The sequence below is a fragment of the Mobula birostris genome, chromosome 14, assembly GCF_030028105.1.
Source record: "Mobula birostris isolate sMobBir1 chromosome 14, sMobBir1.hap1, whole genome shotgun sequence".
Taxonomy (NCBI): Eukaryota; Metazoa; Chordata; class Chondrichthyes; order Myliobatiformes; family Myliobatidae; genus Mobula; species Mobula birostris.
Genome location: NC_092383.1, coordinates 88,621,236 through 88,909,593, shown reverse-complemented (window position 1 = coordinate 88,909,593; position 288,358 = coordinate 88,621,236). Strand labels below are relative to the sequence as shown.

Below are 288,358 nucleotides of genomic sequence, written 5' to 3'. Positions count from 1 at the left end.
ACTGTTAAGTATTACGCTAACCACTGCACTACCATCCTGCCTTGAGTTTATTCTGCTATGCTCCAATGAATAAAGTCCCAGACCACACAAACTCAGCCTCTTAAGTCCTGATAGCATCACCATAAATCTTCTTTGCACTCTTTTCAGCTTTATGTTATTTTTCCTACAACAGACTGTCCAGACCTGAACACATTATTCCAAGTATGGCCTCACCATCATCTTGTGCAGCTTCACATTGGCTGCACAGCAGTGGAAACCGGGAGCGGTTTCAAGCTGCAGGAAATGGACTCCTCACGCAACCTCTCATGGTCCCAGAACACATTCTGCACAATCAGGAAAGCTCACCAATGCTTCTACTTTCTGAGCAGGCCGAAGAGAACTGGACTAAGCACATCTATACTCCCGAACTTTTACAGGGCTGCGGTACTGTACTATGGCGTTTCACTGTATGGTCCAGTAATGGCCACTGCGTTGGACAGGAGGGCTCTACGACGGGTATCAAAAACAGCCCACCACACCACTGGCACTAGCCTACCCACCATCAAAGACTTACCATATACAGAAAGGTGGCGGAAAAGGGCTAGTGTCAACTCGAAGGACCTCACCCTCCCTGCTCATGGACTGTTTGTCCCAATCCCATCAGGGAGGAGGCGACGTAGAATCCACTCAGGACCACCAGACTGAAAAACAGTTACTTTCCCCAAGCAGTAAGGCTGATCAACTCCTCCACCCACTAACCCACCCCTCCACATCCCCAACCATCATTTATTATTTCCTGTCAGTCACCTTATGTACAGATATTCCTGTACCAAGCATCACTTTATGTACATATAATCAATCTGTGCATATATATGTATAATTTATCTTATGTATTTATACTTATTGTGATTAATTACGTTCTTTATCTTATTGTGTTTATTTTGTGCTGCATTGGACCGAGAATAACTATTATTTTGCTCCCCTTTACAATTGTGGACTGGAAATGAAATTAAGCAGTCTTGAATCTTGAACTTAATACTCCCGCTGCTAGACTGACTGCCCTGATTGGTGAAGACCAGTCTGCCAAACCTGTCGACCTGCAACACCACATTTAGGGAACCTACACCTGCATTGTACTTCTGGGTTCCTCTGTTGTTCGACACTCCCCAGGGCTCTAGTATTCACTGCGAAAATCGTAAGTTGTGGGCATGCGATATTGGCACTGGTAGCATGGTGACACCTGTACGGTGAACATCCTCGGAGTGTGTTGGTCGTTGACGCTGTTCCTTTCAATGTTTCAATGTACATGTGACAATAAAAAAACTAATGTATCTCTTTAGAATGAAGGGTGGTCATGATGCCCGCTGGCAACATCAGAGCCTAAGTGCAGAGGAACAACAGACTCTGATGTAGAGACAGTGACAAGGTTTATTCGTAATCATTCCCAAAGAACATTGGTGGCCTGACTGAGTGACACCGCGAGAAGTAACATTCTCAAAACTAGGACCCTGCGATCAGCACTAATCAGGCATCCACTTAAATAATACAAATAACACTATGAGTCCCTGAGCCTATCAAAATAAACTTAGCAAACTTAAATAGAAGGCACCGGGAGACAGATCCCTGAAAGTTGCCTCACAGGTAGATAGGGTAGTTAAGAAAGCTTATAGGGTGTTAGCTTTCATAAATTGAGGGATAGAGTTTAAGAGTCGCAAGGTAATGATGCAGCTCTATAAAACTCTGGTTAGGCCACACTTGGAGTACTGTGTCCAGTTCTGCCTCACTATTGGAAGGATGTGGAAGCATTGGAAAGGGTACAGAGGAGATTTACCAGGATGCTGCCTGGTTTAGAGAGTATGGATTATAATCAGAGATTAAGGGAGCTAGGGCTTTACTCTTTGGAGAGAAGGAGGATGAGAGGAGACATGATAGAGGTGTACAAGATATTAAGAGGAATAGATAGAGTGGATAGCCAGAGCCTCTTCCCCAGGGCACCACTGCTCAATACAAGAGGACATGGCTTTAAGGTAAGGGGTGGGAAGTTCAAGGGGGATATTAGAGGAAGTTTTTTTTTACTCAGAGAGTGGTTGGTGCGTGGAATGCACTGCCTGAGTCAGTGGTGGAGGCAGATACACTAGTGAAATTTAAGAGACTACGAGACAGGTATATGGAGGAATTTAAGGTGGGGGGTTATATGGGAGGCAGGGTCTGAGGATCGGCACAACATTGTGGGCCAAAGGGCTATTCTATGTTCTATGTTCTATGTCTATCACAAAGAGTGTGTTGCTTGAGAGCAACACAAGGAACTCTAAAGGATTAACGACTGTCATCGAACAACAATAAACCATTTCAGGTGCTCTAAAAAACTGGAGCCCAACCTTCTCTGGTGCCTTGCACAGGCCCGGAGAACTCATTACAAGGGTAATTTGAGGAAGACCTATTTGTCTTGCTGAAATGCAACAACCTGCGCTTAACTGAATTAAATGCTTCACTTGTGGAACATTTTTCTATAAGTCCACCCACACTCTGTCCTCCTTTTTCACCTTTCTCTTTAATTTTATTTATTTAAAGGTACAGAGTGAAACAGGCCCTTCTAGCCCAACAAGCTGTGCCACCAGAAACGCAGCTATTTTTAGATTATGAGGACACGCAGTCCTCTTTTATTGTCGTTTAGTAATGCATGCATTAAGAAATGATACAATATTCCTCCGGTGTGATATCACAGAAACACAGGACAGACCAAGACTGAAAAACTAACAAAAACCACATAATTATAACATATAGTTACAACAGCGCAACAATACCATAACTTGATGAAGAACAGGCCATGGCACAGTAAAAAAGTTCAAAGTCTCTTGAAAGTCCCACATCTCACGCGGACGGGAGAAGGAAGAAAACTCTCCCTGCCATGCCCGACCACAGTCCGACTCTGAGTCGTCCGAAAACTTCGAGCTCCAATCAGCCCTCCGACACTAAGTACTGAGCACCATCTCTGCCGAATGCTTCGACCTCAGCCTCAGTCGCCAGCAGCAGGCAAAGCCGGGGATTTTGGGGCCTTCCGTCCGGAGATTCTCGATCACACAGTAGCAGCGGCAGCGAACCGGGCACTTCAGAAATTTCTCCAGATGTTCCTCTGTGCCTTCTCACGTCTGTCTCCATCACATCAGAATTGTCACGTCCCCTATTTAACAAATACCATATCATTTCACCAGAGAGCTGCGCGCGCTGCGTCACGCCGCCATCTTCTCCTCCCGCCGGAGGAGAAACTAGCCTAATCACAGGACAATTTACAATAACCAATTAACCGACTATCGGGTATGTCTTTGAAATGTGGAAGGAAGCCAGTGCACCTGGAGGTGCATTCAGTCATGGGGAGAATATACACATTCTTTACAGATAGCATCAGAATTCAAAGTAAATTTATTATCAAAGTACATACATGTCACTATATACCACCCTGAGATTCCTTTCCTTGCAGGCATACTCAATAAATTCATAATCAAATTAATGAAAGACTGCACCAACTTTGGCGTTCAATCAGTGTGTAAAAGATAACAAACTGTGCAAATACAAAAAGAAATAAATAATAATAGTAATAATAATATGTAAACAAACAATAAATATTGAGAAAATGATATTGATATTGAGTCCATAGGTTGTGGGAACATTTCAATGATGGGGCGAGTGAAGTTGAGTGAAGTCATACTCTTTGGATCAAGTGCCTGATGGCTGAGGGGTAATAACTGTTCCTGAATCTGGTGTTGTGAGTCATGAGGCTCCTGTACCTTCTCCCTGATGAAAGCAGTGAGAAGAGAGCATGACCTGGGCGGTGGGGATCCCTGATGATGGATGCAACAACCCGTCTCTGAATGTGAACAAAACAAAAAAGATAGTTGTTGACTTCAGGAGGACACGGAACAATCACTCTCCGCTGAACATCGACGACTCCTCCGCAGGGATCGTTAAGAGCACCAAATTTCTTGGTGTTCACCTGGCGGAGGATCTCACCTGGTCCCTCAACACCAGCTCCATAGCAAAGAAAGCCCAGCAGTGTCTCTACTTTCTGCCAAGGCTGAGAAAAGTCCATCCCCCATCCCCCATCCTCACCACATTCTATAGAGGTTGTATTGAGAGCATCCTGAGCAGCTGCATCACCGCCTGGTTGGGAAATTGCACCGTCTCGGATCGCAAGACCCTGCAGCAGACAGTGAGGTCAGCTGAGAAGATCATCGGGGTCTCTCTTCCTGCCATTACAGACATTTACACCACACGCTGAATCCATAAAGCAAACAGCATTATGAAGGACCCCACGCACCCCTCATACAAACTCTTCTCCCTCCTGCCATCTGGAAAAAGGCATCGAAGCATTCAGGCTTTCACGACCAGACTATGTAACAGTTTCTTCCCCCAAGCCATCAGACTCCTCAATACCCAGAGCCTGGACTGACACCAGCCTACTGCCCTCTACTGTGCCTATTGTCTTGCTTATTATCTATTGTAATGCCTGCACTGTTTTGTGCACTTCATGCAGTCCTGGGTAGGTCTGTAGTCTAGTGTAGTTTTTCTGTTGTTTTATGTAGTTCAGTGTAGTTTTTGTATAGTTCGTGTAGCACCATGGTCCTGAAAAACGTTGTCTCGTGTTTACTGTGTACTGTACCAGCAATTATAGTCAAAATGACAATAAAAAGCAACTTAACTTGACTTACTTTCCTGCGACAACACATTATGCAGATGTGCTTAATGGTGGGGAGGGCTTCACCCATGATGGACTGAGCCATATCTACAACTTTTTGTAGGATGTTCTGTTCAAGGGCATTGGTGTTTCCATCCAGTCAATATACTTTCCACTGCACATCTATAGAAGTTTGTCAAAGTTTTAGATGTCATGCTGAATCTTGGTAAACTGCTGAGGAAGTCGAGGCGCTGCTGTGCTTTCTTCATAATGGCACACGTGCTGGGCCCAGGACAGGTCATCTGTAATGAACTTAGACTTGAACTCTGAACTCCAACCCCCCCTGCCTTGTAATGGCATTGCACTAACCGCTACACTACCATGCTTCGCTTTGGCGGGGCAGTTTATCATGCTCTTTGGCTCTGTGAATTTTAGCATCTTACGATGTTAAAGGTCTTGTAAAAATGGGAATGTAAATGCCTCTTTGTTATTCAGATGACTCATTGAAACTGGGATTCCTACTTGACAGCCAGATCTCCTCTCCGTTGGCTATATTTCCTTGTAAATACTTTAGAACTTGAAGGTGTATTTGAGATTTTGTTTTCACATTCACTCAAACGGATGTTCATGGGGAAAATATATTTGGAAAATTGCTCCGAACTCAGTGAGAACGCTTTCCACTGCAGCTTTTAAACAATTCAAAGATCAGAAATGAAAAGTGGAATGAAAACACATACTGGATTTAAGGAAGGATCTCATGCACCACATCTGATGTTGTGTGTGTGTGTGTGTGTGTGTGTGTGTGTGTGTGTGTGTGTGTGTGTGTGCGTGTGTGTGTGTGTGTGTGTGTGTGTGTGTGTGTGTGTGTGTATACGTATGTCCTTTTGTTCTCCAAAGACTTAACTTTTAACTTTTGCCAAATATTAATGCGGAAAGTTTTAAAATTAAAGTGGAGCATCTGAATTAAATAAAACTGCAAATTGTAGAAGACTGTTAATAATTTCATAGCCGTTATGATTACTGAATAATGTGTTTGCCATAATTCCATGGAATCAGATTTCTGAAATAAAAATGCTAATGTCTTCCATGCTTTTTCCTGTCCCATTAATTGCAGCTTTAATATTACTTGGGTTCTGACCTTTACTTAGCTCAGCTGCTAGTGAAATCTGCAAGCATGCCTCTGTAGCCTCTACTTGTCAGTGATGGCTTCCTGGATGGAATTCCATTGCCTGCCTGCTTGAGAACATGCAAAGTTTGCCTGCATTAGTGCTGATTCCTATAGAGTCCCATTCACTCCAACTTCACCCACTTTAACACTGAACTGATTCCATAACCTATGGGTTCACTTTCAACGAGTCTGCAACCAATGTTCCCTCTAATTTGTACTGACCAGTGGGCGCAAAAATCTTGTGCTAAGCAGTTTTTTGCCTAGTGACAACAATATGTGCACACTGAGTTTTTAAGTGGAAGCAAACCTGAAGCTATTAAACTTCCAAGTCCAGTTTGTTGCTCATTATTAAAAAGAAATAAAATAATACACATCAATAAGTCTTATTTCTCGAATAGTATACGGCAACATGTAATAATGGCAAGGAACTTGACATAGTGAATCAATAATTTCTTCAATAAGAGACCGGAAAAGACCGAAAAAGGAAATGCGATTGTGTACGATTGTGAAATATACTTAACATGCCAACACGGTAGAGGGTGATAACCTTTCGTATGCAGTTTAAATCCCTTTGTGCACTAGTAGCAAAAGATGTGTGCCAGTGCACACACACGCGCACTCTTTAGAGGGAACATTGTCGACAACTCATGTCCTCTATATTATTTATTTACTCTTGTTATTATTTATGTGCTCTTTTTGGATTTATACAGTTTGTCTTCTTTTGCACATTGGTTGATTGCCTTTGTGTGCAGTCTTTCAATGATTCTATTATGTTTCTTTGTATTTACAGTGAATGTCCGCAAGAAAATCATATGGTGACAAATAAGTACTTAGGTAATAAATTTAATTTGAACCTTCAACTTTGAAGTAACATACCTTTGTACCCTCTATCCACGCCTTTGTAGACTCTATACTTGTAGATGATGTCATCCTAGATAGACCATCACTTCCTATTGCCTCGATACCCGATATTATCCAAAGATTCCCTGCATTGGTGCAGAGTCTATGTTTCCTATGTTTGTATGAGTCCCATTCTCTTCAATTTACACTGTCTCCCTTTAAACAACTTGAAAAGGCGTTCCTCCGTGTTTCCAAGCAGGCGTACAGGAGCGAGACAGATCAGCTGGTGGAGTGGTGTCACAACAGCAACATTGCACTCAATGTCAGTAAGACCAAGGATTTGATTGAGGACTTCAGGACTGTGCAGAGATGTGAGATCGTCCCTACAGTACTGGGAAAAGTCATTAATGCTGAGTGATCTGCGGACGATATAATTTCAGAAGAGTGATGCAGGATTTGAACCTGAAATGCTAACCGTTCCTTCCCGCGCGCCCCCCCCCCCCACCCCAACACACAGCTGCCGCTCGACCTGTCATTCCTCCAGCAGATAGTGTGCCAGCTCTAACTTCCAGTCTCTTGTGTTTCCAGGGGCCGCTGGGTTGATCTCAGCCAGCAGCTTTCCAGGGTGACAAACGATCAGCTTCATTTGTATCAAAACATACAGTGAAATGTGTCAATTTGCGTCAAATCAGAATCAGAATCAGCAAAGATTGTACTGGGCAGCCCACAAGTATTGCCGTGCTTCCAGTGCCAACATGGCAAGCTCACATTTCACTAACCTTAACCAAGCAGCTAAGGCTGTATGAACCTGCTCCTCATCGGTGTAATCTGATAACACACACCCAATAATTTACAAACAACTTCTTCCCCTCCACCGTCAGATTTCTGAATGGACAATGAACCAGCCCCTGCCCATAGGGTGCCTAAGACGTTTGCACAGTACTGTATTTGTCAGCGTGGAGCGGAAAGCAAGTTTGTAAATCTGGTGGGATCAAAGGATGTTGGGAATGGCGAGGGTGGAGTGCCATGGGACAGGTTACAGAGGAGTGCCAGGGTTGGTGGTGGTGTGGGTGCGGACACAGCCTGTCCTGAGATACCAGGCAAGCTCCTTTGATTCCAAACAATTGGTTTATTGATCATTACAGAATGTCTCTTGGTGCTTCCTGCTCCCTCCCCTCTCCCTTTCCCTTTTTCCAACTATGAATCCCCTCACCCTACCCCCTTCCCACTCTCTGATCACAGTGAATGGTGGTGCTGGCTTGAAGGGCCGAATGGCCTACTCTTGCACCTATTGTCTATTGTCTATTGTCTATTTCAGAATCAGGTTTATCATCGCTCACATGTGTCATGATTGTTTTTGTGGCAGCAGTACAGCACAATACATAAAATTACTACAGTTCTGTGCAAAACTCTTATGCACCCTTGTTTTATATATGTGCCCAAGACTTTTTGCACGGTAGTGTGAGTGTGTGTGTGTGTGTGTGTGTGTGTTTGTAATTGTAATTTATACTCTTATTTTATGTATTGCACTGTACTGCTGCCAATAAACAAGTTCCATAACACATGTCAGTTATAATGAACCTGACTCAGATTTATATTAAAATTACAGTACATGTATGCAAAATAAACAATAAAGCAAACATAACATGGGTGTAAGACTTTGAAGGAGAAAAATACATAGTTTGAAAAGTAAAGAGAAAAGATATATATAGATCTAATATTAATCCATGCTGGGTAGTTCTGCAGTTTAAAAACACATTCACAAAGAAGTATTTCTATTGTAGAACAGTGGGAGAAACTCTCTCCCAGATCCATTGTCTTCTAATGAGAAAGATCATAAATCACTTTCTCAACCTCCTGACTACCAAGAGCCTTTAATTTTCAAAGCATTAAGAACATTATTAGTCTTTCCCAGTGTGAACCTCGATGCAAGATAAGAAATAAAAACTAAGAATGCTTTAAATTATTTAATCATGGCACAGGTTTTTAATCTGCTGACAAAATAAGAGACAAAAATCCCTCAAAATAGAAATGCTTATCATCTTGAACTAATTTACAGTCAAAAAAAGTCATCTCTCTGCCAAGATGAACAGAAAAGGAAGTTTCTAAGCAGCTTCAAAAACAGTGCGAGAACAGATCGTTGGCTCAAAGACAGAAGGGGGTGATGGACAATCGGCGCTTTGCTGTCTACGGACTGTTTGTGCTGGACTGCTAGGCCTATAGCAATGCTTGACCTATTTTCATGGAGTCATAGGACACGACAGTAGAGGAACAGGACATAGTCCCATTGACCTGGACCTGGACCATAGCTCTCCATATCCCTGCAATCTGTGGACATATCCAAATTTTTCTTAAATATTGAAATTGAACTTGCATCTACCACTTGCACTGGAAGTTTGTTCCACACTCACACCACCCTCTGAGTGAAGAGGTTCCCCCTCATGTCCCCTAAACATTTCACCTTTCACCCTTAACCCATTACCTTTAGTTCTAGTCTAACGTAACCTCAGAGGAGAAACACACACAAAAAATGCTGGTGGAACGCAGCAGGCCAGGCAGCATCTATAGGAAGAGGTACAGTCGACGTTTCGGGCCGAGACCCTTCGTCAGGACTAACTGAAAGAAGAGCTAGTAGGAGATTTGAAAGTGGGAGGGGGAGGAAGAGATCCAAAATGATAGGAGAAGAAAGGAGGGGGAGGGATGGAGCTAAGAGCTGGACAGGTGATTGGCAAAAGCGGTATGAGAGGATCATAGGATGGGAAGCCCAGGGAGAAAGAAAGGGGAAAGGGAGCCCAGAGGATGGGCAAGGAGTTATAGTGAGAGGGACAGAGGGAGGAAAAACGTGAGAGAGAGAGAGAGAAAGTAAATAAATAAATAATGGGGTACGAAGGGGAGGTGGGACATTAATGGAAGTTAGAGAAGTCAATGTTCACGCCATCAGGTTGGAGGCTACCCAGACGGAATATAAGGTGTTGTTCCTCCAACCTGAGTGTGGCTTCGTCTTTACAGTAGAGAAGGCCATGGAAAAACATATCAGAATGGGAATGGGATGTGAAATTAAAATGTGTGGCCACTGGGAGATCCTGCTTTCTCTGGCGGACAGAGCGTAAGTGTTCAGCGAAACAATCTCCCAGTCTGCGTCGGGTCTCGCCAATGTATAGAAGGCCACATCGGGAGCACCGGACACAGTATATCACCCCAGCCGACTCACAGGTGAAGTGTCATCTCACCTGGAAGGACTGTCTGGGGCTCTGAATGGTGGTGAGGGAGGAAGTGTAAGGGCATGTGTAGCACTTCACTCCATCCCTCCCCCTCCTGTCTTCTCCTATCATTTCGGATCTCCCCCTCCCCCTCCCACTTTCAGATCCCTTACTATCTCTTCTTTCAGTTAGTCCTGACGAAGGCTCTCCGCGCGAAACGTCGACTGTACCTCTTCCAATAGATGCTGCCTGGCCTGCTGCATTCACCGGCATTTTTTATGTGTTACTTGAGTTTGCAGCATCTGCAGAATTCCTTGTGTTTGCGCACAGTAGAGAAAGCCTGCTCACATTTACTCGATCTGTACTCCTTCAGATCTCATGCCTTCTCTTATTTCCTTACAACATGAAACTCTGCTGCTCTCGGAGACAAAAGACATGTTAGTTTTGCCGCTACACACACAAAATGCTGGAAGGGCCCAGCAGGACAGGCAGCACCTATGGAAAGAAGTACAGTCGACATTTCGGGCCGAGACCCTTCGGCAGGACTGGACAAAAAATGCTGAGGAGTAGGTTTAGAAGGTGAGGGGAGAGGAGAGAGAAACACAAGGTGATAGGGGAAAACGGGAGTGGGGGATGAAGTAAAGAGCTGGGAAGTTGATTAGTGAAAGAGATACAGGGCTGGGGAACGGGGAGTCTGATTGGTGGGGATAGAAGGCCATGGAAGAAAGAAAAGGGGGGAGAAGCACCAGAAGGAGGCAATGGTTCAGGCAAGGAGATAAGGTGGGCGAGGGAAGAGGGGATGGGCACTGGTGAAGGAGAGAGCAGGGGGGCCATTATCGGAAGTTTGAGAAATGCTGCTGTTGTGTTTGTCCTGGCTGCGCGTTGTGCTGCTGAATATTGTGGGCATGTCCTTTGGGACTAGCAGCTTGACGACATTTGTGGGGGGGCCACCAACACATCCTCAGGTAGTGTTGGCTGTTAACAGAAACGGCACATTTCACTGTATGTTTCGACTTACATCTGACTAATATATCTAATCTGCGTCAGGTGGAGTCAAGTCAGGTTTGATTAATATTTCTGGAATTAAGAATGCACTAACTACCCCTAGTAAATGTTTCTCTGTCTTTGCCACATTAGGTCAAGTGCACAAGAGCCAACACTACCTGAGGATGTGTTGGTGGCACCCCACAAATGTCATCTTAAAGCTTCCTCATCACCACTGTTACGTTTTGTAGCTCCATAAATGAATCGAAAGAAAAACACAGGAGCAAGAATGGTGCTTAGTTAGTTTTTTATAGTGAGACGCTCACATATGACAAAATGATGTATGCCATTCACGTACTTCTTATATATAACCCATAATAAATTATGTAAACAATGTTTAATCAAATATTACTGAAATATCTAATCATGTACACACCATAATTAAAATTTTGTTTCTAATGGAACTGGGCAACCACTGACAGAATGTGAATGGTGAATACTCACAAGGGTAGCCCTCAGTGCATCAAAGAAAAGCCTATTTTCCAGCTTCTAATTACAAACCAGTGGGACCATTCCAGTCTGGACTCCTACACGGGTAAGCACCAGGAGATCCGATGGGAGGTCTGGACAGAGTCCATAATGGGGTGGTAGGGCTACTCCTGTTGGTGGAAGGTCGAGGACATGAAGTCACAATTATAGAACAAAGGGGAAAAGAATTAAGAGCGATATGTCAAATATGTTCTTGCTTAGCTGGTAAGTACATTTACATAGAGCACTGCCACAAGAGAGCAGTACACAACATCAAAGCTCTCCACTCTTCCAGGCCACGTCGTCTTCTCACTACCACCATCGGGTAGGAGGTACAGCAGTCTTGGGTCCCACACCGCCAGGTTCAGGAACAGTCATTACCCTACAGCCATCAAGCTTCTGAATGAGCGTGGATAAATTCATTCACCACTACTCTGAAATGATTCCTCAACTGACTTTCAAAGACTCTGTACAACTCATGTTCACAATATTACATTTACTTGAAGTTTGTCTTCTTTTGCACATTTTTTTGTCCTTTTCTTCTGTTTATGTATAGTTTTTTTGTAAAGTTCTATTGTAGTTCTTTTTTTTCTTGTAAATGCCTGCAAGAAAATTAAGGCAGTTCATGGTTGCATATGTACTTTGATAATAAATTTACTTTGAAATTTGAACTTTGAGTGGTTCTGGTAGGAGCAGGCATGGACACAACAGGCACAGCAGAGGGTAAAAGCCATTTTTATTAGGCTTAGCACCAAATGCTGGAGGAATCAATGTTTCAAGCTGAGACCCTTCAGAGTCCTGCCGAAGGGTCTCAGCACAAAACGTCGACTGTATTCTTTTTCCATGGATGCTGCCTGGCCTGCTGAGTTCCTTCAGCATTTTGTGTGTGTTGCTTTGACTTCCAGCATCTACAGATTTTCTCTCGTTCGTTATTAGGCACGGGAATGTTTTAATCTAGTTCATTTCAGCAATTGTGTTAGTTACTGTCAGAATCAGAATCAGGTTTAATATCATCAGCACATCATGAAATTTTTAGATTAGATTAGATTATGAAGACACGCAGTCCTCGTTTATTGTCATTTAGTAATGCATGCATTAAGAAATGATACAATGTTCCTCCAGTAGATATCACAGAAACACAAGACAGACCAAGACTAAAAAAACTGACAAAAACCACATAATTATAACATATAGTTACAACAGTGCAAAACAGTACTGTAATTTGATAAAGAACAGACCATGGGCACAGTAAAAAAAAGTGTCAAAGTCTCAAAAGTCCCATCATCTCACGCAGACAGTAGAAGGAAGAAAACTCTCCCTGCCATTAACCTCCAGCGCTGCAAACTTGCCGATGCAGCACCCTGGAAGCACCCGACCACAGCCGACTCTTGAGTCCGTCTGAAAACTTTGAGCCTCTGACCAGCCCTCCGACACCGAGCACCGAGCACCATCTCTGCCAAGCACTTCGACCTTGGCCCCGGCCTCCAGCAATAGGCAAGGCCGAGGATTCGGGGCCTTCCCTCCGGAGATTCTCGATCACACAGTAGCAGCAGCAGCAAAGCGGGCATTTCAGAAGTTTCTCCAGATGTTCCTCCGTGCTTCTCACGTCTGTCTCCATCAAATCAGGATTGTGCATGGTACCCTACTTGACGGATACCGATATCATTCACTGGAGAGGCCACGCGCACTGCCAATTTTGTTGCCTTTGTGGCAGCAGTACAATGCAATACATAATAGTAGAGAAAAAAATTGAATTATGGTAAGTACAAAAATAAAAATAAAAATAAGTGCAAAAATAAAAATTAAAAAGTAGTGAAGTGTTCATGGATTCAGTGTCCATTCAGAAATTGGATGTTAGAAGAAAAGTAGCTGTTCCTGAATTGCTGAGTGTGTGCCTTCAAGTTCCAGTACCTGCTTCCTGATGGTAGCAATGAGAACAAGGTGCGTCCTGGGCGGTGGGGCTCCTTGATGATGGTTGCCACCTCGCTTTTTGAAAGTGTCCTCGATGCTACGGAGGCTAGTGCCCATGATGGAGCTGACTAATTTTACAAGTGTCTGTAGCCTCCTTCGATCCTGTGCAGTAACCCACCCCCCGTCCCAGACGGTGATGCTGCTAATTGGAATGCTCTCCACAATACATCAGCAGAAGTCTGCCAGTGACGCTGCATTCGTTGTGCTTTTGCAGAATGCATTTTTGTTTAAAAAATAGAAATTCACGGTCACAAAATGTCATTGATTGTCATGAGTAATTAGTTAGACTCTTAAGACTGTTATTGCATTTTTGTAGTGCAAATATTACTTGCCACATCAGCTTTGTGTTGTCTGGCTCTTGATGCAGGAAGTCGACTGAGACTGTATTTAGAGAGAGACAAACTGATGCTGGAAGATGCCAAAAAAAAGACTGATATCAAATAAGCAAATGTGACTAATACAAACACTAATGAAAACAAAATCTTAATGGGAAAGAACGCTTGGAACTGATACAACTTTATAAGGGAAAGAAAGGGGAGATCCAACCAACAGGAACATTGGGAACCGCAAAGAACACCAGATATGGAGAATAATGTATTCACTGGGAGGAAATGGCTTGTTTCAGGAAACAAGTTTATTTCTTTAAAAAATGCTTTCTGTTTGAAGTTTGCATTATGAAAACATTCTGGTTAGGTTAAACAAAATGTCGAAATCAGACAATTCCAGCTTTTGTTCTGTGCATTGTTCGGCTGTTAACAGGTAAGCAAAGCCACAAATGATGCAAAACTATACCAGTTGATGAGGAGAACGGCAAGAATGCATGGATGAGAGGCGTGTGGAAGGTTATTGTCCAGGTTTGGATCAATGGGACTAGGCAGAATAACACTTCAGCACAGATTGGATGGGCTGAAGGGCCTGTTTCTGCACTGTATTGCTCTGTGACTCTAATAGAACTGAACAATAGATCAGATACAGATGGGGATGCCGAGTATATGGATTGGCAAAGGGGTCCCACACAAATAACTCTGTAACTCTAATGAATAAACTCCTCTCGGGCCACCAGCCGGGTACAGGTATCAATTTTAACCGACGTTTCGATAACAAACTCTGCCACCTTCACCAGGGATCTGCATCATCTCCATCATCCCGGATGGCAGAGTTTGCCATTGAAACATCGGTTAAAATCGATACCTGTACCCAGCTGGTAGCCCGAGAAGAGCTTATTCATCAAATACCCTGAGAAAGCACTAGATCCTCTGTAACTCTAATGCTATACTCTGCCACCCCACCAGCGCCCGCGTCCAGCACATAATTCTCCGTAACTTCCACCACTTCCAGCAGGATCCCACCAAGAAGCACGTCTTTCCCGACACGACCCTCTTGTCCATTCATCCTTCCCCACTGATCTCCCTCCTGCCACTTATCCTTGCAAGCGGAACAAGTGCTGCACCTGCCCCTACACCTCCTCCCTCACTACTATTCAGGGCCTCAAACAGTCTGTCCAGGTGAGACAACACTTCACCTGTGAGACTGTTGGGAGCATCTACTGTATCTGGTGCTCCCGGTGTGGTCTCCTGTATGTCTGTGAGACCCGACATAGAATGGGAGACTGCTTCGCCGAGCACTTATGTTCCACCCAACAGAAAACGCGGGATCTCCCAGTGGCCACCCATTTTAATTCCACTTCCCATTCCCATTCCGACATGTCAGTTCAAGGCCTCCTCTAATGCTGCGATTAGGCCAGCAACACCTTATGTTCCCTCTGAGGAGCCTCCAACCTGATGGCATGAACACTGATATCTCGAACTTCTGGTAATGCTCCATTCCCCCCACCTCTCCTTCACCAGTCCCCATCCCCATTTCCCCCCCTCACCTTATCACCTCCCTCTGGTTCTCCTCCCCCTTTTCTTCCTTCCATGGCCTTCTGTCCTCTCCTATCAAATTCCCCCTTTTCTATCCCTGTATCTCTTACACCAACCAACTTTCCAGCTCTGTACTTCACCCCTTCCCCTCCCAGTTTCACCTATGACCTTATGTTTCTCCCTCCCCTCCCCCCACCTTCTTACTCTTACTCCTCATCTTTATTTCTTCAGTCTTACCGAAGGACCTCAGTCCAAAACATCAATGGTACTAATTTCCATAGATGCTGCCTGGCCTGCTGAGTTCCTCCAGCATTTTGTGTGTGTTACTATATTCTGCATTCTGTTTTCCATTTGTACTCTCCCGATGTACTTGTGTATGGAATGATCTGTCTGGGTGGCACACAGGCAAATGCTTTTCACTGTATTAGTGAAGCCTCCGTCAGTCAGAGTCAGCCATGGACGTTGTGTCCTAGCTGTCTAGATACACAAGCCTGGACAGTACAATATGGAGAGCAAGCTGTTGCCCATGTAGCAAGCTGCTCCTCTCTACCCATCTGATGAACCCAAAGGAACTGCAGAGACTGATAGAGTTGGGCACCAATAGTATGACAGGAGTTGCCAGTTGACGTAGTGGGACTTCAACTCCAGATTTCTCCCTCTGGAATTACTCCTGAAGCCTTCTCCATGAGTGGGTATGGCCACAAGACAGCAAAAGGTTCAAGATCAGAGTTTTCCTTCTCTTAGATGAGATGCCAACCACAGCTGACGAGCCTCATCTGCCCGAGGGGACTGTGTTTAGGGTGCCAGTTACCCACCTTTGCCCCTTCTCCTGTCATTAGAAATGGTTCTGCTGGGCTTAGTAACTAAGAAGGTCAGGAGCTGGACTTGGTTGTCAGAGGCTATTTGAGATGCACACCATTGGGTGCATTTAATAGACAGTGGGAGCCTATCCTCATTACCACCCTCTGGCCAGAACAACCTTGGGGAACCTCTATCTCAGTACTTCTTCTTCTTCTTCATCATGTGCCTTACGCATTACACGCTTGGGTGATCATGGCTCTTCACATCAAACGATCCCTCGCAGTATCAATGATATCTTGCACACTTAGATCTGTTAGTTCTTTCACAGTGTCCATATATTTTCTTCTTTGCCTTCCTCTACCGCGTTTCCCAGACATATGGCCTTGTAATGTTAGGCATTCTATTTCTCCCTTTCTGATGACATGACCCAGGAACTTAAGTTTCCTCTCATTTAATGTTCACATTAAAGACCTTTTTGTTGGGCACGTTGGAGTACTGTCTCATTAGTTACCCTATCTCTATATGCTATTTTCAACATTCTTCTAAGAAACCACATTTCTGTTGCTTCTAAGTTTCTTTGGAGCTCTGGTGTTATAGTCCATGTTTCGGAAGCATACAGCAAGATTGACCAGATGTAATATTTTAGTAGCCTAAGCCTTGTTGTCATAGAAATGTGTCTGTTGGTAAAAATGGGTTTCATTTTTTGGAAGTTGGTTTTGGCAATGACAATTCCTCTTTTTATTTCTACTTTACTGCTAGCATCTTGTGATATAAAGCTACCAAGGTAACTAAAGCTGGTCTTTTGTTCAATCTCTTGGTTACCGACGTACAATTGGCTGTTAGGAGTATCCTGCTGTTTTGATATTACCATACATTTGGTTTTTTTACAGTTGATGGTTAGACCAAAATCTGCACTTGCTTGTACTACTTTGTCTAGGAGGATTTGTAGGTCTTTTGCCGCACTTGCTAGTAGGGTGGTATCGTCTGCATATCTTATATTGTTGATGTCAACACCTCCAATTTTTATCCCATCTAGGTCTTCTATTTCTCTGAGAATCATTTCACTATAGATATTAAATAATTCTGGTGAGGCAATGCATCCCTGTCTAACATAGAATAGCCCTTTGGCCCACAATGTTGTGCCGATCCTCAAACCCTGCCTCCCATATAACCCCCCCACCTTAAATTCCTCCATATACCTGTCTCGTAGTCTCTTAAGTTTCACTAGTGTATCTGCCTCCACCACTGACTCAGGCAGTGCATTCCACGCACCAACCACTCTCTGAGTAAAAAAAACCTTCCTCTAATATCCCCCTTGAACTTCCCACCCCTTACCTTAAAGCCATGTCCTCTTGTATTGAGCAGTGGTGCCCTGCGGAAGAGGCGCTGGCTATCCACTCTATCTATTCCTCTTAATATCTTGTACACCTCTATCATGTCTCCTCTCAACCTCCTTCTCTCCAAAGAGTAAAGCCCTAGCTCCCTTAATCTCTGATTATAATCCATACTCTCTAAACCAGGCAGCATCCTGGTAAATCTCCTCTGTACCCTTTCCAATGCTTCCACATCCTTCCAATAGTGAGGCAGAACTGGACACAGTACTCCAAGTGTGGCCTAACCAGAGTTTTATAGAGCTGCATCATTACCTTGCGACTCTTAAACTCTATCCCTCAATTTATGAAAGCTAACACCCTATAAGCTTTCTTAACTACCCTATCTACCTGTGAGGCAACTTTCAGGGATCTGTCTCCCGGTGCCTTCTATTTAAGTTTGCTAAGTTTATTTTGATAGGCTCAGGGACTCATAGTGTTATTTGTATTATTTAAGTGGATGCCTGATTAGTGCTGATCGCAGGGTCCTAGTTTTGAGAATGTTACTTCTCGCGGTGTCACTCAGCCAGGCCACCAATGTTCTTTGGGAATGATTACGAATAAACCTTGTCACTATCTCTACATCAGAGTCTGTTGTTCCTCTGCACTTAGGCTCTGATGTTGCCAGCGGGCATCATGACCACCCTTCATTCTAAAGAGATACATTAGTTTTTTTATTGTCACATGTACATTGAAACATTGAAAGGAACAGCGTCAACGACCAACACACTCCGAGGATGTTCACCGTACAGGTGTCACCATGCTACCAGTGCCAATATCGCATGCCCACAACTTACGATTTTCGCAGTGAATACTAGAGCCCTGGGGAGTGTCGAACAACAGAGGAACCCAGAAGTACAATGCAGGTGTAGGTTCCCTAAATGTGGTGTTGCAGGTCGACAGGTTTGGCAGACTGGTCTTCACCAATCAGGGCAGTCAGTCTAGCAGCGGGAGTATTAAGTTCAAGATTCAAGACTGCTTAATTTCATTTCCAGTCCACAATTGTAAAGGGGAGCAAAATAATAGTTATTCTCGGTCCAATGCAGCACAAAATAAACACAATAAGATAAAGAACGTAATTAATCACAATAAGTATAAATACATAAGATAAATTATACATATATATGTACAGATTGATTATATGTACATAAAGTGATGCTTGGTACAGGAATATCTGTACATAAGGTGACTGACAGGAAATAATAAATGATGGTTGGGGATGTGGAGGGGTGGGTTAGTGGGTGGAGGAGTTGATCAGCCTTACTGCTTGGGGAAAGTAACTGTTTTTCAGTCTGGTGGTCCTGAGTGGATTCTACGTCGCCTCCTCCCTGATGGGATTGGGACAAACAGTCCATGAGCAGGGAGGGTGAGGTCCTTCGAGTTGATACTAGCCCTTTTCCGCCACCTTTCTGTATATGGTAAGTCTTTGATGGTGGGTAGGCTTGTGCCAGTGATGTGGTGGGCAGTTTTTGATACTCGTCGTAGAGCCCTCCTGTCCAACGCAGTGGCCATTACTGGACCATACAGTGAAACGCCATAGTACAGTACCGCAGCCCTGTAAAAGTTCGGGAGTATAGATGTGCTTAGTCCAGTTCTCTTCGGCCTGCTCAGAAAGTAGAAGCATTGGTGAGCTTTCCTGATTGTGCAGAATGTGTTCTGGGACCATGAGAGGTTGCGTGAGGAGTCCATTTCCTGCAGCTTGAAACCGCTTCCGGTTTCCACTGCTGTGCAGCCAATGTGAAGCTGCACAAGATGATGGTGAGGCCATACTTGGAATAGTGTGTTCAGGTCTGGACAGTCTGTTATAGGAAAAATAACATAAAGCTGAAAAGAGTGCAAAGAAGATTTATGGTGATGCTATCAGGACTTAAGAGGCTGAGTTTGTGTGGTCTGGGACTTTATTCATTGGAGCATAGCAGAATAAACTCAAGGCAGGATGGTAGTGCAGTGGTTAGCGTAATACTTAACAGTGCCAGCGACCGGGGTTCATTTCCTTCCACTGTCTGTACATTCTTCCCCTGACCATGGGGGTCTCTGGGTGCTCCAGTTTCCTACCACATTCCAAAGAAGTACAGAGGGTGTTTTCGTTAGTGGGTCAATTTGAGAGGAAAGTCCCTTTATTGTGAGGCGATGTCCTCTGGTCTTAGACTCACCCACTAATTCAGTAAATTTCAGTCAGTTCTTCCTCCTCCCCGACCCCAAATCCCTCTGCAACCATTTTATTTATTTATTTATGGAGATACAGAATGGAATAGGCTCTTCTGGCCCGTTGACTGCGCCGCACAGCAATTTTCCGACTTAACCCCAGGACAATTTACAATGACCCATTAACCTAGCATTAACCTACGTCTTTGGATTGTGGGGGGGATCCTGAGCACCCGGAGGAAACCCACGCGGTCACGGGGAGAACGTACAAACCCCTTACAGGCAGTAGTGGGAAATGAACTCCAGCCGCTAGGGTTGCCAACTGTCGCGTATTAGCCGGGACATCCCGTATATTGGGCTAAATTGGTTAGTCACATACGGGACCGCCCTTGTCCCGTATTTCCCCCGCTAAGGTAGAGCGTTCCTATGAAACCTTTCGTGCCGAAATGGTGTAAAGCGAAGAAGCAATTACCATTATTACCAGATGGGAAAAATTTTTGAGCATTCCCAGACCCAAAAAATAACCTACCACATCATACCAATTAACACATAAAATCTAAAATAACACTAACATATAGTAAAAGCAGGAATGATATGATAAATACACAGCCTATATAAAGTAGAAATAATGTATGTACAGTGTAGTCGGGAAGATTAGGCCAAAACCGACTTGTAGAAAAAAATGGGCATGTACACGCATGAGCAATGCGCACGTCACGCATGCGCACACAGGTGCCCGCGCAAGGCTTCATGGTCATGGTAGTCTTTCTCGGGGTAAACACAAGTGTCCTGTATTTGACTGTTACTTTTGTCCCTTATTTAGGAGTGAGAAAGTTGGCAACCCTAACAGTTGCTGGCATGGTAAAGCATAGTGCTAACCACAATGCTACCGTGCCACCCCAGTACAAGTTCAGCGACATCAAAAACACTCTTGATATGTTACGCCTCCATTCCCGTGATCATTCTTGTGAACCTCCCTTGGACCCTCTCCAGGGCCAGCACATCCTTTCTTAGATACAAGGCCCAAAAGCAGAGCCAGGGCAAGTCAACGATGGACCTGTGGGTCCTGACTCGTGTTTATAAGTTCCATTAGTGCATCATTTCATGTAGCACATAAGCATTTGCCGTTCAGGAGTGGCGGAGATATACATCATCAACATTATGTGTCGTATGACATCATCATTATGTGTCATATGACATCATCATTATGTGTCTCATCATATGACGTGGGCGATCGTGGTCTTCCATCCATGACCATGATTGATCTTGGCAAATTTTTCTACAGAAAGTGGTTTGCCATTGCCTTCTTCTGGGCAGCGTCTTTACAAGACGGGTGACCCCGGCCATTATCAATTCTCTTCAGAGCTTGTCTGCTTGGCATCGATGGTTACATCACCAGCTGCTCATACGACCATCCACCACTTGCTCCCATGACCTTACATATATATTTTTCAGAGATACAGAGCAGTAACAGTCCCTTCTGGGCCAATGAGCCTGTTCTGCCCAAGTACACCCTTGTGTCCAATTAATCCATACATCTGAGGCTACTGAGATAACTTTAAACTAGAATGGTTGGGGGGTGGGAATCAAATTAAAGAGGCTAGGCGTGAGGAGGTTAGTTCATTACAGGGGGATGGGAACCAGTGCAGAGAGGCAGAGGGGTGTAAAGTGAGGGTAGAAACTAAAAGTACTATGGAGAAAAGTAAAAGTGGCAGGCCGACAAATCCAGGGCAAGCATTAAAAAGGGCCACTTTTCAGCATAATTGTATAAGGGCTAAGAGAGTTGTAAAAGAGCACCTGAAGGCTTTGTGTGTCAATGCAAGGAACATTCGTAATAAGGTGGATGAATTGAAAGTGCAGATTGTTATTAATGATTATGATATAGTTGGAATCACAGAGTCATGGCTCCAGGGTGACCAGGGATGGGAGCTCAACGTTCAGGGATATTCAATATTCAGGAGGGATAGACATGAAGGAAGGGGAGGTGGGGTGGCGTTGCTGGTTAAAGAAGAGATTAACGCAATAGAAAGGAAGGACATAAGCCGAGAAGATGTGGAATCGATATGGGTAGAGCTGCGTAACACTAAGGGGCAGAAGACGCTGGTGGGAGTTGTGTACAGGCCACCTAACAGTAGTAGTGAGGTCGGAGATGGTATTAAACAGGAAATTAGAAATGTGTGCAATAAAGGAACAGCAGTTATAATGGGTGACTGCAATTTACATGTAGATTGGGTGAACCAAATTGGTAAAGGTGCTGAGGAAGAGGATTTCTTGGAATGTATGCGGGATGGTTTTTTGAACCAACATGTCGAGGAACCAACTAGAGAGCAGGCTATTCTGGACTGGGTTTTGAGCAATGAGGAAGGGTTAATTAGCAATCTTGTCGTGAGAGGCCCCTTGGGTAAGAGTAACCATAATATGGTGGAATTCTTCATTAAGATGGAGAGTGACATAGTTAATTCAGAAACAAAGGTTCTGAACTTAAACAGGGTAACTTTGAAGGTATGAGACGTGAATTAGCTAAGATAGACTGGCAAATGACACTTAAAGGATTGACGGTGGATATGCAATGGCAAGCATTTAAAGGTTGCATGGATGAACTGCAACAAATGTTCATCCCAGTTTGGCAAAAGAATAAATCAAGGAAGGTAGTGCACCCATGGCTGACGAGAGAAATTAGGGATAGTATCAATTCCAAAGAAGAAGCATACAAATTAGCCAGAGAAAGTGGCTCACCTGAGGACTGGGAGAAATTCAGAGTTCAGCAGAGGAGGACAAAGGGCTTAATTAGGAAGGGGAAAAAAGATTATGAGAGAAAACTGGCAGGAAACATAAAAACGGACTGTAAAAGCTTTTATAGATATGTAAAAAGGAAAAGACTGGTAAAGACAAATGTAGGTCCCCTGCAGACAGAAACAGGTGAATTGATTATGGGGAGCAAGGATATGGCAGACCAATTGAATAATTACTTTGGTTCTGTCTTCACTAAGGAGGACATAAATAATCTTCCAGAAATAGTAGGGGACAGAGGGTCCAGTGAGATGGAGGAACTGAGCGAAATACATGTTAGTCGGGAAGTGGTGTTAGGTAAATTGAAGGGATTGAAGGCAGATAAATCCCCAGGGCCAGATGGTCTGCATCCCAGGGTGCTTAAGGAAGTAGCCCAAGAAATAGTGGATGCATTAGTGATAATTTTTCAAAACTCGTTAGATTCTGGACTAATTCCTGAGGATTAGAGGGTGGCTAATGTAACTCCACTTTTTAAAAAAGGAGGGAGAGAGAAACCGGGGAATTATAGACCGGTTAGCCTAACGTCGGTGGTGGGGAAACTGCTGGAGTCAGTTATCAAGCACATTTGGAAAGCGATGAAATGATCGGACAAAGTCAGCATGGATTTGTGAAAGGAAAATCATGTCTGACGAATCTCATAGAATTTTTTGAGGATGTAACTAGTAGAGTGGATAGGGGAGAACCAGTGGATGTGGTATATTTGGATTTTCAGAAGGCTTTTGACAAGGTCCCACACAGGAGATTAGTGTGCAAACTTAAAGCACACGGTATTGGGGGTAAGGTATTGGTGTGGGTGGAGAGTTGGTTAGCAGACAGGAAGCAAAGAGTGGGAATAAACGGGACCTTTTCAGAATGGCAGGCGGTGACTAGTGGGGTACCGCAAGGCTCAGTGCTGGGAGCCCAGTTGTTTACAATATATATTAATGACTTGGATGAGGGAATTAAATGCAGCATCTCCAAGTTTGCGGATGACACGAAGCTGGGTGGCAGTGTTAGCTGTGAGGAGGATGCTAAGAGGATGCAAGGTGACTTGGATAGGTTGGGTGAGTGGGCAAATTCATGGCAGATGCAATTTAATGTGGATAAATGTGAAGTTATCCACTTTGGTGGCAAAAATAGGAAAACAGATTATTATCTGAATGGTGGCCGATTAGGAAAAGGGGAGGTGCAACGAGACCTGGGTGTCATTATACACCAATCATTGAAAGTGGGCATGCAGGTATAGCAGGTGGTGAAAAAGGCGAATGGTACGTTGGCATTTATAGCGAGAGGATTCAAGTACAGGAGCAGGGAGGTACTACTGCAGTTGTACAAGGCCTTGGTGAGACCACACCTGGAGTATTGTGTGCAGTTTTGGTCCCCTAATCTGAGGAAAGACATCCTTGCCATAGAGGGAGTACAAAGAAGGTTCACCAGATTGATTCCTGGGATGGCAGGACTTTCATATGAAGAAAGACTGGATGAACTGGGCTTGTACTCGTTGGAATTTAGAAGATTGAGGGGGCATCTGATTGAAACATATAAGATCCTAAAGGGATTGGACAGGCTAGATGCAGGAAGATTGTTCCCGATGTTGGGGAAGTCCAGAACGAGGGGTCACAGTTTGAGGATAGAGGGGAAGCCTTTTAGGACCGAGATTAGGAAAAACTTCTTCACACAGAGAGTGGTGAATCTGTGGAATTCTCTGCCACAGGAAACAGTTGAGGCCAGTTCATTGGCTTTTTTTAAGAGGGAGTTAGATATGGCCCTTGTGGCTACAGGGGTCAGGGGGTATGGAAGGAAGGCTGGGGCGGTGTTCTGAGTTGGATGATCAGCCATGATCATAATAAATGGCGGTGCAGGCTCGAAGGGCCGAATGGCCTACTCCTGCACCTATTTTCTATGTTTCTATGTTTCTATGTTTCCTCTGCTGGTGATTGTGACTTACACTCACCGTGGTCACGTGCGCTGGGTTCCCCCTTGCAAGAGGAACAGCAACAGAAGAAGGCAATGGCAAACCACTTCTGTGGAAAAATTTATTAAGAACAATCATGATCGTAGACTATGATCGCCCACGTCATATGACACGGCACGTAACGAATGAGATCGAAGCATTAAAATATATCGTGAAAAGCGTCCTTTTGTGTTAACGACCAACACAGCCTGAGGATTGTGCTGGAGGCAGCCCACAAGCGTTGACACGCTTCCAACAGCAACGTAACATGCCCACACCTCACTAACCCTAAGAAGTTTGGTATGGGCCCCCAAATTCTAAGAACATTCTACAGGGGCACAATTGAGAGCATCCTGACTGGCTGCATCACTGCCTGGTATGGGAACTGTACTTCTCTCAATCGCAGGACTCTGCAGAGAGTGGTGCGGACAGCCCGGTGCATCTGTAGATGTGAACTTACCGCTATTCAGGATATTTACAAAGACAGGTGTGTAAAAAAGGCCCGAAGGATCATTGGAGACCCAAGTCACCCCAGCCACAAACTGCTCCAGCTGCTACTATCTGAGAAACAATATAGCAGCATAAAAGCCAGGACCAACAGGCTCCAGGACAGCTTCTTCCACCGGGCCATCAACTAATTAATTCATGCTGATGTGACTATATTCCTTTGCCATATTGACTATCCTGTTGTACATAATACATATTATAAGTTATTATAATTGCACATTGCACATTTAGACAGAGACGTAATGTAAAGATTTTTACTCCTCGTGTATATAAGACCATAAGACAAAGGAGCAAAAGTCGGCCATTTGGTCCATCGAGTCCGCTCCGCCATTTTATCATGAGCTGATCCATTCTCCCATTTAGTTCCACTCCCCCGCCTTCTCACCATAACCTTTGATGCCCTGGCTACTCAGATACCTATCAATCTCTGCCTTAAATACACCCAGTGACTTGGCCTCCACTGCCGCCCGTGGCAACAAATTCCACAGATTCACCACCCTCTGACTAAAAAAATTTCTTCGCATTTCTGTTCTGAATGGACTCCCTTCAATCCTTAAGTCATGCCCTCTCGTACTAGACTCCCCCATCATGGGAAACAACTTTGCCACATTCACTCTGTCCATGCCTGTCAATAATTCGAAATGTTTCTATGAGGTCTCCCCTCATTCTTCTAAACTCCAAGGAATACAGTCCAAGAGCAGACAAACGTTCCACATATATTAACCCTCTCATTCCCGGAATCATTCTAGTGAATCTTCTCTGTACCCTCTCCAATGTCAGCACATCCTTTCTCAAATAAGGAGACCAAAGCTGCCCACACTACTCCAAGTGAGGTCTCACCAGCGCCTTATAGAGCCTCAACATCAGATCCCTGCTCCTATACTCTATTCCTCCAGAAATGAATGCCAACATTGCATTCGCCTTCTTCACCACCGACTCAACCTGGAGGTTAACCTTAAGGGTATATGAAGGATGTAAGTAATAAAGTCAATTCAATTCTTATGTCTTTGGAAAGTGGGAGGAAACTGGAGAGGCCAGAGGAAACCCACACAGTCACCGGGAGATGCAATCCCATCCACTGAGACAGTGACGCAGGAGGTAGATGAATTAGAATTGATTTATTATTGTCACATGTACAGAGGTACAGTGAAAATGGAACTACGTCACTCTCAAGCTCAGTGGTCATTCTTTCCATTCTAAGTCCTGGTGCAGAATTTCGACCTGAGACGCCGACAGTTTCTTCCCGCACTGAGTTGCTCCAGCAGTCCTTTTTTTTGTCGCTCCAGATTCCACCATCATAGTCCTTTGTATCTCTGCTTTCCTGAAATTTCTTTTACAATGGGATTGTATCTTTATCTTTTCTTATTGCACAAATATGGATTTAAAATAGTCTTTCTTTTCATTTGTTTATCAAGGTCTAGAAAACTAACTTAGACATTTTCCATGAATTCATCTGCCACCTTATTGCTACCAGAATAATGGTGTTATAGAGACTGAAAATGGGTTCTTAACCCCACATCATCTGTGATGACCAAATCATCCACTTGAGCTAGTCCTATTTCCCTACATTTGATCCATATCCCTCTAAACTGCTCCTATCCGTTTATCTGGCCAAATATCTTGTAAACTTTGTGATTTTTCCCATCTCTATCCCTTCCGTTGGCAGCTCATTCAATACAGTCACCAGCCTTTGTATGAAAAGCTTGCCCCACAGATTCCTTCTAAGTCTTTCCCTCTCACTTGAAACCTATGCCCTCTACTTTTAGATGGTCCTATCCTGGAGAGAGACCAAGACCATTCACCTTATCGATGCTCTTCATTATTTTATCATAGCACATGTCCTCCAATCCAGGTCATTCTTGAGAAATCTCCTCTGCACCCTTTCGAAGACCTCAACATCCTTCCTAGGATAGCTGACCTGAACTGAACACAGTACTCTACTTGTGGTCTAACCAGAGTTTTATAAGCCAATTATGATGAGCCTCTTTCTTGAGCCACTGCTGTCCTGGAGTGAAAGTACGGCCACAGAGCTCTTTGGGCAAAAAAGTCAAGGATTTGGATCTCGCGATGATGAGGAGCTGATTAGTGAATATTCAAGACATGAGGACAGTGGTCCCAGCACCTGTTTTAATTCTACTTCCCATTCCCATTCCAACATGTCAAGGCCAAGTCATTGGGTATATTTAAAGTGGAGGTTGACTGGTTCTTGATTAGTAAGGGTCAAAGGTTATGGAGAGCAGGCAGGAGACTGGGGTTGAGAGAGATAATAAACCAGCCATGATGGAAAGCTGGAGCAGACTCGATGGGCTGAATAGTCTAATTTTGCTCCTATGTCTTGTGGTCTTATGTTGGTCCATCATCTCCTCTGCCACGATGAGGCCACACTCAGGTTGGAGGAGCAACACCTCATATTCCATCTGGATAGTCACCTGATGGCATGAACATTGATTTCTTTAACTTCCAGTAGTTTCTTCCACTCCTCCTCTCTTTTCCAATCCCCAGTCCTTCTCCTCACTCGGCCCATCACCTCCTCTGGTTCCCTCCTCTTTCCCTTTCTCCTAAGGTCCAATCTCTTCTCCTATCAGATTCCTTCTTCCTCAGCCCTTTACTTTTTCTACCTGTCACCGCCCAGCTTCTCACTTCATTCCACCCTCCCCCCATCCACCCACACGTCCTCTTACCTGGCTTCACCTATCATTTTCTAGCATGTACTCCTTCCTCGTCCCCCACCTTCTTATTCTGGCTTCTGCTCTCCTTCATTTCCAGTCCTGATGGAGGGTCTCAGCCTGAAACATTGACGGTTTATTCTCCCCCACAGATGCTGCCTGATCTGTTGACCACCTCCAGCATTTTGTGTGTTACAATGGTCAGAATTGTGTTTTTTTTTGTTTTGTATCAATGGCCATAACTGAATGGGTTCATTCACTTTTATTGCAAAATCACTTGTTCAAACATCTGGCTCTTAAAAGCAGAGGAAAGAAAATCCAGAGCAATTTTACAAAAGGAAGTAAATAATTATTTAGAACAGAAAAACATAAACAGCATTAAAGATTGAATAGTGTTCCACCAATAGTGGAGGGGCTCGATGCCCTTTAAAGAAGCATTATCTATTTTTGGCATCTCATTCGCCACCCTTAACATTCACTCCCTGTATGGTTGCATTGTTTGTCACAGTTATGGCTCTGTATCAGGACCAGGCACTTGGAAATGTTAACCCCTGCAAGTTTACCTCCAAGTCACATACCTTCCTGGCCTTGGGAAATACACACTCTGTGCCAACATAGCTGAGACAGGAGTGGAACCCAGCGTGGCATTCTGTTTGCTGTGCTCACCCACTTCGACGTTCGACTTGTGCTGTTGGAGACGATCTTCTGCACGTCACTGTTGTAATAGATGGTTATCTGAGTTAATGTCAGCTTGAACCAGTCTGGCAACTCTCCTCTGACCTCTCCACATAGCAACAGATTTCACGACATATGCCAGCGATACTAAACCCGATTCTGATTCTCGCAGCTTCCTGTCAGCTTGAAACAGTCTGGCCATTCTCCTCTGACCCCTCTCATTAATAAGGCATTTTCACTCACAGAACTGCTGCTGACTGGAATTTTTTTTTGTTTTTCACACCATTCTCTGTAACTCTAGAGACTGTTGTGCATGAAAATCCCAGGAAATCAGCTGTTTCTGAGATACTTAAACCACCCTGTCTGGCATCAACAATCATTCCATGGTAAAAGTCACTTAGGTCATGTTTCTGGAACCCATCAGTCCCTTCCCCTTTCCCTGCAGCCCTGCAACTAATTCCCTTTCACATGCCCTTCAAATCCCCTTAGATTCTCTTTACCTCCATTAAGGAGCCATTTTTGGGGTTTGAGAGAAGTTCCTACACCATCAGGCACAACCCTTCCCGCCACCGAAGACGCTTTTAAAAAGTGGTCCCTCAAAACAACAGCATCCATCTCTAAGCACTCTCACCGCCCGGGATGTGCCCACTTCTCATTAATACCATCAGGGATGAGGTACAGGAGCCCAAAGACTATGTTCAACAATCCTGGAATAGCTTAATATTCAGGAAAAGCTTTCTCTAGCTTCAGGTAATTTCTCCTCTCTCGCACTTCACTCGTTTTTCAGTCCCCCCCCCCCCACATCCACTCTGTTTGCCTCTCATCTAGCTTCACCCATCACTTGCCAGCTTGTACTCCTTCCACTCTTCCCACTCTATTATCCTGGCTTCTTCTCCCTTCCTTTCCAGTCCGGAAAGAGGGTCTCAGCCTGAAATGTCGACTGTTGATTCCTCTCCATAGATACTGACTGACCTGCCGAGGTTTTTACGTCTTTTGTGCTGCAAAACAACCAATTTTCACATGATAAAAGTCAGTGATATATGCAAGAATCCGATATGTTGGATACTATTTTAAATATGAATCCTTTAGTGAGAGGTTCCATTGGTAGAATTTATAATTTATTTTTACTACAAAAAGATAACCTCTCACTAAAGATTAAACAAGATTGGGAGAGAGAATTTAATATGACCATTGTTAATGAAGATTGGTTGCGAGTTTTGAAAATGATCAATTCTTCTTCAATATGTGCCAATCACTGTTTAATTCAATTTAAAATTGTTCACTGTTATTATTTAACAAAGGAGAGACTATCCAAAATATTTCCTAACATAGATAATTATTGTGATAGGTGTAAAACTGAAGTAGCCACTTTGTCATACATGTTCTGGTCATGTTCTTCATTAAAATCTTTTTTGAAATCTTTATTTTCTACAATTTCTAAAGCTCTGAAAATTAATTTACAACCTAATACAATGACTGTCTTATTTGGAATAATTCCACATCATATCCAGGGTACTTCATCTTCAGATCAACATGTAATTGCATTTGTCACATTGTTGGCAAGAAGGGCTATTTTATTGAAGTGGAAAGATGCCTCTGTCCCTACATTAATTCAATGGTTTTCTCAAGTAATGTTATGTCTTAGCTTCTAAAAAATCAGAAGTAGAACTTTTGATCCTCGATTCGATTTTGAGAGAAGATGGGTCTTTTTTGCCAAATATTATCATTTAATTTGAATTAATTTATATGGTTTCCTTCCAATCTTATTTTATGTAAATGTGAATTGGCGGTTGCTGATTTTTCTTCTTTATATATATATAGATGATTGTAAGAGGTATTGCTCCGGGAGTTGATTCCTAATGTTTTTTTTCTCTTTTTTTTCTTTTTTCTTTTTCTTTCTCTTGTAGTTACTGGGTTTTTTTTTCTTTTAGTAGTTGGGGTTCTCTTTTTCCTTCTTTTCTTTATAAAAAATATTTTTTTTCATTATCTTTTTTTTGATAAGTTTTTTTTCTTCAGCTTTATTAACTGTATATATATCAATTTGCTGAAATCTTGTACCATTTTAAAGCTGTAGAAGATTATACATCAATAAAAAGATTTTAAAAATGAAAAAAAAGTCAGTGATGATAAATCTGATTCTAGTTCTCAATTGCAAACACGACGCAGATAGCACCCAAGGTCACAACTGAACCTGTCTCCTTGGGGCTTTGAAGCAGCCATATTAACTTCTGAATAACACTGGACTACTGCAGCCTTTATCATGGACTAACGTAATGATTTATTGTAAACGATTGACTCACCAGAGCAATAAACAGTCAACCACATATGTATAAGGTGTGATTCTACCAGGACACAGACTTATGATGCAGAGGAGGAATCTATGACTGTAATAAACAGTGCCACAGAATTACAGACCGAGTTAGATAACTTAATTTAAACACACACTTAGTGGCCACTTTGTTCGGCATCTCCCGCACCTACTAAATTGGTCACTGAGTGTATGTTTGTGACCTTCTGCTGCTGCATGTTCGACATGTGTGTTCAGAGATACTCTCTGCACACCACCGTTGTAACGTGTAGTATATGAGTTACTGTCACCTTCCTGTCAGATCGAACCAGTTTGGCCATTCTCCTTTGACCTCTCTTATTGAGAAGGCATTTTCGCCCACAGATCTGCCGCTCACTAGAGATTTTTATTTTGCTTTTTGCACCACCTTCTGTAAACTCAAGAGGCTGCTGTGCATGAAAATCCCAGAGGATCAGCAGTTTTTGAGATACTCAAACCACCCTGTCTGGCAGCAGCAATCACTTTATGTCACTTATATCAGATTCTTTCCCCATTCTAATATTTGTTCTGAACAACAACTGGACCTCTTGACCAGGTCAGCATGCTTTGATGCATGGAGTTGCTGCCACGTGATTGGCTGATTATACATTTGCATTAACGAGCAGGTGTATAAGTGTACCTAATAACGTTGCCACTGGAACAGGAACAGAATGCTGGTTTCATGACGTTTGAGCTGACCAACTTAAGCTGCACTTTACCCTGCATGCGTTATATACCCTTCCTTCCCTGCCTATCCAAATGTTTATTAAATGTTGGCAGTACGTTCCAGGCAGTTCCCAGTTTCTATTTGTAAAAGCATGCCTTGCACATTTCCTTTAAACTTACCCCTGTCACCTTATAACTACAGTCTGCTCTCTAGTATTTGTCATTTCCTCCCTGTGAAAAAGACTCTGATCTTCTACCTTATTATTCCTCTCAAAATGTTTGATGTATTTATTTATTTAGAGAAACAGCAACAAGCCCTGTTGCCTAGCAACCCAGTAATTTAACCCTAGCCTAATCACAGGGCAATTTACAATGACCAATTAACCTACTAACCGGTGCATCTTTGGACTGTGGGAGGAAACTGGAGCACCGGAAGGAAACTATATTACTTCAATCTGGTCACCCCCTCAGCCTCCAATGCTACAGAGAAAATAATCCAAGTTTGTCCAACCTCGCCTTATAGCTAACACTATAATCCTGATGAGCCTCATCCATACCCTCACTTAAAGCTTCTATTACCTCCCTGTTGTAATAACTCCTTTGGGTCTGTGTGGGGTGCCAGAGAGCATTGGGCTCCAAGGCATTTGAGCACCTGAATTAGTTACAAACAAGAGGAAGTCTGCAGATGCTGGGAATCTGAGCAACACACACAAAATGCTGGAGGAACTCACCGGGCCAGGCAGCATCAAGGAAAAGAGTACAGTGGACATTTTAGGCCGAGACTCTTTGGCAGACAGGACCTGAATTAGTTATTTGTTGTTTAACGACAGTCATTAACCATTTAGAGTTTACGTGTGTTTTTCTCAAGCGGCTCGCTCTTTGTAATGTGGTCTCCTGGTGCCTTCCGGTTAAGTTCGTCAAGTTTACTTTGATAGGCTTGGAGATTCCGTGTCACTTGTATTATTTAAGTGGATGCTCAAATAACACTAATCGCAGGGTCCTAGTTTTGAGAACGTTTCTTCTCGGGGTGTCGCTCGGCCACACCACCGATGTTTCTTTGGAATGATTATGAATAAACTCTCACTGCTGTCTCAACTTTGGAGTCTGTCGTTCCTCCACACTTGGATTCTGATATTTTGAGCACCTATTATGGTTCCTATAATGGGGTGACCAGAATAGCACACAGCTCTCCAAATGTGGTCTAACCAAAGTTTTAAACAGAAATTTAACTTCCCAACTACTGTGGGCTAATTAAAATTCCCTTTTGTTCAGCCTTCTGGATTACTAGACGATTAACTGCAATACTGCTCAATGGTTAGGCAAATGTCTATATTCTCCACATTCCTGAACTTTGCTATCCTTTGCTTTTGTAAAATAAGATTTGTTACATAGAATCGTGAAATGTGTCACTTGCATCAACCACCAACACAGTCCGAGGATGTGCTGGGGGCCATACTTCTGATACCAACATAGCATGCCCACAACTTACTAATTGGCACGGTATTTACTAGGGCAGCATGGTAGTATAGTGGTTCGCACAATGCTTTACAATGCAGGTGGAAGAGGGTTCAATTCGTACCACTGCCTGTAAGGAGTATGTATGTTTTCCACGTGAATACACGGGTTTCCTCTGGGTGCTCCAGTTTCCTCACACAGTCCAAACACGTACCGGTTAGTAGGTTAATTGATCTTTGTAAATTGTCCTGTGATTGGGCTAGGGGGTTGCTAGGCAGCCCGGCTCAAAGGGCCGGAAGGGCCTATTCCACGCCGTATCTCAATAATGGGCCGGCTGGTGGCGCAGTGACATCAGCGCCGGACTCCGGAGCAAAGGTTCCTGAGTTCGAACCCAGTCGGGCCGCTCCCGGGCACGCTTTCCATCCGTGCCGGGTTGAGTGTCGAGCTCGCAACTCGGCCTCGTAAAAAAAAAGACTGTGCTGTGAGAAGGACGTGGGGGACCACTCACAGAATCTTTCCTCCAAGAAAAACACTTAAAAAGAGGTCGCCGAGGCTCTGGCAGGGTATGGCACATACACAGAGAAAAAAAAATCTCAATAAATAAATAATTCTTATTAATCATAAATCTTTGGAATATGGGAGGAAATTGGAGCACCTGGAGGAAATCCATGCTGTTATAAAAGAGAATGTACAAGCTTCTTATAGGCAGTGGCAGGAATTGAACCTAGACTCTAGGTGTTCTGCTACAGATCTACCCACTCCTTCAGCCTCACAATCTTGACTTGTGAGGACCTGATCTGGCGTGGGACTAGTTGACTATCCTGGGTCCAGAGGTCCATGCAAGGTATCTGAGTAAGAGAATAAGAAGAGAAATTGAGAGAAAAATATGCAATATAAGAAACTGAAGTTATTCTTTCCGTTAATTGTATTAGTTTCGGGATTTACTGGCATGGTGTTGAGTATGTTATTGCATCATACAAAATTAGAGCAAAGGAAAAAACTGTTCAGTTCATTGCATCTGTGCAGGCCAGAGGTGAATTTCATGTCGGCACAGTTAGCACAGTGATTAGCGCAATGCTATTGCAGTATCGGCTGTACGATCGGGGTTTGATTTCTGCCACTGCCTGTAAGGAAGTTGTCAGTTCTCCCTGTGACTACGAGGGGTTTCTCCAGACCTTCCTCCCACAATCCAAAGACGTACAGGTACGGGCTAGGGAGCTGTGGGCGTGCTACATTGGTGCCAGAAGCATGGCGACACTTGCGGGCTGTCCAGCACAATGTTCACTGATTGGATTTGACACAATGGCACACTTCAAAGATTCAAAGCACCTTTATTATCAAAGTATGTCTACAGAATACAACTCTGGGATTTGTCCTCCCAGGAAGCAAACAAACAGCATGGAACCTGTTCATGGTGGTGGCATCTGTTAGTCTCGCGAGACCATGGATCTGCGCCTGGAAAGTCTTGCTTCAGTCTGTGTTAGAGTAGTGTCTGTTGTGGCTGTAGAGGCCCACACGGGAGTAACAGTCTTGGCTGCAGCGACTGCACTTGAAGGCGCTGTCCTCCAGTGTTCGCTTGGTGCTGTTTTTCCGAAGAGTGCACTTTTCTTCAGCAGCAAGCCTCAGCTTCTCTTTTCCTCTTTTTAGACCTCTGCGTAGTTCCAGCCTCCAGTGAGAGCGATCGCTTGCGATGCCCTCCCACCTCTCGACGATCATTTTCAGTAACTTCATGTCTCTCTAGCAAACGTCTTTGAAATGAAGATGGGGCCATCCTTGTGCTCTCTTGCCGGAGGCCAGTTCCCCGTACAGCAGGTCTTTCGAGATCCTCCCATCTGACATTCGGTGTACGTGGCCCAGCCAGCGGAGACGGCGTTGTTGGAGCAGGGTGAAGAGGCTGGGTATCTGAGCGTGGGCCAGGACCTCATTGTTGGTGACTCAGTCAGTCCACATGATGTCCAGGATGCGTCTCAGGCTGCGAAGGTGGAAGGCGTCGAGACGCCACTCTTGTCTGTAGTAGAGGCTCCAGGTCTTGCTGCCTGTTCAAGGAAACATCAAACACCCAGTGCATGAAAAAGGAACAAATTGCACAAATGGCAAGAGGCGAGTGAACAACACATGGAGTATCGATGAGCAAACTAGGAAACCAGCAGTGTTCATTTCAGTTCTGTGGAGAGCCACGCCACTAGCCCACTACAAGCCGCAGATCCATTCTTCACTGAAGCGCCCCAGTCCACATCGACCGCCCCGATCAAACCACTCAAACAGAGAGTGACCAGAATCCAGAAACACATGCCACATGAACCCCAAAATGAGTCCCCAGCCTCGACAATCAATCCATGTGAAACACCCTGGGAAAGTCTTCACTGCTAACGTAATGGTCTTTCTGTAGAAGCAGTGTTTGGGTTATGGTTAGAGATAACGGGTGCATTGGAATGTGAACCGTCCGGTTAGGGAAGCAGGTTTTTGTGTTGTGTGCCTGACACCGGTGTGTGCTGGGGCCCTTTGTTCAGTGGGAGATAGAGTAGATGCTGGAGAGAACCGGTCATAGGATTTGACCCGGTGGGGGACCGTTATCCGATGGTGCAGGGTGCTGGGGTCTACTGAGCATCGGTGAATATGCCTTTTGGAAGAGTTGAGCTCCAGCTTATGCACATTTGACTGTTTAATTACAATGGGCCCTTTTTGTTTATTATTTCTTTCCTTTACTAACCCTTTAGTTAAGATTCATAAATATAATTCCTTTAGTCGTTTGCAGTGTGCTGCCTGTTATTTCTTGGCACTGAGTTGTAGCGAGGTTGCAAATCACACAGCGTCCACACAAACCAGGGTTTGGGGTGGGAGAGCCGTCTGAATCTCATGGGTTTGTTGGGACTGGAGTGTGAATTCCCTAGACTTACGCAACCAGTGAAGCCAGGGAGGGCTTCACACACAATGTGGATCCCAAGACTCCTGCACTTTCTTCTGACAGCAGCTAGAGAGAGGGAGAGGAAAGCCAGTCAAACGCAGGCAGACGGCATCGAACAACCGCCCATCCTCTGCTCTCATCCTCATTGACTTCAACCTCAAGGCTGATTTATACTTGTGCGTCAAATGTACACCGTAGGTACAGCGTAGCGACGTACCTACGCCGTAGCCGAACGCACACCTCTCCCAAAATGTAACTATGTGTCGTGGCAACGCAGACCTCAACAAGTGTGATTGGTCCACTTGGTAGCATCGCATTTCCTGCTACGCTGCAATAGCTTGCCATTGGGCAACTGAAGGGCAGGGAAGGAACTCTGGCTGCAATGCTTTCCATGAAGCTTTACAGACCTCCGAAATTATGGAGGACCCTGTGCTTAACGCCAGTTTGTAGCTAGCTGCTACAGCCTGTTGACTTTCACCTGAAGCTAAAACTCGAATGGTGATTGCCAGTCTCTGAGTATACTGTGCGTACACTGATGCGAAATAAATGGTTGGAGACGATGAACCAAATTGTCAAATCTACCTGCCGACATCCGAAAATATTTGAAATGCAGTTCCTCGTCCATGTCTCTCAGTGGCCGGGCAAGCACAGAAAATTCACCCTTCTTCAGTTTCAGTCGCCATTGTTTGAAGTTTGAGTTTCTTCGTGTTGAGTTTCAGCGTGAAGAAACTCAACACAGTGGCATAGAAACCCCACCGCCAACTAGCGTTTTGGCAGTGAATTGCAGAGCGACGCAGACCCACCAACGCACAAGTATAAATGCTCGCAACGGCGTAGCCCACTTGCGTAAGCTAGTACGCACAAGTATAAGTCAGCCTTTACTTGACGCCTCAGTCGGAGAGAAGCAATGGAGTCAATCATGTCTCCAGGCTCCTGGTCACACACTTCGCTCTAAACTCTTCTGAACTCCCTCAGAGACAGTGAAATGTCAGATTGCTCAATCAGCCCATCAAAATGTAAATCATAGGCTCCAATCGCATGCAGCTTAGTAGTATAATCATATTTTAAAGAAGTAAAAGAAGTAGTTTTGTGAACTGTCTACAGGACGTTGCCGTTGTCCGCGATGTTTGCGTTGTTTGCTGGCGCCATCTCGAAACCCTGTAGGTTTCGATGTTTCGATGTAGATGTAACAAAAATCCCTGTGTTGATTCCATATTTTTGCTTTTCATTATCTTGTCTAGATGTTGTTAAAAATGTGATGGCTTCTGCCTCGAGTATTCTTTCACGCAATGAGTTTGATTCCCTCAGCCCTTGTTGAGTGAAATTTTGTCTTCAATTCCCTTCTTATCCTTCCGCCAATTAATTTGAGCCTTTGCAACCAAGCTGCCAATGTCTCTGCCAAAGGAAATAATTTCTTCTCTGTTTACCCTGCATGTGGCAGCAGGAATGATAAAGCTGAAATAATATATTGCCGCAGGGTTAACAACATTGTCGGACATCACATAGCTCAATTAAGATAAGCAGCCTGCAGCTCTTGATAATATTTGTAGTGTTGCCCAGAAACGAGTCCATCAGTCTATAAGTAAATGGAGTGGGACTACTGAACAGATTCAATTATCGGAAAATCTTCATGGGCTTTGCTAATCAGATCAGCACTGTTCAAATATCACTGAGCGAGTGTTTGGAAAGAGAGTGTTGGAGTTGTCAGAGTATAACAACCTCCCCAGTCAATAACGACTTGGCTGCAGTCCCTCGTAAATAATTCTTGGAATGAAATCTTCCCGTTATGTTAAACTTCCATTGAACCTTGGTCAAACTGCCCTTATGCTTTGTAAACATTTCTAGAATTAAAAAAAAGAGCACAGAGGTGCAGGAGAAGATGCAGAAAGGTCTTAGAGAATGAAATCTAGAACTGTTGCCTAGTTGCAAACATTGGCTGCAAACTAGTTTGTTCTTTTAAAGTTATTGCTTTTTATGGTCTAGAGCACAGAACAGCATAGCACAGGCCCTTCAGCCCAAAACTTTGTGCCCTTCGATCCAACATGTCCAGATTGGACATTTGCCTATATTAGCTCTGTATCTTTCTCTATCTTGCCTATTTAAAAAATGTTCAAAGGTTCATTTATTATCAAAGTAGGTACATAGTATACAACTCCAAGATCTGTCTTCTCCAGATAGCCACGAAACAAAGAAAACCATGAAAGTCAGTTCAAAGAGAAACAGCAAACCCACTATCCTCTCTGCACAAAAAAAGAATGGTAGCACGATCAGAAAACCCCAAAGCCCCCAAATTTCCCTCCCCCGCACAAAAAAACTAACAAAACACAACAAGAACGTCGATCCACAAATCCGCATCCCCCACACAAAATGCAACAAGAACATCGACCTCCCCAAACCCCCCTTCCCCACACAAAATGCAACAACATTGACCCCCCCAAACCCCCTCCCCCACACAAAACAAACAAGAACATCGACTCACAAACCCCCCCTCTGCATAGAACGCAACAAGAACATCGAACTTCCCTAAGCACCCCTCCCCTGCACAAAATGCAATAAGAATATTGACCCCAAACACCCCTCCCATGCACAAAAAACTAACAAAATGCAACAAGAACATCAACCCGCATATCCCCTTTCCCTGCACAAAATGCAACAAAAACATTGATCCCCAAATGCCCCTCCCCCGCACAAAAAATAAGAAAGAATGGGTGAAAATACAGAATATAAGAAGCATAAGACTGAAAAAGTCCATAGTCCCAACCCATAAACACAGACCTCGGCAAAATCCTCCAGCACCATCAAAAGAGAGACACACCACTTGAACACAGAAGTGATGGGCTACAGGTTTCAGAAATGAAATAATAATCTCAGGCAATGAATCACAAATATCAAATGCTTTTCGTATTTAAAAAAACTTCCCCTGTAAAAGTCTCTTTGGCTTTCCACTATGTGGTGAGAAATCTGCGCAGGATTACAAAACTTAACAGGAAATGCACCAAAATGCAGTATTTTTGATAAGCTATTATCTAACAAGGATCTTGGGATCAAAGTCTGGAAGTGGCCGCGTAAGTTGACAGGGTGGTAAAGGAGGCATATGGCATGACAGCCTTTATCAGTCAAAGCACTGAGTTCAAGAGTCAGGAAATTTTGTTGCAGCTTCAGAAAACTCTGGTTAGCTCACATCTAGAGTATTGCTTTCAATTCTGGTTGGCCCATCACAGAAAGGATGTGGAGGCTTTGGAGATGGTGCAAAAGAGGTTTACTAGGACGCTTGACAGAGACAGAAAAGATTCTGCAGATGCTGGAGGTCTTGAGCAACACACACAAACTGCCTCCTGCTCCTTCCTCTCCAGTCTCGATAAAGGGTCTCGACCTAAAATGCTGACCATTCATTTCCCTCCATAGATTCTGCCTGACCTGCTGAGTTCCTCCACCATTTTGCGTGTGGGCTACCAGGATGCAGGGTGAATTAGAGGACATGTGCTGTAAGGAGAAGCAGGACAAACTGAAGCTGTTTACTCTAGAGCAGAGGAGGCTGCGGAGAAGTACATAAAATAAAGAAAGGCACAAAGCTATTTATTTATTTATTGCGGTACAACGTGGAGTAGCCTCTTTCAGCACCTCTAACTGTGCTGCCCAGCAATGCCCTAATTTTAACCCTAGCCTAATCATGGGACAAGGTACAATGACCAATTAACCTACCAACTGCTATGTCTTTGGACTGTGGGAGGAAACTGGAGAACTAAAGGAAACCCATGCGGTCACGGGAAGAACATACAAACTCCTTACAGACAGCGGCAGGAATTGAACCCGGGTCACCCGTACTGTAAAGCGTTGTGCTAACCACTACTCTACTGTGTCCCCCATATAGAGTAAATAGTGTATACAGCTGGCATCTGCTTCCCTGGGTCAAAATGTCTACTACTAGAGGGCCTAAGAAGTAAGGGGAGCATTTCAAAGGAGATGATCAGGTCAAGATTTTAACACAGATTGTGGTAGGATCTTGGAATGTGCTGCCAGGTTTTTTGGTGGAGACAGAAATGACAGAAGCAGCTAAGAGGGTCTTAGAGAGGCACGTGAAGATTCAGAGAATGGTGTGGTTATGGACAGTGTACAGGCAGAACTGATTAGTTCAATTAAGCATCGTTACCTAAATTAGTTCAGAACCACACTGTGGACAAGGGCCTGTTGCTAAGTGGTACTGTTGTATGTTCTATGCAATAAGGACTTTTTAAGGAACTTTAATACAACAAAGCCGTCCTGAAGAAAGTGTTAAAGACTGCCTTGATAGGATGGGATTGAGGCAGAGAGGGGGTGAGGAAATTTTGGAGCGTAGGGTCTCAGTAGAAAAAGGTACAGCCCAAATTAATCCAAAACCTGTAAACAGGAGGATGATAAAGAGTCTAGAATTTGAGAATTTGTGGTAGCACAGTTGTGCGACTCCTGTAAGAGGACCATAACCTTACTGTGGTCTTGTAGGCTTTGTTACGTACCCCGTAACTGGGTTGCCAAACCAGCAGAAATGGATCACTCAGTTGGAGTCTGGATTACTAGAACTAAGGAAGTTTTATTAAAGAAACAAGCAACACAGTACTCTAATCAAAAGGATAATAAATGCAACAGTTCAGCAATGATAAACACACATGTACACAGAATTAAGATAACAGGATCAATCAAGCTCTATCGTTGTCTAGGGGTAAATGACCAGTTTCAAAGTGACGCAAAGTTCAGTTCAATTTAGTTCACTTCAGTTCGCAGTAATCGCTACCGTGGCGATGGACAGTGGGGGGAAGGAGAGAGAGAGCAAAACGAATGAATATTCAAAACGGCTTCCACACAGACCTTCGCAATCAGCTTTCGGGCGAGCCCTTTGTAATGTCATCTGAGGTCACTGACCGTGACCCCTCCGTTTCCCGATACGATCATTTCTCTGCGGCGAACCTGGCACCCAGGCAAGGGTGGACACACACCAGGTTCCTGCCGATCGTGCCTTTCCACCCTGTGCGTCTATGCCCTGGTCCCGCGACTGGCCTTCCAAAATTTCCCACCGACTTGTGAGAGACGCACCGCTTCCAGGGTCTCGTTACCTCGGGTGTCGTGTGTGTGTCGCCTTAGCAAACCTGTCCCTTTTTATCCCTCTGCTGGGGTATCACCTGTCCATCACTTCAAACAGTTCAGGGTTCAAAGGGGGAGCCGATCTTGACAGCTCTCCTTCCGTTACTCTCTCCCGTCCCTTCATTAACATCTCCAAATGCTGCTCTATTGTTTTCCTTATCTCTCTCTCTCCTGAAGATAGGTGGCAGACCAACTGCTGATCCCACTGGTGCCAGCACAGGACAGCTAACATCTTAATCTATGTGTATTCTCGTCGCAGCTTGCATGCCTCAATGACCCAGAGAGCTCTGTTGGCTGGAGTCAATGGCTTGTGCTTTGAACCCTAATGCATGGGTCAACCATACCAACAGGTCAAAGGGTAGGAGCCATACTAAGAGTGGTCCACTAATCCTCCAGGTTTGGGAGTTCAGCTCAGGGCTAACAATCTTGACTAGTCAAAAAAAAATTATGGAAACAGCAACGAAGAATCCTTCTATATCTGTGTGCAACTGTGTTCCTAAGTCTCCACCCAGGACTTGCATTGCTGACACTAGTGAAAATGGAGAGGAAGCTACAGGCATAATGAAGGAAGCCCTGAACACCATAAGACCATTAGATACAGGTGCAGAATTTGGCCCATTGAGTCTGCTCCACCATTTCATCATGGCTGATCCAATCTTCCTCTCAGCCCCAAACTCCTGTCTTCTCCCTGTATCCCTTCATGCTCTGACCAATCAAGAACCTGTCAAGTTCTGCCTTAAGTATATATACAGACTTCACCTCCACAGCTGTCAGTGACAAAGAATTCCACAGATTCTCCACTTTCTGGCTAAATTCCTCCTTATCTCCATTCTAAAAGGACGCCCCTCTATTCTGAGGTTGTGTCCTCTGGCCTTAGACTCTCCGACCACAGGAAACATCCTCTCCACATCCACTCTATCAAGGCCTTTCACCTTTCCATAGGTTTCAATGAGGTCACCCCTCATTCTTCCGAATTCCAATGAATACAGGCCCAGAGCTGTAAAACGATCTTCATATGACAAATCATTCAATCCTGGAATTATTTTTGTGAAGCTCCTTTGAATCTTCTCCAGTTTCAGCACATTCTTTATAAGATAGGGGGCCCAAACTATTCACAATACTCCAAGTGAGGTCTCACTATTGCTTTATAAAGGTTCAACATTACATTCTTGCTTTCATATTTTAGTCCATTGTATTTGCCTTTCTCACCACAGACTCAACCTACAAGTTAACCTTTAAAGAATCCTGCACAAGGACTTCTAAATCTCCTTTCACCTCAGGTTTTTGCATTTCCTCTCCATTTAGAAAATAGTCATCATTTTAATTTCTTCTACCAAAGTGCATGACCATACACTTGCCAACACTGTATTTCATCTGCCATTTCTTTGTCCATTCTCCTAATCTCTCTAAGTCCTTCGGTAGCCTCTCTACTTCCTCAAAACTACCTGCCCTCCACCTATCTTCATATTGTTGTGAAACTTTGCAACAAAATCATCAATCCCATCATCTAAATCATTGACATATAACTTAAAAAGGATCAGTCCCAACACAGACTACTGTGGAACACTACTAGTCACTGGCAGCGAGCCAGAAAAGGCTCCCTTTATTCCGACTCTTTGCCTTCTGCCAATCAGACACTGCTTATCCATGCTAGAATCTTCCCTGTAATACCATGGGCTCATAGCTTGTTGAGAAACCTCATGCGTGGCACCTTGTCCATAGACCATAAGACATAGCAGCAGAATTAGGTCATTCAGCCCATCAAGTCTGCTCCAACATTCTATCATGGCTGATCCCAGATCCCACTCAACCCCATACACCTGCCTTCTCGCCATATCCTTTGATGCCCTGACTGATCAGGAAGTGATCAACTTCCGCCTCAAATATACGCACGGAATGGCCTCCACCGCGGTATGTGGCAGAGCGTTCCACAGATTCACCACTCTCTGGCTAAAAAAAAATCCTCCTTACCTCTGTTCTAAAGGGTCACCCCTCAATTTTGAGGCCGTGCCCTCTAGTTCTGGACACCTCCTCCACTGGAAATATCCTCTCCACATTCACCCTATCTAGTCCTTTCAACTTTTGCTAAGTTTCAATGAGATCCCTACCCCCTCATTCCTTTAAATTCCAGTGAGTACAGGCCCAAAGCTGCCAAACATTCCTCATATGTTAACCCCTTCATTCCTGGAATCAAAAGCCTTCCCAAAATAAAGGCCTTCCAAGTACACAACATCAGCCGATTCTCCATTGTCAATTTTGCTTGTTATTCCTTCAAAACTGCAAAGACCAAAATAAGAAGAGAGGCCAGCTCCATAATCAAGACAGAACTTCACTGGACCCTAAGGGGTGAAGGAAATGCAGGAGACCAAAGGCAACTTGGCATTGGACCGTCGAGGCAGAAATGAGAACCCGGAACCACACCTGGGGCACAATAAAGAAGATGGCCAAGGACAGACAGAGATGCAAGTTCTTCATTGCTGCCCTAAACGCCAGCAGCATAACGGTCGGTAAGAAGTGGGGCAGCTGGTAGGGCTGACTTACAGTACCAGAGACCTGGTTTCAATCTTGATCGTGAGCGTTGTCTACGTGGAGTTGGCACGTTCTCCCTGCAATCACATGGGTTTCCCCGAGGTGCTCTGGTTTCCACTCGCATTCCAAAGGCATATGGGTTAGGGTTAGGAAGTCGTGCGCATGCTATATTGGTGCCAGAAGCATAGCGACACCTGCGGCTACTTCCCCCAAGCATCCTCGGACACTGTTGGGCGTTGACGCGAGTGACACGTTCCTCTGTATGTACCTATGTACATGTGACAAGTTAGCCGGCTGGTGGTGTAGTAGTATCCGCCCTGGAATTCGAGGCAGGCGCTCCCGGTTTTGAAACTGGCTGCCTCCTTGCATGCTTTCCATCTGTGCTGGGTTGAGCGTCGAGCTGGCAGCTCGGCCTCATGAAAAACAGACAAATGCCAAAGGAATGGCAAGGTCGCTGCCCGACGTGCTACGAGAAGTGGGGAGGAGCAAGAAACAAGATTTTAAAATCTTTAAATGGCAGAAAGAGAAGACACTTTGAGCAGTTGGTAGGTTAATTGGCCATTGGAGTTGGTCCACAGGGTGAAGCTTTACTGGTAGAATCCAGGCGGCAAATTGAAGAGACTGTGCAGAGAGGAAAAAATGTGACCAGTGTAGGATCAGAGTAAATGTGTGCTTGATGGTCAGTTCAAACTCAATGGGCTGAAGGGCCTGTTTCTCTGCTGTTCCTCTCTATGAGTTTCTGGCTCTAAAGGCCTAGCATGGATTATTTTCCTGCACAGTTCTTAGTAAAAGTCAGTGGACTATTCATTCACTTCAGTGTCTCTCCTACAGATGTGCCTTAACCCTCACTTGAGTCACTCGGGTTGTGTGAGTGGTTAACACAAGCAATGCATTTCGCTGTATATCTCAATGTACATGTGATAAGTAAATAATCTGAATCTGAGTAAGTAGATCTGATTTGTTAAATACAGTAAATCTAGAGGACCTTGTCATGTAATGCCCAAATCTGCTTCCTCCTCCAATTTCTCTCCTGCTTTCCTCCATTGGTGAATTCATATTGGGCATCTACTGTGCTGCAAAACCATGCACACACGACATCTAAAGCTTTGACAAACTTCTATAGATGTCTAGTGCAGAAAATATTGATTGGCTGCATCACAGCCTGGTGTGGAAACACCAATGCCTTGAATGGAAAATCCTACAAAAAGTAGTGGATATGGCCCAGTCCATCACAGGTAAAGCCCTCCCAAATAGTGAGTGCATCTACATGAAGAACTATCGCAGGAAAGCAGCATCCATCGTCAGGGACTCCTACCACCCAGGACATGCTCTCTTCTTGCTGCTGCTATCAGGAAGGAGGTACAAGAGCCTCAGGATTCACACCACCAGGTTCAGGAACAATCAACCATCAGGCTCTTGAACCAAAGGGGACAACTTCACTCAACTTCACTTGCTCCATCATTGAAATGTCCCCACAACTAATGGACTCTTTATCTCATGTTTTCAATTTTTATTGCTTATTTATTTATTATTATTGTTGTTTCTTTGTGTGTATGCACAATTTGTTGCCTTCTGCTGTCTGGTTAAACGCCCTAGTTGGATGGTCTTTCATTGATTTTGTTATGGCAATTATTCTATGGATTTATTGAGTATGCCCACAAGAAAATAAGTCTCAGAGTTGTATCTGGTGACATATACGTAGTTTGGTAATAAAAACTTACTTTACTTACTTTACTTTCCACAGATAAAGTTTTTGCCCCATCGTATTCATTCCTGCCAAAAACAAACCATTTGAATTAATCCCGCTTCCCAGTTCATCCACTCTCTCCGAACTGAATTATCCCAATCAGACACCATTTGTCACTCATGAATCCAGTCACTCAGCACCTTAATCGCTACTTGAGGCCATTGAGTCATCGTGGTGATATGGCCATCATGGTTTCCATAGCACCAGGACCCTTAGCTACGAATTTTCACCAGAAACTCAAAACAAAATCCCACAGAAGACTCCCAGAGGGAAGGTTTTACTTTGGATTCTTTGCCAAGTCGCTATTTCCCTTCAGTTAAGCAACTATTTTTATTTATTGCTGAAGCGTTTCAAGTGGTTTTTGAAGGACTTTGATACCATGGAGTTATCATGAGCATCTTGTGGGACATCGTCTTCAGCACGAGGTCAGCCAGCAAACATGTTCAGTTTGCAGTGGAATATTACAGCAAAGAAACAGACCATTCAGTCTATTCGGCCTGTTCAAGTCCACAGGCGTCAGCTCGTTTAATCCTCCTCTTCAGCCCATCCCAAATGTTCCCTTTCGGAGAGCATTCCTAATCCCTTTGAAGACACCTTATAAACTCTGTTAAGCAATGACATATGACTTAATATCTGGGAAATGCTTCTGTACGAGTGTGGGTGTAACTTTACTCAGAGAAAGTGTAGACTCTTTGAATATAGAACAAACAGCACAATACACACCCTTCGGCCCAGGACCTTGTGCCAACCTTTTAAACTGCTCTAAGATCAATCTAATCCCTCTCTCTCACATCGTCTTCCATTTTTCCACCATCCATGTGTCTATTTAAGAACCTGTTAAGTGTCCCTAATGTATCTGTTTCTAACACCACCCCTGGCAGTGCATTTCATAATGAATTTATAATGAATTGATCTGATTGAACAGATCGGAATCAGGTTTAATATCGCTGGCATAGGTTGTGAAGTTTGTTAACTTATCAGCAGCAGTGCAATGCAATACATGATAAATATAGAAAAAATAAGTAAATCAGATACAGTAAGTACATTTATGTATATTAAATAGTTAAAAAAAAGTGCAAAAACAGAAATAATAAAGTGAGATCATGTTCATGCGTTCAATGTCCATTTAGGAATCTGATGGCAGTGGGGAAGCTTCAATCGCTGACTTTAGGCATCTGTACCTCTTTACCGACGGTAACAATGAGAAGAGGGCCTGCCCTGAATGATGGGGGTCCTTAATGATGGATGCCGCCTCCCTGAGGCACCGGTCCTTGAGGATGTCTTGGATACTCCGGAGGCTAGTACCTGGAGCTGACTAATTTTACAAACTCCAGGAGCTTCTTTCGATCCTGTGCAGTAGCCCTCCCATTCCAGACGTACTCAATGCCGTACTGTATCTCAGTATATGTGAGAATAATCAATTAATTTGACAATTTATATGTTGGACACTTTGTTACTGCTGCCAATTAAGCTATTTTAAGTGCTTATATTTAATGAATTTAAAAAAATATATTCTTGTGTTTTTACTGTGTGTTTTTTTGTGCTGCGTTGGATCCAGAATGACAATTATTTCATTTTCCTTTACACTGGAAATGACATTAAGCAATCTTGAATTTTGAGAACATGGAACAGTTCTATACAGTACAAGCCCTTTGGTCCACACTGTTGTGTCAATCCTTTAACATACCCTGAGATCAACCTAACTATTACCTCCTCCATAGCCCTCCATTCTTCTTTCATCCAGGTGCCTACCTAGACATAGACATAGACCTACTTCATTGATCCCGAGGGAAATTGAGTTTCATTACAGCTGCATCAACCAAGAATAGAGCATAAATATAGAAATACAAAAACCACAAACAATCAAACAACAATATGCAAACTATGCCATCTAAGAGTACCTGTTACAACCGTGGACACTGCCGCAGAGTTTGGGTGCTCATGCAGACGGGCAGCTGAAAGAAGTCAGCAATCACGCACGTGAGAATGCACGCCAGCCGGTCACTGGGGGTTTCTTCTGTAATAGTATGTAACTCTCTTCCTTTTGGTTCAGTTTTTCCAAGTCGTAATCAAAGCACAGTGATGACACCACTTCCTGTTGATCTTAATCCACATTTCAAGGAGGAAGATTAGTGACTTAGATAGATGCCGTTAAGGGAGCAGAGTTAATTTAGAAACTGCTTTTGAGCTACAGTGACGCTGTTACTTTTTAGTTAGTCTGAGAGTTTTTAATTAGCAGCCCAGTTGGTCTAGTGTTTATTATTTTCCTTTGTTCTGTATAGGTCTTATTGAAACTCAGTGAACTGTTCGGTCTGTGCTGTGTATCTCCCTCTGCAATTGAGACATCTCTGACCTCCCGTCAGTTTGTTAAATTTCCCTAAGGTATCTGCCTCTATCACTACCCCGGCAGAGCGTTCCACACACTCACCACTCTCTGTAAAAAATCACACTCCGACACCTTCCCTTACTTTCCTCCAAGCGCCTTAAAATTATGTCCCCTCATGATAGCCATTATGGACATAACAAAATACTTGACTTTGACTTGGATAGGCAGAATCTTTTCCCCATGGTAGGTGCATTGAAAACAAAAGGGGCATTGGTTTGAAGTAAAGGAAGTGGTCGGAGGGAGAAGGCAGGGGAATGGGGTTAAGAGGAAATCAGCCATGATTGAATGGTGGAGCAGATTTGATGGGCCAAATGGCCTCATTCTTTTCCTATGCTTGCAAAGAGAATTTTTAAGAATAGGAGAAAGCGACTTCAGCACCAATTCATGACACCATCTCCCGCATTTGGGTCAGGGGAACCCTCCAGAGACTTCAGAGCTGCAGTAATCTTGAGCATCTTCTGCAAAGGGGCCAAGTCTTAGGTGAAGTATTCCAAACTTAATATTTAAGCATTGTTCAATTGTAACACTTAGAGAGGTTGGGGTAGGCCGAAGGGGTATGGAGGGCTATGGTCCAGGTGCAGGGAAATGGGACAAGGTGGAAAAACAGGTTGATACAGACTAGTTGGGCCTATTTCTGTGCAGTAGTGCTCTGTGACTCCAGGCACACTTGCGATAATTACAGAGGGACTTCCAGATGCACTTCCTATCATGGAGTACAACTACAAGGAGTGTAGCCTCGAGAAAGCAACATCCATCATCAAAGACCCCCACCGTCCAGTCTATGCACTCTGCTCGCTGCTGCCATCAGGAAGGAGGTACAGGAGCCTTAGGTTCCATACCACCTGTAATGAGTTCTTCAAGTCTGCGTGGTGTTTTAGAGCACCTGATTGGTTAATTTTTGTTTAACGACAGTCATTAATCATTTAGAGTTCCTGTGTTTCTCTCGAGCGACTCACTCTTTGTGGTGCGGTCCCTGGTGCCTCCTGTTTAAGCTTGTTAAGTTTATTTTGACAGGCTCCAGGATTCATTGTTACCTGTATTATTGAAGTGGGTGCCTGATTAGTGCCAATCGCAGGGTCCAAGTTTTGAAAACGTTACTTCTCACGGTGTTGCTCGACTGCACCACTGTTGTTCTTTCGGAATTACTATGAATAAACTCTCGACACCGTCCCTACATCAGAGTCTGTTGATCCTCTGCACTTGGGTTCCAATATTGCCAGCGCACATCGTGACATCACCAGACTCAGGAACAGTTATTATCCTACAACCATCAGGCTCCTGAATCAGTGTGGTAACTTCACTCACCTCAACTCTGAACTGAGTCTAAGACCTACAGGCTCACTTTCAAGGACTCAACAACTCATCTCCCCAGTATTATTTATTTACTTTTTTATTTATTCATCATTATTATCAAAGTTCAAAGCAAAATTTATTATCAGTGCACATACACGTTACCACATACAACCCTGAGATTCTTTTTCTGCAGGAATACTTAGCAAATCTATAGGACAGCAACCGTAGATTGTGAACATCAGGAACTGTAAACTGTTAAACAAACTGTGCAAGTGCAGAGGTAAATAAATAGCAATAAATAACGAGCATGAAATAACAATATAACATCCATCAATATGATGGAGTCCTTAAATGAGCGTAGCTATCCTCTTTTGCTCAAGAGCCTGATGGTTGAGGGGTAGTAAATGTTCTTGAACCTGGTGGTGCGAGTCCTGAGGCTCATCTACCTGATGGGTGGTGAAGATCTTTGATGATGGAGCTGCTTTTCTATGACAACGTTTCGTGTAGATGTGCTCAATGGTTGGGAAGGTTTTACCTGTGATGTACTGGGCCGAATCCACTGCCTTTTGTAGGATCTTCCGCTCAAAGGCACCGGTGTTCCGATACCAGGCGGTAATGCAGCCAGTCAGCACACTTTCCACCACACATCTATCGAAGTCTGCCAAGGTTTTCGATGACGTGCCAAACCTCCTCAGACTCCTGAGGAAGTTGAGGCACTGCTGTACTTTCTTCACAATAATATTTATACGACAGGTCCTCTGAGAGAGTGGCACCCAGGAATTTAAAGTTATTGACCCTCTTCACCTCTGACCCTCTGATGATGACTAGCTTATGGGCCTTTGGTTTCCCTCCCCTGAAGTCTACAATCAGTTCCTTGGTCTTATTGACATTGAGCGAGAGGTTATGTTTTAACAGCACTCAGCCAAGTTTTGAATCTCCCTCCCCTATGCTGATTCATCACCACCTTTAATACAGCCCATAACATTACTATTATTATTGTTATTAATTTGTATTTGCACATTGCTTGCTTATCAGTCTTTGTGTTTAGTTTTTCATTGATTCCATTGTACTTCTTTGCTCTACTGTGAATGCCTGCAGGAAAATGAATCTCAGGACAGTGAGTGATGACATACATGTACTTTGATAATAAATTTACTTTGAGCTTTCAGTTTTGAGGAAGTAATCTCAAGAAAACTCCTCCCAAAGTCCAGAAAGTTTTGCCCACAGTTTCTGACCAACACAAGGCATCATTGCACAAGCTTAATTTTGTCTTACGTTGTCTTCACAAAGTCTTACTTTATTTCTGCCTGCTTAGTTTTAACTTCATCAAAATACATATTAATGCATGATAGAAAAATGAAGATGGGAAGGGGCAGATTGATCTTAAAGTAGGTTAGAAGGTCAGGACAACATCATGAGCTGAAGAGCCTATATTGTGCTGTAAAGTTCTATGTTTGAATTTGATTAAGTGTGTTGCAGGTTTCTGTTGTCCTGGCGTTGTCCAAAACCTTGCATGTTAAAGTGGAAATTATATTGCAAGGTGGTTTGACGAGGAGGAGAATGAGAAGAAAGAGGCGAGAGAATTAAGACAGATAATGGTATGAATGTTGAGAGAGAAGACGAATAGATTATTTATTAGATAAGCTAAAAGTCACAGCAAGCAAACCGTCAAGGGTGTTGAATATGTCAGCAAGACTCACTAGGTCCACACCTTCCTCTCTGAAGGTTTGTGGTTCAAGATCCTTTCTCAGCACATAATCTAAACTGACACTTCTAGACTGAGAGCTTCTTGAACTGTGCAGCCTTTTGGATGAGGTGTTAATTTGAGGGGCTGACACCGTGGATATTAAAGATTCTATGGTTTGGTTGGAAGAGATAGTACTGATATCAGGCAAACACGTTAAATGATCACTCTCACAGTTGGTCCCTACAAACATGTTTTTGTACTAACTGGCAGCTGCACTTAACTACATGACAACAGCTCAAAGTACAGAGTCATCACACTCTAAGGATGTAAAAGAATAGCGCACCAGCTTGGGCTTTTTTCTTAAATCGCTTCACAATTGAGGGGCACATTGCGTGATTCTTTACTGTTTGCTGACCTCAAAAAAAACACCAACTTCCACTTTTATTTGTATTTCTATAACAGAAAGTAGGCTTTAAAAAATCCACACTACAAATGCAATGCTCTATTTCTTTTATTTCTGTAGGGCATTAATCTAACAAAGGACTCCTGGCTCGTTCAATGATTCTGATATTCGTCAACCTTTCGTGATATCACTGTTAATATTAACTGACGGAGGAAGAAAGGTCAAGGATCAAAGGTCAACTTTATTCACCATATACATTTACATGAGTTAGGAATTTGCTGTGCTGGTGTTAGTCAGGGCACGACATACAACAGACAACAACATTCAAAAATTATAAAGAATAAAAAATTACAAAAGAATGAAATCATAGGTATGAAACAAAATGTGCATAAATAAATAAATACCAGCACGTATGTGCAATGCAGCCAGCATTATAATAAGTGTTTTAAAGTGTTTAAAGTGCAGTACAGTGTCTGAGGTAATAGAGGGGATTGGGGATGGCCAACTAGAGTGGTTGATCAGATAACTGCCTGGGGGAAGAAACTTTTAGGATGGCGTGTACTTTATGTTTTAATAGCCCTACAGCGCTTTCTTGAAGGGAGCTTTTGGAAAAGGCAGTTTGCAGGGTGGGTAGTGTCTGCAATGATTTTTCCTGCCCACTTCTTTGTCCTGGACCTTTGCAAGTCCAGCAGTGATGATAGACTGCAGTCAATGAAGAATTAGGTTTCACAAAAATAACTTAATCTGCTTTGGAAAATTCATTGACCCAGAAGTTCCAGTGAGTTGGAAATTCCCTCTGAAGAAAGAGACCAAATATTAGTTAGGCTCTTGTTCTATAAAACCTTGTTTCTCAGACCCAGTCATGAGGCAGCTCCTCCACCACCACTTAAACCTGAGGGTTAGATTTTGTCTTTGTTTATGTACAATATGTCTGCAAATGCGGCTTTAAAAGGGTTGGCTTGTTCTACACTGAAAGCAGAAACCTAGTCATTCAATTTAGTGGTTCACTGATTGAAGTAATTGAACATTTATTTAAGTTGCATCGTGAAATCGAGCCAAAAGCCAAAGAAAATATATAATTACAGCTATGATGAATACCTTTCCACGTCTCCATTTTTGTGCCTGGATTATACAGAGTGAATTGAGGTCAATTTTAGGGCAGGCATCTCTATTACTGGAAATGCTTTAGATAATTCATCACCTATTTTGGTAACATAACTTGGAGATAAATATTTTTCTGAAAAAAACACTGATCCAAGAAATAACTGCTTAAGGCTCCTGCAATTTGCCCATCTGGTTTCAGCTCGCTGAGTTATCAGGGAGCCTTTTGCTGAAAAGGTTCAGGCCATGGTGAGTTCTGTGCATGTCACCCTGCACTACTGGGGAACATAGTAGTCACTGAAAACGGAAATGAACAAGGGGAACTATCAGTTCATCTATTTACTTATCAGCTAGATACAAAGTGCTGGGGGAACTCAACAGGTCAGGCAGCATCGCTGGAGGGAAATGGACAGTTGACATTCTGAGTCAAGACCCTGCAGATAAAGGGTCTTGATCCAAAATATCAACTGCCTACTGTCCTCCATAGCTTCTCCACCATTTTTTGCATTACTCCAGATTCCAGAAGGGTTTCACCCTAAAACATTGACTGTTTATTCATTTCCACAGATGCTGCCTGACCTGCTGAGTTCCTTCTGCCTTTTGTGTGTGTTGCTCTGGATTTTCCAGCCTCTGCAGGATCTCTTGTGTTTGCGAACAGCAGTCACTTGTGTCTCCTATACACTTTCCAGCTTCGTGTTTGTTCTTTTGTGCACACAGATATACTGCATCGTACATTGGCATGCACCAGGTTTTGGTTTACTGCAGTTAAAGCCTGTGTGGTTTCTTCCATAGCCCACTTGAATTCACTTCTGGAGCACACTTGTAATCACATATACCTTTGATATATGGCCACTTTATTAGGTGCACCTGTACATTTGTTAATTAATGCAAATATCTAATCAGCCAATCATATGACAGCAACTCAATGCATAAAAGCATGTGGACACGGACAAAAGGTTCACTGGTTGTTCAGACGAAACATCAGAATGAGGGAAGAAATGTGATTCATGTGACTTTGAGCATGGAATGATTGTTGGTGCCAGACAGGATGACTTCAGTATCTCTGAACCTGCTGTTCTCCTAGGACTTTCACACACAGCCGTCTCTAGAATTTACAGAGAATGATGTGAAAAGCAAAAAACATTCAATAAGCAGTAGTTCTGTGGGCAAAAATGCCTTGATAATGAGCAAGATTAGAGGGGTGTGGTCAGATGGGTTCAAGCCAACGGGAAAGTGAGAGTAAAGGCTCATTTATACTTGCGCATATGGGCTACATCATAGCCTATGCCGTAGGCCTGATTTATAGACAATAGACAATAGGTGCAGGAGTAGGCCATTCGGCCCTTCGAGCCAGCACCGCCATTCACAGTGATCATGGCTGATCATCCACAATCAGTATCCAGTTCCTGCCTTATCCCCATAACCTTTGATTCCGCTATCTTTAAGAGCTCTATCCATCTCTTTTTTGAAAGTATCCAGAGACTTGGCCTCCACTGCCTTCTGGGGCAGAGCATTCCATATATCCACCACTCTCTGGGTGAAAAAGTTTTTCCTCAATTCCATTCTAAATGGCCTACCCCTAATTCTTAAACTGTGGTCTCTGGTTCTGGACTCATCCATCAGCGGGAACATGCTTCCTGCCTCCAGCGTGTCCAATCCCTTAATAACCTTATATGTTTCAATAGATCCCCTCTCAGCCTTCTAAATTCCAGAGTACACAAGCCCAGTCGCTCCAATCTTTCAACATATGACAGTCCCGCCATCCCAGGAATTAACCTTGTGAACCTACGCCGCACTCCCTCAATGGCAAGAATGTCCTTCCTCAAATTTGGAGACCAAAACTGCACACAGCACTCCAGGTGTGGTCTCACCAGGGCCCTGTACAGCTGCAGAAGGACCTCTTTGCTCTTATACTCAATTCCCCTTGTTATGAAGGCCAGCATGCGATTAGCTTTCTTCACTGCCTGCTGTACTTGCATGCTTGCTTTCAGTGACTAATGTACAAGAACACCTTTGCATAGCCCTATGCCATAGCAAGCATGCATAATTGTGTCTGCGTCGCTCTGCAATTCAGCGCCAAAATGCTAGTTGTCGGTGGGGTTTCTGTGCCACTGTGTTGAGTTTCTTCGTGAGAGACATGGACAAGGAAATGCATTTCAAATATTTTCGGATGTCGGCAGGTAGATTTGACGATTTGGTTCATCGTCTCCAACCATTTATTTTGGCTCAGTGTACGGACATGGCGGAGAAAAGCAACCAGAAATGCGTAGGAGGAAATGCGATGCTACCAAGTGGACCAATCACAGTTGTTGCAGTCTGTGTCGCCGCGATGTGTGAGTTACATTTTTGGGGAGGTACATGTCACCCTACCACGTAGGGTATGCGGTACCTACGGCGTACATTTGACACAGAAGTATAAATTGGGCTTAACTCAAATAATTACACATTTCAACAGTGTTGTGCAGAAGAGCATCTTTGAATGCACAAAACATTGAACCTTGAAGCAAAAGAAGACTATGATCATACACCCACTGGTCACTTTATTGGGTATAGGAGGTATCTAATAAAGTGGCATTTGAGTATTTTTTATCAATAACTGATGTGGTATTGTCCGTTATGTTGCATAAGTTCTGAGAATCTTAGTGCATCATGCCAACTTTCACAATATTCTCAAGTTTTCTTTTTTTCTGTTTTGTCATTGACGGGTTGAATTCATTTGCATTCATTTTCAGTCCAAAACAAATTATTTCCTTTTGAGTGACTACACATTTACTTCTGAGCTTTATATTGCTGTTGTTTGAACAAATCTCCTATTTGTAGAGTCTCTTCTGGGTTTTTTTTTGTTTATTTACACATCAAATTGATTGCAATAATCTCTTGTATCTAGTTCCTTGTAGTCTGAAAAATCTTTGTGGTGATTTGAACGTACAAACCCAAAATTCAGAGTTATTTATCATGTGCACGTTGAAATATACAGTGAAATGTCTCATTTGCATTAACAACCAACACAGTCAAGGGTATGCTGGGGGCAGCCCGCAGATGTCGACTCCTGGGGAAGGAGTAAGCCCCAAGGGAAAAATTCAGAGCTGGAGTCCCAAGGCAGTCCTACATTGACTACCAATTCCTGCGATGCTTCTGGCACCAAACTGTATCCGCTCTGCCGTTCCTTTGGGTTCATCAGAAGTGTGGAGAGGGAGAGCTTGCTACATGGGCAACAGCTTGCTCTCCATATCGTACTGCCCAGGCTTGCATATCTAGACAGCCAGGATGCAATATCCATGGTTGGCCTGACCAATGGAGGCTTCACTCACTCACTCAGTCATATACACACACACATATCTGAATATACTGTATACATATACCCTCAGTGGCTGCTTTATTAGATACACCTGTTCGCCACTTGTTAATGCAAAAATCTAATCAGCCAATCATGTGACAGCAACTCAATGCATCAATGCATGCTGGAGTTGATTGCACAGCTAAACAGACATTTAGATTGCCTCTGAAAATTTAAATTACTCTGGAAACAACTGTTTAGCTTGGATGATTATTGGGAAAGCACAACAAAAACAGTTCACAATCAGAATCAGAATCATGTTTATTATCACTGAGATATGTCATGAAATTTGTTGTTTTGTGACAATAGTACAGTGCAATGCATGAAACGTATTATAAATTACAATAAGGATACATACAGTGGATCTGGTTAATTAGGACACACCTTGGGTCCAGTATATTTTGGCCCAATTAAGCAGCTATCCCAATTAGCTGAAGTTTCTTGGAAATAGCTAAAAAGGTATATAAAAAAGACAAGCAACACACATAAAAGTTGCTGGTGAACGCAGCAGGCCAGGCAGCATCTCTAGGAAGAGGTGCAGTCGACATTTCAGGCCTAGACCCTTCGTCAAAAAGACAAACTGAGAAACAAATTATGCATTTAAATGAATGCAGAACAAATGAGAACACTGCCAAACCTTCTACAGTACGATAAAACTGTGCATTAGTCCCTAATGCTTATCAACCGAGAAATTCATCCATGTCATGTTCTTTTGACTGTAAATACACAAAATCATGGATTGACTTCATGCAATGCTGTCAACAACTGCATCCTCCAAATTTTTGTTTTCATTGTAACATTCAAGATGATTGTCGATACCTTCAAAGTTTTCGTATTTCCTAAATTTTTGAAGGAGTGAAATATACACACACATACCCCTACTTATAAAAACTGTGTGTGTGTGTGTGTGTGTGTGTGTGTGCGTGTGTCTGTGTGTGTGTGTGTGTGTGTGTGTGTGTGTGTGTGTGTGTGCGCACGCGCATGCATGTCCACATACACTTATATCTTGCTCACTGGATTTTTTTTGTTTATCACACAGTTCTCAGTAAACTCTAGAGACTATTGCATGTGAGAATACCAGGAGACAAGCGGTTTCTGAGATACTCAAACTACTCTATCTGGCACCAACAATTATTCCATGGTTAAGTCACTTAGATCACATTCCTTCCTCAATTTGACATTTGGTCTGAACAACAGCTAAACCTCTTGACCATGCCTGCATGCTTTTGTGCATTGAGTAGCTGCCACATGATATACTGATTAGATATTTGGATTAATGAGCAAGCATATAGATGTACCTAATAAAGTGGCCACTGGGTGTATGTGTGAGATGAAATGATCTGCATGGATGTTCTGCAAAATAATGTTTTCACTGTAAATTGGTTAAATGTGTGAAAAGAAACCAACTTACCAATAAACAGACCACCTCAAACCTGCCCTGCTTTTCATCTTGTCACACTTGGTGTAAGAGGTGCGGGAGTCCACTTCCCCATTATTCACAGCAGCTCTGTGACTGTGAACATTTCTTCCTGTAGCTTATTGTAGAAGTTCCCTTCTGTCAGAAACCGCATCAAAAGATGACTAACAACTTTGGCTTTAGACATGCAGAATGAGATTACATGGCCTTTTCTCTGCTAACTAAACCTCTGTCTAATACCCCCACTACTTCATTGCACTGTAAACATTTTAAACCATTTTTATAATGCTTTTTTACATTGCAATTACATGCTGGTATTTATGCACATTTTATTCCATGTCCACACTTTAACCTCTAACTTTACTTGTTATACAGTTCATTTTTTTTATAATCGTTGAATATTGTTTTTTCTTGTTGCATGTCACACCCTCTCCAACACACCTCAGCAACTTCCTAATACCTGCAAATGTATAGCATTTGGCAAATGAAGTCAATCCATGATCCTTGATGGCTTCCCTTTCCTGTGTAACAAGAGCATGTCCTTATGTCGGTCCACGGCCTCCTTCGCTGTCACAATGAGGCCACTCTCAGGTTGGAGGAGGAACACCTTATATTCTGACTGGGTAGCCTCCAACCTGATGTCATAAACTTTGATTTCTCCAGCTTCTGGTAATTTTTTTCCTTCTCCTTCCCTCTTCTTCATTTCCCCACTCTGGCCCTTCTCTTACTTCTTTCTCTTCTTTTCATGTGCTTGCCACCCCCCCCCCCCCGGACACCTCTCCTCCTCCTTCCCTTTCTCCTATGATCCACCCTCCTCTCTTATCAGATTCCACCTCCCCAGCCTTTTCCATCAATCATCACCCAGCTTCTTACTTCATTCCCCCCTCCCCCACCCACCTGGCTTCACCTATCACCTACTAGCTTGTGCTCCTTCCCCTTCTTATGCTGGCTTCTGCCCCCTTCCATTCCAGTCCTGTTGGAGGGTCTCGGGCCAAATCATCAACTGTTTATTCATTTCCATTGACGCTGCCTGATCTGCAGATTTCCTCCAGCATTTTGTGTGTGATGTGCTCACGTCACACACACCCAGCGGACTCAGTCTTGGAACAGTAGATGACACTGCTGTTGTCTGACTGTAGACTGTGGTTATATCTTGCAATGGATGGAATTTGTCAGTATTTTTCATTGACTTCTCTCCAGAACGTCAAGGATTTGTATGTGAGATTCCACGTGCTTAATGACTGATGAAATTTGCTAAGTAATTAAATCACAACATTGGAGGAGAAATATACCAAAAATTGTGATCTCTGTATCATCCCTTTAACAGGACAAATATATGGAAATATAGAAGCTAAAGCAGGCTATTCATCCTTTGAACTAAGCTACACAATACAGTCATTTATCCTCTATGTCAGTGCCATACTTCCCCGTTGTTGTGTTTTTAATGTTTAAGTAATATTTAAATAATTGTGTGTGTATATATATATATATATAGGTTGACTAAGCATTCCCGTTCATTTAAATAATTAATTTCAGGTTATATGTATAAATACGCTACCATGTGATACGTGGACGCCTCACTTAAAATAAACCCAAAGTTAGGCCCAGATTCCCAAACTCCCATATCTCACTTTGAATTAGTTTAATGTTTCAAAGTTACAAAACGTAACACATACAAAATGCTGGAGGAACCCTGCCGGCCAGGCAGCACCTATAGAGAGTAAAAAAGAATCGATGCTTCGGGCTGAAACATTCCCCCCCCCCCCCACCCCATCCCACTCTTGCTGGCAACCTTGTTTGATATTTGATTCCTCATTCCAAACTTGTACCTTTTCACAATTTCTAGTTATCCTCTGTCTTCTGAACCAGTTCGCTAAATGAAACATCTCTTGCCATCTATGGAGGTAGAGGGTTTGCTCACGTGACATGTCTTTTGTAACTCATCTCCATTAAAAGAAGAGTATTTTTGCACTCTGAACAAGAATGCTTTGTGGGGGCATATTTTAAGGTGATTGGAAGAAAATGTAGGGGGGATGTGAGAGGTATGTTTTTTACATGGAGGGTGGTGGTTGTATGGGTTCCCATACCAAGAGTGGTGGTAGAGACAGGTCAATTAGGAATATTTAGGAGGCTCTTCGGTAGGTACATGGATGATAGAAAAGTTGGGGGGGGGGAGCTATGGGGGAGGGAAGGGTTAGACTTTGAGAGGGTTAAAGGAACAGAACAACATTGTTGGCCAAAGGGCCTGTACTGTACGGAACTGCTCTATGTTCTCAAAATTCAGGATTCAAGATCCAAGGTTGTTTAATGTCATTTCCAGTACACAAGTGTAAAGGAGAATGAAATAATTGTTACTCCGGCTCTGATGCAACACAGAAAAACACAAAGAGATAAGGAAAACAATAATACAAAATCGATAAATATAAATATATAAGATAGCTTATGCAGATAGATTGATTGTACACTCATAAAGGCTCTACAGCGGGCGGGTAGTCAAAACTGCCCAATGCATCACTGGCAACAGCCTGCCCGACATCAAGGACATAGATACGGAAAGGTGCCAGTAACATCATGAAGATTGCTGCCCACCCTGGCACCAGAGTGTCAGTACACAAGGTGACGGATGGGAAATGATAAAGTAGTGGTGGCTGGGCATGGGTTAGTTAGTGAGTGGAGACGCTGGTCAGCCTACGGTAACTGTTTTTGAGCCAAGGTCCTGGCGTGGATGCCACGTCCCCTCCTCCCTGATGGGAGTGGGGCAAGCAGTCCATGAGCTGGGTGGGTGGGATCTGTCATAATGCTACTGGCTCTTTCCTGGCATCTTTTTGTACGTACGTCCTTGATGTTGGGCAGGTTGGTACTGGTGACGTGTGGGAAGTTTTGACTACCCGTTATTTAGCCTTCCTGTCCACCGCAGTGCAATTTCCATATCATGCAGTGATGCAGCTTGTTAAGATGCTCAGACGTACAGCAGAGAGCATGACCACGTTCATAAGTTAGAGGAGCAGAATTAGGCCACTCGGCCCATCAAGTCTGCTCAGCCATACCATCGTGGCTAACTTATTATCCTTCTCAACCCCATTCTCCTACCTTCTCTCTGTAACCTTTGACTAATCACGAACCTATCAACGTCTGCTTTAAACCTACACAATTACTTGGCCTTCACAGCCATCCACGGCAACGAATTCTACAGATTTACCACCCTCTGGCCAAAAAAATTCCCTCATCTCTTTTCTAAATTGATGTCCCTCTATTTTCTGGCTGTGCACTCTGGTCCTAAAATCACCTACTATCGGAAAGATGCTCTCCACATCCACCCTAAGAAGGCCTCTCAACATTCAATAGGTTTCAGTAAGGTTACCCCTTATTCGTCTGAATTCCAGTGGGTACAGACCCAGAACCATCAAATGCTTCACATATGCTAACCTTTTCAATCCTGGAATCATTCTTGTGAACCTCATCTGGAACTTCTACAATGCCAGCACATCTTTCCTTAGGTAAGGGACCCAAAGCTGCTTACTATACTCCAAGTGTGGTCTGACCTATGCCTTATAAAGCCTCAGTATTATACCCTTTTTCTTTTTCTAGTCTTCTTGAAATGAACGCTAACATTGCATTTGTTTTCCTTACCACTGACTCAACCTGCTCTTTAACCTTTAGGGAATTCTGCACGAGGACTCCCAAGTCCATTTGCACATCTGATCTTTGATTTTTCTCCCTGTTTAGAAAATAGCCTACACCTTTATTCCTTCTACCGAAGTACATGATAATACACCTCCCTCCACTAGATTCTGTCTGCCACTTCTTTGACCCTTCTCCCAATCTGTCCAAGTCCTTCTGCAGACGCATTGCATCCTCTGCACTATCTGTTCTTCCACCTACCTTGGTATTGTCTGCAAACTTGGCCACAAAGCCATCAATTCCATCATCAAAGTCATTAACATATAGTGTAGAAAGAAGTGACCCCGATTCCATCCCCTGTGGAACACCACTAGTCACCAGCGGCCCCCTTTATTCCGACTCCTTGCCTCCTGTAAATCTTCTATCCACGCTAGTATCTTTCCTGTAATAACATGGGCTCTTATCTTGTTTAACAGCCTGATGTGCGGCACCTTTTCAAAGGCCTTCTGAAAATACGGATAAACATTATCAGCAAACTCTTTGTTTATCCTGCCTGTTATTTCCTCAAATAATTCCGAAGGATTTATGAGACATTGACATGAGTACAGATGTTCATGGCCCAGCCCTCTTCAACCTCCTCAGAAAGTAGAAGCGTTAATGAGCTTTCCTGATTATGTATGATGTTTTCTATGTTCTACAGTATGCCTGTTCTGACCAGATATGTACATGTGGAGTTTGTTATTTCCCCCAGCACAACTTTAACCAATCAGCCTCTGTATAAATAACATGATTAATTTTGAAAACCATTTATGGATGTGGCTACAGACTGTAAAAACATTACTCAGCTTTCTCCTCGGTAGCGGTCTTTGTTAGCGCAGTCCTGTCCTGGTAATTTTCAGAAGCCCGGCCATACCAGCAGTAGACTAGGGACTCTGATATGATTGTAGAGCACTGTATAGATAGCTTTAAAGTTGGTGTTTGGTTGTTATCAATATTCCTATTAACTAAAGCCTCTGTCTCTGGCGATACTTACTGCTTCTTTCCTTGTTTCTTTCCTGTTAAAGCAGAAAATGCCAAGAATATCACACCCTCCTTCAAACATTGTATTAATTTCTTGAGGCTGTCTTTTCATTTCTGATCACTTGTTTGTTGATTCAGAGTGGGTGCCTCCGCCAGCCAAATAAATATGTAACAGTGACGTACTTGTCAATGAACTAAAGGCACTGCACACTAAGATTTAGTTTAAATTTGGTAAAACAGAATATCTCATACCCCAGGGTTCAGTTCTTTGGCACTGGAGTTTCTCCAAAGGTAGGAATGCGGGTTAAAGCTCCACATAGAACATACGCTTCTGACTTACACACAGTGGCCACATTACAGACGGTACCTAATAAAGTGGTCACTGAGTGTTTCTGTTCATAATCTCCTGCTGTTGGTGTCCATGTGCTTCAAGGTTCGATGTGTTTAGAGGTGCCCTTCTGCACACCCCTGTTATAACATGTAGTTATCTGATTTACTATTGCCTTCCTGTCAGGTTTAACTAGTCTGGCAATTCTCCCCTGATCTTTCTCATTAACAGGGCTTTTTTTGCCCACAGAACTGTCACTCACTCATTTTAAACCCATTCCCCATTCCCATTCCGACGTGTCGGTCCATGGTTTCCACTACCGCCGCGATCAGGCCACTCTCAGGTTGGAGGAGCGACACCTCATAGTCCATCAGGGTAACCACATGAACACTGAGTTCTCTAACTTCTGCTAATTTCTCCCCCTCCCCCTTCCTTATTCACCCCTTCTCTTCTCACTTGCCCATCAACTTCCTCTGGGTCCCCTCCTCCTTCCCGTTCTCCATGGTCCACTCTCTTCTCCTATCAGATTCCTTCTTCTTCAGCCCTTTACCTTTTCCACCTATCGCCTCGCAGCTTCTCACTTTACATCCCTCCCCCGCCCACCTACCTTCCCCCTAACATGGCTCCACTTATCACCTTCTAATTTCCAGCCCTTCCCCTCCCCGCACCGTCTTATTCCGGCTTCTTCCTCCTTTCTTTCCAGTCCTGAAGATGGGCCTCGGCTCAAGACGTTCTGTTTATTCCTCTGCATCGGTGCTGCCTGACCTGCTGAGTTCCTCCAGCATTTTGTGTGTGTCGCTCATTTACTTATCACATGTACATCGAGACAAACAGTGGAATAAGTGGTTGTGTTAACAACCCAAGGGTGTGCTGGGGCCAGCTCACAAGTCTCACTGCACGTTCCAGCAGCATCATAGCGCGCCCGCCATGTTCAGCAGGACACAAGCAACAGCAGCAACAACTGACGTGGGAGCCGTGCATCTGTTTTCTGTTTCTCTGCATTGCATTTTGTGCTACGTGTTTTATTATGGGTTAAGGTAATTTGTCACGAGGTTTGGGGCATGGTAGAAGTAAACGGGTATAGCCAGGTACTCACCCTTTGTGTCGTTAGCTTAGTTTAGTTAGAGGGGTGAGCCACGTACACAAGGTGCTGGAGAAACTCAGCAGGGCAGGTAGCATCTATGACAAAGGGTAGACGGTCAACGTTTCACAATAGACAATAGACAATAGGTGCAGGAGTAGGCCATTCGGCCTTTCGAGCCAGCACCACCAGTCACTGTGATCATGGCTGATCATCCACAATCAGTATCCGGTTCCTGCCTTATCCCCATAACCATTGATTCCGCTATCTTTAAGAGCTCTATCCATCTCTTTTTTGAAAGCATCCAGAGACTTGGCCTCCACAGCCTTCTGGGGCAGAGCATTCCATATATCCACCACTCTCTGGGTGAAAAAGTTTCTCCTCAACTCCGTTCTAAATGGCCTACCCCTTATTCTTAAACTGTGGCCTTTGGTTCTGGACTCACCCATTAGCGGGAACATGCTTCCTACATCCAGCGTGTCCAATCCCTTAATAATCTTTATGTTTCAATAAGGTCCCCACTTAGCCTTCTAACTTCCAGAGTATATAAGCCCAGTCGCTCCAATCTTTCAACATATGACAGTCCCGCCATCCCGGGAATTAACTTTGTGAACCTACGCTGCACTCCCTCAATAGCAAGAATGTCCTTCCTCAAATCTGGAGACCAAAACTGCACACAGTACTCCAGGTGTGGTCTCACCAGGGCCCTGTACAGCTGCAGAAGGACCTCTTTGCTCTTATACTCAATTCCCCTTGTTATGAAGGCCAACATGCCATTAGCTTTCTTCACTGCCTGCTGTACTTGCATGCTTGCTTTCAGTGAATGATGTACAAGAACACCTAGATCTCATTGTGCTTCCCCTTTTCCTAACTTGACTCCATTTAGATAATAATCTGCCTTCCTATTCTTACCACCGAAGTGGATAACCTCACATTTATCCATATTAAACTGCATCTGCCATGCATCTGCCCACTCACCCAGCCTGTCCGAGTCACCCTGCATTCTCATAACATCTCTCTCTCTCTGTATCTTGTTTTACGGCAGTTGGCATCCAGCTTAATGGTGCATTACCGCCACCCTCTGCTCCAGAATGTACACTAGACATACATTCTAAATCCCTTTACCTAATCGCACGCGTATATATATACACACACAAACCTACACTTCACCCTCCCATCTTTGACCATCCTAGTATCCTATTCCTGTTTATTCGTCATATTCTATAAAAACCCCCTGTACCCCTTAAAAACGCTAAAAATACCCGGACTTGTGCTCTCTCACCCATGCCCAGCAACCCTTTTAATGTGAATTCCTGCATCCCCAACTCCCTTAATTTATTTCTCATCATCTCTCTCTGTATCCCATACTTCCTGCAACACAAAACTACATGTTCTACTGACTCCTCTTTCTGACATTCCTCACACAAACCTGTCAGGTGTTTCCCTATCATTTTCAATGTTTTGTTTAATGCACAATGCCCCAGCCTTAACCTAGTCCACACAATTTCCTCTCTTCTGTTTCCATTCCCTCCCCTAGTAACTGCAAAACTCTTTTGTATTTGATATAAATGCCTCCCTTTCCCCTCCCTGTCCCATCTTTCTTGCCACATTTGGTTGACTTTTTCCCAGATTACACACTTAACCGCTGCTTTACTGATACTAATGTGCATTTCCACATTTTCTTTCTTTAACGCCCTCTTTGCCAACTCATCCACCCTCTCATTCCCCTTCACCCCTACATGTGCTGGAACCCATAGAAATTTTACCTGACCTCCCTGATTTGCAATTCTTGTAACTAACTGAAGGACTTCATAAAGTACATCTTGCCGACTGTTTGTGTGAAAAGACCTTAAACTTGCAAGAACTGAGGATGAATCTGAACATATCAATGCTTTGGCTTGTCTGGCTTTCTGCACCCATTGCAACGCAACCAACACTGCCAGCATCTCCACTGTAAACACCCCTAACTTATTAGATGTTTTTCTGCTGATTCCAATTTCTTTTGCTGGTATTACCACCCCAAACCCTGTCACTCCTGTTTCAGGTTCCTTCGCACCATCCGTATAAATGTGAGTATAATCACTATACTTTTCCATCACATGACAGTTAAATGTATTTACCAAATCTGTTTTATATCTTTCTTTCCTTTTTACCTCTAACAAATGCCAGTCTATGTCAGGCCATACAAGCTTCCATGGAGCTACAACCGGATAAACTACTGAAGGACTTATCCTCAGATCAAATACTCCACATTCTTTCGCGATATCATTCCCTACCCGACTAAAGGTATCCCTCTGAAACCTCCCATTTTCCCAGCAGTCCTGCAACACTCCTTTAGCAGGGTGAGAATCATTGTGCCCCTGCAAGTTAGCCCAGTAGTTTACCATCAGTTGCATCCTTCTTAGTTCCAAAGGCATTATTCCCATTTCTACCTGTAGGGCTGACACTGGTGATGTTTTAAAAGCCCCACTGCACACTCTCAAGGCCTGAGCCTGAATCACATCCACTTTCCTTATAAGAGACCTAGCTGCTGATCCATATACTATATTTCCATAATCCAATACAGATCTTACTAAAGCCACATACATTCTCTTCAAAGCTGAACAACTTGCTCCCCATTCCCTACCAATCAAACATCTCATCACATTTATTACTTTTTTACATTTCTCCTCAACGTTCCTGATATGGTCTGCCCATGTTAATCGTGAATCAAATATAACTCCCAGAAATTTAAATGATGCAACCCTTTCTAATTCAACCCCAAACATCCTTAACTTCTTCCCTACCTCAACCCTTTTCCTGGTAAAAAATACAGTTTGAGTTTTGTCTACTGAAAATCTACATCCCCAATCATAACCCCACTCCACCACTTCATCAATTGCTTCTTGTAGTTTCCTGATTATATGGTCCATGTTCCTGCCTCTTTTCCACAAGGCCCCATCATCCGCATAACATCGTCCTCACATTTCACACTGCCACCCAGCTTTGTGTTATCGGCAAATTTACTAATGTTACTTTTAATTCCCTCATCTAAATCATTTCATGCCGAGAGCCTTCAGCAGGACTGGAAAGGAAGGAGAGAAGTGTTTGAAGCGATATTTTTCTGTTGACTGCTAATTACTCTCCTTTCGCTAGCTTTGCTAATTGCATTAACTTCGTTAGTATTTCTAATTTTGAACACTCATCTTTGCTGGTTTCATAATAAAGGATCAACTGTACTTTTCTCGACTTGGAAAACCGTTATTTGGAGGTGTGTCAAAGTGTGTTGAGTCGCTCGATCAGTCTCTCAGCGGTTTTAGTTTGTTTTAAAGTAACCGCTTCAACAGCAAAACTAAACAACTACTGTACTGATGGAATGCCTCAACTGTAGCACTCCCCAACTACTCTTCCTTTTAGCCTGTCCTTCCTAAGTATTGAATGCTCTGGAATCATTACTTGTTTAGTTTCCATATTTGATCACCCTTCAGCCAAGCTTCTGTGGGCTTAATTACGCCATGCTAACATCAGTCCCTTTAATTGTTGTGGATGCACCTCGAACTCGCTTCGGCTTTCAACATTTTTCCATCCTCTGGGCCAATTTACTGTTTGCCTGTGTTTTCACAGTCTATTTATTTTTCTGTCTCCACATCCAGCTTTGGTATTCCTCATCCAAACTCCTTCTCCCTGATGTCTAACCTCTGACAAGGGGAGGCAGTGTGTAAAGTTGCTAGCTGAAGACTTCAGCGCCGAGGGTTTAATCTTGACTTCCAGTGCCATTGTGCAGAGTTTATACACTGAGATTCAGATTTATTTGCAGATTCAGTCTCAAGATTCGGATTCAGATTCAGGCTCACTGGATTCTGGTAAGATGGTTGCATGCTTCAAAGGGGCCAACCAATGGTGTTATTGTCTTTTTTAAATGTATTTGTTATGATCGCAAGACCTTGTTGGACATTAAGAACTTAAGGTACTTCAGGTCTATCCCTTCAGCGAGTTGCTCGTTTGTGGAGAACCTGAAGAAGCAGGACTTGTGGATCATGCTGCTGTTTTTGTTAGAGAGGTGTCAGCCTAACAGTGAGAGACTGTCTTAGTCGCTCTTCTTGTGACCAGAAGACCCTGTCGGACATTAGTAATGTGGGACGCTCTAAGTCCGATTCACTGATTCATTGGCGAATGGGAGGGAAGCTGTGATACACCATCAATAATGCCAAAAGACAGGAAGTAGAGTAAATACTGAAAGGCTTTTACTAGCAGTAAAATGTGACCTCCATCATGCTGAGTGTCTGCCCCGGACTGAGGAGGAGGAGCAGCAGCACAATCGCCTTTATTCAGGGGTCTGTGGGAGGAGCCACAGGAGCAGTCAGCAGAGGGGCCTGTCCAGACAGGTAACCCAGTTACAACCTATATACATGATTTACCACAAGCTGTGTAGCGAGGACTAGGCCTCGAGCCGCCGTGTCGCCTTTCTGCAGCCACCCAGGAGAGAGGTGTTGGAGTTGGTGCGCTCCACGAGAGCGCAGGGGTCAATGTGGTGCGGCGTCCGTGCTGGAGTCAGTGCTGCCCTCCAGTTTTTGCTCAGCAGAAGACAAGCTGTACCATGTTTGAATGCAGACTGCTGCTACATCATGGACTCAGGGACTTGGACTGTATTGTTTTTGTGTGACTGTGTTTTACATATTTCCTATACAGTATGTGCTATATGTGCTTTGTGCTGTGTGAGACTGTTGGTACTGCATTTCCCACTTTGGCCCTGAAATAACGCTGTTTACATGGGTAGTCATGTACGGTTGAATGACAATTAAACTTGAACTTAGATTCAGATTCAGATTTAGATTTATTTATCAGATGTACAAACATAGAAGCATGTAGTGAAATGCATTGTTTACATTAACAATCAACACACTTAAGAGGGCAGACCACGAGTGTTGTCAAACATTCTGGCGCCAACATAGCATATCTATATTGCTATGCCAAACAACACAGAACATGCTAAGCAACAAAATAACAACAGATAAACAAGCCACGTTCCTTGCTCCCACCCTCCCTCATACCCACATACATGACAGTCCTCAAACTTCAGGACAATCCTCTTTGTCTCCAGGCTTTGGCCATCAGTCTGTGACTTCTGGACATCCGACTAACCTTCAGGCTCCGATATTCAGTGTCAACTCCCCCCAAGACTAGCTGGGGGCAGGACCCTGTGGCTCAAACTCTGAGCATGCTGACTGACAAGGCCCTCTTGCTTCCTGTTCATGGATATGCACTGACCTAGGTCGGCCATGGATATCCTTCGTCCCCTTGTCCACGTTGCTGGCCGCTCAAGCATGGAACGGAGATCTGGACACTAGAAATCCTTCATCCCATGTGCTCATCGCTGGCCTTCCAGCGCAGAGCGGAGGTCTGTTCTCCAGGCATCTTTCACAATATCTGTTCAATGTTCTTGAATGTTTGCACCATTAATACTAGTAGCCCGTTCAAAACTTCCTCAGCTACTTTGGTCTGACAGGGACTGAAAGAAAATAAGACTGCTGGTTTTGGAGTAGATTATACTATTGTAGCCATAGGTAAACCGTGTACCTTCTGCCAATATACCGTGGGGAGCATGCTAACTGGCTGCATCACTGTTTGGTAAGGAGGGGACAATGCACGGGATTGGTAGAAGTAGCAGAAAACTGTAAACTCAGCCAGCTCCATCATGGGCACTAGCCTTCCCAGCACCCAGGACATCTTCAAAGAACAGCATCCATCATTAAGGACCCCCATCACCCAGGACGTGCCCTCTTCTCATTGCTACCCTCAAGGAGGAGGGACAGGAGCTTGAAGACACACACTCAACACTTTAGGAACAGCTTCTTTCCCTTCACCATCAGATTTCTGAATGGTCAATGAACCAATGAACACAATTTTTTTTTCTTTGCTCTCTTTTCTTGCACTACTTATTTAATTTTTATGTTTATTTTTTCTTGTAATTTATAGTTTTGTAAAATTATTAGGTATTGTACTGTACTACAGCAGCAAAACAGCAAATTTCATGATAAACGTCTGTGATATTAAACCTGATTCTGATTCCGAATCTAGGCATAATGTGTGAGCTTTTGTGATGGTAGATTAAATGAGTTAGATCTATGCCTTGAGCGGATAAGACTCTGGTTTCTGAACTAAAGGACAGATCAAGTTTTAGGTATTATTGTCTGTATTCTGACACTTCCCAAAATCTTTTGGAGTCATAAATCTGGCTGAATCAGGATAAAAGCAAGAGCCTGACGTGGGGCTCATTGACAAGGGTGGAATTAAGGACGAACTTGTGTAATGGATATAAAATTGGCTCAGTGAACGCAAGTTCAAGGTAGTGGTGAGTGAAAGGTTTATAGACTGGGAAGTATTTCACAGTGGTGCTCCACGGGATCAGACGTGAGTCCATTAATCTCTGCAGCGTCTGTATGTGGAGCAGGCCACAGGAGCAGCATTATAAAGTTTGTGGATGATTCAGTGAGTGGAAAAGTCTTGGCTCACCCAGCTGTTAGTCATCGCTGGACGGAATGGAAGGTGGGCGGACACATGGTGAAGGCAGGTCAGTGTTAAATTCATAAGCCCCTTCCCCCTCGCCTGGTTTCACCTATCACCTTCTAGTCTGTACTCCTTCCCCTCCCCCACCTTCCCATTCTGGCTTCTTCTCCCTTCCTTTCCTGTCCCAATGAAGGGTCTTGGCCTGAAACATCAACCGTTTATTCCTCTCCATAGGTGCTGCCTGATCTGCTGGGTTTCTCCAGCATTTAGTGTGTGTTGCTCAAGATTTTCAGCATCTGCAGAACCTCTTGTGCACGAGAATGAAGCAGCCTGCAAAGATAAAATTCTTAAAACTATGGTAACCACTCCCCCACACCCCACCCCCCATCCTTTTCCTGCATTTTTCTTCTTTTTCTCTCTCTTCCTGGTCCATCTGGTCCAGATCAATTCTTCTCTTTCTACTTCCTTGCCCTCCCCCTCTCCATCCGCCCATCACACACACACTCAACTCCCTCTAGTTCCCTTGCTGCCTCCTTTCCTTTATTCCATCCTCCACTGGCCTCTCCTATCCAAATCCATCTTTAGCCCTTTGTCACTTCCATCTACCACCACCCGTGCCCCCCCCACAAGCTTCTGACATCATTCCCACCCTTTCTCTCCCTCAACTACCTACACATGCCCCCATCACCTGGATCCACCTATCACCCCCTTTTTATACTGGCTATCTTCACCCTTTTATACTGGCTATCTCCTACAGCCCAGTCTGCCACAGGCAAAGCCCTCCCCATCATTGGACACATTTACAAGGAGCGGTACCACAAGAGATATCATCACCAAAGGCCCCCACCATCCAGGCCATGTTGCCATTACCATCGAGTAGGAAGTACAGAAGCCTTAGCTCCCACACCACCTGATTTAGTTACACTAATAATTCTACAACCATCAGCTTCCTAAACCAGCGTGGATAACTTTACTCACTATTCCGCACTGATTCTACCACCTGCAGACTCACTTTCAAGGACTCCTTATAACTTACCTTCTCAGTATTATTTTTAATGCACAGTTTGTCTTCTTTTGCACATTTGTGTCCATCAGTTTTTGTCTGTTTATGTATAGTTTTTCATAAATTCTATTGTATTTCTTTTTTTTTTCCCTGAAAATGCCTGCCAGGAAATGAACCTCAAGGTGGATTCCGGTTAATTGGGACACATTGGGACCAGTCCATTTTGGCCCAATTAAGTTGCTGCCCCAATTAGCTGAAATTTCATGGAAATATCTAAATAGGTATAAAAAACAAACTACCATTTAATGGAGTAACAAATAATGAATTTAAATGAAATAGAGAACAAATTAGAGCACTACCAATACTACTACAGCATAACAAAACTATATATTGGTTCCACATACCTGCCAATGCAGGAATTCATTTATTCATGCTTTTGACAATTGCATCCTCCATAGCTTTAGTTTCATTGTAACATCCAAGATGATTGTCAACACCTTCAAATTCTTCATAGTTCCAAACCTGTTGAAGTGGTGAAATTGTTTTATTTTTACTTCTGGCCGTCTCTACATTTCCAAGTCTGAATGATTGAAACCATAGTGAACAAAACGGTTCTGAATTGTCTTGCTGCTTGATTCTCGCCAACTGTCAGTGACAAAGATCACGGCTTTTTGAATATAAACGCACACAACTGACACTATTTAAAAACTGCTTTCTCGAAGCATGACTTAGTGTCTAATGTACGTCCATGCAAATGCACGCAACTGACGCTAGTTGGAAACAGTCCGGTACGGGTTTGTTGTCCCAATTAATAGTGTTCCAAATAAAGGAAGGAAATACCACTTTTTTTTATTTGTTCTTTAAGAGTTGTCCCAAATAAGCAGTTGCCCTGATTAACCGGTGGCCCAATTAACCAGAATCTACTGTACGATATCCGGTAATGAGTATGTACTTTGATAATAGATTTACTTTGAATTGTGTACTTTAGAGGATTCACCATGTCCTGGGTAAAGAAATTTCTTCTCCATCCTGAATGGACCATGAGCAATTCTGCCTTTCCCCTCTATTCCCTTGAGTTTTAGTACATTTCAATGGGGTGATTCCTCGGTGTTTTCGGCAGGCCTGGGGGAGCCTACAATAGAAAGGCAGGAACTACGAAATTGGCAGAGTTTTGTAACGATAGGGTGGAAGGCAAGCGGGTGCTCAGCACCATCTCCCTGCGGGGGGTTGGTCTCACTCTCCCGCTCGTTTGCAGCTGCTGAAGGAAAGTGTCTGCATATGACATCTCTCCCCCCCGCCCCCGTCCGTCGCTGTCAGAGAAAGGTCCCTGTGTTTGAATGGGCTCTCTCCCTCTCACTCTATGCTGCCAGAGACCTGGCTCCTGGGCAAGGTTTAATCCATGTGGTTTGTAGATTAGACTCTGTAGTTCATATTATGATGTGTGTTTGGTTTCTGGTCACTCCTTTTTTGTTGCTATCCTGTGCGATTTTGACCGTGGCCTACTGGTTCTGTGGCCTGTGGTCAACAAATGACACATCACCATATTGAACTAAACTGAGCTGAACTGAATATGACTGGACTGCTTCAATAATCTGTGGTTTGGTGTTTTATACTCTTGTGCTTTCCGTTCATCTTTTTTGCCATTTGCTTGATTTCTTTTTTTTTGTGTGTAGAGGGTTTGCTGTTTTTCTTTCAACGGGTGCCATGGTTGATAATAAACGTACTTTGAATTTTAAATCTTCGAATGTAACTCAAGGTAGCATATGGATAATATATATGATGATATGATAATATATATGATGATAATGCCATTGGTATCCAGATATGTAAGGTCAGATGGCAATTTGATCAGCTAGGTGCTGGAAACATTATGTTGATCTTTTTGGGTTCATAAAGTGAAAACTTTCCCATATGAGCTACCTCTCGCCCCTTCACTTCCTCCTCTCACTCGTCTTCACAACGTTCCCATTACCTCCCTCTAGTTCCACACCTCCTTCTCTTTATTCCATAACGTACATCCTCTCCTATCAGATTGCTTTTTCTTCAGCCCTTTGTCTCTTCCACCTATCACCACCCAGCTTCTCTCATCATTGCCTTTTGCTTTGCCTTTCCCCACCCTCCTACCTTCCCTTTCTCACCTCGACTCAAATCTCATCTTTGACCTCCTCCTCCTAACTTTTCATTCTAGCTTTTCCCCTCTTCCTTTCCAGTTCTGATGAAAGGCCTCAGCCTATTCTCCTCCAGAGATACTGCCTGACCTGTTGATTTCCTAAAGCACATTTTACATTGCTCTATATTCCAGCATCTTGTCAGTTTTTTGTCTGTTTATGTACAGTTTCTTATAAATTCCATTGTATTTTTCCCCTGTAAATGCCTGCAAGAAAATGAGTCTCAACATTGTACATATATGGTAACATGTATGTACTTTAATAATACATTTAATCTCTTGTGTCTTCTCATTGATTTCAAAATTCAAAGTATATTTATTATCGAAGTTTACTCAATACAACCTTGAGATTTGTCTTCTCATGGGCAGCGACAAAGCAAAGAAACCCAATGGAAGCTATGAAAAAAAATAAGACTATCAAGCACACAATGTGCAGAAAGAAAACAAATCGTGCAAACAATAGAAGTGGACAAATAGCATTCAGATCTGAAATTCACAAAAGTGAGTCCACAGCCACGAAGTCAGTCATCACTGCAGCGGATCCGGGAGCCCATTAGTTGTAGGCCGCAGCCTCAGTTCAGTGCAGAGACGGGTAAACCTCATTGAGTACCGAGCTGAACACTAGCCCATCCCTCTCCTTCGGCCCATCCGCCTTGACCTTTTCAATCCGGCCTGGTGCTTAAGTCAGCCAAACATTGGGTCATTCCTCGTCCTCGGACCCAGGCCCTGCTGCTTTGGTATGTTCCTGGGCCTGGTCCCTGCCACCACGATTCGGCCTGTACCCAACCTTTCCAAGCTGGCCCGGCACACAAACCAGCCAAACGGTGAGTCGTTCTCTGATCTCAGGCCTGGGCCTCAGTGGCTTGCCTAGGTCCTGCCATGTCGAATTGCCTCCAAATCCACTCCAGCAATGGCCAAACACTGGTTCATTCCCCGTCCTCGGGCCCGGGTCTCACCGCCTCGATTCACCTCATACCAGCCAAGCTGCAACCTTTCTGCACCTTTGAGACTTCAGTTCACACCGCCAGGTCACACAGGCAGTTCGAAAGCTCAGCTCTGAAAGGGAAGATTACACAGATAGTTTCCGGGAAAAAGTGTGATTAATACAGAAATTAACCTCACTATTCCATTTCTCACCATCTTCTATTTCTGATGAGCAAGCTTATTATTCACAGGTAATATAAAATGATTTCTCAGTGCATAAAATATGAGGTATCCGACTCCCTTTTCTGTTCTGAATAAAAGACTTCAACCTGTTATGTTAATTTTCTTCGAGTAATCTGCTGGAGGAACTCAGCAACTCGAGCAGCATTTTGGGGAAAGGAGTTGTCAGCGTTTTGGGCGGAAACGTCACATCAGGACCTTACATTGAAACCTTACATCATCAAATCTGCTGGGATAAATGAAGGCTCAACACTTGCGTGTCCAAATCCAAATCCGAGGCTGGAGGCCAAAATGGTGGACTGTCATGTGTGTGTGTGTGCGGAATAGAGCTTGTTCTGCCATTGTTTCTTTGACGCTCGTTGTGTTCTGCGTTGTTCTGCCAAGCAATGTGGTCACACTATGTTGGAAGCTGCAGCAAAACTTGCAGGCTGCCCCCAGCCCACCCTAGAGTGTGTTAGCTGTTAATGCAAACAACACACTTCACTCTAAGTTTTAATGTACACCTCAAACATAAAGTTGAATTTTGACCAGAAGAATTAACTGTCCATTTCCTCCCACAGATGTTGCAACAGAGTGGAGATATTCTACCATCTGTGATCTTGTATCCTTCCGTGTTAGTTCTCCTTCTTTCTCCACCTCTGCTCTCTATCCCGTTGAGTGTTTCCAATATTTTCTACTTTAATTCAGATTTTTAGCTTTTGCGGTTTAGTTACATTTCACTTGTAAAGGAGGTTTACAAGAATGCCACTCAGCTTGAAGTGAATTTAGGAAGTTAGCACAGTTCCCTATGGAACAAAGAAGAGTAACAGGTACTGGAGTGGAGATCTTTGAGTTGTTGGCTGAGAACAAGATTGAATCATAGAAGAATAGGTCATTCAACTTCTCAAACTTGCTCTTTTGTTCAATGTTAATCCTCTTTCTCAATATGCACTCTATCCAGAGACGCCCTTTGGGCCTAGAAATCACGTTCTTAAATAGGTGGGCAACTTTTTCTCCTCCATGATGCAAATTTCAAGTTTGTTTATCACGGGTACATCAAAGCATTCAGAGAAGTGCATTGTTTACCTTAACAAGCAGCACACTCGAGGCAGTCCACAAGTGTCGCTACACATTTTTTGTGCCAACATAGCACGCCCCAATGCTCGGCAGAATAACACAAAACAGAACAGAGCAAGCAATGAAACAACACCAGCAAGATGAGCCTCTTTCCTCCCTTGCTCCCACTCACATACACAGTTCTCTAACCCCAAGACAGTCCATCTTCTTTGGCCTCCAGCCTCAGATTCAGACTCGGACATGCAGACATTGGGCCTTCTGCTACCCCAGTAGACCTTCAGAGATTCGCAGACCTGGGGCTCTGTCCAACAGACCCTGCTACTTTCTGTGGCAAAGAATTCCACTGGCTCACCGACCTGGATGGTGGGGTGCCTACCATTCAGACCATGCTCTCTTCTCCCTGCTGTCATCAGGAAGGAAGTACAGGAGCCTCAGCACCCACGCCACCAGGTTCAGGGACAGTAATTACCCTTCAGTCATTAGACTCCTGAGCCAGCATGGAGACATTCACTCACCTTAACACTGAACTGATTCCACAACTTATGGATTCTCTTTCAAAGACTGGACAACTCACGTTCTCAATATTATTTATTTATTTATTATCGGTATTTGTTTTGCTGTTGTGTTTGTGTAGGTTGTCTTCTTTTCCACATTGGTTGATTGTCTGTCTTTGTGTGTAGTTTTTCACTGATTCCATAGTATTTCTTAGTATCTACAGTGAATGGCCACAAGAAAATAAATCCCAGCATAGGAAATGGAGAAATATATGTGCTTTGATAATGAATTTACTTTGAACTTCCAACTTCGAGTCTCTGCCTGAAGAAATTTCTGCTCACCCCTGTCTTAAAATGCCTTAGCCTGTCTCGTGAGATGGTTAACTCTGGTTGTAGGCACCCTATTCTAATCTAAGACAGCACTGGAGCGTGGCAACTCATTGTAAACCGTTCCCTGCAGTTGCACTGATTCCTTCTCCTATAATCCCTCTTCTCGTTTAAATCTAAATTATCTGTCTCTCAGAATTATGAATAATCTTACCTGCACGGCACTTCGTCAGTAGCTTTCACACCTCCTTCTGCTTTTTTCATTGTTTACCACATTCTTGGGTGGCAGGGTGGAAATACGTCTCTACCAATGGGCTTCTTCCCACCACTAGGCTGCAGGTCATCCTTGGGTGAGTGTAGCACCTGATTTGCGATGCGGCACATAATGAACGAACCATATTCTAGCTCAGTGCACTGTGTAATGAACAGCATGCAAGACAAGCCTCTCACTGTGTCTTGGGCATCATCATTATGTGCCGTGTCGTATGACATCATCATTATGTGCTGTGTCGTATGATGTGGGTGATCATAGTCTCATGACCATGATTGTTCCTGGTAAGTTTTTCTACGGAAGTGGTTTGTCATTGCCGCCTTCTGGGCAGTGTCTTTACAAGACGGGTAACCCCAGCCATTATCAATACTCATCAGAGACTGCCTGCCTGGCGTCAGTGGTCGTGTAACCAGGACTTGTGAATGCACCAGCTGCTCATATGACCATCCACCATTTGCTCCCGGATCGTGGGCAGGGGAGGATAAGTATTTTCTTGGGTGACCTGCAGGCTAGCAGAGGGGAGGAGTACCATGCACCTCCTTTGGAAAAGACATATCTCCACACTGCCACACAAGTATCTCGGTACACGTGACAATAATTAACCAATACCAATACTATTCAGGAGAAACATTGACCATGTATCCAGGCTGTCTAGCTCTGAAAGAATTTTGAACATTTCAGTGAGAATTCATCTCCCTTTTATGAAATCTAACGAACAGAAACATAATCTGATCTCCCCTCACCTGGCAGTCTTGTCATTCCAGTAATAAGTCTGGTGAAACTTTTCCTGCTCTCCTTCTATAGTATTCCCCTTCTTAAGTGAAGGAGCCATGAATCTGTTCTCTATCTGTATTGTATTCTGTGTTGTGCATTTGTTCTGTTTATTACGCTAACTAGTCACATGACTGGGGGTGTGGTAAAAGTGAAGGGAATAAGTCACGTCTTCACACTTTGTTCATGGCAATGTGCAGCTGGGGACCAACGGATGTCATATTTTTTGTTGACCACTCAATAAAGCTCAATTACTCAAGTTTAATTGTTTCAAGATTGTTTGTTTACTAGCTGCTAATAAATGATCGAACACATTTCTTTGACTTCTGGAACAATCATGATTGGAGCAGAGGGCAAGTCATACAAGTATAACAAATCTGTGGTGGGGGTCGGTCAGCAGCGCGGCAGTTTGGTTTGATTAGAATTGGCCGCTACGTTAGGTAAGGAGATTGACACTCACCAAGGCTCTACGGAGGTGGGAGAAGCAAATTGCTGGAAGAACTCGTCGGCACAGGCAGCATCTCCAGAGGTAAGTCCACCATCGACTCCTTGGGTTGATATCCTTCATAAGGCTCCAAGGGTCTCAACCGGAAGCACCCACTGACTGCTTTCTTCTGCAGATGCTGCCCAACCCGCTGAGTTCCTCCAGCAGTTTGCTTTAGCTTCAGATTCCTGCATCTGCGGACTCTCATGTCTTGGCCCGTGGCTAAAGAAATCTGGCACATCCCCTGAACAAATTTTATAGATGCCCGTCCGATGCATCTGGGCTTCTTACGCCAACTGCTCTGCCAGAGACCACAAGAAACTGCAGGGAGTTGTGAACACAGCTCAGTACATCTTGGAAACCAGCCTCCCCTCCATGGACTGTCCACACTTCTCACATCCTCAGAAAAGCACAACAGAGTCAAAGATCCCACCCACCTCGGACATTCTCTCTCCTCCACTCTCCCATCGGGCAGAAAATACAGAAGCCAGAAATCACGTCCCACCAGGCTCAAAGAGAGCTTCTACTCTACTGAGTAATACTGACACGGCACAGAATGATAAAATGGACCTTTTACCTCTTTCTTTCAGATAGTCCTGACGAAGGGTCTCGGCCCGAAACATCGACTGTACCCCTTCCTATAGATGCTGCCTGGCCTGCTGCGTTCACCAGCAACTTTTATGTGTGTTCTTTTTACCTCATTACAGCCTTGTACCTTACAGTCTGCCTGCACTACACTTTCTCTGGAACTGTAACACTTTATTCTGCATTCTGTTATTGCAAACGGCCTTATGTTCTTTAATTTTATTTTCCAACTTACATTATGGTAAAAGGCCCTTCTGGTCCAACAAGCCCATGCTGTTGAATTACACCCATGTGACCTGTATGTCTTTGGAAAGTGAGAGGAAACTGGAGCACCTGGAGGAAACCCATATGGTTACAGGAAGGACGTGCAAACTCCTTACATTTAACGGCGAGAATTTAACTCAGGTCATTGGCACTGTAAAGCGTTATGCTAACTGCTACATTAGCGCAAATGGTCATGATTGAGGAAGAAAGGTCATAGATTATTTATTTAACACTGGCTTTGAAAAAAATACCTAGTTATTCAATCCTTGAAAAGAAATATCCAAGTTTTGGCATTTAGGAACAGGAGCAGGACATTCACCCCCCTGAGCAGACCCACCATGTACTTATTGTTATTTATTTGCTCGGAGGTACAGCATGGGACAGGCCCTTCCGGTGCACTGGGCTGCTCTGCCCAGCACCCCACCCGCATTCAACACTAGCCTCATCACAGAACAATTTACAAAGACAGATTAACCAACTAACTGGTATGTTTTTGGACTGTAGGTGGAAACTGGAAAATCCAAAGGATACCCACATGGTTCATGGGGAGAATGTACGAACTCCTTACGGATGGCACTGGAATTGAACTCTGAACTCCAGAGCTCCAGCGTGTGCTAACCGCCACCCTCCCATGGTGTGTCTTATCTGCAGTTTAACCTCATTTAGCTGCCCAGGATCCATGTCCCACCAAAAAAAAAAATTAACAAATCCCTTAATAACCTCAGCTGAAATCCTCTTCATCTTAAACGCATTGACTGAGCGAATTTGAGATTTTTCCATAGACCTGTGAAAGTTTTCCTTTACAATCATTCATCCAAGTCTCTCTGAAAGTGTGTCCCATAAACATGCTAGGTCCTAAATCACTTTTTACCTATTCCTGAAACCATACCTCATTCAATGCAATAAATCAGTCTCTAGTCGTCTGCATTGGCTTTTTAACTAGGCACTGACACTGGTTCACTTATCCTTACAGTGAAATTAGAGGATTTTGTGTTAGCGATGCTTTCCCAGTGCCATGAAATGCATGCTATATGTAATTCAGGTCTGAGAAGCATTGAAGGACAGGGAGTTCTGTTGCTGCTGAGATGCTAAGCTCGGTGCCAGATAAGAGGGCTTGGATTTCTTTGGCTGAACAAATATTACACTGGTGCATTGTTGAAATTCATCCGTTCGGCTTGGGCTTGCTCTGGCATTCCACCATGGCAGATTTATTATCCCTCTCGATCCCATTCGCCTACCTTCTCCCCATAACCTTTGATACCCTGACCATTCAAGAACTGTTCAACCTCCGCTTTAAATATACCCAATGACTTGGCCTCCATAGCCGTCTGTGGCAATAAATTCCACAGATTCACCACCCTCTGGCTAGAGAAATTCCTCCTCATCTCTGTTCTAAATAGACGCCCCTCTATTCTGAGACTGTGCCCTCTGGTCCTAGGCTCAACCAATGTAGGAAACATCCTCTCCACATCCACTCTATCTAGGCCTTTCAATATTCGATAGGTTTCAACAAGATTCCACCCCCCCTCACATTCTTCTAATCTCCAGCCAGAGCCATCGAATGATCCTCATATGTTAACCCTTTCATTCCCAGACTCTTTCTCATGAACCTCTTCTGGACCCTCCCCAATGCAAGCACGTCCTTTTTTAGATTCATTGGCCTTCATCTTTCGAGTACCGATAGGTCATTACTATAGCTTTAATGCTGTCGTAGAGCAAAGGTAGATGGAGATGAACCTGAGGAAGGTGTTCCACAGCTTCTCATAGAATCATTGAGGTATGTAGCATAGAAACAAGCCCCTTGGCCCAAGTTGCCCATTCTGTCCAATCTCTCAGAGCTAATCCCACTTGCCTCTGCTTGACTCATAATCCCTCAAAATTCTTCCACCCATCTCTCTGTCTAAATGTCTTTTAATGATTCAAAGACTTGAGTGAGGTGACTGAAATGTGAGTACAGTAGCTGTTTCGGTTCTGTGGATTTTTCTTGGCGATGTGTGCGGCGAAGTCTGTGCCCCTGAATGGGTGGACCATGGATGATCCGGGAGCAGCTCTTCACTGTGTGATTCCAGGGTCACATTGGGCCGGCCGCATCACTCATAGACCCCATTTTCCCTCTACCTTTTACGCTTTCATGGGGAGATGGCCGGTAAAAAGAGGCGAGGGGAGGGGTCAGGCAAGAGCTGGCATGCGATAGGTGGGTCCAGGTGAGGAAGAGGTGATTGGCAGATGGAGTCAGGAGGGGGGAGGCAGGCTGTAGAGGCAATCTCCACAATCCCGTGGTTCACCGGCTGCATCACGGCCTGGTATGGAAACACCAATGTCCTTGAATGGAAAATCCCAGAAAACGTAGTGGATACGGCCCAGACCATCACGGGGAAAGCCCCGCAGGTTAGGTAGCATCTCTGCAGAGAGAAACATGGCTAATGATTTGGTGGTCAGTTGGAATCCCACCCCAGCATTGGGCTCATCTACGCGGAGTGCTGCGGCAGAAATGCAGCATCCACCATCACGGACCGCACCGCCGCCCCGCCACCACCACCCAGGTCACACTCTCACTGCTGCAGGCAGCACAGGAGCCTCAGGATCCCACTGCCAGGTTCAGGGACAGTTACTCTGTGTTCTTCGGGCACAGAGCTCGGAAGAAGCGACGCAACAGGCCTTTAACATCGCAAATCAGCGAGCTGCTTGTGTCTCCCGTCTCGCTGTGAAATGGGGCCGCCTCTTTTTCCCTTATTCGGGAGAGAGCGGGCCTGTGGTACATCAAATTACCGGGTGAACGAGTAGTCTTTGGGGTACTGCAGGTCTATGTCTTTATTGATGTTTTGCTGCTCGAGCACTTGAGTGATCGGTGGGGGGGGGAGCCGATGGTTTTTTCATTGGTGGGGGAGGGGTTGTTGCTTTGGTGCTGCTTATGTGTGGGTGGGGGGAGCTGGGGGGGGGCTTTGGGGTTCTAACATCTGTCATTCATTCTTTGAGCCACTCCTCTGTTTTCATGGATGTTTGCAAAGAACAAGAATTTCAGGATGAATAATTGTACACATTCCTCTGACGCTGAATGTGCCATTGAAAACCATCAGGCTCTTGAACCAGAAGGGATAACTTCACTTGTCCCATCACTGAACTGTTCCCACACACTATAGACTCACTTTTGAAGGACTCTTCACCTCAAGTTCTCAATATTTACTGCTTATTTATTTATTATTCACACTGGTTGTCTGCCCTGTTGCAGTCTTTAATTGATTCTATTACGGTTATTGGATCTAATGAGAACGACAGCAAGGAAATGAATCTCAGGGCTGTTTATGGTGATATATATGAACTTTGATAATAAATTTACTTTGAACAAAGGTTTGCCTCGGATGGAACCTGAGCAGCCTCCTTTCTTACGGGCTCCAGCACCGCAGTCCTTAATTGCCTGCACCCGACATCTCCCCAGCAGTCGGGTAATTTGTATTAATCCGTCCAATGTTGCATACGCCAAGCACGCAACAGAGGAGACGCGGGGGTTTATCCACCATCCGCCTTTAACCCCTCAGCCTTCTTGCTGCATCGCCCGTCAGGTTCTGCGGAAGTGTGCATTGATATCGTTGGTGGCTTTCGTTAACCGCGGATTTCCGAATTCCGGCTCTGGTGGCGTGACTGAATTTCAGCCGGAGAGTAGCACGTGGTGTTCACGGCCGGGCTGCCCGTTCAACGCTGCCGCAGATCTCCGTGTTTTGCGGATGAAGTGATTATTGAAGGTCCACGGCCCCTCTCGGGAGGAACGCGTGTAAAATCCCTCAACGCTGTTATCCACGAACACGCCCACATGCACTTGCCAGTGGGTGCCCACCCCGTTCTCACTCACTTTTTAATGCCACAGTGGAGCTTTCTCGCGGACTCGGAGTCTTGTGAGGGACGTGGCAGCCTCTAAATAAATGCAATTGCTTTCAACACCTAATCCTAAAGACCGATGTTTACTTTGCAAATCGGGCGGCGGGTGTTGTATTTTTTATTGACATATCTGCGTTGTTTACACCTTCTGGTACGTATCCCCCCCAAATAAAAAAGTTTCCCCTCTCCCTCTGCCCCTGCCCAGTCAATCTTGCCAGCACGAACTCGTCAGGGTTACAGTGGCTGGCGAGACGCGTTCTTGTCAACTTCCTCTTCCTTCGCCCGCAGCGCGCAGGCGCGGGCCGCCGCCGGTTTGATACATTTTAACCGGGCGTCAGTTTCACTACAGTGGCGAATGAATAGGAGGGAATCTGCGATTGAGGAAGCAGTTTACATCATGACTTCTACGAATGAAGATCATGTTGCAGGTACGCAGAGTGCGAGCGTGTTACCTCTGCATGTTGCCCTTTCTTTCCCACCCTGTTTTGTCTTGTTTGGGGAAAATACCTTGAAGGCAACCCCGTTTTATTCCAAACTTCCATCTCGCTAAACTTTCCTTAGAACTTTAATTTTGAAAAAAAGAACCCAACAATTCGTTTGTGTGAAAAGTTTTTGGCTACGGTATAGGGGTCGACGGTGCGGAAGAAATGCCATCTGGAGAGGGGGCTCGCGGTGTTTTTAACGTGACGTTATGCTTTGGAGACAAAAGCTAGTGATTCCTGTTTAAGACAAAGTTGAAGGTGCTCTAATTGAGCAAATCATTTAGAATAGCTGAAATCTGCCGTAGGTTAGTCCGTGGTTCTATTCATAGATTATTTCCTTCTAGTTGAAATCTCCCAAACATAAAAGATCGCGGTGCCAGGAATCGTGAATTTTCTTCATTTTAAATCGTGTTGATTAGAATTTCTTCTCCCGCCCCCTCTCTTCCAATTTCTTTCTTCACGTTATTTTCCGGATTACAGTCGTTAGGTGTGGCAAACCTATGTATTTTAACTAGCTTTTTTAAAATGTAAATTTAAACAAAAGGTCTTGGAGCCAAATGACAAAAGCGGGAGATTATGTCGTGGCTTTTTTCACCTACAGCGATTTAACGAGAGCTGTCCTGCTCAAGGCTCTTTGGAGATTGTAGTTTCTGCCTCCTGTGTTTATAATCTGGGACCATTAACCGCCCCCCCCCGACAATAGCATCCGATTAAAACCTCCACATTTGAGTGACAGCCTAATTTTATTGTTAGTTTGGAGGCTGTTGATTCGTCTCTTCCGTGTAAGCATTACAGAGAACTGTCGTCAAATTGTTTTTTTAACTGCTTTGCTGATTTTTTTATGGTTTTCTTGGCCAGGTTAATAAATAACAGAGCAGTATGAAACGGCCATTGTATGCCAACTCCACAGGTTTGAATACTTCAATAGTAAATTACGTAGTATTTCGCGTACCAAGGCAGAAAACTAATGTATTGGTTACACTGGATGGGCGCCAAGGAGAACCTCCGGGTTTATTCGGGGTGAAATTGTGTTCCGGCTGTTTTTTTGTGTGTCATTTCTGACACGGGCATTGTTCCCATTCCTGATCACCATCTAGTGGGATTGTATGCTAAAAACCTTGCTCCCCTTTCTGTTCCCATCTCCTCTATTCCGTTTACTTGTCATTAATTCCTGCCATCCGTCCAACGATCTCTTTAACACCCTACCACCAGGAGGGAGATACCGTACTCTAGGACCAGAACCGTTGGGTTGGAAAAGGGTTGCTCCCTCCAGCCCGGGAGACGACTGAACTCCTTGCCACCACCCAGGTCTCTTCACTAATGAAGCGTTCTTCTATATACTTTTTAACTTGTGTCTTAAGTGCATCTTGTTACTTGTTAATTTATTTGTGGTAGTATTATCCTAAAGTGTTGCATGTGAGCTATATCTACTGTGTTGTGCACCTCAGTCGGGAGGAACGTTTCATTTGGCAGTATACATCTGTACCGTTGAATGACAATAAACTTGAACTTTTTGTGAACTACCTTGAGGTATTTATCTCTGGCAGGGTCTGCCTGGATGGTATACAGAACTAAACCTTTACATTGTATCTAGATGTTTGTGTCAATAATTAACTGATACCTGTACTCTTGTCCTAGATCCCCTGTCCCATCGACAATTGCTGTGTTACTGACACAGGTAAAGGATCGTACCAAAAAGTTCACTCAGAACCGAATTTGTCCAAACACTGACTTAGATACGGTGAGATTTGTTGTTTTGCAGCAACAGTACAGGCAAGCATATTCAATCACTGTAAATTACGTGAATAAATAGTGTCAAAGAAAGGAATAATAAATCAGAATCAGGCTTAATACACCGGCATGTGTTGTGAAATTTGTTGTCTTTGCGGCAGAAGTGCAATGCAATACATAATAGAGGTAAAAAACTGAATTACAGTAACAGTATATATATATATATATACACAAACTTTTGTATATGTATATATTAAATAGTTAAATAAGTGGTGCAAAAATAAAAATTTAAGAAAGTAGTGTGGTAGTGTTAAAAGGTTCACTGTGTCTTCAGAAATCTGGCAGAGATGAAGAAGCTATTCCCGAATCATTGAGTGTGTGCCTTCAGGCTCCTGTATCTCCTCCTTGATGGTAGCAGTGAGAAGAGGGCACGTCCTGGGAGATGGGGGTCCTTATTGATGGATGCCGCCTTTCTGAGGCATCGCTCCTTGACGATGTCCTGGATGCTTCGGAGCCTGGTGCCCATGATGGGAGCTGACTGAGTTTACAACTCTCTACAACTTATTTCGATTCTGTGCAGTAGCCGCCCCCCCCCCCCCCATACCAGACGTTAATGCAGTCAATTAGGATGCTCTCCACATTACATCTGAAGAAACTTGAAGTGGTGTTCATGGATACTATTGAATGGAATAGTGTTACATTTAGTGTTACAAAGCTGATGGCAGAGGGGGAGAAACTATTCCTGGATGTGTGGGTCTTCAGGCTCCTGTGCCTTCTCCTCATCGATGGCAACGAGGAGGGGCATGTCCTGGACGGTGAGAGTCCTCAATAATGAACCCCGCCCTCTTGAGCATGTCCTCGGTGGTGGGGAGGTTCCTGCTGAAGAACTGTGTCCCACTGCAGGTCAGTGCTCCAGAGGGGTTTGGAAAATGGAAAAGAGGACGTGTATTTAGAAAGAATCTTTCACAATTTTGCTAATCCATAGAACTTCACAGTAGTTCTGAATGTAGTAACTTGTACTGTAGGAAATATAGCAGCTAATTGTTCAAAATCTACACAAACAAGACAGGTATGCTTTTTTAGAGATACTAATTTATATGTTGGTTGGAAGAAGACGGAGGAGAGGAATTAAAGAGGCAGTGCACTGTGAGACTTTACGTTGCTCAGATAACAGAGGGTTGCAGCTTGCAGTGAGGTAATTGTCCAGAATGTCTGTGTTGGATCCATGAGCAAACTATAATAAATTCCATTTTGTTGCTCGCACTACAATGTTCCGATATTTATTTAGTTCTCTTTTAGAATGCAAAATATTGTAGCACAGCACAGGTCGTTCGGCCCACTATGTTGTGCTGGTCCTTTAACCTGCTCTAAGATCAATATAACCCTTCAATCTCGCATAGCCTTTCATTTTTCTATCATTTGCAGTACTGTGCAAACATCTTATGTATGAAAACTAGGCTGCCTAAGACTTGCACAGTACTGTATTTATCAACATGGAGTGGAGAGCGAGTTTGTAAGTGCGGCGGGAGCAGAGGATGCTGGGGAATCACTGCGGCTGGGGTGTGGGATGGGTGGTAGAGAAGGAATGCCGGGAAGGTGGGGTGAAGCGGGTGTAGACACCCCAGCCCTGAGACATCGGGCAAGGTCATTTGATTCCAAGCTATTGGTTTATTGATCATTACGGAATGTGCTTCCTGCTCCCTTCCCCTTTTCCCAACCATGATTCCCCTCTCCCTGCCCCCTCCCCACTCTCTGTCCACAATAGAGACCCACATCAGAATCAGGTTTATCTTCAGTTACATGTCATGATTTATTTTGTGGCTGCAGTACAGTGCAGGGCATAAAATTACTACAGTACCGTGCAAAAGTTATAGGCACCCCAGCTATATGTATGTGCCTAAGACTTTCGCATGATGCTATATGCCTGTCTGTCTCTTAAAAGTACGTAATGTATCTACTTCGACCACCCCTCCTGGCAGGGTAGTCTATGTACTCACAATCTGTGTAAGAGAAAACTTACCTCTAACGGCTGGGAGACCATTTTGCTGAACACCTACGCTCTGTCCGCCAGAGAAAGCAAGATTTCCCAGTGGCCACACATTTTAATTCCACGTCCCATTCCCATTCTGATATGTCTACCCACGGCCTGCTCTACTGTCAAGATGAAGCCACACTCTGGTTGGAAGAACAACATCTTATATTCCGTCTGGGTAGCCTCCAACCTGATGGCATGAACATGGATTTCTCTAACTTCTGTTAATGCCCCTCCTCCCCTTCTTACCCCATCCCTTATTTATTTATTTATTTATTTATTTATCTATCTATCTATTTATTTATCCCTCCCTCCCCCCCCTTTTTTCCTCTCTTTTTTCTCCCTCTGTCCCTCTCACTATAACTCCTTCCTTGCCGTCCATCCTCTGGGCTCCCCTCCCCCTTTCTTTCTCCTTAGGCCTCATGTCCCATGATACTTTATACTTTATTGTCGCCAAACAATTGGTACTAGAACGTACAATCATCACAGCGATATTTGATTCTGCGCTTCCCACTCCCTGGATTACAAATATTAAATATTAAAAATAGTTAAAATTAGTAAATATTAAAATTTTAAATTATAAATCATAAATAGGAAATAGAAAAATGGGAAGCCTCTCCCTTCTCCAGTTTTGTATCCCTTTTGCCAATCAACTGTCCAGGTCTTGGCTCCATCCTTTCCCTTTCCTGTCTTCTCTTATCATTTCAGATTTCTCCCTCCCCCTCCCACTTTCAAATCTCTTACTAGCTTTTCTTTCAGTTAGTCCTGATGAAGGGTCTCGGCCCGAAACGTCGACTGTACCTCTTCCTAGAGATGCTGCCTAGCCTGCTGCATTCGCCAGCATTTTTAGTGTGTGTTACCTCTGACATCTTTTTTACCAATCATCTTAAAATTGTGTCCCCTCATGTTAGCCATTTCAGCCCTGAGAACAAGTCTCTGGCTGTCGACTCGATCTATGCCTCTTATTCTGCACACCTCTCGTTCTTCCTTTGAGAATTAGTATTGTTGATAGAAGTTTATAAGTTAGTGAGGAACGGTTAGAGTATACAGCAGACATCTTTTTCCCAGGGTTGAAATGGGTGCCTCGGTAGTGTAGCAGTTAGCGTGACGCTATTACAGTCGGGGGTTTTCCAGAGTTTGGAGTTTGGTCCTCCGGTTTCCCCCCCACAGTTCAAGGATGTTCATTGGTCATTGTAAATTGTCCCGTGATTAGGGTAAGGTTAACCTAGTTTGTCAGGGGTTGTTGGGATGGCATGAATGGCCTACTCTGTGCTATATCATGAAATAAATAAAAATATAAACTTTAATTAAATGTCTAGTAGTGGAGGCATTGAAGACAAAAGGGGATAAGTTTCAAGCGAGGTGTGCGGGGCTGAATGAGTGGTGCATGCCTGGAGTGGAGGCAGATATGTTGCTAGAGATTAAGAGGCTGTTCGATAGTCAAATGAATGTGCTGAGAATGGAGGGAGATGGGCATTGTGTTGGCAGAAGGGATTAGTTAGGCCTTTAAATAAAGTACACCAGTGCCTCTACTTCCTAACAAAATTTAACATGTCCCTTTGACCCTCGCCAGTGTTTATCTGCGCACTTTTGGAAAGCATCCTATCCGGATGTATCACCGCTTGGTGCGGCGACTGCTCTGCCCGAGACAGTCAGAAACTGTAGGTCAACATAGATCAGCACATCACCGAAACGAGGCTTCTTTTCATTGACTCTGCCTTTACCTCGCTGCCAGCATAATAACCATATAACAATTGCAGCACGGAAACAGGCCATCTCGGCCCTTCTAGTCCGTGCTGAACGCTTACTCTCACCTAGTCCCACCGACCTGCACTCAGTGCATAACCCTCCATTCCTTTCCTGTCCATATAGCTGTCCAATTTAACTTTAAATGACAACATCGAACCTGCCTCAACCACTTCTGCTGGAAGCTCATTCCACACAGCTACCACTCTCTGAGTAAAGAAGACCGCACCCAAACCAGACATTGTCTCATCTTCGATTCCCACCCACCCCCCCACATTGGGCAAAAGATTCATAAGTCTGAAAGCAAATACCACCAGGCTAAGGGACAGCTTCTTCCTCTCTGTTATAAGACAATTGAATGGTGCCCTACTACTGCACTTTCTCTGTAACTGTTACACTTTATTTTGCTTTCTCTTTTTGTTTCTCTTGTCCTACCTCAAATAAAATGATCTGTATAGATGGTATGCGAAACCAAATTACAAAGAGTAGTGGATACGGCCCAGTCCGTCACGGGTAACGCGCTCGTCATCGCTGAGCACATCGCCACTGAGCGTTGTCGCAGAAAACAGCATCCATCATCAGGGACCCCCACCATACAGGACGTGCTCTCTTCTCACTGCTGCCATCAGAAAGAAGGTAGAAGAGACTCGGGACCCACACCACCAGGTTCAGGAACGGTTATTACCCGTCAGCCATCAGGCTCTTGAACCAGAGGGGATGACTTCACTTCACTCGCCCCATTACTAAAATGTTCCCTCAACCTATGGACTCACTTTCGGGACTATTCACCTCATGTTCTCTTTTATTATTGATTATTTATCTATTATTATGATTTATTTATTTTTGTATTTGCGCAGTCTGTTGTCTTTTGCAACACTGGTTGAATGCCCAACTTGGTGCGATTTTAATTGATTCTATTCCAGTTATTATTATAGAACGTAGAACATAGAATAGTACAGTACAGTACAGGCCTTTCTGCCCACAATGTTGTGTCGACCCTCAAACCCTGCCTCCCATACAAGCCCCCACCTTAAATTCCTCCATATATTATATTCTCAATTTATTGAGTATGCCCATTAGAAAATGAATCTCAAGATTGTATATGGTGACATATATCTACTTTGATAATAAATTTACCTTGAACTGTGAACTTTAAGATATTTTCATTATGTTTCAAAGTAAATTTGGCACAGGCCCCTTTGAAAGTGTTAAAAAGTGTTCTTAACTCCTTTATATCATTTTATCTTTGGTGCAACTTTAGTGAAAATCCCTTGTATCCATTCCAAGATTCTGACATCCTTCCAAAGGTGTAGTGCCCAGAATTGGTCTCAAAACTCCAACTGTGGACTAACCACTAATCAAGGAATGCATTGTATAATATACACTGTGTATCTCCTGCACCTAACAGTGGCAACTGAGTGTGTGTCTGTGGTCTTCTGCTGCTGTAGCCCATCCACTTCAAAGTTCAACATGTTGTGCATTCAGAGATGCTCTTCTGCACACCACTGTTGTAGCATGTGGTTATTTGAGTTACTGTCAACTTCCTATCAACTTGAGCCAGTCTGGCCAATCTGCTCTGACTTCTCTCACGAATGAATCATTTTTGCCCACAAAACTGCTATTCACTGGAGGTTTTTTTATTTTTTGCACCATTCTCTGTAAACTCCAAACTATTGTGCATCAAAATCCCAGGAGATCAGTGGTTTCTGAGATACTCAAAGCACCCCATCTGACACCAACACAATACCATGTTCAAAGCCACTTAGATAAAATTCCTTCCCCATTCTGATATTTGGTCTGAACAACCTCTTGACCATATCTGCATGCTATTATGCATTGAGTTGCTGCCACATGATTGACTGAGTAGATACTTGCATTAACAAGCAGGTGTACCTAATAAAATGGCCACTGAGTATATGGAAGTGTTATGGTTTTGCTTCTTGGAATGGATACAGATGGCGTTCACTAAAATTGTATCAAAACTCTGCACAAAGAAATTCAAAGAAACTAGCTTGTTCCAACAGTTCAGAAGGTTAAAGAATGCTTTATCACGTTCAAAGGGGATGTGCTAAGTTTACTTCGAAAATTAATTGTAACTTCTTAGATTGACAGAGTTAATAAAGCAAGACAATCTATTACCACTGGTCAGGGTGTGAGTAATATACGAAGGGTTATACCTTTACTTGCGTCCTTTCTAGCTTCGATCTCATATCTGTATGTTTTTGCTTTTAAGCAGTCGTCTTGACTTGCTATGCCACCTACAAAGATTTCAATGCATGCCTTCCTTTTGTCTTATTCCCCAGATGTTCCCCACGAAAACGTGCCCTCACTGGTCCCTTCCAATGTTTTCTTCCCTGCGGTGCTCGCCAAATATTGCTCAACAACCTCAGCGATTCCTTCTCCCTCCTTAAACATAATGTTCCTCTATTCCTAATCCGTGATTTTTATTGCTATTTTCCAGAAATGATTATTCCTGCAGCTCTTGCATCTTTCTGCAATTTGGCTGCAAACTTCTCCGACCATTCACTTCTTGCGGTTTATTGATCAGAAGCTCACACCCAGCAGCCTGATAGTTTGGCTGTCGTCCACATTTCCAACCACGCACCCTGCCTTTGAAGCTTAAAGGTGCAGGTCCTCCGCAGCCTTGCAAATGGCCAGCTTGTGTACAGTGAGTGGGAGACCAGCGGAAATCGTTTTTAGATTTAATTGTGTATAATTTGAGTTTTTCTTCGAAGTCAATTGGCCTGCTTCTGTGTTGCATGTCTTCAGCCATCAGAAATCTGGCCAGAGTCCTGATGAAGGGTCTCATCCTGAAATGTCGACTGTTTGTTCCTTTCCATGGATGCTGCCGGACCTGTTGAGTTCCTCCAGCATCTTGTGTGTGTTACTCTGGATTTCCAGCATCTGCAGAATCTGAGTTAACCATTCAGACCATGGCTACTGTGCTAACTCTCTCAAGTTGAACTTTCCTAACCTAATCTCATTATCCTGCTCCACCCACCCCCCCCCCCACCCCAGCTGGGTTCAAAGCTTTAATCAGATTTCTGAAAGCAATGATACAGAAACAGACAGTTTGCCTCACAATGTCCCTGCTGATCTTCAAGTACCACTTGCTCAGCACTTGGCCTGTAGCCAAAGTCGGGTTTATTGTTACATGCATGAGTGCAGTGAGAAACTTGCTTGCAGCCGCATCACAGGCACATAACATAGCGCTGTCGCAGGAAAGCAGCATTCATCAAGGACCCCCGCCAACCAGGCCGTGCTCTCTTCTCACTGCTGCCAGCAGGAAGGTGGTACAGGAGCCTCAGGACCCACACTACCAGGTCCATGAACAGTTATCACCCCTCAGCCATCAGGCTCTTGAACCAGAGGGGATAATTTCACTTGCCCCATCTCTGAACGGTCCCCACAACCTATGGACACTTTCAAGGACTCTTCATTTCACGTTCTCAATATTTATTGCTTATTTACTTATTATTATTATTATTTCTGTTTTATTTCCTTTTGTATTTGCACATCGGTTGTTTAACTGTCCTGTTGGGTGTGGTGTTTTATTGATTCTATTATGTTTCTTGGATTTACTGAGTATGTTCGCGAGAAAATGAATCCCCGGGTTATATGGTCAAGGGTGACATATATGTACTATGATACTAAATTTACTTTCAACTTTGAACTTTAATATAAGCAGCATTCAAAGAAAAGTGTAAACAAATTATCCACAATTTTAGCAACAATTAGTACAATTAAAACTACAAAAAGAAATTCCATTTTAACGTAACGTGATCAAGGTGGTCGTAGTGTTGCTGAACTGTAGCGATTAGGGTTGTGCTGTGGTTCAGGCACTAAATGGTTGAAGGGAAATGTTGCTCTTGAGCCTGCTGATTGTGGGACTTCTGGCTTCTGTACCCCCAGCTGATGAAAAGATGGCCTGGTCCAGATCTTTGAGGCAGCATCTTCTGTTGATGATATCGTTGGTGGGGAGAGATTGTCACCATGATGTATTGGGGCTGAGTCCACTACCTTCTGCAGTTTGTTATGTTCCCACTCGTTTGCAGGAATTTGCACTGTAGTGTCGCGGTTAGCCCGACGCTATTACAGCACGGGACGTTCCGGGTTTGGAGTTCAATTCTGCCGCCGTTCTGTAAGGAGTCTCTGTACGTTCTCCCCGTGGAATGCTCGGGTTTTCTCCGGGTTTCCTCCCACGGATATACCGGTTAGGCTAATCGCTCTTTGTAAATTGTCTCCCAATTAGGTTTGGGTTGCTGGGGCGGCGTGGCACAAAGGGCTGGAAGGGCTGTGTCTCGGGAAATAAGTGACCGTGATGCAACCGGTTAGGATACTTACAACCTAAGGAGTTCGTACGTTCTCCCTGTGACTGCGTGGGTTTCCTCCGGGTGCTCCTGTTTCCTCCCACGGTTAAGAAAAAGCTTGCGGGATGGTAGGTTAATTGGTCACAGGGGTGTAGTTGGACAGCAAGGGCTCATTGGGCTGGAAGGGCCTGTTACCATGGTGTAACTCTTTAAAAAAAAAGTGCATCGGTAGAAGTTTGTTAGAATGTTTGGTGATAAGCTGAACTTATTTATTTACGTTCCCAACCAGCGTTCCATGGACTCCTTGCTTCATGGTATTGACCCATGGCATTAAAAAGGTTGGGAACCCTTGATTTAGAGATACAGCGTGAAATAGGTCCTACTGGCTCTTTGAACCACGCCGCCAACAACTCCCAGTTTAACTTTAGCCAATTCACAGGGTAACTTACAATGACCAATTAACCTACTAACCTTTGGACTGTGGGAGGACACTGGAGCACCTGGAGGAAACCCACAGATTCCACTGGGAGGACGTACTAACTCCTTACAAACCTCCTTAACCTCCGTTGGATCCTGATGGTCTTGTGATCCAAAGGGTCTTCAGCAGTCAAGAAATGAGGATTAAATTTATTCCTTATGATTGTGTTGTTCAGAGTTACAAGAGCCAAGAAAAACAAGAAGTGGAAGAGTTGAGAGAACAAAGAAATGATAACAAGATTCCAGTAGCAACAATTAACCACTAAATTAGCCAGATTCAAGTAGCGTGACACTAGTCTCTATCTAGAAGTTAAGAAGTTTCCAGAAAAGTACAGTACCATAATTACTGGAAAATTTACTGAACAATTACATGTATATAGGTGATTATATAGAATTACAAGCATAAGAATGTTAAACTACAAGAAAAATAAAATTCTATACCCTAATCCAACACCTCAAAGTTCGAAGAAAAAATAAAAATATAATTGTAATAATATTGAATGACTAATATATGTGAATAATACTGAGAACATACAATAAGTTATAGAAGAATTGAAAGTGAGCCCATAATTTGTGGAATGAGTTTAGAGTTGAGGAGAGTAGAGTTACCACACTGGTTCAGGAGCCTGATGGTCGTTGGGTAATACTACCCTGAGATTCAATTTCTTGTGGGCATTCAGAGTAGAACAAAGAAATATGATAGAATCAATGAAAAACTGCACACTAAGACTGGCAGTCAGCCACTGTGCAAAAGAAGACAACTGCAAATAGAAAGAAATATATATAAACAAACAAACATCCAGATAGCAGAGACCCTGCCATCGTCAACCGTGCTTTGCGTATGAGTACAACCAGCCAAGAATCAGTCCGACCAGGATGCTCTTTTGAATAAGCGACAAATTTACGATGACAGCTGCAATATTCTTAATGTTCTAAGTGGTTTATGCTCTTCTCTTCATCAATTAAATATATTGTACTAGCTGTCAGATCTGCTTCAGAGCACATCACTCATAACGTTTGGGCAAGTGTCCTCTCTAATTGTTTCCTAAGTTACCAGAAATGTCTGTTGGCGTTGGAAGTTGTGCATGGAATACATAGTAGAAGTCTTCTGTGTGAGGAAAGTTTTCTTCAGGGTGCTTTGGAGTCTCCTTTTAATGATTATATTATAGTGTGTCCTTAGATTATATTATAGTATGTTCATAGATTATACCATAGTGTATCCATACATTATACTGCAGTGTATCCATATATTGTACTAACCCTAGCTATGGGTAAATAGGCCCACTGCCTTGTAGGCAGCCTCAGGAGAGACAAAGGCTAAGGGAGTAAACCCAGACGGCAAATCCAGCGTGGAGCCCCTGTGGCAGCTGGACATCATTGAACAACCTTCTAGCAGCTCCTGCAGCCAAGATGGTGGCAAGCATACTGCTTCATGAGCTTTCCTTTGGACTACACTGGTGAGGCCAAGAGGGAGATCTTGACGACTGGGCATGTCAGGATCTCCATACCTTCTGCCCAGGCTTGTGATGATGATCATCATCACCCATTGTCCTTCGAGACAGACGGATGCCAACCACCACGTTATACTATAATGTATCCATACAATATACTAGTGTATCCATACATTATACTATAGTGTATCCATACAATATACTATAGTGTATCCATACATTATACTGTAATGTATCCATACAATATACTATAGTGTATCCATACTATACTATAATGTATCCACACCATATACTATAGTGTATCCATACATTATACTATAGTGTATCCATACAATATACTATAGTGTATCCATACAATATACTATAATGTATCCATACATTATTCTATAGTGTGTCCATACATTATATTATGGTGTGTCCATAGATTGTTCTATAGTGTGCAGATTGTAACTTAAAACCACCAACACACCAAAGGGAAGGATATAGAATCAAGGAGTCAGCACACGACAGCACAGAATCAGGCCTACAGCACAACTTGCCAAACTATCAATCTGTCTAGTTCATTTACCCACACCAGAAGTATAGCCCTCCATTCTCCTCCCACCCACGTACTTATTCAAACTTCTCTTAAAAGTTGCAATTGAACCCACGTCTCCCACTTCCCTTTGAGTGAAGAAATTCTCCTTTAGTACTTCCTGTTTCATCCTTAACCCATCACCTCTAGTTCCAGCCTCACCCAACCTCAGTGGAAAAAGCCTGCTTGCATTGACCCTATCCTTTCATAATATTTTTTAACCTCCATCAAATCTCCCCTCATTCTGCTACATTCCAGTGCTAACCTCTTCAATCTTTCCCTATCACTCAGGCCCTCAAGTCCTGGTAACATCCTTGTAAATTTTCTCTGTTCACTGATAATAAAAGTGATCTTACCAGCCGGATGAGATTGAAAGTGGTGAGGGGAAAGGGGCCCAATGAGGGATTTGTATGTAAGTCTGCAATATTTTAAAACTGAGTCACTCCTCGACTCTTCTTGTGATGTTGAAATATTGTGGGATACCCATCAGCCCAAAAGCTGTCGGGAGTTTGCAGGCTGATGTACATTGGCCCTGTGCTGTCTGTAGGGTACATTACCAGCAGCTGAGATCAGCAAACTTAGGAGATCAGATGGCTCCTGGGGTTTTCTTAATGTAACATTTTTAGTCACTAAGGCAAATACTGTCAGGAAGATGACTCAAATTCTGCTGGCAGATTAAATTTCATCTTGTGGCCAATTTATCTGGTTTATGGAATTAGCAAATAATGATTTATGTCTCGCTAAATGCTTCATTGGAAATCTTGGCACAAGCCAGTAGTAGTTTATTAACTCTTTGTTGGTGGGATTACATAATGATTTTAAATTTTTAATAGATGCATTTCTGCTGTCTTCACAGATTTTACTATTTTATGTAAACCGTTAAAAATATAAGGTTCCAAGTAAATTTATTTTCAAAGTATATGTCACCTGGGTGATAGGGTGGAGATATGTCCCTACCAAAGGAGGTGTAAGGCGCTCCTTCCCTCCGTTAGCCTGCAGGTCACCCTTGGGCAAGGTGTAACACCTGCTTAGACCCCCGATCAGGGTCCTGTAAAGCCATGAGAGCAGGTGGTGGATGGTCGTATGAGTGGCTGGTTTCATATCACAAGCCCTGGCTATCTGACCGCTGTCACTGTGCAGACAATCTCTGAAGAGTATTGATAATGGCTGGGGTCACCGGTCTTGTAAAGACACTGCCCAGAAGGAGGCAATGGTAAGCCACTTCTGTATATAAAAAAATATTTTTAAAAATTGCCAAGAGCAGTCATGGTCTTGGAAAGACCATGATCTCCTATGTCATCGGCGTGGCATATAACGAACGAAGATCGAATGGACGTGGAAAGGATGTTTCCAGTAATGGGGGAGTCTAAGACCAGAGGGCATAGCCTTGGAATACAAGGACGTCCCTTTAGAGCAGAGATGGAATTTCTTCAGCCAGAGACTATAAGACCTTGGGAGGATGGTGAATGTATGGGATTCGTTGCTGCAGATGCTATGTGGCCAAGTCACTGGATATACTTAAAGCGAAGGTTGATAGGTAACGCTCACAACATGCTGGAGGAACTCAGCAGGTCGAGCAGCATCCGTGGAAACGATCGGTCAATGTTTCAGGCCGGAACCCTTCATCAGGACTGAAGAGGGAAGGGGCAGAGGCCCTATAAAGAAGGTGGGGGGAGGGTGGGAAGGAGAAGGCTGGTAGGTTCCAGGTGAAAAACCAGTAAGGGGAAAGATAAAGGAATATTCCTTCTTCACCTTTCCTGCCTATCACCTCCCTGCTTCCCCTCCCCCACTCCTTTATCTTTCCCCTTACTGGTTTTTCACCTGGAACCTACCAGCCTTCTCCTTCCTACCCTCCCCCCACCTTCTTTATAGGGCCTCTGCCCCTTCCCTCTACAGTCCTGATGAAGGGTTCTGACCCGAAACGTTGACTGATTGTTTCCACGGATGCTGTCCGACCTGCTGAGTTCCTCCAGCGTGTTGTGAGTGTTGCTTTGACCCCAGCATCTGCAGAGTGTTTTGTGAAGGTTGGTAGGTTCTTGATCAGTGAGGGCATCAAAGGTGATGTGGAGAAGGTGGGAGAATGGAGGTGAGCGGGATAATAAGTCAGCCATGAAGAAATGACGGACTGTGTGGGCTGGGTGGCCTAGTTCAGCTCCTGTGTCTAATGGTCTTATGGAATCAGACTGGGTAATGGGAGAGGGACCTTGTTCACTCAATGTTGCATCCTGTCTTCCGTTAGAATTCAGTGACTGACTCAGTCTGCTAATTTGTAGCAGCACACACAAAATGCTGGAGCAACTCAGGAGGTCGGGCAGCATCTATAGAATCAATAAACAGTCGACATTTCAGGCTGAGACCCTTCATCAGAGCTTATTTTATCTGCTTCCTTTGGTGGAGTTTTTTTTCTCCATGTTTCATACCAACAAACCACAAACGTATAATTTCCTTGGCTAAAAATGTAAAAGCAGTTTATTTTCAGTAATGCAGGCCAGTCATTCTCAAAGACTGTAAGTTGCACCATTTCTATTTAGAGTTGCACCTGAGAGGTTTACAGAAAACATTTTGTTTGTATGACTGGCTGGAAGAGTGCAAATCCCATCTGAGAACACATCTTTAATATGACGGGCTGGATGAGTGCCGTTCCCAGCTGAAAGCATATCATTCAGATAACCGGCTGGACGAGGACAGTCCCCAGCTGAAAAGATATCGTTCATATGACCGGCTGGACGAGTGCAGTCCCCAGCTGAAAAGATATTGTTCATATGACCGGCTGGACAAGTGCAGTTCCCAGCTGAAAAGATCAGCTGCAAGCACGCAAGTTTACAGTTTGTTTTAACTTCCCTTTAGGGGTCAGCAGTGGGAAGGGAAGCTTCAAGTTCCTGAGTGTCAGCGTCTCAGAAGATCTGTCCTGGGCCCAGCACGTTGATGCAATCACAAAGAAGGCAGTCTTTCTGCATTAGGAGTTTGAGGAGATTGGTGTGTCTTCAAAGACTCCGATGAATTTCTACAGATGTACTATGGAGAGCCTTCTGACTGGTTGCATCACCAGTACAGAGTCTCCAATGTGTACAGTAGCATCAGGAGAAGCTGCAGGAGGTTGTAGACCCAATCCGCTCCATCGTAGGCATTAGCCTTCCCACCACTGGGAACATGGGCAAAATTAGGGCACATGGTATTGGGGGCAGAGTACTGACATGGATTGAAAATTAGCTGGCTGACAGAAAACAAAGAGTAGCGATTAATGGCTCCCTTTCGGAATGGCAGGCGGTGACCAGTGGGGTACAGCAGGGTTCAGTGCTGGGACCGCAGCTGTTTACAATATATATTAATGATTTAGATGAGGGAATTAAAAGTAACATTAGCAAATTTGCCGATGACACAAAGCTGGGTGGCAGTGTGAAATGTGAGGAGGATGTTATGAGAATGCAGGATGACTTGGACAGGCTGGGTGAGTGGGCAGATGCATGGCAGATGCAGTTTAATGTGGATAAATGTGAGGTTATCCACTTTGGTGGTAAGAACAGGAAGACAGGTTATTATCTAAATGGAAGCAACACACATAAAAGTTGCTGGTGAACGCAGCAGGCCAGGCAGCATCTCTAGGAAGGGGAGATTATCTCCCCCTCCCCCTCCAACTTTCAAATCCCTTACTCCCTCTTCCTTCAGTTAGTCCTGACGAAGGGTCTCGGCCTGAAACGTCGACTGCACCTCTTCCTAGAGATGCTGCCTGGCCTGCTGCGTTCACCAGCAACTTTTATGTGTGTTGCTTGAATTTCCAGCATCTGCAGAATTCCTGTTGTTTGCATTATCTAAATGGAGTCAAGTTAGGAAAAGGGGAAATACAACGAGATCTAGGTGTTCCTGTACATCAGTCACTGAAAGCAAGCATGCAAGTACAGCAGGCAGTGAAGAAAGCTAATGGCATGCTGGCCTTCATAACAAGGGGAATTGAGTATAAGAGCAAAGAGGTCCTTCTGCTGCTGTACAGGGCCCTGGTGAGACCACACCTGGAGTACTGTGTGCAGTTTTGGTCTCCAAATTTGAGGAAGGACATTCTTGCTATTGAGGGAGTGCAGCGTAGGTACACAAGGTTAATTCCCGGGATGGCGGGACTGTCATATGTTGAAAGATTGGAGCGACTGGACTTGTGTACTCTGGAATTTAGAAGGCTGAGAGGGGATCTTATTGAAACATACAAGATTATTAAGGGATTGGACACGCTGGAGGCAGGAAGCATGTTCCCGCTGATGGGTGAGTCCAGAACCAAAGGCCACAGTTTAAGAATAAGGGGTAGGCCATTTAGAACGGAGTTGAGGAAAAACTTTTTCACCCAGAGAGTGGTGGATATATGGAATGCTCTGCCCCAGAAGGCTGTGGAGGCCAAGTCTCTGGATGCTTTCAAGAAAGAGATGGATAGAGCTCTTAAAGATAGCGGAATCAAAGGTTATGGGGATAAGGCAGGAACTGGATACTGATTGTGGATGATCAGCCATGATCACAGTGAATGGCGGTGCTGGCTCGAAGGGACGAGTGACCTACTCCTGCACCTATTGTCTATTGTCTATTCAAAAGGCAGTGCCTCATCCATCATTAAAGACTCTCATCATCTGGGACATGTTCTCTTCTCATTGCTACCATCGGGGGAAGGAATAGGAGCCTGAAGATGCACGGTCGACATTTTAGTAGCAGCTTCTTCCTCCCCGCCGTTAGATCCCTGAATGGTCCATGAACTCTACCTCACCATTTCGCTCTCTGCACTTTTAAAAGTTGAAGTTTACTTTATTGTCACGTGTATGCTGCCAAACACAGCAATGTTCTTCTGGTCCAAGGTGCACCATGTAGTACATATAACTAACACATAAAGTAATGTTACCGCTAGTAAATTAACAAATAATAAGGTGCATTTATGACACAAGTTTATAAAGTCAGCACTATGACTGTACTGGCACTTCATGCGTGATGAGGCCTGGGTGGTGGTAGGGAGTTTGGTAGTCTTATGGCCCGAGGGAAGGATCTGTTTCCCATCCGAACAGTTCTTGTCCTAATGCCTGGTGGTTGGGATTCAGCGAGATTGTTGGACGAATGGGAGAGACCATCGACAATGCTAAGGGCTCTGCGTACAGAGCAGTACTGAGAAATACCTCTGATGGGTGGAAGAGAGACCCCAGTGACCCCCGCTATCCTTTGTTGGGGCTTGCGGTCAGACGCCTTGCAATTCCTGTAGCAGGCGGTGCTGCGGCTGGTCAGGACACTCTTGATGGAGCTGCTGTGAATTTGGTTAGAATGGTGGGGGGGGGAGCCTCATTTGCCTCAACCACCTCAGGAAGTGGAGACACTGCTGTGTTTTTTTTTGACCAAAGACGTGGTGCTGAGGGACCAGGTGAGATAGTCCTAGAAACTTGGTGCTCCTAACTCTGCTCATGGAGGAGTTCTGAGGAGGAAAGTTCACAATCACCTCGGTGGTCTTGTCCACTTTGAGACTCAAGTTGTTCTGCTTGAACCATTCTACCGGCCGCTCCATCTCCTCTCTATCCTGCCGTTGTTGTTGATGAGGCACTGGCCTCATCAATGTTGTGTCATCAGCAAACTTCAAGGTACATTTCGGACTGGATCTCTCAGTGCGTAGCCATGGGGGTTCCGGTGCTCAGTGTGATGGAGCTAGAGATGCTTCTTCCAACGTGGTCTGACTGTGGTCTTTCTGAAGTCTATGATCCAGCTACAGAGTGAGATGCTGAGATCCAATGAGGACAGTTTATCCGCCAGCTTCTGGGGGACGTTTGTATTAAATGCCGAGCCAAAGTTGATAAACACCCTGGCATGTGAAGTGCCATTTTCCTGGTCCGAGGGGGCGGACTGGAGTGCAGTGCCCATGGCATCATTAGTGGACTGATTTGAGCGATAAGTGAAATGGAAAGGGTCCAGTGTGGCAGGAAGATGGGATTTAATGCAATCCGCAACAACTGCTCATAGCACTTTATTATTGTTTGAGGTCAGTGCCACTGGGCAGTCGTCGTTGTGGCAGGTTACTGTCGCCCTCTTGGGCCCTGGCATGATGGTGGTCGCCTTGAAGCCTGAGGGGTCGGCGGACTGTTCTGGAGGGATGCTGAAGATGTCTGCTAAAATCTCTTGTTTACCTGGGCTGCACAGTCCCTCAGCACCCGAGCAGCTACGTTATTCGCCTCTGCAGCTTCATGCGGGTTGACCCTTGCTGGGGTCTTCCTCACATCAGCTGTGGGTCAGACAAAGTGCCTGCTTCTCGGGGGGAGAGGGGGCCTTCCTCGCCGGAACATCATTCCGTGTATCAAACCGAGTGTGAGAGACATTCAACCTATCAAAGGAAGGGAATATATATTTCTTATTGTAACTTGTAGTCACTTTTTATGTATTCCACTCCACTGTTGCTGCAAAACCACAGCACATGTCACTAGTTATAAATCTGATGCTGATTCTGAACTTTCCACTGGGTCCGGTTTGTTTTAGAGGTTTATTTCAATTTTGGGGTGTTTCTTTGTCTTGCATCCTGTCCCATCCTCTCGGCCAGGCCAAGTCAGGTGAGCATATTGTAACAATGCCTTGTGGAGGACGTGATTCCTTGATGGCATCTCCCAACGCCCACAAGCTCTCGTAACCAGGGAGGGCAAGAATATCGGCTGCATGGGGGCGCCACCATCTGGTGGTTCCCCTTCAAGTCGCAAGCCGTGTGGACTTGTAAATCTGTTGCTGTTCTTTCGATTTTGTCGAGTCTAAATCCTGGAACCCTGTAACAGTATGGAACCATAGTGTCCCAGAAGGACGGTAGCTGATCAGGAAGGCACTTTACTACCACTGCCTTGAGCAGTTTGGGATGGGCTGTAAATGCTGGCGTACCTGCACGGCCAATATTTATTGACCATCCTTAATTGCCTTTGGGATGATAGTAATAAAATAACATTAATATAAAATATGCTGGAGCAGACTTTGTACTTAGTGTGGGAAATGTCTTGCTCAGGTTACTCTCTTCACAGTATTTCTGTGAACCTTGATTTATTGATTTTTTTTGTGAAGAAATCATGTTACAAGCTGCAAGCAAAATCAATCAGCATGTTAGATAATGGCGAGTGTAATGCTTTACAATGCCAACGATCGGGGTGCGATTCCCACCGCGATCTGTAAGGAGTTTGTATATTTTCCCTGTTCAAAGATTCAAAGTACATTATCAAAGCACGTATGCAGTATTCAACCCTGAGATTTGTCTTCCCATGGACAGCCACGAAACAAAGCTGTGGAACCCGCTCAAAGAAAAACATCAAACCCAACGTACAAAAAAAGCGCAAGTTGTACAAACAGCAAAAAAAACACGAAATACAAAACGCCATCACACAAAGTCATTGAAGGAGTCCAGGCATATTCGTTACAGCCCAGTCCAGTCCAATCCAGCGCTGCGCTGCCTGCCACCCGCAGAGTGCCCCAATCAAAGTCGCGCAAGATAGCAGCAAAAATGGGACCACCAGAAACGCACCATAATGTGAACAAAAGAGGGGGAGGGGCACACCCACCCACCCCGAATGCAGGCAGACAGCGTTGGACAGCCACGCGCCCACCCTCAGCTCTTGTCCTTGTTGATTTCAGTCTTATTCTGGGTACTCCAGTATCCTCCCACATCCCAAATAAAAGGGTTAAATGGTTGTGGGCGTGCCAAACGCACGGTGATGATTGCGGGTTGCCCCAACACATCGTCAGACTGTTATCGTAAACGGTGCATTTCACTGTATGTTTCCAGGTGTATGTGACCAATAAAATTAATCTTTAATGAATATAGTTGAAGATAAATTTGTCATAAATGCTGCGGAGACTATAGTCTTGAAACAAACGGACGGTGCTGATTTTTGTTCAGTGCCGTTGATCCGAAATGTTAATTCTCATTCTCTCTCTCTCTCTCTCTCTCTCTCTCTCTCTCTCTCTCTCTCTCTCTCTCTCTCTCTCTCTCCCTCCCTCCCTCCCTCCCTCCCTCCCTCCCTCCCCGTGGATGTTCTGAGTGTCTGCAGGATTTCTTGTCTCTCATTCAGATTGCTCTTCTGGCAGTGCCTCAGCCGTCCCAGCAATATTGGTGTAGCACGGGGTGGCACGGTAGTGTAGTGGTTAGCACAATGGTTTGCGATACAAGCGGCCCGGGTTCAATTCCCGCTGCTGCCTGTAAAAGAGTTTGTCAGTTTGTCCCTTCTCCCCTTGACCGCGTGGGTTTCCTCTGGGTGCTCCGGTTTCCTCCCACAGTCCAAAGATGTACTTGCTTGGTAGGTTACTTGGTCATTGTAAGTTGTACCGTAGTTAGGCTGGGGTTAATATCGGGGGATTGCTGGGCTATTCTGCGCTGTATCTCAATAAATAAGTAAATAAGCCATTTAACATTGCAGGTTAATGAACTTTCAGCAGAACTGAGGAAAGACAAAGTCAGGCATTTTGAGGATGTAGAAGAAGTGGGAGGAAGCTTGAAGGGGGTCCGTAAAAGGAGTCGATGAATGACACAAGGCATAGAAGTGAAAATGAGTATTAATAGATAAGGCCCTATCCAATTCTGAGGATGAATTTCACAGCTGAGATGTAAAATTGCTGAAAAAAAACTTGCATTAATTGCAGTAATACCAGAAGTCATTAAGTGTATGCGATTGTGGGGGAGCTGTTGCTTAAACTGCATGAATGTTTATTCTGCCTTTTTAAAGATGTTCAAAGACAGCGGCTATATTTCATTGGGGGTTTGAGGAGATTCGATATGTCACTAACAACACTTGTAAGTTTCTACCGCGGAGAGCATTCGAACTGGCTGCATCACTGTCTGGCATGGGGGCGGGGGCTACTGTGCAGGATTGAAATAAGTTGAAGAGAGTTCTTAACTCAAGTCAGCTGCATCATGGGCCCTAGCCTCCCCAGCATCCAGGACACCATTAAAGGCCCCCATCACCTACGTCGTGCCTTGTTCTTATTGCTACCATCAGGGAGGAGGTACAGAAGCCTGAAGGCACACACTCAGCAATTCAGGAACTGCTTCTTCCCCTCTGCCGTCTGATTTCTGAATGGACATTGAATCCATGAACACTACCTCACTACTTTTTTTATTTCTATTCTTACAGTACCTATTTAATTTGACCGTTTTATATATATTTTTATTCACATTTTTTTCTATTATTATCTATTGCCTTGTAGTGTTGCTGCAAAGCCAACAAAATCACAAATAACAGGAATTCTGCAGATGCTGGGGATTCAAGCAACACACATCCTCACTACTTTTCCACTACAGTCCTGACGAAGGGTCTCGGCCTGAAACGTCGACTGTACCTCTTCCTAGAGATGCTGCCTGGCCTGCTGCGTTCAAAATCACAAATATGCTGGTGATAATAAAGCTGATTCTGGTTCTAAAGCCTGCCATTTTCTACTCTCTACAAGGTGTTTTCTAACCCTTTCGCCCCCTGCAATGCAGATCCCTTGGTGCACTGCACACATTTGTTACACAGTCTGGTGTGGGATTGGGTGGGTGGCCAAGAAGTGGGCTGGAGGCCTCAGGTGCGGGAGCAGATCAGCCAGTACGACCCTCTGCAGTAGATTCCTGCCCTGGGCAGTCTGCAGCTTTTGAAGTTGGGACTTCGGCATTGGGACGGGGAAAGAAACTGTGGAACATTCATCATTTCCGTAGAAAGCATTCTGTCTGGATGCATAATGGCTTTGTATGGCAACTGCTCTGCAAGTGACCACAAGAAACTCCAGACAGTTGTGGACACAGCTTGGCACATCATGGTCCAGCCTCCCCTCTATTGACTCTGCTGCCTCGGTAAAGCAGTCAGCATAGTTAAAAGTAAATTTTACTTTTGAAGTACATATATATCACCTTATACAACCCTGATTCATTTTCCTGCAGGCATACTCAGCAGGTCCTACCCACCACAGAAATCTTCTCTCCTCTCGTCTGTTGGGCAGAAGATACAAAAGTCTGAAAGCACGTACCACCAGGCTCAAGGACAGCTTTGACCCTACTGTTATTAGACTATTAAATAGTTCCCTCGTACGATAAATTGGACTCTGGACCTCACAATCTACCTCGAGATGATCTTGCACCTTATTGTTTACCTGCAGCGCACTCTCTCTGTAGCTGGAACACTTTATTCTGCACTATGTTATTGTTTTGCCTGGTTCTACCTCAATGCACTGTGTAATGATCTGATCTGTATGAACAGTTTGCAAAACAAGCTCTTCTCTGGATCTCAGTACATGCGATAATAAACCAGTCCTAATTCAGGAGAATAATGCGTGGGCCCTTTCTCACATGGGGGAGAGATGGTTAACTGTAGTAAGTCAGTTTGGTTACATGGGAGAATACTCATCTGATTAAAGTTGCAACATTGAAATTGTTAGGGGTGTCCCTTTAGTGAGGGATCCCTTGAGATTGGGGTGCTTTCAATGAGCAATCTCGGCAATCTGTGTGGCGATGCCTTCTGTCACGTTTCGCCACTTGAACATTATTAGAACCATGTTGGTTGGAAGGATATGACCTGTAGTGAGTAGGAAATTGGGAACATTCCCAGGCATTTTGGTGCCTTGGTTGTGATGGCTTATTGTATCCGTGCATTGGGAAATTTAAGTAGCTTTTATTTTGTAATGGCACTTGCGTGCTGACCCCAGGATGGATCCTTCAGTATGACAACACCAAGGAATTTAAAGTTATGGATCCTCTCCAACTCCGATCCCCAATGACAGACTGGCTTAATGACAATGGCCAGATCTGATCCATTTTGGTCATTTTGATTACAGGATTAAATATTGGCCATGATATGAGGGATGGTACTGCTATGGCGTTTGCAATAATGCACAATGTTTTTAAGACTTCATGTAAAAAGAAACTTCTCATAATCCATTGGCATGGTGCCAGGTAGCAAACGTTATTGGATACTTTTATTGGAGTTTACATTGTTTTATAAGATTTGAATATTAATGGCAAGGTTCACAGAGTAATTGTGCATCATAAGCATTTTAAAGGTGCACACACCTTCCTCTGTCTACAGCACCAAGGTGTTGACATATCATAGCAAGTACTCCCCTCCTTGTACAAGCTAATTGCAACAAGCTGTGAATCACTTGTATTTTAATTTCCTGCGCACAGACTTGAGGATAACTTTAGTTATTTGCAAAGGACCATTGTGGAAAATGGCAGTGCTACTCCAAGTGACCTTTGACCTGATACTGCAGCTGCTGCCAGTGAAACTGCTCATAGCTTAATGGCAAATGAGATGTGTTGGGCTATCGTTCCAAAAGCCTCTCATCAGGATAATAGGTTTGAGTGGAAACCATTCCTAAATATGCGTAAGCACCAGAAAGTCTGCAGATGCTGGAAATCCAAAGCAATGCACATACACAAAATGTCAGGCAGCATCTATGGAAATGAATAGACCTTTCACCTCTTTTCATTTGCCTATCACTTCCTCCTGGGTCCCCTTCTTCTTCCCTTTCTCCTATGGTCCACTCTCCTGTCCTATCAGATTTTTTTTTTCCCAGCCCTTGACCTTTCCCGCTCTCCTGGCTTCACCTTCCAGCCATCCTCCTTCCCCTCCCCGAGTCTTTTTATTCTGGCGTCTTTCCCTTCCTTCTCATAGGTGGGTCTCGGTCTGAAACATCAATTCCGTAGATGCTGGAGTTTTCCAGCATTTTGTGTCTATTGCCTAACTATGCATTCTGCTTCTTCTCCTTCTTGGGATGCTAAAACTGATTTTTAACACGCCTTTGAAGTTAGCAACGCACACACACACACACACACACACACACACACACACAATGCTGGAGGAACTTGGCAATTCAGGCGCAGCATCTATGGAAAAGAATAAATAGTTGAAGTTTCAGGCTAAGAACCTTCATCCTGAGGTACAGTTCTGTGCAAAAGTCTAAGTCTCATATATATAGTTAGACGCCTAAGGCTTTTACACAGTCCTGTAATAATTTTATGTATGCACTGTGTGGGCACGCGGCCAAGCGGTTAAGGCATTGGACTAGCGACCTGAAGGTCGAGAGTTCGAGCCCCAGCCGAGGCAACGTGTTGTGTCCTTGAGCAAGGCACTTAATCACACATTGCTCATCGACGACACTGGTGCCAAGCTGTATGGGTCCTAATGCCCTTCCCTTGGACAACATTGGTGTCGTGGAGAGGGGAGACTTGTAGCATGGGCAACTGCTGGTCTTCCATACAACCTTGCCCAGGCCTGCGCCCTGGAGAGTGAAGACTTTCCAGGCGCAGGTCCACGGTCTCACAAGACTAACGGATGCCTTTACTTTTACTGTACTGCTGTTGCAAAAAGAAGTAAATTTCTTGACCTATGTGAGTGATGATAAACCTGATTCTGATCTGGGTCCCTGTTGTGGACTGAGAGCGGGAAGGGGCCAGGGAGAGGGGAATTATGGTTGGGAAAAGGGGAAGGGAGCAGAAAACATCAGAGGGACGTTCTGTGATGATCAATAAACCAATTGTTTGGAATCAAATGACTTTGCCTGGTGTTTCAGGGTTGGGTGTGTCTGCGCCTGCGTAACCCCCCCCCCCCCCAAACTCCCCCACCCCCAGGCCCCTGGCACCACTCCTCTGCCACCTGTCCCACACCCCTCCCGCATCATTCCACCCTCGCCATCGCCCAGATCTTTTGGTCACACTGGATTTACATATTCGCTCTCTGCTCCGCGTTGACAAATACTGTGCTGTCTTTACTGGCAGCAGGTGCAGTGTCTGGTCCAGGGTCACTTGGAGTAGCGCTGTCATTTTCCACAACAGTTCTTTTCAAATAACAAAAGTCATCGTGAAGTCTGTGTGCAGGAAATTAAAATATAAGGACTCTGCAAAAGTCTTAGGCATCCTAGCTAATTATATGTTCATAAGACTTTTGCGAAGCTCAGCCAAGCCAGCTTGTTCCAACACCTAAAACACTGGAGGAACTTGGCAATTCAGGCAGCATCTAGGGAGAGGAATAACCAGTCAATATTTTGGGCCAGAAGAGTCAGAAACGTTCAATTCTACCAGTCATTGACCTGCCTCGTCCTCCTCTGTGCGCCTTCGTTGAATATGGAGAGCCGACTGTGTTCCCTGGTCTGGCAATAAAAGCCATTTTTGACTCTGGCTCCTTAGTTCTGCACGCCTCTACTTTGTATTCCTTCAGAAAGCAGTCTTATGCCAATACTCTTCACAGCTGTGATATTGCCTCACCCACTGTGTTCTTTGGAAACATCTTGTTGGCAAAATGACCTCTGCTTTTGGCCAGCAGAAAAAGGAGAGGGAGGCTGGAATTGATGAGGATGTTGGAGAGGCTGGTGCTATACCGGCACTCTCTGTACGTGACATAGAAACATAGAAACGCAGAAAATAGGTGCCGGAGTAGGCCATTCGGCCCTTTGAGCCTGCACCGCCATTCAGTATGATCATGGCTGATCATCCAACTCAGAACCCTGTACCTGCCTTCCCTCTATACCCCCTGATCCCTTTAGCCACAAGGGGCATATCTAACTCCCTCTTAAATATAGCCAATGAACTGGCCTCAACAGTTTCGTGTGACAGAGAATTCCACAGATTCACCACTCTCTGTGTGAAGAAGTTTTCCCTCATCCCGGTCCTAAAAGGCTTCCCCTTTATCCTTAAGTGACTGAAATAACGTGTGGAGATCAAGGAGATGAAGCAAAACCTGGCACTTAATTTCTTGTTTGTTCGACTTTGCATCTTGTGTATTTGACGGACAGATTTCGAAAGAACATGGGGTTGAAGGTGGAAAGGGTGCGTGCGTAAATTTTAAATTTGAATACTGTTGAATAGGCATGCAAATGTCTGTGTACATTGAGTTTCACTTGTGTGATATTCAGACTGTTATCGGAATAAGTTCAAATTCACTGGCATTCAACCTTACACTAACCCTTACATTAAACTGTTCCTCTGAGAAAACGGTACATGCATTGCATAAAATAATATTAACACAACGTGCTGGCTGTCCATCATGTCCACTGATGACAGGAAACCTGTGCAGGAGAGTTTTTAAAGTGGAAAGGCCATTGCACTGGGGGATGTTCCACTTTCTCGATCTCCTGAAGTCCAAGTCCAGTGGTACAAGCAAGCGTCACAAACTGGGGTCTTCCTTGGTTGCAGTGGATGACCATGACGTCTCCTCTGCCGTGCCAAGCCCTTCGCTCTGCACGGAGCGTTGCAGGACCTCCTTCCTGGCCACTGGATCTCGCTGTAGATCCCACCCACCCAGACCCCACCAGAGCTGACCGCATGCTGGGATGGGCATGCCCCCATCTCACCAGGAAATGAGGCCCACTGGCTACCCTCACCTGGTTTAGCCCACCTGTCAAAGCGATGTGGCTGCTGTCGTATGCAAGGGAGCTAAGGCTTTACTCTCTGGAGAGAAGGAGGATGAGAGGAGACATGATAGAGATATACAAGATATCAAGAGGAATAGATAGAGTGGACAGCCAACGCCTCTTCCCCAGGGCACCACTGCTCAATACAAGAGGACATGGCTTTAAGGTAAGGGGTGGGAAGTTCAAGGGGGATATTAGAGGAAGGTTTTTTACTCAGAGAGTGGTTGGTGCTTGGAATGCACTGCCTGAGTCAGTGGTGGAGGCAGATACACTAGTGAAATTTAAGAGACTACTAGACAGGTATATGGAGGAATTTAAGGTGGGAGGGTTATATGGGAGGCAGGGTTTAAGGGTCGGCAGAACATTGTGGGCTGAAGGGCCTGTACTGTTCTATGTTCTATGTTCTAACAGCTACTTGGAGCCACAGGTGAGAGCGGAATGTCTGGTAGGGACCAAAAGAGAGTGAGCTGCCCCAGAGTGGACAGGAGAAGCCCCTTCACCAGAGGTCTACCCCCATTCACACAGTAATAACACTTCAGAGGTCTTCCATTGATCCTGTTGTGGTAATTACTCTATTATGGGTTTATTAAGTGTGCCCTCGAGAAAATGAATCTCAGGGTTGTAAATGGTGACATATATGTACTCTGATAGCTTTGAAGTTTAAACTTTGACAGATAATTTAAAAATTCTACAGATGTACAAGTTGACATAAAGTGCATATGCAACATACAGTATAGTTAAATATACAACAGTATAATGCTACTGGTGCTGTCATAACTAATCTGTACTGGGTGGTAGCAGGGTGTTCAGAAGCCCCTCAGCCTAGGAGGTGGGGATGAAGTGACTGCCCAGCCCAGCAGTGCTTGTTAGAACATAGAATAGTACAGCACAGTACAGGCTCTTCGGCCCACAATGTTGTGCCGACCCTCAATCCCTGCCTCCCATATAAGCCCCAACCGTAAATTCCTCCATATACCTGTCTAGCAGTCTCTTAAATTTCACTAGTGTATCTGCCTCCACCACTGACTCAGGCAGTGTATTCCATGCACCAACCACACTCTGAGTAAAAAACCTTCCTCTAATATCCCCCTTGAACTTCCCACCCCTTACCTTAAAGCCATATCCTCTTGTATTGAGCAGTGGTGCCTTGGGGAAGAGGCGCTGGCTATCCACTCTATCTATTCCTCTTGATATCTTGTACACCTCTATCATGTCTCCTCTCATCCTCCTTCTCTCCATAGAGTAAAGCCCAAGCTCTCTTAATCTCCGATCATAATGCACACTCTCTAAACCAGGCAGCATCCTGGTAAACCTCCTCTGTACCCTTTCCAGTGCTTCCACATCCTTCCTATAGTGAGGTGACCAGAACAAGACACAGTACTCCAAGTGTGGCCTAACCAGAGTTTTATAGAGCTGTATCATTACCTCGCGACTCTTAAACTCTGTCCCTCAACTTATGAAGGCTAACATCCTTCTTAGTTCTTAGCTTGTTCTTAGTTCTTAGACTGTGATGCCTCCTGCCTGATGGTAGGGGGTGAAAAGGATTGTGGGACGGATGGGAAGGAGAGGCCATCTCCTCCTTCCCCTCCCTTCGTTGTAAGCATCTTTGCATGTCACGTGACAACGCTGCATCCTTGTAGATCACATGGGGGGAAGGTGGAATTTATTTGGGAGCTTGCTGTGTATTTTCCCCCTCCCTTGGGCACTGGAAGAGAGTATTCCAGAGAACTATATCATTTGCTGTACACTATATACAACTTGTGCTTTTTTTTGTGTGGATGCTGCTTATCTGATGCTCTGTGAGGCTGTACTTGTGCTTATATGTGTGAATGACAATAAACTGGGCTTTAACACACGCAGGCCACTCAGCCCATCTAATTCATGCCAGCACACACAATCTGCTGGAAGAACTCAACAAGCCAAGCAGCATCTGTTGGGGTGGGGGAGGGGAAGGAATTGTTGATTTTTTAAGGTCAAAGCCCTGCATTTTCTGTATCAACAGATCTCCTTCATACACTTGTCCAGGTTCCCCTCAAGACATCTGCAGTGTTTGCCTCGGCCAACTTCTGGGAGTGAGCTCCACATGTGCATTGTTCTTTGGGTAAAGAAGGTTTTTATCTGCTTTTTCTCATTGAGCATTTTCAGTGATTACCTCGTACTAATGGACACGTTATTCTCTTTCCACCAAGTGAAAACATTCTCCCGATATTCATATTTTACAAAGCCGTTTGAGAGTTTATGAAACTTTTGTTAGGCCATCCGTCAGCCCCGTTTTCTTGAGCGTTCATTCGTTCTATCCTGTAGTTCTGGGATCCTCCTTGTAAATCTGCTCTGCACCCTCTTTGGTACCTCAGTACCACAGTAACGTAGAGGTGAGCACATCGCTTCACCACGCCAGGCAGTGATTGTAATTGAGGGTTCAATTCCTGCCTCTGCCTGTAAGGAGTTTGTATGTTTTCCCTGTGACTGCGTGGGTTTCCTCTGGGTGTTCCGGTTTCCTCCCACAATGCAAAGGCGTAAGGGTTAGTAAGGGAATTTCGTCACATGGTAGGTGTTTGTAAGTAAAATGGCAGAGGCATTTTAAGTTTGAGGGAAACCATAACAACTCCTTTATTGTTCTCCAAACACAGAACATAAAGTGCGGTAAAAAACTTCATGTCAGTACGTCATCACGTCAGACCAGCCTCTTAAAGTGAACCCCAACTTAATGTTGGTGCTTGTGAATTATGCATTATGTTTCCAGTTGCTACATTACCCTGCAGGTCAAATTGGGTGGCACTCATTGGGCCTGTTACCGTGCTGTATCTCTAACGTATAAAAAACATCTTATCCCACTAAAACCTGCACCTTTTAAGTATATGTCCTGGCCACCTTAATAATGTCTAACTTAAGTATATCTCATACATATGAATGAGCACTCATTTTCAAGTGTCTTGTTGCTAAGTTTGTGTTGCCATAGCAATATATAACCTTACAACTGGAGGTCATGGGTTAAGGATGAAAGGTGAAATGTTTAAGGGGAACATGAGGGGAAACTTCTTCACTCAGAGAGTGGTGAGAGTGTGGAATGAGCTGTCAGTAGAAGTGGTGGATGTGGGTTCGATCTCAATGTTTGGGAGAAGTTTGGATACATAAGTGGATGGTAGCAGTATGGAGGATTATGCATGCAGGTCAATGGAAGTAGACTAGATGGGCTGAATGGCCTGTTTCTGTGCTGTAGTGTTTTATGGCTCCACATAAAGTGTGTAAATGCTGTGAAGGTTAGCTCTTTGCAGTGGCCAGCACAGTTCCAAACAAGGACAGGCATAAGTTAACATATTATATGAATATTAATTTTAGTTTAATCTAAGTTTGGGAGTGAGGTGAGGCAGCTGGCTGCACTGGGGCTGTACATCACGTGTGGTGCGGAAACTCTGTTTGCTGCCACGTTCTTGACTCGTTAACGGTTGAGGGTAATGGACGTGTTACTCGTGTGGAACCCTATTGTTGCCCAAGGGCAACGTGTGAGGTATTAAGTGAGCTTGCTATTCTTTCCACCCAGTGTTTGCCTGTGTTGAATATTCACCACATTTCACCTATTTTACTAATTTATGAATATTCCTCTGCAATTAGTTGCAGTCTTCCTATATTTGTGCCACCCCATTCCAGATCCGGACTGTGCTCAATTTAGAAATTGTTTTCCCTGTGAACAGTAGCGAAAGTGGGAGATGAACATATGTTCTAGGAATTATTTTTGAAATTGTACTCCTATAAAATCCTAGGGGCTATCCTGACTGGTTGTGTCGTGGTCGGGTTTGGCAGATTGAATGTACAGGAATGTTGGAAGCTGCGGAGAGTAGTGGACTGTGACCTATCCATCATCGACACATCCCTCTCCACAGCATTGCTGGTATCGGCAGGAGGCACTGCCTCAAGAAGCCATTTTGTTTCACAGCTGCACCAGGCCAGGGGGGCAGAAGCCTGAAACCCAACACCACCCTGTTCAGGAACTTCCCCGTGACCACGTGGCTTTCCTCCTGTAGTCCAAGGGTATACCACCTGATAGGTTAATTGCTCATTGTAAGTTGTCCCATGATTAGTCTAGAGTTAAATTGGCGGATTACTGCGGGGCTCAGTTCGAAGGGCTGGAAGGGCCTGTTCTGTGCTGTATCTTAATCGATTCAATTCAATCAATCAGTCAGTAAATAAATACATCAATGGAAAGGAGAACAGCTACTTTAACGATTTGGTTCTTGAAGTAGCGAGCAAAGTCCTATTCACTACAGTTTAGTAGCACTATGGCTACTTTGATCATTTGGCACTAAAATGGATTTTTTTTTGCTGTAATTATGCTCTTTCTTGTAAAAGATGTGTATACATTATGTTTAATTCTTGTTTTTCTTGTCAACACTGATTATATATTGCTATGTTCAAAGTTTAAAGTGAATTTATTATATGAGTCATATATGTCACCATTTACAACCCTGATATTCATTTTCTTGCGGGCATCCTCAATAGATCCACCATAGAATAACAACCATAACAGAATCAGTAAAAGACCACGCCAGCTTGGGTTCTGTGCCTGTGATGTGCTGCGAGTAAGTTTTTCGCTCCACCTGTGCAGATGAAGTACACTGGACTTTGGATCTTCAGAACCCCTCGCACTTGCTTATGGTGATCGGCTTTGCAGTCTGGGCTAGAGTAGAGGAGTATGCTGTGATGGTCTATACCCAAGTTCAATGTTCGTAAGCTGGGGAGGACCATACCGGGGAGGTGAAAGTTTAATTGCAGTAGAGGAATGGGGGTGACCCAGAGATTAAGTACTAAAAGTCACTAAAAGTTAATCCACAGGTTAGCAATGCCATGGTTGAAAGAACCGATATTCCAAGAATGCTTATAATTATATTTAAATAGTACCGGGGTCCAGAAGAGCTAGTTGCTTGGAACATTATTTTAATTAGAAATACAGCTCAGTAAAGGGCCCCTCCAGTCCTACGAGCCCACATCGCCTAATTATAGCCATGTGACCATTTAACCAACCAATCCGTAGGTCTTTTGGAATGTGAGAGGAAACCAGAGCACCAGGAGGAAACCCACGCAGTCAGGGGGAGAAGGTACCAACTCCTTGCAGGGAGTTGAACCCAAACCCATACTGTCATGGGGAGAACATGCAAACTCCCTTACAGGGAATTATACCCCAGTTGCTGGTGCTGCAACAGCATTATATTAACCACAAGATTAAAGTGCCACTCCCAAGCACACTGGAATAGCTGGATAATTGCTGCATTCCAGTGTTCATCTCCCTGGTAAACAGCTCTGCAGAAACCACTTCAATGGCCATCAAAGCCAGCCGTGTCAGCCGATGAGCACACGAGTATAATTTTCCATCCAAGTACTGTACTATAAATGGCTTTGCATTAGATGGAAACTTGCGGTAATCCGTTGCAGTCACTAACTACCTCTTAGAACGCAAGTGACTAAGTCTGTACCAACAGTGTGTCAGATCTGCTGTTACCTGTTGGTTTCTGTTCATGAGAACAATATGTGGCAAAAGAAAATGCATTTTATTTCCTTTTTAACAAAGTCGACTTTGTGCATCGACTGTTACTAGGAATAACTTGGATGACTGAACTTTACTATGTTTTAGGAATATTATTTCTGGATTGGGGTTTTCCAGCCAACAGATAGAATAATTTCACAATTGTTCTCCACAATGGAGAGAGTTTGGGTGGTAAATGAACAGTGAACATGTTTACTTTCAGTTGAATAAAAGCCAATTCGTTAGACCGATACAAAAATATCGATTGTCAAATCTCAGCCTGAAATGTCGACCATCACCTTGCCTCCACAGACGTTACTTGAGCTCTTCCAGCAGTCTGTATTAAGTATGCTCCCGATTCCAGTGTCTGCAGTCGCTTGGGTCTCACCAGACTGCAGCTACAGGAACAAAACTGAATTTAAGATAGTCACTCAGCTCTCTATCCTTTCTGTCTTGGTTTAATTACACTGAAGTGTCATTCCAAAATCCAACTGTGAGGGAGGTATGTTCTCCGCTGCCTTAAAGGCTGGCGTTACTGGACACAAAGGACAAGACTGTGCATGTCTGAATGATTCCAGATAAAAGGCTGTTGAATGTATGTGGGAACATATACTTCATCTTGCTGAGTCGCGTTCTACTTTCTTCAAGCTGTACCCTGTCGGCACCAGTTCCACCTGCCCATCAGCAGTTCGATCCGAAGCATTAACTGTTTCTCATTCCCCAGAGAAAATAGGAGTATTTTCAGTCCTATTTCAGATTTCCAGCCATTTTTATTTTCGTCACCCTTGATTGCTGTGTGAGTTCAGTGTCATATTAAATTTCCTGATCCGCTCCAGTTCAGAATCAGCATCATGTTTAATATCACTGGCATATGTCATGATATTTGTTGTCTTTGCAGCAGCAGTATAATGCAATTTTTTTAAAAAAAGGTAGCGAGGTCGTGTTCATGGGTTCAATGTCCATTCAGAAATTGAATGGCTGAGGGGAAAGAGCTCTTCCTAGATTGTTGAATGTGTGTGTGCCTCTTCTGTAATGGTAGCAATGAGAAGAGGGCATGTCCTGGGTGATGGGGGTCCCTAATGATCGATGCTGCCATTTTTGAGCCTTCCATCATTAAGGTCATTGATCTGAAACATTAACTCTATTTCTGCCTCCACAGATGCTGCCTGACCTGTTAAGCATTTACTGCATTTTCTGTTTTTATTTCAGACTTTAGGCATCTGTAGTGGTTGTTTTTTCAGGTTTTTCTCTTGACCGTTCCCCTGGCATGACCTGCTAGACCCTTGAAAGTACCTCGGCTTCTCCTCATCAAGTCTACAACAATTTTAATCTGGAACTTTTACAGTTTCACCAGATACGATGCAAAGCTTTCAGCTTTTGTGTCACAGTTACTCCCGTGCCTTTAACTCATTCCCTTCTCTAGCCTCTCTCTTCCTTATTGCTTTTTTGCCCTTTCAGTTACATGATATTGTGAACCAGATTTCCTATTAAAGATAAAGATTAGCTTTGTTTGTCACATGTACATCAAGCCATCCGGTAAAACGCATTGTTTTGTACGAGTGACCGACACAGTCCATCGATGTGCTGGGGGCAGCCTGCAAGTAGCAGAGCTCTCTTCAGGCACCAACATAGCCTGCCCACAACTCACTAATCCTAACCGTACATCTTTGCGGGTACAGTACTCCCCACCCTGCAAACTGCCTTTTCCAACAGCTCCCGTCTGGAAACTGCTGCAGGTCTATTAAAACAGAAACTTACTTTCTTAATCAGATCAGCCATTCTAGTTAATCTCCCCCCACCCCCTCTATCTATCCCCCCCCCCCCCCCGTCACTGCAAAGCAGTGTAGACACAGTAAACATATCAGCCAACCCACAGGAGATTGGGGCTGAGAGGAAAAATGGATCAACCATGATGAAATGGTAGAGCAGACTCGATGGGCCAAAAGGTCGAATTGTGCTGTCTGCATTGTAAATACATGCTGGTATTCATGTATTTATGCACATTTTATTCCATACCTGTGATTTAACCTTTACTTCACTTTATTGTCGCCAAAAATTGATACTAGAACGTACAATCATCACAGCGATATTTGATTCTGCGCTTCCTGCTCCCTGGATTACAAATTTTAAATATTAAAAATAGTAAATATTAAAAATTAGTATTACCTCTAACATTATTTTGTATATAATACTTTATTCTTTATAATTGTTGAATGTTGCGCCCTGGCCAACACATCAGATCAAATTGTGAGTACGTGTAAACGTATATGGTGAATAAAGTTGATGCTTGATCAGCATTACTGTGCCACGGTGGGATTTCACAACTTGTCGGAGTTGCCGGTGGGCGTCTGTGGGTTGACCGATACGTTTTGCCACCCAGAACACGGCGGTGGTGCCCCGCTCCACTTGCCTTATTGAGATGTGAAAGCTGCTGTCGGGGAGGGCGAGTTCTGAGTAGCTGCGGGTCAGCGGCCTGTGTTTTCAGTGACCCGCAGTGAACGACCCCAGCTCTCTGAAGGCCGCTTCCTCCTTTGACCTGGTTTCCACATCAACTCTCAGAGATTCCTTTGTTTGCCGGCAAGTACTTCAGACTGTCTCATCCACTGTGACGGCCTTTCTTCCCCTGTCTGCTGAATGTGACCTGTGTTCTCAAGGGCTCTGACATTACAGATCATAAACTTGCCCTTTCACACCCTTCCCCAGGTCATTGCTCTGGTGGAGTGATGCACTCTCAGGGTCATTCAATGGGATGTTTTCCGTGCGACAACCATTTGAACCTTGTGATTTATATTCCTGACATACTCACTTCAATGATGTGGCTGCTGAAGATTTAATTTGAAGTATCATTAACTATATTGGCCCACCAAATCTTTGCTGACCACTGACATCAATTACATTTATTTCCCCCACATTCTCAGCTTCTCCACCCACTCGCTAGCAGTGATTTAAGGGAGCCAGTTAACCTACTGGAGTGACGGTGTGGGGATATGTCTCGGGAGGTGTAAAGTGCTCCTTCCCTCCGCTCACCCTCGGGCAAGGTGTAGCTCCTGCTTGGACCACCCCCCCCTCCCCTCACCAATCAGGGTCATGTGAAACCATGGGGAGAGGTGGTGGATGGTTGTATGAGCGGCTGGTGCACATCACAAGTCCTGGTTATACAACCACTGACACCAGGCAGACAGTCTCCGAAGGGTATTGATCATGGCTCGGGTCAGCTGTCTTGTAAGGGCTCTGCCCAGCAGAAGTCAATGGCAAACCTCTTCTGTAGAAACGTTTTTCCAAGAACAATCTTGATCATGGAAAGACCATGATTACTCACGTCGTATGGCACCACATATAACGAATGACCACATTAACCTACTAGCCCTCGCACATTTGGGAAGTCATTATGATGTCAAAGTTGACTTTATTACCTTGTGCACTAGTACATGTTTGCACAGGTGCAAGGAAATCTTTATTGAGAGATACAGTGCACAACAGGCCCTTTTGGCCCAACGAGCCGCACCCATCTATTTAATCCTAGCCTCCTCACAGGACAATTTACAATGACCAATTAACCTACCAACCTGTATGTCTTTGGACTGTGGGAGGAAACCGGAGCACCCGGAGGAAACCCACGTGCTCATGGGAGAGGCGTACAAGCTTCTTACAGACTGTGTTGGAATTGAACTCTGAACTCCGGCGCCCCGGGCTGTAATAGCATCACGCTGACCACTATACTACCGTGGCGTCTAAAGGCTGATTTATACTTGTGCGTCAAATGTACGCCGTAGGTACGGCGTAGCCACGAACCCTACGCTGAACCCTACGCCGTAGCCTAACGCGCACCTCTCCCAAAATGTAACTACGCGTCACGGCATCGCAGACCGCAACAACTGTGATTGGTCCGCTTGATAGCATCGCATTTCATCCTACGCTGCAATAGCTTCCCACTGGGTGACTGAAGGGCAGGGAAGGAACTCTGGCTGCAATGCTTTCCATAAAGCTTTACAGACCTCCGAGATTATGGAGGACCCTGTGCTTGACGCCAGTTTGTAGCTAGCTGCTACAGCCTGTTAGCTTCAGGTGGAAGTCAAAACTGGAATGGCGATTCCCAGAGTATATTGTGCGTACACTGATGCGAAATAAATGGTTGGAGACGATGAACCAAATTGTCAAATCTACCTGCCGACATCTGAAAATATTTGAAATGCAGTTCCTCGTCCATGTCTCTCAGTGGCCGGATAAGCACAGAAAATTCACCCTCCTTCAGTTTCAGTCGCCATTGTTTGAAGTTTGAGTTTCTTCATGTTGAGTTTCAACATGAAGAAGCTCAACACAGTGGCGGAGAAACCCTGCCGCCAACTAGCGTTTTGGCAGTGAATTGCAGAGCGACGCAGATGCACCAATGCACAAGTATAAATGCTCACAACGGCGTAGCCCACTTGCGTAGGCTGCAGTGTAAGCTAGTACGCGCAAGTATAAATCAGCCTTTACTTGCAGCAGGGATGTAGCAAGAAGCTGGGAGGGGATAGGTAGAAGAGGTAAAGGGCTGAAGAAGAAGAAATCTGATAGGTGAGGGCAGTGGACCATGGGCGGAAGGGAAGGATAGGGGGAGCCAGAATGGGGAATTGAAATAAGTGAAGGCGGAAAGGTGCAGGAGGTAACGGAAGTGGAGAAATCACATAACAATATAACAATTACAGCACGGAAACAGGCCATCTCGGCCCTTCTAGTCCGTGCCAGACTCTTACTCTTACCTAGTGCCACCGACCTGCACTCAGCCCATAACCCTCCATTCCTTTCCTGTCCATATATCTATCCAATTTAACTTTAAACGACAACATCGAACCTGCCTCAACCACTTCTTCTGGAAGCTCTCTGAGTAAAGAAGTTCCCCTCATGTTACCCCTAAACTTTTGCACTTTAACTCTCAACTCATGTCTTCTTGTTTGAATCTCCCCCACTCTCAATGGAAAAAGCCTATCCACGTCAACTCTATCTATCCCCCTCATAATTTTAAATACCTCTATCAAGTCCCCGCTCAACCTTCTACGCTCCAAAGACTAAAGACCTAACTTGTTCAACCTTTCTCTGTAACTTAGGAGATGAAACCCAGGCAACATTTTAGTAAATCTCCTCTGTACTCTCTCAATTTTAATGACATCTTTCCTATAATTCGGTGACCAGAACTGTACACAATACTCCAAATTTGGCCTCACCAATGCCTTATACAATTTCAACATTACATCCTAACTCCTATACTCAATGCTCTGATTAATAAAGGCCAGCATAACAAAAGCTTTCTTCACCACCCTATCCACATGAGATTCCAATGCTCATGTCGTCAGGTTACTTAGATATTTGACTATCGGTAGCTCAGACTCTTGACAATAAGGGAACAGTAATAACTCTGGCAATTACTGCCCACTCCTAAGTTGCCCTTGAAAGTGTGGTAGAGTACTGCTGTCTTGAAATGCGGACAGGTAATACCCCAAATAAAGTGTTACAAGGTGTCTTTTCGAAGCATAATCAGGCGAATTATTGGCACTTGGAGAAATAATGTGTTCAGCAAGTAATGGAACAAAATCGACGACATCAGTATGGATTCGAAGAAGGTTTTTTTATGCTGGCAAGAAAATTAATCTCAGGTGATGTGTATGTACTTTGACAATAAATTTGCTTTTAACTTTGAAGAAGAGAATTTGTAAGTTCTGGAGCCCTTGAAGCAGCAATTAAATATATTTCATCACAAAGTTTGAATAAATAGTTAAGGGATGCGGTGGGGATCTGTCACAACCAGGAATCAGTTAATATGTGGACTATATTTTTTCAGTGTCACCTCGTGGGTGTGCGGTGTTCCTTGGGTTGTTTAATTTTATGTGTAATTGTTTGTCTTTGGACTAGCTGGTTTTCACTTTGTTTTGTGGGTATCTCATTTGGGATCATGGGGATTGTTCAGCCTCTGTGTATTTATCACTTTTATTCAATTTGGGATACTTCAATTAGCACGGGATTTGCAAAGTTTTGCATTGTACCTATTGTGTTTGGGGATTAATTGCTTCGTCTGGACACCTATGTTGTCTGATTGGCACTGATTCCTGTGTGCTCCGGGGTGTATTTTACGGGTGCATGCCAACCCCTCTTTGCTCGGTCGTTGTGGGTCCTTGTCTGGTAATGCTCAGACCGAGTTCATGAGCGATTTCAGTTCTTCAGGATTCTGTGTAGCTTGCTTGAGCTCTTGGCAGTTTTGCTGTTAATTTCTGTAACAAAACAAATGATCTATTTGAATTACCGGAGTTTCTGGGATGCCTGAGCTTGAGTTCGCTAGTGACTCTTGCAGGAGCACAACCTGGCAGGATACAGAAAAGTTGAGGTAAGAGGGAAGCTAGGTGGGTGTGGTCCCCACCTCCTTCCCTTTAATCCACGGTCTACTGTCCTTTCCTCTGAGATTCCTTCTTCAGCCCTTGACCTCTTTCATCTATCACCATCTATGTCTCATATCATTCCCCTTCAACCTCCATCCCCCACCCACCGACCTTTCCCCTCTCACTTGGACTCAGCTTTTACCCACCAGCCTGTGCTCCACCACCCCGCCCCCCCCCCACTGCTTCTTTTATTCTGGATTCTGCCCTCTTCCTTTCCAGCCCCGTGGAGAGGTCGTGGCTCAAAACATCGACTGTTCATTTCCCGCCGTTGAAGTTGACTGACTTGCTGAGTAACTCCAGCATTTTGTGTGCGTTACTCAAGATTCCTAACAGCTGCAGAATCTCTTGCATCAGTGCAGAACCTGCCTCGTCACTTGCTACACATACTCGCAGTAGTGGGTATGTTCCTTAAAAGGAAACGCACTGTTCTGCAATAACGTAACACTGAGCTATTCTGAGATTTTTGAGGCTGGGCTAGCAGGTGGTAGGAGATTAAAGAGGGGAAGATGACTAGATTTGGTCAAATGCATGCAGTGGAAAGATACATTCGTGTTCAGACACTTGCTCCTGCAGGGATTTGAACTGAGATCTTCAAAGGGGCCCTTTTTTTTTGAAGACCAACCACTCCCTCTGTATACAGAGTTATGAGGGGTATAGATAGGGTAAATGCAAGCAGGCTTTTTCCACTGAGGTTGGGTGTGACTAGGACTGGAGGTCAAGGGTAAAGGGTGAAAGGTGAAATGTTTAAGCGGGGCACGAGGGGGAGCTTCTTCACTCAGAGGGTGGTGAGAGCGTGGAATAAGCTGCCATCGCAAATGCTGGATGTGGGGGTTGGATTTTTAACATCAAAGAGAAGCTTCGATAGGTACATGGATGGGAGGGGTAATGGGGCTAACGTCCTGGTGCAGTTCAGTGGGACTAGGCAAAATAATAGTTTAGCACAGACTAGATGGGCCAAAAGGTGTGCTTCTGTGGCGTAGCATTCTATGACTATGGCTTGGGCTCCTTCAGACTCGTGAAATCCTTGTCACACTTCCCAGTCATAAAACTTGCTCAGTGTTAGTCTTCTGTTGGATTTTTAAAATGTAGAACACATGAACTTAGTTTTAATGTAAATAATATGTCCGTGCTGTGCCCTGGGGTGTTATCCTGTTATTTGTTTAGTATCCCTGTCGAGAACATCCACACAGCTAATGACCAGGAGCTTCCTGATTGGGTTGCAGCCTTGGACATCCCACCATTCAGGGATTTCTGCCCACTGGGCCCATGCCAGGGAGAGACCTGGCTTGGAAACAGCCATTTTTAATGGTAAGGAATGTCTCAGGGAGAAGTGGAGTTTGTTCCAGCCATCTTGCATTTTACAGTCTTTTTGAGGCCTTTCTTCACATTTTAACTTCTTGTAGCAAGGGTAACAACTAAAATAATGTCCTTGACCTTTCCAAACTTTATGCCACCCTGGCATCTGGCTGAGGCAGTGGAGAGGGAGACTTGCACTATGGAGTATTCCCATATTAAGTAGCTGCGTTAGAGGGGGACAGTAGGCATTGCTCCTGACCGTGATGCCTGTATCCCATAAAATGAATTGGGAACAGTTGAGAAGATAGTTGAGAAGGCCCTTCAGAGCACACTGCACCACTCTTTTAATCTACTCTACCTTCTATCCTACACAACCTGTAACCCTCCATTTTCCTTTCATTCATCTAAGAGTCTCTTAAATATCGCTAATATGTTATATGGTCATACACAACCAGTCTACGATCAAGCACTTTGGCAGGAGGAATAAAAGTGTAGACTGTTTTCTGAACGGGGAGAAAGTTCAACAATCTGATGTGCAAAGTGGTTTGGGAGTCCTCGTGCTGGTTGGCTTACGGGTTGAGTGTGCGGTGAGGAAGGCAAATGCAACGTTAGCGTTCAATTTGAGACGACTAGAATATCGAAACGAGGATGTGGTGCTGAGGTTTTATAAGGCACTGGTAAGGCCTCGCTGAGTGTTATGGGAAATTTTGGGCTCCCTATCTAAGAAAAGATGTGCTGACTTTGGAGAGGGTTCAAAGGGGGTTCACAAAAAACGATTCCAGGATTGAAAGGCTTGTCATATGAGGAACGTTTGATGGCTCTGGGCCTGTACTTGCAGGAGTTCTGTAAAAATGAGGGGGGGGGGTGGATCTCATTGAAACTGTCGAATGTTGAAAGGCCTCGATAGATTGGATGAGGTGAGGATGTTTCTTATGGTGGGAGGAGTCTAGGACCAGAGGACACAACCTTAGGATACAAGGACGTCCGTTTAGGATGGAGATGAGGAGGAATTCCTTTAGCCAGAGGGTAGTAAATCTGTGGAATTCGTTGCCACAGGGGGCTGTGAGGGTCAGGTCACTGAGTGTACTTAAAGTGGAGGTTGATAGAATCCTGATTAGTCTGGGTGTGAAAGATTATGGGGAGAAGGCAGGAGAATGGGGTTGAGAGGGAGATGGATCAGCCATGTTCAACTGGCAGAGCAGACTTGATGGGCCAAATGGCCTAATTCTGCTCTAAGGTCTTATGTTAGCCTCTACCACCATCCCTGGCAGTGTGGTCCAGGCGCCTACCACTCCCTGTGTTTTTAAAAAAAAAACATTTACCTCCAACATCTCCCCTAAACTTCTCTCCAGTATTTTTAAAAAGGGTGCCCTTGGTAGTAGGTTGTGTGGCGCGTGGCCAAGTGGTTAGGGCGTTGGGCTCACGATCTGAAGGTCATGGGTTTGAGCCTCGGCCAAGGCAGCGTGTTGCGTCTTTGAGCAAGGCATTTAACTATACACTGCTCCAGTCCAACTAGATGAAAATGGTACCGGCAAAATGCTGGGGGTTAACCTCGCGATAGACTGGCATCCTATCCGGTGGGAGGGGAGTCTCGTACTTTCAGTCACTTCACGCCACAGAAACTGGCATAAGCACCGGCCTGATGGGCCACAAGGCTCAGGACAGACTTTAACTTTTAACTTTTGGTAGTAGATTAGCCTGGGAAAGGGGAGCTAGCTGTTCACTCCATCTGTTGCTTTCATAGTAAAGCAGTGAGATCCCCGACCATGAGCAAGGGGAGCGTTCAGAGGCTCAGTGTAAACGACTTTTATTTAGTGTGGGACTCGTGGAACAATCTGATTCAGCTCTCCCAGCCACTTCTCCCAGTGCGTTGATGAATGTGCTATTGGGAGGGAGCTCTGGACGTGGGCCTAGAGGTGATGAAGCATTGCAGCATATTTCCCAGTAAGGTTAATGTGCAATTGCAGATGGTGAAATTCCTGCCATTTTATTTAAATAACTGAGATTGAATATAACAGTACTCATACACCACAAGCGGGACTTCCTGGTGGCCAAATATTTTAATTCTTAATCCCATTCCCATTCTGACGTGTCGAGCCATGGCCTCCTCGTGCCAAGATAAGGCCACCCTCAGGGTGGAGGAGCAACACCTTGATGATATGAATATCAATTTCTCCTTTTGGTGAAAAAATTTACTCCCCCCCCCCCCGCCCCACTTTCCACTATTCCCCAATTTGACCTTTCACTTTTCACCTGCCTATTACTCCACCTGGGTCCCCTCCTCCTTTCCTTTCTCCTATTGTCCACTCTCCTCTCCAATCAGATTCTTTCTTCTTGACCTTCCCCACCTACCTGGCTTCACCTATCATCTTCCAATTGGCCACCTTCCCCTCCCCCCCCCCACCTTTTTATTCTGGCCAGGTGGGTGGGGAAGGTCAAGAAGAAAGAATCGGATAGGAGAGGAACGTGGATAATAGGAGATAGAGAAGGAGGAGGGGACCCAGGGGGTGTAATAGGCAGGTGAGAAGAAGTGAAAGGTCAAATTTGAGAATGGGGGGGTTATATTTATTCACCAGAAGGGTCTCAGCCCTAAACATCACCTGCTTACTCTTTTCCATAGATGCTGCCTGACCTGCTGAGTTCACTAGCATTTTGTGTGTGTTGCTTATAACATTACCTAATTTTGTAAGAGTTGAATGTTAAGACTTTGGAAATAGGAACGTAGGAAGTACCAAAGATTGAACTTAAGGTTAAACATCTTCGTGGTGCCGTTGATTAAAGGAGTTCTTGCTGTTGGAAGGCAAGGGTTCATACGAAGTAGCACGCACAAAATGCCAGAGGAGCTCGACAGGTTAGGTTCATAGGTTTTGGTTGAGGCCAATAAAAGAATGGATAGTTCAGACTGTGTGGATCATATACTTCAGAATAGAATGCTCAGAGTTATGTATATAACTTGTGTGTGAATAGAATCACGTTGCTAGGCAATACTGCTTTTGTTAAGATAGTAGGTGTGGCCTGACCACCTAGGTGACAGATAACTAGCTACTTTACCAACTCGAAAGTGGGGAAGTTTCCAGACCACGGAGGTGAGAACTTTCTAAATGAGTGGGGTACGAAGCCTGTGTTGTTAGGAGCACCTGGTTTATCTTACTCTGAAGGAGTTTTGAATCTTGGGACAGACTTTTAAATCTCTTTCAGCCAACAATAGCTCTGGTAGTGAGTAATTATTTATTTAGTGACGGTACAGTCTCAGACTTTCATAAGCTTTGTTTTGTATGTCAATATGTTCACAGCTCGGGCTTTCTGGAGTTCAGAGTTCAATTCCAGCACCGTCTGTAAGGAGTTTGCACATTCTCCTCGTGAACTGCATGGGTTTCCTCTGGGTACTCCAGTTTCCTTCCAAAGTCCAAAGACGTAGGTTAATTGGTCATCGTAAATTTTCTAGTAGTTAGGCCAGTGTTAAATCGGTGGGTTGCTGGGTATGTCTAGTTGGGCTGGAAGGGCCTGTTCTACATGGTATTTCTAAATAAATAAATATTTTTTCCATTTATCTATATCTTTTTAATGGTCTTTTTTTGCAAAATTGACGAAGAATTTACATCCAAGCTCAGTTTTCCAGCAGTTGTTCTGCACTTTCTGCTCGATGTCTGCACGCCTAGAGCAGTCTGAAGTTGGGGGTCTGTCTTTGCTTTTGAAATTAGCGGAGAAAGTTTGACAAGCCATTTAAACCATGAACTAATGGAACAGTACCACAGGCTCAAAGGGTTATTTACATTGTGGAGTCAAGCCCATCGATCACCATACAGGCCGTGCTCTCTTCTTGCTGCTGCCGTTAAGCAGGAGGTACAGCGGAGACCCGCTTCCCTCACCACCAGGTTCAGGAGCAGTTATTACCTTCACCCATCGGGCTCCTGAAGCAGCGTGGGTAACTTCACTCACCACAACGCCAAACCGATTCCACAACCTATGAACTCGCTTTCGAGAACTCTACAACTCATGTTCTCAATATTATTTATTAATAATTTATTATTATTATTTATTTTCTTTTTATATTTGCAAGTAGTTTGTCAGTTTTTTGTCAGTGTCTAGTATCATTGATTCTGTGGTGTTTCTTTCTATCTATTGTGAACTATTTGTATTCTATTCTTGGTGTTCCCACAACCAATGTTCTCAACTTAAGGGCTCTTTATCTTGTTATTTCATGCTCTCATTATTTATTGCTACTTATCTATATTCGCATTTGTGCAGTTTGTTGTTCATTGATCCTGTTTGCAGTTACTGTTCTATAGATTTGCTGAGTATGCCTGCAGTAAAAAAAGAATCTCAGGATTGTATGTGGTGACATGTATGTTCTCTGATAGTAAACATAACTTTGAACCTTAAACTTTGACTCTGAATGCCCATAAGAAAATGAATCTCAGGGTAGTATATGGTATTTACTTTGCTAATAAATTTACTTTGAACTTAGAGCTGCGAAAGGAATGGACTTCTGTCAGTGTACACTTGGGGATTTTGTTCATTAATGTTGTCACCTTTGCTGCTATTTATTTTAGGATGGAAAAAACACTTCTGCAAGTAGACATGATCAGCACCCGTTACAGGCAGTGATAATTCGTCAAAGCAGCCTTTAAAAATGTGCACCTGGGTTACTTGTGTCCTGCCACAGCGCAGAACCTCTGAACTGGGGAAGTATTTGTTTTGAAGTCCGGCGTTATCCATGGGTAGATCTTTCACGATGCCTGAATTTACGTTTTCGATACATGCAGAAACTAGACTCATGTTAACACACCACGCATCAAGTTGCACTGAAGTAGCAACACACATTAACGGCGTTTCCCTTTTCAGCAACCTCCCCCTTCAACTTTCCTGATGAAGAGGCCTTGGCTCGAAACACCAACTGCTTAGATGCTGCCTGACCTGCTGAGTTCCTCTAGCATTTTGTGTGTGTTGCAATGGTGTTTCCCTTCCCTGTGTGTCGGAGTACATGTCTAAACAAGTGTTGTCATTAGTGATTATGTTTTCTTGCTCTGCCCTCTTGTTTTGTAAAATGTCCACCAGCATTCCATTTCACTAAGAGTTATGCTGCCAAGCTGGAAAATCGTTAAGTTTACTCCCTGATGTAGTTCTGGGCTTTGACATGAAATTATAACACGGTTACTTGTTCCGCACATACTCCCCAATCTGCTGAGAATTTGCAGCATTTTCAGTTTGTAAATAATGCAACTCAATTGCCACTTCATTAGGTATCTCTTGTACCTATAAAAGTGGCCATTGACTGCATGTTCAATAGTTCCATTTAATACAGCCTGAAATTCTTACTCCCTGCAGACATTCTTGAAATAGAAGAAAACAAAATCCCGAAGAATGAATGGCAGAAAAGATGCAAACACCCCAAAGACCCCTGCCCCCCCTCCCACACGCAAGCAGAACCAAACGCTGCTCTAGGTATGATGTGTTCTGCATTCAGAGATGCTCTTTCGCACACCACTGTCATAATGCATGGTTATTCAAGTTACTGTCGTCCTCCTGCGAGTTGGAACCAGTCTGGCCATTCTCCTCTGACTTTTCCCATTAAGAAGGAGCTTACCCCCACAGAACTGTCGCTCACTGGATGTTTTCTGTTTCGTGCACCGCTCTCTGTAAACTCTAGAGACTGTTGTGCGTGAAAATCCCAGCAGGTCAGCAGCTTCTGAGGTATTTAAACTACCCAGTCTGGCACCTACAATCATTCCATGGCCAAAGTCACTTAGATCAGATATCTTCCCCATTCTGAGGTTTGGTCTGAATAACAACTCGGAGCTCTAGTCTGTGTCTGCATGCTTATACACATGGAGTTGCTGAGTAGATATTTGCATTAATGAGCAGGTGTGCTGGTGTTCCTAATGACATGGCCACTGATTGTATGCTTCAGCAAATGGTATTTTGGATATAAGGTGCCTTGCATTCAATAATACAAGCCCACACATCCATTCCACTGATTGCTTCTTCATTGACTTGCACACAGTAATTTGAAAGTTAGATTTCTTGCATCTAATTAGAGCAAAGAAGATATCCAATGGAGAAATGTCAGGGAAATTATAATAGAGACAATACAAGGCGTGGGATGAGTGTCAGGAATCCCCCGAGGCTTGAAATTAGAATTAATTATTTTGAAATGTGATGACTGTTTTGGGTGCCAATGTGGTAATGATTTTGTGGCGTGGAAACACATTTTCTCAGAACTGAGAAGGAGAGAAAGTAAATTAATATTTTATTTTTCAAAGTTCAAAGTAAATTTGTTACCAAAGTTCACCCTGAGATTCGCCTTCTTCCGGGCAATACCCAGCAGGTCCAGGAAACATAATCACAGACTGCACCCAACAGGGCAGACAGCCGGTGTGCAAAAGACAAAAGGAAGAATAATAATAAATAAACAATAAATATCGAAAACTTGACAGGAAGAGTTCTTGAAAGTGAGTCCATAGATTGTGGGAACAGTTGTGCAATTGGGTGAGGAAAGATAATTCCACTGGCTCAAGAGCCTGATGGTTGAGTAACTTCCTGAAGCTGGGGGTGTGAGTCCTGAGGTTCCTGTACCTTCCCCCTGATGACAGCAGTGAAAAGAGAGCACGAACTGGCTGGTGGGGGTCCTCGATAATAGATGCTGCTTTCATACGACAGCCCTCCCTGTAGATGAGCTCAATGGTGGCTTTCCCCATGATGGACTGGGATGTACTAACTTCTCAATTCTAATCGACCAGCAAACCATTAATCACGTTCCTCTCTGCACAGATGCTGCCTGACCTACAGAATGTTTCCGGCATTTTTTAAAATGTTTTTACTGTCCTGTAATCTTGTAGGCAGCAGGCTTATAATGAGCGTACAAATCTTGTAAGCAGCTGGCATTATAATGCGAAGACACTTTCTATTGATATAGAACTACAATTATAGGACTCCTTTCTTATTTCAACAGCAGCTGTTTGTATTTATGTACTCTTAAAAAAATTTTGTGTGGTTTTAAAAAAATGACGCGGAAGTACTTCAGAGACCAGAAGGTAATGGATACCGAGCCAGAAGATCTATTTATGGGGGAGGAAGGTGGCACAGATGGTTGAGGGGGAGTTCGTCACCAGTGAGTTGGTCAAAGAATGAAACTTTGAAGAGCCGACTGAAAGTCATCCCCATTACGCAAGCTAATCTTACGATGTCACACACTCTTGTTAGACACGAGATTCTGCACGTTGGAATCTTAAGCAACACACGCAAGATGCTCAGTAATTCGGGCAGCATTGATGGAGGGGAATAAATAGACAGTGTTTCGGGCCAAGACCCTTCGTCCTTCCGAGGTTCCTCCAGCATATTGTGGGTGATGCTCCTGTTAAAGTTTGCTTCTGAAACTTGGCTCCCATTGTCGTTGGAATTTCACTAGAGGGAATGATCTGTGCACAAACGACATATTTAAACTGTAAGACCCTCTAAATCTGCAACTACTGCCAGCACTTCTTGAATTTGTTATTTTGGGGAAAAAAAATTGTGGCATTGCACTGTTTTGAACGATATTTTATTTCTGTTGTGCGGGAGTTTCTCCTGAAAGTACTGAGCTTATAAAATATTTGGACTATTAATGACAGCCCTCCCACCCACCTAACTGGGCGCACATGTAAGGACGTGGTGAGGGATTTAACAAGAAGCTTATTCACGGTGGAGGTGGGAGAAGTAGACCAGCTGATGAAGTAGTAGGGCTATGTTTGAAAGCCAACTCAATACGAAGTGAATCTCTTTCTCGGATCTCACCCTCCCCCTCCCACTTTCAAATCTCTTACTATCTCTTCTTTCAGTTAGTCCTGACGAAGGGTCTCAGCCCGGAACGTCGACTGTACCTCTTCCTATTGACGCTGCCTGGCCTGCTGCGTTCCACCAGCATTTTGTGTGTGTTGCTTGAATTTCCAGCATCTGCAGATTTTCTCATGTTTACAAAGTGAATCTTTACAATTTTCTATCTCTCTTCCTCATAGTCATAGTCATAGTCATACTTTATTGATCCCGGAGGAAATTGGTTTTTGTTACAGTTGCACCATTAGTAATATGTAAATTATGCCAGTAAATTATGAAATTAATCCAGGACCAGCCTATTGGCTCAGGATGTCCAACCCTCCAAGGGAGGGGTTGTAAAGTTTGATGGCCACAGGCAGGAATGACTTCCGATGACGCTCAGTGCTGCATCTCGGCGGAATGAGTCTCTGGCTGAATGTACTCCTGTGCCCACCCAGTACATTATGTAGTGGATGGGAGACATTGACCATGATGGCATGCAACTTAGACAGCATCCTCTTTTCAGACACCACCGTGACAGAGTCCAGTTCCATCCCCACAACATCACTGGCCTTACGGATGAGTTTGTTGATTCTGTTTAAAAACGCAAACAACAGGAATTCTGCAGATGCTGGAAATTCAAGCAACACACATAAAAGTTGCTGGTGAACGCAGCAGGCCAGGCAGCATCTCTAGGAAGAGGTGCAGTCGACGTTTCAGGCCGAGACCCTTCGTCAGGACTAGACAGCAGCAGCACACAACAGCAAACATGATCGCACTGGCCACCACAGACTCGTAGAACATCCTCAGCATCGTCCGGCAGATGTTAAAGGACCTCAGTCTCCTCAGGAAATAGAGACGGCTCTGACCCTTCTTGTAGACAGCCTCAGTGTTCTTTGACCAGTCCAGTTTATTGTCAATTTGTATCCCAGGTATTTGTAATCCTCCACTATGTCCACACTGACCCCCTGGATGGAAACAGGGGTCACCAGTACCTTAGCTCTCCTCAGGTCTACCACCATCTCCTTAGTCTTTTTTATGTTAAGCTGCAGATAATTCTGCTCACACCATGTGACAAAGTTTCCTACTGTAGCCCTGTACTCAACCTCATCTCCCTTGCTGATGCATCCAACTATGGCAGAGTCATCCGAAAACTTCTGAAGATGACAAGACTCTGTGCAGTAGTTGAAGTCCGAGGTGTAAATGGTGAAGAGAAAGGGAGACAAGACAGTCCCCTGTGGAGCCCCAGTGCTGCTGATCACTCTGTCGGACACACAGTGTTGCAAGCACACATACTGTGGTCTGCCAGTCAGGTAATCAAGAATCCATGACACCGGGGAAGCATCCACCTGCATCGCTGTCAGCTTCTCCCACAGCAGAGCAGGGCGGATGGTGTTGAACGCACTGGAGAAGTCAAAAACCATGACCCTCACAGTGCTCGCTGGCTTGTCCAGGTGGGCGTAGACACGGTTCAGCGGGTAGACGATGGCATCCTCAACTCCTAGTCGGGGCTGGTAGGCGAACTGGAGGGGATCTAGGTGTGGCCTGACCATAGGCTGGAGCAGCTCCAGAACAAGTCTCTCCAGGGTCTTCATGATGTGGGAGGTCAATGCCACCGATCTGTAGTCATTGAGGCCGCTGGGACGCGGCGTCTTCAGCACAGGGACGAGGCAGGACGTCTTCCACAGTACAGGAACCCTCTGGAGCCTCAGGCTCAGGTTGAATACATGGCGAAGTACTCCACATAGCTGAGGGGCACAGGCTTTGAGCACCCTGGTACTGACACCATCCGGTCCTGCAGCCTTGCTTGGGTTGAGACGTTTCAGCTGTCTTCTCACCTGTTCAGCTGTGAAGCCCACCGTGGTGGTTTCATGTGGGGAAACGGTATAGTCATGAGAGCAGGGTGGGGGACTGTGAGGGGTAGGAGGAGAGTGGAATATATGTTGTTTGGGGGCCGACAACAGATGGCTCATGTGGGGGATGGGCAGGGGCCACAATGTCAAGTCTGTTAAAGAACAGGTTAAGTTCATTGGCCCTGTCCACACTGCCCTCAGCTCCTCTGTTGCTAGTTTGCCAGAACCCAGTAATGGTCCTCATCCCCCTCCAGACCTCTCTCATGTTGTTCTGCTGGAGTTTCCACTCAAGCTTCCTCCTGTACCTGTCTTTAGCCTCCCTGATCCTGACTTTCAGGTCCCTCAGCTCCTCCCTATTTCCATCTCTAAACACCCTCTTTTTAGCATTCAGGATGTCCTTAATGTCCTTTGTTACCCATGGCTTGTTATTTGAATAATAAAGGACAGTTCTTGTCGGAACATTGCAGTCCACACAGAAGCTGTTGTAATCAGTGATGCACTCTGTGAGCCCATCAATATCCTCTCCATGTGGCTCACAGAGTGCCTGCCAGTCTGTCACCTCAAAACAACCCTGGAGCGCCTCATAAGCCTCCTCCGACCATTTTCTCACTGGCCTCGGGGGTCCTGAAATCCAGAACCTGAAGTCTCTTTTTCCAAAGCTTCTCAAATATTTTCTCTGCTCTTAACACACCTTCACCTCAATCCTTCTAATACTAAATAAATATTTATTGGTGACTCAGAAAGGTAATATCCGCAGACAGGAGGCTGGAGCAAATATTTGTTGGGCAGGGAGATTGTAACTTCTAAACAGTTATAGTCTTTCAAGAACTTTATTTGAACCTACCATATTTCTCATCCTTAGTTATAAAGTTAATTTCTGAAACTTGGTTAGCAGTGGCATTAGAATTTCATCAGTGAGGATAATCCCGTTCCACACGACACACTTAAACTCTACTGCCCTCTAAATCCGCATCTTCTGCCAGCACTTTTTAGATTTGTTATATAGGAAAAAGTTGTGGCGATGCACCGTTCTGTGCTAAATTTTATTTCTCTTCCACGGGATTTTCTTCTCCCTGTCGGCTAAAATGTTTGTACCATTACTGACAGCCTTTCCATCCACTTTAACTGAGTGATATTTTAAGAAGGGACTAGTCCTCTTCCTCTCAAGTTTTTGTTAAAGTTTTCCGAAAAAATATTGTGGATAGTTTTGTCTCCAGCCAGGATCGGTGGAGGATAAAATTCTGTGCTTTCTAAACTGGGGTGGATTCAGTCTCGTCGTTCTCCTGCCAACAGGATTAAGTTGATGTGATATTCACAGCTGACAGAAGGTGTTAAGTTTGTGTGTCGCACAGCTGGATGCAAGTGCAAGCTGATATTGTAATGGTTTAAGAAATGGACTCATAGCCAGGGTTCACAGAGGTGGTTCAAATCCCACCCTTGCAACCAGGGAAATTAAATTCCAGTAACTGAATTAGCCTTGATACTGGTCATTATAAATGAACCAGATATTATAAAATCAGAAAATGAACAAAAAATGAACAGCTGGCGGAACTCGGGCAACGTCTGTGGAGGGAAATGGACAGGCATTTCGGCTCGAGAGCTTTATAGAGGAGTGATGTTCAGTGTAAGGAGACAGTGGGGGAGGGGTGGGGCAATAACTGGATCCAAGCGGGGAGGGGTGATAGGCAGATGGAGAGGGGGAGTGGCAATCACGGTGATGGGCTGTGGATGGTGGAATCTGAGAGGGGAGGAAGGTTGAGCATGAAACCAAATGGGAGAGGTGGGGAGGGCAGATGGGTACAATGGGGGATAGAGGGGACCCACTAGGAGGAGTTTGGGGGGGGGAATAGGCTGATGGGAACAGTGGAGATGGGGGGGAACCCAGTAGGAGGAGTTTGTGGGTGATGGGCAAGTGGAGAGGGTGGAGGAAAGAAACGGTGATGGGCCTGCGGTGCGTGTAGGGAGATCAGGAGGAGAGTGAAATCAGGGAGGGGAGCAGGTTATGCAAAATTAGAGGGTCCCGCCTTCATGACACCCAATGCCATTGGGCTGTAGACTATCAGGGCAGAATATAATTAGGTACAGCAGGTATAGTGCAGCAGCTTACATAACACTATTACAATGCCAGTGACCCAGGTTCAGTTCCCGTCACTGTCTGTAAGATGTTTACACATTCTCCCTGTAACTGAGTGGGTTTCCTCCAGAATTTCTGGTTTCCTCCCCAATTCCAAACACGTACGGGTCAGTAGGTTAGTTGTTCACTTGAGTGTAATTGGGTGGCGCAGGCTCAATGAGCCAGAAGGGCCAGTATCTCAGAATAAGATACGAGATGCTTTAGTTTGCATTTAGCCTGGCCCTGACAGTGAGGAGGCCGAGAGCGGACATCAGTGTGGGAACGGCGCTGGGGGGAGGAATTAGAAGGAAGGATGTAATGCTGAGGCTTTAAAAGGCATTGATCAGACCGCGCTCTTCAGTATTGTGTGCAGTTTTGGGCCCCTTACTTAAGAAGGGATGTGCTGAGGGTCCAGAGGAGATTTATGAGAACGATTCCGGGAATGAAAGGGTATGAGGAGTGTGGAGAGGATGTTTCCTGTAGTGGGACAGTCTGGGACCGGGGGTACATCCTCAGAATACAAGGATGCCCCTACAGTCGGAGGTGAGGCGGTATTTCTTTAGCAAGAGGGCGGTGAATCTGTGAAATTCACTGCTATGGGTGGCTGTGGAGGCCAAGTCATTGGGTACATCTAATACTGAGGTGCATAGGTATTGATTAGTGAGGGTGTCAATGGTTACGGGGAGAATGGGGCTAAGCGGGATAATAAATCGGCCATGATAGAGTGGTAGAGCAGAATTGATGGGCTAAATGGCCTAATTGTGTTCCCATGTCTTATGACTGGGAACCTGAAGCTCCTAAAGTCCAGGACACATGAAGTACAGGTGCTCAGTAAGCCCATTACCTAATCCGCGTCTTGCCTCACCGATGTAGGAGGGGCCGCATTGAGAGCACAGAATGCAAAGAATAAGATTGGAGCAGGTGTTTAAAAAAAAAACCATCTGCTTCTGTTGTGTCCTGCTGAAAACTCTTAGCTGGTCTTGATGTAACCACACGATGCAAGCAAATAAGAGTCCGTACAAAATAACAAAGATATAGTGGACAGTTTGAGGAACGAGAAGCTTTTAATTACCAACAGAAGGCAGCTTTAAAAAACATAAGAAAGTTCAAAGTACATATCACCATATACAATCCTGAGATTTGTTTTCTTGCGGGCATACTCAGTAAATCCAAGAACCATAATAGAATCAATGGAAGACCTCACCCAACAGGACAGACAAACAACCAAATGTAAAAACAAAAGGCAACAAACTGTGAAAATAGAAAAGAGAGAAATAATAAAATTAAATAAATAAGCAATGAATATTGAGGACATGAGATGAAGAGTCCTTGAGTGAGTCCATAGGTTGTGGGAACAATTCAGCGATGGGACAAGTGAAGTTATCCCATTCTGGTTCAGGAGCCTGATGGTTGAGGGATACCACCTTCCTGATGGCAGCAGTGAGAAGAGAGCATGAACTGGGCACTGAAGGGTTCTTGATGATGGATGCTGCTCTTTACCTGTGATGGACTGGGCTATATCCAGTACTTTTTGTAGGATTTTCCATTCAAGGGCAGTGGTGTTTCCATACCAGGCTGTGACGCAGCCAGTCAATATACTTTCCACCACATCTGTATAAGCTTGTCAAAGTATTAAAAATCATGTGAATCTTCACAAACTTCGAAGAAAGTAGAGGTGGCTGTGCTTTCTTTGTAATTGCACTCACGAGCTGGGCCGAGGACAGATTCTCTGAAATGATGACATAGAAGAATTTGAAGTTGCTGACCCTCTCCACCTTTTGATCCCTCAGTGAGTACTGGCTCACGGACCTCTGATTTCCTCCTCCTGAACTCAGTAATCTGCTCTTTGGCCTTGCTGACATTGAGTGAGGGGGTGTTGTTCTGGCATCACTCAGACATATTTTCAATCTCCCTCCCATCTGCTGATTCGTCATCTCCTTTGATTCGGCCAAAAACAGTGGTGTCGTCAACAAACTTAAATATGGCATTGCTAGCTGTGCTTAGCCACACAGTCATAAGAAATGATGAAATCTGAAGGTAAGCTAGCCAATAATATGAAAGAGGATACCAAAAGTTCTTCCAGATGTATGTGTAAAGACTGAAAAAAAGTGGATTTTGGTCTGCTGGAAAATGACACTGGAGAGGTAGTAATGGGGGACCGAGAAATTGTGCACAAACTTAATAAATAGTTAGCATCAGTCTTTACTGTGGAAGATACCAGCAGAATTCCAGAAATTCAAGAGTGTCAGGGGGCAGAAGTAAGTGATTTTGCTGTTACAAAGGAGAACGTACTTGGGAAGCTGAAAGGTAAGAAGGTAGGTAATTCACCTGGACCAGATGGGCTACACCCAGGATTTTTGAAAGAGGTTGCTGAAATGGAGGCATGAGTAATGATCTTTCAAGAACCATTAGATTCTAGAATGGCTCCAGAGGATTAGAAAATTGCAAATGTCACTCCACTCTTTAAGAAGGGAAGGAGGCAGAATAAAGGAAGAAAATATTGGCCAGTTAACCTGCCTTCAGTGCTGAGGAATATGTTGGAGTCCATGGAGGTGCATGATAAAATAGGCCAAGTCAGCATGGTCTCCTTAAGGGGAAATCTTGCCCGCCAAATCTGTTGAAATTCTTTGAAGGAATAACGGCAGGATGGACAAAGGAAAATCAGTGGATGTTGCTTACTTGGATTTTCAGAAGGCCTTTGACAAGGTGCCACACCTGAGGCTGCTTAAGAAGATAAGAGCCCATGGTACTACAGTAAGGATACTAGCATGGATAGAAGATTGGCTGAAGAGCAGGATACACAGGGTGGGAATAAAGGAGGCCTATTCTGGTTGGTTACTGGTAACTAGTGGTGTTCCACAAGGGTCGGTATTGGGAACACTTTTTTCATTATATGTCAATCATTTGGATGATGGAATTACTGGTTTTCTAGCCAAGTTTGCAGAAGGGTGGAAGGCCAGGTAGTGTTGAGTAAGCAGGGAGTCTGCAGAAGGACTTGAATGGATTGGGAGAATGGGCAAAGAAGTGGCAGATGGAATATAGTGTACTGAAGTGTATGGTCATGCACTTTGCTGGAAGGAATTAAATGGGGAGAAAATTCAGGAGTGCAAAGGGCCCTGGGAGCCCTCATGCAGGACTCCCTAAAGGTTAGCTTGCTGGTTGAGTTGCTGGTAAGGAAGGCAAATGCAATATTAGCATTGAGAGGACTAGAATATAGGAGCAAGGATGTGATGCTGAGATTTATAAGGCATTGGTCAGACCATGCGGAGTATTGTAAGCAGCATTGGGCCCCTTATCCAAGAAAAGATGGAGAGAGACCAGGGGAGTTTCATGAGAATGATTCAGGGAATGAAGATTTTTAATGTATGAGGACTGTTTGATGGTTGTGTATGAGGACTGTACTTTTGCTGGAGTTTAGAAGAATGATGAGGGATTTCATTGAAACCTATCGAATATTGAAAGGCTCAGACAGAGTGGATGTGAAGAGATGTTTCCTATAGTGGGGAAGTCTAGGACCAGAGAGCACAGCCTCAGGATAGAGAGATATCCATTTAGGACAGAGAAGGAATTTCTTTAGCCAGAGGGTGGTGAATCTGTGGAATTCATTGCCATAGATGGCTGTGGAGGCCAAATCGTTGCGTATACTTAAAGCGGAGGTTGATAGTTTCTTAGTTCATGGGGGCATCAACGGTAACGGGGAGAAGGCAGGAGAATGGGGGTGAGAGAGATAATAAATCAGCCATGATGGAATGGCGGAGCAGACTCAATGGGCCGAGTGGCCTAATTCTGCTCCCATCTCTTATTGTCCTATGCACAGCAGCACCTCCACATCCACAGATGGCTGAGGATGTTCGACATAACCCTCATCAATTTTCATAGACGCACCACAGAAAGGATTCTATCTGCATGCATCACAACTCGGTGCCCACCTCCTCTGCCCCCAAGACTGCAAGGCTGTGCAGAGAGTTGTGGTCGTGGCCCAGTCTCTAATGGAAACCAGCTATCCCTCTATTGACTTAATAAAAGATCACAAGGCATAAGTTAACAGAAGGTCAGAATAAGTACTCCACTTCCTGCAGCCTCTTCCCACTCCTTGCTTCCCACTGCTTTGGGAAAGCAGCCAACATAATGAAAGGCCCCTCCCGTCCCAGACAATTGTCTCTTCTCTCCCCCCACATCCCACAGGAAGAAGATACAAAACATTGAAAACATGTGCAACAATGCTGAAGGACAGCTTCTGTACCGCTCTTGTACAATGAAGGTGAACTCTTGATCTTTCCGTCTACCTTGTTGTAGTCCTTCAAGGCCTAAAGACGGACACTTCACCTGTTGGAGTCATCTATTACGTCTGGCGTTCTCGGTGTGGCAACCCAATGTAGATCGAGGGACTGCTTTATCGAGCACCTTTGCTGCATCCGCCACAAAAGGCAAGGTTTCCCGTTGGCCACCCGTTTCATTTCAACCTCCCATTCCGACATGTCGATCCATGGCCGCCGCCTCTGTCACGATGAGGCCACTCTCGGATTGGAGGAGCAATACCTCATATTCCATCTGAGTGGCCTACACCCTGACATGATGACATGAACATTGATTTCTCTAACTTCTATTCATCGTCTCCCCCCCTCTCCCCTTTCTCCCATGGTCTGTTGTCTTCTCCTTCCCCCAGGTGGGTGGGGGAGGGAGGGGGGGATAAAGTAAGAAGCTGGGAGGTGATAGGTGGAGAAGGTAAAGGGCTGAAGAAGGAGGAATCTGATAGGAGAGGAGAGCGGACTATGGGAGAAAGGGAAGGAGGTAATGGGCAGGTGAGGAGAAGAAGAGGTAAGAGAGAAGCCAAAGTGAGGAATGGAAAAAGAGGGAAAGCAGAGGGGGAGAAATTAGAGAAATCTATGTTTATACCTTTGCACTCCGTTTACAGCTGCCTTTGAACTGAGAAAAATACAGTAAATTTAAATCGGGAAGGAGGTACAGGAGCCTTGGGTCCAACAGTGGCAGGTCGAGGAATCAGTCAGTACCCTTCAACCATCAAGCTGATGAGCCAAAGTGGATAACTTCATTCGCCACAACACTGAGCTGATCACTGAACACAACCAATGGACTTACTTTCAATGACTCTACAACCCATGTTCTCAGTGTTGTTATTGGATTGTCGTCTTTTCTCAGCTCAAGCTGGTAAAACCTGAGGTATGGGTATGGCCAAACACAGTCATTTCTCAATTGCTAGGAGCTTTCGGACTGTGTTAGTGGAGTTTAGTATTGTGGCTTTCTGAACTATTGCTGTGTAGGCCTAATTGTTTAATGCTATTCTGTAGTGACTTTGGAATAATGCCAGTTGTAGATATTACTATTGGGATAATGCATATACCCTGTTCATGTTCCATAGTATAATTATTATTTTTAGTATTTGCTCAGTTTGTCCTGCATATCGGTAGTTTTTCATTGATTCTGTTGAATTTCTATGCTCTACTGTGAATGCCTGCAAGAAAATGAATCTCAGGGCAGTACGTGGTAACGTACAGTTATACGTACTTTGATAAAAAATTTACCTTGAACTTTGTAAACATTTTAACGTGAAGTCATTTCTATTTTCCATTTTGTTATTGCATATATAATCGCCAAATGAATACAATAATTTAAAGTGGGGAGCATGTTTATACTTGATTGGTGCATTTAAATTTTGACATGATTATTGTATAAAGCATTTAATGCAGTTCTCTCATTCATAAGTTACCTCTCTGCTCCCTCCTTAACTCTAAAATTCAGAACAATCACTGTCAAATAAATGCCTAAAAATTGTTTTATTTATGAAGATTATTAAAGTCCAACAATTGAGTTCTGCTAAGGCTATTTACAACACTGATGTTTAACTGAAATCAATACTGGAACCTGCATCCATTGAGGACGTTACGCCAGAGCTTTTTGTTCTAATGAAAGCCAAATTTGCTTTTGCACAATGTGATCTCCAAAAGCATTTCAACAGAATTGAGTAGATTACAATCATGAAGTAAAGACGAAATCGGAAGGAAACTTCCAGGGACTGTGAAAATGCGGTTAAAATTAAAAGTGTGTGAGTTACTGAGTGAATTATCAGTAGGATGCTTCCTCAAGCCTTGCTGATATAGTCCCCCGCCCCCATGAGAGTTGCTATTGAAATGCATGAGTGATGCTAAGTGAGTTAAACCACAAAATCCAAAAAGGTTAGAGTAGATTCCTTAATGAATTTCTATTTGTACAATTAAATCGTGATCTCTGCTAAACACCTCTGGCACTGAGATCAGTCTTTAACGAATGTTGAGTCATGAGGTCGTTGAATAAAACTGCATAGAAACAGCTCTTCGGCTGAACTCCATGGCTGTCTTTATTCATTATTATTTACTTTTAATATTCCTTATTGTAACTTATAGCAATTTTTATATATTGCTTTGTAGCACTGCTGCAAAACAAGTTCCAGGGCATATGTCAGTGATAACGAATCTGCTTCTGACCAAGATGTCCACTTAGACCATTAGAGATAGGAGCAGAGACCATTTGGCTCGTCGAGTCTGCTCTGCCATTTTATCATGGCTGATCCGTTTTCCCTCTCAGCACCAATCTCCCGCCTTCCCCGGGTATCCTTTCATGCCCTGCCTCATCAAGCATATCTGCCTTAAATATGCCCAATGACCTGGCCTCCATAGCCGCCTGTGGCAAGGAATTCCACAGATTCGCCACTGTCTGGCTAAGGAAATTCCTCCTCATCTCCATTATGGCTGGATGTTCCTCAATTCTGAGGCTGTGTCCTCTGGTCTTAGACTCCCCCACCGTAGGAAACAGTCAGTCTATTAAGGCCTTTCCACATTTGATAGATTTCAATGAAATCCCTCCTCATACTTCTGAATTCTAGAGAGTATGGGCCCAGAGCCATCAAACATTCCTCATTAAGTGCTGGCCACTTATGCTGGTCCTATGGCCTAACAAATCTCTATGGTGGCACATAGGTACTCTGACAATTGACTTTGACTAAACCTTTCTTTATACATATATTCAATCAGGCATCCTTTAAAAATATTTTAAATTTCTGATGGAAGTTATGATAAAAAGGAATTAAGTTGTTTTTAAACTTTTATCTCTTCTATTTTTTACTTTTTTTGCTCTCTGTGTATGAATGTTCACAGAATTAATTCTGTTTACAATTGTCCTAGCTTCATTCTGGCTGCCTTGCTCACAGGTGCCTCATCGTTCATAGGGAGCAGTGTGTGGAAATGGCTCCCTAATAATCCGACAGCATATCGAAGGAGCGAGTAATCGCACTGTGTGTGCACGCAGAAAGTTTTGGGCCATTGTTGCCCCGCTCAAGTTACGGAGGAGGACAAAGCGCCTTCAAAAGGAATCTTCTTAGCCGCATAGTTCTGGTGGGAAGAATTTTAACAGGTCCCTTAATGCTCGCAGCGACATTGACAGTTGTCACTATGGATTTTGCACGCCGGATACCAAAGTTTAGCCGGCGTTCCCACGAAACACAAAATGCACCCGGTCACCCTTTCAAAGAGCGTGTGACATTTTTGTGTTTTATTTCACTTGAAATCCATAATTCTTCAGAAATAGCTTTGAAAGGTGGTAGTCCCTTAATCCTTTAATTGAAGCAGTTTGAAAACGGCTCTGGATTATTCGACCCTTGTTTTATTTTCAGCTGTCCTTTCCTTGGTTGAGTTAAAAGAGGCTTTTGCAGTCCCCCTCCCTTTGCTCCCCAACGCCTCCCCAGACTCATTCTTTCCTCTCACCACCAACTGTGGTCCTAAACCCCTCTGTGAACACCCATCTCTTGACAAACCTTTGGTATTGTTTGCAAATGTGGTCAGTGTTACTGTGCACTCACTATGAAAAGGACACCAGCCAGTACACTTGTTTTCCCTTCTCCCCCTAGCGTCCTCCACCCTCTGGGTGGGGAGGGATAAATTCCATACCCCCTCCTCTTTTAGACTCCCCCTATCCCATAAAATGTACCATGGAAAGGTTGCACTGGCACTTGGTCAGATATGTGACCTGAACTTGTGCTCCTGAACAATGCAAACCCTGACCTGGCCTCTTCTGACTCTTCCAGTCTCCCACTGAGGGCCCAGCGGTGACATGTGTGGAAAAAGAAATTCAGTGGGGTGCTGTCACGTGAATTCGAACTGTGCCTTATTGTGCCTGAACGCTGCATTGTAGAAGTGTGGTGACTGGAGACTTATTACATATTCACTGATTTTAAAACTACACCCACTAGTTCATTCGGTATGCCTGATAAACTTTATTTGCTTGGAGATGGAGCCTGGATCAGGACCTTCCGGCCCAATGAGCCTGCACTGCCCAGCAACTCACCTACTTAGCCCCAGCCTAATCTCAGGACAATTTACAATGACCAATTAACCTATTAGCTTACTCCTGCCTGTAGCTAGCGTTGGTATATAAGCTATTTAATTATATGTACTGTATATTTTTTATAATTAACTATCATATTAATCGGAGGGGAGGAGAGGATGGCGGCACGATGCAGCGTGCACGGCCGCTCCGAAATGATATCGGTATTTGTAAGTAGGTACCGTGCACAATCCTGATTTGATGGAGACAGACGTGAGAACACGGAGGAACAGCTGGAGAAACTTCTGAAATGCCTGCTTCGCTGCCGCTGCTACTGTGCGATCGAGAATCTCCAGAGGGGAAGGCTACAAATCCTCGACTTTGCCTATAGCCTTTTGCCGGGGCTCGGGTCGAAGCGCTCGGCAGAGACGGTGCTTGGTGTCGGAGGGCTGGTTTGAGGCTCGAAGTTTTTGGACGGACTCAAGAGTCGGCTGTGGTTGGGTGCTTCCAGGGTGCTGCATCGGCAAGTTTGCGGCGCTGGAGGTTCATGGCAGGAAGAGAGTTTCTCTTCCTTCTACCATCTGCGTGAGATGATGGGACTTTTGAGAGACTTTGAGACTTTGAGACTTTGTGCCCATGGTCTGTTCTTTATCAAATTACAGTATTGCTTTGTACTGTTGTAACTATATGTTATAATTATGTGGTTATTGTCAGTTTTTTTAGTCTTGGTTTGTCTTGTGTTTCTGTGATATCATTCTGGAGGAGCACTGTATCGTTTCTTAATGAATGCATTACTATATGACAATAAAAGAGGACTGTGTGTCCTCATAATCTAATCTAATCTAATATTAGTACAATTTTGTTAATTTTCTTTAACCATACACTGGAAGTGGAGGGGATGTTTTCAATAGCGGGAAAGTCCAGGAGCAGAGAGCACTGCCTCAGAACAGGACATCCCTTTAGAACAAGGGTTCCCAGCCTGGGGTCCACATACTCCTCAATTAATTGTAGGGGTCCATGGCATAAAAAAGGTTGGGGAACCCCTGCTTTAGAAGAATGATGAGGAGGACTGGCCAGGCCTGGCTCATGAAGTGTAGGGTTTAAAGGTCCAATTGGCCCTTCCCAACACTAAGTTGCCTACCTGGTAACTCAATAGCTTTCTCTTGAGCTGTATCCCTTGGACTTCATTGACCACATCCATGCTTTCAGTCGCTAATCCTTAAAAGAATGGAGGGGAGGGGAGGGGAGAGTCTCATTGAAACCTACTGAATGCTGAAAGGCCTGGATAGAGTGGGTGTGGAGAGGATATTTCCTAAAGTGGGAGCGTCTAGGAACCAAGGGCACAATCTCAGAAAACAAGAATGTCGCTTTTAGAATAGAGATGTGGAGGAATTTCTCTGAGCCAGAGGGTGGTGAATCTATGGAATTCATTGCCTCAGACAGCTGTGGAGGTCAACTCATTGGGCATATTTCCAAAGCCTTTGACACCTTGACTAACCTAGGTTAGTCAAGGTGTCAAAGGCTTTGGAAAGAAGGTGTAAGAATAAAGTGTAAAGGAGAGTTGAGAATGGATATTTGACCGCTGGAAAGTGATGCTGGAGAGGTAGTAATGGGGGACAATGAAACAGTGGAGGAACCGAATTATTTTGCATCAGACTTCACTGTGGAAGACACTAGCAGTACGGCAGAAGTTCCAGATGCCATGAAGTGTGTAAAATTGCCATAACTTAGAGAGAAGGTTGTTGGGAAACTGAAAAGTTTGAAGTCACCTGGGCAAGATGGTATACACCTCAGAGTTCTGAAAGAGGTGGCTGAAGAGGTCTTGGAGGCACTGGTAATAATCTTGCAAAAATCACTAGATTCTTGAATGGTTCCGGAAGACTGAAAAATTGTAAATGTCTCTCCACTCTTTAAGAAGGGAGAGAGGCAGAAGAAAGGAAACTATAGGCCAGTTAGTCTGACTTCTGTGGTTAGGAAGATGTCACTCCACTCTTTACGAAGGCAGGAAGCAAAGAGTGGCAATATAGAGAGCCTTTTCTGGCTGGCTGCCGGTGATTAGTGGTGTTCCACTGGGGTCTGTATTGGGACCAATTCTTTTTGCGTTATGATTTAGATGATGGAATTGATGACTTTGTTGCAAAGTTTGCAGACAATATGAAGAGAAGTGGAGGGGAAGGTAGTTTTGAGGAAGTAGCGAGGCTCCAGAAGGACTTAGACATTAGGAGAATGGGCAAAGAAAATGCAGATGGAATACAGTGTTGGGAAGTGTATGGTCATGCACTTTGGTAGAAGAAATGAAGGGTTCACAGTTTTCTAAATGGAGAGAAAATACAAAAACGAAGGTGTAAAAGGACTCGGGAGTTCTTGTGCAGGATTCCCTAAAGACTAATTTGCAAGTTGAGTCTGTGGTGAGGAAGACAAATGTGATGTTAGCATCCATTTCAATAGGTCTAGAACATGAAAGCAAGAGTGTAATGTTGAGACTTTATAAAACACTAGTAAGGCTTCACTTGGAGTACTGTGCATAGTTTTTGGCCCCTTAGAAAGGACGTGCTGAAACTGGAGAGGGTTTAAGGGAGGTTCATGAATATGATTCCAGGATTGAATGTCTTGTCATCTCGTTCCCCTCCTCCCCAACCCCTTACATTGAACATCTGTCCTCTATATTTAAATTCAGATGAAGGCTCTTGAGCTGAAATGCCTGTCGGCTGATGGCTACAGGCTTGTATTCGCAAGGATTCAGAAGAGTGAGGGGGAAAGCCTTGATAGAGCAGATGTGAAGAGGATGTTTCCGATGATGGGAGAGTCTAAGACCAGGGACACAGCCTCAGAATAGAGGGGTGCCCTTTTAGAATGGAAGTGAGGAGGAATTTCTTCAGCCAGAGAGTGGCAAATCAGTGGAATTCTTTGCCACAGGCTGCTGTGGAGGCCAAGTCTTTATGTATATTTAAGGCAGATGTTGATAGATTCTTGATTAGTCAGCGTACGAAGGGATATGGGGAGAAGCTGGAGGTTGGGGCTAAGAGGAAAGTTGCATCAGTCATGATGAAATGGTGGAACAAACTCGATGGGCCAAATGGCCTAATTCTGCTCTTATATCTTATGGTCTTAATGGGGTTGAGAGGGAAAATAAATCAGGCATGATTGAATGGCAGAGCAGACTCAATGGGTGGAATAGTCTATTTTTGCTCCCATGTCTTATGGTCTTATAAGCCAATATATAAAGAAAGCACTTTCTGAAAATCTCTCTCAGATCTGATGTTCTGGTCACTGTAAAATTGTTCAGAAAGGAAAAGTGAATGTCAGGCTAGACCCATGATGTGGCTTGTATGTTATATTCTTTCCTTCTCCAGGCCTTGTGTAATCCTCGGGTAGGGGTAAAAATAACAGATCACGTCTGGGTCATGCTGGAAATTTTGAAAGAGTATTCTCCAAACCCTTTAGGCAACAACAACAGCAAATCCCAGGGACTTTTTATTGTAATACAGCATATTGTATCTGTCCAACGGCCTGAATTATCTTTTGACAAGAGGTCCTCATCCATATTCTAGCCAAAGCTTGTTTCTGAAGATTGGTCAGCCTTGATTTTATTTAGAGATACAGCAGGATAACAGGCGCTTCCAACGAGCCTGTGCTGCCCATCTACACCCATGTGACCAATGAACCGCTAACCCTTATCTCTTTGAATTGTGGGAGGAAACCAGAGCACCTGGGGTTAACTCATACAGTCAACGAAAGAACGTATAAACTCAGAATTAGAATCAGGTTTATTATTGCATATGTGACGTGAAATTTGTTAACTTAGCAGCAGCAGTTCAATGCAATGCATAATATAGAAGGGAGAAAAAGGTTAAAGATAAATAAATTATTAAATATATTAGAATAGATTAAAAATCATACAAAAACAGAAATAATGTATATTAAAAAAGTGAGGTAGTATCCATCTAGGAATAGAATGGCAGAGGGGAAGAAGCTGAGTGTGTGCCTTCAGGCTTCTGTACCTCCTACCTGATGGTAACAATGAGAAAAGGGCATGCCCTGGGTTCTGGAGGTATTTAATAACGGACTCTGCCTTTCTGAGACATCGCTTCGTGAAGATGTCCTGGGTACTTTAGTCGGCTCCGTCTTGGGTACTGGCCTACAAATTTATGACCCTCTGCAGCTTCTTTCGGTCCTGTGCAGTAGCCCCCCCCCCCCCCCATACCAGACAGTGATGCAGCCTGTCCGAATGCTCTCCACAGTACTTCTGTAGAAGTTCTTGAGTGTTTTTGTTGACGTACCAAATCTCTTCAAGCTCCTAATGAAGTATAGTCGCTGTCTTGCCTTCTTTACAGCTGCATCAATATGTTGGGACCAGGTTAGATCCTCAGAGATCTTGACACCTAGGAACTTGAAACTGCTCACTCTCTCTACTTCTGATCCCTCTATGTGTTCCTTCATTTTATCCTTCCTAAACTCCTTACAGACAGTAGTGGAATTGAACCTGGGTTGCTGGCACTGCCATAGAGTTACACTAACCACTGACAAATAATGCCCAATCTTTATTGTCATTTTGAAATGGAGGTAAGTGGCAGGACATAACACTTGCGGCACCTTTTATGACAGAAACCTTTATAACAAGGAAGATTGTGCTGAGACAAGAAGCTCATAGTGGCTTCCAACCTGGACTGTGAGTGCTTCTCAGTAACAGGGAGAAGGGATGGCAGCAGCTGGCATTAATGGGCTGGATGCCAGGCATTAGAGGCCTCCGTTGATCAGGGTCGACTATGGATGTTGTCCGGATACACAAGCCTCGGCAGAATATGGAGAGCAAGCTGTTGCTCATGTAGCAGGCCCCCACTTCCTCTCTACGCCTCAGATGACCCCAAAGGAATGGCAGAGACCAATTCAGTTTGGCACTAGCAGTGTCACAGGAGCTGCCAGTCAGTGTTGAACTCAACGTAGCACTGCCTCAGGGACTCCAGCTCCAGATTTTTCCCTCAGGGTTTACCCCTGAAGCCTTCCCCATGAGTGGGTATAGCTGCAAGGTAGCGGAGGGTTGAGATCAGAGTTTTCCTCCTCCCAGATGAGTTGCCAACCAGCTGATGAGCCCTATCTGCCCAAAGTGTCTGGTTTTAAGGTGCCAGTAGCCTGCCTTTGCCCCTTCTCTTTGTTCTGCTGGGCTTAGTAGCTCAGCCACACGTGAAGGCCAGGAGCTGGACATAGTTGTCACAGGTTTTCTGAGGTACACATCACTGGGGGCGTTCAGTAGGTAGTGGGAACTTGTCCCCATTACCAACTCCAGCTATAACAATCTTCAGGAATTACAGGTTTACAGGTTTGTTTAGCAGGAGGGTGGTCAATCTGTGGAGTTCGTTGCCACAGGCAGCTGTGGAGGCCCAGACTACATCTATTTGGAGCTTAGAAATGTACATGGAGCTTAGAAAAATAGAGGGCCATGGGTAACCCTAGGTAATTTCTAAAGTAAGTACATGTTCGGCACAGCTTTGTGCTGTAGATTTTCTATGTTTCTATTGTTGGCGGAGGTTGATAGATTCTTGATTGGTCAGGGCATGAAGGAATATGGGGAGAAGGCAGGAGGTTAGGGCGGAGAGGGAAAATGGATCAGCCTTGAGGAAATGGCAGAACAGGCTCGATAGGCTGAATGGCCTAATTCTGCTCCTATATCTTATGGTCTTAATAATAATGAGCTTTAACAACATTGAGATACTTGTATCTTAGTCAGGAAGTCTACAGAGTGAAACTAAACTTGGGAACTTATCTGATCTGGCTGCTAGAAATCCCAGGAGTTTTAAGGAAAGCAACTCTTCCATGAATTCATCAAGCATTTCAGAGTGTGGAGAGGGCAGGCTTGTTACTGAGCGTTGGCAGGCAGCATTCCTTTCCATGCCAGTGGTGTGCTGGCCATCTAATAACTTGAGGGTTCAGGTTATCTACAACCAACCGTCGTCTCCATGCTACTGAATCTGAATCAGAATCAGGTTTATTATCACTGTTATATGTCACGAATTTGTTTTATGGCAGCAGTATAGTGTAAGACATTAAAAAGAATTACTGTAATTTACAATAACAATAAATAAATAATGGAAAAGAGGAATAGTGTTCACAAATTCATGGGCTGTTGAGAAATCTGATGACAGAGGGGAAGAAGCTATTCCTGAAACATTATGACTATGTGTCTTCAGGCTCCTGTACCTTCCTGAAGGCAGTAATGAGAAGAGAGCGTGTCCGGGGTAGTGGGGGCCCTTAGTGATGTTTGCCGCCCTCTTGAGGCTTTGATTTTTGATGATATTCTCAATAGCGGGGAGGGCTCTGCCTGTGATGGAACTGAATGAGTCTACTATTCTCTGTAGCATCTATTGATCCTGCGCATTGGTGACTCCACACCCGCTGGTGATTTAACCAGTCTGCATGTTCTGTAAAATGTTGGCGACATACCAAATCTCAAACCCAAACTGGCCAATATCTGTCACTCAAGCAGCTTGAGAAAAAACCTTAGAGACACCAAAACTGTAGATGTTGGAACGTGCAGCAACGAACAGTCTGCTGGGGAAACTCAGCAAGTCAGGCAGCATCTGTGTGGGGCAAGAATTGGACAGAACTGCATTTCAAAATTCACTGTAAATTGCACATTTAGACAGAGACGTAATATAAAGATTTTTACTCCTCATGTATGTGAAGGATGTAAGTAATAAAGTCAATTCAATTCAGTTCAGTTCATTGTCAAAATACATGTATGTCACAATAGAATACCCTGCGATTCACTTCCTTACAGGCATTTGAAGTAGAACGAAGAAATACATTAGAGTCAATGGAAAAACTACACACAAAAGCTGGCAAACAAGCACGTGCAAAAGAAGACAAACAGCGCAAATACAAAAAAAATGATAATAAATATAATATGCCGAGAACACGAGCTGTCGAGACCTTGAAAGTGAGGCCATAGGTTGTGTTCAGTGTTGAGGTCGGTGAAGTTATCCACGCTGGTTCAGGAGCCCGACGGTTGAAAGGTTCCTGAACCTGGTGAGGTGACAGCTAAGGCTCCTGTACTTCCCTTCCCGATGGCAGCTGTGAGAAGGGAGCATAGCTTGGGTGGCAAGCTGGAACTCTGAAGTGTTCGGCTAGCCAGCAGTGGGATGGGTGAAGGTGAGGTATCGACGATGGAAGGGGTTGAGGGGAGGGCTGGGAATGGAGATGGATGGATAGGAGAGATTAAATCACAGTAGTAGATGGGGAATGCAACAGGGGAGGAAATGAAATTGGACGAGCAGAGGCCAAGTCATTAGTGCCCCACATCATTTACAGCTGTCTTGCAAAGAAAATTGGAGAAATATTTATGATTTTAAATTAGAGCTCCAGCATTGAGTCTGCAAGGCTGTAATGTGCCTAACTGAAAGATGAGATGTTGTTCTTTGACACAGAGTTAAGCCTCATTATCCCGTTGCTTTGTATTTTCTTTAAACCTTACTCCTCATAACTTGGCTGTTGAGCTTCCTGCTTGTCAATGATACTCCCAGTTTTCAGGGGGTGTACGTGAGAAAGGATCAATGGAGTGGAGCTGTGTTTTTTTTTTAATTTATTTGTTTCCCTGCTTTTATTGTCTGTTCCTCATTACCCCTGAACTGAGGTGAACTTCAGGGCCAGCCATAATAGTGGGTCTGGAGTTTTGTATCGCCAGGCTGACTAATGATTGCAGAATCCTTTCCCTGAGGCCATTGGTAAACCAGAAGTTTTCTTTCCCCCGGTCCATTAGTTCGAAGATATTTCTTCCGAGAGTCTGTCAGTCCTTGAGACGGCGGTGGTGGTGGGGGGGAGTGGGGGCGTGGGGCTTGGAGAAGCGATGCGGAAGATTGTAACATCGGAACAGCGAGCTGCTGGTCTCCGCTCTCATTGTTGCAGGGGCAAACACTCTCACGCGATGGAGAGAGGGGGAGCCTGTATGAGATACCAAATTGCTGTATAATGGACTTTAGATCAAGGTTTCTTTGTGGGGGGAGGTTTTGCTGTTGCTTACATGGTGGGGGGGTGGGGGCTTGGTGCTTCTGTGGAGGGGAGGGTCGATGCTATAGCTGCTGCTTGTGCAAAGGGGGTGGGGTGGGCTACCGGAACTTTGAGGTTTCTATCATTCATTTTATGGAGTTCGTGTTTCATGGATGTCTGTGAAGAGTAAGAATTTCAGGTTTTATACTATATACATTCTCTAATATTAAAATGAACCTTTGAAATTCTGTTTACTAAATTAATTTAACTTTAAATTAAATTCCTCCATATCATCCAAAACTCCAGATGCAAGTTTGGTAATTTACCAGCAGTACCACCATGTCCCCAAAACACTTACAGAACTGTCACAGAAGGCTGAAGGGCCTCCTCTGTGGCTGAAAAGTCCTTTAGGGTGACCGGAGAGCGTAAAAAGATCTTTCAGTTGTAAAGTTTCCTCCTGGTATGTGCTTTTTCAAAAAAAATAACAGTTTATATATTTTTGGGTCTAATTCTGTTTGGTACTTAACCAATTGTCAGCTCTCTGTTTACCTGCTACATTGTTGTTACACACACTCAGCAGCCACTTTATTTGGGATCTCCTGTATACCTGCTAGTTGATGCAAATATTTAATGAGCCCATCGTGGCAGCAACTCGATGCATAACAGCTTGCAGACAAGATGTTCAGTTGTTGTTCAGACCAAACACTAGAATAGGGAAGAAATGTGATCTAAGTGACTTTGACCATGAAGTGATTGTTGGTGCAAGATGGGGTGGTTTGGGTGTATTGGAAACTGCTGATTTCTTGGGGATTTTGGCACACAACAGTCTCTACAGTTTACAGAGGATGGTGCGAGAAACAAAAAAGCATACAGTGAGTGGCAGTTCTGTGGGTGAAAATCCCTTTTTAATGAGAGAAGCCAGAGGAGAATGGCCAGACTGGTTCAAGCTGACAGTAACTCAAATAACCACATGTTACAATAGTGGTGTGCAGAAGAGCATCTCTGAACGTTGAAGTGGATGGGCTACAGCAGCAGAAGGTCATCAACATACGCTCAAGTAGCCACTTAATTAGGTACAGGAGGTACATAATAAAGTGGCCACTGGGAGTATGTGGTTTGCACGAGGCTTCTGGATTTTGGTTTTCACTAGGCAAAAACCAACCTTGTAGAATTTCTTTCTGAAACATTAATAACTTCATGAATTCAGTGTAGTGCGGTGAAATTTAAATAATTCATTTAAAGTTGTGCTTCTAACACAGCGCCTTCCTCCCAACGCTTCAAAGGCACAAAACCACTGATGCTGGAATGCAATGGTGGAACTCAGCAGGTCAGGCAGCATCTGCGGGAGGGTAATAATCGGAGAGGATTGCATTTCAAAGTTCAAAGTAAACTTATTATCAATTCTCACCGCTGCTGTGAGGAGTTTGTACGTTCTCCCCGTGACCCTGTGGGTTTCATCTGGGTGCTCCTGATTCCTCCCACACTGGTTGGTAGGTTAGTTGGTCATTGTAAATTATCCAGTGATTAAGTTAAGATTAAGTCAGAGGTTGCTGGGCTTGAAGAATCAAAAGGGCTTATTCCTTGCTGTATCTCAATAAATCGGTAAGTTGATGGTGCCTGGAGGTTTATGGCAGGGAGTTTCTCCCTTTTCCCAACTGCTATGGGGGACTCGGGAGTCGATCGACTCCAGGACTTTGAGACTTTTTTTTACTGTGCCCATGGTTTGTTCTTCATCAAATTATGGTATTGGTTTGCACTGCTGTAACTATATGTTATAATTATGTGGTTCTGTCAGTGTTAGTCTTTGGTTTGTCCGGTTTTCTGTGATATCACTCTGGAGAAATGTTGTATCATTTCTTAATGCATGTATGCGCTTCTAAATGACAATAAAAGAGGACTGAGTGTTCTCATAATCTAATCTAAATAAAAAAATAAGAATCAATGAAAGACTGTCCAACTAGCACATTCAACCAGAGTGCAGAAGACAACAAACTGAGCAAATGTCAAAAGAAGGAAAAAATAGTATCAATAAATAAGCAATAAATACCGAGAACATGAGATGAAGAGACATTGAAAGTGAGTCCATAGGTCGTGGGAGCATTTCAATGGTGGGGCTCGTTGCGTAGTGGTTAGGTTCTTGTACCAGCTGCATTGATTTGGAGGCAGTGAGTCAGCACAGCAGCTGGAAAGCTTGCAGTAATTAAATGAGAATGTGGAATTGAATATAAAGGGTGTTATCTAGTTGTAAAAATAACAGACTGCCATTTAAAAATCCATCTGGTTCCCTTGTGTGCATCAGGAGATGAAATCTTTCACCTTTATCTTAATGTCCCCTGGAAATGAATGCTAACATTGCAATTTCCTTCCTTACCACTGAATTAACCTGCAAGCTAACCTTTACACTCTAACCTTTAGAGTCCAGCTTATTATATAAGGAGTCCATTCAGGAGTCTGATGGCAGCAGGGTAGAGACTGTTGTTGAGCCTCCCTGGCTCTCGTGCCCTCGGGCTTTTCTATCTTCTGCCCAGAGGGATGGGGAAGGAGAGTGGTAGATCATAAAACTTCTTTTCCCATGTTAGAAGCGTGTCAAAGAAAAGATTCAAAGTACATTTATCATCCAAGTGTGTCTGTAGTATACACCCTGAAATTGACCTTCCCCACAGATAGTCATGAAACAAAGAAGCACGGAACCAACCTGTTCAAAGAAAAATATCAAACATTAAACCCCCACATGCAAAAAAATTGGGCAAACAGCAATGAAAAAAAGAACAAAAACACAGAATATAAGACACAAAATCAAAAGGTATATTTAAGTACAGTTCAGCTCAGTGCACATTATCTGTAGGACGTCTCAATTCAAAAATCACTCAAAAATTGAAACAGAACACATCATAAACTTGAATAAGGCTGAGATCAATCTATAAACTGTGTCAATTAAACCTTGCTCCATCACCATCCTCTGAAAGCATCGAGGGAGAGTGAGATTCACTCACTCAAGGACCTTCCCTCAGGAAAAGAGGGCCTATGTTAACGGTAGAAGGCAGGAAGTTTAAGGGCGAACTGAGGAGAATTTATTTCCACAAAGGGGAGCTGGAGTATGCTGCTTGAGGAAGTCATGGAGGCAGCTAATTTAAGAAGCACCCAAACCAGTACTTGAATCACCAAGGCATATACAAGGTTAATGTGGCCAAATGGAATTAGTGGGGATAGGTACAATGGATGGCTTTGACTTGATGGGCTGAAAGGCCTGTTTCAGTACTGTACAACTCTGGTTACTGCCATCTACCAGGTCCCTACCATTGTACCATCAACCAGAATATCAGTAGATCAGAATTATCCTCAATATCACCAACTTATGTTGTGAAGTTTGTTGACTTTGTGGTAGCAGTACAACACAATACTTGGTTTATCCAATACTGTTAAAGCAGGTGTGAATTTTTAAAGGTTGGCAGCCTGGTGGTTCACCAATTGGATAAACAACCCCCAAATACTTGTAACCAAGTGGGTCTTGAAGGATGCGTTTAAGCTTTTCAGTTAGAAACACAAAATAACATCCTGTGTGTAAGATGTGAGTAAAGCTGGGTTAACTTTACAGACTTGCTGAAACAGTGAATGTGGGCAATGGACTCAGAGATGACCATCTTCTAAAGATGGCAAAGACATTTCGATGTGGTAGAACATACACTGCAGTTGCTGGAGATGTATGACTGGAGAAGATGAGGGGTATTCTATCTGCAACTTGATAACCAGTAGACACACCTCCACTTGTCTGGATGAATGCAGCTTCAACGCGCTCAAGAAGTTCGACACTGTACAGCAGGGGTCCCCAACCTTTTTTGCGCTGCGGACCGGTTTAATATTGACAATATTCTTGCGGACTGGCCGACGGGGGGGGGAGGGGTGTTCAAGTTCAACAGTGTGTGACAGGAAATGAGGAAAGGTGCAGCTGACTTGTATAGTCCCATATCACCAAATCATATCGTTTCCTCGCGGCCCGGTGGTTGGAGACCACTGCTGTACAGGATATAGCAGCCCATTTGATGGGCACCCCATCCACAACCATTCACTTTGCCGCTGGTGCACAGTAGTAGCTGTGTGTGCCATCTACAGGGTGTACTACTGCAACTCACCATAGGGCCTTAGACAGCACTTCCAAACCCACAACCTCTACCAGTGGGGAAGATAAGGGCAATGAAAGCTGGAGAGTGCTACCACTTGCAAGTTGACCTCCAAGCCATTCTCCATCCCGAATTGGAAATGTATCACCAAATATCAGGGTCAAAATCCTGCATCTCTACCAAGATCTGAAACATATCCCTGAGTGCAGCCTACAAACCTCTCCGGGTCATTGAAACACACAGGCCTCCAATCCATGAGGAGGTTGTGGTCTTCTTGGGGGATCCTTCACAACCTTGTGTGTCTACCCACACCTCGAGGGCTGCGGTGGTTCGAGAAGGCAGCTCGCCTTCACCTTCTCAAGGGCAATTAGATGCTGTCTCGTCCTGCACAGCCCACCATACTGGAGTGAACTTATTTTAAAAAGAAACGGGGAGGTGAGGAGAGAATTTTTTTGTGCAACACATACACAGTGCTGGAGGTACTCAGCAGGTCAGGCAGCATCTGTGGAAAGGAGTAAACAGTCAACATGTCGGGTTGAGGCCCTTCATCAGGATTGGAAAGGAAGGGAGAAGAAGCCTCCTCAAGCTGTCTGGTATGGGGGGGGGGGAGTGTGGAGGCTACTGCACAGGATTGAAGTAAGCTGCAGAGAGTTGTAAACTTAGTCAGCTCCATCATGGGCACCAGCCTCTGTAGTATCCAGGACTTCTTGCCTCAGAAAGGTGGTGTCCATCATTAAGGATCCCCACCACCCAGATCATGTCTTGTTTTCATTGCTACCATCAGGGAGGAGGTACAGAAGCCTGAAGGCACACACTCAACGATTCAGGAACAGTTTCTTCCCCTCTGCCGTCTGATTTTTGAATGGACATTGAACCCATGAACACTACCTCACTATTTTTATTTTTGCACTACTTATTTAATTCAATTACTTAACATATCTATACTTACTGTCATTCACAGATTTTTTTTCTCTGCTATCATGTACTGCATTGTACAGCTGCTGCAAAGTCAACAAATTTCATGACACATGCCAGTAATATTAAACTGTGATTCTGATCTGTTGAAGTTTCTGTATCACTTTCTCAGAGCAAGGCTTCTGAGAGGCCGAGTGTCTGGAAGGCAGATGGGAGCTGGCCCTCCGAATCATGTCGCATGACAAGTTATACTGGTGGTTTTGGGTCTCATTTAACCAGCTGCGTGGTTTTAGTCCAAACAGTCTGATTCTGTGTATTGGAGACCGAAACATTTGGATTCCTCACGGTTTGGGGCGACACGGAATGCAATGAGACTACATCTCCACCTGGGAGACTCCTGAGCTCAAAGCAAAACAATTCTAAAGAAATGTATTTATGCGTTTATACTTTTGCTGTCCAATGTTAGTTGTTTGATCTGGCCTCGCTTGTTTATTCAAACTATTTTCATATGACTTGACCATGAAAGTTTGTTCTATTTATTGGCCTTGCTTTGCATTTGAAAGAGATTTTCTTCAGCCGCAAAAATGATAATAGGGTAACGACATGAACTCCATCTGGTTACAGTATGACATCTTCCTTCGAGAAGGATGTGCAGGGTTCTTCAAGATGGTTTAGTGTCATTCCCTACCAGTTAGCATGATGGCTGTAAAGGAGAATGAAATAATTGATTCTCCACTTCTGATGCAGTACAAAGAAATATAATAACATAAAGAACACAGTTTAAAAAATCACAATAAATACATGAGAAAGCTTAGATTGTATGTATGTAAAGTCACGCTAGGTGCAGGAGTGTCTGTACGTAAGGTGACTGACTGGAAGTGATGAAGTAGTGGTGTTGAGGGTGTGGAGGGGTGGGTTAATGGTTGGTGGTGTTGATCAGCTTTACTGCTTGGAGAAAGGAACTGTTTTTTGAGTCTAGCTGTCCTGCCATGGGTGCTACATCACCTCCCTGATGGGAGTGGGGCAGTCGGCCCATGTGCGGGGTAGGTGGGATCCCTTCATGATATTCCTGGCCTCTAGCTTTCTGTTTGTAGATAGGTCCTTGATGGCGGGTAGGCTGGTGAGTACAGTGCTTTGCATGTGAGTGCCAGATTTCAGGTTTTATAAACAAAGGCCCAGCTTAACCATACCAGTTAGCATGATGATTGGGCCCACAGGCCTTTAAAGGGGCCACAATGGATTAGAGATGGTTCTGTGGTTTTCTGAAATGTTGCAGTCTGCGGTCTGATTGAAGTGGAGGCCCTTAAGACTGGCTCAAAGATTAAAGGGTAGCTTTATTTGTCAGCGACCAACACGGTGAGAATGTGCTGGGGGCAACTTGCAAGGTATCACTGCGTTTCCAGTGCCAGCGTAGCATGCCCCCAGCTTAGTAATCCTAACCTGACAGATGGATACTTTCGATTGAAGAGTTGGGTGGGACGGGGTCTGCGCTGCCGTTGTGGTCATATTAGCTGTTGTGCTTCCCATGGTAGTAGAAAGGCTACACTTGGTGGCTGGTTCTCCGGGACAACCAGAAGCCAAAAGTTCTTGGGGTCGGACAGCTTTTTTTGGCCCAGAGTTTGTGCTGACTATAAGACACCCATTTATACTAATGTTACAACCCTCCCCACCCCGGTTCTACTGCTCGAAGACTAGGGGCAATTTACAGTGTCCAACTAACCTGCCAAGCTGCAGATCTGTGGGATGTGGGAGCATGCTGGTGCACCCCGCGGTAACAAGGAGAAAGTACAATCTCCACGCGGAGAAGATCTGAGGTCAGGATCGAACCTGGGTCTCTGGTGCTGTGAGGCAGCGACACTACAGTGACCTCCCTCCTGAACCTCCAGTAACCCCTAATTAAGCCAAAATCAAGGCAGCATGGCAGTGTAGCAGTTAGCGGAATGTTTTATAGCACTAGTAATTTAACCCTTAACTGTGACTATGACATTCAGTCATATATGCTTCTAACTGTAAACACTATTTCTTTGAAGGAGCCCATTCAGTAAGGACTGCCTATCAATCCTGTCCACTGTTCTCTTCCAAACTGTCCTAGAAACATAGAAACATAGAATATAGGTGCAGGAGTAGGCCATTTGGCCTTTTGAGCCTGCACCGCCATTCAGTATGATCATGGCTGATCATCCAACTCAGAACCCTGAAGCAGCCTTCCCTCCATACCCCCTGATCCCTTTAGCCACAAGGGCCTTATCTAACTCCATCTTAAATATAGCCAATGAACTGGCCTCAACTGTTTCCACCACTCTCCGTGTGAAGAAGTTTTTCCTCATCTCGGTCCTAAAAGGCTTCCCCTTTATCCTTAAACTGTGACCCCTCGTTCTGGACTTCCCCAACATCGGGAACAATCTTCCTGCATCTAGCCTGTCCAATCCCTTTAGAATTTTATATGTTTCAATAAGATCCCCCCTCAATCTTCTAAATTCCAGAGAGTATAAGCCTAGTCGATCCAGTCTTTCATCATATGAAAGTCCTGACATCCCAGGAATCAATTTGGTGAACCTTCTTTGTACTCCCTCTATGTAAGTATTTTTAAGTATTAGAACTTTTGAGTATTACTCCCTGTTTACCATCAGATATTTTTCAGTGGAATGATCCAGCGAAATCTCTGCAGGTAGTGCTGTCCACACCTCACTCCACGTGGGTGGCACGGTAGCGTAGTGGTCGGCACATTGCCGTGCTGCGCCAGTGGTAGGCGATCAGAGTTCAATTCTGGCGACTACCTGTAAGGAGTTCGTACGTTCTCCCCGCGATGAAGTGGGTTTCCTCTGGGTGTCCCACATTCCGAAGAGACGTATGGGTTAAGCTGTGGGCACCAGGAGCGTGGCGGCACCTGTGGCCGGCCCCCAGCGCATCCTCGGTGTGTGTTAGTCATTGATGCAAACAAGGGGTCCACGGTCCCCTTGGTTAATGGCAGGTGCCCACGGCATAAAAAAGGGTTGGGAACTGCTGAAGTACGTGTTCGAAGTTCAAAGTAAATTTATAATCAATGTCACCATATACAACCCTGAGATTCATTTTCTTGCAGGCATACTCAATAACAGACTAATAACCATCATAGAAACAATGAAAGACTGCGCCAACTTGGGCGTTCAACCAGTGTACAAATACGAAAAGAGGTAAATAATAATAAATAAGCCAATAAACTCTCCACGACACATCTATAGAAGTTTGTTGAATTTTTAGATGTCACGCTGAATCTTCGCAAACTCCTAAGGAGGTAGAGACGCTGTTGTGCTTTCTTCATAATTGCCCTTACGTGCTGGGCCCAGGACAGGTCCTCTGAAATGGTAACACCGAGGAGTTTAAAGTTGCCGACCCTCGCCACCTCTGATCCTCCGATGAGGACTGGGTCATGGACCTCTGGTTTCCTCCTCCTGAAGTCAATAACCGAATCAGAATCAGGTTTAACGTCACTGGTCTGTTGTGAAATTTGTTAACTTAGCAGCAGCAGTACAATGCAATACATGATATGGAAAAATAATAAGTAAATCAATTACAGTAAATATATATGTATTAAATAGTTAGATTAAAAGTAGTGCAAAAGCAGAAATTATGTAAGTGAAGTAGTGTTTATAGGCTCAACGTCCATTTAGGATACGGATGACAGAGGGGAAGAAGCTGTTCCTGAATCGCTGAGTGTGTGCCTTTAGGCTTCCGTACTTCCTTCCTAATGGTAACAAGTAGAAGTGGGGTTCCTTAGAGATGGATGTCGTCATTCTGAGGTACTGCTCCTTGAAGATGTCCTGGATACTATGGAGGCGAGTACCCAAGATGGAGCTGACTAATTTTATAACTCTATAGCTTCTTTCGATCCCGTGCAAGAGCACCCCTGCGCCAGCCCCCCCCGACCCACCCATAACGAACAGTGATGCTGCCTGTCAGAATGCTCTCCACGATATGTTTGTAGAAATTTTTAGTTGTTTTAGATGGCAAACCAAATCTCCTCAAACTTCTAATGAAATATAGCTGCTGTCTTGCCTTCTTTATCGATATGTTGGGACCAGGTTAGATTCTCAGTGATCTTGACACCCAGGAACTTGAAATTGCTCACTCTGCACTTCTGATCCCTCAGTGAGCTTGTTGGTTTATCATCTCCTTGGTCTTGCTGACATTGAGTAAGAGGTTGTTGTTATGGCACCACTCAGCCAGATTTAAAGGTCGTCTTTAAATTTTTAAATTCCTCGAATAAAGGTTGAAAGGAGCTATGTTGACATTAGGAAACACTGCGACCTTTTTACCAATTCATTGGACACTATGCCGATACAAGTTGTCCGATATGTTGAAAAATTGAAAGAAAAGTTGTTGCTCTTGGCTGATATTATAAGAATGGGATATAGTTTTAAGGGTTTGGAGAGGTTTTTAGGAGATATTGAGAAGATCCATTTTAACTGCATTATAATCTGGAACAAGATGCCGACTAGGATGGTGGAATGGCAGTGGATCAATAACTATCAGCGGAAATTGGAACAGCTTTTGAGGGGAGTGTGCAGGAGTGCAGGGACAGAGAGGGGACGGGAAGTGATGGAATTCTTCCACAGGCAGCTGGCACGAATGACATCCTCTTGGGTCACAATCCCACGAGAGACAGAGGAGACCAGAATAATTGAAGGCCCTACCAAAGAGGATAGCTGTGTAAACTACCTTATTCTGCTTGATTTCCTCTCATTCTGGAAGATTATAGGCTGGTCAATGGTTAGTTTGAACTCAAATAACCTATTTATGTTTCCTTTTAAACATGATTGTTTGGCCACCAGGTATTTTTAGCAGATTTGGACATCATTCGCTCATTCTCTGGCTGTAGACCAAGTGTTTTTTAAATGGGTGGTTGCTTCCCACTTTGACCCTCAACACCAGGTTCCTTACTGTGTAGTTCCTTACTAAGGCTTTCTCTTATTGAGGGTACTGGCTGACATCTTCTGTCTCTAGATCGGACTCCATGCTAGTTAGTTTTCAAGGGCCACTTTGTAGAAAGTGAGGAAGTAGAGGTGGAATGGTGTCTGCTCGCATCCAGTTGGAGGGCTTGAAAGTTGGGGATTTCAAAGTTCAAAATAAATTTATTATCAAAGTATACACAGTCAGTGGCTGCTTTATTAGGTACAGCTGTACACCCTCTCATTTATGCAAATATCTAATCAGCCAATCATCTGTTTTAAGATAGCGCAAGTGAAACATGGTGGCGCCTTACTGATAGCAAACAAATCTACTGATTACTCAATTGGCCGTTGCTGGAGAGAAACTTGGAGCCAATTCATAATGGCAGATCTGAGGTAATGTGAGCCAGGGCCCAAGAGCGAAGAATGAGCTGATGTTTGGCTCATTTAAGCACTGGCCAGATTGAAAAGATCAGGATGTTTGGGCTGGAGGAACTACCTTATTCTGCTTGATTTCCTCTCATTCTGGGAGATTATAGGCTGGTCAATGGTTAGTTTGAACTCAAATAACCTATTTATGTTTCCTTTTAAACATGATTGTTTGGCCACCAGGTATTTTTAGCAGATTTGGACATCATTCGCTCATTCTCTGGCTGTAGACCAAGTGTTTTTTAAATGGGTGGTTGCTTCCCACTTTGACCCTCAACACCAGGTTCCTTACTGTGTAGTTCCTTACTAAGGCTTTCTCTTATTGAGGGTACTGGCTGACATCTTCTGTCTCTAGATCGGACTACATGCTGGTTAGTTTTCGAGGGCCACTTTGTAGAAAGTGAGGAAGTAGAGGTGGAATGGTGTCTGCTCACATCCAGTCTGGAGGGCTTGAAAGTTGGGGATTTCAAAGTTCAAATTAAATTTATTATCAAAGTATACACAGTCAGTGGCTGCTTTATTAGGTAAAGCTGTACACCCTCTCATTTATGCAAATATCTAATCAGCCAATCATCTGTTTTAAGATAGCGCTAGTGAAACATGGTGGCGCCTTACTGATAGCAAACAAATCTACTGATTACTCAATTAATCATACTTGCTTTGGACAATGATCGCAGCAACCAATAGCCTGTAACTTCCCTTTTGATCTGGCATTTTTGTGATGTCAACTGAAGTCTCGAAGGCTGTGGCACGGCGTGTAGGGGCCAAATCGAAGCAGCATGGGCCTGGGTCCGAGAGCGAGGAACAAGCTGATGCTTGGCCGTTGCTGGAGAGAAACTTGGAGCCAATTCATAATGGCAGATCTGAGGTAATGTGAGCCAGGGCCCAAGAGCGAAGAATGAGCTGATGTTTGGCTCATTTAAGCACTGGCCAGATTGAAAAGGTCAGGATGTTTGGGCTGGAGGCGAGGGATTGGCTGGTGTTTTGCTCGCTGCTCAGCGAAGTTTACTCGTGTGCGCTGAGCTGAGGCTGTGGCCTGTAACTAACGGGCTCAGGCACCGGCTGCAGTGGTGAATGTCAAGTCAAGTCGAGTCACTTTTTATTGTCATTTCGACCATAACTGCTGGTACAGAACACAGTAAAAATGAGACAACGTTTTTCGGGACCATGGTGCTACATGAAACAATACAAAAACTACACTGAACTACGTAAAACAACACAAAAACTACAGACCTATCCAGGACTGCATAAAGTGCACAAAACAGTGCAGGCATTACAATAAATAATAAACAAGACAATAGGCACAGTAGAGGGTAGTAGGTTAGTGTCGGTCCAGGCTCTGGGTACTGAGGAGTCTGATGGCTTGGGGGAAGAAACTGTTACATTGTCTGGTCGTGAGAGCCCGAATGCTTCGGTGCCTTCTGCCAGATGGCAGGAGGGAGAAGAGTTTATATGAGGGGTGTGTGGAGTCCTTCATAATGCTGTTTGCTTTGCGGATGCAGTGTGTGGTGTAAATGTCTGTAATGGCGGGAAGAGAGACCCCGATGATCTTCTCAGCTGTCCTCACTATCCGCTGCAGGGTCTTGCGATCCAAGATGGTGCAATTTCCGAACCAGGCGGTGATGCAGCTGCTCAGGATGCTCTCAATACAACCTGTGTAGAATGTGGTGAGGATGGCGGGGTGGGAGATGGACTTTAGTCAGCCTTCACAGAAAGCAGAGATGCTGCTGGACTTTCTTTGCTACGGAGCAGGTGTTGAGGGACCAGGTGAGATTCTCCACCAGGTGAACACCAAGAAATTTGGTGCTGTTAACGATCTCTACGGAGGAGTCGTCGATGTTCAGCAGAGAGTGGTCGCTCCATGTCCTCCTGAAGTCAACAACCATCTCTTTTGTTTTGTTCACATTCTGAGGCAGGTTGTTGGCTCTTTGTGGCTGTGCACTCACTTTCACGGGCTACAGTTCTGAATGTTGTTTACTTGCATTTTATTGTTTGCATGAATTGTTCTTTATTTTTGTTCATTGGGTGTCTGATTGTCTTTCTTGATGGGTTCTGTTGGGTTTCTTTATTTTGTGACTGCCCATAAGGAGACGAATCTCAAGTTTGTATATGGTATAAAAACTTTGATAATAAATGTATTTTGAACGTTGAGTGAGGCAGCAACTCAGTGTATAAAACCATAAAGACATGTTCAAGTTGCTTAGCTGTTGCTCAGACCAACCATCATCAGAATGGTGAAGAAATGTGATCTAAGTGACTTTGACCGTGGAATAACCTGGTTCCAGACGGGGTGGTCTGTGCATCTCCAAAACTGCTGATCACTTTGGACTTTTACGCACAACAGTCTCTAGAACTTACAGAGAATGGTGTGGGAAACAGAAAAAAAAATACCATATACCACTCTGAGATTTGTTTTCGTGCAGCGATTCACAGTAGAACAGAGAAATACAATGGAATCAATGAAAAACTACACACAAACAAAGAGCAACACTCAACCAGTATGCAGAAGTATTTGCAGAGGAAGTTGCAGAGAGAGTTAACACAGAAACAGGCCTTTCAGCCTGAATCCCTGCCAACCATTAACCACCTACTTACAATAATCCTACATTACCCTTGTTATTTTCTGACCACAGAATCAATTGCCCCAGATTCTGCTGCTCAGCTACACACAGTTTAGGTGACAGTGGCCAATCAGTCTGCCAACCTGTATGTCTTTGACACCTATGCACCTGAAGGAAGTCCACAAGGGAGAACATTGAAACTCCACACAGACGGCGCCCAAACGACACACACACAGAGTGCTGGAGGAACTCAGCAGGTCGGGCAGCATCTGTGGAGAGGAATAAGCAGTTGGCGTATCAGGCTGAGACCGTTGATCGGGTCTCTGATGAAGAGGCTTGTCCCGAAACGTTGACAGTTAATTTCCCTCCGTAGATGCTGCCTGACCTGCTGAGTTCCTCCCAGCATTTTGTGCGCGTTGCTCAATATTTCTAGCATCTGCAGAATCTGGTGTCTCTGATGGACAGCGCCCGAGGTCAGGAACGAACCACAGTCTCTGGCACTGTGAGGCAGTGCTTCTACAAACTCCACCATTGTACTGCCAAAGCCAGTCACTAGAAAAACTGGATGTGTAGAAGTTGTACAGGAATACATAACAACTAAACAACTTGGAAAGTATGGATAGCCCATAAATAGGGGTTGAAGATTACCATGGTAACTGCAGAAATGCAGTATTTATGAAGTGCTCTGTGATGTTCTGAAAGGCATGTAAAAGGTGCTGTATGAATGCAAAGATTGTCTTCCTTGAGCATTGCAATGCCATTGTTAAAGCACATCAAACTACTTACTGATAGAACATGTTCAGTTCTTTTCCTGATCTGACCCTTTAACCCACTTAATAAAAAAAAGCATTCTTCTCTAAGTATCTTAGACTTCCTATCTGAGTGGCAGAAATGTCAGAGAGGAAATGTTGCATCCCTTTTAAGTAATTTGTTCAGTTTAATGAAAGTCAGTCGTGAAATTATGCAGGGAGGTGGTACCCTGAGACCTTTCTAACTTCTGTTACCCGTGTGCGTTATCAATAGGGATTGAAACAGAACTGATATCTTGAATTCATTACCTTTTGTCAGAGCAGATCACCATCAATCAGAAATTTCAGTCTATTGCTGCCTCCCTTTGCCTGTACTTCCTTTCCCTCCCTTTCCTCCCTTCCCTTTGCCTGTACTTCCCTTCCTTTTGCCTGTACTTCCCTTCCCTTTGCCTGCACTTCCCTTCCCATTGCCTGTACTTCCCTTCCCTCCCTTTCCTTTGCCTGTACTTCCCTTTCCTCCCTTCCCTTTGCCTGTATTTCCCTTCCCTTTGCCTGCACTTCCGTTTCCTTTGCCTGTACTTCCCTTTCCTCCCTTCCCTTTGCCTTTACTTCCCTTCCCTTTGCCTTTACTTCCCTTCCCTTTGCCTTTACTTCTCTTCCCTTCGCCTGTACTTCCCTTTCCTTTGCCTGTACTTCCCTTTCCTCCCTTCCCTTTGCCTTTACTTCCCTTCCCTTCGCCTTTACTTCCCTTCCCTTCACCTGTACTTCCCTTTCCTGCCTTCCTTTTTCCTGTACTTCCCTTCCCTCCCTTTCCTTTGCCTATACTTCCCTCCTCTCCCTTCCCTTTGCCTGTACTTCCCTCCTCCCTTCCTTCCCTCCACCAGTACCTCACTTCCCTCCTTTCTTTCTGCCTGTACCTTACCTCTGTCCCTCCCTCTGCCTATCCCATCCTTCCCTCCATCCCCACTGCTTTTACTCACCCTTCATCTGCCTGTACTTCTTTTCTATCGGCCAATGTTTTCTGCCACTCTTCACCCCCCTTTCCCTTCCTCCAGCCCTGTCCTCTTTCCCTCTTCTCCCTCTTCCCCTTTCCTCCCCTCCCCTCTGCTCCCTTCACATCCCTCCCTTCCCTCTACCCGCCTATTGCCCCCTCCTCGCCCTGCAGAGAGCTGATTGGAGTGGGTACAGTGTTGCATCACGGATACAAACCGGCTCTGTGCTTGTGTTGTGTTATCCAACAAACCCAGCAGGTGTGCGGTTTGAGCCCAACGTGCTGACAAATTGCTCTGACTGTGGCTGGAACAATGGACACTTTTGATGAACTCTGTGCTGATTCACACACCTCAGGCAGTTCGACCCATTTAAAAGGAGCATTTGTGTTTCTAGAACAGATCCAAAACTCTCATGCTGTTAAATCCACGCAAACGCCTCTGAAAGAGCAACTCAAAAACGGGGAGGCATAGTTACTGTAACGGTACCACAGTGCCAGTGACCCGGCTTCAATTCAGCTGCTGTCTGTAAGGAGTTTGTACGATCTCCCCAAGACCGTGTGGGTTTCCTCCGGGTGCCCCAGTTTCCTCCCACATTCCAAAGATGTATGTGTGTGCAGGAGTGCAGGGACAGAGAGGGGACGGGAAGTGATGGAATTCTTCCACAGGCAGCTGGCACGAATGACATCCTCTTGGGTCACAATCCCACGAGAGACAGAGGAGACCAGAATAATTGAAGGCCCTACCAAAGAGGATAGCTGTGTAAACTACCTTATTCTGCTTGATTTCCTCTCATTCTGGGAGATTATAGGCTGGTCAATGGTTAGTTTGAACTCAAATAACCTATTTATGTTTCCTTTTAAACATGATTGTTTGGCCACCAGGTATTTTTAGCAGATTTGGACATCATTCGCTCATTCTCTGGCTGTAGACCAAGTGTTTTTTAAATGGGTGGTTGCTTCCCACTTTGACCCTCAACACCAGGTTCCTTACTGTGTAGTTCCTTACTAAGGCTTTCTCTTATTGAGGGTACTGGCTGACATCTTCTGTCTCTAGATCGGACTACATGCTGGTTAGTTTTCGAGGGCCACTTTGTAGAAAGTGAGGAAGTAGAGGTGGAATGGTGTCTGCTCACATCCAGTCTGGAGGGCTTGAAAGTTGGGGATTTCAAAGTTCAAATTAAATTTATTATCAAAGTATACACAGTCAGTGGCTGCTTTATTAGGTAAAGCTGTACACCCTCTCATTTATGCAAATATCTAATCAGCCAATCATCTGTTTTAAGATAGCGCTAGTGAAACATGGTGGCGCCTTACTGATAGCAAACAAATCTACTGATTACTCAATTAATCATACTTGCTTTGGACAATGATCGCAGCAACCAATAGCCTGTAACTTCCCTTTTGATCTGGCATTTTTGTGATGTCAACTGAAGTCTCGAAGGCTGTGGCACGGCGTGTAGGGGCCAAATCGAAGCAGCATGGGCCTGGGTCCGAGAGCGAGGAACAAGCTGATGCTTGGCCGTTGCTGGAGAGAAACTTGGAGCCAATTCATAATGGCAGATCTGAGGTAATGTGAGCCAGGGCCCAAGAGCGAAGAATGAGCTGATGTTTGGCTCATTTAAGCACTGGCCAGATTGAAAAGGTCAGGATGTTTGGGCTGGAGGCGAGGGATTGGCTGGTGTTTTGCTCGCTGCTCAGCGAAGTTTACTCGTGTGCGCTGAGCTGAGGCTGTGGCCTGTAACTAACGGGCTCAGGCACCGGCTGCAGTGATGAATGTCAAGTCAAGTCGAGTCACTTTTTATTGTCATTTCGACCATAACTGCTGGTACAGAACACAGTAAAAATGAGACAACGTTTTTCGGGACCATGGTGCTACATGAAACAATACAAAAACTACACTGAACTACGTAAAACAACACAAAAACTACAGACCTATCCAGGACTGCATAAAGTGCACAAAACAGTGCAGGCATTACAATAAATAATAAACAAGACAATAGGCACAGTAGAGGGTAGTAGGTTAGTGTCGGTCCAGGCTCTGGGTACTGAGGAGTCTGATGGCTTGGGGGAAGAAACTGTTACATCGTCTGGTCGTGAGAGCCCGAATGCTTCGGTGCCTTCTGCCAGATGGCAGGAGGGAGAAGAGTTTATATGAGGGGTGTGTGGAGTCCTTCATAATGCTGTTTGCTTTGCGGATGCAGTGTGTGGTGTAAATGTCTGTAATGGCGGGAAGAGAGACCCCGATGATCTTCTCAGCTGTCCTCACTATCCGCTGCAGGGTCTTGCGATCCAAGATGGTGCAATTTCCGAACCAGGCGGTGATGCAGCTGCTCAGGATGCTCTCAATACAACCTGTGTAGAATGTGGTGAGGATGGCGGGGTGGGAGATGGACTTTAGTCAGCCTTCACAGAAAGCAGAGATGCTGCTGGACTTTCTTTGCTACGGAGCAGGTGTTGAGGGACCAGGTGAGATTCTCCACCAGGTGAACACCAAGAAATTTGGTGCTGTTAACGATCTCTACGGAGGAGTCGTCGATGTTCAGCAGAGAGTGGTCGCTCCATGTCCTCCTGAAGTCAACAACCATCTCTTTTGTTTTGTTCACATTCTGAGGCAGGTTGTTGGCTCTTTGTGGCTGTGCACTCACTTTCACGGGCTACAGTTCTGAATGTTGTTTACTTGCATTTTATTGTTTGCATGAATTGTTCTTTATTTTTGTTCATTGGGTGTCTGATTGTCTTTCTTGATGGGTTCTGTTGGGTTTCTTTATTTTGTGACTGCCCATAAGGAGACGAATCTCAAGTTTGTATATGGTATAAAAACTTTGATAATAAATGTATTTTGAACGTTGAGTGAGGCAGCAACTCAGTGTATAAAACCATAAAGACATGTTCAAGTTGCTTAGCTGTTGCTCAGACCAACCATCATCAGAATGGTGAAGAAATGTGATCTAAGTGACTTTGACCGTGGAATAACCTGGTTCCAGACGGGGTGGTCTGTGCATCTCCAAAACTGCTGATCACTTTGGACTTTTACGCACAACAGTCTCTAGAACTTACAGAGAATGGTGTGGGAAACAGAAAAAAAAATACCATATACCACTCTGAGATTTGTTTTCGTGCAGCGATTCACAGTAGAACAGAGAAATACAATGGAATCAATGAAAAACTACACACAAACAAAGAGCAACACTCAACCAGTATGCAGAAGTATTTGCAGAGGAAGTTGCAGAGAGAGTTAACACAGAAACAGGCCTTTCAGCCTGAATCCCTGCCAACCATTAACCACCTACTTACAATAATCCTACATTACCCTTGTTATTTTCTGACCACAGAATCAATTGCCCCAGATTCTGCTGCTCAGCTACACACAGTTTAGGTGACAGTGGCCAATCAGTCTGCCAACCTGTATGTCTTTGACACCTATGCACCTGAAGGAAGTCCACAAGGGAGAACATTGAAACTCCACACAGACGGCGCCCAAACGACACACACACAGAGTGCTGGAGGAACTCAGCAGGTCGGGCAGCATCTGTGGAGAGGAATAAGCAGTTGGCGTATCAGGCTGAGACCGTTGATCGGGTCTCTGATGAAGAGGCTTGTCCCGAAACGTCGACAGTTAATTTCCCTCCGTAGATGCTGCCTGACCTGCTGAGTTCCTCCCAGCATTTTGTGCGCGTTGCTCAATATTTCTAGCATCTGCAGAATCTGGTGTCTCTGATGGACAGCGCCCGAGGTCAGGAACGAACCACAGTCTCTGGCACTGTGAGGCAGTGCTTCTACAAACTCCACCATTGTACTGCCAAAGCCAGTCACTAGAAAAACTGGATGTGTAGAAGTTGTACAGGAATACATAACAACTAAACAACTTGGAAAGTATGGATAGCCCATAAATAGGGGTTGAAGATTACCATGGTAACTGCAGAAATGCAGTATTTATGAAGTGCTCTGTGATGTTCTGAAAGGCATGTAAAAGGTGCTGTATGAATGCAAAGATTGTCTTCCTTGAGCATTGCAATGCCATTGTTAAAGCACATCAAACTACTTACTGATAGAACATGTTCAGTTCTTTTCCTGATCTGACCCTTTAACCCACTTAATAAAAAAAAGCATTCTTCTCTAAGTATCTTAGACTTCCTATCTGAGTGGCAGAAATGTCAGAGAGGAAATGTTGCATCCCTTTTAAGTAATTTGTTCAGTTTAATGAAAGTCAGTCGTGAAATTATGCAGGGAGGTGGTACCCTGAGACCTTTCTAACTTCTGTTACCCGTGTGCGTTATCAATAGGGATTGAAACAGAACTGATATCTTGAATTCATTACCTTTTGTCAGAGCAGATCACCATCAATCAGAAATTTCAGTCTATTGCTGCCTCCCTTTGCCTGTACTTCCTTTCCCTCCCTTTCCTCCCTTCCCTTTGCCTGTACTTCCCTTCCTTTTGCCTGTACTTCCCTTCCCTTTGCCTGCACTTCCCTTCCCATTGCCTGTACTTCCCTTCCCTCCCTTTCCTTTGCCTGTACTTCCCTTTCCTCCCTTCCCTTTGCCTGTATTTCCCTTCCCTTTGCCTGCACTTCCGTTTCCTTTGCCTGTACTTCCCTTTCCTCCCTTCCCTTTGCCTTTACTTCCCTTCCCTTTGCCTTTACTTCCCTTCCCTTTGCCTTTACTTCTCTTCCCTTCGCCTGTACTTCCCTTTCCTTTGCCTGTACTTCCCTTTCCTCCCTTCCCTTTGCCTTTACTTCCCTTCCCTTCGCCTTTACTTCCCTTCCCTTCACCTGTACTTCCCTTTCCTGCCTTCCTTTTTCCTGTACTTCCCTTCCCTCCCTTTCCTTTGCCTATACTTCCCTCCTCTCCCTTCCCTTTGCCTGTACTTCCCTCCTCCCTTCCTTCCCTCCACCAGTACCTCACTTCCCTCCTTTCTTTCTGCCTGTACCTTACCTCTGTCCCTCCCTCTGCCTATCCCATCCTTCCCTCCATCCCCACTGCTTTTACTCACCCTTCATCTGCCTGTACTTCTTTTCTATCGGCCAATGTTTTCTGCCACTCTTCACCCCCCTTTCCCTTCCTCCAGCCCTGTCCTCTTTCCCTCTTCTCCCTCTTCCCCTTTCCTCCCCTCCCCTCTGCTCCCTTCACATCCCTCCCTTCCCTCTACCCGCCTATTGCCCCCTCCTCGCCCTGCAGAGAGCTGATTGGAGTGGGTACAGTGTTGCATCACGGATACAAACCGGCTTTGTGCTTGTGTTGTGTTATCCAACAAACCCAGCAGGTGTGCGGTTTGAGCCCAACGTGCTGACAAATTGCTCTGACTGTGGCTGGAACAATGGACACTTTTGATGAACTCTGTGCTGATTCACACACCTCAGGCAGTTCGACCCATTTAAAAGGAGCATTTGTGTTTCTAGAACAGATCCAAAACTCTCATGCTGTTAAATCCACGCAAACGCCTCTGAAAGAGCAACTCAAAAACGGGGAGGCATAGTTACTGTAACGGTACCACAGTGCCAGTGACCCGGCTTCAATTCAGCTGCTGTCTGTAAGGAGTTTGTACGATCTCCCCAAGACCGTGTGGGTTTCCTCCGGGTGCCCCAGTTTCCTCCCACATTCCAAAGATGTATGGGTTAGTAGGTTAATTGCCCACAGGGGTATAATTGGGTGACATGGGTTCATTGGGCCTGTTACTGAGCTGTTTCTTCAACTTAAATAAGAATGTGAAGAGCAAGCTCCCACAGCCAGCCACGTTCAATGGCCAGGGCCATTGTGTGTTGGAACTGTACCTGATTTTAGACACGGCTGGTTAAAGGGTGAATATTGGCCCATACTTCTCTGCAGGTGTTTGAAACAGAGTCCTTCAGTCCCATCTGCCTCGAGCGCAGACCAGACTCGCTCAGACGATTGTCTCTCTGGTAAGGAAGTTGTCCCTCAGCACGTCACTGAAAGCTTGTAGGTTCACTGGGAAATTCTTTGCCACAGATGGCTATGGAGACCAAGTCATTGGGTATATTTGAAGCAGAGGCGGATAGGTTCCAGAGAGTCCGGAGGCAGAGGGGTTCCAGAGAGTCCGGAGGCAGAGAGGTTCCAGAGAGCCCGGAGGCGGATAGGTTCCAGAGAGCCCGGAGGCGGAACCGGAGGCGGATAGGTTCCAGAGAGCCCGGAGGCGGAACCGGAGGCGGATAGGTTCCAGAGAGCCCGGAGGCGGATAGGTTCCAGAGAGTCCGGAGGCAGGTAGGTTCCTGAGTCCAGAGGTGGATAGGTTCCAGAGTCCGGAGGCGGATAGGTTCTTGAGTAGTAAGGGTGTCAAAGGTTATGGGGAAAAGGCAGGGGCATGGGGTTGAGAGGAATAATAAATCAGCCATGATGGAATGGTGGAGCAGACACAATTTGAGAAATGGTCTATTTCCACTTCTGTGGCTTATGCTGTTATGATCTTGGAGTATGTTGAAAGTTTGGTACACCCATCATGGCCCAAAGGGCCTGTACAGAGCTGTACTGTTTCATGTTCTGTGTTCAGTCCTCTCTGTTCTGTCAGCCTCTGACACTGCGGAGAAAACAGTCCGAGTTTGTCTAGTTTCTACTTACTTCAAACCCTCTCATGCAAGCGCAGCAACCGGGTGACCCTTTCCAAAGTCTCCAAGTCCTTCCCGCGACAGGAGCAACCAGGATTGCACACAATTGCTGTGATTCTTTTATGATGTCACAGCCCATTTGGCCCTTTTACCCTGGTAATGTTTTCCTCAGTGATCCATGGACTATAATCATCCTTTCCACTTAGTCGTTATCCTTTTGTCAACCAACCTTCTCATTTCCACGAGTTTTTGTTTACTACCCTACCCTCACGGTCTTGTTACAATTACTTAAACGTGCCACGTCTCCATGCCTTGGTTGACTATTTTAAGTAGCACTTTACAGTATTGACTGTGGTCTGTTTGAGAGCACTGGTACCTCAGAATCCAAGTTCAAGTTTATTGTCATCTGACTGCACACATATGCAACCAAATGTAACAACGCTCCTCCAGACCATGGTACACCCACAATACGTATATCACACACAGCACGTGAAATACAATATTACCACAAATATGTCAATGAAATATAATCCGAAGTACATGTGGTGTGCAGCATGGATAGACAGTAACAGTGAACAACTCGCTGTCCTAGTGACAAGACCTCAGTGCTGGCCGGGTATGCCTTAGCCTCACAACCTGGGGAAGAAAGCGGCCTATCCCAATCCACACATGCCAGGTCCTTTCTGATACCATCAAAATCGGCCTTTCGCCAACTTAGAATTTCAAACCAAGGACCAGATCTTATTCTTTTTCCATAATTACCTTGAAACTAATAGCATTATGATCACTGGATGCAAGGTGTTTCCCGACACAAAGTTCTGTCACCTGCCTTGTCTCATTCCCTATTAGGAGATGTAGTATCACACTCTCTCTAGTTGTGACTTCTAAGTACTGATTAAGGAAACGCATTTGACAAACTTTATCCCATCAAGCCCTTTTACAGTATGGGAATCTGTAAACACTCCAGCCAGTTGATTAGCACAGGTCTTCAGTACCAGTCAGGTGCACTACCTGGACCAGGTGCTTTCTGTGGATTCACCCTCCTGAAGGATGTGCTCAGAGACCGAGATCACAGGGTCATCAGGTGCTGTGGGGTTCATGAAGGTGACTGCGTGCTTACTCAGACAGAGTGACCATACCCTTTCCTATAATGTACTTATCCAAATGTATTTTAAATATTGTAATTGTACCCACTTCTACAATTTATTCAAAGGTTTCAGCGGTACGTTTAATGTCAGAGAAATGTATACAATATACATCCTGAAATGGTTTTTTTTCTCAACCATCCATGAAAACAGAGGAGTGCCCCAAAGAATGAATGACAAAACTGCAAAGCACCCCCCCATATCCCCCCTCCCACTCGTAAGCAGCAGCAAAGCAACAATCTCCCCTTCCCCACCAGCAAAAATAAGCATTGGCACCCAACACTGAGCGTGCAGCAAAGCATCAGCAAATACACACACTTGCAGTAACCCAAAGACTACTCGTTCACCTGGTATTCGACATACCACAGGCTCTCTCTCTCTCTCTTTAATAAACTCAGTCAGCTCCATCATGGGCACTAGCCTCCCCAGCATCCAGGACGTCTTCTAGGAGCGATGCCTCAAAATGGTGGCGTCCATCATTACAGACATGCCCTCTTCTCATTGCAACCATCAGGGAGGAGGTACAGGAGCCCAAAGGCATACACTCAATGATTCAGGAATAGCGTCATCTCCTCTGCCATCAGATTTCTGAATGGACAGTGAACTCATGAACTACATTTTTTTCTTTTTGCACCAGTTATTTAATTTAACTTTAAATATATATTTACCATAATTTACAGTTTTGATTATGCATAGCAACAAATTTCACAACATTTGCTAGTGGTATTAAACCTGATTCTGATTCTACAACTGCGAAACACATGCAAGTCCTGTGCTATTGTGTAACCAACCAACAAGGTACAGCAGTTGGAGCCAAGAAGTAACCAAGTTTATGATTGGCTGACTGTAGGGTGCGCCATTGGAAATTGGGGACAAATCCCTTTCGGTCTACTCCGAGCAGCTCCGGGGATTTGGATCAAAGGATTCAATTTGGTTTGGGTGGCTGTTGACGTTGCTCCCTTCTATTGTCTGCATGCCTTGTTTCTTTCTCTTTGTGGGCACTGGGGAGGTTGGTCTTACTTTTTAAAATTGGGTTCTTTCGGGTTCCTTGCTTTGCGACAGTCTGTTAGGCAAACAAATCCCAAGGTTGTATAATTTACACATTCGTTGATAATAAATGCACTTTGAATCAACTGGTCCGTCAACGGTAGAAAGGGAAATGTTTTTTTTTAATTTGAGCTTGGTGTCTTTACTAAGTTTAGAACCTCCCAGTATTTGTTGTCTGGAATATAATGGCACTTGGCAGATGATCACACTCCACTCATTGACCTCTGTTTGATCTCGTTGATGTGGATCTCTCTTGAGAGTAGGAGGCTGAGGGGTGATCTAATAGAGAACTCTAAAATATGTTTTAACATACTGGATACACAGAGTGTTTTTCCATTTGTCAGGAAGAGAGGAACTAGAGGCTGGAATATAAGATCATACTCAAGAAATCCAGCAATGAATTTGGAAGGAACTTCTTTACCCAAAGACTGGTGAGGATGTGGAAACTGCTCCCAGAGGGGTGAGTAGTATAGATGCATTTAAGAGAAGGTGGGAGGGAGGGGACCCTGAGTGACCACTTTGGTTTTTTGAGAGAAAGCAGGAGTTAGGTAATTGTGGGTTCAAGAAGGTCAAGACTAACGGCCCAGTGGAGTGTTGTGGGTCTGCTACATCCCCGGAAGTGTCATGTTTCCATTAAGTTGTTTAGACCATTGATAAATTACCCCGTGACGCTGATCCAGAGGAAAAATATAAGTTTTTTCCCTTGGCGTTCTCACAAAGCACCAATTTTTTGCTCCAAAGTAAACGTCTTCCCTGGGTTACAGCAGAGTTTCGATCCTGAGAACTGTCCATAACCTGCGTGCCATTCACAAGCGGAAAATTAAGCCACAGAGTTCCCAGTGGACAGAGGTTGCCCCAGCCAGAAAGTCCATCCCTCTAGTCTGCTAAATGCCTGGTCTCACGTCAGGCGTTCGTAACCTGGGGTGGACCTGCACTAAAGCCGACTTTCATGGTCATTTTCCTTGGGGTCTGCTTCTGGGACCTTGCTGTGTGCAATTTGGTGGCCGCTGTTCAGAAGCTCTTCACTGGCCTTGAAGTGTTTCGGGATGTCTTGAAAGAATGATCAAGCTGCATGGTTGTTTGCCATAGTTTGCAAAGTCCATAACTTTTCACACAGAGTTGTGACAGTGTTAGTTTTGATAGAGGTTTCTTTTTGTCACATGTACCAATATACAGTGGAAAATTCATCTTGCATACTGTTCACATGAGCTAGAACAATGTAAAATAATAATGCGGAAATAAGTGTAAAAGCAGAGTCAGAAGCTTTCTTGTGGCGTTGGGATAAGCATTGCAAATTCTTTGGTAGCAAAAAATGATCTAGTGCTTTCCGGGCATACATGACGAATAAACTCTTCTTGGGCTTCCAGCCGGGTACGGATATCGATTACAACCGATATGTATCGATTTTAACAAAGATGAAGGTCCCGCTCTAAGCAAGAACTGGGATTTGATTATAAGCAAGGTGGTAGAGCGGAGACCTGATTGGATACAGCCTAACCAATCAGGAGGGACGGACTACAGGGATATAAATACCACCGGACTAGACCTGCCCAGGCATCATCCCCGCAGATGACGGCAGAGTTTGTCATCGAAGCGTTGGTTATAATTGAAACCTGGAAGCCTGAGAAGAGTTTATTTCTTCAGAAAGGAATTGGATAAATCCTCAACAAGGAATGTATTGCAGGGACGTGAGGGCAAGAACCCGCGCAGACATCGTGGTCTGAGAGGCTGTCCGTTGAAAGATAAACACATGGGTTTCTGCAGATGCTGGAAATCTTGAGCAACACACTCAAACTGCTGGAGAAACTCAGCAAGTCCGGCAGCATCTATGGAGGAGAACAGACGGTCAACATTTCAGGCTAAGACTTTTTATCAGGACTAGAAAGGAAGGGGGGAAGAAACCAGAATAAAAAGGCAGGGGGAGGGGAAGGAGTACAAGTTGGCAGAGGATGAAGTAAGAAGCTGGGAGATGATAGGTGGATACTGTAAGGAGCTGAAGAAAAAGGAATCTGATAGGAGAGGATAGTGGGCCATGGGAGAAAGGGGTGGCGGAGGAGAACCAGAGGGAGATGATGAGCAGGTGAGGAGAAAGGGTGGGGGGGGAGCCCGAATGGGGAGTGGAAAAAGAAAGGGGGGCAGGAGAGATTGCTGGAAGTTACTATTTTCATTGATCTTTCAATTATTAAGAAAGACACAAGGCTACAGATTCTGAAATCTGTAGCAAAACAAAAAGCAGGGGAAGAACTTGGCTGGTCAGGAAGCATCTGTGGACAGAAGTGAACAATCAGTATTTCAGGCCAAGACCTTCAACAGGTGATGAAGATGATAATGAACCACTTCCCCCTCACCTTTCACCTGCCATCTTGTTCTCTCTTACCCTCCACCTTCCTTTCCTGGCTTCTGCCCTCTTCCTATCCAGTCCTGATGAAGCGTCTCAGCCCGAAACAGCTTCTGTTTCTTCCCCTCCATAGATGCTGCTCGACATACTGACTTCCTACAGCATTGTGTGTGTGTGTTTCCCCCTGAAACGTACTGTGATCTCAAATTCAGCTCTCGGAAGCTGAATATTTGGATATCAACTAATATGGTTCAGATACTTAAGTGGCTTTGAAGCTTAATCCCGCTAGATGTGCGGTTAGTCTGAAGGCTCAGCCTGGGAGGGAGAACAGTCAAATGTATGTTGTTAGCCCCCAGAATCTGCTCCAATATCGAGCTGTTGGAGGAAGCTTGCGGTCCGATGCACTGCTGTTCCAATACCAGATGGTGATGCAGCTTGGCTAACAAGCCAGGATGTATACAGATGAAAAAGAAAGGGGAGTTAGGCAAAAAGCTAAAAAATGACCATTTCTGATACAAACGTCTCAGCCTGAAATGCTTTTTCCCCACCTTAGAAGCTGCCTGACCTGCTGAGTTCCTCCAGCATTTTATGTCTGTTGCTGTAGATTTATCGATGCTTTGAATCAAGTGCTTGTCTTACTCATTCAGTATTGGCTTAATAAGCACACCGAGAAAATAGCACTTATAAAAAGTAACACGCACAAAACGCTGGAGGAACTCAGCAGGTTAGGCCGCTTCAATGGAAAGGAATGGACGGGCATCATTTTGGGCTGAGACCTTTCATCAAAACCTGACCACGAGCCCTAATGAAGGGTTTCAACCTGAAATGCTGATCCTTTATTCCCAACCTGGGGTCCACAGATCCCTTCCTTAATGGCATGAAAACAAGTTAGGAATCTCTGCTTTTCACAGGTGCTGCCTGACCTGCTGAGTTCCTCCAGCATTTTGTGTGTGTGTGTGTGTGTGTTACTCTGGATTTCCAACATCTGCAGAATCTCTTGTACTTAAAAACAGCAGCGCTTCAGGCAAATCCCGTTCCGTTGGATGTAATTAGTGTTATTAAAGTAAGAAAAAGTCAGACAGATGGAGGGGGGTTGAGAAAGTTGTGCACCTGTCAGTATTGCAGTGAAAGTAGTTTATTTAGACTTTAGAAAACTCTCATTACCTTGTGTCACGAGGTAATTATTATACAGGTGGCGAGAAGCAGGGTGGTTAAGAGCAGAAAAGCGAAGAATAGGAGTGATAAGTGTTCTTCAGCTCGAGGGTTAGCTCATCACTTCTCTAATTTTGATTGCTGACCTCCCGTTCTCCATTTAGTAAAAGTAGTTTGGGACTCAGAATGTAATGTTGAGAAGGTAAGGGATTACAGAATATGGGAATCACTCTCATGAGAGGGTACTATGCAGCATCTATTTTCTGAAGCCTCATTCACACCAGTCTGGTCACCTGAAAAGAAAGCTAGACATGGACAGAGAGCGCGGGGTTGGCCAGCACAGCAGCAGAACACACTGCGACGCCAGTTGTAAGATCAGGTTCAACCCTCGCTGCCGCTTGTAAGGAGTTTGTGCATTTTCCCCGTGACCGCGTGGGTTTCCTCCAGGTGCTCCGGTTTCCTCCCACAGTCCAAAGATATACGAGTTGGGGTGAGTATTTTGTGGGCGTGCCATGGTGGCGCCAGAAGCACGGTGACACTTGTGGACCCACCCGCGGATTTCACTGCATGTTTCGATTCTTCAGTGAACTTTGGATGGGTACGTGGGTGAGAGGGGCATGGTAAAGGTGCAGGCTGACGGGACCAGGAAGAATAATAGTTCGGCACCGACTAGGTGGGTTGATGGGGTTTTACCTACTCTGTGGTGCTCTATGTCTTTAGCACACTGGTTGAACGCCCAGTTGGTGCGGTCTTCTGTCGACTCTATTGTGTTGGCGCATGGCCAAGTAGTTAAGGCGTTGGTCTAGTGATCTGAAGGTGGCTAGTTTGAACCTCAGCTGAGGCAGCGTGTTCAGCAAGGCACTTAACCACACATTGCTCTGCGACGACACCGGTGCCAAGCTGTATCAGCCCTAGTGCCCTTCCCTTGGACAACATCGGTGGCGTGGAGAGGGGAGACTTGAAGCATGGGCAACTGCCGGTCTTCCATACAACCTTGCCCAGGCCTGCGCCCTGGAAAAACCTTCCAAGGTGCAAATCCACGGTCTCACAAGACTAACAGATATCTATTATTCTATTGTGGATTTATTGAGTATGTCTGCAACAAAATGAATCTCAGGGTTGTATATGGTGACTTATATTTACTTTGAGCTATGACTCTGTGGTGAAAAAAGCTAATCTTTAATCTTTTAGCATGAGGTGGTACACTGAGAGATTTAACATGGAAATATAGTAAATTATTGAAGGAATACAGGGATACGGACTGCAGACCCAAAGGTGGAAATTCTCTTAATAAGGAATAATAGGAGACATGCTTCAGTTCCAGACATGTTTATAACCGGAATGGAAAGATTTGGAAAATAGTTTGATGTTAAAAATAATGGTTAAACTGTGTAGAAATTGCTATTAGTGTGTGTACTTGTGTCATGTCGATGAAATGTATATTCTTGGGATGAGAGAATGCTGTTATAATCTGACTTGAAAAGCCAGAGGTGTAATTTCAGGATTAGGGAGGATTTAAATGGGACATTTTCAAAATAGTGGAAGGTTATTAATGCGGGTGTGAACGTGTAACAACCAGCACACAGTTTGGATAAGACCAAAAGTGAGATGTAAATGTTTTGTTTTCAAGTACACAGCTAAAAGGAAGCAGTCAATGAAGGTACCTTTACAGGGGCTTTAATTAAGACTTGAGATGGCAATCCTATTGAAGGATGAAAAGTAAGGGGATTGTGTGTGCGGATTAGTCGGTAGCATTCTTGTCTGAGTTAGAAGCACTTTCGTTTCTTTCATGAAACTCAGTGAAGTACGGTATCTGCACTGACCACAGTATGGGGGAGTGCATTGAGGATTATGAGCTGTAAGAAGCAGCAGACACCTGTTTTTACACCTCTGTGTACCTGTTACCATTCTGATCTCAAGCAACACTGGGCTTTTTGTATCCGAGGGAGTCCAGAGGAGGTCCACAAGAATGATCCCGGGAGTGAAAGGGTTAATGCATGAGGAGTGCTTGATGGCTCTGGGCCTGTGCTCGCTGAAGTTTCGAAGAACGAGAGAGAGAGTTCTCACTGAAGCCTGTTCAGTGAGAAAGGCCTGGAGAGAGTGGAGATGGAGAGCATGTTTCCGATAGCGAGAGGGTGTAGGACCAGAGGGCACAGCCTCAGCATACAAGGATGTCTCTTCAGAACTGAGATGAGGAGGAATTTCTTCAGCCAGAGGGTGGTAAATCTGTAGAATTCTTTGCCACAGAGGGCTGTGGAGGCCAAGTTATCGGTATATTTAAAGCAGAGCCTTGATAGGTTCTTGATTAGTAAGGGGTATATGCCCTAACAAACACAATAAGCATAAAGAACACAAGAAAAAATCTACAAAAAAACCACAGTAAATATAAATATAAAAGCAATCCAATAAAACACAATGTACAAGTAACTGTTATATACATAGATTGTAAGTACGTAAAGTGACACTAGGTGGGTGGGTTGATGAGTAAATCAGCCTGACAGCTTAGGGGAGTAACTGTTGAGTCTAGTTATCTGGGTGTGGATGCTGTGTAGCCTCTTCCTTGATGTTCTCTGATATGGAATCGCTTCGGCATTCTTTCATCGGAATCAGATTTAACATCACTGGCATATGTCATGAAATTTGTTGTTTTGTGGCAGCTGTACATTGCAATACATAATAATGAAAGCTGAAATAAATAAGTAGTGCGAAAAAGTAGTGAGGCAGTGTCCATGGGTTCAATGTCCATTCAGAAATCTGATGGCAGAGGGGAAGAAGCTGCTGCTGAAACTGTCAGTGTGCGTCTTGGGGCTTCTGTACTTCTCCCTGATGGTAGCAATGAGCAGATGTCCTGGATACTGTGGAGGCTAGTGCCCGTGATGGAGCTGATTGAGTTCACGACTTTCTGCAGCTTCTTTCGATCCTATGCAGTTGAAAGTTTATTGTCGTGCCTTCTTTATAATTGCATCGATATAATGGGCCCAGATCCCTGAGTCCAAGTCCTGGAAAGCTCTACCCATCGGCACTGTGAGGGAATCTACGCTTGAAGGACAACAGTGACTCAACAAAGCAGGTCAGCACTACCTTCTGAGAGGCAGCTGTAAGTTACGACTGGAATCCTGAACTTAGATATAGTTGAAATCGGAGCCACTGTAGGTCAGCATGCCCCTGTTGTTGGCAATGGATTGTAAGCCAATTTTTTGTCTCCTTTTATCTTTGTGCTACAGTGTAATTCAGAAATTGCTTGCAAACTGAGCTGGTCTTGCAAATCTATAATCAGCTTTAATTTGTTTTATCCGGTAATTTATCTTTTTCCAAAGAACCTATGATTTATGGTGGCAAGTATAATAGGCAGGAGTTCCTGGCAGTGTAAACTTTGATTTTGTTTGCCTTTCATCTGTAGGCACTGAGTCTATTGTCAGGACGTGGCTAAAAATGTGTCAGAGTTGAAGTTATAAGCTCTTAAAGCTCATTGTATCTTTTTAACTGAATAAATTCCAATCGCTGTTGAAGCAACAGAGTCTAAATAACTTTCTGAAGAGATAAAGGCGAGGTGAATATTCTAAACACGAGAAATCCTTCCGATGCTGGAAATCCAAACCAACACACACAAAATGCTGGAGGAGCTCAGCAGTTCAGGCAGCGTCTATGGAAATGAATAAACAGCTGGCCTTTCAGGTTGAGAGTTTTGGGTCGACTGTTAATTCATTTCCATGGACGCTGCCTGACCTGCTGAGTTCCTCCAACATTTTGAGTGTGTAGGTTTTCGGGTCGAGACCCGTCATCTGGCTGGGCTTCGTCCATTAAGGGAACAGGATGTTTGGGGAGATGAAATATGCTAAAGAATTTGGCCGCACAGTAGCATAACGTTGTTAAGGTGCTAGCAAAATCAGGGTTCGTTTCCCACCGCTGCCTGTAAGGAGTTTGTACGTTCTCCCGGTGACCGCGTGGGTTTCCTCCGGGTGCTCCGGTTTCCTCCCACAGTCCAGAGACTTGCGGGTTAGGGTCAGTGAGTTGTGGGCATGCTATACTGGCATAAGTGGCATTGAGACACTTGCCAGCTACTCAGCATAACCGTCTCCTATTTGACACAAACTGAACGTTTCCATGTGTGTGTGAGATAAGTAAATCTAGAGCAACACAGACACACAACGCTGGAGGAACACAGCAGGTCCGGCAGCATCCATGGAAGTGAATAAACAGTGGAGCGTTTGATGGCTCTGGGCTTGTACTCACTGGAATTCAGAAGAGTGAGGGGAGAATCTCACTGAAACCTAACGGATGTTGAAAGCCCTGGATAGAGTGGATGTGGGGAGGATGTTTCCTATGGTGAGGGAGTCTAAAACAGAGGACACAGCCTCAGAATAGAGGGATGCCCGTTTAGAATGGCGATGAGGAGGAATTTCTTTAGCCAGAGACTGGTGAATCTGTGGAATTTGTTGCCGCAGGTGGCTCTGGAGGCCAAATCATTGGGTATATATAAGGCAGAGGTTGATAGCTTCTTGTTTGGTCGAGAGTATGAAGGGATATGGGGAGAATGTAGGAGATTGGGGCTGAGAGGGAAGTGGATCCATCAAATGGCCTAATTCTGCTCCTGTAACTTACAGTTTTGTGGTGTACCTCTCCAGCATCATCTTCTAGCAGTCCGATATCTACTCTCGCCTCTTTTTTGCTCTTTATATGGGTGAAAAAAGCTCTTGGTATCTCCTTTGATATTGCTGGCTATCTTACTCTCATATTTCACCTTTTCCTCTTATCATGGTTTCTTTGATACATGGAAGTCAAGAGATATGGGGAGTAGCATTGAACCACTGGGGTGACTCAGTAGCTTAGCCGTGAGTGCAACACTGTTACAGCTTGGGACGTGGTAGTTCAAAGGTCAATTCTGATGCCATCTGTAAGAAGTTTGGAAATCCGTATGTCCTTTCCATAGGCTTCCTCTAGACGCTCTGGTTTCCTCCCACGTTCCAAAGATGTACCGGTTATTAGGTTAATTGGTCTTTGTAAATTGTCCTGTGATTATGCGAGGGTTAAATAAGTAGGTTGCCATGCAGTGTGGCTTGTTGTCCAGGCGGGCGTGTTCCACACTGTATCTCTGAATACATCAATAAAATAAAGTCACTAATCAGATATGATCTTGCCAAATAGACTGAATAGCCTATTCTTGCTTCTATTTTTTTGAATCAGTCCTGTTGTGTTCACGTGTAGGCTTGCCTATTATCCACAATGCTAAAAATTTCCTTTCTGTCACAGACCAGTCGTTAGTGGTTGCCAGGCCACCATTATCTGCCAAGTGGCGGATTAGAGCCCACGGCTATTTACGAGTTTCATCGTGAACTTGTTGAAGAACCGCCGCGACAACTTGCATTTATGTCGACCCTTGAGTTATTCCAAAGGTTCTTGTGGTGTCCTTCAGGAAAACTGCTGGTGAACCAGGAAGGATATTACCAGGATGTTTGCTCAAAGCAATTGTGTGCCTTTGAAGATTCTTAAGCAAAACAGAGGGAGGTTCATAGTGGGCGGGGATGAAATTACCAGCGAAGGGCGTAAGTATAATATAAGCCAAATGCTTGTGGGCTGATCAGTTTCCGAGGTGCAGCATTTAAAGATGGTTTGAGCAGTGTTCATTGAGAGCTAAGTTTGGTTTTAATATTCATGAAGAAAGTGAGATATCAGTGAGGGCGGCTGTGATGCAAGTCCTTCTTCAGTTTGAAATGCAGATAAGGCACTTCACAAAGGAACAGCAGAACTCCACTGGATGAGACCCACAGGCACAGTCTTAACATTTTAGACAAAAAAAGGTATGGCAGTGATGTGAGTAGATTTTTTTTCTCTTCATACGGATGGTTAGAAACCAGAACTTGCTATTTGTAGGGATGATGAGAACAGAAAGAATCGGGGTCTGTGAAAGGGAATTAGATCAGTTCTACTGATTGTATCATTTTGTGGAGGAAGAACATGGAATTGTATTTTTCAACAAGGGGCAAGCATGGACTGGGTAGGCTGAATGGCTGCTCCAGTAATTCGGATTCTTGTCTGTTAAGAACAAAGTATGTTGATATGTTAGAGTCTGTTATGACTGTTTTTCATGATATCGGGCATCAGTGGTAGATGGTGGCAAAGAATGCGTTTGTTCCGCTTGTCTTCATTGATGAGGCATTAAGTGCAGGAGTTGGAAGTCACAATACGTTGGTGAGATTACACTTGGAGTATTCTGTACAGGTGTAGTTACCAAAGAAGGATGTTGTTGTGACATGAACAAATCACCGGAAAGGCACTGAAGCTCGTGGTTGTAGATTTGTTTTATTCAACAAAATGAGCAGCAGGCATCATATTGAGACACTCTTGGCACAAGAGGCTTGCTTGTCCCAATATTACATGATACAATGTATCTACAATGCTTCCTTTGAATTGCATATAGTTTTCAAACACATCCTTCTTCAAACCCACACCTCAGACACCCAAAATGAATGTTAATCCTGACTGACTGTCTCTCTGGATTCGTGAAAATGCAGACACCAAGTGAGTGGGTATTTCCTGGTTTGTAATCAACCCCAATCTGCAGCTTCAGTGAAGCTTTTGTTCAGAACTGCATTTTAAATTTAATCTACAATCCATATTCAAATCTGAAGACAGGTTGCAGCTGAAATTAATGTTTACTCTATACCCTAGCTCCAGAATACACGCTAACAGTTGTCACTAACCTGGAAAGGGTGTAGAAAAGATTCACGAGGATGTTACCGGAGCTGGAGATTTGACTTGTCATGGGAGATTGGATAGGCTGGGACTTTTTTCACTTGTGGGAAGAAGGCTGAGGAGAGACATAAAGACAAGAGATTCTGCAGGTGCTGGAAATCCAAAGCAACACACACAAGAAACTGGAGGAGCTCAGCAGGTCAGCAGCATCTATGGAAATGAATGAACAGTTGACATTTTGGGCCAAAACCCTTCGTCGGGGACTGGAAAGGAAGAGGTGAAGAGGCCAGAATAAGAAGACTTGGGGAAATGGAGTACAAGCCAAATGATAGGTGAAGACGGGTAGGTGGGGAGGGAGGATGAAGTAAGAAGCTGAGAGATAATGGTGGAAAAGATAAAGGACTGGTGCATCAACATCGATTTTTCTAACTACCGGTAATTTTTCCCCCACTCCCTTCCCACTTCCTCAATTCCTCACTCTGGCTCCCCTCTTACCTCTTCTCTTCTCCTCACCTACCTACCACCATCCTCTGGTGCCCCTCTTCCTTCCCTTTCTTCTTAGTCCACTCACCTTTCCAATCAGATTCCTTCTTCTCCCGCCCTTTACCTTTTCCACCTGTCACCTCTCAGCTTCTCACTTCAGCCTCCCTCCCCTAGGGGGAGTTGTTGTGAGTGTGAAGAGAATAAAACAGAGGATTGATATAGATTTAATTTAAGTTGGAGGTTAATGGTCAGCACAGACTAAATTAGCTGCAGAACCTGTTTCTGTTCTGTATCTCTCTGTGACTTTAAGCTCTGTCCCTCTCCTACAGTATTTCTGTCTCTTTCATTTACCTTTGTTTGTTATGTGCCGTGTCGTGTGACATGGGGGATCATGTCTTTCCATGACCATGGCACATTTTTCTACGGAAGCGATTTGCCTTTGCCTTCTTCCGGGCAGTGTCTTTGCAAGGAAAATGACCCCAGCCACTATCAATACTCTTCAGCTGTCGCCTGCCTGGCGTCAGTGGTCATGTAACCAGTGCTTGTGATCTGCACCAGCCGCTCATTCGACCGTCCACCACCTGCTCCCATGGCTTCAGGTGACCCTGATCGGGGGCTAAGCAGGTGCTACACCTTGCCCAAGGGTGTCCTGCAGGCTACTGGAAGGAAGGAATGCCATATACCTCCTTTGAGAGAGACATATTTCCACCCCAGCAACCATTTCATTTAACTTACTTGTCCAAAATACCTTACATTTCCCTTTTTTTTTGACCAGAAGCTGACTGCAGCCTCCATCTACACCTTCCAGGCAGAGAAGCAATGATCACCAGGCATTCTTCAGCCCCTCTTGGACAACATCAAAACTACTTATGTCATGTGCACCGTAGTTAACTTCACAGACATCCCCTTGTTTACTGTGCAGCACAATATATACCTCCTTACACATTTCTAGTTCTGATAAAGAGCCATTGTTATTGGCCAAGTTTCATTCTCTATGAATGCTGCCTGAGTAGCTCCAGAATTTCAGTTTCTATTTTAATTAGCATTTTGTGGTGTAGATATTGTGTCAGATGAAAAAGTTAGTACTGCCTAAAAAGTGAGTTTAATAGATTTGAAGTACATTTATTAGCGAGGTTTATATACGGAATACAACTCTGCGGTTCATCCTCCTGCAAGCAGGCACGAAACAAAGAAACACCATGTTCGAGAATCCGTTCAAGAAAACATCAAACACCACAATGCGCGAAAAAACAAAATGCGCAAATGGCAAAAGGCAAGCAGACAACACAGAGAATGTCAAACATCAAACTGAAAATCCAGTAGTGTTCAGTTCTGCGTCACACCGCTAGCCCACTGCAGGCCGCAGGGCAAAGCATTCTTCCCTGAAATGCCCCAGTCTGCATCAAACCGCTCAGAAAACAGCAAAAAAAAAGAGCAGAAGGAAGTTGAAGAATAAAAGGAAACATTGCCACGTTGCAGAACTTATCTGAACAACCTCCTCTGGGAGTTGGCTGTGGTTGTTAAACAGTTTTGTTTCCAAGCTAAAACTTTACTGACTAGTGGCCCTACTTAACGTCTCCATTAGTTCCTGTTATAATTTCGATCACCTTTCTTTGCTGCTTCCTTTTGTGTAAAACATCCTCGTGCGGTTTTCGTTGCACCCTGCTGGCCGTTTGCATGTCTTATTTCTTCCTGACAATAGATATGCGTTCTGGATCCTGAAGTCTAAAGATTGCACACTGGAAGTAGGTCAATTGAAATTGTGTGTGATAAAATGCCAGGTGAATACCTTGAGCACCTTGACGGAGTGATTCAGTAATGTCAGCTTGTCCTGTTTGCATAAATCCATGGCAGGTTTTTTCGACTAGGTTATGAAGACACGCAGTCCTCTTTTATTGTCATTTAGTAATGCATGCATTAAGAAGTGATACATTATTTCCTCTGGTGTGATATCACAAAACACAGGACAAACCAAGACTGAAAAAACCGACAAAACCACATAATTATAACATATAGATAGATAGATAGATATACTTTATTGATCCCGAGGGAAATTGAGTTTCATTACAGCTGCGCCAACCAAGAATAGAGCATAAATATAGCAATACAAAAACCACAAACAATCAAACAATAAAATGCAAACTATGCCAGATGGAAATAAGTCCAGGACCAGCCTGTTGGCTCAGAGTGTCTGACCCTCCACGGGAGGAGTTGCAAAGTTTGATGGCCACAGGCAGGAACAACCTCCCGTGACGCCCAGTGTTGTATCTCGGTGGAATATGGCCGGAGTCCAACAGCAAAAAGTTCAATATCTGGTCTACAACACGTTCCTCGATTGTAATATAGTTACAAACAGTGTAACAATACCATAACTTGATGAAGAAGTCCATGAGCACAGTAAAGTTCAAAGTTTCTCAAATGTCCCACATCTCATGCAGACGGGAGAAGGAAGAAAAACTCTCCCTGCCATGCCGACCACAATCCAACTCTGAGTCATCCGAAAAAATCAAGCTCTGATCAGCTCTCTGACACCGAGTACTGAGCGCCATCTCTGTCCGAACGATTCAACCTCCTTCTCGGTCGCCAGAAGCAGGCAAGGCCGGGGGTTTTGAGGCCTACCCTCCGAAAGATTCCCGACCACACAGTAACAACAGCAGCGAACGGGCATTTCAGAAATTTCTCCAGATGTTCCTCTGTGCTTTCACGTCTGTCTCCATCAAATCAGAATTGTCCACAGCCCCTATTTAACAGATACGATATCATTTTTCACCGGAAGGCTGCGCATATGCAGGCGTGCCGCCATCTTCTCCTCCTGCCCTGTAAAGGTTTCCGCCATTTCTCGCATTATGTGTTGGTTCTTGCTCTTGTTGACCACCACTTGACCAAGACTTTAAAGATTAAAGATGGCCTTAACATGCCATTTGCATCAATGAGGATGTGTCGAGGGCAGCCCCCAAGTATCGCCATGCTTCTGCCGCTGACGTAGCATGCCGACAACCATATTTGGAATGTCGGTGGAAACTGCAGCACCCAGCAGAAGCCCACACCGTCTTGGGGAGAACGCACAAGCTCCTTACAGACCACAGCGGGAATCAAAACCCAGTTGCTGGTCACTGGCGCTGTAAAGCATTGCACTAACCCTGACAACACACACAGAATGTCGAGAGGAACTCAGCAGGCCAGGCAGCATCTATGGAAAAGAGCACAGTCAACGTTTCGGACCGAGACCCTTCACGGGGATTCTTGTGAAGGACTAAATGGTGCACATTCAAAATTCAAAGTACATTTATGATCAAAGTATGTAAATATTATACAATGATGAGATTTGTCTTCTAACAGGCAGCCACAAAACAAAGAAACCCCAAATAAGAGCCGTAAGAAAAAAAAGACCATTAAACACCCAATCTGCTGAGAAAAAAGAATTATGTAACCAATAAACACAAGCAAATAGCGTTCTGAACTGAAGTCCACAGAGAGTCCGTCCCGAGACCTTAATTCAGTGCAGCGTGGAGCAGAGAACTGGACTGGCCGTCCCTGATAACCTGACCTTTTCAATCTGGCCTGGCACCTAAATCATCGTACAGACGTCGGATTGAGCTGCTTTGATGCACTCTGAGCCAAGCAGAACCGTCTTTCCCTCCACCTTCTGATTGCTCAACGGCCCGTGAACACTACCTCGAAATTTTCGCCTTGTTTTGCACTACTTATGATTTTTAAAATATATTTCTTGTTGTAACTTAGTCATTTTTAAAATGCTTTTCACTGTAGTACAGCAGTAAACCAACACATTTCATAACATATGTCAGTGTTAATAAACCTGACTATAATTCTGATTCTGAACCTCCTTGATTCATGTACCAATCCAGGTATCTTTTCAGTGTTGTTAATGAGCCTGCCTCAACCATTCTCTCTGGCAACTGCACAGAATCGAAATAAGCTGCAGAAAGTTGTAAACTCAGTCAGCTCCATCATGGGCACCGGGCTCCAAGGTATCCAAGACATCTTCAAGGAGCGATGCCTCAAAAACACGGCATCCATTATTAAGGTCCCCATCACCCAGGACATACCCTCTTCTCATTGCTACCATCAGGGAGGAGGTACAGGAGCCTGAAGGCACACACTCAGTGATTCAGGAACAGCTTCTTCCCCTCCACCATCAAACTTCTGAATGGATATTGAACTCATGAATACTACCTCACTACTTTTTGAATATTTTTATTTTTGCATTACTTAATTTAACAACACACGCACACACACATTTATAGTAATTCAAAATATTTTTTTCTGTGATTTTACTGTATCTAAGTCAGTGATTGGATAAATTAGATTTTGAATTAACTTTTTGATACAATCCTTTACCTGTGTCAGTAATGCAACAGTTGCCGATGGGACAGAGGGTCTAGGACAAGAACACCGATATTAGTTAATTATTGACACAAGCACCTAGATACATTAGAAAGCTTTAGCTTTGCGTGCCAGCCAAACAGATCGTGCCATATATAAGTACCTCAAGGTAGTTATAAAAAAGTTCATTTATTGTTATTGAACTGTATAATTATATACATGTATACTGCCAAACGAAACAATATTCCTCCTGAGTTTTTGATTCACCTTCAACAATCAACAAAACCAGAACAAATCCTACCAGAATGAGCACTCATTAATGTCACCTCATGCCAAACTGATGGTTTTCAACTGCACCTCTCGTACATCTATGGGTGCTGATTTTGTCAACAGATCATAAAATAGACGGATCTGTGCTCGGGTCATTATGCTACATGGCCCAATGTATTTCCCACCCACCCTGTCCTTTCCTCCCGAGGTCCCCGAGGAACTCTTACAGGAGGTGAACCCCTGATCTCCCCTTCTACCTCGTATGACCCCTGCACTGCACTCTCCCACCAAGAATACCGCGATAATTGCACCCTGTTTTTTTCTTTTTACTACCTGGGTGTACTTATGCATGGAATGATCTATCTGGATGGCACACAAGCAAAAGCTGTTCGCTGTATCTTGGCACATGTGACAATAATAATCCAATTCCAGTTCTATCGATGTGCATTAACTACCCGGGTTAAAATCTCACACTCTATCCAGACAGGTATTGGCATGTATGGTGCACCATCTACAAGTATCGGTATTCACAGTCCACAAATCACAATCAGGCGATCTTGGTGGTTTGCCAAGTTTGAGGATCCCACACAGGTATCAACACAGCAAGGATGTTATCTTTTAGTTACCTCTCTAAAACGGGCCTGTGACATTCTGTGCTTCCCTTGGCTGCAGGGTTTAGTAGTAATACAGTCCGAAAATCTTCAACCATTTATTGTGGATGTCTCTTCACACAGACCACAATGAAATCTCCATATGCAATCAGTTTAATCAGAGAGCTGATCATATACATAGATGAGATCAAACCCCATTGCTATTCAGTGCAAATCTCAGCCAAATTACAGAATAAGCAGACAGGGCAGACAGGCCTAGGCAATTTGGACTGACCCAAACTGTTAGCCATTAGTCAGTGAATAAACTTTTAATAAAGTGAGGGATATGGGGATTAGCCAGGAGAGTGGAGTTGAGTTAGAAGTTCAGGAATGATCTCACTGAAATAATATGGTACCCACACTTTCTCTGATTTCTTAACGTGTGATCCACGTTAATTTTATGATTTTCTCAAAGGATTTCTCAAAAAGACATACTTTTAACTCGAAAGAAAGAAGCGTAAGCCTCAACATTAATGCTAATGGATCAGCTGGTGGAGTGGTATCGCAGCAACGACCTGGCATTCAACATCAGTAAAACCAAAGAACTGACTGTGGACTTCAGAAAGGGTAAGATGAGGGATCACGCACTGGTCCTCAGAGGGGGATCAGAAGTGGAGAGAGTGAGGAATTTCAAGTACCTGGGTATCAACATCTCTGGGGATCTATCCGAGACCCAACCTATTGATGCAACTACAAAGAAGGCACGGCAGTAGCTATACTTCATTAAGAGTTTGAGGGGATTTGGTATGTCACCAAGTACTCTTGCAAATTTCTACAGAGGTACTGTGGAGAGCATTTAATTGGCTGCATCGCCGTATGGTGTAGTGTGGGAAGGGGAGTTTGGCTACTGCACAGGATCACAGTAAGCTGTGGAGAGCTGTAAACTCAGTCAGCTGCACCACGGACACCAGACTCTGTAGTATCCAGGACAGTTTCAAGAAGTAGAATCTCAAAAAGGTGGCATGCATCGTCAAGGACCGCCATAACCCAGGAAATGCCCTCTTCTCATTGTTACCATGAGGAGCCTGAAGACACACGCTCAGCGATTCAGAAACAGCTTCTTCCCCTCTGCCATCCAACTTCTGAATAGACATTGAACACATGAACACTACTTCACTCACTATTCTTTTAACTTTTATTTTTGCACACTTAATTTAACAATTTTATATATAAAAATATATCTATTTACTGTAATTCATAGTTTTTTCTCGATTACATATTGCATTGTACTTTTGCCGCAAAGACAACAAATTTCACAACACATGCCGGTGATATTAAACCTCATTCTGATTTACAAATGTTTGTATTATTCCTTTCTTTGACACTATTTATTCACATAATTTACGGTAATTGAATATGCTTGCCTGTACTGTTGCTGCAAAACAACAAATCTTACTGTATCTAAGTCAGTGATTGGACAAATTAGATTCTGAATGAAATTTTTGGTACGATCCTTTTACCTGTGTCAGTAACACGGCAATTGTCGATGGGACACAGGAGCTAGGACAAGAGTACAGGTATTAGTTAACTGTTGACATAAACATCTAGATACAATAGAAAGTTTTAGCTTTGCATGCCACCCAGACAGATCGTGCCTCAAGGTAGTTTAAAGAGTTCAAGTTTATCATTATTCAACTGTATAACCGTATATATGGTCTCATGATCATTTGAGTGTAGTTGGGCAGTGTGGGCTTATCGGGCCAGAATGACCTGTTACTCTGCAGCATCTCTGAATAAAATAGAACTAGCTATAGCCTTAAGGAATGAGTAACAAGCTGAAGCTGCCTCCTCCTCCAGTTCCTTGTGTCTCCTTCTCAACATGTTAAATACAAGTATTGTTCACTGTAGTCTAAAACATGTAATGACATGCTGTATCAGATTGACTATGCAGAAGAGGGATGTGCAAATCTTCATACATCGCATTCCACATGTATTCTCTTCTCACTGCTGCCATCTTGCTCAATACTGCCCGAGGATGGAGCTGGAGTCTTTGATCGAGGACAAGGTTTGATCGTCGCAGTTTGTGGATTGGACTCTGCAATTACATGTTATGATGTTGTTTCTGCTTTCTGGTTAGTCCTTTTTTTTATTGCTATTTTGTGCAATTTACTCGGAGCAGACTGCAGTCAACGAACGACACAGCAATAAATTGCTAAATTGAACTGAACTGATCTAAACTGAACACTCCGAAACTGTTTCAATGACTCTGTAGTTTGAGGTTGTATATCCTGTGTGTTTTCACTCTTTTTTTTTGCCTTTGGCATAATTTGTTCTTATTTCTTTGCCTATCGGGTGCTTGATATTTCCTCGAGCGGGTTTCTCTGCCTCATGGTTGTCCATGGGAAGACAAATTTTAGGGGTGTATGCTGCATACATACTCCGATGCTAAATGTATTCTGAATCTTTGAAGGAGGTGCAGGAGCCTTAGGCCCCACACCCACGAAGGGCCAGGAACAATTACTACCCCTCAACCATCAAGCGTCTGAACCATTGTAGATGACTTTGGTCACCACAATTTGAACAAATTCCACAACCTATGGACTAACTTTCAAGGACTGTACAACTCAAGTTCTCAGCGTTATTTATTTTTATTCCGACAGATCATCTTCTTTTGGCACACTGGTTTTGTGTGTAGTTTTTCTTTGATTCTGTTCTATTTCTTTGTTCTACTGTGAATTCCTGCAAGAAAATGAATCTCAGGTAGTATATGGTGACGTATACATACTTTGATAATAAATTTTTTTGGACTTTGAACGTGACTGTTTTATCCACGTCTTCAACTTCAGCTCAGCTCAGCCTCCAGATTTAATCTGATCAAGTTTATCTGATGATAATGTCAACAGAAACATTTCAATTCAGAATGCTGGAGGAACTCGGCAGGTGTGGAGGGGAACAAACAGCTGACACTTGGGGCTGAAACCCTGGGCCCCGACCCAAAATGCTAGCTGTTCCTTTCCCTCCACAGAAGCTCCCCGACCTGCCGACTTCCTCCAACATTTTGAGGGTGTTGCCCCAGGGGCACAATTTGCCCCCAGCCCCCACCACCTCTTAAAGCACGTAGGATTCCTCCGATTGAGTGAGCTCCATCGGCTTGCTTGCATTGTGGCCTCTTCTATGTGGGGCAGGCAGATTGGGTGAATGCTACCAAGGCATCTCTGTTCAGTCCAGAAGGAGCAAATATTTGGGGCTGGCTCATTCCAAGGTCCAAGTCAGTGTGCAGGGAGACAGAGTGAAGGCTTTTGTTGCCCATCTCTGGGTCCTCTTACCTTTATACAGTGCAGGGCCTGACCCTGTGTGATAGCTGCTTGGGTTGTTTGTTTATTTAACGTCTATGAAGGGAAATTGGTAATAGAACAGGATGTCACTTCCTGGGAATGACAGTATTTGAACAATCTGTTTGATATACTTGGCGAATTTATGACTTAAGTAATATTTTGGAAAAACAATAATTGCTGCCTTTGCCATCAAATGAGGAAATAGATGTTGAAAAATAAGGGACAATGTATAAGTTTATGCAAATTTTCTCATTTTTATTCAGGAACAACTTCTTCCCTTCTGTCATCAGATTTCTGAATGAACATTGAACCTATGAACCTCGCTACATTTTATTTCTGTTTTTTGCACTAGTTACTTAATTTAACTTTTTAAAATATAGATATGCAAAGTGACTTGGAAGTTCTTGTGCAGAACACCCTAAAGGTTAACTTACAGGTTAAGTAGTAGTGAAGAAGGAAAATGCAATGTTAGCATTCATTTCAAGAGATCTAGAATACAAGAAGTGGTTGAGGCAGGTTCGATGTTGTCATTTAAAGTTAAATTGGATAGCTGTATGGACGGGAAAGGAATGGAGGGTTATGGGCTGAGAGCAGGTCAGTGGGACTAGGTGAGAGTAAGAGTTCGGCACAGACTAGAAGGGCAGAGATGGCCTGTTTCCGTGCTGTAATTTTTATTTGGTTATATGTGCTTACTGTAATTTACATTTTGTGTTTATACGTATTGCAATGTACTGCTGCCACGTAACAACAAATTTCATGACGTATGCCGCTGATATTAAACCAGATTCTGATTTTGATATTCAGCATGAGAGATGAAAGCATGCAGGGGTGATCTGCTCTATGTTTGGAAAAACCATGAGGTGTAGGAGGAGAATTTGGCCATTCTGCCCATCATGTTTGTTCCTCCATTCAAATATAGCTGTTTTTTCTTTTCTCAACACCATTCTCCTGCCTTCTTCCTGTACCCCTTAACCTCCTTACCAATAACAAACTTAGCAATCTTCACCGTAAGTACACCCAATAACTTGACCTTTGCAGTCCTCTGTGGTAACCACTTCCACAGACTCACCACTCTCTGGCCTCCTCATTTTAGTGTTAAAGGGATGTTCCTTTATTCTGAGGCTGTGCCTTCAGATCGAAGACTCTCCTACCAATGGAATTGTCCTCTTCACTTCCTTTCAGTATCTGGCCATTGTTGGGAGATCTCCCCACCGCCCTCATCCTTCTCAACTGTATTGAGAACAGACCCAGGGACATCAAACACTCCTCCTATATTAAGCGTTTCTTTCCTGTGATCATTCCTGTGGATCTCTTCTGACTTTCTCTAAGAGTATTCACATCCTTCCTTAGATACGGGGTCCACAATTGCCCTCAATATTCCAGAGACTCAAGGAGAGCTTCTATCCTACTGTTGTCAAATTCATGAACATTCCTCTTGTTCGATAAGATGATTTCTTGGCCTTGTAATCTATCTTGTTGTGATCTTCCATTTTATTGTTTACCTGCTCTGCACTCTTTTGATAGCATGTACACCTTATTCTGCATTGTTATTGTTTTATCTTATTCTAGCTCAGTGAACTGTGAAGTGATTTGATCTGTATGAACCGTACGCAAGACGAGCTTGTTACTGTATCCTGGTACATGTGACAATAACAAACCAATACCAATGTGGTCTCAACGCTCCCAAGCCCGGCTGCAAAAGGTGGAGGGTTCGGCGTGGGTCTAGCAACCCCATCCTGTAAAAGCCCAAGCTACAGAAATGGCAACAGAAGCTCTGAAGCCCTTATCCCTGGGCGAGGAAGGACCTTCACCTAGAAGATGTATGAAGTTGTGTGGTGAAAGGGAAAGCCAGGGGCTGACCAAACTTCTTTCAGCCCAGGACAGAGGACTCTGGCGAGCTGCTCTCGTCGGCCTACAGCCCCGGTAGGCATGATGGGCTTAAAAAGAAGGAAGAGAAGTGCGGTTTCACCACTGCCTTATTGGGTGCACGTCCTTGCTTTTATGTTCTAGTCCTCTGGCAAGATCTGGCAAAGTGGCTAGGCTTCTACCCGGAGTGCTGTGCTGTGCGATGAGAGCTTGCTGGAACAGCAAGGCTGGCGGTTGACTCTGGGGAGAGCACCTCAGCCTCTGAGCCCCGCCACCTCTCCCACCTTGCAGCACAGATGTTATTTTCGCCGCCAACACTGCAACCAAATATTGCGTCCCCTCTGGCAATGCCGACATCTGTCTTCTGCTTATTTCCAGTGCCAACATTGCAGTCGTGTTAATTACCCGCACGCCTACCCCTCAATGCCTTCCTTTTGTTCCCATACCGAGCAGACGTCATCTGTGTGAAATTTTGGAATATCACTAATTCTGTCTGCAGCAAAGCAGATTGCGGCGAAATTCCAGTGAGACAGTCCTCGTCCGCAGTGGGATTAGTGTATCGTGTTTCTGCTGTCACTCAGGATCCCATTGCAACACCCAACTCTTTGATGAGAGGTGACAGGGGAGAGGGAGGGTAACAACGTCAGGTGGTTAATCCTCCTCCCACACCGGCACTGAGTCAGCACCAAACCGGCTGAGAGGGAGGTAGCTTCTGTGCTGTCACTGCAGGCATGGTTTGAGGTTTAGTGGTGGGTGGAGTGGCGTTGTTGGAAACCAGGTCTTTGAACACCCGCTGACGACTGAGTGTCTGGCTCCAACTGTGAGTGCTGTGGTTTGGCGGCATGTTTTTGGTGAGAGGGGAACGTGGGCTTCTCAAGAGTGTCTCACCTTTGCGGGTCCGCTGGGGAAGTCGGGGGCCCAGCGCCTGCGAATCCATGCGTCCGCTGGAAGCCGGGGGCCGAAGACAGCCTGTCATGGGGTTTAGGGACCGTGCATGTGGGTGGGAGGGAGGCACGGACTGGGCTTGTTTCACTGTTGTTTCTTTGTTGCTTGCTACGTCCTACTTTATTGAGTTCTGCGACGTTCAGCCGAGCATTGTGGGATTTGTATGTTGGCGCCAGAAAGCAAGGCAACACTTGCGGGCAGCCCCCAGCGCACCATTGGGTGTGTTGGTTGTTAACCCAAATGCCACATTTTGCTGTACGTTTTGATGTGCATGTGATAAATAAATCTGAAATCTGAAGTTTGGGCCAGAGTGTCCTTTCTTTGCAAGGGTAAAGCTTTGTAGCATCGGGGTGCAGAGTATGGCTCCATTTTGAGGTTCATTCACAGTAGCACGTGACCATTGGAGATTAAGGGACAGGGCACATCTTCAGAGAGAGCAAGAACTTCCCTGGAGTACCCTCCTGAAACCCTCCCTGCTGCTCGATGTGTGCAAGTCTGTGTATATCTACAGGAGTGTCTCTTTCTCATTGGTCTGTGAGAGGATGTATTACATGTGTGTGTGTGCACAGCATGTGTAACTGTACAGTAAAGATTGTAAGGTCGGGGTAGGGACCATTCGGCCTTCCTGAGCTCTCTCCCTTACGGATTAAAGGAAAGGAAACTGTCGCTGTCGTATGCTCAGGTTCAAACTGGAGAAAGGCAAATTCTTCAGCTGCCAAAATAGTCAGTGCCTGGCCTGGAACTTGCCTTAATGGAAAAGTTAAAATGCCTCAAGAAATCTTCAACTATTTTGAGATATTTGTTAGTGCTGCTCTTTATATTTGGTTCTTCCTAGAATCCTCCTGTAAATGGGGCTGTCAGCTGAAAGGTTGGTGGGGCCAGTGTGGGAGAGGGAGTGGGAATGATAGTGTCCTGCTTTGTAACTTCAAAACATTAAACTAATTCAAAGGAAAACACAGGAGTCCGAAATGTGGGTCTAACTTCCTGACGAAGGGTCTCGGCCTGAAACGTCGACTGCACCTCTTCCTAGAGATGCTGCCTGGCCTGCTGCGTTCACCAGCAACTTTGATGTGTGTTGTCTAACTTCAGGTTTACTTTAAACGAGGTGCGTTCGTATCACGTGGTAGCACGATGATGTATGCAGTTCATGTATTTGTACCTATAACCTGTAAATAATTATTTAAAGGAACAAGAATGTCGTTATCATACATACTCAAATATTACTGAAATACCAAGTACACAACAGGTAGGGAGAAAGAGAGGAGAGAAAGAGAGAGAAACAAGAGGGGAGAGATATGTTCCTACATTGTGAATCTCTCTCCCTCTCCGTGTGAGAGAGGTGCTGAGTGTGTATATGTCTGACTCTGTTTGCATATATGTGAGTGAGACACAAACATTCTCACGTTAAGTGTATACATGCCTCTCTCCCTCTGTGTGACAGACTTTGATGAAATGGTTATTTTTCCCTCGGTCTCCGTCCTGTTTATCAGCATGTGACAATGTTAGAACATTCACAACTTTATAATAGTATCTGAATATGCCCGATGATTCTCATAGGATTTACAGCAGGTGAACCTCAAATTCAAAGGAAAACCAGAAATAATCTGATTAACTTGAACTTGAGTCGGATCTGAATCATGCTTATTCCTTTGTTTTTTCCTTGACACCGCCCTCCCTGTGGTGCACTGTCCCATACTTCCTTAACTGAGTCAAGATCTTTCCCAACCACAGATTTGCATTAAAAAATATACCTGACGTGGAACTAAGTACTGTATTTAATTAGACAGAAAATAAACTTTGAGTAATTCCTTCCTCCCCTCCCTTCTCTCTTTTCCATTCCCCATTCTGGTTACCCCTTCTTGCCTCCTTACCCTACCCATCTCCTCCCTCAGGAGCCCTTCCTCCTTCCCTTTCTTTTACTGTTCACTTCTCCTATCATTTTCTCTTTCTTTAGCCCTTTATTTCCTCCACTATCCCTTCCCAGCTTCTTACTTCATCACCTTCCCCCTCACTTGGTCTCACCTATAACCTGTCAGCTTGTTCTCCTCCCCCTCTCCCCAAGTTCTTATTCTGGCTTCTGACCTCTTCTTTTCCAGTCCTGATGAAGGTTCATGGCTCAAAACGTTGACTGTTTAGTCCTCCCCATGGGCACTCCCTGAACTGCTGATTTCCTCCAGCACTTTGTGTTGCTCAGGATTTCCAGCATCTGCAGTATGTGTTTATAAACTGAGATACCTCCTATCTTCACTGGCCAATATTATCTTCTGATTTTCCACACCAGGGTTGCATTCCTCGTTTGAAAGTCTGTTCATGCCCCACCCATCCCTGTCTCCTGAATCCCTCACAACCTGCTGAGATTTCTACATTCTTCCAATCCCAGTTTCTTTGATTGTACTGGGATTTAATTAATCCATGATTGGCCTACGCCTTCAGGGAACAAGAGTCTGAAACCTACCTGCCCTTCTACCCCCACAAAATGCTGGAGGAACTCAGCAGGTTCTATGGAAAAGAATATAGTCAACGTTTTGGGCTGAGAGGCCCTGCTGAAGGGTCTCGGCCCGAAATGTCAACTGTGCACTTTTCCATAGATGCTGCCTGGTCTGCTGAGTTCCTCCACCAATTGTTGTGTGTGGCTTTGATTTCCAGCGTCTGCAGATTTTCTGTTTGCCCTTCTACCCCAGCTCCTTGAAGACTCCCCTGCAAAGTCTTTCTCCCTGCCTTAACTCTGCCCTAATTTTTCCTGTTATGACTCAGAGTAAAGCAGCTGGGGACGTTATATAAAGGAACAATACATGAATTCAGGTATAACAACTGCAAAATTCCATCAAGCAAAAGAAAACAGCCACAAGGTAAAGTGTTGACTCGGGAGGAGCTGGGAATTTGGATTTCCCTATAGGGATCGTGTCGTGTATCGGACGACAGCTCTGCAGAGGAGTGGGCTTCATTCAGACTTTTCCCCCTCTAGAGATTGGGGGAGACCTCTATACGATGTAATGTGGGCTTCCTTTAGCATTCTCAATTGCAATGAGCTCCCAGAATGTATTTTGTGTTTGTGGCCACCACTGTGTGCCCATTTGCTGGGCAACTTCCACCCACCTTCCCTGAAACCAGAAGTCTTCCTGTTTAGTTTTGCACTTGGGGGTTCAATTTCGGATTCAGATTTATTTATCACATGTACATAGAAGCTTCTAGAGAAATGCATCGTTTTGTTTAACAACCAACACAACCACCCTCTCTTCCCAGTTTCTTACTTCAACGCTCACCCCCAGCTTCCCCCTCACCTGGTCTCACCCATAACCTGTCAGCTTGTTCTCCTCTCCCTCTCCACACGTACTTAGTCTGGCTTCTGCAAGTGTCGCCGTGCACTGTGACACCACACAGCGATGGGCAGCAGAACAAAATGGAACACAGCAAACAACAAAACAGCAACAGCAACGCAAACCCGTTTCCCCCCTCACGCCCACCCATGCACACACAGATAGTCCTGAGACCCCAGGACAGTCCTCTGGGTTTCAGACTTTGAGCTTCACCTAGAATCCCTTGCTTTCTCATATCTCCCCCGACTAATCGCAGCGCTGCAGCAAGTGGACCACTGCCGCATATCTCCTGAGATCCCGGGTTCAATCTCAACCTCCGACTCTGTCTGTGTGGAGTTTGCACGTTCTCCCTGTGAGCACAGTGAGTGCTCCGGTTTCTTCCCGCATCCCAAGGACAGCTGTAAGTTGCCCCAAGCTGAGTGACAGTACTTGTAAGGTTTTCATTGCTACGTGGGGAGAGTTAACCAAAATGGGATTAATGTGGGCTTAGTGTAAATGGGCAGTTCGCTTTCATTGCATAATTGTCTTGCTAGCGTGGTTTGTCGTTTTTATTTCTCTCTCTGCATGTTGGGCACTTGTCAGTCTTTTTTTTTAAGGGGTTCTTTCGGGTTTCTTTGTTTTGTGGCTGCCTCAAAGGATTCGAATCTGGCGTAATGAATACGTAGTTTGATAATAAATGTACTTTGAACTTTGAACTTTTGACATTTAGTAGGGGTTGAAGGGCTAGTCTCCCTGCCGTACCTCTGTACCACTCTATGACTTTACCTCTTGGTGTTCGCAGATACAGAGAGATAAAGATAAAGACTAGCTTTATTTGTCACAATGTGTGTTAGAACACACAGTGAAATGTGACATTTCTGTCAACAATCACTACAGTCTCGGGATGTACTGAGGTCAGCCCACAGGTGTCGCGCCATGCTCCAGCACCAACATAGAACATGAACGCAACTTACTAATCCTTACTAACCTGCACTGGTTGGAAACTGAAAGAAACTGGAGCACGCGGATGGCACCCACACGGTCACAGGGAGAACGTACAAACTCCTTACAGGCATTAGCAGGAATTGAACCCTGGTCACTGGCACTGTAAAGCACTCTGCCAACTTCACTACAACTGTACGCTTGTGGCTGAGGAATGGGAGACAAAAATTGGCCATTTACTCTTTCGCATTCGAGGTAACGACTGTCCTCTGTGAATGTGTGTATTTGGGATATCATGGGAATTGTAGGGAGCAGGAAAGAATATTTAAGGCTCTAGTTAAGGGTCCATCGTCAAGTTTGCGGGCTAAACTAGAACCACTTTGGAAGTGCAGCTTTAAAAGCCCATGGGCTACTGCTGATTTGATCCAGAGCTCTGATGTCACACTTTGAGTAAGAGTGTTGGATTATAATTTGCTATTCTGGTCATCCCATTAGAACAGGGGTTCCCAGTAAAGGGTCCACAGACAGCTGGGTTAACAGGAAGGCTCCTTGGTTGGGAACCCCTGCATTAGAAGAAAAATGTGGAGAGGTGCTGGAAAGGTTTACCACGATGCTGCCTGGGCTGCAAGAGAAGCTTGGACAAAACTTGGCTTGATCTCCCTAGAGCCCTGGAGGCTCAGAGGAAACCTGAAAGAGGTGTTTTTTTTATTATGAGAGGAATAATTGGGTAGGTAGTCAGAAGGTTTTCCCTCGGGGAGAAATGTCAAACCCAGAAGATCTGCTTTTAAGGTTGGGGGTGTAGTCTAAAGGAGAGACGAGGAGCAACTGTTCTTTTTACACACACAAACACACACACACACACAGATAGGTGCACTGAATGGGAGACTGGGGCATTGAAGTGGAATTAGAGAGCTTGGTAGAGTTTGCGAGTCTTTTAGATAGACACATGAATATGAAGGGAATGGTGGGATATGGATGTTACAACGGAGGAGAATATTTAGTATAAATAGAATCAAGTTTAATATCACTCTTCCAAGAGGACCACAAGCTTGTTCTAGGACTTAGAGGCTTGCGCGCCTCAATGGCTGGAGTCAGGGGCTTATACTTTGGGTCTTGGTATGGCCACCCTTGTCAAACAGGTCAAAAGGTAAAGGTCAGACTATGAGTGCTCCACCGATCCTCCAGGTTCAGGGGTTCAGCTCAGGGCTAACAACCCTTGCAGAGAAAGGGCAAAGAGACAATTGTTATGGAAACAGCAATGAAGAATCCCTCTATACGGACAGAGATGGAGGGCCTTCATTGTTGCCCTAAATGCTAGCGGTATGATGGGAAGAAAGTAATATCACTGATATACTTTTACTGATCATGGACTTTTACCGCTGTACCATTGAGAGCATACTCACCAACTGCATCTCAGTATGGTATGGCAATTGTCCCATATCGGACCGCAAAGCACTCCAGCGGGTGGTGAAAACTGCCTAGTGGATTATCAGCACCCAATTGCCCGCCGTTGAGAACATCTACCATAAACGTGCCTGGGCATGACAAAAAAACATTATCAAGGATGCATCTCACCCTAACCATGGACTTTTTACTTTCCTCCCATAGAACCATAGAACCATAGAAACTACAGCACAGAAACGGCCCTTTGGCCCTTCTTGGCTGTGCCGAACCATTTTCTGCCTAGTCCCACTGACCTGCACACGGACCATATCCCTCCATACACCTCCCATCCATGTATCTGTCCAATTTATTCTTAAATGTTAAAAAAGAACCCACATTTACCACCTCGTCTGGCAGCTCATTCCATACTCCCAACACTCTCTGTGTGAAGAAGCCCCCCCCCTAATGTTCCCTTTAAACTTTTCCCCCCTCACCCTTAACCCATGTCCTCTGGTTTTTTTCTCCCCTTGCCTCAGTGGAAAAAGCCTGCTTGCATTCACTCTTATCTATACCCATCATAATTTTATATACGTCTATCAAATCTCCCCTCATTCTTCTACGCTCCAGGGAATAAAGTCCTAACCTATTGAACTTTTCTCTGTAACTGAGTTTCTCAAGTCCTGGCAACATCCTTGTAAACCTTCTCTGCACTCTTTCAACCTTATTTATATCCTTCCTGTAATTTGGTGACCAAAACTGAACACAGTACTCCAGATTCGGCCTCACCAATGCCTTATACAACCTCATCATAACATTCCAGCTCTTATACTCAATACTTCGATTAATAAAGGCCAATGTACCAAAAGCTCTCTTTACAACCCTATCTACCTGTGATGACACTTTTAGGGAATTTTGTATCTGTATTCCCAGATCCCTCTGTTCCACTGCACTTCTCAGTGCCTTACCATTAACCCTGTATGTTCTACGTTGGTTTGTCCTTCCAACGTGCAATACCTCACACTTGTCAGTATTAAACTCCATCTGCCATTTTTCAGCCCATTTTTCCAGCTGGTCCAAGTCCCTCTGCAGGCTCTGAAAACCTTCCTCACTGTCTACTACACCTCCAATCTTTGTATCATCAGCAAACTTGCTGATCCAACTTACCACATTATCGTCCAGATCATTGATATAGATGACAAATAACAATGGACCCAGCACTGATCCCTGTGGCACACCACTAGTCACAGGCCTCCACTCAGAGAAGCAATTCTCTACCACCACTCTCTGGCTTCTTCCATGGAGCCAATGTCTAATCCAATTTACCACCTCTCCATGTATACCTAGCGACTGAATTTTCCTAACTAACCTCCCATGCGGGACCTTGTCAAAGGCCTTACTGAAGTCCATGTAGACAATATCCACTGCCTTCCCTTCATCCACTTTCCTGGTAACCTCCTCGAAAAACTCCAACAGATTGGTCAAACATGACCTACCACGCACAAAGCCATGTTGACTGTCCCTAATAAGCCCCTGTCTATCTAAATGCTTGTAGATTCTATCTCTTAGTACTCCCTCCAATAACTTACCTACTACTGACGTTAAACTCACCGGCCTATAATTTCCCGGATTATTTTTCGATCCTTTTTTAAACAGCGGAACAACATGAGCCGCTCTCCAATCCTCCGGCACTTCACCCATAGACAGCGACATTTTAAATATTTCTGCCAGGGCCCCCGCAATTTCAACACTAGTCTCCTTCAAGGTCCGAGGGAACACTCTGTCAGGTCCCGGGGATTTATCCACTTTAATTTTCCTCAAGACAGCAAGGACCTCCTCCTTTTCAATCTGTACAGTTTCCATGGTCTCACTACTTGATTCCCTCAATTCCATAGATTTCATGCCAGCTTCCTTAGTAAATACAGACGCAAAAAACCTATTTAAGATCTCCCCCATTTCCTTTGGTTCCGCACAAAGCCGACCACTGGGATCTTCAAGAGGACCAATTTTATCCCTTACAATCCTTTTGCTCTTAATATACTTGTAAAAGCTCTTTGGATTATCCTTCACTTTGACTGCCAAGGCAACCTCATGTCTTCTTTTAGCCCTCCTGATTTCTTTCTTAAGTATTTTCTTGCACTTCTTATACTCCTCAAGCACCTGATTTACCCCCTGTTTCCTATACATTTCATACAACTCCCTCTTCTTCTTTATCAGAGTTGCAATATCCCTTGAGAACCAAGGTTCCTTATTCCTATTCAATTGCCTTTAATCCTGACAGGAACATACAAACTCTGTACTCTCAAAATTTCCCCTTTGAAGACTTCCCACCTACCAATCACATCTTTGCCAGAGAACAACCTGTCCCAATCCACGCTTTTTAGATCCTTTCTCATTTCTTCAAATTTGGCCTTCTTCCAGTTCAGAATCTCAACCCTAGGACCAGATCTATCCTTGTCCATGATCAAATTGAAACTAATGGTGTTATGATCACTGGAACCAAAGTGCTCCCCTACACAGACTTCTGTCACTTGCCCTAATTCGTTTCCTAACAGGAGATCCAATATTGTATCCCCTCTAGTTGGTCCTTCCATATACTGATTTAGAAAACTTTCCTGAACACATTTTACAAACTCTAAACCATCTAGACCCCTAACAGTATGGGAGTCCCAATCAATGTATGGAAAATTAAAATCCCCTACCACCACAACTTTATGTTTCCTGCAGTTGCCTGCTATCTCTCTGCAGATTTGCTCTCCCAAGTCTCGTTGACTATTGGGTGGTCTGTAATACAATGCCACTAATGTGGCCATACCTTTCCTGCTTCTCAGCTCCACCCATAAGGACTCAGTAGACAAGCCCTCTAATCTGTCCTGCCTGAGCACAGCTGTAATATTTTCCCTAACAAGCAATGCTACTGCCCCACCTTTCATTCCTCTGCCTCGATCACATCTGAAACATCGGAATCCCGGAATATTAAGCTGCCAGTCCTGCCCCTCCTGTAGCCAAGTTTCACTAATTGCTACAACATCATAATTCCACGTGTCAATCCACGCCCTCAACTCATCCGCCTTCCCCGCAATACTCCTAGCATTGAAACATATACACCTCAGAAGATTTTTACCACCACTCCGGTAGACGCTACAGGAGCCTCCGTTCCCGCACCAGAAGGCACAGGAAGAGCTTCTTCCCTGAGGCTGTTACCCTGCTCAACGTCACATCACAGCGCTAAGCAGTATTGCACCCATATTGTACTGTCTCAGTACTTTTATATTTGTGCGCTGTAGCACTTATTTTTTATTTGCAGTTATTTTGTAAATAACACTATTCTTTGCATTTCTGGTCAGATGCTAACTGCATTTCATTGGCTTTGTACTCAGCACAATGACAATAAAGTTGAATCTAATCTAATATTGTATCATGAAATGTTGTTTTGTGGCAGCAGTACAGTTCAATGCATAAAAAACTATAAATTACAATAAGAAGTATTTATTCAAAATTAAATTAAGTAAGTAGTGAAGAAAGTGAGCAAAAGATTATGACATCAAGATCAGCACAATATTGTGGGCCAAATGAATTATGCTCTACTGTTCTACAGTACTGTGTAAAAGCCATAGGCACATATACAACTGTATAGTTTTTTTAGGCACAAATATATTATGTCTTTCCAGTTACCAAATAACAATTAATACTACTGAGCTAAGTAATACAAAGTTAAGTACTCTTTTTTCAGTTTCTCTGCCATCTTCCTATTTGACCCAATATACAGTACCGGCCGAGAGTCTAGGCACCCTAGCGAAATATATATGGGTGTGCCTAAGACTTTTGCAGAGTACTGCAATAAGGTTTTGTGTTGCAGATTATTTGCCCGTGCTGTATGTGGAAGTACACCTCTCTGTATATCAGCTGGGTTATGTTACATTGCCGTGATCCCCATGAATTGCTCTGGATGTTCCTAGTAGCACTGTGGAAATGCAAGTCTCTCCAATTGATCTTCCTTCCCATCTTTGTCCATTTGTATACACAGGGCTCTGAGACTTGAGCTGGTCCCAGAGCTCATGATATTGGCAGTGTTAACTGCATCTTCTTGAGAAGGTTGAAATTCAAGCTGTGGACCAATGCACTTAGGATGCCGGCTTTATAACAGCGGAGACTTAACACTTCTGGGAATTTCACTTGATCCATCTGGGCTACATAATCCGACGTAATTTGCATTGTGCTGCAGAAGCTTCATTCCAGTCTCAAGCCCCAATCGATGTGCCCTCTCGGGTTCCACTCTCTGGGGCGAGGAGCCTTTTTAGGAGCATTTCCTAAAGTGTTAATGGGAAGGTTTCAGAGTAAAGAGGGGAAGGTATAATATGTTTGAGCTTCTCTTTCCTCTGTACATGTCCCAGAAATTCCAGCTGCCGTTTCCTCTTTGGAGTGAAGGATGATGAGAAGAGACTTGATAGAGGTGTACAAGATGATAAGGGGTATAGATTGAGTGGACAGCCAGAGTCTTTTCCCCAGGACAGAAATGGCTAATATGAGAGGGCATAATTTTAAGGTGATTGAGGGAAACTGGGGAGCTGTCAGACATAAGTTTTTTTACACAGAAACTGGTGGGTGTGTGGAACACTCAGCAAGAGGAGGTGGTAGAGGCAGATACATTAGAGACATTTGAAGCCATAAGACATAGGAGCAGGATTAGGCCATTTGGCCCATCGAGTCTGCTCTGCCATTCAATCATGTCTGATCTTTTTTTTAACACTCCTCAGCTCCACTACCGGTCTTTCTTCTCCTAACCTTTGATGCCGTGTCCAATCAAGAACCTATCACTCTCTGCTTTAAATACACCCAACAACCTGGCCTCCACAGCTGCCTGTGGTAATAAATTCCACAAATTCACCAACCTCCAGCTAAAGAAATTTCTCCACATTTCTGTTTTAAATGGACACCCCTCTACCCTGAGGCTGTGCCCTCTTGTCCTAGACTCTCCCACCATGGGAAACATCCTTTCCACATCTACTCTGTCTTGGCCTTTCAACATTCAAAAGTTTTCAATGAGATCCTCCCTCATCCTTCTGAATTCCAGCGAGTACAGACCCAGAGCCATCAAACGTTCCTCATATGATAACCCTTTCATTCCCAGAATCATCCTTGTGAACCTTCTCTGAAGCCTCTCCAATGGCAGCACATCTTTTCTTAGACGAGGAGCCCAGACTGTTCACAATACTCAAGGTGAGGCCTCACCAGTGCCTTATAATGCCTCAGCATCTCATCCCTGCTGTTGTATTCTAGACCTCTTGAAATGAATGCTAACCTGCATTTGCCTTCCTCACGACTGACTTGACCTGCACAAGGACTCCCAAATCCCTTTGCATCTCAGATTTTTGGATTTTCTCCCCATTTAGGAAATTATCTGCACATTTATTTCTTCTACCTTGGAGAAGCACATGGATGACAGAAAAGTGGAGGGTTACGTGGGAGTGAAGGGTTAGATTGATCTTAGAGTAGGTTAAATGTTTCGCACAACATTGTGGGCTGAACTCTGCAGTACAGTTCTGTGTTTTCTATGTTTCATGTTCTAAATCGAAACACTTACAGACTGTGTTGCCGTGATTCAAAGAGTCATCCGTAATGGAGGGAGGAAGGAACTTGTTCCTTTGCAAGCATCTTTCATGGTAGCTCATAGCTCACGTGCACATAGCCGCACACTGCAATATATAGAAATTAGGCACAATTTAAGCTTAATTTACTTTCTCAAAGTTCTAAGTAAATTGATTATCGAGGTATCCGTATATCACCATATACAACCCAGAGACTCATTTTCTGCGGACATACTTTAGTAAATCCACTAACCATTGTGCAAAAGGCAACAAGCTATGCAAATACAAAAAGAAAGAAAGCAATAAATAATAATATATAAATAATAAATATCGAGAGCATGAGATGAAGAGTCCCTGAAAGTGAGTCCATAGGTTGTCGGAACATTTTAATGATGGGGCAAGTGAAGTTATCCCCTCTGATTCAAGAGCCTGATGTTGAGGGGAAATAGCTGTCCCTGAACTTGGTGTTGTGAATCTGAGGCTCCTGTACCTTCTTCCTGATGGCGGCAATGAAATGTCCTAAGTGGTAGGATGAGGGCTGCTGCTTTCTTCCCTGCCACAGCTCAATGGTGGGGAGGGCTTTACCCATGATAGACTGGGCAGTAGCCAGTACTTTTTGTCGGATTTTTCATTTAAGGGCATTGGTGTTTCCCCACCGGGCTTTAATGCAGCCAGTCAACATACTCTCCACCACACATCTCAAGAAGTTTGTTAAAGTTTTAGATGTCATGCAGAATCTTCGCAAACTCCAAAGGAAGTAGGAGAACAGCAGACAGTAGGTGCAGGAGTAGGCCATTCGGCCCTTTGAGCCAGCACCGCCATTCACTGTGATCATGGCTGATCATCCACAATCAGTATCCAGTTCCTGCCTTATCCCCATAACCTTTGATTCCGCTATCTTTAAGAGCTCTATCCATCTCTTTCTTGAAAGCATCCAGAGACTTGGCCTCCACAGCCTTCTGGGGCAGAGCATTCCATATATCCACCACTCTCTGGGTGAAAAAGTTTTTCCTCAACTCCGTATTAAATGGCCTACCCCTTATTCTTAAACTGTGGCCTCTGGTTCTGGACTCACCCATCAGCGGGAACATGCTTCCTGCCTCTAGCATGTCCAATCCCTTAATAATCTTATATGTTTCAATAAGATCCCCTCTCAGCCTTCTAAATTCCAGAGTATACAAGCCCAGTTGCACCAATCTTTCGACACATGACAGTCCCGCCATCCCAGGAATTAACCTTGTGAACCTATGCTGCACTCCCTCAATAGCAGGAATGTCCTTCCTCAAATTTGGAGACCAAAACTGCACACAGTACTCCAGGTGTGGTCTCACCAGGGCCCTGTACAGCTGCAGAAGGACCTCTTTGCTCTTATACTCAATTCCCCTTGTTATGAAGGCTGGCATGCCATTAGCTTTCTTCACTGCCTGCTGTACTTGCATGCTTGCTTTCAGTGACTGATGTACAAGAACACCGAGATTTCGTTGTACTTCCCCTTTTCCTAACTTGATTCCATTTAGATAATAATCTGCCTTCCTGTTCTTACCACCAAAGTGGATAACCTCACATTTATCCACATTAAACTGCATCTGCCATGCATCTGCCCACTCACCCAGCCTGTCCAAGTCACTCTGCATTCTCATAACATCCTCCTCACATTTCACACTGCCACCCAGCTTTGTGTCATCGGCAAATTTGCTAATGTTACTTTTAATTCTCTCATCTAAATCATTAATGTATATTGTAAACAGCTGCGGTCCCAGCACTGAACCCTGCGGTACCCCACTGGTCACCGCCTGCCATTCCAAAAGGGAGCCATTAATCGCTACTCTTTGTTTTCTGTCAGCCAGCCAATTTTCAATCCATGTCTACTCTGCCCCCAATACCATGTGCCCTAATTTTGCCCATGTTCCCGGTGGTGGGAAGGCTAATGCCTACGATGGAGCGGATTGGGTCTACAACCTCCTGCAGCTTCTTCTGATGCTACTGTACACATTGGAGACTCTGTACTGGTGATGCAACCAGTCAGAAGGCTCTCCATGGTACATCTGTAGAAATTCATCGGAGTCTTTGAAGACACACCAATCTCCTCAAACTCCTAATGCAGAAAGACTGCCTTCTTCATGATTGCATCAACGTGCTGGGCCCAGGACAGATCTTCTGAGACGCTGACACTCAGGAATTTGAAGCTTCCCTTCCCACTGCTGACCCCTAAAGGGAAGTTAAAACAAACTGTAAACTTGCGTGCTTGCAGCTGATCTTTTCAGCTGGGGACTGCACTTGTCCAGCCGGTCATATGAACAATATCTTTTCAGCTGGGGACTGCACTCGTCCAGTCGGTCATATGAACAATATCTTTTCAGCTGGGAACGGCACTCATCCAGCCCGCCATACAAACAAAATGTTTTCTGTAAACCTCTCAAGTGCAACTCTAAATAGAAATGGTGCAATTTACAGTCTTTGAAAATGACTGGCCTGCATTACTGAAAATAAACTACTTTTACATTTTTAGCCAAGGAAATTATACGTTTGTGGTTTGTTTGTATGAAACATGGAGAAAAAAAAACTCCACCAAAGGAAGCAGATAAAATAAGCTCTGATGAAGGGTCTCAGCCTGAAATGTCGACTGTTTATTGATTCTATAGATGCTGCCCGACCTCCTGAGTTGCTCCAGCATTTTGTGTGTGCTGCTACAAATTAGCAGACTGAGTCAGTCACTGAATTCTAACGGAAGAGAGGATGCAACATTGAGTGAACAAGGTCCCTCTCCCATTACCCAGTCTGATTCCATAAGACCATTAGACACAGGAGCTGAACTAGGCCACCCAGCCCACACAGTCCGTCATTTCATCATGGCTGACTTATTATCCCGCTCACCTCCATTCTCCCGCCTTCTCCACATCACCTTTGATGCCCTCACTGATCAAGAACCTACCAACCTTCACAAAATACTCTGCAGATGCTGGGGTCAAAGCAACGCTCACAACACGCTGGAGGAACTCAGCAGGTCGGACAGCATCCGTGGAAACGATCAGTCAACATTTCGGGCCGGAACCCTTCATCAGGACTGTAGAGGGAAGGGGCAGAGGCCCTATAAAGAAGGTGGGGGGAGGATGGGAAGGAGAAGGCGGATAGATTCCAGGTGAAAAACCAGTAAGGGGAAAGATAAAGGGGTGAGGGAGGGGAAGCAGGGAGGTGATAGGCAGGAAAAGTGAAGAAGGAATATTCCTTTATCTTTCCCCTTACTGGTTTTTCACCTGGAACCTACCAGCCTTCTCCTTCCCACCCTCCCCCCACCTTCTTTATAGGGCCTCTGCCCCTTCCCAGCACTGAACCCTGTGGTACCCCACTGGTCACTGCCTGCCATTCCGAAAGGGAGCCTTTAATCGCTACTCTTTGTTTTCTGTCAGCCAGCCAGTTTTCAATCCATGTCAGTACTCTGCCCCCAATACCATGCGCCCTAATTTTGCCCACTAATCTCTTATGTGGGACTTTATCAAAGGCTTTCTGAAAGTCCTTCTTGTGAGTGATGTTATATGCCTGTGATACTGTTGCAAGTACATTTCTCTTTGTAGCTATGCACAGGTACTTGCCTATGACAATAAACTTCCTTAGATAAGAATGCCAACACTAGAGCAGGTGCAATGTCACCAGGGCTCCACATAATTGCACTAAGACTTCCTTATTCCTGTATTCAAGTCATCCTCTAATATAGGATAATGCACAATTTGCCATTCTAATTGCTGTTTGCACCTGTATGTTGGCCTTCGGTGATAACAGACCCCAGCAGCAGAGCGGGACTTCTACCCAGCAGCTTCCAGGTGAGTGGCACGATTGCGTCCACTGACAAGCTTACGCCTAGTAGACAGACACACTTTTCATAATGCCCTGTGCTTTCAGTGTCAAATTCTGTTCTCTGGATGTCCACACTGGGATTTGAATCCCACAGTCTTCCGACTTGGGTAAGAATGCTACTCGCGTCACTACTATTCAGAGATGTGTATATTTGCTTGCTGTCTTCCAGTCCCTCTTCCTCTTTCCCTCTCTTTCTCTTTCCTTCTCTCTCCGTCCCTCATCCTCTCTCCTTTCCTTCCTTCTCTCCCTATCCTCCTCTCCTTCTCCCACTCTCCCTCTCCACCTCTCCCTCTTCCTCTCCTTCCCCCTCTCCTTTTCTCCCTCTCGCACTCTCTCTCTCCCTCTCCACTTCTCCCTCTCTCGTTCTCCCTTTCACCCTCATCCTCTCCCCCTCGCTCCCCGCTCCTCCGCTCCATCTCTCACCCTCTCCCTCTCTCAGCCTCTCCCTCTCTCCTTCTCCCTTTCGCAGTCCCTCTCACTTCCCCCTCCCCTCTCCCCTTCTCCACTCCCCTCCCCTCCCCTTTCCCCTCTCCCTCTCTCTTTCTCCCTCTCTCCCTCTCCCCTTTCCCCTCACCCCCTTTCTCTCCCCCCCTCTTTCTTTCTCTCTCTATCTCTCTTTTTCTCTCCCTCTCTCTCGGTATTTCTCTGTGTCTTCCTCTCTCCCTCCCTCACTTGCATAGGCTTTCATTTTTTGTTTTAATGGTGTGGGTGTGTGTGTGTGTATGTGTGTTATAGACTTGTTTCAGATAGATATACTTTATTGATCCTGAGGGAAATTGGGTTTCATTACAGCCGCACCAACCAAGAATAGAGCATAAATATAACAATACAAAAACCACAAACAATCAAACAACAAAATGCAAACTATGCCAGATGGAAATAAGTCTAGGACCAGCCTATTGGCTCAGGGTGTCTGACCCTCCACGGGAGGAGCTGCAAAGTTCAATGGCCACAGGCAGGAACGACCTCCCATGACGCCCAGTGTTGTATCTCGGTGGAATATGGCCGGAGTCCAACAGCAAAAAATTCAATATTCGGTCTACAAACACGTTCCTCGATCGTAATATGACCCAGATTGCACCATCCGTTGTTAACCAGAACAGCAAACACCCAACTCCTTTATGCTTACCACTCACAGTGCACTTCCGGTCAGCCCGAACGGTCTGGAAACCGTCCATGGAAAAGTTTTGATCGGGTATGTTCTCGTGCAGCCCCGTTCCAGTGAAACACATAACAGTGCTCTCCCGAAATGTTCTCTGACTCCTGGCTAGCACCGTCAACTCGTCCATTTTATTACCCACCGAACTCCTCTTCTCCATAAGTCTCTTTTGTCTCAACCCAGTCCTCTTTCCTTGCCTTTGTGATCCCCCTCTGCATCCTCTCTGTGTCTTCCTCCAGATTTCAGCCGGGGTGTCCGCCGCTCTGCTTGCTAAACCGGCCGGCATAAGCTCAAGTACTCTATAACTCCAGCTCTCAGTATTATATAGACATATCTAGTGTGTATTTGTATATATTTGCAGAATTTATCTTCCTTTGCACATCAGTTGTTTGTCAGCTCTATTTATAGGTTTTCATAAATTCTGTTATATTTCTTTATTTTCTTGTAAATGCCTGGAAGAGAAAGTTAATCACAGAGTCATACACGGTGACATATACTTTCATGGTGAGTTTACATTGACTTGATAATAAATGTCAAAGTTTATCTAACTTTGACTCTTATTATTGTCACGTACTGAGATTACAGTGAAAGACTTCTCTCGCGTGCCATTCAAATAGGTCAAGCTCAGTCGATTATTTCACAAATCATAGTTTCTAGATACATTCCAAGTACTTTTTTAAACATAATGAGGCTTAAGACTTCTCCAAAGCCAAAGTTTTTCTTTAGATCTTCATGATGTAAATATGCCATCCTTGATAACACCTTATAGAACTCCTCTACACCTTTTCCCATGAAACTATGTTTTCCTGCAGTGTGGTGACCACAACTGGACGCGGTGGTAAAGCTGTGGGCTAGTGTTGGATGCAGTTGAAATGTGTGCTCCCTGCTTTTACATGCTGTGCCTAAGCTGATAAAGGAAAGCATTCCATTTATCATTTTAATACATCGTGCTTCCCTCTGTTAAATACTTCTCAACATCCATCCAGTTGTTCACTCTTTCTTCCCCTTCATTGATATTGGTTTCTTGTTGTCACATGCGCCGAGATAGAGTGAAAAGTTTTTGCCAACGTGTCATTCAGACGATCAGCAAATTTGCGGTAGTCATCATCATTATGTGCCTTCTCTTATGACATCATCATTGTGCGCCGTGTCGTATGATCTGGGCAATCAGGTTCTATCCATGACCATGATTGTCCTTGGCAAATTTTTCTACAGAAGTAGTTTACCCCACCCATTATCAATACTCTTCAGAGATTGTCCGCCTGGCGTCAGTGGTCACGGAATCAGAACTTATGATGCGCAAGCAAGAAATTTCGATGGGGGGGGAGGCCAGTTTCCATGATGGAGATTGTTCAGAGGCTGAAAATCTTGAGCAACAAACACAAAACGCTGAAGGAATTCTGTCTCCTGAAGGAGGGTCTCGGCCCAAAACGTCGACTGTTTATTCATTTTCATAGAGTTCCTCCAGCATTTTGTGTCTGTCATTACCTTATTGTTTATTTTCACTTCATTTATTTTTGTAATTTATAGTAATTTTATGTATGTGCACTCTGCCACAAAACAAATTACACGTAATATACAGTAAGTCTGTGATAATAATTCTGATTCTGTGGTATGTGCCGGAAATGTTCACTGGGTCAGGCAGGCGCTGTGGGGAGAGAAACAGAATTCTCATTTCAGGCTGATGGCCTTTCGTCAAAAGTGAAGCATGGCTGGGGGAGTTGCTGCCTCACGGCCCCAACCACCTGGGTTCAGTTCTGATCTCCGGTGCTGTTGGCATTGAGTTTGCACGTTCTCTCTGTGACCCTTGTGTGTTTCATAGAACATAGAATAGTACAGCACAGTACAGGCTCTTCGGCCCACAATGTTGTGCTGACCCTTAAACCCTACCTCCCATATAACCCCCCACCTTAAATTCCTCCATATACCTGTCTAGTAGTCTCTTAAATTTCACTAGTGTATCTGCCCCCACCACTGACTCAGGCAGTGCATTCCACGAGCCAACCACTCTTTGAGTAAAAAACCTTCTCATAATATCCCCCTTGAACTTTCCACCCCTTACCTCAAAGCCATGTCCTCTTGTATTGAGCAGTGGTGCCCTGGGGAAGAGGCACTGGCTGTCCACTCTATCTATTCCTCTTAATATCTTGTATACCTCGGGTTTCACCCGAGTCCTTCGCTTTCGTCCCGGATCCCAAAGACAGGCAAGCTGGCGGGATAATTGTCCATTTTAACTTACCCCATTGTGCAAGTGAGTGGTGCAATTAGAATCAGATTCAGGTTTATTATCACTTACATATGTTTTGCAAGAGCAGTACAGTGCAAGGCCGTAAAACATTACTATAAATCACAATCAATAAATGGTCCAAAAGAGGAATAATGAAGGAGTGATCATGATTTCATTGACCATTCAGAAATATGATGGAAGATGTGCTTCTGAAACATTGAGTGTGGGTCTCCAGGCTCCTGTATTTTCCCTTCCTGTACTTGCAGAGGTACAGGTACAGTGAAAAAGTTGTTTGCATCATCATAACAATCAGAATTCAGAATTAGAATCAGATTTATTGTCACGGGCATTTGTCATGAAATTTGTTGTTTTGTGGCAGCAATACAGTGCAAGGCATGAAAATATTATAAATCATGTACATATATATGTTGTGTATTTAATATTTCAGTAACATTTGAGTAATCTTATCAGTACCTTGAGTAATCTTTGAGTAGTCAAAGAAAATTTAAAATAATTATATATAAATATATATAATTTGATTGAATTTTCTTTGTTTATATAATTCATTTTGGTTATAGGTAAGTATACATGAATTGCATACATCATCACATTACCACATGATATGTGCGTGGCTCACTTAAAGTAAACTCGAAGTTAGACTCACGTTTCGGACTCCCTCGTCTTCCATTGAACTTGATTAATGTTTTGAAGTTACAAAACATAACAGATAGATAGGTAGGTAGATAGATGGATGGGTGGATAGATTGATAGATGGATTGATAGATTGATAGGTAGGCAGATGGATAGACATATAGATGGATAGATAGGCAGGTAGATAGACTAATAGATGGATAGACAGATGGACAGGCAGATAAATAGATGGATAGATAGACAGATAGATGGGTAGATAGGCAGGTAGATAGACAAATAGATGGATAGATAAATGGATAGACAGGCAGATAGATGAATAAATATATGGATAGATAGCCAGATAGATAGATATTGTAGGTTGTTGGATAGATGAATAAACAAAGACAGATAGATAAAACTGACTAAATAAATAGATACAATGAATACATACTTGACTAAATTAATAAATAGTATAAAAGAGGAGTATTGAAGGAGTGTCCTTAGGTTCACGGACCATTCAGAAATCTGATGGGGGAGGGGAAGAAGCTGTTCCTAAAACACTGAGTTTTCAGGCTCCTGTACCTCTTCTCTGATAGTAGCAATGAGAAATGGGTATGTCCTGGGTAGAGGGGATGTCCAGTGGGGAGTAAATGGGATAAGGGGAGAAGAGATTATGGAGGAAAAGTGGAGAGGAAAGCATTGTCTCTGTGAGACAGCATAGGCTGGATGGACGAATGCAATATAATGAAATACAGAAATTGAGGGAAGTTGAAGGTGAAACAATTGTCATTAGAAGAGTGTTTGCTTTGGGAATTGCCCTGTCTGTTTGCCTTTGGGTTGGCTGTGTATGTGTGTGTTTACAGTTTTACAATACTTTCCAGTTTTAAGATAATGTTTACACAAAGAAAATGTTGATATCCTGGTTAATCATTGCCTCGCTGTCAAAGTAAGCCGAAATCTTGCTGAAGATCTTGATTGTTCTACTTAGTAACCAGCTACATTTACTGGGGACAGTTGATTGGTCTATTAGCCAGTCAGAATTTCCACAAAATAGTATCTGATTCATATCAAAGATTAAAAAGACAACTAGGAGCGGAGTATTTCATGGTTGGTCAAAAAATGTCACTGAAGGAGTGTCCCTTAAATCACCCAAATGGCAATGAAATAATTACCTTAATGGTATGTATCTTCAAGGAAAGGGATTAAGAAATGAAAAAGAAAATGCTGAGTGGAGGCATTATTCAATAAATCAACACGTAAAGAGGTTATTAGGGGCAGCAGGATAGAATAGTGGTTAGCATAATGCTTTACAGCACCAGCGTCCCAGGTTCAATTCCCGCCGCTGTCTATAAGGAGTTTGTATGTTCTAGTCGTTACCGCTTGGGTTTCCTCCAGTTCCTTCAGTTTCCTCCCACATTCCAAAAACATACAGGTTAGGAGGTAACTTGGATGTAATTGGGTGGCGCGGGCTCATTGGGCCAGAAGAACAAGTGTTGTGTCTCGAAATAGAAATACGAAATATTTAGCAGGTCAGGCAGCATCTGTGGAGGGAGTACCAGCATTAAGATCATCACTTGTTTCAGAGCAACAGCTTGAATGTTGAGTTTTTAATCACAAGGATTCAAGATTCAAAGTATAGTTATTATCAAAGTATGTATGGAGTATACACCCTGAGATTCGTTTTCCCACAGACAGCCACGAAACAAAGAAACACCATGGGATCCATTCAAAGAAAACAGCAGACACCCCCCCCCCCCACAAGCAAAAACAAAACAAATCACGGAACCAGCAACACAAAAAACTGAGCGATAAAACACAAAAACGAAAGAGTTAAGGCATATTCAGTTGAGCTCAATGCGTTATCTCCAGGTTGCCTCGACTCAAAGTCGCCCAAAATAGCAACAAAAAAAGGAGGGACCAGAAACTGGAAACACATCATAACATGAACTACAGAGCCCAATCTACAAACCGTATATTGGTTAAACCTTGCCCAAGGAGTTTCAGATTTACAGCATCTGCATTGCTTACTTTTCCATTCCAGGCTGGGATGAGGTCAAAGGAGGCGAAGCCTAGCTGAAGTGTGTATTTAAGTCAATGATGGTGTCGGAGACAGAAGAAATTAAGTAACAGAAGTTGGTGATATTTCTAGGGGTAAGAGGTATTCTTGGGACATTTGGGAAAAACACAAGATAAGGCATAAAGAGATCAATTAGCAGAAAAATCTGACGGATGTGAAGTGTTATTTATCTGTAACTGAGGATGAGCATCTGTTGCTGAAGCATCTGTTGGCCTTGAGTTTTTGCTTCAGATTTACACCAGTTTGCCTTTGATTTTTGACACTGAGCTAATTTTAGGTTCCAATTTGTCACTTGTCCCTAATGTATCTGCCTCTACCACCACCCTGGTAGTGCAGTACACACACCCACCACCCTCTGTGTGAAAAAAAATTACTGCCTCTGACATACCCCCTATACTTTCCTCCAATCACCTTGACGTTATCTTTTTATTTATTCAGATACAGCACAGAATATGTTCTTCTTTTCCCTTTGAGCCATGCTGCCTAGCAACCCCCAATATAACCCTAGCCTAATCACGGGACAATTTTTACCAGGACCCATTAACCTACTACCTGGTATGTCTTTGAACTGTAGGAGGAAACCTGAGCAAACCCACATGTTCACGGGGAGAACGTACAAGCTCCTTATTGGCAGCGGCAGGAATTAAACTGGGGTCGCCGGTACTCTAAAGCGGGGTGCCAACCACTATGCCGCCCCAAATGTTACCAGCTCTTGTCACTTGTCCCCAGTGTATCTGCCTCGACCACCACCCCTGGCAGCACATTCCACACACCCACCAGTTTCTGTGTAAAGAAAAACCTACCCCTGACGTCCCCCTCCTATGATGTCCATCATACACCTTAAAATTATACCCCTTCATATTAGCCATATCCGCCTGGGAAAAAGTCTCCACTGTCCACTCTATCTATGCCTCTTACATCTTGCACACCTCTGCAAGTCATCTCTCATCCTCTCTCGCTCCAAAAAAAAACGCCCCAGCTCTCTCAACCTATCCTCATCGGATATACTCTCTAATCCGGGCAGCATCCTGGCAAATCGCTTCTGCACCCTCTCTAAAGCTTCCATGAACTTCCAAAGATGCGACAACCAGAACTGAACACAATTTTCCAACAGAGCTGCAACATTATCTCATAGCTCTTGAACTCAATCCTCCAACTAATTAAAGCCAAAACACCTTCTTAACCACCTGATCAACTTGTGCGGCAACTTTGAGAGATCTATGGAAATTTATTTATTTGTTTGTTTATTTGTTTATTGAGATACAGTGATCCCTCTGTTCCTTCACACTGCTAAGAAAGCTGCCATTAACTTCGTACTCTGCCTTTGAGTTTGACAATCCAAATTACATCACTTGACAATTTTACAGATTGAGTGTGATTCCAATCTTTTCTTTGGTTTTCCAATCAGACTACTTTGTGGAAAGTCCTACCAAGGTGCTTGTCACTGAGAGCCCCGTGTGGTTTTAAATTTTAAAACCTGTAGAATGCTGTGGCATTCAGTGTGGGAGGACAGTCACGGCAGGAATGCTGACCTCTTTGAGTACTGTGTCTTTCAGCTTTTGTGCATTCATGGCCAGAATTTGGCATTAAATCTTATTTTAGCCTTCCTGCATCCGGCCACAATATTTCCTCTTGCAACTGAAGTTAAACCTTCACCCTGCTGGGGAAGTGATGGGCTGGATTTGTGGTTCTCCAGCAGGGGATCCAATGCTCCATCTAGTGGTTGAGATGAGAATTGGCCATAACTCAGTAAACAAAAGCAAGGCAGACTTAAAAGAAAATATATCATGTCTTAAAAAAGTACTCAGCCCCCAACCCTTTGTTCACATAAATGAGTATTACTTTGTAAAGCATCACTATAAGATACCATAAAGATGTGGAAGAAGGTCTTGTGGTTGGATGAGACTAAAGTGGAACTTTCGCATCAGGCAGGTAACACCATTCCTGTTGTAGAGTATGTTGGAGGAAGCACCGTGCAATGGGGATGCGTTTTGAACAGAAGGGACTAGAAATATGTCAGGATAGATGGGAAGATGAATGCTGCTAAGTACAGAAAGACCCAGGATAAAAACCCGCCAGCCCTTGCCAGGAAGCTTAAACTGGGGAGGAAGTTCACCGTTCAGCAGGACAACGACCCAAAGCACACTGCCAGAGCAATCATGGAGTTGCTTCAAATGGAGAAAGTTGATGTCCTTAAGTGGCTCAGTCAGTGTCCTGACCTTCACCCAATCGAACATCCCTGGCAAGACCTCAAGATTGCTGTCACTGCCGCTCTCCAACTAACCTGGCACAGCTTGAGCGATTTTGCAAGGAGGAGTGGGCAAATCTCGCTCCATCACGTTGTGCAAAGCTAATAGAGACTTATCCAAAGAGACAACTGGCTGTAAAAGCTGTGAGAGGTGATTCAGCCAAGTACTGAGCAAAAGAGGGAGGAATACTTTTGAACTGCTGACATTTCAGTTTTTGAATTTTAAGATTTTCATGCTTTACAATTTTCCCTGTGTCTTCATCTCTAGTGTGAAAAAAGTAGCATGCGAGTCACAAAAAAAATTCCCAGTTAAATTGATCAAAATCCCTGGTTGTAATACTCATTTATGTGAACAAGGGTGGAGGGATGAATACTCTGTAGAGCACACGGTAGCGTAGTGGTTAGCACATCACTTTACAGTGCAGGTGACCCAGGTTCAATTCCCACCACTGTCTGTAAGGAGTTTGTATGTTCTCCTTGTGGCCACGTGGGTTTCCTCCGGGTACTCCGTTTTCCTCCCACAGTGCAAAGATGTACCAGTCGGTCAGTTAATTGGTCATTGTAAATTGTCCCGTAGTTCTTCTACTTCACGTGCCTTGCACGTTACACGCTTGGGCGATCGTGGCTCTCCACATCGAACGATCCCTCGCAGCGTCAATGATATCTCGCACACTTAGATCTGTTAGTTCTTTCACAGTGTCCATATATTTTCTTCTTTGCCTTATTCTTCCGCGTTTCCCAAGCATACGGCTTTGTAATGTAAGACATTCTACTTCTCCCTTTCTGATGACATGACCCAGGAATTTAAGTTTCCTCTCATTTAATGTTCTCATTAAAGATCTTTTTATATGGGTACATTGGAGTACTGTCTCATTAGTTACCCTATCTCTATATGACATTTTCAACATTCTTCTAAGAAACCACATTTCTGTTGCTTCTAAGTTTCTTTGAAGTTCTGGTGTTATAGTCCATGTTTCGGAAGCATACAGCAAGATTGACCAGATGTAACATTTTAGTAGCCTAAGCCTTGTTGTCATAGAAATGTGTCTGTTGGTAAAAATGGGTTTCATTTTTTGGAAGTTGGTTTTGGCAATGGCAAATCTTTTTATTTCTGCTTTACTTCTCGCGTCTCGTAGTTAGGCTCGGATTATTGCTGGGTAGCGCAGCTCGAAGGGCTCATTCCACGCTGTATCTCAGTAATTATAGAACAGTACAGCACAGTATTGACTCTTAGGCCCTCCAGCAGGTGTAGATAATTTACATGGCACTGTAGTATGGCAGTGACCCGGGCTGAATTCTGCCACTGTTTGTAATGAGTTTGTACGTTCTCCATGTGACTAGGTGTTTCCTCTGAGTGCTCTGGTTTCCTCCCACATTCCAAAAACTTACGGGTAAATAAGTTAATTGATCACTGGGGGGTAATTGGGCAGTGAGGGCTCATTGGGCTGGAAGGGCCTGTCACCTCACTGTATCTCTAAATAAATAAAGGAGGCCATTTGGCCCATCAAATCCCAGAACAATTCTTTCAATCCCACCCCCACTTATTTCCCTGTAATCAGTAGCGAAAGGGGGATGGATACTTCTGAACTGCTGACATTTCGGTTTTAAGATTTTTAGTTTTTCATGCTTTACAATCTTCCCTGTGTTTCGGGCTCTACTGTGGAGAAAGGAGCGTGTGACTCACAAATAGAAATTCTCAGTTAAATTGGTCAAAATCCCTGGTTGTGAACAAAGGGAGACCCCTAACAGGGTGGTGCAATTAGCCTACCAGTCCATCCATCTTCAGGATGTGGGAGAAAACCAGAACGGCTGGGGGAAACCCTTGCAGTCCACCGGGACAGTGTGTAAACTCCACAGAGGCAGCATTGGAGCTGAGGACTGAATCCAGGTCTCCGAAGCTGTGAGACAACAGTACAAACTGTTCCTCCTTATGGAGGGGTTGAAATGTGTCTCCCATAATGCTAGAGTAGAGTGATCCCCTCCATGGCTGCACATACACACAGAATGCCAGAGCCCGGTCCTTGTGAAGGATCTCAGCCCAAAACACCGGCTCCCCATTTTCCTCCATACTTGCGGCCTGACTCGCTGCATTCCTCCAGCATTATGTGTGTGCTACTCCATATTGGGACATACCTCAGTGTTCTTGGTCGTCAATTTTTGCTTTGCCATGCCAGCTCTAATCTCGCTCATCTCCTCCCACCAAATTACTTGGCAGAGTGACTTATAATCTTGGAATGTTCCCACATTCCTTGGCACTTTCTTGAGTTGGACTGCTCATAAGCTCGATAGAATTCATCACTGACTCTCAAAATAGTGCCTTGCAATAAATAAAAGTTTGTTGTTTATTTCGGTGTCAAAATTCCATTGGTGGGGCCATCTCAGCATTCTTCTCATTAAAGGACACATACTAAAGGAATACATGGGACATGTATAATTTATCAGAGGGGCATGTAGATCCTTACACTGATAGGTGGTTGGATTCTAAAGGGGATGGAGAAGCCTGTTGAGTTGGGAGAGCTATCCACTCACATTCATCCCTGCTGATCGCATGTGTTGAGATGCAGTGACGAGCGTTTGCTTGCATACCTTGCAGACAGATAATCCCATACGCAATACAGTGGCTTATCATTAATTGGGCCATCTGTTAATCGGGGCAGCCACTTATTTGGGACAGCTCTTGAAGAATAAAAACAAATCGAGAAAACGGCCAGGATGACCTTCCCTTATTTGGGACACTTTGCCAGTTAACTGGGGCAGAAGACTGTTGCCAGACAGTTTCTAACTAGAGTCAGTGCACCTGCACCTGCTCGGGGTGACTGGTGTTAAGGCACCAGTAACCCACTCAGGCACCTCTCAGTAGAAACGGTTTCATTGGGCTTAGTAGCTAAGCCACACGTGAAGGCCAGGAGCTGGACTTGGTTGTCAGAGGCGATTTGAGGTGCATGCCATTGGGAGCGTTTAGTGGGTAGTGGAAGCCTACCCCATTAACACACCCCTGGCTGTGACAACCTTAAGAAACCAAGGGCAGTTTAATTCCTCATTTGTATAAAGCTCACAGATTAATGGTTGCGTGGTAATAATGAACGCAACAATATACAGTTACCAGCATAAAATAAGTGGATAGTGCAAAGACTAAAAGAAAGATGAGCTTTGAAACATTTAGTGAAATGCATTGTTTGCATCAACGATCGACATAGTCCTAGAATGCACTGCAGGCAACCCGCAAGTGTCACCATGCTTCCAGTGCCCCCCGATTGACCAACCCTAACCCATACATCTCTGGAATGTGGGAGGAAACCAGAGTACCCGGAGGAAACCCACACGGATACGGGGAGAACGTACAAAGTCCTTACAGGCAGCGGTGGGAATTGAACTCCGATCGCTTGCACTGTAATGCGTTATGCTAACCGCTACGATTAGTAGGGCAGAACCAAATGTGCAAGTAATAATAACAGAAGAGGGTGAAATAATGGTTCAAGAATGAGACTGGGATGAAGGTCAAAGCCAAGTTTATTGTCATAAGCATGTGACGAAAAGCTTACAGAAGAGTCCCCATCCGCCACAGACTTGGTGATTTGTTGGGACTGTTTCTGTGCTGTACGTATACAACTTTAGGATTATAAAACCTTGCGTGGAAAAAAATAACATGTTATTTGCCTTTATTATTGTGTCTGGCCAGCGCAACACCAGCACCAGCCTAGCCACCAGCAAGGATGTATATACAGAAAGGTGCCAGAAAAAGGCCTGCAATATCACGAAGGATCCCACCCACCCTTCTCATGGAATGTTTGTCTCACTTCCATCGGGGAGATTAAAGATTAAAGTCTGTCACGAGCCTTGTGGCCCATCAGGGCTTATGCCAGTTTCCATGGCGTGGAGTGACTGAGAGTATGAGACTTCCCCTTCCCCTGCCCCCCAGATAGGATGCCAGTCTATCGCGAGGTTAACCCCCAGCATTTTTGCCGGTACCCATTCTCAGCTGGGTGGACTGGAGCATTGTGTGGTTAAGTGCCCTGCTTAAGGACACACACACTGTGCCTCGACCAAGGCTCGAACCCACAACCTCCAGGTCACTAGTCCAACACCCTAACCACTTTGCCACGCGCCACACCATCAGGGGAGAGGCTACACAGCATCCACGCCAGGACCACCAGGCTCAAAAGTAGTTACATCCCCCAAGCTGTCATGATAACCAGCAGCTCCACCCATTGACCCACTACCACGACGTACACATCACCTGGTTACATGCGTGGGCCAGCGTGGCAGGTAGTGGTTTGCACAATGCTTTATGGATCGGGGTTCAATTCCCACCACTGTCTGTAAGGAATTTGTACGTGCTCCAGGTGACCGCGTTGTTTTATTGGGGTTGCTCCATTTGCCTCCCACAGTTTATAGACGTACCGGTTGGTGAGTTAGTTAGTCATTCTTGGAATGTATGCGGGATGGTTTTTTGAACCAACATGTTGAGGAACCAACTAGAGAGCAGGCTATTCTGGACTGGGTTTTGAGCAATGAGGAAGGGTTAATTAGCGATCTTGTCGTGAGAGGCCCCTTGGGTAAGAGTGACCATAATATGGTGGAATTCTTCATTAAGATGGAGAGTGACATAGTTAATTCAGAAACAAAGGTTCTGAACTTAAAGAGGGGTAACTTTGAAGGTATGAGATGTGAATTAGCTAAGATAGACTGGCAAATGACACTTAAAGGATTGACGGTGGATATGCAATGGCAAGCATTTAAATATCGTATAGATGAACTACAACAATTGTTCATCCCAGTTTGGCAAAAGAATAAATCAAGGAAGGTAGTGCACCGTGGCTGACAAGAGAAATTAGGGATAGTATCAATTCCAAAGAAGAAGCATACAAATTAGCCAGAGAAAGTGGCTCACCTGAGGACTGGGAGAAATTCAGAGTTCAGCAGAGGGGGACAAAGGGCTTAATTAGGAAGGGGAAAAAAGATTATGAGAGAAAACTGGCAGGGAACATAAAAACGGACTGTAAAAGCTTTTATAGATATGTAAAAAGGAAAAGACTGGTAAAGACAAATGTAGGTCCCCTGCAGACAGAAACAGGTGAATTGATTATGGGGAGCAAGGACATGGCAGACCAATTGAATAATTACTTTGGTTCTGTCTTCACTAAGGAGGACATAAATAATCTTCCAGAAATAGTAGGGGACAGAGGGTCCAGTGAGATGGAGGAACTGAGCGAAATACATATTAGTAGGGAAGTGGTGTTAGGTAAATTGAAGGGATTGAAGGCAGATAAATCCCCAGGGCCAGATGGTCTGCATCCCAGGGTGCTTAAGGAAGTAGCCCAAGAAATAGTGGATGCATTAGTGATAATTTTTCAAAACTCGTTAGATTCTGGACTAGTTCCTGAGGATTGGAGGGTGGCTAATGTAACTCCACTTTTTAAAAAAGGAGGGAGAGAGAAACCGGGGAATTATAAACCGGTTAGCCTAACGTCGGTGGTGGGGAAACTGCTGGAGTCAGTTATCAAGGATGTGATAACAGCACATTTGGAAAGCGGTGAAATGATCGGACAAAGTCAGCATGGATTTGTGAAAGGAAAATCATGTCTGACGAATCTCATAGAATTTTTTGAGGATGTAACTAGTAGAGTGGATAGGGGAGAACCAGTGGATGTGGTATATTTGGATTTTCAGAAGGCTTTTGACAAGGTCCCACACAGGAGATTAGTGTGCAAACTTAAAGCGCACGGTATTGGGGGTAAGGTATTGGTGTGGGTGGAGAGTTGGTTAGCAGACAGGAAGCAAAGAGTGGGTATAAACGGGACCTTTTCAGAATGGCAGGCGGTGACTAGTGGGGTACCGCAAGGCTCAGTGCTGGGACCCCAGTTGTTTACAATATATATTAATGACTTGGATGAGGGAATTAAATGCAGCATCTCCAAGTTTGCGGATGACACGAAGCTGGGTGGCAGTGTTAGCTGTGAGGAGGATACTAAGAGGATGCAGGGTGACTTGGATAGGTTGGGTGAGTGGGCAAATTCATGGCAGATGCAATTTAATGTGGATAAATGTGAAGTTATCCACTTTGGTGGCAAAAATAGGAAAACAGATTATTATCTGAATGGTGGCCGATTAGGAAAAGGGGAGGTGCAAAGAGACCTGGGTGTCATTATACACCAGTCATTGAAAGTGGGCATGCAGGTACAGCAGGCGGTGAAAAAGGCGAATGGTATGCTGGCATTTATAGCGAGAGGATTCGAGTACAGGAGCAGGGAGGTACTACTGCAGTTGTACAAGGCCTTGGTGAGACCACACCTGGAGTATTGTGTGCAGTTTTGGTCCCCTAATCTGAGGAAAGACATCCTTGCCATAGAGGGAGTACAAAGAAGGTTCACCAGATTGATTCCTGGGATGGCAGGACTTTCATATGATGAAAGACTGGATGAACTGGGCTTGTACTCGTTGGAATTTAGAAGATTGAGGGGGGATCTGATTGAAACGTATAAGATCCTAAAGGGATTGGACAGGCTAGATGCAGGAAGATTGTTCCCGATGTTGGGGAAGTCCAGAACGAGGGGCCACAGTTTGAGGATAAAGGGGAAGCCTTTTAGGACTGAGATTAGGAAAAACTACTTCACACAGAGAGTGGTGAATCTGTGGAATTCTCTGCCACAGGAAACAGTTGAGGCCAGTTCATTGGCTATATTTAAGAGGGAGTTAGATATGGCCCTTGTGGCTATGGGGGTCAGGGGGTATGGAGGGAAGGCTGGGGCGGGGTTCTGAGTTGGATGATCAGCCATGATCATAATAAATGGCGGTGCAGGCTCGAAGGGCCGAATGGCCTACTCCTGCACCTATTTTCTATGTTTCTATGTTTCTATTATGAATTGTCACGTGATTAGAGTTAGATCAGGGTTGTTGGGCACCATGACTCTAAGGGCCTGTTCCACGCTATATCTCAATAAAATAAAATAAAAATTATATACATACAATCAGTCTATATATATGTTAATTGTACACTGTGTTTAATAGGGTTGTTTTTATATTTATATTATGAATTTTTTATTGTGTTCAGCATTGGATCTGGAATAACAACCATGTTGTTCCCCTTTACAATTGTGTACTGGAGAATGACGCCAGGCAAGATTAAAAAGGTCAGGGTGTCGGGGCTCGAGGCGAGGGGCGCTCTTCACTGAACTAAGGCTCTGGGGACAGACGCTTGTTGTGAAGTTCAGTTCAGAACACTACTTGCTTGCATTTGTAGTTTTTTATCTCTCTACACTTTGGGTGTTGGATTGTTTTTTTTATGGGCTCTTTTGGTTTTCTTTGTTTTGTGGCTGCCTGTAAGGTGAAGAATCTCAAGGTTTTGTGTAATGTATGCATACTTTGATAATAAATGTACTTTGTACTTTGAACTTTTTTTTTAAACAATGTTGAATCTTGAGCACAGGCAGGGCGAGTTTCTTCCATCATGACTTGTGGCAGTTGGAAGGAACAGGTAGGTCCTGAGGCAAGGTTCAGGGATGTGAGAGGGAATCTGACTTACAAACGCAGGCCTCTGTGTTTGAACATGTTTACTGCGATTAGAACCTTAACTGTTCAATGTGCCCAAGCTGAAGAATATACAATGAGCCTTCTCCACTTACCCTGAGAATGCCCAACTTCTCAACTTACGTGTGTGGAGCCATGAAATTATACGCCGTTGACTTTTGTTGCATTGAGTGCATGTTTTATATAGTGTGTGGCCGATGAGTTATTCATGCACGGTTTATTGGGGATGGCTGTGTCCCCAAGGGTGCTGTGGTAGAGAGCAGACTTGCTTGAAAGCCATGAGACTATGTTACTCTGTAAAAAGCACTGTCAAATATTTTTAGGTTGCCTATGTTTAACTGAGAGCCAGTGCATTTACTGTGCTGTCTGAATTGTTAATACCCAGTCACAGGAATAGAGTTGGGCATTCGACCTCCTCAAGCCTGTTTTGTCATTCCTGCCAAATTCGGTCCCTATCTCCGTGTTCTCACCCGATCCCATCTCTCGTTTTTGTTTTCCTCACTTACCTACAGTTTGGCCATCAATACTGTATGTACTCAGTATTTGGGCACCCATGATCCATCATCCGTAAAACATAGGATCAGAGAAATATACATCATAGGCCATTCAGTCCACCAGAATCTGTTCTGACCCACTCACACTGATCCCAATTTTAATATCCCCCATCCCCCTCAACATTTCTCTTTACTCCCCCTCTAAGCTTTACTGTTCCCTCTAAGCTGCGTGAGTATGTGGCCGTACAGTAACTGCAATGCTCCCACACACATAGCCTTTGTTGTCATACAGCTGGATTTGGATGCAGCTAGAAAAAGTGTATGAAACATGAAAGATTATCTTCATTGAAATACATTATACCCTTCGATTAATAACTAAAATCAAAAGTATGTGATTTTTCAATTTTTATTCTAAATATTCATAGTATGATATTACAAAAACAATATTGACGTGCCGCGCAGTTTTCAGGCTGTGTAAAAATTTCCTGCTCAGAGCAATGATTGGTCTCCGTAGCTGTAAAAAATTTAGAGGGAATGTTCCCCCACCCCCCTATTCCACTGCTCACCCAAACACCAGGATAATTTGCTTATCATTCAAAGTTCAAGGAAAATTTATTATCAAAGTGGGGCTATATCATCATATGAGGTTCATTTTCTTGCAGGCATTCACAGTAGAACAAAGAGATTGGTTAATATCAATGAAAAACCGCACCCAAAGACTGACAAATATATGCAAAGGAAGATAAACTACAAATACAAAAGAAATAAAGAAAGAAACAAATAAACAAATACTGAGAACATGAGTTGTAGAGTCCTTGAAAGTGAGTCTATAGGTTGTGGAATCATTTCAGAGTTGAGGTGAGTGAAGTTAAAACATAGAACGTAGAGAACCTACAGCACAATACAGGCCCTTCGTCCCTCCAAGTTGTGCCAAACACATCCCTACCTTAGAAGTTACTAGGGTTACCCATAGCCCTCTATTTTTCTAAGCTCCATGTACCTATCCAAAAGTCTCTTAAAAGACCCTTTCATATCCGCCTCCACCACCGTTGCTGGCGGCCCATTCCACACACTCACCACTCTCTGCGTAAAATACTTACACCTGATATCTCCCTTGTACCTCCTCCCAATCTTCCGTCCGTGGACTTACTTTACACCGCATGCTGTCGGAGCAGTGCTGCCAGGATAATCAAGGACACGACCCACCCAGCCAACACACTTTTCGTCCCTCTTCCCTCCAGGAGAAGGCTCAGGAGCTTGAAGACTCATATGGCCAGATTTGGAAACAGCTTCTTTCCAACTGTGATAAGACTGCTGAACGGATCCTGACCCGGATCTGGGTCGCACCCTCCAAATATCTGGACCTGACTCTCGGTTTTTTTGCACTACCTTACTTTCCATTTTTCTATTTTCTATTTATGATTTATAATTTAAAATTTTAATATTTACTAATTTTTACTATATTTAATATTTTTAATGTTTAATATTTGTAATCCAGGGAGTGGGAAGCGCAGAATCAAATATCGCTGTGATGATTGTACATTCTAGTACCAATTGTTTGGCGACAATAAAGTATAAAGTATAAAAGCTGTGCTCTCTTGTGGCAGCTGTTTTAGCCCTGGGAAAAAGCCTCTGACTATCCACGTGATCAATGCCTCTCATCATCTTATACACCTCTATCAGGTCACCTCTCATCCTCCGTCGCTCCAAGGAGAAAAGGCCGAGTTCACTCAACCTGCTTTCATAAGGCATGCTCTCCAATCCAGGCAACATCCTTGCAAATCTCCTCTGCACCCTTTCTATAGTTTCCACATCCTTCCTGTAGTGAGGCGACCAGAACTGAGCACAGTACTCCAAGTAGGATCTGACTCCAAGTGGGTCCTATATAGCTGTAACTTTACCTCTCGGCTCCTAAATTCAATTCCACGATTGATGAAGGCCAATACACTGTACGCCTTCCTAACCACAGAGTCAACCTGCGCAGCTGCTTTGAGTGTCCTATGGACTTGGACCCCAAGATCTCTCTGGTCCTCCACACTGCCAAGAGTCTTACCATTAATACTATATTCTGCCATCATATTTGACCTATCAAAATGAACCACTTCACATTTATCTGGGTTGAACTCCTCTGCCACTTCTCAGCCCAGTTTTGCATCCTATCAATGTCCCGCTGTAACCTCTGACAGCCCTCCACACTATCCACAACACCCCCAACCTTTGTGTCATCAGCAAACTTATTAACCCATCCCTCCACTTCCTCATCCAGGTCATTTATAAAAATCACGAAGAGTAAGGGTCCCAGAACAGGTCCCTGAGGCATACCACTGGTCACCGGCCTCCATGCAGAATATAACCCGTTTACAACCACTCTTTGCCTTCTGTGGGCAAGCTAGTTCTGGATCCACAGAGCAATGCCCCCTTGGATCCCATGCCTCCTTACTTTCTCAATAAGCCTTGCATGGGGTACCTTATCAAATGCCTTGCTGAAATCCGTATTCACTACATCTACAGCTGTACCTTCATCAATGAGTTTAGTCACATCCTCAAAAAATTCAATCAGGCACGTAAGGCATGACCTGCCCTTGACAAAGTTGTCCATGCTGATTTAGGAGTCCAATGGTTGTGGGGTAATAACTGTTCTTGAACCTGGTGGTGTGGACCTCCTTCCTGATGGCAGCAGCGAGAGGACAGCGTGGCCGTGGATGGTGGAGGTCCTTAATGGATGCTGCTTTCTTGTGGCAGTGCTCCTTGTAGATGTACTCAATGGCGGGGAGGGCTTTTCCTGTGATCGACCTATCTAACCTTTGAGTAAAAAAATTCTCCACATCCCATTACTAAGTGGGTAAGTCTTTATCCAGAACCTTTTTCCTCTGGATTCTAGTCCCTTCAGCCTGAGTTAATAGCACCTCAGTGCCTACCACAGCCACTCAGAACCCTCCAGTAACCATACTCCAATGTCCTGTATCTATTTTTTTTCTTTTCTCTCTCCTTGATCCAGCTGACCCCCATCACCTCCTCTCTTCCCTCTCCCACCCTCTCCATCTACCCATAGCCCACACACTCAACCCTCTGGTCCCCCTTCCCACCTCCCTTCCTTTATCCCATGCTCCACCTTCCTCTCCTATTAGATTTCAACATCTCCAGCCCTTTGTCACTTCCACCTATCATCTCCTAGCTTCTGATGTCATTCCTCTCTTTCCCCATCCCTCAGCTGCCTGTCACCTCCCTTTTCACATGGAGCTACTTGTCACCTATCAGCTCTTGCTCCACTTATTCTCGCACCCCCAGCTTCTTTATGGTTGGCTTGCTTCCTCTTCTTTTAGTCTAGATGAAGAGTCTCAACCCAAAAAGTCGATTCTCCATTTCCTTCCACAGATGCTGCCGGACCTGCTGATTTCCTCCAGTGTTTTGTGTGTTGCCCCAGATTCCAGCATCTGCCCACTCTTATACCCATATAACAATCACAGCACGGAAACAGGCCATCTCGGCCCTTCTAGTCTGTGCCGAACTTTTACTCTCACTCTTGTGTCTCTCCTCAGAACCTTAGCTGTTTCTCCTTTCACTTTTCTAACTTCTAGTGAGTTTTTTGAAGTTTCAATGGACTTCTAAATGAAATTTTTTAAAATACTGCCGATACTGAAACCTGAAATAAAACAACAAAAAAGCTGGAAACACTCAGCAGGTCAGGCAGCATCTGTGGAGAGAGAAACAGAATCAATATCTCAGATTAGAAACCCTTCCTCAGGGCTGGCAAAGAGAGAGAAAACAAAGGTAATTTCAAGTTGCAGTGGAGACGATGGGGGTGTGGTGAACAGGACAGATGGAAAAGCTTCAGTAGAGTGAGAGCAAGTCAGGGATTTAATGAAGCCGTTTGGGGGTGAATATTCTTGTTTGTGTTCTGTGTTGCTAATAGCTGTACAATATGTCCACCAGGTCGGACTGTAACAATGGAGAGAAATAACCGGACCCAATATCACAGATAGATGGCATACAACAGAAAAAAATGAGGGAAAGTTGGAGAATTGAAATTCGAGCTCAGGAGGCTCCTGATGAGATGAGATTTTGTTCCTCAAGCTTGTGTTCAAAGTACATTTATGATCAGAGTACGTATACGGAATACAACTCTGAGATCCATCCTCCCACGGACAGCCATGAAACAACGAAACACCATGGAACGAGTTCAAGGGAAAATCAAGCACCCAACGTGCGAAAAAGAGATTACACAAATGGCGAAAAGCGTGCAAGCAACACGTAGACTGTCAAATGCCAAACCAGGAGCCAATAGTATTGTTGGGCCGCATCGTAACATTTAATGAAGCCACATGCAGGTCAGGGTGAGAGTGCGGGGGAGAATTAAAGTGACAGGCAGTTAACAGGTTAGACAGCACCTTTGGAAACGAAAGAACAGTCAACGTTTCGAGCCGAGACCCTTCTTCAAGACTTTTCAGGCACAGACCCTTCAACAGGTCCCTGCCAAAAACGTCACCCATTTCCCTTCATCGATGCTGCCTGACCTGCTGAGTTCCTCCAGCATTTTGTGTGTGTGTGTGTGTGTGTGTATTGCTCAAGATTTTCAGCATCTGCAGAATCTGTTGAGTCTATAGGAAGGTCAGGGTTATTCCTACACTTGGAATGCAAAGTGATGACCCGATCTACGGTTTAGATGAGACTACATTGCGAACACCGAACGTGGTAAGCGGCGGTGAATGGTCAGTTAGTTCGGACAGCCTACGGGGAGATTCTGTCAAGCCTCAAGTTAAAGGCTTGGTGGAAGTCAGAGGCCTGATGTCTGCAGGTCCACTGGAGGCCCGGAGGCAGCCTGTCCTGGGGTTGGAGTGTGAATGAGTGGGAGGTAAAGGGTGTATGTGCAGTTGTTCTAATGTTGTTTAAAGTTCAAAGTAAACTTATTATCAAAGTATTATCTGAGATTCATTTTCTTGCGGTCATACACAGAAAACCTATGAAAAGGAATATGAAAGACCGCACCCAGCAGGGTGGACAGACAACCAGTGTACAAAGGCAACTAACTGTGCAAATATAAAAGAAAAGAAATAATACTAATAAATAAATAAGCAATAAATATTGAGGACCTGAAATGAAGAGTCCTTGAAAGTGAGTCCATAGTTTGTGAGAACAGTTCAGTGATGGGGTGAGTGAAGTAACCCCTCTGGTTCAAGACCCTGGTGGGTAAGGGGTAATAACAGTTCCCGAACCTGGTGGTGTGGGTCCTGAGGCTCCTGTACCTTCTTTCTGACAGCAGCAGTGAGAAGAGAGCATAGCCTTGGGTGGTGGGTGTCCTTGATGATGGATGCTGCTTTCTTTCAACAGCGCTCCATGCGGATGTGCTCGATGGTGGGGAGGACTTTACCGTTGGCGGACTGGACTATATCTGCAACTTTTTGTAGGAGTTCTGTTGTTGCTTGTGTTGATCTGCTGAACGTTGTGGGCGTGCAATGTTGGCACTGGAATGAGTGACAACACCTCCGGGCTGTCCCCAGCACATCCCTGCGTGTGTTGATTGTTAACACAAAATGACACATTTCATCTCTAGGAAGAGGTACAGTCGACGTTTCGGGCCGAGACCCTTCGTCAGGACTCACTGAAAGAAGAGCTAGTAAGAGATTTGAAAGTGGGAGGGGGAGGGGGAGATCCAAAATGATAGGAGAAGACAGGAGGGGGAGGAATGGAGCCAAGAGCTGGACAGGTGATTGGCAAAAGGGATATGAGAGGATCATGGGACAGGAGGCTCGGGGAGAAGGAAAAGGGGGGTGGGGGGGAACTCAGAGGATGGACAAGGGGTATAGTGAGAGGGACAGAGGGAGAAAAAGGAGAGAGAGAGAGAAAGAATGTGTGTATATAAATAAATAATGGATGGGGTACAAGGGGAAGGTGGGGCATTAGTGGAAGTTAGAGAAGTCAATGTTCATGCCATCAGGTTGGAGGCTACCCAGACGGAATATAAGGTGTTGTTCCTCCAACCTGAGTATTGGCCTGCTGCGTCCACCGGCAACTTTGATGTGTGTTGCTTGAATTTCCAGCATCTGCAGAATTCCTCGTGTTTGCGTGACACATTTCATTGTGTGTTTCAATGTACAAGTGAGAAACAAATCTGAATTTGAATCTGAAAATAGCTTTCTTTTTTCTTTCAGAGATTCCATCACTGACTTCTTGACCGTCCTGAAGCGAGGGGAGGTTAATGCCCTTTTCACCGAAACCATGGTCTGTGTTCGTCAGCAGTTTGGCGATGGGTGTTCCTGGATCATGCCTGCCTGAACATGGGGCTGTTCTGTGCCATGCCCACAGTGCCAAGAACTCTCCACTTCTGTGGTGTTCGAGACGGCGAAAGTTGTAGGACATTTGTAAAGTGGGACGAAGCAAGTTTGATTCTGCACTTTGTCTCCTCCAGCACGATCTAGACGCCTGGCGGTTGTGATGGAGAAGCCCCAGCCCAATTTCTTTTTCCACAGGAAGAGGTCCCAGCTGTTGCTGCTGAACTCGCTGACGTGTGGCCTGGAGATCTGTGTGGCAGCTGGAATCACCTTTGTGCCCCCTCTGCTCCTCGAGGCTGGAGTCCAGGAGAAGTATATGACCATGGTCTTGGGTGAGTTGAGTATTACCACAATACTTTGATGCATGTAAACTCTGGTAAGACCACACTTAGAGTGCTGTGTGTAGTTCTGGTTGCCTTGTTATAGGATGTGAGTGCTTTAGAGAGAGTGTGGAGGTTTGCTGTAGGACCTGCTCACTTTGATCTCCAGCTGCGTGGTGTTTCCTTAATGATGTCCCCGCCCTGCCATTCTTGCAGTCCCTCTTTGGTTCTGCCCATCCAGCCACACAGCACTCCCTGGTCATAGTCCCGCCATCCGTATTGCTCTTGTGCCAGCCGTGCAACGCTCTCAGTAAGCCCAGACAAAGGATCTTGATCCAAAACGTTCCCTGTCCATTTTCCTCTGTGGATGCTGCCTGGCCCTCTGAGTTGCGCCAGCGTTTTGTGTGTTGCTCCGCGTTCCAGTGTCCCGATGAAGCAGTCCTGATTAAGGGTCTCGTCTTGAAACGTCGACTGTTTATTCCCCTGTAAAATTGCTGCCTGACCTGCTGAGTTCCTCCAGCGTTTTGTGTGCAACTCTGAATTCTAGTTTCCGCCGTCTGTCGTGTTCCCAATGCACCACAGAGGCTTCACGGAGAACATTTCTGTGCCAAATTCTGTAATAGGCTTTTCAATTGGTCCCAATGCCCTGCACAACTTTTCCCTAACAAGTAGAGTATTTTGAAAAAATGTAAACTGTTGCTGCTGGTCACTGAGCACTGTGAGTGTCAGATTGGCAAGAGTCTGCAGACCGTTGGTTAATACAGCTAGGAATTTTCTGCTCCTGTCCAGAAGCACAAAGTGACGACTTTTCCTCAGAAAAGTCCTTTTGCTCATCCCTTTCCTTTTCTTAATAAAATAAAGATTAGCTTTATCTGTCACATGTACTGTACATCGGAACATAGAGCGAAATGCACCATTTGCTTCAACGGTGACCACAATCCACATATGTGCCAGGGACGTGGCCGTGCTTCTGCCACCAACATAACTTGCCCACTACTCGTTAACCCTACACTGTAGGTCTTTAGAAGTTGGGAGGAAACTGGAGCACCCGGAGGAAACCCATACGGTTACAGGGAGAACGTACAGTATCAACTCTTTACAGACAGTGGCCGGAATTGAACCTGGATCACTGGAGGTGTTAAATGCTCTGCTAACCCAGGGCTCCCAACCTATGGTCCACAGACCCCTTGCTTAATGGTATTGGTCCATAGCATAAAAAGGATTAGGAAGCCCCCTGTGCTAACCACTATGCTAACTTTGAACACGTAACTCCTAACTTTGTGTTGTAATGTTTCCCCATTGGCTGAATGATTTTTACAGCTTTCACACTTGGATTGCTCTTGACACCTTATGAAAAAGGTGCTGCCTGTCCACTCTGTCTATACCTCTTAAAATCTTACACACCTCTATCAAGTTGCCTCTCATCCTCTGTCACTCTGAAGAGCAAAGCCCTAGCTCACTCCACCTTTCCTCATAAGTCATGCTCTCTAATCCAGGCAGGATCCTGGTAAGTCTCCTCTGCACTCTCTCTAAAGCCTCTACATCCATCCTATAATGAGGCGACCAGTACTGAACACAATAGTGTAATCTAACCAGGGTGCTGTAGAGACGCAGCATTATGTTGTGGCTCTTGAACTCAACCCCCCAACTAATGAAGGCCAGCACTCTGTATGCCTTCTTAATAACCCTATCAACTGGCAGGGTAGCTTTGAGAGATTTATAGATGTGGACCTCAAGATCTGTCTGTTTGTTTTTTGGCCTTTCTCTGGAGCAGAGGTTCCCAATTTTTTTTATGCCCTGGGCTGCTACCATTAACCGAGGGGTCCAAAGACCCCAGGTGGATAATCCTGCTCTAAAGAGAGCTACTACTAGTTATTTCAAGAGCCAGTTTCTGTTGGAAAAGAGTTCGTTTGTTGCTAGTTAACGCAAGCCTGTCCCAGTTATCTAGTGAGTTATTGGATATCCTTCCCCAAAGTACAATCAGATTGGTCCAGCATCCACGTGTGAGGGTAAATTTCCAATTCTCCATTCATTTGGACCGGTGGTCAGGTTCCGGCGGGAGTGGGATAGCAGTGCAAATTGGACCCAGCAAAATTGCCACAGCCCAAATGGGAATTGTATTGTTCTGAGGTTGCTTTATTCACTGCGTTCATAAAATGGGCGCGAGTGTTTGAATTCCATTTCTTGAATCTTCCCAGGGATCTGCCTATCACTGATTTGAGCAGCCCACACAAAATTTCAGCAGGTCAAGCAGCATCTATGGAAGGGAATAAAGGGTTGACATTTCAGGCCGAGGCCCTTCATACTCCCATTCACACCCCCCCCCCACCTGGTTTGACCAATCATCTCCTGTTCCTCCTACCTTCATATTCTGACTTCTTCCGCCTTCCTTTCCAGGCCTGACGAAGGGTCTCAGCTCAAAACATCAACTGTTTACATGCCTGACATGTTGAGCTCTGCCATCATTTTGCGGGTGTTTTTGCTACTGCTGCCATTGGCCTCGAGGCTTTCACAAGCCTAGAAGTTTGGTCACAAGCCATGTGGTCTCATCACGACTGGAGGATGGCTTTCTTCATACACTAGTTGACATTTTCTAGGATATTAATCTGGGCTCCAATCTGAACTGACTGGGGCAGACTTTGAAATAAAATACAGACCTAGAAAGCCCCCTGGACCGAGTGCAAAGGAAATTCACCGGCATGTTGTCTAGATGGGAGAACTTAAATTATGAGGAGAGATTGGAGAGGCTGGGCTGGTTTTCCCCGGAGCGAAGGAGGCTGAGAGGTGACGTGAGGGGTGGTGCATAAGATTATGCGAGACAGAATCTTTTTTTCATGGCAGAGGTACCAGAAACAAGGGAACATGGGTTAAGGTGAGTCGAAGGCATTATAAAGGGGATCAGAGGTGTACGTTTGTTTAACACAGATTATGGTTGATATCTGGAATATTCTACCAGAGGAGATGGTGAAATCAAAAATAATTACTGTACTTACGAGGCACTTAGTCAGACACTTACATAGGCAAAGTGTCTTTTACAATGGTGCTTGTCCGACAGTGACAGGAAACCTGTGCGGGAGACTTCTTAAAGTGGAAAAGCCAGTACACTGGGGCAGTTCCACTCTCTCGACCACAGAATTCCGGGTCCAGTGGTATGAACATGTGTCACAAACTGGGGTGTCTTCCTTGGTTTCTTCCCGTCTTCTATATACAGTGCTCAGGCTGATGAAGGGCAGCGTGCCAGAATCCTCATGCAACACCCAGTCTACCACTGCCTAGGGACCATGTACTTTCTCTGCTCTACAACACCCCCCCCCCCCAGTCCTACCCAGAACCAGAATCAGGCTCACATCGTTCACATGTGTCGTGAAGTTTGTTGCTTTCTGACAGCAGTACAATGCAATCAATAAGGAAAAAAAAGTTAGTGTTACAATAAGAAATGTATAAAAAATAAATGAATAGTGCAGAAAAGGGGCTGAATAGTGAGGTGGTGTTCATGAACCATTCAGAAATCATTCAGAGGAAGAAGGTGCTCCTAAAGTGTTTAGTCTTCAAGCTCCTGTATGTCCTCCTTAGTGGTAAAAGAGTGAAGATTAGTTTTATTTGTCATGTGTAAATCTAAATATGCAGTGAAATGTGTTGTTTGGGTCAAATCAGATCAGTGAGGATTACGCTACGCTTCCACAGCAATATAGTCATAGTCATAGTCATACTTTATTGATCCCGGGGGAAATTGGTTTTCGTTACAGTTGCACCATAAATAATAAATAGTAATAGAACCATAAATAGTTAAATAGTAATATGTAAATTATGCCAGTAAATTATGAAGTAAGTCCAGGACCAGCCTATTGGCTCAGGGTGTCTGACCCTCCAAGGGAGGAGTTGTTAAGTTTGATGGCCGCAGGCAGGAATGACTTCCTATGACGCTCTGTGTTGCATCTTGGAGGAATGAGTCTCTGGCTGAATGTACTCCTGTGCCCACCCAGTACATTATGTAGTGGATGGGAGACATTGACCAAGATGGCATGCAACTTAGACAGCATCCTCTTTTCCAACACCACCGTCAGAGAGTCCAGTTCCATCCCCACAGCTCATTAACCCTCACCCGAATGTGGGTGGAAACCAAAGTACCCAGAGGAAGCTCATGCGGTCACATGGAGAAGGTACAAACTCCCCATAGACGGTGGCGGGAATTGAACCTCAATTGGTGGAAGCTGACGTTGTAAAGCAATACGCTAACCACTGTGGTACTGTCCCGCCAATGAGAAATGAGTCCCAGTAGTGCGGTCCTTAATGATGGTACATTTCCTTTGGGCATATTTTAATTGCTGGTGCCATCTCTCCACAGGAATTGGGCCAGTCCTCGGACTGATATTTGTCCCGATGATTGGGTCAGCCAGCGACCACTGGACGAGTAGATATGGCCGCCGACGCCCTTTCATTTGGGGTCTCTGCCTCGGTGTCCTTCTCAGTCTCTTCATTATCCCGCACGCCGGCCGCCTGGCCACTGCTTTCAGCCTGAAAGACTACCCGGTGGATGTCATCTTCCTCATCGTTGGCATCTGCATGTTGGACTTCTGTGGCCAAGTCTGCTTCACCCCGCTGGAGGCCCTGCTTTCTGACTTGTTCCACGACACCGAGGAATGTAGGCAGGCCTTCTCCATGTATTCCTTCATGATCAGCCTAGGAGGTTGTATTGGTTACTTCCTGACAGCAATAGACTGGAGAAGGACCTCCCTCTCCGCCTACCTGGGTGGACACGAGGACTGCCTCTTCACGCTTCTGGCTGCCATATTTGTCGTGTGCATTTTTGCCACTTTCTTTGTCTCCGAAGAGAGCTCCAAAAATGCGGACGTGCTGGTGGACATCTCAACAAAGGAAGCCATGAAGCCTTTGTCGAGGCACTGTGGCTGCACCATGAGTACTGTGTGGCGTGTAAGGCACTCCCTCCTTGTACTGAAGAACTGTTGCACTTTCATCCCCAAACTGTACCACTTGTACTGCCGCATTCCCAAGGTGACCCGCCAGCTGGTGGTGGCCGAGTTCTACAGCTGGATGGCCCTCATGACCTTCATGATGTTCTACACGGACTTTGTGGGGGAAGGACTCTACCAGGGCATCCCGAATGCCCGCCCGGGCAGTGAAGCCAGACTGCGCTATGATGAAGGTAGGTGATTTGCACAGCACTTGCCGTTCGAATTTGGCAGCGCATGCACTCAGCGGCCACTCTATGAGGTGCGCCTCCGCACCTGCTCGTCAACGCAAGTATCTAAGCAGCCAGTCACGTGACAGCAACTCGGTGAGTAAAAGCATGCAGACACGGTCAAGAGGCTCAGTTGCTGTTCAGCCCAAACATCAGAACGGGGAAAGAAATGTGACCTCAGTGACTCTGACCGCGGAATGGTTCTTGGTGCCAGACAGGGTGGTTTGGGTATCTCAGAAACTGTGGATCTCCTGGGATTTTTATGCAAAACCATCTCTAGTTTTACAGAGGATGGTGCAAAAATCAAAAAAAAAACATCCAGTGGGTGGCAGTTCTGTGCATATACCTTGGGCACGCCTTGTTCACGTGAGAGGTCAGAGGGGAATGGCCAGACTGGTGCAAGCTGTCAGGAAGGCAACCATAACTCAGATAACCAAACGTTAGAACAGTGGTGTACACAACACATCAAACCTTGAAGAGGATGGGCTGCAACAGCAGAAGGCCACAAACATACAAAAATATTGTCAGTGGCCACGGTGTGTAGATTCAGATTTATTTATTGCACGCACATCGAAACGTACAGTGACATCTGTCATTTGCATTAACAACCAACACACCCGAGGATGTGCTGGGGGCTGCCGGCAAGTGTTGCCACACATTCCAGAGCACGCCCACGATGCTCAGCAGAACAACGCAGAACACAACAAACAGACCGTACTAAACAACAACCGCAAAACAAGCCCTGTTTCTCCCTTCCGATCCACGTCCACAGTCCTCTAACCCCAGGGCAGACCACCTTCAACCTCCTGCTTCCAGCGGACACATGGATTTGAAGATACTGGACCCCAACAGAGATAAGATAGATAGGAGACAAATTTTGAAGTGCTACACATGCCCTTACACTTCCTCCCTCACCACCATTCAGGGCCCCAGACAGTCGTTCCAGGTGAGGCGACACTTCACCTGTGAGTCGGCTAGGGTGATATACTGCATCCGGTGCTCCCGATGCGGCCTTCTATATATTGGCGAGACCTGATGCAGGCTGGAAGACCATTTCGCTGAACACCTACACTGTGTCCGCCAGAGAAATCAGGATCTCCCAGTGGCCACACATTTTAATTCCACGTCCCATTCCCATTCTGATATGTCTATCCACGGCCTCCTCTACTGTAAAGATGCAGCCACACTCAGGTTGGAGGAGCAACACCTTATATTCCGTCTGGGTAGCCTCCAACCTGATGGCGTGAACATTAACTTCTCAAACTTCCGCTAATGTCCCACCTCCCCCTTGTACCCCATCCGTTATTTATTTATATACACACATTCTTTTTCTCTCTCTCCTTTTTCTCCCTCTGTCCCTCTCACTATACCCCTTGCCCATCCTCTGGGCTTTTTCCCCCCCTCCCCCTTTTCTTTGTGCCTAGGCCTCCTGTCCCATGATCCTCTCATATCCCTTTTGCCAACCAACTTTCCAGCTCTTGGCTCCATCCCTCCCCCTCCTGTCTTCTCCTATCATTTCAGATCTCCCCCTCCCCCTCCCACTTTCAAATCTCTTACTAGCTCTTCTTTCAGTTAGTCCTGACGAAAGGTCTCGGCCCAAAACGTCGACTATACCTCTTCCTAGAGATGCTGCCTGGCCTGATACGTTCACCAGCAACTTTTATGTGTGTTGCTTGATATTCCAGCATCTGCAGATTTCTTCGTGTTTGCAACAAATTTTAAAAGCCCACATTCCCCTCCCACCTTCCCACCAGAAACCTACCATCAAACCACACCACTCGCAGGCAGAGCCAGACACTCAATAGTCAGCAGGTGTGCAAAGGTCCGATTTCGAACAATTCCACCATGCCTACTAACAACCTGGAATCAAGTTTGCAGCATCAGGACAGAACGTACCTTCCTGTCAGGCGGTTCGGTGTCGACCCAGTGCCAGTGTGGGAGATGGTGAACTACCTGAAGGTGTTGCCCTCTCCCTGCCCCTGTCACCTCTTGTCAAGGGTTGGGCTTCATGATAGAATGCTCAGTGACAGCAGAGCAGGTTACACCAGATCCAGTGCGGATATCGAGATTATGGCCGGGTGTGTTGCACTAGAGACACCTCAAACGTTAACGCTCAATCGCTCAAACTTGGTGCCGCTACAAGTAACTAGTTTTGTACAAGTTCAACTCAGGTAAGTGTGAGGTAGTTCATTTTGGTAGGTCAAATATGATGGCAGAATATAGTATTAATGGTAAGACTCTTGGCAGTGTGGAGGATCAGAGGGATCTTGGGGTCCGAGTCCATATGACACTCAAAGCAGCTGCGCAGGTTGACTCTGTGGTTAAGAAGGCATACGGTGTATTGGCCTTCATCAACTGTGGGATTGAGTTTAAGAGCAGAGAGGTAATATTGCAGCTATATAGGACCCTGGTTAAACCCAACTTGGAGTACTGTGCTCAGTTCTGGTCGCCTCACTACAGGAAGGATGTGGAAACCATAGAAAGGGTGCAGAGGAGATTTATGAGGATGTTGCCTGGATTGGGGAGCATGCCTTATGAGAATAGGTTGAGTGAACTCGGCCTTTTCTCCTGGGAGCGACGGAGGATGAGAGGTGACCTGATAGAGGTGTACAAGATAATGAGAGGCATTGATCATGTGGATAGTCAGAGGCTTTTTCCCAGGGCTGAAATGGCTAGCTTGAGTGGGCACTGTTTTAAGGTGCTTGGAAGTAGGTACAGAGGAGATGTCAGGGGTAAGTTTTTTACGCAGAGAGTGGTGAGTGCGTGGAATGGGCTGCTAGCGGCAGTGGACGCGGAAACAATAGGGTCTTTTAAGAGACTCCTGGATGGATACATGGAGCTTTGAAAAATAGAGGGCTATGGCTAAGCCTAGGTAGGTCTAGGGTAAGGACATGTTTGGCACAGCTTTGTGGGCCAAAGGGCCTGTATTTCTATGATTCTATGTTATATTTTTCTTTGACAGCATTTTTCTGAAGGGGTGTATTGTCACAGTTACAGATGCGATGAAAAGCTTACAACCACGTCATATAAGCAGCATTCACAAGAACATAAAATAAGCACAAATTATACTCAATGTTTACAAGAAACAACACAATTAGAACAACAAAAGGCAAAGCCCATTGGAATTTGGATTCTGAAGCATTTGGACAGGTACAAGGAGGGGAGGGTGACCGGCTGAATGCAGCAACTGGGGCTAGCAGGGAGGAGGCTGTGGCCAGCATGGGCCAATTGGGCTGAAGGGCCTGTGCTGTACTGCTCTATGACTCCGTGAATTATTCTGTTGTTTCAGTGATAGTTTACTGTAATATCTGCTTTCTTTGCTCTTAAGATTTATTCATTAATCACATTCACAGTGAAACGTACAGTGAAATGTGTCACTTGCATTAGAAACCAACACAGCCACACTTAATGTATGTTGTGTTTTATGGATTGAGTTATTGTGTTTTTTATGCTTGTTGTGTTTGGTTTTTATGCCGCATCGGATCCAGAGTAACAATCATTTTGTTCTCCTTTACATTCGCTTACTGAAAAATTGACAATAAACCATGTCGAGTCTTGAACCCGTGGATGTGCTGGGGGTGGCAGCGTACAACTGTTGTCACTCATGCCTCCAACGTCCAGCAGAACGACACACGGCCTACATACAACAAAGACTGTGGGCCGCGGGCCGTACTCTTCCCATAAACAACAGCAGAACAAACCACATTCCCTCCCCCCGACACACACAGGCAGGCCTCCAAGCCCAGAGCAGGCTGCCTCGAGACTTTGAGCGTGCTGTGTTGGGTGAGAGATTTACCTCAGGAAAGGTTGAGGTTACAGTCTGATCTGCCATGACTGTTTTAGATTCGATTAGATTCAACTTTATTGTCATTGTGCCGAGTGCAGATACAAAGGCAATGAAATGCAGTTAGCATCTAACCAGAAATGCAAAGAATAGTGTTATTTACAAAATAACTGCGAATAAAAAGTAAGTGCTACAGCACACAAATATAAAAGTACTGAGACAGTACAATATGGGTGCAATACTGCTTAGCGCTGTGATGAGAGATTCAGCAGTGTCACAGCCTCAGGGAAGAAGCTCTTCCTGTGCCTGCTGGTGCGGGAGTGCCTACCAGATGGGAAGAGAGTAAAAAGTCCATGGTTAGGTTGAGATGCACTTTGCTGAGCAATTTGCTCCATCTGTTGTTTATGTATTGAGATACAGTGCAGAATAAGCCCTTCCGGCTCTTCGAGCCATGCTGCCCAGCAACCCCCAATTTTACCCTAGCCTAATCAGAAGGCAATTTAAAATGACCAATTAACTTCTCAACCAATTTACCAGATAAGATTAGATTTACTTGTCACATACACGCGTTGAAACACACAGTGAAATGCGTTGTGTGCATCAACAACCAACGCAGTCCAAGGGCGCGCTAGGGGCAGCTCGCAAGTGTCACCATGATTCTGGCACCAATATAGCCTGCCCACAACTCACTAACTCTAACCTGTGCACTTTTGGAATGTGGGAGGAAATTGGAGCACCCGTGTGGTCATGGGGAGAAAGTGCTGACTCCTTACGTTGGACCTGGTCGCTGGTGCTGTAAAGCATTTTGCTAACCGCTACGCCCGCTAGTCTAGGTGAAGATCCCAAAGCTTAGTGCAGTTTCTAAGGGGTCCGCATTGGTTACATGTCCTGGAGTGGCTGTTGTCTGCTTCTCTCCTGCAGGTGTTCGGATGGGCAGCATGGGCCTTTTCCTGCAGTGTGCGTTCTCCATCCTCTGCTCCACAATCATGGACAAGCTGGTTACGAGGTTTGGAACCAAAGCTGTGTACCTCGCCAGCATTGCCTTCTTCACCATTTCTGCCATCATCATGTGCCTTTCGAAGAGTGTGGTCCTGGTCACAGCCATGTCTGCGTTAACAGGGTTTACGTATTCAACGCTGCAGATCCTGCCCTATACGTTAAACTCACTTTATCACAAGGAAAAACAGGTTGGTGGGCAGCTTTTCGATACGTTACTCCCTGAGTCATTACCACAACATGCGCTTTCTCTTAAATGGGCTGGAACGGCAGCAGTGACAAGGGATTTCAAATGCAAAGTTGGACTAGAGAATCTGGAGCAAGGAAAGGATAAGTGGGGTTATAGGAGTAAGGAGATCATCTGACCCCTCAATACCAACCCTGTTCAAGAATGATCTGACCTTGGCCTCAGCTCTCATGGGCACTAGCTTCTCTGTCAGGGAAAACTTCTTCTAAAGGCCTTGTCTCAAAAAAAGTGGCAACCACCTTTAAGGACCCTTGGCATCCAGGTCATGTCCTCTTCTCAAGCACAAGGAAATCTGCCGATGCTGGAAATTCAAGCAACACACATAAAAGTTGCTGGTGAACGCAGCAGGCCGGGCAGCATCTATAGGAAGAGGTACAGTCGACATTTCAGGCTGAGACCCTTCGTCAGGACTAACTGAAAGAAGAGATAGGGAGAAAGAAAGGGGGAGGGGAGCCCAGAGGATGGGCAAGGAGTTATAGTGAGAGGGACAGGGGGAGAAAAGAGAGAGAGAAAAATAATAAAACAATAATTAATTAATAAATAAATGAATGAATGAATGAATAAGAGATGGGGTACAAAGGGGAGGTGGGGGGGTCGGAGGAACAACACCTTATTTTCTGCCTGGGTAGCCTCCAACCTGATGGCATGAACATTGAATTCTCAAACTTCCGTTAATGCCCCACCTCCCCTTAGTACCCCATCCCTTATTTATTTATTTATTTATTTATTTATTTATTTTTCTCTCTCTCTCTTTTTTCTCCCTCTATCCCTCTCACTATAACTCCTTGCCCATCCTCTGGGATCCCCTCCCCTTTCTTTCTCCCCAGGTCTCCTGTCCCATGATCCTCTCATATCCCTTTTGCCAAACAACTGTCCAGCTCTTAGCTCCATCCCTCCCCCTCCTATCTTATCCTATCATTTCAGATCTCCCCCTCCCCCTCCCACTTTCAAATCTCTTTCTATCTCTTCTTTCAATTAGTCCTGACAAAGGATCTCGGCCCGAAATGTCGACCGTCCCTCTTCCTATAGATGCTGCCTGGCCTGCTGTGTCCACCAGCATTTTTTATGTGTGTTGCTTGTCGTCTTCTCATTACTTCCATCAGGGAGGAGGTGCAGGAGCCTGAAGACACACACTCAACATGCTTAGAGTAGTTTCTTACCTTCCGTCATCAGATTTCTGAACAGACAATAATCCAATGAACATCACTAATTTTGCTCACTTTATGCACTAATTCTTTTTTTAATACTTATTATAATTATAGTTCGAGCCCCAGCTGAGGCAACGTGTTGTGTCCTTGAGCAAGGCACTTAATCACACATTGCACATTGCTCTGTGACGACACCGGTGCCAAGCTGTATGGGTCCTAATGCCCTTCACTTGGACAACATGGGTGTCGTGGAGAGGGGAGACTTGCAGCATGGGCAACTGCTGGTCTTCCATACAAACTTACCCAGGCCTGCACCCTGGAGACTGAAGACTTTCCAGGCGCAGATCCATGGTCTCGCAAGACTAACGGATGCCCTTACTATTTATTATAATTATAGTATATTTTATGTATTACACTGTCACCAACAAATTTCATGACATATGTCAATGATATTAAACCTGATTCTGATCAACTTTCCTGGCTATTTACCCCTTACACTCAATTCCCAAAATCCAACAATCTGTCATTGAGTCATACAGCAAGGGTATAGGCCCTTCGGCCCAACTGGTCTATAACAGCCCAGATACTGATCTGAGATAGACCCATTTACCTATGTTTGGTCCTTGTCTCTTTAAGCATTTCCTGTCTTTGTACTTCTTCAGTGTCCTTCAGCCACTGTAGTTCTGTCTCTGTTTCCTCCTGCAGCTCGCTGCATCAGAATCAGATTTATTATCACTGTCTCACGAGGTGAAATGTGTTGTTTTGTAGCAGTAGTATAGTGCAATGAGATAAAATTAACGATGAAGTTCAAAATAAATAAAAGATCCAAAACAAAGGAGTAACGAGTTCGCGGACTGTTCGGAAATCTGATGGCAGAGGGGAAGAAGCAGTTCCTAAAACACTGAGTGTGTGTCTTCAGGCCCCTGTACCTCCTCCCTGTTGGTAGGAATGAGAAGAGGGCGATGATGCTCCTTGGTGATGGATGCCACTCTTTTGAGGCACTGCTTTGTAAGATGTCCTCATTGGGGGAGGATTGTGCCTATGCTGGGGCAGGCAGATTCTACAAACCCTGTGCCCTCTTCCAATCCTGTGAATTGGAGCCTGTCGATTGTTTCTGGTTTCAACTATATGAAAATTCTGAGCTTGGTATCTTCACTCTTTATGAATTCAAATGCTCCAGCTAAGTTTGTTATATTTCTCTTCTCCTTCTCCGTAAAAATCCACACAGCTTTACATTGCATAGATTTTAAATCAGCGCTTACAAAAGAATTCTAATTGACCTCTGCCTTATCAAGTACTTCCATTTTAATGAGTCCTTAATCTGAGATCTTGTAAAACTCCCCCTTGTTGATTTCCTCAATAATGATTTCATTTTTATTGTTTTGATTTTTAACTCCGTATCTCTGTTTAAATACCGTTTTTTTAATCAGGCTACACAGATGTTATTCCTGGCAGAACCAACCAGGGTAGAAATGCGAGCTCTTGTTAGAGATGTGAGTGAGTGATAATGTAAACACGTTGTATGCTTCTGAAATTCTGTTTCATAAATTTCATTCCAACTAGATTTCAAGACCAGATTTCAGTGCAAGTGTAATTAAAAATCGTACGTCCATCTTTGCAGAGAGACAATGAACTTCTCTTGATTTCATTACTAACTAAAGACCTCTTCCAGTATATTTGATGTCTTTTAATTATTACTGCAGCATCTCTGCTGACTCTATGATCATCCCAAGATCAATACTTGGAGTCATTTGTACATTAAATTGACTTAAATATCCCTATCTAATAGGCGGAGGCTGAAAGCCTGTGTACAAAGATATCTAGAGACTTTAATAGCAGCTTAATGGTATAGTAATGCTCTGATTAGTCCTTTTCTTGCACCTCAGTGTAATCTCATAAACTGATAGAATACAAGACCATAAGATAAAGCCCATCGAGTCTGCTCCACCTTTAAATCATGGCTGATCCATTTCCCCTCTCAGCCCCAGTCTCCTGCCTTCTCCTCATGTCCCCTCATGCCCTGACAAATCAAGAATCTATCAACATCTGCCTTGAATATACCCAATGACTTGGCCACCACAGCCATCTGTGGCAACAAATTCCACGGGTTCACCACTCTCTGGCTACAGAAATTCCTCATCTCCATTCCAAAAGGACACCCCTCTATTCTGAGGGTGTGTCCTACGGTCCTAGACTCTCCCACCATAGGAAACATCCTCTCCACATCCACTCTGTTGAAGCCTTTCAATATCTAATAGGTTTCAATCAGGTCACCCCTCATTCTTCTGAATTCGAGTGAGTACAGAGCCATCAAACACTCTTCATATGACAAGCCTTTCAAACCCGGAATTATTTTCGTGCACCTTCTTTGCAGTCTCTCCAATGTCACCACATCCTTTTGAAGATGAGGGTCCCAGAACTGTTCACAATACTCCAAGTGAGGCCTTATAAAGCCTCAATACCACAACGTTGCTTTTGTATTCTAGTCCTCTCGAAATGAATGCTGACATTGCATGTGCCTTCCTCACCTCCAACCCGACCTGCAAATTAACCTTTAGGGAATCCTGCCCAAGGTCTCCCAATTCCCTTTGCACCTCACGTGTGTGGGTCGGGCCTGTTCTGCTCGCGGCTCCACAACATTTACTCAGCTCTGCACTGAACTGAGTCTGAGCCTGTGGCCGGCTCGGCCTGCTCCTGACTTCGTGGCTGTGGACTCGCTTTCATTTTGAACGCTTTTTGTTTACTTTTATTGTTTGGACAATGTTTTTTTCCATCTCTCCACACTGGGTGTTTGACGGTCTTTTTTTTAATGGGTTCTTTTTGGTTTTTTTGTTTTGTGTGAGGAGACAAATCTCAAGGTTGTATAATGTATACATAATTTGATAATAAATGTACTTTGAACTTTGGGCTCATAGAACTTTACAGCACAGTAATTATAGTGCAATCACTCAAGTCAAGTAAGATGTTCTCCTAAGGATTTGCCTATTGGTGGATCCTCAGGTAGAGGCCCATCCGGGATCCACGTATCCTGAGGGGCTTCCAGGCCTCTTCAATCTTGCACCCTTTCCACTTGCTGATCACCATGGGACTTAATTCAGGATGTTAGGGTGAATTCACTTAATGGAGAACGCCTGCACGTGACTTTGTTGAACGTGGGGAGGCTGATGCGTGGGCAGACACCACATAGTCCTTGACAGATCAGGGTCAGGGTCCAGTGACATGGAATGCAAGACAAATGGGGACCCTCGGCTGAGTGGTTCCTGCTTAATGATGTCTTTTCTATAATAGGATGATGAAAAGTGAACTCAATGCTCCCAAAAGTGATTCTTACCAACATTTTATACAACTGTAATATAACATTCCAACTTGTGATGAAGATCAGCTTTCCAAAAGCCTTCTTCACCACCCTATCAACCTTGAGGATACTTCTCAGGAACTATGCACTTGTACTCCTGATCTACAGCACTCCTAATTTCTGAATCTAATCCATTGACTGGATGTAGTGCAGTGTTCATGTACCGTTGGTGTATGGATAGCTGTGGCTTATCTAATGTTCAATTGGATCCATTCATATGCCTCGTTTTTGTAAAGAGGTGGGAATTGGAGAACGAGGGCCGGATCGGGCAAGAGAAAAGAGCATTGTCAAAGACAACTCTTCCCACAACTTTTTCAAAGAATCCCATCTGAAGCTAAATTAGTTACCGTTGAGTCTTCCCATTTCTTGTTCATGATGTTTCAGCAAGTGAGAATTTATTCATTTATTTATTTAGAGGTGCCACGCGGGATAGGCCGCACCAACAAGTAAGCCCCGATTTACCCCTGGTTTAACTCCAGCCTAATCACAGGACAATTTACAGTGACCAGTTAACTGGCATGTCTCCGGAAAGCGGACAACCCACGTGGTCACGGGGATGATGTACTGACTCCTTACAGAGGACGTTGGGATTGAACACTGCACTCCGATACCCCGAGCTACGCCTCCGTGGTCAGAATCAGGTTTACGATCACTGTCGTATGTTGTGAAATTTGTTGGTTTTGAGGCAGCATTGCAATTCCAAACATTAAAAAAAATCTATAATTACAGTAAGAAACGTAAATATATAAAATTAAACAAGCAATGCAAAAGAAGAGCAAAAGTAGTCAGGTAGTGTTCATGGTTGCTTCATTGTCCATTCAGAAATGTGATGGCAGAGTATGTCTTCAGGCTCCTCTTCCTCCTCCCTGATGGTAGTCATAAGAAGAGGGCACATCCTGGGTGGTGGGGATCCTTAATGATGGATGCCGCCTTTTAGCGGCACTGCCTTTTGAAGATGTCCTCGATGCTGAGGACCCCATAAAGTTTAGTCCATCGCCGATTTATGAGCTTTACTTCTGTTCTCCTCCCCCTTGCGCAGGTATTTTTTTGCAAGCACAAGTTTACTGAACTCGAAGATGCTAATTGCCAAGTGGACCGCAAAATATCTCCGCCAAACGGAATCTTGAATCATAAGTCATACAATCAAAATGGCAGCATGGTCACGGCCGCTCCCCTGCTGATGGCCAAGGGGCCTCCGCCTGACCAAAGTGCAGGTCCACAGAGCCGGAGCGAGGTGGTGGTTTCTGCCGACGTCGAACAGGCCACAATGGGAAGAGGGATTTGTCTTGACCTAGCCATTCTAGATAGTGCCTTCCTCCTCTCTCAGGTCATTCCCTCACTGCTCATGGGCACAATCGTCCAGTTTACACAGACAGTAACTGCTTACATGATCTCTGCTGCCACCTTTGGGACAGTGGCTCTTTATTTTGCAACCAAAATAGTTTTTGATAAAAATGATTTAGAAAAGTATTTAGTGTGATGCAATGAAGGGATTTTGTCTTTCAGCTCTGGGTGGTCTAACAGTTGGAGGTGAGTGATATTGAGTTTGGCCACAATGTTATCAGCATGACAATTATCAGGTACAAGCAGAATGCAAGGTATAATTAGAGAAAAACCAATTTGCACTCTCTTAAAACTCCATCTGAATCTAGTCCATGGTACAGTTTTTTGTATACTGTTGGTGCACGGACATTTAATGTTTAATTGGATCCGTTCATGCTTCTCATCTTTGTAAAACCATTTTATGTAATGAGTCGGGCTTTAAGCTTCCGATCATTTTATGTTTACTAGGTGATCCAAATATCTGGTGGGGTTATGTGGCTCTTTGTGTAACCCCTGTAATCATCTGCGAACATAAACCAAAACATATTCTGGAGATTTGATTCGTCTGCAGAAGGAATGAAGAGCCACCGACGCCGTGATTGCGATGGGTCTTTGTGATGCAAAAGACAAGTGGGTCAATTAAACCCGACCTCACGTCACAGGCTTCCTGCAGGGTGAAACTTGCCCAAGTGCAATAATAAGGCTTCCTTGTAGCTTCCAGGACCTGCAGTGAGACCAGGTATAAATGAATGTGGTACGAGACATAATTATTCAGAGGATGTATCTACTGCTGGGTTTTTATGGCTGGCAAGCCAGAGGCATTACCTTAGTGGACTGAACTAATTTCAATGTGGTTTAAATTGATGCTATTAGTTAAAAATCTGCGCACTGCTTGTGCTCAGTCTGTTGGCTGAAGGTCTTCTTTACATCAGCAGTGCTTTGTCTTCACATTTTACAAACTGTGCAATATGGTAGCCCATTGGGGACATTGATTTCATTCCATAGCAGCTACTGGTGAGGTTATAAGTTTGGATGAACTAACTAATCTCAAAGTGAGAAGGAGAATGGCCCCCTTCATAGGTTTGGTCGAAGCGACAAGACTTGAGGATGTAGATTTTCTGAGATCAGCTCCTTCCTTGCCCAGGTAGGGACCTGGGAAGAGTGAGGAGAAAGAGGGGATGAAGAAGGAAGGAAGAAAAAGATCAACATTTTTGATTCCAGGCCCAAATCTGACTTTATGTTACCTGCTAGTAACATCAGATCTCCTTTGCGCTGAAGGGAAAATTTTCACAATGAAAAACTGGATGGGAGATAATGAGTATTGATTGCAGTGGACCTGTTCTGTTTATACGTCAAGCATTCCTAATGATCATGACTTATCTCTCATGCAACATTCAGAAGGGCTGATGTTTAAACATCTGCAACCCTGAGAGTGAACACCAATCGTAAGTGTGCCTTGTTACTCATTCCCTCAGCTTTTAAAATGACACCTGCAGGAACTGACATCACTGAGCTCTGCACAGCTCAGTTGTTGGTACATTATGAGGTTGGAATGTGCCCAGAGTTGTAAACACTTGTGGAAACCCAGTACTGCATTGGAAATTTCGGCCAACCATTTACATTTTGCTCATTTCAGTGGTTCAGATTGGACTTCAATGAGGACATTGAATCTACCCAATTGTCTTGCAAGTTACCCCCTGAAACATTTTGTAATACAGTCTGAGGTTTCTAAGTAATCAGTCTGATATACCTGACCCACATTTTAAAAAAAAGTATTATTGAAATAATTTCCCTTCTTTGACTTTGAAACAGTGGAGATCTTGCTTCTGGTTGATAGGCCACACACATCCTTAATCAGATACAGTGGAGTAGTGTAGTTCATCTTGTACCCCTGTAACACAGTTTCTTACCCCATCCCTAATCTTTTTTTTCTTCTCTCTTTCCCTCTCACAGTAACTCCTTGCCTGTTCTCCATCTTCCTCTGGTGCTCCCCTCCCCCTTTCTTTCTTCGAAGGCCTTCTGTCATATGATACTCCTCCTTCTCCAGCCTTGTATCCCTTTTGCCAATCAACTTCCCAGCTCTTAGCTTCATCCCTCCCCCTCCTGTCTTCTCCTATCATTTGGGTCTCCCACTCCCTCTCCCACTTTCAGATTTCTTACTATCTCTTTTTTCCATTAGTCCTGACGAAGGGTCTCGACCCGAAACGTCGACTGTACTTCTTCCCATAGATGCTGCCTGGCCTGCTGCATTCCACCAGCATTTTGTGTGTGTTTCTCATCTAAATTTGCCTTTCCAGTATAGCAGAGACTAGTATGTTTGAACGAGGAGCCTCCCAGACCATGGTGTACTCAATCTGTGTCCATGGTCCCCATCGTCAGTTACCATGACGAAAACAACTACGTTGTCACCTTGCCCCCTTGGTGATTTTCCCCAACCTACAGCATCATTCTTCTAAGCACCAAAATCCTAGTGCGAATGACTACTTAGCTACAGAGCAACAGGCAATAAGCTAACTGCTGTGTTAGCAGGTGAATGGTTTAAGATAGCTGATGAAACGAGATGAATTTAATTTCCTCTTTCGTGTTAGTGCAAACATTCAATAATCCAAATACTTCAGGCAAAAGGCCCACGTCCAATAATGGTGAGAAATGGTAACCGTGGAGTTTTCCTTCGCATTTCAACGACAGTCCTTGTAACAAATTTCCAGTGGCAATAATTTCTTCTGTAGCCTCTTGGGAATGTATTGTCCTGGTCCCAATTGCTGCTGATGCTCATTTCTTATTCTGCCTGCAAATTGGGTTGTTACAGATTTGCAGAGCGTCTGTGTGTTGGTGTCCATATCACTCACCTCTATCTGGCTTGTGTCTGTAAGTCAATTGCTAAATTATAGAATTGTATAAATCATCTGGGGAACAAAGGTATATTATTTTTCGTAGAATTAATAATTTTGCCTTAAAAATCTATTTTTGTTAAAATTTGTTGACCTGGCAACTGTTTTAAAGATCTATGATTACTGTATTTATATTGTAGAGATATTTTGTACAGTGACAATTTATTTCCCATATATAAAGGAACAGGCGTCCACAGGAAAATGGAAGTAGCTGTAGTTTTCTCCGTCATGTTCCAGGTGATGATTTAAGAAATGATTTTCTCACTGGGAGCAACATCTTCACTCCAGCCACGAGTGAATGAAGGCCTTCAAGCAGAAACAAGAGTTCCTGAAGCTTACAACACAGAAGCCTTCCCTCTTCTTATCGTGTCTCAGGCAGACCCTTCCTAGTCCAGAGTAACAGACACAAAATGCTGGAGGTACTCGGCAGGTCGGGCAGCATCCATGGAGAGGAATAAACAGTTGACGCTTCGGTTCTGGACCCTTCATCAGGACTCAGACGTCGACTACTTATTCCTTTCCACAGATCTGGTGTCCACGGACCATGGGTCGGGAACCCTTGCCATAGATGGTGCTGGACCTGCTGAGATCCGCCAGTATTTTGTGCGTGTTCCCCTGAATTTCTAGCATGGGCAGAATCTCTTGTCTTTATCTTTGCTAGACTGGCTCACTCCACTGTACAGTTGGTGTTCATAGATCTGCTTTTGCATCAAATTAATCGATTTTCTGTGTAAGGGTGCAATGGCCTTTATCTCAACTATTCCCTGTATCAAGGGGTTCCAGCATCAGAATAATCTTTCCCAAAATGCACTCAAATCCCGCAAACCGTACAGCCCGTTTGATCTCTTGTTTAAACTCCCAAGTTCTTATCGCTGACTTTAGAACATTTCGCCCCCCAATGCTGGGGCGATTTGCACACCTATCAAACCGGTGCAGCGTACACAAAATGCTGGAGGAACTCAGCAGGTCAGGCAGCATCTGTGGAAATGGTTGAACATTCAAGGCTTCAGGCTGAGACCCTTCATCGGGACTGGAAAGGTAGGGGTAAGAAGCCAGGGTAAGAAAGTGGTGGGGTGGAGGAGGAGTACAAGCTGGCAGGTAATAGGTGAGGGGGAAAGGTGGGTAAATGGAGAAGGGGGGGATGGAATGAGAAGCTGGGAAGGGACGGGTGGAAAAGGGCTGAAGAAGAAGGAATCCAATACGAGAGGAGAGTGGACCATGGGAGAAAGGGAAGAAGGAGGGACACCAGACTGAGATGACGTACAGGTGAGGAGAAATGGTGAAGGTGGGAATGAAATAAGAGAGAAGGTGGAGGGGAGAGAAATTATTATAAGTTAGAGAAATTGATGTTCAGCCTTCAGATTGGAGACTGCCCAGGCGGAACATGAAGTGTTGCTCTCCCATGCGAGAGTGGCCTCATTCAGTAGAGGAGACCACGGACAGCATGTTGAAATGGGAATGGGAATGGGAAGCAGAATTAAGCTGGGTGCCAGTGCACAGATGGCATTGAGCAACACTCACAACACGCTGGAGGAACTTAGCAGATCGGGCAGCATCCATGGAAACGATCAGTCAACGTTTTGGGCCGGAACCCTTCGTCAGGGTTGCTTTGACCCCAGCATCTGCAGATTATTTTGTGTTGGCATTCAGCAACGTAAGCTCTGAGCTATCTGGCGTGAATAATGGTAAAGTGGCTGACTTCATCGAAGTTCGACGGCAGTGCAAAACTGTTGCAGGTGCTCATAGAACCAACAGGAGATGAGGTTGTCTACGGTGACTGTTTAGTATTCTGGAGTAATACTGCATATACAGTCATGCAGTCATTTCAAAACTGCTGTACAAAGCCGGACCAAAAGACTTTTAAGCATCTTATTCTGATACCTTGCTTTCTTTTTTTTTAATTTCTCATTCCATTATTTAACTCTCCATCAAAATCACCAATTCTTAAGTACACAATGAGTGAAATTCATCTTTCAATGTGCCAAATGCTCCCAGGAATTTAGAGTCAGAGCACTACAGCACAGAAACAGGCCCTGTGGTCCATCTAGTCCATGCAAAACTATTACTCTGCCTCGTCCTATTGGCCTACACCTGGAATGTAGCTCACCTTACTCACCCCATCCATGTAGTTATCCAAACTTCTCTTAAGTATTGAAATCAAACCACATTCGCCACTTCTAAACGCCGCTCATTCCACTCTCTCACCACCCCCTGAGTGAGGAAGATCCCCCTCATGTTTCCCTTAAACATTTGACCTTTCACCCTCAACCCTAATCCCAATATCAGCAAGTTGTGCACACCCTCTAACATTCATTCCACTGAAGTCTAGACACTTGGGTATGTAGGGCTAACAGCCAAAGATGTATTTTGTTCTGTATGATATTTACACTTCTTCACTCATTACGACCTACACTATACATGTACACTAAAAACACCAATCAATTTTTTCTTTAGGCTGAATTATTTTGTGAGAGTATATGACGGACAGGAAGTGTTTGGGAGAGGTTTCTGAGCAAAGCCTTTTCCTCCTCTGTATGTGTGCAGGTGAAGTAATCGATGTGTGTTGCACTCCACTTCTTAAATACAATTTCATTGGCCCTACTCCCTGGATGTGAGAACTGGACTGCCACTGCCAATCTCAGTGTGCAACATTGGGTGCCATTGTCTCCATCTCCAGCACTTCAGGCATCTCCTCCTGTCGGAGTCTCTAAAACTCTTTGCTTTGATTGATGTTGGTCTCCAGGGATTTCCATCCTGGGGGTCCAAGGACCCCTTGGTTAATGGTAGGGGTCCATGGCATAAAGAAGGTTGGGAACCCCTGCTCTACCCCCTCACCCCCTCCACTCCTCAACCCATCATGGGCTACACAGAGTTAGAACACCTAAGCCATTACCAGCTTCTTTTGTAGAGACTGGTTAACTTTAGAATGTAGAACACTACAGCATAGCACAAGCTCTTCTGCCCATGACGTGCGGACTTTTTAACCTACCCTAAGATCAATCTAACTCCTTCCTCCCACATAGCCCTCCATTTTTCTTTCATCCATGTGTCTAAGAGTCACATAAATGTCCCTGATACATCTGCTTCCACCACCGCCCCTGGCAGCGTGTACCACACAACCACTACTTCATGTAAAAAAAACTACCTCCGACATCCTCGCTATGCTTTCCTCCGATCACCATAAAGTCATACCCACTCATATTGGTCAGTACCACCCAGAAGAAAAGTCTGGTTGTCCATTCTATGTATGCCTCTTATTGTCTTGTACACCTCCGTCAAGTCACTTTGTGCTGTTTTGCAAACGAATGTACATCCTTTCCAGATCAAATTCAAGCCTTGTATTACAACCTCTGCCAAAGGGAATTTTCCTCATAATATTGCTCCATGTACCCCAAGGCCAGCTGTCTGCTTTACACCAAAACTGTCATTAGTGACCCAACCAGCAGGGTGCTAGATTGCTAGTCCTTGTCCTCTGTGGTTTAATAACTTGTATATTACTTTTGGGAAGTGAGCCGGGTGTTTGAGAGTGTTGGTTCAGAGACCGTTGTCTGAGATATTATGGGAAGGAAGGTTAGTTGTGGAGAGTTCCTGGTGGGCTAATGAGAATGAGATCATGGAACACTACAGCACAGTACAGACCCTTCACCGCACAATGTTGTGCCAACCTTTTAACCTATACTAAGAACATTCTAACCCTTCCCTGCAACATAGCCCTCCATATCATCCATGTGCCTATCCAAGATCTTAAATGCCCCTGATATATCTGCCTCTACCACCACCACTCCTGGTCATGGCTTCCACACACCCACCAGCCTCTGTTTAAAAAAAAATGTCTCTGACATCCCCTTATACTTTCCTCCAATCATCTTAAAATTATGCCCCCAAGTATTCGCCATTTCTGCCCTGGGAAAATGTCTCTGGCTGTCCATTCTATGCCTCTTATCATTTTGTACACCTGGATAAAGTCACCTCTCATCCTCCAATTCTCCAAAGAGAAAAGCCCTTGTTCACTCAATCTATCCTCATGAGACATGCTCGCTAATCCAGACAGCATACTGGCAAATCTCCTCTGCACCCTTCCTAATGCTTCCACAGCCTTCATATAATGAGCTGACTAAAACCGTACAAAGTTCTGAAAGGACATTACAAAGAAATGAGGACATGGGTGAACAGGAGGCTGTGATGCTCAGGAAGACTGAAGGGAGCTGTAGAGTTGACCTCATTGAATTGGACTTAGCAAAGCTGGAATGAAGTGTTAAGGATGATCTCAAAGCTCAGGGTTGGGAATAGCAGGGCAGTATGAAGTGCAGGGGGGTGGGAGGTGAATAGGGATAATGATAAACACATGAGATTCTGCAGATGCTGGAAATCCAGAGTAACACAAAACGCTTGAGGAATGCAGCAGCTCAGGCAGTATCCATGGACATGAATGAACAGTTGACTTTTTGGGCCAGGACTGGAGAGGAAGGGGGAAGATGCCAGAATAAGATGGTGGGTACAGTGGAAAGAGAAATAAGCTCAAAGATGATAAGTGAAGTCAGGTGGGTGGCGAGGGGGGGATGAAATAAGAAGCTGAAGGTTATAGATAGAAAAGGTAAAGAGCTGGTGAAGAAGGAATCTGATTGGAGGGAAGAGTGGACCTTGGCAGTAAAGGAAGGAGGAGGGGATCCAGAAGGAGGTGATAGACCAGAAAGGGCAATTGAAGAAGAGAAAAATTGGAGAAATCTATGGTCATGCCATCAGGTTAGAGACTACCTAGACAGAATATGACGTTGCTCCTCCAACCTGAGAGTGGCCTCATTGTGGCAGAAGAGGAGGCCATGGGCCAACATGTCAGAATGAGTATGGAGATACGAATTAAAATGGTCGGCCACCGGGAATTCCCACTTTCTGTGGATGGAGCGGAGGTGTATGACAAAGTGGTCCCCCCAATCTATGGGATTGGGTTAAAGATCCATATAAAGGAAGTATGTTATTTTCTTAAGCAACCTTGTTATACTCCTGTTTTGTGATTTGGATAGGTCATCTGAAAAGAAACATACAATATTACAAATAAGTTTAATATATAATTTATAGCTTGCTTTAATTTAGGCACTTTTTGTGGAAATCAAAGTGTTAAGTTTGCAAGGACTTGCTAGTTCATCTGCAATTAATATATTTTGATATTTATTTACTGGATCTACAACCAACCTGATCTGAGTAGTGCTCGACACTACAAATTAGAGATCTGGAGTATCCTGGGCATCTTTGTATTTAGATCTCTTTGAAAATCAAACTAGCTCAGCCCACGTTGTGCTGTTTGGGAGAAGTTTGATGGATTCGGTCATCTCAAATCTAAGCTTTATTTTATATACAAACAAAACAAGGCTTCAAAACCTGTTGAAATGTTGGACTTTTTTAAAATTATTGTCTTTGATCAGATAGGTTTCAAACTTAGCTTAAGAATTTGGAGATCCAAGTATTCTCAAGGCTTTTACAATTATTAATTGAGAAGATCTGCTTAAAAAAGATACTGTGTAGGACTGGAAACTTTTGAGATAAAGCACTCCTTAGCAGCTATTAACTTGGACTTTCCATTGGGATGTTCACATTGTGCCATGGTTTCTCTTATACTATCGCATATGAGAAATGACCAAAAGATGTCAATCCCTGCAAAGCAATTTTTCCTGCTCTGTTTCTGAAAAAAATGTTTAAAATCCTGCAGATGTTTGAAAACTGAAACAAAACTGGAAATGCTGGAAGACCCAACAACACCTGTGGTTATGAGCATTTTGGATTTGAACGATACCTATCTATCCCTCTCCCTCTCTCTCCCCCGACCTTTCTCTCTCTCTCTCCCTCTCTCTCGCCACCACCTCTCTCTCTCCCACCTTTCTCTTCCTCCCACCTCTCTCTCTCCCGCTCATTCCACACTCACTTTCCCCTATTCTTTCTATCACTTTGCTTTCTTTATCCCTACTTACCATCACACCTCCTTTATGAAAACCATGAGATGAACTGAGAGAAGTTAAATCCACATCCCTCCACTCTGACTGTTCATGTACCGGTGCCTCACATTCAACTTGATGGAAGTCCAGCAGGATATGATCCTTTGTGTGGAGTTATATGGTGCCAAAGCAGCGGGAATAATCATGTGTCAAGAGTTGATGTTCCTCTCTGTAACTTTCAAGGGAAGTGTCACCCACATCTTGTATAATGTACCCATTGATATAAATATTCTGGTACTTCACTGAAATCAATTTCTTTTGTACCATCATCCCACTTTGCAATAAAATACTTTCAGCCAAGTTTGCAAAGAAATCTTACATTTGGATGTCCAACACACCATATGGGAAGTCTTTCAATGAATTCATCATACGAGCAAGAAATGGCAAAATTCCAGCACACCATCTGAGTTTGGATTCAGATTAGTTTATTTGTCACATGTACATCAAAACATACAGTGAAATGCACCATTTGCGGCAACAACCAACACAGTCTGAGGGTGCGCTGGGGGCAGCCCACAAGTGTCACCATGTTTCTGGTGCCAACATAGCATTCCCACAACTTACTAACCCTAACATTTGGAATAGAGTCATAGAAAAATACCATGCATAAACTGTCCCTTCAGCCCATCTAGTCTGTGCTGAACCATTTAAACTGCCTACTTTTGTCAACCTGCACTGGGACCTCCATACTCTACAATCCACGTAACTATCCAATGTGGGAGGAAACCAGAGCACCCAAAGGAAACCCATGCAGTCACGAGGAGAATGTACAAACTTCTTACAGAAGGTGACGGGAATTGAACCCAGCTCACAGGAACTGTAAAGGGTTAGATTAACCACTACGATACCATCTCGCCCCTCTGCGAAAGTGAATTTCCAAAAATTGTGGCATTTGGATTGATTTCAATGTACACAAAGTAGTGAGAGTTTATCAAACAGTCCACCAGCATCTTTGTAAGTAGTTTATCTCTACTGGGAACTGGAAACTGTTCAGTTAAATAGACATTTCAAATTCCAAACTTGAAAAACTGCTGTTTATCCAGAACTGGCTCCTTGTTTGTTACATATTTCCCGGCACAAGTAAATGAAACTATTTTGGATTTTTACAAAATATTTTATAAAAACACATTTTATTGACTGTTGCTTGATCAGGGTTTTTGTTTCTTTGTTAACTAGATTTGGTAAAAAAGCAGTGAATGCTTCAGGCAGTTTTTAAAGTATGGCACTCTGCTTGAATTGATATTTTGAGATATTGTGGATTATCACTCTCTGGCTTCTACACTTGTGTGGAAAGAGGACAAGTGGGGTTAATAACCACTCTTCAACAGTGAACTAGATCTCTGCTCAGATGCAGGATGTGAGTTTAAGTCCTCTTTGGAGACACAAGAGATTGCAGATGCTTCAACACAAAGAATGCTCAAGGAACTCGACAGGTCAGGCGGAATCTCATAAACACAAGAGATTCTGCAGATGCTGGAAATCCAGGAGTGACACACGAAATGCTGGAGGAACTCAGTGGGTCAAGGGTTTTGGGTTGACTGTTTACTCTTTTCCATAGATGCCACCTGACCTGCTGGGTTCCTTCAGCATTTTGTGTGTGTAGGTCAGGCAGCATCTGTGGGAAAAATGGACAGTCGACGTTTTGGGCTGAGACACTTCATCTGGACTGTCTTCATCCATTAGGGAAAAGGGATATTTGGGGAGATAACATATGCTGAAGAAGTTAGCAGCACAGTAGCAGAGTGGTTAGCAAAACACTATTACGGTACCAGCAAAAACGGATCTATTCGCACCACTGTCTGTAAGGAGTTTGTACATTCTTCCTGTGACCGTGTAGGTTTCCAGCAGGTGAAATAACAACATTTAACAGACAGTTGGACAGGTATTTACACAGCAACACAAAACATCCAGGAACTCAACATGTCTGACAGCAGATGAAAATAGACTGTCACCATTTCAGATCATGATCCTTGATCCAAGATTCATTTGTTACCAAAGAATGTATAAATTATACAACCTTGAGATTTGCTTGCTCACGGGTAGCCACAAAGCAGGAAACCCAGAAGAACCCAATTAAGGAAAAATAATAATAAAAGTAAAAGATCTACTCTCAGTGTGCAAGAGAAAGAAAAAAGAATACAAATCATGCAAACAATTGAAGCGAACAACAGCACTCTGAACCAAAAATGAGTCCTCAGATTTGAACCCCGGGCTAGGCCCAAAGCCTCGCTTATCTGTCCATTGTATTAGCAGGCACAGAGCACAGCGGGTCCAGGTGAAGGGTTTTATCCAAAATATCAACTGTCCATTTCCCTCAGCGGATGCTGCCTGACCCATTGAGTTCCTCCAGCATTTGTGTGTTGCTCTGAAGAGGTCCCTATAGGGCCTCTGCCCCTTCACTCTTCAGTCCTGACGAAGGGTTCCGGCCCGAAAAGTTGACTGATCGTTTCCACGGATGCTGCCCGACCTGCGGAGTTCCTCCAGCGTGTTGTGAGTGTTGCTTTGACCCTGGCAGCTGCAGATTATTTTGTGTTTACAGAAATGTGCCCTTTGGCCCAAGTGGTCCAGGCCAAGATGATCACCTAAGCTAGTCCCATTTGTCTGCCGATTGCCCATTTCCATCTAAACTTTCCCTATCCACATACCTGTCCAAGTACATTTTCAACGTTATTGTACCTGCCACAACCACTTCCTCTGGCAGCTCCTTTCATATATAGATCACCCTCTGTCTTAAAAAAAAATCCCACTCATGTTCCTTCTAAATCTCCTCTCATCTTAAATCTCCATGACAGTATTCCTAATTCTTGATCTAATATTCTTGATTCACAACCCCTGGATGTGCATTCACCCCCTCTATGATTTTATACAACCCTTAAGATCATCCCTCTATCTCCTGCACTCCAATTAATAAAATCTTAGCCAGCTCAACTCCTTTCTATGACAGACTCCCTCTAAACTGAAAAGCAATCCACAGATAGCACCTAACAATTATGTATTTTAAGTATTTATGTTTGTCATTTAAATTTAATTATGCCTTGATTGTGCTGTTTTTAAACTACTTAACAAAAGCATTACAAATTCCTGGGTTTAGATGGTCAATGTTTTATCTGACAGATGCCTGCAGGTTGTTGTTAAATCCTGCATTTATATTGTGCAGTTCTTGGTTTCAGGGCCTCCTGAATTATTTTCACCGCCAATGTCAGCACTGTTGTCATGTAAAAAAAAAATCCAGCCGCAGATTTAGACCGTACAGCCATAAGACTTAGGAACAGAATTAGGCCATTTGGCCCATCGAGTCTGCTCCACCATTCAATCATGGCTGATTTATTATCCCTCTCAACCCCCAATCTCCTGCCTTCTCTCTCTATAACCTTTGACACACTTACTAATCAGGAACCTATCACTCTCTACCTTAAATACACCCAGTGACAATCATCTGGCCTCCAGCTGTCTGTGGCAATGAATTCCTGAGATTAACAACCTCATCTCTATTCTAAAGGGACCTCCTTCTGTTCTGAGGCTGTGCCCTCTGGTCCTAGGCTCCCCACTATTGGAAACATCCTCTCCAGATCCACTCTTTAGGCCTTTCAATATTCTCCAGAATTCAATGACATACCCCTCATTCTTCTAAACTCTATTGACTACAGGCCCAGAGCCATCAAATGCTCCTCATTTATTAACCCTTTCATTCTGGGGATCATTCATGAACCTCCTCTGGACCCTCTCCAATTTCAGAAAAGAGCAAAACCAAAAACAGTATTCTGGAAGAAATCAGTGGGTCAGTCAGCATCTATGGAGGCAAAAGGTGTAAGCCAATGGAAGGAATTGGGGCAGAGACTGGTAGGTGATAGGTGGAGCCAGCTGGAGACAGATGGAAGCAGATGAGAGCAAGGAATAGGACGGATGGACATAGATAGAAGAGAACTAGATTGACAGGTGAATGTGTATGGGAAGAGAACACTTGATAAGTGTGTTACCTAAAACTGGAAAATTCTGTGTTTCTACCACTAGTTTGCAAGCCACCTAAGCAAGCAGTTAGTGCACGGCATGCCTGCGGCCATTCCCCTCAGTAATAACCATACCGTTTTGGATATTGTTGTGGACGATGACCTTCCAGGAGATTGCCACAGGAACTAGGTTACTGGCACTGCCCATGGGTCTGTGGTGCAGGAGGGAAAAGGGGAGCAGCAGTGATAGGGGACGTCCATTTAAAACAGAGATTCGGAACATTTCTTTAGTCAGAGGGTTTTGCATTCGTGGAGTTTGTTACCCCAGGCAGCAGGTTGTTGGGTGTATTTAAGGTGGAGATTGATTGGTCACAGCATCAAAGGTTATGGGGAGTGGGGCTGAGGAAGGATAAAAAGGATGATTTAATGGCAGAGCAAACTTGATGGGCCAAATGGTCTCATTCTGCTCCTATGCCTTATGGTCTAATACCTTTTCTTGGATACAAGTCCCAAATGAGGAAACACTCAGCATTCCGTGACCCCTTGACCCTGCGATCGTTGTCTTGGAGGCCGATGTCAGGCTTTCTTTCTAGAGGGTAAACCCTTGCAAGGCGATATGCCCCAATGGAGTACCTAGTAAGGCTGTGAAAACCTGTGCCCACCAACTGGCAGGGGTGTTCAAAGACATTTCCAATCTCTCATTGCTGCAGTTGGAAGCTCCCCCCTGCTTCAAAAGAGCAACAATCAAGCCATTGCCCAAGAGGAGAAGGGTGAGGTGCCCTAACAGCTATCATCCAGTCGCACTCACATCCATGGTGATGAAGCAAAGTGTTTTGAGAGGCTGGTTATGGCTAGAATCAATTCCAGCCTCAACAGGAACCTGGACCCACTCCACAATGGTCTATCACCACAAATGGTCTATGGCAGATGTGATCTCACTGGCTCTCCATGCGGCCTTAGATCACCTGCAGAATACGAGACAGGATGCTGTTTATTGACTACTGCTCAGCATTTAACACAATCATTTCTACAATCCTGATTAATAAGCTCCAGAACCTAGGCCTCTGCAACAGGATCCTTGACTTCCTAACCAGAAGACCACAAGCGGTGTGGATTGGAAATAGCATCTCCACCTCACTGACAATCAAAACTGGCGTGCCTCAGGGATGTGTGCATAGCCCACTGTGCTACTCTCTCTATACCCATGGCTGTGTGGCTAGGTGCAGCTCAAATACCATCTATAAATTTATTAATGATACAACCACTGTTGGTCGAATCTCATATGGTGCTGAGAGGCCGTACAGGAGCGAGGTATACCAGCTAGTTGAGTGGTGTCATAGCAACAACCTTACACTCAGTGTCAGTAAGACCAAAGAACTGATTGTGGACTTCAGAAAGGGTGAGGTGAGGGAACACACACCAGTCCTCATAGAGGGATCAGAAGTGGAGTGAGTGAGCAATTTCAAGTTCCTGTGTGTCAATACCTCTGAGGGCCTAAACTGGTCCCAACCTATCGATGCAGCTATAAAGAAGGCAAGACAGCAGCTATATTTCGTTAGGAATTTAAGGAGATTTGGTATGTCACCTAAAACACTGGCAAATTTCTACAGATATAAAACCTTAAGACATAGGAACAGAATTAGGCCATCTGGCCCATCGAGTCTGCTCCGCCATTCAATCATGGCTAAGCCTTCTTTTCTATCTCCTCCTCAGCCCCAGTTCCTGGCCTTCTCCCTATAACCTTTGATACCATGTCCAATCAAGAACCTATCAATCTCTGCCTTAAATATATACAACGAACTGGCCTCCACAGCTGCCTGTGGCAACAAATTCCACAAATTCACCACCCTTTGGCTAAAAAAATTTCTCTGCATCTCTGTTTTGAAAGGATGCCTCTCTATCCTGAGGCTGTGCCCTCTTGTCCTAGACTCCCCCTCCATGTGAAACATCCCTTCCACATTTCCTCTGTCCAGGCCTTTCAACATTCAAAAGGTTTCATGAGATCCCCCCTCACCCTTCTGAATTCCAATGAGTACAGACCCAGAGCCATCAAACGTCCTTCGTATGATAACCCTTTCATTCCTGGAATCATCCTTGTGAACTTCATCTGGACCCTCTCCATTGCAAGCACATCTTTTCTATGATGAGGGGCCCAAAACTGTTCACAATACTCAAGGTGAGGCCTCGCCCATGCCTTGGATATACCACGGAGAGCACTCCAACGAGCTGCATCACCGTCTGGTATGGGGGGGGTGGGGAGCGGGCAGAGCCACTGCACAGGATCCGAGTAAGCTGCAAAGATGTGCAAAGGTAGCGGGCTCCATCATGGGCACCAGTATCCATGGTATCCAAGACATCTTCAAGAAACAGTGCCTCAGGACGGCAGCGTCCATCATTAAGGACCCCCATCACCCAGGACATGCCGTCTTCTCATTGTTACCGTCGGGAAGGAGGTACACAAGCCTGAAGGCACACACTCAGTGATTCAGAAACAACTTCTTTCCCTCTGCCGTCCTACATCTGAATGCACATTGAACCCATGAACACTACCTCATGACTTTTTTACCTCCTGTTTTTTGCACTTCTTACTTAATTTAACTATTTGTATATCTACTTACTGTATTTCACAGTTCTCTTTTTTTCTCTCTGTCATCATGTCTTGTACAGCTGCAATAAAGTTAACAAATTTCATGACATATGCTAATGATGTTATACCTGATTCTGATTCTAAAAACAGCACACAATACTCCAAATATGGACTGACCAACACCTTATAAAGCCCCAGCAGCTCATCCTTGCTTTTACATTCTAGAGCAGCACACACCAACTGCTGGTGGAACTCAGCAGGTCAGGCAGCATCTATGGAAATCAATAAACACTCGATGTTTTCGGCCAAGACCCTTCTACAGGATGACAGTTATATTCTCGTCCTCTTGAAATGAATGCTAACATTGCACTCGCCTTCCCTACTGTTGACTGAAAGTGCAGCTTAGCTATTAAGGAATTCTGCATAAGGTCCCTCTGCACCTCTGATTTATGAATTCACTCCCTGCTTAGAAAATAGTCCGTAATTTGTACACAAAAAGCTCCAACAAAAAACAGTGATAATGGCTGGATAAGCATTGGTCAGGGCAAAAGGGTGCCTGCCCGTGCCTTGGTTTGTCCAAATAATACTCAAGGGTCTTCTACCTGACATCATCACTGTAACTAGTTTCCTAAACTCCAAACTCCAGGGTTCTTACAAATACACGGACTTAGCAGCCTTCAACAACCACATCATCTGCACCTGTACTAAACTACATCTGGTTCACTTGTAAACTTTTAGCTTGGTTGATGAGGGAATCTAAACCCGTCTGTGATGTGGTTAGGGTGCGGTAATTTTTCTTTGGGGTGGGAAGAGAGCAGGTTTTCAGATCAGCTGCCAAGAAACAGTTTGTACTGGATACGGTATTATCCCACAAGAGAATGATGAATGGCCCCACAATTAAAAAGGGATTGGCCTGGATTTGGACCGATGAGAACAAAAGGCTTGTTTCAGAACTAAAAATTGAATATACTGCGAGAGGAGGACAATCTACCAAAGCGCCAGAGGCAGTGTTGCACAACATCCCGACTGGAGCCAGTGCTGCCCATCCGTGTTCGCTCAGAAGAAGACAAGCTGTATTGTGTTCAGCCGAAGACTGTTGCAACATTCGTGGACTCAAGGACTTGGACTCTATTTTTTTGTGTGACTGTGTTTTACTGCTATCCTATACGTGCCATGATTTTTCCAATGTGAAAGAGGCCACATCGTGACCATTGAATGCAGAAGTCCAGATTGGAGGAGGTCCAGGTGAACACGTGCCTCACCTGGAGGGCTTTTTAGGTCCCTGGCAGGAGGTGAATGGGCAGGTTTTATTCCTCCGGTGGTTGCAAGGGATGGAAGGGCTGGGTGGGAAGAAATGAGTGGAAACATAGAAACATAGAAAACCTACAGCACAATACGGGCCCTTCGGCCCACAAAGCTGTGCCGAACATGTGCTTCCTTACCTTAGAACAGGGGTCAGCAACCTTTTTGCCTCTGTGGGCCGGATCGCGTATTAATGAGCGGACGGTGGGCCAGATAAATGCAATAAAAAACTTGAAATATGGGAATTATCCATTCAAATACATCTAGTTATGTTTTGCCTCGAATTAATGAATAACACATGCTAAAAAATCATTTGTGCTTAAGGTTGCCTACCCCTGCCTTAGAACTACATAGGCTTACCCATAGCCCTCTGTTTCTCTAAGCTCCATGTACCTATCCAGGAATCTCTTAAAAGCCCCTATCATTTCTGCCACCACCACCATCACCACCGGCAGCCCACTCCACACACTCACCACTCTCTGCGTAAAAAACTTACCCCTGACATCTCCTCTGTACCTACTTCCAAGCACCTTAAAACTGTGCTCTCTCATGCTAGCCATTTCAGCCCTGGGAAAAAGCCTCTGACTAGCCACACGATCAATGCCTCTCATCATCTTATACACCTCTATCAGGGCACCTCTCATCCTCCGTCACTCCAAGGAGAAAAGGCCAAGTTCACTCAACCTATTCTTGTAAGGCATGCTCCCCAATCCAGGCAACATCCTTGTAAATCTCCTCTGCACCCTTTCTATAGTTTCCACATCCTTCCTGTAGTGAGGCGTCCAGAACTGAGCACAGTACTCCAAGTGGGGTCTGACCAGGGTCCTATATAGCTGTAACATTACCTCTCGGCTCTTACACCAGGGTACACCAAAGGATCATGGAGAGAGCTGAGGTGGTGAAGAGGGGAAGATGTAATTGGTACTAGGGCTGGGGAAATTGACGAAAAAGAATTGCTTCCTACTCACCTTAAGGTGGAGCATTTTGTGACAGCAGAACTTTCTCACTTCTGGATGTGTGATGTAAGAAAATACATAGAATTGGAAATGGAATTGGTTTATTATAGTCACAGGTACCATGATACAGTGAAAAGCCTGTCTTGCATATTGTTCATACAGATCAAGTCTCTACACGGTGCACTGAGCCAAAACAAGGTAAAACTATAACAATGCAGAAACCTAAATACTAAATCTTAGCTCCATCTCTTATTCAAATCAAACTGGAATTGACTCCAACAGTGCTGGAATCCAAGGGTCTAACTAAAAGTGAGATGACACATAACACAAGAAAGGAAGGTTAGGAAACAAACTCATTATTCAACTCTGAAAATCCTGGTGCAAGCAAGAATTGATCCCAGCCGAATAATCCGAGGTTTTTATGGGAGTGGTAATAATGTGGCACGTGAAGCCCATCATTGGTGAAAAACAACCATCGATCAAAATAAAATTACATTTGGCAGGGCAAAGGGGGCGATGTATAAGTGTAAACATTTCCAGCTCAGAGTCAGGGATTTCTAGTTCACGTCCCACTATAGAGGCTCCATGCAACACTCACAGCTGGCTCTCCAGCGTTGCAGTGTCCAGGGAGTGCGGCGCAGGTGGAGACGTTGTTTCTTGGATGGGTTTTCAATAATGGACCACTCCCTCTGAGGCTTTATGGCGGTTTGCAAACAATTTTAAGGTGCGTTACCACCACCTACTGAACTAGAGTGTAGGTCAGGGTATCTAAATCCTAAATGTTTGTATCAAATTCTACTAAAAATTGCCTGTATTCTTAAGGAACTGCACTGTACATTTAAAGCAGTAATCCTGTGATTCTTTCTGCAAAATATTGTTAATGTTAAATTGTATTTCATTCCCTGATAACTTTAAAACCAACCATCCTCTCTCTTGACTATATCTTGGAAACCTCACCAGGACATATTGAACCATTTCTTACTGTTTACAATACCCACACCTCCCTTTATTGTGTTTCTTCATTTAAAAATAATGCATGCCCAAACCTCAATTTCAATATGATCACCTCCTCCCTCCTGCTCTTTCCTGCATTCCTCGACCATCCCACCTTCTTCTGGGTATTATAAAGATGCCTTCTTGTTCTCTCTTCATCCTGTTGTTTCCTCCACGTTCTCTTGATATGACTTTTAATAATGTTTTTCAGTTTTCCTTTACTGTAATTTATTTGAAAGTCCATTTCTGCTCATCTAGTTGCCTCCTTTGCTAATTTATCTGCTTGCTCATTCCCTCGATTACCAACCTGTGCTGGAATCCACATAAAAACATATCCAGTGTCCCATCACTTAATTCTAAATAAGGGTGTGTATTATCTCACGTGTAAGGGCTGTTCTTGTCTCTGAATGTAAATCGTTTGGACTCCTGATTGCTGTGCTTGAATCAGACAATATTACAACTCACATCAGTGTCACTTCCTCTACCCACTGCAAAGCGAGTAGTCCAGCTGTCCTTTCACCTGTATACACTGAGAAATCATCATGCGCCCTCACCTGCTTTTTACTACAAACCTTACCCCTAATCTATCATCACCATTTCTGAAGCATTTGTATATATTTGTATATATCCATAATAATTATTATAATGGATTTATCTACTTTCTCAGATGTATCTATAAGACCCGAGGGCACTACTTTGAAGAAGTGTAGACAACTTCGCAGGTGCGATACATTTATAATTAGCATCACTAACAACAGATTAATTCTTCATTTCCCTTTGTGAGGGGTGCTGTGCATGAATTACCTGTCATGTTTTACATACTGTGGCAATAAGTAACATTCAACAGTGCTCACTTGACTGTAAAGGGCTTTGGAACATCTTCACGAGGACTCTGAAGGTGGTGGGGAAGTAACTAGAACCATGCAGAAGGTGCATGGCTCCAAGTTTACCTGAGATGTAAGGCGAGACGGAAGATCCGTGAAGGCACCATATTGGCAAACCATGATTCTGCTTACCGGAATCACAGTACCTTGTTCTGGTTTCCCTTGACTGCAGTGATTCGAATGTACGGGGTCTTTCTTTTGCTACATTTAAAATGGCGACTTTGTTATGTTAATCTGGGGAATGCGGCTTTGTTGTGCTTTAACGCTGAAGAGAGTTTGCGCTAGCAGTTTGTTTTACTTTAAATTGAGATAGCAGGGTGCTATTAGCCAATGGGTGGTTATGTATCGTTTTGTTTTCGGATACCATGCTGTATGATATGACTGTGGACTGAGTTTTGGCGGGGAGTCGGAGGAGAGACGAGGAGAACCGCGGACGTGCGGAGAGGCTCCGGTCGATCACTAAGGGTGGTCCCGAGCCGTGAGTCGACGGAATTCGGGCGGTCGTCTGAAGTCGAATTGAGCTCCAACGGTAGCGCGCGAAGAACTTGGACTTTGGACTTTGATAAGTGTTGGCGTCTTTTTTTTTCATTACTTTCCTCTCTGTATCAAAGAATGATAAAGAATGTCATAGAATTAGTAATATCTATAAAAGTGTATTTGTTAAAATTTACTGGGTGTGCTGGCTGATGATTGATGTTGTGATTGATTTGGGCGGCCACCGACCCTGTGGGGAGTGTTGAGGCGGGTGCTGGGCTGGATTTCCCCTAGACATACACGAGCCAATATAAGGGAACATTACACGAAGATAAAAGAGTCACATGGGAAACCATTTTTGTTCCCCACCTTCAAATAGAACCCAGAACAGTACAGCTAAGGAACGCGTCTTTCAGCTCACCGCGTCTGTGCCAACCATTGCAAATTTATTTAATCCCACCTGCCTGCACATGGGCTAGATCCCTCCATTCACGGCCATTTCAGGTGCCCGACAAATGCCTCTTAAACCTATTTTATTGCTTCCACCACATCCCCGAGCTGCACAATTTGGTACCTACCACCCTATACTCAATGGCCACTGCTAGATACACCTGCTCGTTAATGTATTATCTAATCAGCCAAATATGTGGCAGTAACTCTTTTATGCATGCAGACATAGTCAATGGGTTCAGACCAAAATTCAGAATGGGGGAAGGCATGTGACCTAAGTGATTTTTGACCGTGGAATGATTGCTGGTGCCAGATGGAGTTGTTTGAGTATCTCAGAAACCGCTAATCTCTTGAGATTTCCACGCACAACAGTCTCTTAGATTTTACAGAAAATGTTGTGAAAAAACAAAAAAAAAACATCCAGTGAATGGCAGTTCTTTGGACAAAAATTCCTTGTTAATCATAGAGGTCAGAGGGAAATGGCCAGACTGGTTCAAGCTGACAGGAAGGTGACAGTAACTCAGCTAACCACGCGTTACAACAGTGGTTGAATCTCTGAATGTACAACATGTCAAACCTAATAAGGTGGCCACTGAGCCTATGTGTGTGAAAGAGACTTGCTTCATAAATCTCCTTTAAACTTTCCCCTCTCACCTTGAGCTTTATTTGGAATTTCCACTCCTGCAAAAGGGACTCATATTTACCCTAACTAGAATATCTCTGTCATATAATAACTCTACATTGATGGGCAATTAGAATGATTCTACCACCACAGAAGTTGCATAGACATAAATAGGTTACATATGCACACCACCCACCCACCCGCCCCCCGGTCTGTCCAATGAATCAGGCTTAACTTCAAAAAAAAAAATCCTAATACCTTTGTTTCTCATGGATTACACGTATTGAATTAATTCACTTGATTACAGAGTCCTGAGCAAGTCCACCCAGGTAAATTTGCACTGTACTGAGTTTATCTTTAAATGATGACATCAATGTTTCAATATGGGCAACCAATGGCCTCTGTTGTTGCGATGGCTTTCCTGAATAATGGCTGATAATGAATGGCGGGTGGAGGGTGGGGTGAAAGAAGGAGAAGATCTTTCCCTACAAGGCAACAGTACTGGGAAGGAAAAAACTGACACCTACATACATGCATACACACACAGCCATTATGTTGCATAATTCATTGGTAGGACTGTACTTGGAGTTGGCCACCCTACTCTGGGCAGACATGGTTTAATGCAGGTCCAATAGTATCATTTAAGAAACACTTGGATAGATGCATAGAGGGGCAAGGCTTGCAGGGATATGGGTCAAATGGGGTGGGGGGAGGAAAAAAAAAGGTCAGCCATGATTGAATGGCAGACCAGACTTGATGGGCCAGATGGCCTAATTCTGCTCCTATGTCTTATGATCTTAATGCAAGAAATTGTGACTAGATGGTGGAAATAGTGTTGGAAAAGTCAAAGTTTATTGTCCAAGGCACTAATACTTGCATGTAAGGTGAACTGTAAAACCTACAGCAACATCACTGGCATATGGTAACATAAGCGGTATTTACAAGAAAACCATAAATTGTACACAATTTTACCAAAAGGACACAATTAGAACAAAAAAAAAGTTTAGTGCAAGGTGATCGAAGTGGTCATAGCGTTGCTAAAAAGCAGTGATTAGAATTGTGCGGGTTGTTTCAAGAACCATTGGCTGAAGGGAAATAGCTGTTCTTGAACCTGGTAGTGTGGGGCTTCAGGCCTGCTGATGGCACCTGGGAAAAGGTGGATGCTGGGAATCTTTGATGGTAGCCTGGTTGGACTCAAAGGTCTATATCCCAGCTGCATTGCACTTTGACCTTATGACATTCTCCTAGCTGGGAAAGACACTGTAGCATAGCTTTTAATGCCTCACTTTACAATGCCGGCTGTAAGACTGGAGTTCGATTCTGGCTGCACTGGTCACAGTATTGCTTTATAGTGCCAGGGACTGGCAATCCAGGTTCAATCCCCACCACCACTTGTAAGGAGTTCATACATTCTCCCTGTGACCGCATGTGTTTCCACTGCGTTTCCTCCCACATTCCAAAGATGTGTGATTATGGTTTGAGAGTTGTGGGTCGGCTGTGATGGCGCCAGAAGTGAGGAGACACTTGCAAGCTGCCCAGCACAATCCTCGCTGATTTGATTTGAAACTAACGATGTATTTCTCTCCATGTTTTGATGTACATGTTGTAAATAAACCTAATCTTCATTCACTCTATCTCTAACAGAGTAGTTCTCCCCCAAAAACCTGTTAGTAATGGTCCCAAAGAAGGGTCTCAACCTGAAATGTCGACTCTCCACTTCCCTCCTTAGATGCAGCCTGAGTTTTGAGTTCCTCGAGCATTTTGTGTGTTGCTCCAGATCTCCTGCATTAGCAATCTCTCAGTAATAGATCTTTCTGCTACAGAGTTCAGCTTGAATTTATCGACTATATTGAGCAGTTATCTGCATGTTATCTTTATACGCATTGCAAAATTGATCCCTCAGCAGGGATAAGATCGGCAATTAAGAATAATTAATTGTACAAAGTCAATAAATAAGATGATGTCATCTGCATGTCTATGTGAAGCATTAAATAATTGGGCTTTCTTTTCTAAACTGACTGTGCACTGTGAGCCTCTCCCAACTTTCAGAACTGCTTTCATATCGCATCTTTTTTCATTTTAATGAGTTTTAATAGTAGTACTCTACAGAAATGCTTCTCAAAATTCAACCCTACGTCCCCGTTGTGAGAGGTGGGAACAGGTAAAGCCAGCCAAAAGGGCTCTGGTGAATCTATACAGACCAATCCCCTGTACAGGGGGTACAATGGATTACAGAACCCAACCATACCATCAACTTTGGACCATGGTCATCAATGGCTTATACTCCAATTGAAGCCAAAGGCCCAAGAAGAAGAAGACACTACAGAAATAGGTCCTTCAGCCCACTACAACCATCCTGACCTCTCTTCCCATCTACATTACTTATATTTGCCTGCACTAGGATAGTATATCTTATGCCTAAAATTATGGCTTAGAATTTCTATTGTATCATTGTTTTTTACCTTGATTGTCTTTACCCAGACTGAAACACAGTTTTCACTCTTTCACTGTTACTTACTTCTTCTGGAAATTGGACTGGTACATAGGATCTAGAACAGAACATCATAGCAACAGGCCTTTTGCCCATGTGTTGTACTGAACTAATTAAATTCATAATTAAAAGCCTATTTAACTAGCCCCTTCTGCGTAGACAAGAGCATTTCCTTCCAACTCTGCATACTTATCTATCTAAAAAGCTCTTAAGTGGCACTATCATATCTGCATCCGCAGCCGCAGCTGGCAACCTATTTCAAGCACAGACCACACTGTGTAATAAAAAAAGTGTGCCCCACACATTTATTTTGAACATACCTCCCCTTACCTTAAATTTATACCTATTAATATTAGGTGGCCTCTCTCTCACTAGCCATCTTCTTAAACTCTTTTTCCCTCTCCTAGAAATAGTAGGTGGAATTCGTGGCTTTCCATCACCAAGGGTGGGAAGATTATTCTGTACCCATCACTCCACTCTGCAAGTGGTCTGAAGTCAGTCCTACCACCAAACTTACATCTCTCTCTGTCTCAGGTTTCCCTTTGACTCCTCTCCAGCTTCCTTTGTCCATCGGCTCCAGTCTGACTCATTAATCTACTAACCACCAAAAATCCTCTCCTGGATCCTTCCTTTTCACATTTAACATCACTCTCACCTTCCCTCTCGTACAACAGAGGTGATCTTGATCTCACAACCTACCTCATGGTGGCCCTCACACCTTGTCATCTGCCTGCACTTTCTCTGTAACTAACAATATTCTGCATTCTGTTAGGAATATCTTGACATACGTGGATACATCAAGACTTGTACTGTCTTGATTTATCTATGATAAGGCATAGGCCATAATGTTGTGCCAGCCTTGCAAACCTACTCCACAATCAATCTAACCCTTCCCTCCTACACAGCCAAAAGCCCCCCTGTTCTTTTACATCATGCCCTATTTAAGAGGCTTTTAGTTGCTCCTATTGTATCAGACTCTACCATCATCCCCAGCGGTGTATTCCAGGTACTTAACACCTTGTGCAAGAAAAGCACATTTCTGATACTCAACTTAAAAAGATGTCCCGTGATTTTGACTATTGCCACCCTAGGAAAAAGGTGCCACTTGTCCACTCTGTCTATGTTTCTCATAATCTCATACACCTCTACCAAGTCACATCTCATTCTTCGCTCTAAAAACAAAAGCCCTAGCTTGTGCAGCATGCACTTATGCTTTGAAGTGATTTTAATGGATAGCATAGAAAACGAAGCTTTTCATGTATCTCAGACACATCATCATCATCATGTGCCATGTCACATGACATGGGCAATCATGGTCTCCATTTCCTAATGGCAATTTTTTCTACAGAAGTGGTTTGCCAGTTCCTTTTCCTTGGCAGTGTCTTTACAAGACAGGTGATCCAGTCATTATCAATACTCTCCATACTAACCAGAACTTGTCATAAGCACCAGCTGCTCATATGACCACCTACCATCTGCTCCATGGCTTTACGTGACCCTGATCGGGCAACGCCTTGTCCAAGGGTGATCTTCAGTCTAGTAGAGGGAAGGGATGCCTTACACCTCCTTAGATAGGGATGTATCTCCATCCTGCCATGAACATCTTTTTCAGAACTCACCTGAATCCCTCCAACCAGGTTTTCAGATTTGCTATTGAACTGAGACACCTTCTACTGTCATCTAAAAGTGTGAAACAGTTACCCTTTCTCAGCCTGGTTATGACGTTAAGCAGATCACTGTCCTCCAATGTCTCTCCACTATTTTGACACAATCGGGTCATCAACCTGAAACACTGAATGTTTCTCTCTCTGCGGATACTGCCCACCTCCAACATGCTATGAGACGTATGACTCACACATTTTCCCTGTGACTACATGGGTTTCCTCCTACGTCCCAAAAAACCCTGGCTACAAGCCAGGCCATCACAGGTAAAGCCACCCCCACTATTGAGCACATCTACCTGAAACACTGTCACAGGAAAACAGCATCCGTCATCAGGGACCCCCACCACCCAAGCCATACTCTCTTCTCGCTGCTGCCATCAGCAAGAAGATACAAGAGCTTCAGGACTCACCACCAGGTTCAGGAACAGTTATTACCCCTGAACCATCAGGCTCTTAAACCAAAGAGGATAACTACACTCAGCTTCACTTGCCCCATCATTGAAATGTTCCCACAACCAATGGACTCACTTTCAAGGACTCTTCATCTCATGTTCTCAATATTTATTTATTACTATTATTTCTACTTTTTCTATTTGCAGTTTGTTGTCTTCTCCGCTTTTGTTGAACACCCTGGTTGGACACCCTAGTTGGACAGTCTTTCATTGATTCTGTTATAGTTATTATTCTGTAGATTTATTGAGTATACCCACAAGTAAATTATTCTCAGGGTTGTTTATAGTGACATATATGTTGCTTTGATAATAAAATTTACTTTGAACTTTGTAAACATACTGGTTGGTAGGTCATCCAGGTGTGTAGATGAGTATTAGATTCTGGAGGAGAGCTGACAAGAATGTGAGGGAATAAAAAAAATTGGATTCATGTAGAATTGCTAAGAGGATATTTGATGGGTGGTATACACTCAGTGGGCCAACTGGCCTGTTTCAGTACTGAAGGTGTGATGATATTGAGTGTTCCTGTTCAAGAGCACCTAGCTTAAGTGAAGACTTTAAGCCTCATCTGTTCTAAGTATCTAGAAGTACCTACACTTAAGGGAGATTATACTGTATTAACCTATACTTCAAGGACTAGTTTACTTCACTACTTTAGACTCTTCCCAAAGAGGTCCAACTGTCAATAAGCAATAAGTCCTCTCTCCCACCAAGGAGGAGATACTTCCAGCTAACTAAGTAGATTAAACGCAGTTTATTTTTAAGGTGAAGCATGTTCAATTCTGAGGAATAGTTCTTAACAGTTTTATAACTTGCAAAATATTTCCAAACACAACTCACTCACTCACTCCATCCATCCATCCATCATTCTGTACCATCTCCCTGTCACTCCTCCTAACCTTCTTCTTCTTCCTTGAGTTTTTACGGCAGTTGGCATCCACACTGTTGCATTACTGCCATCTTCAGGATTTTTTGTCCCCCATTGCCCACTCACTTTAAAGCCGTCTTTCCAGTCCCGTCGCCCTTAAAAAACTAAACAACCATTTCCTCCCCTGATCACTCTCCCCACATTCCAATAAACCTTTAACACTGTTTCCTACCAGTCCTATTTTGCGTAATTGTTGTAACATCTGTTGTCTTTCCTGTGCAAATTTCCTGCATGAAATAAGGATATGCTCTACTGTTTCAGTCTCCTGACATAGATCACAAAAACCTGTTGGATGTTTATTTATGATGGCCAGAGTGCCATTAAGGTTGCTGTGCCCAGTTCTCAGTCTACTTATAATTACTTGCTCCTTCCGCTTTACTCCCCTACTTCTCCCCATATCTACTCTGTTCTGAATTGACTGTAAATGTCTTCCTTTTATTGCTCTATCCCAATGCTGCTGCCACTGTTGATTTATCCTTCTCCACACTATGCTCTTCCCCTCTGACTTTGATAGTTTAATATTGACCTCTATAGATCCTTTTTTGACTGCTGTTTTTGCCAGCTTATCTGCTATCTCATTCCATACCCAAATATGCTGGAACCCACATGAATGTGATATTTTTATCTTGTCTAGCCAGTCATGAATTTGCAAACAGGATTTCATAAAGCAGATCCTGGTGACCTCTAGCTGTACCCACCTTAATGCTTGCAAGGGCCGATACAGAATCGCTACATATCACAATATTATTACAATCAACCTGCTCACTCCAGTCTAGTGCTAACAATATGGCAAACATTTCAACTGTATATACACTCAAGCAATCAGGTGTTCTCTTGCTAATCTCCACTTGATAACTTGGCACAACAATTGCAAACCCTGTTGCACCCGTTTCTGGATCCTTTGATCCATCTGTAAAAATCTGTATGTCTTTATATTTACATTCCCTAAAACTATGATATTCACTGAGTATATCAGCTGTCTTATTACTGTGTTTAATCTCAAGCAATTCCAAATCTACAGAGGGATTTTCTAATACCTAGAAAGGTTTGACAGGCCACACCACACTTGGACAAAACTCTTTATTGTATACACCCATATCTTTTGCTGTTTGCTCTCCTGTCCAGCCAAAACTTTTTTTTTGTGTCCTCTCCTTCTCCCAGCATGTCTGCAACACCCTTTTTGTAGGATGGCTATCACCATGCCCCCTTAAATTAATCCAGTAATTGGCCTCCAGCTGTTTACACTGCAGCCCCAATGGCATTTCATTTGCTTCAACTTGGAGTGCACACACTGGGGAAGTTTTAACCACTTCCAAGCACACCCTTAGAGCCCAAGCTTGCACGATATCCAGTTCTGCCAGCACAGATTTTGCTGCTGACAGATATACAATACTTCCATAGTCTAATCTTGATCTTATTAATGCTACATAAATATACTTCAGTGATGCAAAATCAGCAGCCCATTCCAATCCAGCAGGACACCTCATGACATTTATCACATTTTTACATTTGCTAACTACATAACTAACATGTTCTCTCCATGTTAATCTCGATTCAAAGTTCACTCCCAAAAACTGGAAACATTCAACTCTCTCCAGGTTGCTTCCATATAGATTCAAATTAAGTCCCCTGAGCTTTTTCCTTGTAAAGAACATGGCTTTTGTATTCTCCACTGAAAATTCAACACCCCACTTTGTCCCCCACTCTTCAACTTGATTAATTCCATCTTGCATTTCCGTAACCATTTGTTCAATATTTCTCCCTCTTTTCGACAAAGCGCTGTCATCTGCAAACAATGACCTCCCCACTTCCGTTGGAATATTTACGAATATATCATTTATCAAAATGGAGAATAAAGTTGGACTCACTACACTCCCCTGAGGCGTCCCGTTTTCTACAACATACTGGCTTGATAACTCTGATCCTATCTTCATCTGAATAGTTCTCCCGTTTAAAAAGTCCTTAACCCAATTGAACTTCGCGCCCCCCGATTCCCATTAAATGTAGCTTGATTAGGAGCCCCTCCTTCCATGACATATCATAAGCTTTCTCAACGTCAAATAAAACTGCAACCACTGTCTCTTTATTTACTTGAGCTCTTCTTATTTCATCCTCTAGACACAACACTGGATCCATAGTATTCCTTCCTTTCCTGAACCCACCTTGATACGTAGCCACCATACCTCTACTTTCCAAGAAGCACACTAACCTCTCATTTATCATACATTCCATAAGTTTACATGCATGTGACGTCAAGGCAATTGGCCTGTAGTTTCCTGGCCTGTTGGCATCTTTTCCAGGTTTCCTTATTGGAATAATTATTGCCTCTTTCCAGCTCCCTTCATCCCAGACTTTGTTATAGAGAAGCAGTAGTTTCTCCAGACTTCCTTCACTCAAGTGTTTTATCATACTATAACACATTTCATCTTAACCTGGCGCAGTCTTTCCTGTTTTATCTAGTGCCTTTCTTAATTCTCCCATGCTGAAAGGGACATCTTGCACACCATCAAGGTTAGTTTTCCTACATAAAGCCTCCATATTTTCAGCTTTTGTTCTCTCTCTACCTCTTCTTCCCTTCTCAGACAAATTATCGGAACTATGTACCATAACAAAAGTGTTTGCCAACAACTCTGCCTTTTCCTTATTTGTTACTGCAGTCACATTTCCACCAACCAGAACTGGGTACCTCCACTCTCTCCTGTCCCCTCCCATCCTTTTTATCATCCCCCCATCTCTCTCACTTGAGTTGTGTTTCCGACGAATCACAATACTTTCTCCAGTGCATCCTTTTAGCATGTCTTATTGTCCTCCTTACTACTGCCTGAGCTTGTTTGTACTGAATCATATGTTGGAAGTTATGAGTTCTTTTAACCAGTTTAATTGCCTTATTTCTATTTCTCACTGTTTCCTTACAATTATCATCCCACCATGGTATTACTCTCTTATTTGCTCTTCCTTTACTTTTAGGAATGGATTCTAATGCAGCTGATATTATACCTTGTTTTAATATGCTGTCAAGTGTTTCTATATCCATTCCATCACTGACCTGACTTAGATATCTATCACTTTTTTCCAGAAATTTCTCCCAGTTGGCTTTCTCAAGGATCCATTTCCCACCTGTATTCTCTGTGACCAATGAGGCAGAAATATTTATCTTGCACCAGATTGGGTAATGATCACTGCCTACAGTTCCTTCTTGGTACACTAACCAATCACACACTGATGCAATGGAGTTTGATACTAATGTAAGATCAAGCACAGACTCTTTACCTGTATTATCATCAATGCTAGTACTACTGCCATCATTTAGGCACACTAAATACTTCTCATCCAGCAACTCCTCTATTACCTGACCATTGATGTCTGTTCTGTCACTCCCCCATAATACATTATGTCCATTAAAATCACCACACCAAACAACGTTACTACTATTCTGCCCTTCTATCTCCTAAGGCTTGTTTAATACTAGTCTTTTGCATGGATTATAATAATTCACAATCACCAACTCTTTCCTTTCAGCCCATACTTTTACTACCACATAATCTTGTTCACTTCCTATACCTAGTATTCTATAAGGAATACCTTGCTTTACATAAGTCACACATCCTCCTCCTCACCCCCCCCCATCTCACCTTACTGCCACATAACCATATAAAACAAAATCCAAATTAGGTTTTAAACAGGTCTCCTGGATACACACAATATCTGGCTTTTCTCTCCTGCTAGCTATAAACTGCTTGAAATCTTGTGCATTAGCAATCAGGCTTCTTGCATTCCATTGAAGAAGTAAAATTATTAGTAATATCAACCCACACATACTGCCTCTTGACTTGACTGTACCCTGAGTTCATCGTTTGCTTCTTCCATTTTAATCCTATCATACCCAAATGGTGCTCTGCAGCTTTCACAATAATCTGAATCCTTTCAGTTTCAGATTTGATCTCATAAGTTCCATTTACCACTCCTGCTGTAAAGGTCACCAATTTCTTCTTCTCTATCCATGCATTCTTCTTATCTTGCCTTTCTTTAGCTGCTGCTTGCTCTTTGCTACATCCTCCCTCACTCATTTTCTTCTGTCTTGCCAACTTGACTGCCTCAGCATATGAGACTTTTTCCTTCACCCTTATCTGCTGCACCTCCACCTCTTTTTTCAACACTTCACATCCCCAGTACGCTACACTATGGTTACCTCCACAATTACGGCACTTTGGTCTCACTCCCTCTCCACTTTTTCTGTATTCATGTTTCCCACCACATCTTGCACATCTTCTCTTTCCTTTGCACACTTTACCCACATGCCCAAACTCCTGGCAATTGAAACACCTCATAGGTTTTGGTATATATTCTCTTACACTGTATCTTAGAAATCCAAAATATAACTCCTTTGAAGGCATCTTATCATCAAATTCTACCAGAACAGTTTCAGTCTCTCTTTTCTCTGCTCCCCTTGTCATTCTTTTCACACTCTTCACTGAACTATTCCTCACCCTCAAGTTCTCCACTAGCTCCTTCATATTAACACTGAGGGGAACCCTGGAGATCTCCCCCTTGCAACCATTGACCCTTTGTGCTCCAACTCTTACAACCCTGCACACTCTTTTTCCCAACATTAGTCACCTTCATCGCCTTCTCCATCTGCTCTTCAGTTTTACATCCTATCAGCAGGTTTCCATCTCCTAAAATTCCCGCATGGTTCACTTCCCCAACTTGCCATCTGATGACTTTTGTTAGCTTAAGTGGATCAATTTTCTTTACTCCCCCTTCCCCCTCAAATCTTACCACTACATTTAGCAATTTTGCCCTCAGACCCTTCTCCTCAACTTCTCTTCCCTCACTTTCCGATCCACCTACACTAGACCCACCTCCTTTCTTTCCCTTCCGACCCTTCAGCTTCCTATTCTTAGTCCCTTTCCCCACCTCTTCCCACTCAAACTCTGTGCTATTGCTGTCACCATCAGTCTCCCTCCCTGCCATCCTATCAGAGTTTGTAAGGAACCGTGTACGAATATCGTTCCGGACCAATACAGGCCGTCGGTCAATATTCCCACAGAATGTCCCTCACAACACCCCAGCAGCTCACTTGGTCCACCTCTTCCGCTCACTGTTCAATACGGTACGCGTTTCGCCAGCCGCCAGCCCTCCTCCCAACCTGTCTGTCTGTATCTTGTTTTACGGCGGTTGGCATCCAGCTTAATGGTGCATTACCACCACCCTCTGCTCCAGAATGTGCACTAGACATACATTCTAAATCCCTTCACCCAATCGCACGCACGCACACGCATATATATATATATATATATATATATATATACACACACAAACCTACACTTCAACCTCCCATCTTTGACCATCCTAGTATCCTATTCCTGTTTATTCATCATATTCTATAAAAACCCCCTGTACCCCTTAAAAACGCTAAAAATACCCGGACTTGTGCTCTCTCACCCATGCCCAGCAACCCTTTTAATGTGAATTCCTGCATCCCCAACTCCCTTAATTTATTTCTCATCATCTCTCTCTGTATCCCATACTTCCTGCAACACAAAACTACATGTTCTACTGACTCCTCTTCCTGACATTCCTCACACAACCCTGTCTGGTGTTTCCCTATCATTTTCAATGTTTTGTTTAATGCACAATGCCCCAGCCTTAACCTAGTCCACACAATTTCCTCTCTTCTGTTTCCATTACCTACCCTAGTAACTGCAACACTCTTTTGTATTTGATATAAATGCCTCCCATTCCCCTCCCTGTCCCATCTTTCTTGCCACATTCGGTTGACTTTTTCCCAGATTACACACTTAACCGCTGCTTTACTGATACTAATGTGCATTTCCACATTTTCTTTCTTTAACGCCCTCTTTGCCAACTCATCCACCCTCTCATTCCCCTTCACCCCTACATGTGCTGGAACCCATAGAAATTTTACCTGACCTCCCTGATCTGCAATTCTTGTAACTAACTGAAAGACTTCATAAAGTACATCTTGCCGACTGTTTGTGTGAAAAGACCTTAAACTTGCAAGAACTGAGGATGAATCTGAACATATCAATGCTTTGGCTTGTCTGGCTTTCTACACCCATTGCAACGCAACCAACACCGCCAGCATCTCCACTGTAAACACTCCTAACTTATTAGATGTTCTTCTGCTGATTCCAATTTCTTTTGCTGGTATTACCACCCCAAACCCTGTCACTCCTGTTTCAGGTTCCTTCGCACCATCCGTATAAATGTGAGTATAATCACTATACTTTTCCATCACATGACAGTTAAATGCACTTACCAAATCTGTTTTATATCTTTCTTTCCTTTTTACCTCTAACAAATGCCAGTCTATGTCAGGCCATACAAGCTTCCATGGAGCTACGACCGGATAAACTACTGAAGGACTTATCCTCAGATCAAATACTCCACATTCTTTCACGATATCATTCCCTACCCGACTAAAGGTATCCCTCTGAAACCTCCCATTTTCCCAGCACTCCTGCAACACTCCTTTAGTAGGGTGAGAATCATTGTGCCCCTGCAAGTTAGCCCAGTAGTTTGCCATCAATTGCATCCTTCTTAGTTCCAAAGGCATTATTCCCATTTCTACCTGTAGGGCTGACACTGGTGACGTTTTAAAAGCCCCACTGCACACTCTCAAGGCCTGAGCCTGAATCACATCCACTTTCCTTATAAGAGACCTAGCTGCTGATCTATATACTATATTTCCATAATCCAATACAGATCTTACTAAAGCCACATACATTCTCTTCAAAGCTGAACAACTTGCTCCCCATTCCCTACCAGTCAAACATCTCATCACATTTATTGCTTTTTTACATTTCTCCTCAACTTTCCTGATATGGTCTGCCCATGTTAATCGTGAATCAAATATAACTCCCAGAAATTTAAATGATGCAACCCTTTCTAATTCAACCCCAAACATCCTTAACTTCTTCCCTACCTCAACCCTTTTCCTGGTAAAAAATACAGTTCGAGTTTTGTCTACTGAAAATCTACATCCCCAATCATAACCCCACTCCACCACTTCATCAATTGCTTCTTGTAGTTTTCTGATTATATGGTCCATGTTCCTGCCTCTTTTCCACAAGGCCCCATCATCCACAAACAGTGACCTACCTATATCCACTAGTACCTTTGTGAAGACATCATTGATCATAATGATGAAAAGTAACGGGCTAATCACACCACCTTGCGGTGTGCCATTTTCCACTATGTACTGTTTTGATAATTCTGATCCAATCCGAATTTGAATTTTTCTACCAAACAAAAAATCTTTAATCCAATTAAAAACTCTCCCACCAACCCCCATCTTGTGCAGTTTAATTAATAATCCTTCCTTCCACATCATATCATAGGCTTTTTCAATGTCAAAGAACACTGCCACTACTGACTCTCTATTTGCCTGGGCCTTCCTTATTTCAGTCTCTAACATAATCACTGAGTCCATGGAATTCCTTCCCTTTCTAAAACCACTCTGATAACTTGCCAGCATTCCCCTTTTCTCAAGCTCATATGATAACCTTTCTGTTATCATCCTTTCCATTATCTTACATATACTTGATGTTAATGCAATTGGTCTGTAGCTAGTGGGTTTTGACAGATCCTTGCCAGGCTTCCTTATTGGAATTACTACTGCTTCTTTCCATGCACTTGGTAATCTTCCCTCCTCCCACACTCTGTTGTAAAAATGCAGCAACTTCAAGAGCACTCCTTCTCCTAGATTTTTTAGCATCACAGAGCATATCAGATCTTTCCCTGGGAAGGTTGGTCTCAATCTCTTTATTGCTCTCACCATTTCTGCTAATGTAAATGGATCATCAATTATATCATCTGTTCCTTCCCTCCTGCTTAACACACCTGGGTGTTGGCTCATTATTCTTTCCCTTCTTCTTCTTCCTTCTTCAGACAAATTTTCTGAACTGTGTATCAGTACAAATGACTTGGCCATGACCTCAGCCTTATCCCTACTGGAGACTGCAGTTTCCTCCTCAGATATCATTACTGGATATTCCCATTCCCTTTCCCTTCTATCTCCTCCCATCCTCTTAATCATTCCCCATATCTCTCCCACAGGTGTTGTTCTTCCTACCTTGTCGCAAAAACTCCTCCAACTTGCCCTTTTAGCTTGACGTATAGTTCTTCTCACCACTGCCTGTGATTTCTTATATTGAACCAAATGCTGCATATTATGGGTTCTTTTAACTAGCTTGAATGCTCTATTTCTGTTTTTTACAGCCTGACAATATTCCTCTGTCCACCATGGTACCAGTTTCCTATTCATCCTATTTTTACTCCTAGGTATAGATCCTTCTGCTGCCATGATAATTGCTGAAGTCACCTGACTGTTTAATTCATCTACATTTCCAGAAATATCAATCTTTGTCAACCCTTCTTCACTCAACTTCTGGAACTTACCCCAATCAGCTTTTTCAAACACCCACTTTGGGGTTCTGCCACCTGGTCTTACTTCAACTCTTTCACCCACTGAACACAAAACTGGGTAGTGATCACTGCCTATTGTTGAAGCAGTCCAAACTCCCCAGTTACTAATGCCAGCCAAGGTATTAGACACTAACGTAATATCTAACACTGACTCAGTTCCTGTTGTTATATCTATCCTTGTGCCGCTACCATCATTCCATACACACCAAATCCCTTTCTTCCATCAAATCTTCAATTATCTTTCCATTTGGATCTGTAATCTGATCCCCCCATTTTGTGCTATGAGCATTGAAATCTGCACACCACACTACTTTATGTCTGATTTGTCCTTGTATCTTTAATAGACTGTCCAAATCCAACCTTTTACATGGATCCTCCCAACCTAAACTACATTCTAAAATTTATGCTGCTTTTCTATTGATTGGCATCATGTGTTTGTGATGATTCTCAACTACATGATCAGGTCAGGTGGAGTGTTTAATTAGACAAACGTGGACCCCTTTGTTTCTCTGGATTAGGTCATAGTTAAACAAGGCTGATGTGGACCCTTTTGACTGAGTCATTGTTTAACTAAGCCAACATCAAAGGTGGTGACAAATCAGGATAGAGGAGGTAGATTGAAAATCTATCTGAGTGGATCCACAACCTTTCAGTTAATGTCAGCAAGACCAAAGAACTGATTACTGACTTCAGGAGGAGGAAATTGGAGATCCAAGAGCCAGTTCTCATTTGAGGATCAGAGGTGGAAAGAGTCAACAACTTTAAACTCCTCGGTGTTACCATTTCAGAGGATCTGCCCTGGGCCCAGCACGTAAGTGTCATTACGAAGAAAGCACTGTAGCGCCTCTCCTTCTTTAGAAGTTTGCGAAGATTTGGCATGACATCTAAAACTTTGACAAATTTCTATAGCTGTGTGGTGGAGAGTATATTGACTAGTTGCATCATGGCCTGGCATGAAAACATCAATGCTTTTAAATGGAAAATCCTATAAAAAGTAACGTATACAGCCCAGCACGCCTATACAGAACACTGTCACAGGAAAGCAGCATCTATTATCGAGGAACAACAGGAATTCTGCAGATGCTGGAAATTCAAGCAACACACATCAAAGTTGCTGGTGAACGCAGCAGGCCAGGCAGTATCTCTAGGAAGAGGTACAGTCGACGTTTCAGGCCGAGACCTGACGAAGGGTCTCGGCCTGAAACGTCGACTGTACCTCTTCCTTGAGATGCTGCCTGGCCTGCTGCGTTCACCAGCAACTTTGATGTCTGTTATCGAGGACCCCAGTCATGCTCTCTTCTTGCTGCTACCATCAGGATGAAGGCACAGGAGCCTTAGGACCCCACAATCAGGTTTAGGAATCAGGCTCTTGCACCAGAAGGAATAACTTCACTCTCCCCGTCACTGATTTGCTCCCACGACTTTCAAGGACTGTTCATTTTGTGTTCTCATATTGCTTATTTAATGATATTATTGCTCTTTTTCATGTTTGCAGTTTGCTGTCTTCTGCACTCTGGTTGAACGTCCTCGGTGGGTGGTCTTTCACTGATTCTGTTACAGTTACTATTCTATAGACTTCTTGAGTATGCCCACAAGAAAGTGAATTTCAGAGTTATATATGGTGACTTTGATAATAAAATTTACTTTGAACTATTATGTTTCCTGGAGATACTGTGTACCCCCAGAAGAAAACAGATCTCATGTTTGTATATGGTGTGATACTTGTACTTTGATCATAGATTTACTTTAAACTTTGAACATAAACCCCATTGATTAAGTCAAGAGTTTGAGCAAAGAGTGTAGGAGTTTAACTTCTTTGGTAACAAACATTTTAAAGAGTGGGCAATTTCTGCTGTTGTGCACAGAAGGAAATTCTCTTTATTCATAGCAAATCTCAATCCTTACACAGTTTGTCCCGCTGTGCTGAAAAACCTGGTGTTAGCAATAACACATACTGCAAGTCATGAAGCTGCATTTCCAGTATCTGCAGAATCTCTTGTGTTTTTGAGCTTAATAATATGAGCTTTTGGGGCCGTGGAAAGTGAATATCCATCACTTGGAGCTGTTCTGTGATCCAATGGCTGCATTCAAAGTGAAAAGGCCCAGAGAGAGTGGACATAGAGAGGATGTTTTCTATAGCGGGAGAGTCTAAATCCAAAGGGCACAGACTAAGAATAGAAGGATGTCTCTTTAGAACAGAGATGAGGAATTTTTTTTAGCCGGGTAGTGGTGAATCTCTGGAATTCATCACAGCAGATTGTTGCGGAGGCCAAGTCATTGCATATATTTAAAGTGGAAGTTGATAGGTTCTTGAAGGTTACAGGGAGAAGGCAGAAGAATGGAGCTGAGAGGGCAAGTAAATCAGCCATGATGGAATGAAGGAGCAGATTTGATGGGCTAATTCTGCTTCGATGTCTTATGGTCCTAAAAGACTGATTAAACAAGTGCAAACATTCATGGAACTTGCAGCCTCAAGTAATTGACGATGTACTTGTGTCCAAGTTTATCTGTTATACCAAGATTATCTTTGATCCCCCAATTCAAGATCAAAGTTGAGTTTATTGTCATGTGTGCACAGGTGCAATGAAAAACTTACAGTTGCACATCCCATGCTGTGAAAGCATTTCTAATAGCACTCCAAGCAACCGTGTAATGCAACATCCTGTAATTTCCTGGAAGAGTGTGCATAGCTGCAGATTTAAAAACAGCTTTGTCTTTTTTTTTAAATAATCTGACCTCACTTCAGCCCTGTGAATGAAGCTCACAATGTAGTGCTGTTTGCATACTTGGTTAGTCAATCGGTAGTCTGGAATTCGAAGCCCGGTTGCTGGAGACTGGCAGTAGGGGGTCCCTCCTGGAGTGGAATCGGACGACTGTCGACGTGCGTGGATGGGAGGGAGGGAAACGGCTTGCTATTGTTGTTGTGTTCTGTGTTGTTCAGGCCAGCATTATGGCTGGTATGCCATATAGGCTCCGGAATATGTGATGACAATTGCAGGCTGCCCCCAGTACATCCCCAGGTGTGCTGGTTGTTAATGCAATCCACCCATTTCACTGTATGTTTCAATGTACTTGTGATAAATAATTCTGGGTCTGGAATACTTGCATGGAAGGAGTGAGAGAGATGTATAAGAATTGGCTGTTAGGAAAGATTGCTTATTCAAGAAGATGTCATTGGATGTTATTAGAAGATTGCTTATTCAAGAACGTAACATGGATAGTGTGCCCTGCGTGAGTCTTTAGTTATGCTGACTTCAGGAATCACTGAAATAGTCATTATAACCCTAATACTCAGAGCTGATATTTGGCCATTATCAATAGGTACCCATGGAGAACTGTAGAAGAGTCAGTATAATATCCCTATAAACTCAATGGCTGTACTCTAAGCCTTTCCGGAAAACAATCACTGCTGAAATGTCCAAGGGGATGTGTGTTGACGACTGTTGAATTTACCTTGCCGGGTCCATGCGTCTCGCTTCGAGACTCATTGAAGAAGACCCGGCCACATAGTTAAATGCACGGCTCCAGACGGTCACAAAAACGGAATTGGATATTTACGGCAGGAGACGGCTCCTAATCGCGGACCAAGTGTGGTCTGCAAGCTGCAGAAAGAAGCGATCTTCCTGCCAGCTGGTGCCACAGTCTCTGGTATATTTCTGTGGAGACTGGAATAGCTTCATTTTACAAAGCCCCCCCCCACCTCCACCCCCCAGGAGACGCGGCAGTAGCTGTTACTGCTGCTCTCTACTCGATCCAGTATTAACCGTTCCCTGATCAGTTCTGGAAGATTGCATTTAACCAGATGTTTCTGTATTGCTGTCCTTAACACTAGATCGTAAAACCCAATCCGAGAACTTAATCTGACATGCCTGTGAATTAAGTT

General features: G+C 44.2%; 1 protein-coding gene across 6 annotated transcripts; it reads left to right on the top strand.

The window, feature by feature from the left end:
* The first annotated feature begins 81,769 nt into the window (after positions 1 to 81,769).
* On the top strand, positions 81,770 to 253,354 carry LOC140210073 (solute carrier family 45 member 3). Of its 6 annotated transcripts, XM_072278858.1 has the most exons (7): positions 81,770 to 81,881; positions 83,574 to 83,676; positions 110,608 to 110,706; positions 232,904 to 233,355; positions 237,689 to 238,507; positions 243,249 to 243,514; positions 249,113 to 253,354. In XM_072278858.1, exons 4-7 carry the CDS (start codon positions 233,187 to 233,189, stop codon positions 249,551 to 249,553), a joined length of 1,695 nt encoding a protein of 564 aa, XP_072134959.1. In that variant the 5' UTR covers positions 81,770 to 81,881; positions 83,574 to 83,676; positions 110,608 to 110,706; positions 232,904 to 233,186; the 3' UTR covers positions 249,554 to 253,354. The 6 variants fall into 6 exon arrangements, with proteins under 6 accessions (XP_072134959.1, XP_072134962.1, XP_072134961.1 ...); XM_072278861.1 differs by lacking the exons at positions 83,574 to 83,676; positions 110,608 to 110,706 and adding an exon at positions 173,667 to 173,778; XM_072278860.1 differs by lacking the exons at positions 83,574 to 83,676; positions 110,608 to 110,706 and adding an exon at positions 173,663 to 173,778.
* The last annotated feature ends 35,004 nt before the right edge of the window (positions 253,355 to 288,358 follow it).

What these genes read in the sequence shown, in the direction of transcription:
- LOC140210073 (XM_072278862.1), top strand. Translation starts at nt 233,187, where the DNA reads ATGGAGAAGCCCCAGCCCAATTTCTTTTTCCACAGGAAGAGGTCCCAG. An exon ending in GTATATGACCATGGTCTTGG is followed by an intron (nt 233,356 to 237,688) that starts GTGAGTTGAGTA and finishes ATCTCTCCACAG; the next exon opens with GAATTGGGCCAGTCCTCGGA. An exon ending in TTTATCACAAGGAAAAACAG is followed by an intron (nt 243,515 to 249,112) that starts GTTGGTGGGCAG and finishes CCCCTTGCGCAG; the next exon opens with GTATTTTTTTGCAAGCACAA.